Raw genomic sequence first — 245828 nt, forward strand, 5'->3', positions numbered from 1 at the left:
AACACAGTCCATGGGTTGGGTGTCCCACAGGTAGTGTATCTTGCAAGTTGAGACGGAGCACCAGCTAAGGCAGCTGCACACTGGTCTAATCATCTAAGAGCAAGAGACAAGAAAGGCGAGACTTGCCGAGCCATTTATCTCTCCGCCTTTCAATAAATCCCATGTGTTCATTGGCCAGGTTGTTACAATAAACTTACCTATCACAGCCATTCTATCTTCAGCTAGCCATAGAAGACTTGCCCTGGCTAGTGATTCCTTTCATGAACAGCCCACACACTTTACTTTACAAACTTGTGTCATTTCTGACTTCCCTTATTCTGGGAGTGTAGGAACTGGACTTTAAGAAAAGTCCCTTTCGGTGGGACACTTGCTATAAATTGGATATTCACTGAAATATTACTTCATTCTGTCAAGGAAATGCAGTTTAAGAAGGACCAGAAAGTTCTGCTTCTCCCTTCCTGGGAACTTCAGACTCCAGGGAGGATTTCTCCATTTGCCAGTTCTTTTCTTCTTCATTGAAACTCACATAATAAAATTAAATATTTTACCGTGAAAAAAAAATTGTTTAAGCGAACAGTTCAATAGCACTTAATACATCCAAAATGTTGTGAACCACCACTTCCACCGAGTCTCCAAACAATTTACATCACCCCAAAAGAAAGTCATGTCTCGTCACCTCAATCCCCGGCAAACACTGATCTATGTTCTTTCACAATGATTTTACCTCTTCTGGGAATTCCATATAAATGAAATCATAGAAGATGTGACCTACTGTTTAGCTCTCTCCTCCCACCCTCCCTCTCTACTTTCCTTCCTTCCTTTTTCCTGAGTCTGCGAACTCAGAGGCCAAAGGGCTCAGGCAGGAACTGTAGGTGAGTGAAGTGGAAGAGGTGACTAAGGCATGTTGGTGTAATGTGGTAGCAATCCTGTCATCCCTCATCCAATTTGGGGCAGAATGAGAATGAACATCAGCATCAGCCGAAAGGTATGTCTCACCTCCCACTCTAGCCTTCAACCATTTGGATACAAGCCACCCTCCCTGCGGCATCCTACTTCTCTGTGAGTTGCAGGATTCATTGCTGTGGACAAGCACAGCTCACAGACATGCTCAGTTATGTGTTTGGGGGAAGGCGTCCTATAGGATGTGGGTTAATTTAGAAGTAACAAGAATCGAATCAATGCCAGGAAGCGCACAGGCAAGGTCTGGAAACCTCCCCCAATGTGAGGAGCAGACCAGATGACCTGCAGCCTCGGCAGCCATACACCAGGCAGATTTCCCAGCCGACTCAGGCAGACACCCCAACCACACCTCAGTCATCCCAGGGAAACAACTTTGAGGATGAGCCATCTTTAATAGAAGATTTAGGTATCAATTTTGACCACATCAGGCAACACACTTAGAGTATTGCATCCATTAAAGGTAGCTGTGGGGAGCATCATAAATGAGACTGATTTGGCAGGACCAATGGTTCTTCGCCGTGTCTTTGAAGCTACCTTGTTTGGCTCTGTATGTGGATCAGTGCAATTGTATGTTTAGGAATATTTTGTTTATTAAATTTAATGAGTATGACAGGTGTTTCATCCGGTTGTGTGGCAACAGTCCTTGGATACTGCCTTCGCCCCATGATCCTACTTTCCAGCTCTGCGGTCATATTTTCGCTGTAAGAAAGGATATGAGTCATTTTCCTGCGGGAGCTATCGGTTGGTATAGTTTTACTGCTTTCAAGATCTTCATGTCTGCACTAGCCGTGGAAGGACAACTTCTCATGGCAGCTACTTACGCTTTGTCATCTGGAGCCTTTGCCCTAATCTCCATCTTTTGAACTGAATTGATCTAGAATAGAGACATCATTGGGCCAAACACAGAAAGGACTTTGAACTGTTACATTGGATCAGCAAACTGCGACAGCACCATCATCGTTCAGAGTTAACATTTGGACCACTGAACAAAGGAAGTCAACATGTAATGTTTGTTCCTGCTCATAGAACTTGTGAATATTTTTATTGAACTTACCTGTAGTGTAACTGACTTTAAGTGTTCATGCTTATAAAAATAAAACGTGCTATGTCCTTCTTGTTCCGGCAAAGAAAACCAAAAAACACTGTGAAATATAACACACCTAGGGGAAAGTATGTAAAGCAGTTAGTTGTAAAATTCAATGCATGCTTAGAACGTAAATACCCAGGTCATAAAGTATTCTCGATGTAGGTCGAGAAGCATAACACTGAGTGTATCCCAGAAAGCCTCCCAATTGCTTTTTTATGCCCTCCTCTGCCACCCAGCCCTTCTCCTGAGCTTTCCCACCCAGCCCTCCTCCCACTCAACCCTCCTCCCACCCAGCCCTCCTCCTGAGCTATCCCACCCAGCCCTCCTCCCACTCAACCCTCCTCCCACCCAGCCCTCCTCCCACCCAGCCCTCCTCCCACCCAGCCCTCCTCCTGAGCTATCCCACCCAGCCCTCCTCCCACTCAGCCCTCCTCCTGAGCTATCCCACCCAGCCCTCCTCCCACTCAGCCCTCCTCCTGAGCTATCCCACCCAGTCCTCCTCCCACTCAGCCCTCCTCCCACTCAACCCTCCTCCCACCCAACCCTCCTCCTGACCTATCCCACCCAGCCCTCCTCCCACTCAGCCCTCCTCATGTAGCTATCACAGTCTGCATCTTTGGGTGTCAAAACCATTTTCCTTGTTTGCTTGTTTTTCTTTTATAATAGTGGTCTCAAGCAGTGTTTGTCTTTAAGAGATGACTAACTGCTGAGCATAATGTCTTCCAAATTTGTCAAAAAAAATTCTGTCTGTTACGAGATGTTTGACAGTTTCATCATTGTTCTTTAGAGGTGTTTAATAGTCCATTGTACATATGCCCAGAGTTTATTTATCTATTCCTCCACAAAAGGGTATTTTGGTTGCTTCCATCTTTTTGCTACTGTGTAATATATATATATATATATTCCTTCTTTGGGATACTTACCAAGTCCCCTTCTGGGTCATACAGTATTTCTATTTGCATTTGTTAATGTATCATAATGCTTTCCAGTCAAATCTGATGGATTGCCACACCCTGGCCCCAAAGTCCATTTTTAGTTTTCCTTGGGGTCTTCATTGCTCTGCTACCCTTGTGGTTTTGTTGCGTGCCTTAGTGTGTTGTCTCAGTGTGGTGGGGTCAGATCGGGCACAATTCCTGTTGTCCCCGTACGTAGTGCTATGGGTCAGTGAGGTACGTCAGTGAGGGATGTCATGTCTCATAGTGAAGCTGGGCCTATGGTCCTCTTTGTGCATTGGCTGCTCTGAGCAGGAATATCATCCTCAGGGCTTGGTGAGCCAGGATGTGCTCCATTCTCTCTTCCTCCCCCTTCATTTGCTCCTGTGTGCTCTGATCAGACATGTCCCTCTCCCTGAGCTGTAACTCCAGTGCTGTTCTCTGAAATAAATTCTTCTGCAGGAAGTGGGGTGGGGGGGGCTTTCATGTAATTGGGATTCGGGCTGGCCCTTCAACCTCTCTATTGGTTCTCTGCTTCATGCCGGTATGTTGCTTTCACGTCTTGAAGCACCGGGTTGAAGTCTGGTCCCTCTTTCCCTGTAGAGATATAAACAATACCCTTGGGTGGGTTAGTGTGTCAACAAACAGAACTTGAACTATTTACAGGCTTTTCTTTTTTTGTGTTGTTGGCAGTTTTGTTGTTGTTTGGTTTTGTTGCTTTCTTTTGCTCTGTCTTGTTTTTTGTGCATATTATTTTCTCTGCAGGCCTATCTAGATAAGATAGGCAAGATAAACACTATGGAGGAGAAAACAATAGGGGAACATGGGAGAGGGGGAGGCGGGGAAAGGAAGTAGGTGTTAACAAACCCAGAGACAAGGGAAAAACAAGTGATCTAAAATCGATGGCGAGGAGGGTGTAGGAGGCCTGGTAGGGCATGATCAAGGGCAATGTAATGGAAAGGAATTACTGAAACCCAAATGAAGGCTGAACATGATAGTGAGACAAGAGGAAAATAAAAGGAAACAGAGGAAGAACTAGAAGGCAAAGAGTATTCATAGAGGTCTAAATACAGGCATGTGCATATGTAAATATATTTAGTATATATGACAATAGGGAAATAGAGCTGTGTACATATATTTCTAGGTTTAGTATTAAGGTAGAAGATGGACATTGGGCCTCTACTCAAGTACTCCCTCAATGCAAGAATACTTTGTTCTATTAAAATGGCATCCCATGATGCTAACCTTCCCAACACGATTGCTGAAGACAAAGCGAGTGCATAAGCAAATGTAGTGAAGAAAGCTGATGGTGCCTGGCTATCAAAAGATACAGCATATAGGGTCTGAAAGGCTTGAAGATAAACAAGTGGCCATCTAGCCCAGAAGGAACAAAGCCCACATGGAAGAAGCAAACCAGCCTATGTGATCATCAGGTGTCCATGGGATCAGGTATCAGGTATCAAAGAACAAAAATCTTATCATTGTGAATGAGGGGGAGTAAAGAGTGGAGACCCAAAGCCCATTTGTAGGCAACTGGACATCCCCTTACAGAAGGGTCACGGGGAGGAGATGAGCCAGTAAGGGTGCAGTACAGCACCGTTGAAACATACAACTCTCCTCTAGTTCTCTAATGCTTCCTATTATGATCCCAATTCTACCTTACAAATCCACTATTATGATCCCAATTCTACCTTACAAATCCGGCTAAACCAGAGGATGTACACCGGTACACATAGGAGCTGGAAACACGGAATCCAGGACAGATAAACCCCTCAGGACCAATAATGAGAGTAGCGATACCAGGAGGGTAAGGGAAAGGTGGGGGGAGATAGATCACAATGATCTAAATATAACTCCGTCCCTGGGGAATGGACAACAGAAAAGTGGGTGAAGGGAGACATCAGATAGTGTAAGACATGACAAAATAATAATTTATAAATTATCAAGGGTGAGGGAGAAGGAAGGGAGGAAGGGGAGAAATGAGCTGATATCAAAGACTCAAGTAGAAAGAAAATGTTTTGAGAACGATGATGGAAACAAATGTACAAGTAAGTGTGCGTCACACAATGGATAGATGTATAGATTGTGATAAGAGTTGTACAAGCTCCCAATAAAATGATTTTTAAAAATAATGTTTTCCACAATGGCTGTACAATTCTGCAATCCCACCAGCAGTATATAAATTCCCCAATCTCTCCATATCCTCCCCAGCATTTGTTATTTTGTTTTGTTTTTAATATTGTTATCAGTGTAGGTATGAGGTATTATCTCATTGTTTTAATTTTAATTTCTTTTGTAGCTAGTGATCACTAGCATTTTGTCATATGATTGTTGGCCACGTGGATCCCATCTTTAGTTAACTCATATCTTCTTCCCATTTTTTAATTAGATTATTTTTATTTTCTTATTGAGGTGTTTCAGTTTTCTATAGATTTTCAAAATTAGCCCTTATCCAATAATCATTGCCAATTTTTTTCCCTCAGTGGGTTCTCTTCTTAGTCTGCCCCCAACAGTTTTATTAGCACAAGGGGAATTGTACAGTCAGCACCACATCTATCTTTGAACACCCATCTTCCCCATGGTTAAATTACATTTATTTATTTAATTTATAAAGTTTTCTTTTTTTCCCCAAAGACCCATTGGCAAGTAATTTACACATCATATAATTCAACAGTTCAATCATAGTTATTATGCTCCCTGGTTCTTGGTCTACTGTTCCCTTGAGCATTATATAGTTCCCCTCCTTATCTCTTGTTATGGCTTGCACTTTGAGATCAATTGTGTATGAGATTAAGATTGCAACCCCTGCTTTCTTTGAATTGCCATTTGATGGGTACATTTTTCTCCACCCTTTGCTTCTCAGCCTGTTTTTGTCTGTAATCTTGAGGTGTATCTCCTGTAGGCAGCATATCAATGGGTTGAGTTTTCTAAGTCAGTCTGCTAGCCTCTGCCTTTTAATGCTTGGGCTCATTCCACTGATATCCAGGGTGATCACATCCATCTTTGGACTCTGTGATGTCATCTTGTACCTTCTGTGTTGGGTGTTTTCCTAGCTCCCTTTCTTATTAATGTGTTGTCCATTTGTGTGTGTGTGTGTGTGTGTGTTATTCTTGCCTTCTTTCCACTCTTGAGTCAATGCCATCTTAGGGCTGTTTTCTCTTTGTTGCCCTCTGTGTGGGGTTGTTCTATGTGATGGTCTCTTATTTGTGCTTGGTAAGTGCTGTTCTTCTGCCCATACTGGGTCAGCAAGGATCTTTTGTAGGGCTGGGTTTCTTTGCGTTTTTCCTTGTCTGGGAAGACTTACTTTTCCATCCATTTTAATAGATTATTTGGCTAGATAAAGTATTCTTGGGTTTGTGTTAATTTCCTTCAAGTTTTGGAATGTTACCCCACTCTCTCCTCTTCTTCATAGTGTCTGCTGATAGGTCTGAACATATTCTTATTTGAGTACCTTTAAAGGTGACTGCTTGTTTTTCCCTAGCTGCTCTCATGATTTTCTCCTTTTCCTCAAAGTTGGATAGTTTAACTATTGTATTCCTTGGTGACTTCTTCTTGGGATTCAGTGTAGCTGATGTTCTTTCAGCCTCATGAATGGTTGCCTGTTTTTCATTCAGTAAGCTGGGGAAGTTTTCTTTTAAGAATCCCTTAGCTATTTTTGCCATTGACTTCTTTGTTGGGTCTTGTTCAGGTAGTCCAATTATTCTAATGTTGTTCCTATTAATAGCATCAGACATGACTCTCAGGTTTTCTTCAACTTCTCTATCTGATTTGACTGCCTTTACTGCTTGCTGAAACCTGCCTAGTTATCCTCTAGGTCATTGGTGCAATTCTCTGCCTCCTCACGTCTGTTATCGAAGTCTTGGGTGTGCTCCTGGCTTTAAAAAAAAAACCATTTTATTAGGGACTCATACAACTCATCACAATCCATACATATATCCATTGTGTAAAGCACATCTGTACATTCTTTGCCCTCATCAATTTCAGAGCATTTGCTCTCCACATAAGCCCTTTGCATCAGGTCCTCTTTTCCCCCCTCCCTCCTCGCTCCCCCCTCCCTCATGAGCCCTTGATAATTTATAATTTATCATTTTGTCATATCTTTCCCTGTCCCACGTCTCCCTTCACCCCCTTTTCTGTTGTCTGTCCCCCAGGGAGGAGGTCACATTGTAGATCCTTGTAATTGGTTCCCTCTTTGTTATCTCGTCCCTCAGGTCTTGTATTTCCCTTTGGTGCATGGCCTTTATCACCTCTATCATTTCATCCTTTTTCTCTATTGTTTCTCTCATATCCTGTATGACTCCAAGCAGCATTTTGAAGATTTCTTTCTGTGGCAGATCAATGTTTGCTTCTTCTATGCACATTGTTAGCTTAAGGACTTCTTCTGACATTGCCTTTTATTTCTCCTGCTTTTTAGTTGAGGTGGTAGGGGCTGATTGCTGTTTCCGTTGTGCTGTTTTAGAGGAACCCAGTACCAATTTCCAGATAGTCAAAGAGCACTGGGCTCTCTCTTTGGGAAAATTATAGTAATGCTCCTTTAAACTGTCTGCTAATTTCACTGTAGGGTTAGGCTACTGCTTTATCCTCCTGTGGTTTCACTCTTTCCCTAGCCAACCAGTATTGTGTTATTTGGAAGGAACGTTGGATGGTCCTCTTAGGGGATGCTGGTTGGGTGGTTGTGGACCTGAGAGGATAGCACTGCACTGGGTGATCTCACAGGAAGCCATGGTGGTGTGGGTCACAGTGGCTTGGTGCACCTCAGAGGGCATGCGGGGATGCCTGCTGCAACAGGAGCACCACAGAGGGCAGGTGGGTGTACCCAGTTTGGAGTAGAGCACAGCAGATTATGGGTGGAATTTCCCTAGTCAGATTGCTACATAAGTTGGGCTGAGGTTCCCACAGAAGTGTGGAGCCATGGAGAGTGTTGCCAGAGCTGCCTTAGGCTGTTTGAGGCACTACGGCAGGTGAGAGGAAGTTCCCACAGCCACATGGGACCGCGTAGGACAGAAGGGTCTCCCCAGCCATGTAGAGCACTGTAGAAGGCAGGCAGATGTTTCCCCAACCAAGTGGAGCTCCCCAAAATGTGAATGGGAATTCCCACAGCCACTAAAAGGGCCTCGGAATGTAGGCATGAGTTCCCCTGCTGTGGAAGATGGGAGGGATTTCCCCAGCTGCGTGTTACGCTGCAGAGGGCAGGAACTCCCTCAGTTGGATGGAGGGCAGGTGCAATTGCCCTTTGCGAAGGCGAGTGCCTGGAGGCCAGCAGTGGCATGTGAGAGGAAAGAGAAGAAGAAAAAACTGAGCCAGCTGAGACTGTGAGGGGAGAAGAGAGAGAACCAAAAGATATAGCTGAGCCCTGATCGCCTGACTGTGGGGCTGGAGGAGTTTAAACGCTGCCCGGAGGCGGCAGCAAGCTTTGGTTGTGTTGAGGTAAATTCCTTGGGCCAGCCAATGGAGCCTGGCTCTGGGTGAGACTGTGTTGGGGCTAAGGTTAAGCCTTAGCTGCCCTCCACAGTGGTAAGCCAAAAGTTCACAGTTCCGCAGAAGCTAGTGAATCTGTTCCTGCTTATCTTTATGATGCTCTTCCTGTGACCCGGCAGCGTGGAATTTCCCTCTCAGTTTCTCTCCTGCACTGATTTCTGCAGAGTCACTCTGGTGTGTGTTTCTTGGTTGCCATCTCTCTGGAAGTCTCAACTAATTTTTAAATTACACTATTTATTCAATTACATGGTGTTTTTTAAATAAGGTTTTAAAAATAATTTCTGTATCAATTGAGTTTTGTTTTTTTTATCTTCTTATTGCTGATTTCTACTTTTATAGCATTGTGATTTGCAATGGCTGAGAGTGTAGGCTAATGACAGAAGTGGCTGTCATAAAGGGAAGGAATCACCAATCTCAAAGGAGTTTTACCTGTCCACATGAATGCATCTTCACTGCAGGTGAATGTCAGAGGAGGTCCTAGGGTGAATTTAAAGCATCCCTCTCAGACAGGGAGCCTAGGGACTGGCTGTGACCTTTTCAACCCTAGGGATACAGAGAGTTAATGAACTTAAGGCTCTCTTCCACTAATTTTCCCTTCCTGGGTTCAATCAGGTTTTACCTCCTTCAGCTTGAAATCCAGGCATTTTTAGAGAGGAGTCCCATTGTTTTCTGTGGGCTGAGATTAAGCTTCAGGGCTCAGGCAGGAGCAAGGGCTGAAAAGCAAGGGGTCAGCCCACATCTTCCTGTTTTCCAAGGCTGCAGATTGGAACCCTGAGGGGAGGGGTGACCTGGTATTGTCTTGTTGGGGCAGCCAAGAATCTGAAACCTTCTCAAAGCTTCTTGTGTGAGCTTCCTCCTTCTAAACTGCCATGCTATGTTTGGTTTAGATTTCTGTTCTACTGTGGACATTCAGAACTCAGTGTTTTAATTAATATCTGCTTTTGGGGGGAGACTTTCACTTGGAGGAGGTGGTTAGAGGGCATATAGAGATGATCTTTTTCCCAGCAGTCTGTCTAGCTGCTTTAATTAGAATAAATTTTGGGGTGCTCATTCATATGGTACCATGTAGCATTCTTCATTTCTTTTTATTCCCACCCATCCACTGTGAGTAGATTCCAACTCATAGCAATGTTACAGTACAGCATGTAGTTGCCCCCAAAGGGTTTCCAAGAGGGTCTGTCTTTATCGGTGAAGATTGTTCAGTCTTTCTCCCACAGAGCAGCAAGGTTGTTCCAACCCAAGGCCTTTCAGTTAGTGTTCCAAACTCAGCCACAGTATTCCATTGAATGTGTGCACTAGAGTGGGTTTATTCCTTCAGTTAGTGGTGGACGTTGGAGTTGTTTCCACATTCCAGCTATTTTAAATAAGCTACTACGAACACCTACGTAGACTTATTTATTTGAGTACCTGTTTTCACCTCTCTTGAATACATAACTAAGAGCAGAGTTGCTGAATCATGTCATTCTATGTTTACCTTTCTGAGGAACTGGCAAACTGTTTCCCATGGAATCTGAATCATTTAATATTCATGTTAGTGATGCAAGAGTATTCCAAATTTACCACATCCTTGCTAACATTTATTATTTTCAATTAAAAAATAATGATCACAGAGAGCCCGGGGAGTGTGGCTGACACGTAACAAGCACAGAGAGGTCTCCTCAGCAAGGACTAGAGAGGTCCAAGTGGGAGGGTGTGTTGGACCAGGTTGTCTAGAGAAACAGAACCAGTGGTACTCACACATGTGTAAGAAAGAGCTTTATATCAAAAAGGAATCTTATATCAGGAAGGCATCTCAGCCCAGGTGAACTCAACTTCATAAGTCTGTTGCAAGCTGGAGTAGTCTTCAGGCTCATGTAGCTGCAGGCCAATGATGCAGAAAGGGGGAGTAGAATTCAGGAAGATCACTGGCCACCAAGTGTCGCATTGCATAAATCCAAAGTCAGTGGAATCACTGGGCCACCCCTGAAAACAGGTAGAGTCCCAGGAAGCAGGAAAGCAATGGAGCAGAGAGAGGGAGGAAGTTTCCAGTTTCTCCCTTATAAGAAGGCCATGCCTCCCAGGGGACATCATCAGGCTCCTTCACTCCAGTAGTCTACCTAAACAGTTAAATCCAACCATTAGGGAATGGTCTCCATGCCTATTGGCCCTGGCAGCAGCTGCTCTCCTGACCTAAGAAAGCTCATAAATTAACTCTGGCCAAGACATCTGCAGGAGATCCCCTCATCATTTGCACAACCTAGTCACCCACCGTGCTTTGGCCACCCTTACACCCTCTTGTCTACAGCTATTTCATCTCACCTTGATTGAAAACCCAAATTTTACATTCCAGCCCTGCTCATCACTAAATCCAGCCACTCTAATTCCCATTTCTTCATATCCATGCCAGCACGCCTGTACTGAACCCTTGATCTCTTTGCCACTCCGCTACCTCACCCCTCTGCCTCATCCCTACTCAATCCAGACTGTACCTGGTTCATAGATGGAAGCTCAGCTCCCATCTCCAAGGGTGTCTATCAGGCTGGCTGTGGTAGCGTGAGCTCCTCAAATACAGTCGAGGCGCACCCACTCCCCAACACTACCTGGCAAAAGGCAGAGCTAATTGCCGTGAACAAGCTTTAATGCTTAAGACAAAGGCTAAACACTAACAGAGATTCAAGGTATTCTTTTCGTAGGGTTACATTCTCATGCTGCCATGTGGTGGGAGAGGGCATATTTGACAACTGCAGGGGCGCCAATTACAAATGGTAACCTCATTCAACACCCAGCTGTTCTTCACTGCAGGGGACACGGACATTCCACATTCCCATAGCAATGGGAAGTACCAGGGCGGACACTGAGGCCAAGAAGACCACTTTGCAAACCTCACCTGATCTACAATCAGTAGCAGACCATCCTATATTCTCTCATATACTCCCCTACCGAAAATAAGGACTTTCAAAAGGCACTCAATTTAAAGATCGATGGATCATGATGGAAGGCTGCTATGTCTTACCAGACACAGAGGCAATGTCCACTGTAACTGATGTACATTCCATTCTGCATGTGGAGTACTGCCCTCTTTAACAACTAATAACGCTCATCTTTTCTCACCCTCACCTACCTACACTGCTCCACCACAGCACACAAGGATGTACTCCATGCTCCATGACCTCCTCCCAGGAGGAACTCCTCCGCGCTCATTTCCCACCCACCGGACAAAGGGGACCTGTTTCTGAGCTGGACTGGCAAACCGACTTCACACACATGTCCCCTCATGGAAAGTCAAACGCCTGCTCACAATGGTTGACACGATCTCAGGATGGGAGGGTGCATTTCCTTCAACCTCAGAAGAGGCAAAGCTGGTTACCCAGGTACATAGACGAAATCATTCCCCATGTTGGCTTGCCAGCCTCCCTAAATCAGACAGTGGTCCAGCCTCCATCTCATTAGTAACTCAGCGCAGGCTCTCAACATATAATGGAATCTACATACCTTACAGCTCTCGGTCATCAGGAGAAGCAGAAAAAGCCAATCACGTCCTTCAATCTCACTTATGCAAATCATCTCTTGAATGTCATCTGTCCTGGACTCAGTGTTTACCTCGGCCTTGTGCATCTAAGAGCCACACCTCTCAAGCCCCTCCTGCTCAGCCCCTTTGAGTTAATGCACGGCAGGCAGATCCTTCCTTTAAGGAAACTTCCCTTCTCACAGCTGTATTAGGAGACTATATACCCACTCTAATCAGATATCTGATTGTCAGACATCTCCTCAGTACACCAGCAAACACGAACCTACCTCAACCCTATCTGACCAGAGACATACGTTTCGGTTTCCCCAGGACAAATATTACTAAAATCACGACAAGCCGGTCCCCTAGCACCCAAATGGGAAGGGCCATATACGGTCCTTCTAACTACCCCCACAGCAGTAAAGTTATGAAGAAACCCTTCCTGGTATCACCTTTCAAATGATCAAACCTTTCCCTCCCAAACCTCTGTCCTCCTCCTCAAGGAATACTTCTCATAGGGAAATTAATCTATCCACCGATTCTTACTCCTCCCGGGTAGTAAAGTCAAGCTCACATTCTCTTGTGGGCTCGCTCAGATTCCCGAGGGGCCGAGCCCACACCTGCAGCACCACGTCTGACCTTCCTGGAGTGCGCTCTCTAGGGTATCCCCTGGTGCTACCTTCCAGCAGCACCCCTGGAGCCATCTTGCTGTGGACTGAAGACCTCTGGTGACAGGGTCCCTTTATGCTATTTTCCTGTGAAGAAACTGAATTTTTTCCTTCCTTCTAGTCTGCTGCCGAGCGCTGTCATCTCTTCCACCATTAGAGACCCCAATGTGTCGGCCTCTCAGGGACCCCTTTTCCACTGTAGGTCTCATCAGGAGCCTTCCTATGGGGTTCCCTTGGGGCACTGGTACAGGAGCTGTTTCCCTGAAAAATTGGAGCCAAAGCCAAAAATGTCTACATATAAGCATATACTGGGTTATTATTTCACTCTTGAGTGCCCTCTCATGTTTATGCTGGTAGGTGGACAACAGCCACGCCTCTGCCCTGTGATTGGAATACACCCTCCCCCCCCCCCCCGGCACCAGAGACACCGCCATACTTTATAGACCATCAAATCTTTCCCAAATAATGTATAAACCCATGCAGTTCCACAGGTGCCAGGAGGACAGTGGCAAATTCTGGACAGGTAGAATAACCGAATTTGGGGTGGGCACGAAACCAACCAGGTGTCCAGCAACACTTGGTCAGTATATCTGTTGGTCCTACGAACCTCCCGTATGGAACCAAATGCCCAAATGGGACCAAACTTCGACCCTGACCGGCTTAGGAGAAGATCTGGCACACAACAGAGCCATTAAACAAACAACCCAGTCAGACTTCAAAGGACTCAAGGAGCTAGTTAAAACTCCAGCTCCATATAAACCAATAACCCTCCCAAGACTCAGGAAAATACCACAAGTTGACTCTTAACTATAAGCTTTTCTTTCTTGGTGTGTTTTGTTTTGTTCTTTGTCAGTGGTTTGTTTTTGCTGTTTTGTTGTCTGGTTGTATACTGTTGCTTTGTTTTCCTCTGTCTTGTTTTCATGCATGTTAGTGTCTCCACAGGTCTGTCTGAATAGGACAGGCTGGATGAACTATCTGGAGGAAAAACAACGGGACCGACAATTCCAGGGGGACTTGGGATAGGGGGAAGTGGGGGGGGGGTTAAGGAAGTGGTGTTAACAAACCCAGGGACAAGGGAACAACATGGGGCCCAAAATGGTAGTGAGGGGGGAGTGGCAGGCCTGGTAGGGAATGATGAAGGGTAAGGTTACGTAAAGAAGAGGTATAGCTGTAACCCAGGTGGGGACGGAGCATGGTAGTAGGGCAGGAGGAAAGTCAAGGGAGATGGAGGAAAGAGCTAGGAGTCAAAGGGCATTTATAGAGGTCTAGACAAAGACATGTACATGCAAATATATATATGAGGATGGAGAAATAGATCTATGTGTCTATATTTATAGGTTTAGTATTAAGTTGGCGGAAGGACCTTGGGCCTCAACTCAAGCACTCCCTCAACGCATGAATACTTTCTTTTATTAAATTGGCACTCTATGATGCTCACTCTCCCGACACAACTGCTGAAGCCAAAGCGGGTGAACAAGTAAATGTGGTGAAGAAAGCTGATGGTGCCTGGCTATCAAAAGAGATAGTGTCTGGGGTCTTAAAGGCTTGAAGATAAACAAGCAGCCATCTAGCTCAGAAGCAACAAAGTCCACATGGAAGAACACACCAGCCTGTGTGATCGAGTGGTCCCGAAGGGATCAGTTACCAGGCATCAAAGAACAAAAAATCATATCATTGGCTGCACACCTCCATGATACAATCGCCGAAGACAAACGGGTGCATAAGCAAATGTGGCGAAGAAAGCTGATGGTGCCCGGCTATCAAAAGAGATAGTGTCTGTGGTCTTAAAGACTTGAAGGTGAACAAGCGGCCATCTAGCTCAGAAGTAATAAAGCCCACATGGAAGAAGCACACCAGCCTGTGCAATCACGAGGTGCCAAAGGGACCAGGTATAAGGCATCATGCAAAAAAATGTATATATATATACCATAGTGAATGAAGGGGGAAGTGCAGAGTGGAGACCCAAAGCCTATTTGTCGGCCACTGGAGATTCCCCTCATAGAGGGGTTTAGGAGAGGAGATGGGTTAGTCAGGGTGCGATGTAGTACCAATGAAGAACACAGCTTTCCCCCAGATCCTGAATGCTTCCTTCCGCCAACTACCATGATCCGAATTCTACCTTGCAGTACTGGATAGGGCAGAGGTTGTACACTGGTGCATATGGGAGCTGGAGGCACAGGGAATCCAGGGTGGATGATACCTTCAGGACCAGGGGTGTGAGGGGCGATGCTGGGAGAGTGGAGGGTGAGTGGATTGGAAAGGGGAAACTGATTACAAGGATCCACATGTGACCTCCTCCCTGGGAGATGGGTGGCAGAGAAGGGGGGGGGGGCGGAGAGAGACTCCAGCTAGGGCAAGATATGACAAAATAACAATTTATAAATTATCAAGGGCTCATGAGGGAGGGGGGAGCAGGGAGGGAGGGGAAAAAAAGAGGACCTGATGCAAAGGGCTTAAGTGGAGAGCAAATGCTTTGAAAATGATTAGGGCAAAGAATGTACGGATGTGCTTTATACAATTGATGTATGTATATGTATGGATTGTGATAAGAGTTGTATGAGCCCCTAATAAAATGTAAAAAAACCCAGTAATAATAAAAATAAAAGAACATGCAAAAAAAAAAAGAGAAAAAACTCCAGCTCCATATAAACCAATAACCCTCGCAAGACTCAGGAAAATACCACAAGTTGACTCCCAGACATCCATCTCATCTCTCCTTCACCACCCACTCACCACTCACAGTGTTGGTTATGTCTCTCTCTCTCTCTCTCTCTCTGACAAAGAAAATATCTAGCATCCTCAATTACATCTTAATGGTCAACACCCACCATAACAAAGGCAATTAAGGCATTTCCTACCATCTTACTAGTGGCCACTGAAGTACTTCTCTTTTCCCATCAGGATACTGTCTGCCTCCTGGCCCCTAAAGGGTTACAACCCATAGATAATGTCTCTACCACATCTTGTAGTCAAACCCAGCTTTGGCCAAAAACTGAGACTCACAAACACCTGAGATATTTTCCCTCTGTGACATGTTTATCTACATATGTCTACAGGCTGACTGGGCAGGACGATGCATCCCAGTTTTTCTTACTCTGGACATAACTTTCCTAGATGAACAAGACATGGATAACACCATACAAAAGTATAAATCTGAGTCCTAGAGATGCCGCAAAAGGGGAGTTGTAGTCCCTACACTCACTGGAACTAGCATAATGGCAGCTTTGGGAATTTGAGTGGAAGCAATTGGACTGCTACTCATGTTTACGGCAAACTACCAAAGACTTTAGTGTTGATGTAGAGGAAATTGGCTACATTCTTTTAACACTACAAACCCCAAATTAATTCCCTAGCAAGTGTGGCACTACAAAATTAGTGATCCCTGGATTTGCTCACTGTAGCAAAAAGAGAAACCTGCATTGTTCTAGTTGTTTCTTGTGCCAACCTGGCCAATAGGAACATGTGGACAGAGATTAATCAAGTCGCTGCTTGATTGGAGGGCAAAGAGATAAATGGCTCTGCAAGATCCATCCTGTCTGTCTTGCTCTCTGGTAATTGGATCAGCATGCTGCTACTTTAGCTAGTTCTCAGCCTCAACCTGTGTGCTACACTACCTGTGAGTCAAGCCAACCCCTGGATCATGTAACTAGAGCTCGAGGCTCCTTCGAGACCTAGTTCGCCACGCCTGGTAAATACATCCCTTGAGCTTAAGGCTGGTGGATCCTGTTGCCTTGCATTGTCTTGAATTTAATATCTCATTGGGCCTACATCGATCAACTCCAGTGCTACTGACCTGTTGCTGACCCACCCTGCTGTCTGCTGTCTGCAGGCAGACTCTGCCTGTCTTGCTGAGGTAAGACTCCACTGTCTGCTTCCTTGATCCTGGACTGAAGCTCCCTCCATGAGTTGAAGGCCTTCCAGTATATTAACTGCTCTACAAAGTGAGTTGAACTGAGCCCTCTGTACTGCTGTGTGGACTAATTAGCTGTGTAGACTATATTCCTTATCACTGTGTGTGTGTGTGTATATATATATATATATATATATATATATATATATATATATATATATGTAAAATAAATGTCCTGGTTTTGTTTCTCTAGAGAACCCTGCCTAACACAGAGAAGAATGTTGTTATTTTGTTCAGTGATCAGGCATAGTTACATAAAAGTTAAGACAACTAAAGGAAAGAATCCAGCACGGACTAAAGGACTTAGGAGACACGAGACCCACATGGTAAAGAATCCTTGGCTCTTGGAAATCTTGGGCTCCATGGCTCCTGTCACTCCCGGGACCTCTCAGTTTAATATGTACAACTGCTTTGGACCTGTCTGTCACGCTGATTTCAAAACTTTCAGCAAGGATGCATGTGTGCCTTTACCAATCAAACCTACATGGAGCTGCATGTGGCTGGGTACCAGCCCCTAAGGTGCTCCCTGGGCCCTCCCGAGACTGGAAAGTAATAAGCCTTTCATCACCCCGTCTAGCAGGAAGCAGTTACAGAAGATGAGACATTCTGCCCTATTCCCTGTTATCAGAAGGCGGGAATAATGGGGGCACTAGGTGTGAAACTACCCTGGCCATTCCACATGCTTCCCTCCCATGCTTCCTGCTCCCACTCTCTCCAACCGCCCCACCCCCCTTCCCGTGCATGCTAAAAGCCTTGTGTGTGTCAAAGGCCATGTCACCCCTTTCATTCAAACTTGCCAATTAGGGGACTACATGCTGCTCTCCCAACCCATTATCAGGCTCCACCCCCAAAGGTCCATCCATTTGTGCGTCCTTTGTGTTGGGGCTACTCTCTCATCACTCTGGAGGAGCCTGGTACCCTGCACTTCCCAGTAAAGCCTGTTACTTGACACTCATGTTTCGGCCTGTCTTTTTCCTGTCATTTCTATTCTTCACTGCCTTGATTTCCGCTTAGATGCCCAATTTTATACACCACAGTCTGTACCATCACTGTATTTATCAACAAAACTTAGAAGAAAATATAATCTTGGGTCAAACCAGTGTTGACTTCCCAGACCCTCAAATTCCCTACTGTGCGCTGTGAATGCCCAACAGGTGGCAGCATCTCAAGGCTGTATTGTTCTCACAATGTCTTCTTGGTGCAGTTCTCAAGCAACCGGTAATAAACCGGCTGGCTCAATAGTCGGCACCTGTCTGAGGTCGGCTGAAGGAAAGCATACCTCCACAGAAGTCCCGGTTATGTTAGAGGAATGGAGGGCAACTGCAAACACATAATCAAAGCGTCAGCTTCCACCGACAGCTTTGTCCTCAGTGGTGTGCTCTGCCTCTCCTGTGCACAGAAACATCCCAGAAGAGCAGGTCTTTTTCCTGACCCACAGAGGGGAGAGCCAGCACCTGGGTTTCAAGTTCCCACACCTGGACAGGGTCAGGGGTTGGAGGGCGGAGATGCTGGGGTGGAATCAGCCTGACGCAGGATGGAGCACTGACAAGACCGAGACCTGCTCCCAGAAACTGCTGTCCCTTTGCCCTGGGGACACTGGGAATAAGTCTGTCAGCCCTCGGGGGGAGCCAAGCCTGTGAGGGACCTGGGAGCAGGGCTGATGGGCCTCCCTGGAAATGAGCCAGCAGCAAGCCCCTTAAGCAGGTGCAAGACACAGCACAGAAGTGGACGTGTCTGACCTCCCCTGGCATCCCTCCTGCCATGAGGTAAGAGCCAGGCATGCCTCACTCTCTGTCCTTCACCTCTTCTGCCACCAGCCGGCCTCCCATGGCACTCCACAGCTCTGCTGAGTGCCACAGTGCATAACAACAGCCACACAGCTCACAGGCAATACTCCCTCATAAGGGGCTTATTAGGGAAGCCAATAGCTTACCTCCTGCCAGGAGCAGCAAAGAGTAAGGAGCCACACCTCTTGCTGGTCCCCAGTCTCTCAGCCACAGGAGCCTTTGCCCATTGCTTCCACAGTTCCATAGTCTCGGGCCTGATGAGCTTAAGGTGCCGCACACTCTCGGGGCTGTCCTCGGAGTCCCCAGGTCAGTCTGTGATGCATCTACCTCGGTCCTCGGGGTTTTCTCTTCTCTGCTGCTTCAAAGTTGGTTCATCCTTAGCCAGCGGGGTGATTGCTGTTCTGACCAATGTCCTCGAACCGTGTAACACTGCCCCACGCCTCCATTTGGTGGGAGTCACACAGACTTGGGGAGAAGAACCATGGGAAGAAATTTCACTCCCCCACAGCAGGGGCAGGTCAAGCTCTGAGACTCTGAAACAGTTGGGGCACCCGCCCTGACGGCTCCGTCCTTCCCACTTCACTGCAGGGCTAAGGACCTACCAGCACCCAACAGCTGCCCGGCCTGCTCTGCAAACCCTGGAAGAAGGGATCTCCAGCTGCTGGCCCCGGGCTCTTTCTGCTCTTGGCCTGACAGTCTTGCCAGACACCTCATCAGCTCCCTGGTGATGGGGTGGAATTTAATTTTTAATATTCTGAAGAATGCCCATGTCCATGTCCCAACCCACATGTTCTGATTTGTCTGGATGGGGCCCAGGTACCAGGACTTGTTAAAAGCCTTTCATGTGTCTTCCCCCACCCCACCCCTTGACCCTGCCCATCTTACCAGTGGGTTTCCAAAATCCTTGGCCCCAGTGAGTTCTCCAGGTATGTCTAACTCAGCACACAGGAGACTCATTCGTGCCCACCTTCGCAGCCTTCGTTGACCTCCATGGTGGCGGCCTCCTTCCCAGACTTGCACTGATCCCAACCCGTGGCGGGGAACCCCAACCTGTGCCTCTTTTGGGTCTGTAGGACGCCCTCCTAGCCTGTTTTCTGTAACATGGAGTCAGAGTATGCCACTTTCTGGGCTTGGTTTCCTCACTGCCAATGGATGGGGCTTGGAGATCCAGGCCTGAAATTGGTTCTTGGTTCTGGAAAGTGGAGGAGTTTTTTCTTCTAACAGTGTCGCCTCCTGGTGGAAGCATTTTCCCATAATGCAGACCAGAGTCACTGAGTTAATTGTAATGCATATGGACCTGAACTGTGCCATCCGAGTGGCAAGGGCTTTAAGTAAATATAAAGAAGCAGTCTTGTGGAGATGACAGCACAGCTAGGGGGGCTGAGGTGGGGGTATAGGGTCTCAGCAGGAGGTGAGGGGCAACACACTGCTTGACTTTCAGAAGGGGATGGAAGTACTTTGCGGACTGGTTCCAGTGGAAGGAGCCCTTCTTACTGACCGGACACCTGGATAGCACCCCCTGCCTCTCTCTGTGGCTGCTTGCCACCCCCTACTTGGCTGTCCTCTGCATGGGTTGCAGACTGAGAACTCCCAGGGCCAGGTTCCAGTCCTCATTGCTATTGTTGATAGGTGCCATTGGGTCTGTCTCACCTCACCGAGCAACCCTGGGGCAAACAGAATGGAACACTGCCCGGTCCTACCCCACCCACACTGCAGACACTGTCCACCCATCTCGCTGAAGGCCTTCCGCTTTCTCAATGCCCGGCTACTTTACCATGCTCATGACCTTGTCCAAGGGCTGCCGCTCCTGATGGTATGCTTCAAAGCAGGGGAGGCGAAGTCTCTCCATCTTTCACTGCAGATAGATTAGCTCATCCTCCCTGCAGTCCATGGTGTCGTCGGCATCTTTTGCCAGCACCAGAAATCAAACGCATCAGGTCCTCTCTCTGGTCTTTATTCGTTGTCCAGCTTTCACATGCAGATGAGGCGACTGAAAAGACCACATGGTGCACCTTCAATCTTCAAAGTGACATCTTGACTCTTAATACTTTATTATTGTTTTTTTAATCATTTTACTGGGGGGCTCATTACAGCTCTTATCATAATCCATACAAACCCCCTCTGTGTCAAGCACAACTCTTAATACTTTAAAGAGACCTTTGGCGGCAGATTTGCCCAATGCCATGTGTCATTTGATTTCTTCACCGCTGATTCCGTGGGTGTTGGTTGTAGGTCCCAGTAAACTGAAGGCCTGCATTGTGGTCCATCTTTTATGAGACTCTTTATGCTTTTATATTGTGGGGAACAGAACGATTCCCCCCAAGTTGTCTCCCCCAAATATTTGCCAAACCTAGCTGCTTGCTACACTTAGCAAATGACTACACGTGGAGGTCAACAAGTGGTCAGGGGTTCTTCTCCCTAAGGCTTATCAGCCATCTAGAGCAAGCAGACTGTGTAGTCTGTCCCACCCTAAAGAGGGCCCCCTTCCTTCTGATAAGGCTAGTAGAAGACTGTTTCCTTGTAGGAGACCCCGGGGAGGTCAAGCCCACTCAAGGGTGCCCAAGGTTAGGCCGCCATCATGAATCTAGGGTCCACCCTTCTTGTCGCATGTATACCTGTAGCTCCACCCCTTCCTATCATGTGTACACTCTGAGCACATCCCCTTCCTGTTACGCTTATGCCCATTGGACGTCCCCCTCCTATTGCTTGTACTGCCTATTGTACAAGCCCTTCCTATGATGTATGTCTTTACCTGTAGTTAGGAGGCATGCACACCCCCAAAGAGATATAAGCCTTGGTTAGCAATAAAGTGCTCTTGTTAGATCTCTCAGGGGAGAGATATACCTCAGTCCTTGGCTCTGTGCGAGAAAGAATTCACGTGGAAGCCTGGTTTGTGATCCCAGTGGGTTTATAGAGAATAGTAGCAGTTTCAGGTCCTATGGTAAATGGGACACACACCAGACAGAGTCCGGGCACAGTTGCGGGACGCAGCCCATCTGTGCTATATTGTGTAGCAGCCGCTGGGAAAGAGAGAGCCCAGAGCAAAACCTCTGGCTTTTCAGGGGCCCCTTTGGGAGGTGTGGTCGACAATACTGGCCAACCCCATTGGCTGAATCAAATTCACCTGGTTTAGATTGGCCAGTCCAGGTGTAACGCCCACCAAGTGTCCCACCCCTTCCTGGCTGGAAGCTGGAACCTCTGAGCATGCGTAATGGACACCCCAGTCCCTATGCTAGCTACCTAACACTCTCCCTCCTGCCTTCTCCGCCTGCACTGTGCAGACCTGGCTGTTGAGATCATGGCCATCCAGGAGGTGAGCATGCTACTATGAAATATGTCTGACTTCTTTATTTTACTCTCTCTCCTATCTCTCTCATTCCTGTGACTTTATTATAATCTTTGTATATCTCAGCCGTACAATTGCACTTACTGAACCTGTGATTAGTTGCAGGGGGCTGGCTTCGCCCTCAATATATAATCCATACTTTTGACCAAAATGATGTTCTAAGTCGCCTGGGCAGAGGGGGAAGGCGCCCAGTGCCCGCTATGCTGGATGCAGTTTCTCTCAGCCTATCCTGGGCTGGACCTTCCGAGAGGCTGGGCCTGTGGACACTTCGGAACCCAGAGATGTGGGCAGTCTGTGTTTCCCTCTGGAGAAAGGTCCTCATTCCTTCTTCCAGTGCCGTTAACACACAGGCCACTCCCTCCTGGCCCTGCCTCTCCCTCTTGCAACCTCACCGATTGCCCCCCACCCCCTCCCCCCAAGGCTCTGCTTACAGCCTGGGCCTCAGGGCCTTCTGCTGAAGGCATAAAATACCAACTCCAAACCTGCAGGGGGAGAGGCCTAGGAACAAATTTCCCTTTGGGTCTGTGGCCAAGTGTGTGAAAGCAGCCCCCTTGGGCTGCTTCTGGGGTGCATGGTACCCCGTGCACAGCAGACTGACAGGCCGCCTGCCTCTGCGCCGGCCCCGTGGCCGGTTGCGATCCACAGGGTGGATCCACTGGCTGGATTTTCAGAAACACACTGCCAAGCCTTGGCAGTTGCCACTGAGTTTGCCCTGCTAGCATGGGTGGCAGGGAGATTTCAAGTCACTAGCAGACAGAAGGCTCAAAATAAATAGACACCTGTTGCCTACCCAGCTCTAAGGTTGAATACACCTTGGTCTTGCCTAAGCAGGTCTCTTCCCACCCAACTTCCTAAAGGGATGTGATCTTAGGAGCACAGCAAGAAAGCATGTTTGAGATACAGCTTCACAGAGAGCCCTGGGGCTTCTTTTGGAGCCTCTGGGTCCCCGGAGACCTAGGAGGCCCTGTCTGGATGGAGAGACCTGGAAGCCCCAAGGGCTCCCTCCCTGCTCCCAGCCTTCAGAGCAGGCAGGGGTGGCTGTGGCTGCTGAGCCCGCAGCTCCTGTTTGTGAATAAGGGTTAAGTTAACGTGCAGCGTGGATCCTAACCCTCATCACCTCTGGGTTTTCAAAAGACCAGATTAGACAAAGAGACACACAAGGACCAAGACAAACGCCACTGTCAGAGGTCATCTCCAAGCTGAGCAACACCAGGGCTGCTGCGAAGGAAGGAACACCTGAGAGGCCAGCTTGAACTTTCAGCTTCTAGAAAGATCTGTGAGAAAAGAAGTGTCTGTTCTTTCATCCACCCACTTACGGCACCTCTCACAGCGGCCCATGAGAACAGAGCTTTGATTAACAAACGGCCCATGAGAACAGAGCTTTGATTAACAACGGCAGCAGCCGAGGACACAGAGATTTGATGAGAGACAACAAGTCTAAGGAACAAAGCATGTCATTCAGTGGCAAGGTGCTAGAATTAACAAAAGAGGGTGCCGCCCCTCATTTCACGGGGGGGGGGGGGGGGGGGGGGGCATGGGGGAGGAAGAGTCCTGATCAGAATCCAAGGGATGGTTCCCAGAAAATCAGAGAAAGATGGGCATCCTCCTCTGGGCCACGGTGGCCTCCTGGTCACTCAGAAGGCACCATGACCACGGTGGCTCAAGAAGGCAGGGCTGGGGAGAGTGCCCAGCAGGTAGCAGGTGCTCCATAAATGCACTCGCGGACACTGACTTGGAGACGTTCAGAGTACAGCCGGCATGGTTATATTTATATCAAGTTGAACAGGAGGCACACCTATACTGGGACGCACACAGACGGGAGGAAAGCTCTTGAGAGAAGCAAGGATGTAGTGAGCAAGAACCCGGCAGTGGGAGAACCGCGCTTTCAATGCCAGAGTCCAAGATCAATCCCAGCTAATGCACCTGCCGCACCGTCCCCACCATCTGTTAGCGGAGGCTTCTACGGGGATAAGATGCAGAAACGGTTTCAGTGGAGCTTCCAGGCGATGGCTAGCAAGAAAGGCCTGGCGATCTGCTTTTAAAGTTTAGTCAATGAAAACACTGGGGATCCTACCAGTCCTATCCACAGCGTGCCCTGGGGGGTGGGGGTGGAAGTGCAAGACTGGCAGTGTTCTTCCATCATGCCTGAGGCCACCATGCATCACCAGCAGTGTGAAACAAGTCGGGTCTGGGTTACCTCTCAGCACATGGAGGGGGGTGGGAAGGGGCATGCAGGGTTCAGGGGCAGGTCTTTTTCTGGAGCTGGGTTGGTTCACGAGTGTTGGCTTGCTAACCATGTGTGAAGCTGGGCACTTTGGACACTTCTTTTTGTGTGGAATAATTTGTAAAGAAAACCCACTCACGTTCAATGCCGCAGGGAAGATTCCCATTTACAGTAACCCAATAGGCCAGCAGAACTGCCCTGTGGGTTTTCAAGACTGTAAATCTTTACGGAGCGGAAAGTCTCAGCTTTCTCCTGAGGAGCAGGGAGCGGCTGGTGGGTTTGAATTGCCGGCCTTGTGTTTCGCAGCCCACCACAAAGCCTACTACGTTCGCAGTGTTTGAAAATGCAGCCAGATCCTCTAGGCACGCTAGCCATCCGCTGGGAGCATGTGACACGTGAGCATCCGGGCCCCGGGCTGGCCATAGTCCGGGGTGGGAAATAGCCTCAAAGCTGGCTCTCGGTGGCAGAATACATAAGTGGATGCTAGAAAGACAGAAGGCTTGTCTGCATAAAGCACAGAGGTTTGCTACGGACGCCTGCGCTGTTCCCGGGGGAGGGGCCAGGGAAAGCATCCCACTCAGGGTGATACCCAGAGTTCTCTCTGTTGGGAGCCCATTCTCTTCCCAGCAAAGAGATCGACGTTAATCTTACCTACAGATAAAGAGCAGGACGGCTCGTGCTTGCCTGAAAAGCCAGTGGTTTGAAACTGCTCAGCGGTGCCGCCAGAGAAAGGCCTGGAGATCGGCTGTCATAAAGAGGGTAGTCATACCCCCCCACCCCCCCGTGGGCCTCTTCTGACCTGCCAGCAGCACGCCCAGGTGAATCAAGCGCTCCCTGCGTGTGTTTGCATCAACACCTACTTATTCCAGAATTGACTCTTCCCTCAGAATGCGTCCCACCATGCAAGGACTCCTCTCTTCTGAAAACCGGTGCTCATCTGAGAAGACAGTGAAGTGCTTCCACGGGGCCCTCTAGGTCTTTCTCATCTCTGCAGCGTCCCCAGGTTGTCACCAGGTGCACCACATTCGGGTGGTTTAGCCTGCTGTGGGTCAGAAGTGACTTGCCATCGTGAGGGAACCCTGGTGCCACGGCGGTTACGGTGCCTGGCTGCTAACCACAAGGGCAGCAGTTCGCTCCCTGTGGGAAAGAGACAGGCCCTACTCCCTTCTGAGCGGTTTCATGTAAGAAGGGAGAAGAGAGACAGGGTCACACAGTGAGAACTTGGCCTGTGAGGATCCATCCACAAGTCCAGAAATGCACAGGAGGGCCGGAGCCACCGGAAGCTGCACAAGACCAGGAAGGAGCTTAAGCGAAGTCTACCGTGAGCATGGCCCTGCTGGTGCCCTGAATTTGAACTTCCAGTTTTGAAAACCGTGAGACGGTACATTCTGTTCTTCTAGGCTACCCACTCTGTGATCATTTGTTGTGGCGGCCCCAGGAGACTCAGTCTCTGATTTCATCTGCACCACACTGCTACTGTTAAGCAGGTACTGTTATCCCCCTAAAGGACCCTGGGTGGTACAGGGGCTAAGCATTGAGCTGCTAACTACGAGGTTGGCAGTTCCAACCTACTAGCTGCTCTGCGGGAGAAGGAAGAGGCTGTCTGCATCTGTAACGATTCACAGTCTCAAAAACCCAAAGGAGCAGTTCGCCTCTGCCCTACAGGTCGCTGTAAGTCGGAATCAATGCATTGGCGGTGAGTTTGGTTTGGGTTGGGTTTATGATCAGCCGCTTATGAGGACAACACCAGAGGCTGATGGGCGGGGTTCCTAAAAGGTGTATTTGTCTCTTATTGTAATTAATTTTTTTAATCTAAAAGAGCTGGCCTAAAAGTGTTGTTAGTAATACTCGCTGAGTGCTTTGCACAGTTCGAAGCTTTCATTTGCCCCATGTTTACTGCATCTGCCACTAGTCAGGTCAACAGGAACCTGAGGAGCCAGCAGGTGCCCACGTCCAGTTGCCTCCTTCTCGTTGCCTACTCGACCCCAGTATCTTCTCTGACCTCATCTTCCCACCATCTCAGGGTTCCTGCGGCTCTACACAGCTCATGAAAATGTATGCAAAATGCACCTGTGTGTCCACGTTTTTAGAAGACCTCTGATTTAAACTAAGTTTGAGAACCAGTAACTTCATAGTATGTACCCTCCTGGGACCCAGGAGACTGGATCAGTTCCCCAGCAAGCAGTATACAGAACTTCTTTTTTTTAAAACAATTTATTAGGGGCTCATACAGCTCTTATCACAGTCCATACATATACATACATCAATTGTATAAAGCACATCCGTACATTCTTTGCCCTAATCATTTTCTTTTAACAATTTATTAGGGGCTCATACAACTCTTATCACAGTCCATACATATACATACATCAATTGTATAAAGCACATCTGTACATTCTTTGCCCTAATCATTTTCTTTTTTTCTCCTCTTTTCTTTTTTTACATTTTATTAGGGACTCATACAACTCTTATCACAATCCATACATATACATACATCAATTGTATAAAGCACATCCATACATTCCCTGCCCCAATCATTCTCAAAGCATTTGCTCTCCACTTAAGCCCTTTGCATCAGGTCCTCTTTTTTTTTTTCCCCTCCCTCCCCATACAGAACTTCTTGAAAGAGGTAGGGCAAGTGGGATTTGGGGGAAAGTGACATAATCCCAAGATCAAGAATATTGAACCCTAGGATACTAGGAACCCCCAAGATTGCAAATTCCATGGCCCTGTCACCTCATGAGACACTCAGTCACCTGGCATAATATAGTTAATACAGTTTTGTGCTAGTTTGGAAAGTAGTGGCTGGGTCTTAAAAGCTTGTGAGTGGCGTCTAAGTTACAATAATTGATCTTCACTCAAGTGGAACAAAAGAGTATGGATTGTGATAAGAGTTATATGAGCCTCCGATAAAATAATTTTTAAAAGTGGACCAAAAGGGATTCAAGGAAAACAGACTCAAAAGCAGCAGCTAGTCTATCCACTGTTGTTCGTGTTGATTTGGACCCACTGACGGCCTTGGACAGGGTCGAACTACCCATAGGGCAGCAGTTCTCAACCTGTGGGTCGTGTCCCCTTTGGGGATTGAATGACCCTTTCAAAGGGGTCGCCCAATATATCCTGCATATCAGATATTTACATTATGATTCATAACAGTAGCAAAATTACAGTTATGAAGTAGCAACAAAAATCATTTTATGGTTGGGGGTCACCACAACATGAGGAACTGTATTAAAAGGTCGTGGCATTAGGAAGGTTGAGAACCATGCCATAGAGGCCCCTAGGCTTGTGGAAGTAGATTGCCATATTCCCCTCCTGAGGAGTGGAGGGTAGATTTGAACCACTGACCTTTTGGCTAGCAGCCAAACTCTACCACTGCACCACCAGGGCTTCTTCACAGGACTAACAGTCTATATCAGTGGTTTCAACCTTCCTAAGGCCGTGACCCTTTAATACAGTTTCTCACGTTGTGATGACCCCCAACCATAAAATAATTTTCGTTGATGCATCACTGTAATTTTGCTATTTTTATGACTGGTGACCCCTGTGAAAAGGTTGTTTGACCCCCAAAGGGGTGGCAACCCTCAGGTTGAGAACCGCTGGTCTTTGTGGTCTCATCTGCCCTGATACCGAAAGGTAGGAAGATTAAGGATAAAGGAGGTTGTCTCCACCTAAGGCCTGCACTAAAAGAACATTTGCTGGTCATGCCACCACAAAGGGGTTGGAAAGAAAGCAGGTACACATTAGACACCTATCGGGACAATCCAAAGATGGGGATGCTCAGACCGCGTCACCTAGACTCTGGGCACACACACTAGCCACCGTCAACATCAAGTCACAGGCGTGCCTGAACTCAGCCACTGAGCTGGGCCAACACCCTCAGTGTGTCTAGGAGGGGATAAATAGCAGACGGGGGCAAGTCTCTCTCCTTCAGGTCGGAGGGTGGCTCTCTCCTGTAGGTGCATGCAGCACATACCTCTCTTTCGGATCTGGGTCTCCTTTTTTGGTTCTGTGGACTCCACATTCTGGCCATATGTATATTTTTGCACTCTCCTGAAGTGGCCATTTTCTCTCCCAAACTTTCCCATGGTCTCAGCCATGGGGTCTTGCATGCTTTCCAGAGATGGCATGAGACTGTGTGGTAGGTACATAATTTGTTGTCAATTTGAGGCTTTAAGAGTGAATCCAGTCGCAGCTTGATGACCTCATTTGGAGGCATTAAAGAGATAAATAGCTCACTGGGGACAGGACACACGCTCACTCCCTGCAAGACCTTACTGACTACGAGCCTGATGGAGCCAGAGCCCTGGGAGCTGGAGGAGCCACATGCAGACTTGATACAGCACTGAGATGCTTCTACCACCACTGGACCCACAAGACTTTCTACCCACTGACCTGTGATCTTCCTGCATTCAGCATTATTCCATGGCTACATGAGTCTAAAGAGGAATGTATGGACTAATATTGGACATGTGGGCTAATATTGTACTTATGGACTTGGTCTGGACGGGGCTGGGATGTTTTCTTAATGTACAATCACTCTTTCTATAAAGCTCTTTTAAAAAAATGTTTCAGTAGGGGCTCATACAACTCATCACAATCCAAACATACATCAATTGTGTAAAGCACATCTGTGTATTTATTGCCCTCATCATTTTCAAAGCATTTGCTCTCTACTTAAGCCCTTTGCATCTGTGCTCTTTTCCCCCATCCCTCCCCGCTCCCCCTCACTCATGAGCCCATGATAATTTATAAATTATTATTTTGTCATATCTTGCCCTGTCCGACGTCCCCCTTCACCCCCTTTTCTGTTGTCCATCCCCCAGGGAGGAGGTCACATGTAGATCCTTGTGATCGGGTCCCTCTTTCCAATCCACTCTTCCTCTACCCGCCCAGCATCGCCACTCACACCCCTGGTCCTGAAGGTATCATCTGCCCTGGATTCCCTGTGCCTCAAGCTCCTATCTGCACCAGCGTACATCCTCTGCTCTATCCAGACTTGTAAGGTAGAATTTGGATCATGGTAGTGGGGTGGGGGCTGGGGGAGGAAGCATTTAGGAACTGGAGAAAAGCTGTATTCTTCATCAGTGCTACATCTCACCCTGACTGACTCATCTCCTCCCCTAGACCCCTCTGCAAGGGGATCTCCAGTGGCCTACAAATGGACTTTGGGTCTCCACTCTGCACTTCCCACTTCATTTACTATGGTAAGATTTTTTGTTCTGATGATACCTGATCCCTTCAACACCTCGTGATCACACAGGCTGGGGTGCTTCCTCCATGTGGCCTTTGTTGCTTCTGAGCTAGATGGCCACTTGTTTACCTTCAAGCCTTTAAGACCCCCAGACACTATATCTTTTGATAGCCGGGCACCATCAAAAGCTCTTTTCTATACACAGGAATGTCTATGAATGATTCTCTAGTCTAGCCAGAATAACACAAACTGTATTACCCGAAACTTCCCTTTCCCTCATAACATACTTGGATTTACAAAGCACTTCTGCCATGTGAATTCTCTGTATTAAGAAGCAAGAACTGAGGAAAACCATCCCAGACACCTAACATTTTTGACACCATGTGAGTTAGTTTAATTTGCCAACCTGGCCACACGTGGGGTTAATTGAAGGGCGGAGGGATAAATGGCTCAGTAAGCCTTGCCTTTCTAGTTCTCGGGTCTCTTGCTTTCTGATGGTCAGACCAGGGTCCAGCTGCTTTAGCCAATTCCCTGCTTTATCTTGCAAGGCTCACTTCCTGTGAGATATTCCCGACGAGAAGCCACATGGATGTGTCCTGATACAGCCCTGGGTGCTGGAGCAGCCATGTGGAGACCCCTGACAGCGCTGAGATGTTTACACATTCACCGACTCGGCTTTCCTCCTGCAGTCGGCATCATTGCGTCTGTTTTGTGAGATGGAGGAGGACTTTGTGGACTGGTGTTGGACTTGTGGGCTTGGGCAGCACTGAGTTGGGATTTTTTTTTATGCGCACTTAACCTTTACATAAAACTCTTATACATGCGTTTCTGTGGATTTATTTCTCTAAAGTACCCAGACTAATACCATGACTCAGATAATCCTCTCAGCAATACCCTTCAAGGTAAGCTGCCCAGACTCGGGCCAGAGCTCTCCTGTCCCTGGAGCTGGATACGAATCTCTCCACCTCACCTTCGGTGCACACTCCTCCATTGTGGACCTCACTTTTCACCACCTAAGTAGAAGCAGAGGCGCCCTGGGGGTGGGGGGCTGTGGGCTAGCATCAGACATCTAAGTGTGGAACTTAAACTGCAAAGGTTGCAGTCTGAAACCACCAGTCTCTCCGTGGGAAGGAGATGGGGCTTCCTGCTCCATACACGGCGACAGGCATGGAGGTTCACATGACCATTTGGCCCTATGGAGTTGCTATGAGTCAGAGCCGGCTCTGTGGCAATGAACTTGCAGCTGACTGTCCACGGAGCCACATGTAAATGTCAGGAACCACGTGCTCTGACAAGATGGCTGCTGGAACCCTCTCCCCGACCACCCCCACGTGTCATGTCTGCTTCCCACTCTCCTATGCGATTCCTGCTTCCATGGTTTGCTACGTCCACCTCCTTTAGCCTAAGACGTGGCTGGAAGACCGTGGCCTGTGCAGACCCTGCGTCCACGTTCCTTCCCACCTCTGGCATGGTTCACCCCAGTGGGTGCTGCTTTCCTTGTACGCTCCCACTGGGGCTGCTTGGCCCCGTTGTGTAATCGGTTGGCCTCTTGGTGGTCGTGCACCCCCTCCTCCCCACGTTTCTTCTCAACTCCCTGACTCTTCTGCCAATTGGCAGCACAGCTGACCCTGGCATCCTCTGATGTCTCATAGGAAAAATGGAGCCTCTTGCTGCGCCCAGCAGCCCCAACCACATGTTCCGGGGGGGCGGACTTAATGACTATCCAGCCCCTTCCGGATCCTCCGGGCAGCCTTGTTCCAATTTATAGATAAGCCAGGTGCAAGGGAATGTCTGGTTTTCTTCAGTTCAGCTCTGTTTTGTGTTTGTGCTTTGGTCTTTGCTTTCTTGTTTGTTCTCCCTTTTTCCGAGCATCGGCCAAAAGGCATTTGGAAGTTAGGTCACCGAATTGCTAATCTAGTCATTGCCAAGACCACTCAAGAGGCTTTTTTAAGTACAGTTTGTGCCTCCTACCGCCCCTCCCCCCCCAGCAGGTGGGCCATACGCCAGGCTATTTACATCCTTTGTTCAGTTCCGTTGGGTTAATGCATACACAGTCAAGGATCCCAATTTCCCTAGAGTTGACTGCATTCAGATTGAGCCATTAGCCAGGTCGGAATGATGCCACCCACTAGCCAGTGGTACGCTAATGCCTGGCTTGCAGTCTAGGAAATGGCTGGTCAACCAGCCAAAGGCTGAGTCCCGACATCACCAACTCTATCTGAGGCCCTCAGGTTCTGGAACCTCTGGTTAAGACCCCAGGATGCTGGGCTCGCTCACCTTTTGCTGTGTGTTTTTTAGCGCGCAACCAGGAGTCCATTCCTCAGGCAATGTCTTTGTACTGCATCCTAACTGGTTTGGAGTTGATCCACAGGCGCTAAAGACGTGGAAATGAGTGTTCTCCTGCAACTCCAACTGGCCCCAGTACATTCTAGGTGATGGGGAATCCTGGCCAAAGCATGTCCCCCTCCCCACTCTACTCTAATACAGTTAGAGCTTCTCTGCAAGGGCGTGGGAAAGTGGGTTGAAGTCCCTTATGTCCAGGCATTTTTCCCTCTTGTGAAATAGTAAAGATCTTTATTCCAAATGTACCAAGGACCCTTAGAGAGGCCCAGTGCCTGGAGCTGAGAGCTTCTCAGCGCTAGCCCAATGACACCACTCTCTGATGCTAAACTTATAGAACCTAAGAAGGAAGGGGTCCCCTCCAAAGTTCTGTCTTTAATAGAGGCGGCAGGAGGGTTTGGTTCCTTGATGCTTCAGAGGCTTTCCCCCTAACTGGACTCAAGCAGATTAAAAGTACCCTAGGAAGCTACTCAGACAATCCTGAACAGTACCTAGATACCTTTTAGCACTTCACTGCGGCCTGGAAGGATATAATGATAATTCTAGGGCAGACTATGACAGAGTTTGAGAAATACTACAAAGGAATTTAGGAAAATTTCAGATGTTTACTGCCAATGCAGCCTTTTCCAATAGGAACAGAGAGCAAGAGGCTCGGGCTCCGGAGGAGGAAAGGAAAGATACTAGGCATGCACAGGTCCTGGCTGCCATAGCTAACCGGCACCCATCTACTGCCTCCCAGATCCCAAAGACCCCTGTACGAGGGGACAGAGTGCCATGTGCATCGGCATGTGGGCCACTGGGCAGAGGAATAGGCCTCCCCATGGGCCATGCTATCGTAAGTAAACTGGCCACTGGGGGCACTCTGCCCAATGGGGAAGACTCAAGAGGAGAGCAACTACTTACTGAAGACTGAAGCAGCCCAGCCGGACAGCCTGGCACCAAGAGATTGCTCTTATCGGTCTGGAGTCCTGGTGGTGGACGGATGTGGCAAAAGCCATCAGATTATGAATGCCACAGAGCCAAGCTTGCCAGCCTCATGATCACCTATGTCTGGAGAATCTGAACCCAGTCTCCACGGACCCCTCTGTGGTTGACAATCCCTCCCAGGAGAGCAAGGATGTGCACCCCCAAGCCCCTCTTGATGCCCATTTGTCAGAGGGAAGCAGCCAGCAGGACTAACTGCGCCCAGTATCCCCCAGTGATTTGGGCCCATAGTCCTTCGGTGGGGAATGAAAGGTAGGACGATTAGGTCAACCTGAGCACGCACACTAGGCACCTCTGACATCACATCACAGGTGCGCCTGAACTCAGCCACTGCGAACAGCCAATACCCTCCACTGCACCCCTTCAAGTGGGGCTAGTAGGGGATCGAAAGCAGAGGCAAAGGACAGTCTCGCTCTTGTTCCCTGTGCCAGCACCTCTTTCTTGTGTTGTTTTTTCATGCTTGGCCAGTACCAAACTCTTGTGCGGCCCCGAGTGGCCTTGCACATTTTCCAGAGATAGCTTGTATTAACTGAAACAGTTTAATACCCCAAACTTCCCTTTCCCTCATACAAGCTACTTGGATTACAAAAGTGTTTCTGCCATGTGAATTCTGGCAGCGTTGAGAAGGATTTAGAACTTGAAATTTGTTTGAACTGCAGATGTAACTGGGCTGGTTGAGACTGGAGGACTCCCAGAGCCTCTTGCTCTGAAATACTTTTAACACCTTGGTCAGCCCTGGAACAAGCCCAAGGTCACCCTGTAGCAAAGGGACAAAGTGGCTCAGGAAATACAGAATGTCACCTATTAATACTGTGTTCCTTTTTGTGAGACCAAATTGTTAACCAAACCACAACTCCCTGCCTTTGAGTCGGTGCCAACTCACCTGACCCCACAGGACGGGGTGGAACTGCCCCTGTGAGTTTCCGAGACTGTAACTCTATAATAGCTTAGTTAACGTCCACTATTTCACCTGTCATTTCTTATATCGATTGCAATGGCTACACAGAACTCATGGACAAAATTCATGATTAAGGAGTTTATTAAAGAAGTTAACAAGTTGTCAGGCCAGTGAAAAATGCTCAGGGTGGTTGTTTACCAGGACATGGTACAAAGTTTCAGGTCTGCTGTAAGCTTCCGTCTAAAGGTATTCAGTTCCAGCTCCATGGGTCAGCAAACTCAGCTCCCTGAATTCAGTGCCCAGAGGCAGCCCACTCCAGTCAGCGTCCCCAGAAAGGCACTCAGCTCCACCTCCATGGGTCAGCAAGCTCAACTTCCTGAATTAAGAGCACAGAAGCACCCCAACTTTAGTAAGCCTCACCCCAGAGGCACGCTGCTCTGCTTTGGTCACGTCACCTTCCCCGCTTGGCACTCCACTCCAAAAGCCAGCCTCCTGCACAGAAGCGCTCAGCTTTGCTCGCTCTGTGGGCTGGGGAGTCCATCACTGTGGTCCACGGTCTGCTCTCGGTCCGGCTGCTGCTCCTCTAATGTCGACTGCCTTCTGGATGCCGGGAGTTCACAGCACTTCGCTCCTGCCTCCTGCCGGTCACGGGACTCCTCCTCCTGCTTCTAGGAGGGCTCATTTCATACACATCAGGACGGCACTCCGGGGATGCCATCATCCGGGGACCCCTGTTCACAATTGCTCACAGGTGCACCACTGTCTCCCCCCACCTTTGGGGCTGGACTAAAGGGCCACATTAACATTCAGTGCCGCTGCAAATGTTTTAGGGGAGTAGAGAGCAGCTGGTGGGTTCAGCTGATTTTGGGGTTAACAGCTTCTACATGGTCACGAATGACTTTAAAGAAGGTCCGGAGATAGGGAATCCAAGTTAATGGAGGTGGACCCACCTGTATGAAAATGAGAATGTCCCCATATTGTGATGACTGTAACCAATCCAATTTGAGTAGAAAGCGTTGAGTGGAAAACACAACTGCTATGGAATCGTTCACCAAGAAGGCAGCATCACTTAAAACTGAAAACACCGCCACTGAGTTATACATGTAGAACTTGTTGGAAAATGTTTTGCTGTATATATTTTTGCCACAATTTAAAAAATTGCACTAACAACAATGAATACAAGGAAGCAAAAATGTTCTAAAACTGATTGTGGTAATGATTGTACAACTCATCTTGATAGGATTGAACTATTGTATGACATCTGGATGAAGTGCCAATAAAACTATTTTAAAAGTAAATAGACTGAAAGCACGTGGGTCTTGCCAAGTGTTTGTTGTGGTTGCTTTGTTTTTCTTCACACAGGCCCTACTCAGAACCGTGGATGCGGGCCATCGGTATGTGCCTGCCGCAGGAAGTCTGCATCCAAGCAGGAAGGGCCCTCGGAATGCCGGGGGGAAACTGGAACTGCTGTAAGCAGTGCCCAGGGGAACATCTGAGAGGAAAGGAGTTTTGTGTTCTAGAAGCTGGAAGACCTGTATTTCTGTGCCTCACCATGTGACCCAGGGCAAGGAAGGCCTTGTTTCCTCTCTGGGCTTACCTACACCCGAAAGGGTTAAGACTAAGGCATCTGTAAACTACTCATTTCTGCCCCAACCGCTGATCTCCCTCCCGCCAGGCTGCAAGGACTCACCCTCCCCTTTGCATTGCAGGGTTGTGGAGGGCTGCAGGAGCCCCTGGCTGTGGGCGTGGATCATGGCCTCGGTCCCCTCTGGGTTTTGTCCTTCTGCTGGTGTCCTGGATGACCATCACCTTGGATGGGGGGGACTAGGGACAGGAAACCTGAGCACCACACTGCCACCAAACCACCGGCAAGTTCCTCATCGGGCCTGGCAGTGCCACTGACCTGACAGGCAGTCCGCAGCCTCGTCCTCTTTGGAAGCTGATGGAAAGTGAGGGACAGTGCGGAGGAAGAGGATGCGAGTGAAAGGGATGGGCAAGTTGTCTTCTTCCCCACCAAGCACCGGCCTGCGAGCCCCATGCCCAGCTCTCAGACAAAGACACAAAGGCATAGATATGTTAAATATTTTCTCCAAGGTCTGGCTGCCCAGCAGATAGAACCCAGGTTTGACACTCAGAGTTGGTGGGGGTACGGGCTGGCCGACCACCGTTCCCTCCAGAATGGGTTGGCTATGACCAGGGCGGGATTTTAACTCTGGAAATGCTCTGCTCCCAAATCTATGCCATGAATCATCCCACAAGAACATTGTAAACTGTGCTCCTGCTGCTGCTGCTATACTTGAACTTAAATTCTGAGCACCCTGGTTCCAAAATTCATTTGCAGAGGCCCCAGGTAGCGGAAGCTGCCACTGTGTTCCTTCTGTCTGTAGGATGTAGATAATCTTGCCTGCAAACTGGATACACTCCATCCTACTCCAGCCAGCCCTGGGAGGGCAGTCTCCTTTAGGCGTTTGCCTGGGTGTGTCCTTGATGGATAGTGCTGGGGAGAGGGGTGGATGAGAGCGGGAGAAGGGGGTGCCTGGAGCAATCTTGTAAACTTCTATCCGCTTCTGTAAGTGCCCGTCTGTCAGAATTTGAGCGTGATCCTTGTTCTGTGCCTCATTTAACTAGCGCCCTGACTGAATCCTCTGGAAGCCAGGATGGCTACGTGTTCGCGGCCTCCCTTATCCGGATGGTGTGTCTGTGTCTTTGTGTTTTGTCCCTTCTTAAGATTTAATACATGTTCTTATTAAATTATATTTGTGATTGGGGTCTCTTTTGTACTCGAAACCACTATTCACAGCCAACATGTCCCAGCTCCGCCTGTCTTTTGTTCACGTTACGAGGAACTGCCGTCTAGCAATTGCGTTGAGGGGAGGAAGGGGCCCACGCTCGGGTACTAATCACACTGGCTCATGTGGTCGCTATATAATCATTTGTCAATGTGCGAATTAAGAGTGTAGGGGTGGAGTCTAGCCTGTCAACCAGATCATAGTCAGCGAGGCCTCTGTGTGGGCATGGCCTTCTCCTGAGAATTCTGGGAAATCCAGTATTTTCCTTCTTGGAGGCAGGAGACACTCTGACTCACCGCTTCACTCCCTGGGAGACATTGCAGCTGACAAGACACATGGAACTACCCTAGTGCCCTGAGCTGGAGAAGCCACATGGACCTGCCCTGCTGCAACCAGACCTCTGAAGCTGGAGAAGCCACGTAGAGACCCCTGCCAGCACTGAGATGCTCACACCGCCACTGGATCCAGAGACTTTCTACCCACTGGCCTGTGACTGTCCTGCATTCGGCGTCATTGCCTGTGCTTCGTTAGTCTGAAGAGGACGTTATAGATTGGCATCAGACATGGGCTAGTATCGGACTTATGGACTTGATCTGGACTGGGTTGGGATGCTTTCTCAATGATCCATTCTTCTTGTATATAAACCTCTCCCTTGTATATGTGTGTCCATGGATTTGTTTCTCTAGTCTACCCAGACTCACACAGCACAGAAGGACATTTAGGGGGGAGCGGGGAGGGAGGGGGAAAATGAGGAGCTGATGCCAGGGGCTTGGGTGGAGAGCGGATGTTTTGAGAATGATGAGGGCATTGAATATACAAGTGTGCTTTACCCAATTGATGTATGTATGGATTGTGATAAGAGTTGTAATAAAACGATTAAAGAAGAAGAAGAAGAAGGGCGTTTAGTTGCACACAACCTTTATTTGCATGGGATCCCGCCTACAGGTCCCATTTTCTTGTACCAACTCACAGTCCAGTGCATGCTTCTAATTAATACACGTAGAAAAATGTGAACACACGAAGAGTGCACTTGATAGAACAATACGTTTCCCTCTAGAAGCTCCTGTAGAGCATTCCAGCTATAAAACGTAGGCAGACAAGTACGCACCGTCTGACAGACCCAGCTCTGACGACAGGGCTGCCGGAGGGAGCCAAGCTACAGCCACGTCTGCGGCCAAGAGAAGTCCTAAGGGTGACTGCCTTCTCGTTCCCGTGATGGGCCGGAAATCTCTGCACTGGGAAACAAGCCTAGCCCGTTAACACGGCCACACAGCAGAGTTCAGCTCTGGGCTAATTTCTATTACCTGGACACATTTTCTCACCCAGGGGTCTAATAGGCAGGAAAAATTCCCAACTGTCTTCAGGAACTACAGTGCGTAAGATTTTGAGAGGGGCAGAAAGGGGAAAATAATATAGAAATGAGCACTGTTTGATGTGTGGAAAGACTGTAGAGGTCTAAGCAACTAAAAGACAGGTCAAGGAATGAAAACTGGGTGACCTCTAAGCGCCCGTGACGGCACCCTGCCCAGGCCGCATGTGAGAAAGAGGACGCCAAGGCCCAGAAGTGGTGCCACCAAGTGCCGTGTGATTGCCAGGAGAGACTTTCTAACAGGGCTACACCAGTTTGTTCCAGCTCGATGCCCTGCTGAGAGTACGCGTTCCTTCCACCGCAGTTACACGGAATGAGAGGCTACGTTAGAAAAGGAAGGGCTTTGCTGACTAAGTCTACGTCGACAAGACTCGCCTGGGGATCTCGTCAAAGTGCAGGTTTGTCCTGCAGTCTCCGGCGAAAAGGCAAGTTCCAAGAGACCAGTTCAAAACCCACTCTCTGACTACCACCTGTGTGACTGGCAGGCCGGCGTACCTGCTACTCTACAACACCTGGAACAGAATCAGAGCCAGCCCCTGCTTTTGCAAGTAGCCGACATGCGCACTGTGGACCCACTTATTGTCTGCTGCCCTTCTGAGCTGAGCAGAGTCTCCATCGCTGGCCCTCACAGGGAGCTGGCTGCCCCAGCTCTAAGAGAGAAGACAAGAACTTTGTTTCTCGTGTCCCTGACTGAGAGAAAAATGATGAGTGTGCTTTCTCGAAGTGATTGCCAGATCATTCTATGCTCACAATGTTTCTGAGTAACCAAGCTTTCAGTGAGAGAGGGACACAAGTTCCAGGCAGAGCCGAGAAGCCGGAGAGGATAAGCCGTCTGGAATCAAGAAAGCAGCCAGACTTCTCATCTCTAGGTGCCCACAGAGCATCCAGGATTATACAAAAGTAAGGGGATATAAAGGCAGAAAACTGGACTTATGAAATTCCAACGGCTTTTCTGTAACCAAATTTTAGGAAAGCGGCTGAGGGCACCTCTGAACTTCCCAACAGCAAAGGGAGAGAGCCGAGTCTCCAAAAGGTGGGAAGAAAAGTTGCAGGAGCCGCTCGTGGGCAGCCCTCAGGCACCACTATCAGAGTCCACACGCCACAGAGTCAGTCAGGATTTCACAAATGCTGAGGCTGCGCAGGCACAGGGAACTGAGAGAAAGCCACAAACCTTATTGTCAATGCTCCTTTCCTCTCTCAGAGATACAACATGGCCTGGCCACAGTGGCAGCTCCTCTACCCCCAAGGCGGGGAGGGCAGCAGGGCCTTGGGCCCAGCCCTGCAGAGAGTGCAGGGCCCAGTCGAAAGCCACTCAGGCGCAGCCACAGGTCCACACAGGGCACTCCAGGAGGGCAGAAGCAGCCCCGTCACTTTCTAAGCCATCCTAACCTCTGGTAACAGGGCTACATGTTACCACCCTTGTTTCTAAGGAGTTCCCAGCCTAAAATCCGGTACTGGGAAGTCCAGAAAGAAAGTAACCACAAAGTGGTGGAGCCTGCCCGGTGGCTAGAGCAGCATCCTGTTAGTTTCTGCCAACCCGAGGCTGTTATCTCAGCCGTCAATCACCCCCTGGCAGCCTTCCAATGGAGGCCGGCTACCAGCAGACTGAACTGGAATGATCAAGTACAGAATCAGTCATGCTCGCTGCAAACATGTTTTCATTTCTCCTGACTTACGTCAATTAGATGCTGCCAATATTTCTTTTAAACTACATTGAAACTTCAACTAGGTACAGAAAAACTTCCCTTCCATCTAATTAGCATTCGTTTTTACCCATTGGTGGGGCTACTTCAGCTCCTCTGAGGATCAGCTGATCCAGATGTGAGATGGATGTTATTCTTTTATAATGGAATCCTATGCCCGGAATATGGACTGCTGCTACCTATAAGGTCAGCAGTTCAAAGACGCCAACTGCTCCACGGGAGAAAGAGGAGGCTTCCTATTCCCGTAAAGGTTTATACTCCTGGAAACCCACAGGGGCAGTTCTACTTGAACTGGATGGCAATGAGCTTGTTTGTTTGAGGGGGGTTGGTATGGCCTGAAGGCCACCAGCCAGTCGCACCACTTCAGCTGCCCCTTCCTGTCCTTCTGCCCAAATGCACCCAACCTGCCTTCTTTCCCAGTGTCCTCTAGAATCACTCTTCACATAGCAGCCCTTGCTGACTCACCCATGCGTCTCTCTTCTCTCAGAGACAGACATCCCCCACTGCCTGTCTGTCACATTCCCCTAGCTCCTTAGCACCCCTACCTCACAGGGGGGCAGAACAAGACCAGTCTTAACTGCTAGCAACTCCAGGCGGCCTCAGCCAACAGATGGGACAGGAACTTGCTGCCTTGACCTATCAGGGCAACTTCGTCATTCAAGCATTCGTTTCCATGTTTACGACAGCATGGCGGGGCCTGAAAACAATATTTCCTTCAGCTCGAGACTCAAATGAATTTTAAGGGAGTCCGGCCAATATTCTGACCGAAAGAATGCGAGTCCCTCGAGACGCAGAGATGATGCACCACCTCCGGCTGCCTCGTTCCTACATTTTAGACAGTTTCAAATAAGGGTGAGGCTGGTTGACCCAACTGGACGAACAACTTCGGCTTTCCACGTAAACCCAAACTCCGAACGCACGCCCATCGACTCTATTCCGACTCACAGCAACCCTGAACAGGGCAGGACTGTCCCTGTGGGTTTCTACTACAGCGATTCTTTACAAGAAAAGCCTCATCTTTCCGTGGCTTGCGCAGCAGACCTTGTAACGTGTAACCCACGGCACTGGCAGAGCTCCTTCTGCACAACAGTCCTGGTCTCAGGAGGCACAGCTGTGAGGAAACCCGCTTGACAATCAAGAACGGCGGCGAGGGCGTGGCGAAGGGGAGGCGCACGGCAAGCAGAGCCCATTTCCTTTCCGCCAACAAACCGCTACGGGCCAAAGGGACCTCGAACTCTCAAGCTCCCTGGGAAACAAGGCAGGATAGACATTCCTAGGCCTCCCAGCCACACACCGCTGCTTAGTTGCTTGCACACGCGATCACGCTGCAGGGAGTCCAAACCAGGATGGTCCAAACCAGGGAACCCGACAGGTCAGAAAGCCCAGGGCTCCTTTCCGCTGCGCAGTCCAAGTTCCTGGAAGCATTGTTTACCATCAGCCCCAGTGACTAGAGGTCAGCACTGACCTGACCAACAAGGTTTCCCAAGTATCCTCATTCCCCACAGCACCTTGCGTTCACGTGACACATTCTAGTGCGAACACAGACACGCTGTAATCTCCAGGTGTCAGATACTCTTCTGTGTCTTCTCTAGAACGTGTGAATTACTGTTACAGGCAGCAACACGGGGCTGGGGGAACAGTGACGGCCCACAGTCAGCACTCACAGTCAGCTGTCTTAGAACCCAGGCATGTTTGGACCTGCACAGGCCTTTTGTACAGACAAAGATAAATGAGAAAACTGCTCTCTCGGTATATCAGGCAGATCTTCAAGAAACATTTCCCACACTTGACCCGGCCTCGGTATTCTGGCCCAGTCTCTCTCTGTTTGCTTTGAGTTTACAAGCTCTACATTTATTCAGCTTACAATGAAATATGAGCGGAGTCCAAAAGGATTGCTACTGGGGGTTCCAGTTCATCTATGCATAGGTTTATTCCAAACAAAGCAGGTCACCATCTCTCACCAATAAGAGATGGCTACGGACAGATTCTCCCAGTAATAGAGCTGTCCTGGTCTCTCAGGATGTCTTTTTAAAAAAAGGATTTTTTGTGTGTGTGTGTGTGGCATGGAAAAATGGTCTTTTTTGAGGTCAGGACTAGTATCCAATTTTTAACAAAACTCAAGTGGACAATTTCCTAAGCCACGAAAGCCTGCAGCACATTTACGGGAAAGCTGCCCCGCATAAAACAAGTCTTTAGGCGGCTCCAGTGTTCTGAGGGTCAGAGAAACCTCAGAGATGAGTTCAAGGTAGAGGGATCAGTGCAGACGATGATGGCGACTGCATGGTGGTCCCCAGAGGGGACATCCTGACAGAGTTTCTCAAAGGACTCAGGATGATCCTGGGAACTTATTAATAAGAAGCTTTAAGAGAATGGAAAGCTATACTGGTGAGAAAGACCATGAAAGTTGTGACAAGAATTTTTTTAAAAAAAAATCACAAAGCACAAGAGCCTGTCCTATGAGAATTTAGTTGGGAAACTTTAGCCCATCCACCCTAGGGCCCTGACCTTGTCTCCCCATACTCAAAGAACACTGACAAGAAACATGGTTTGAGTTGGGGGTGGGGAGAGAGAAGCCCTACGTCAATTAAAAAGTGCAGCAGTCTTGAGGGAAGGGTCCGAGAAAGGTAAACACACCTCCAGGATCACGTGGCCTCCTACGGAGGGATCCTGAGAAACAATAGCTTCACAGTGTGGTGTCATGGTTGAATAAGGTCTAATAACCTATATTTATAAAGGTTTCTAGGATTTTGTAGCAATACTTTTAAAATTACCCTCAATAATGAAAGGGCTGAGGCAGCCTAGTAGGGGGTGTTATGAACTGTTACAGCCAGTAGGTGGAGACAAGAGCTTGAAGAAAACAACAAGGAAAATAACTCCTTGTTTCAGAAATTTACAAATTAATGAAATCATATCAAACTACCATACACCCTCACTCGGGGAGAAATGCAGTGTGACTGGACCCTTCCAGTTGGACAGAATAGGAAATAGAGCCTTCTTACGTATCAGTAAAGGGCAAGCTCCTAAAACCAACATTTTCCACCTAAGATGAACTCCAGGAGGATCTGCTGGATAGCGCGAGGCAGTCCGATTGCAGGCGGGACGGGGCCTCCCTTAGAGCTCAGTTGTGAGTAAACACTTCTGCTTCAAGACAGCTTCTTTGGCCAACGTCGGAGCAGAGCTGAAAGGAAAAGAAAACGAGTTACTCAATAACCCTGGAGCGGGGCTGCCAAGAATCCCTGCCCTGGTGCCGCGTGGGCTCTGGACATGTGAGCAGGCGAGCAGTCATGCGTGGTGACGTGGGCGAGGAAGACGCTCGACTGTGATACGAATAATGGGCAGAAGGAAGCAGAACATGTTCTAAACTGACTGTGGTGATGACTGTACAGTACAGCTCTTCTTGATGTAATTGAACTACTGAATTGTATAACATGTGGCAGACGTGCCAATGAAACTGTAAAAATTATACAAGGAAACTGAAAAAAAGAAAGTCGATGAAGTCCACTCCTTCTCCGGCCAGCCCGAGGTGGGCAGGCAGTCGTCCTTGATGGGGAGCGCAGCACTGGGGGCTCCCAGTCATGGGACATGGCCTATCAGTCATGCATTCGTGCCCTGGCTGCCTTGGTCAGAAGGTGTCTAACAAAACATACATGTCCCAGTCACGGTCCCATTCCTGTCACTGAAGTCCTGTAACTGATGTATTCATGTGTCTCCAATCATGGATTTGTGGCAGTTTCTTTTGTGTTCCATACCAAGCCGGTCCTAGGATGCCATCATGACCTTGTGCTAATGGCCTCCTCCTTCAGGACGGATCTTTGTCTTAACCCTGTTGGAGACTTAATAAATGTTCTCCTTATATTCTATGTGTGAGATTTGGGGTCTCTTTTGTACCCTAAAACATGATACCTATATTAACTCTTAAACAAGACAAAAATCATCTGGAAGAAGGAGATAATGGTGTCCAAGGATTTACAGAAACATGACCATTTAAACAGGACAAAAGTACAAAGGCAGCAGTCACAAAGTCTGAAGGCAGAGTGACACATTGCAGGTCCTAGACTAGATAGGTAGGGCTACAGAAACAGGGGTACAATGCTAGTCTAGTTAGAAAACTTATCATTTTGGTTCATATGGATCCTTTTGCCTTTTCATCCTGCCTGTTTAAGGCTTAATAAGGTGTCTCTACAAAATGTTTCGTTTTCCCCTCTAGAGCAGTGTGAAAAAACTACCTAAGACAAAACAACAACAACAAACGAAGCATGTACAAATATTTTCTCTCACTCGAGGTTTTCCTCTTGAAATTGTGTCTTTTGATGGACAGCAGCTCTGGAAATGCTCCAAGTTACTCATCTCTTTCTGTACAGTTGGAATTTTTTGTGACAGGCTTAAAAAAACCTTCACTTAATCTAAGATCACTCAGTTGTTCACCTCTATTTTCTTTGAAAGCATCTATTTGGTGTGCCACATTTCCATCTCTAATCTCTCGAGACCAGATTCTGGGTTAAGATGAGGTGGTACTACGACCCTTTTCCCCATGTGGCTATCTAACTTGCCCAGGTGACTCACTAGAAAGAGCCCTTTGTCACAGCACTGATATCCTCTTTCATAAACCAGGTAACTGTACAAAGGGAAGTCAAAAAGTACTACTACGAAATAACAGAAACCTCTATTAAACAAAACCATCAAAATGTGAAACTATTGTTTCTTGTACAACATCTGGTTTGGAGGAAGGCTTATTACAACCTGCAGTAAGCAGATGACCCAACCTGGTTTGCTGAAAGTGAGGAAGACTTGAAGCACTTACTCATGAAGATCAAGGAGTGCGGCCTTCAGTGTGGATTATAATTCCATGTAGAGAAAACCAAAATCATCACAACTGACCAATAGGTAATGTCATGGGCAATGGGGAAAAGGTTGAAGTTTTCAAGGATTAATCTTGCTTGGCTCTCCAATCAATACTCACGGAAGCAGCAGTCTGGGTAATTTGCAGCATGAGGCCTCGCTAAAGCAAGGATTATTAGCTTGAGGACTATGGTGCACCTGACCCCAAATGGTGGTATCACATGCATGTGAAATTTGAAATTGAATAAAGAGGACAGAAGAAGAATCCATGCATTTGAATTATGACGGGAAAAAATGGTAAAAGTACCAAGCACTGCTACAAGAACAGATGTGTCTTAGAAGTAGTACAACAGAATGTTCTTTAACAGCAAGGTAGGCAGGCACAGTCTCACGTACTTGGACATGTGGTCAGGAGAGACTAGTCCCTGGAGAAGGACACCATGCTGCTAGAGAGGCCACGGAAAAGAGGAAGAGCTTCAGCAAGATGGACTTGCCGAGTGGCTGCCAGGATGGGCTCCCATGTAAGAACAATTAGAAGGAAGATGGCATGGACGAGGCAGTGTTTCATTCTGCTGGACGCCAGGTCACTCTGAGTCAGGCAGCATTGTTCTTTGAAGCACACAGCTGCCACCCGTGTCTAAACACGTCTGAAGATGGCGATTTTCATCTCCTCAATCTTTTCCCCAAAGGAGCCTATGCTTTAAGTTGATGCCATGTTAAAATGGCAGCCCCGGCATCTTCAAGGGGATCCTTTGAAATGTTCTTTGCAGTGGGAACAAAAGAAGTCTAAGGGGACAGGATCAGGGTGGTAGGATGGATGGGCTTCCTATCAAGACGCTGTCGGGCATACCTTGCTACCCTCGAAGCATGACGAGGTGGACAGTAATAGAAAATAACCCTACTACTAATAGAATTAGAAAATAATTCCGTGGTGCACCTTTTCTTCTTCATGATAAACCCTGTCACCGTCCTGTATCCTTTGAGAAAGTCTATCATGGAATGTCACCCGAGTTTCCCACGGTCTTTTGAGTTGGCCTCTCTACCTTGAATTTGACTGGTCAGCTGGTATCCGTGGAAGTCACTATTTTGATTATACTTTTTTTAAAGGCCCTCTCAGAAGAGTAAAATACCAATGAAACAGCTCTTCGGCAGCTGAGTACCAACTGCACACACACACACACACACGTAGACACGTTCTGCTTGGAGCAAACGCAGGCAGCGGTGAGCGGGAACCCCAGCAGCACGTTTCACTTGTTTTCATGTACGTGTGGTTTGTCTCTGGGCTCTATGCTGTTCCGCTCGTTTATGTGTTTATGTTTCTCCCTTTCATTCTTTTCTTACGACTTTGTGACGTTTTAGAAAGGAGTGGAAGAAAGCTCTTTTTTCATGTATCCATTGAAAACCCTGGTCCTCTGAATGCAATCTCTACAGCGGCAAGGGTCAGGCACATCAGTAAGTAGAAAAGTAACCTATTACACTTTTGTAAGCCTCTAGCTGACAATTCGCATGATAGCTATAGGCTTCCCAAAGGCAGGTTCCACTTCTACTTTTTCTCTGCTCTCTTCAGTGTCAGGTGCAATCAGCACCTGGTACACAGTAGACACTCAATAAGTACTGGGTGAATGAGTAATGATTTTACATTAAAAACTGTAGCGGTGATAGAGCACTTTTAAGTCACACTATCAATTTCTCTCAAGTTCCCTAATAATTTCTCCTCCTTTAATTGAGAACAAGCACTGCTGCAGTAACCCACATGCACATTCTAGCAGGATAGAAAAGGTGCCATCCCCTCAGGAAATAGCTCTGAGGTGAGAAGCCAGGCAAGGAAACGCCTTGTGAAGGGACCATACAGGCACTCCAAAGTTGAAGAGCTCGATGCTGACCAAAGCAGACTCCCCTGAGTCCAGGTGCTGCCGGTGCCAAGCAGTCTATCGAAATGAGCTGGCAACACGTGTCAGTTAGTCATCTCAGAGCCCTCCCTGTGAATTCTCGCACAACCTTGCACTGCCGCTTCAAGCCTACGAAGAGATGTCCCCATTCACCACTGACTATCATCCAGAAAGTAGGCATGGTAATGCTAGTCAAACTTAAAAGCAAAAGAAATAAAGCAATTTAACAATAAATACATGTTCCTAAAGATAAGCCTATCAATGTCCTGATGCCCTAATAATTATCAAGCAAAGATAATTTTGTAAAGAAACCATAAGGAAGATGTTTTATAACTTAGTAAAAATTGGGACTAGCAAGAAAGAGAAAGCACCACACTAAGTAGTGAATGGAGGACAGATTTGTTCAATTTCCACTAAGTTCAACTGCTGAAGAACTGACACTGCTGCTTGTATACAGTTAATTTTATTATTTTTTCCCTCCCTCCAGGTGCCTACAGACTGCCATTGGGAGGCCATTTCCTCACCTGGTCACAGCATCCACCAGGAACGGCGCTGGGGGAGAGATGAGCAAGGCTGCGTCTGTGTTATCGTGTCCCTCCTTCCCATAGGAGGACATTCCAGTTTCTGCACGTCCATTAGAAAGGATGCCACTCTGCTGTGGAAAACATACGGCTGAACAAAGAGGCGGCACATCATCTTCACTGACGCTTACAGCAATGGTTAGCAATGCGAAGCCGTTCAGCTCAGTTACAAAACTCTAACAACGCTTCAGTTTTTCAGGAAGACAAATTCCAGACCTCACTTTGAAAGGGTAACCACAACAATAAAACCAAATGTAAACTTACTGGCACAATCCACCGGGGTGTGATCCCCGATGCTGTAGACGCCTAAAAAATAATAAAACACATTTATTTTACATCAGACTTATTTCCAAAATGATATTCACAATATTTTCTATCTTGAAATACATGGTAAATTCCAATTCCGCTTTCTATCATCCAATGAGAAGAAACCCACAATCGATGTGCTGTCAATTCTCTTCCACAGCTCTGTTCTGACCTAGCTGCACCTGCAGTGCTTCTCCCGGTGCCCTCACCCACCACAGCTAATTCCGACCACAAGTAAAAGGGCACGACACTCTTGACTATCTGTCACTGTGCCCAAGACTTCAGATGCCAACCTTGGTCATCCTCACTTCTTATCTGCAAGCTCTCAATTTGGGGTTCACCGCTCCAACCCAAAGCAGAGTCCTTAGCCCCGTCACTTCTGACCTCCTGGTTCCAACTACTCATGGGGTGAGCACTGGATAACTCACCAGAATTCATGGAAAGAACAAGTTTATTATATGAAAAAATTGAGAGAAATGAAGACATGCACAGGGCAAGGCCTGAGAGGGTTCCCAACGCAGAACTTCAAGTCCCAAAAAACAACACGCTACTCTCCCACATGCAACAATCTCTTTCACCAACCAGGAAGTTCATGGAGTCTCTGTGCCCAGGGCTTTTCCTGGGGGCTTCCTTACTGGACAGAATAGACTGAATGATACCGTCCCCAAGCCCGTATCAGCTGCTATGATTTACACCTGGCCCACCCACCCGACTCACCCATTAGCATTAACTGAAAGTAGAAGTCTCATCAAAGGCACTGGCTTACTGGGAGCATTTCCCAGGTATTCTCAGGAATCAAGGACAAAGAATAAATTCTTTGAGGGTGGGGGAAGGAGTTGATTTTCAAACCCACACTTGGAAAGGATGAAGTTAATTCTTCCTCCTTAAACTGAACTGGACTTCATAATCCAAGATTCTTTTCTATGATGCTTATGAAACTGCCATCTTTGGGTGGTGGGTGAACAGGGCACTATAGCTCCACAGGAAAAGAGGGACCAGACTTCAAGCCTGGGTTCCAAGATGTCAACGCAACATACAGGCATGAAGCAGGGAACTGATAGAGACGTCTTAGGGGCCGCCCCAATCCCAACTAGGTGGACAGCCCTCCCCCCTCCTTCCACATAAGAATTCACCTCAGAGGACAACACTGAAGCTACAGCTCACGGAGAGGGACATGTCTGATCAGAGCACACAGGAGCAAATGAAGGGAAAGGAAGAGAGAGTGGAACACATTCCGGCCCATTAAGCCCTGAGAATGCTATTCCTGCTCAGAGCAGCCAAATCACGGAGAGAATCATAGGGCCAGCCCCACTGACCCATAGCCCTACGGGTGACAACACTGGAGAAACAGCGCAAGAACTGGGTCTGATCTGACCCCACCACACAGAGGCAAAACACTAAGGGCGTGCAACAGAACAGCAAGGGGAAACAGAGCAATGAAGTGCCCAGGGAATACCAATAATAGACTTTGGGGCCAGGGCACGTACCCCATCAGACTCAACCAGACAACACTCCTAAAGGTCAACAAACAGACCTTGAACTATTTACAGGTTTGTTTGTTTTTTGTCAGTGGTTTTGTCTTTTTATGTTGCTTTGCCTTGTTCAGTTTTTGTGTGCATATTATGATCTCTTCAGGTCTATTTAGATAAGAGGCTGGATAAACAATCTGGAGAAGAAAACAACGGGACCAAAGGTTGGGGGTGTGGGGTACATGGGACAGGGGGTACAGGGACAAGGGATCAACAAGTGATCCAATATCAGTGGAGAGGGGGGTGTAGGAGGCCTGGGAGGGGTTGATCAAGGGTAATGTAACCGAGAGGAATTATTGAACCCAACTGAAGGCTGAACATGACAGTGGGACAAGAGGAAAGTAAAACGAAATAGAGGAAAGAGCTAGGAGGCAAGGGGCATTTATAGAAGTCTAAATACAGGTATGCACATATGTAAATATATTTATATATGACAATGGGGAAATAGCTCTATGTGCATATATTTATAGGTCTAGTACTAAGGTAGCAGATGGACATTGGGCCTCTACTCAAGTATTCCTTCAATGCAAGAACACTTTGTTCTAACAATTCAGCATTCTGTGATGCTCACCTTCCTGACATGATCGCTGAAGACAAAGTGGGTGTATAAGTAAATGTGGTAAAGAAAGCTGATAGTGCCTGGCTATCAAATGATATAGTATCTGGGGTCTTAAAGGCTTGAAAATAAACAAGCGGCCATCTAATGAGAAGCAACAAAGTCCACATAGAAGCACAACAGCCTGTGCGATCACGAGGCGTCGAAGGGATCAGGTATTAAGCATCAAAGAACAAAAAAATCATATCACTGTGAAGAGGAGAAGTGCAGAGTGGATACCCAAAGCCCATCTGTAGGCAACTGGACATCCTCTTACAGAAGGGTGGCGGAGAGGAGAGGAGACGAGCCAGTCAGGGTGCAGTGTAGTAATGATGAAACATACAACTTTCCTCTACTCCTTTATTGCTCCCCCCACCCGCCCACTATCATGATCCTAATTCTACCTTACAAATCCAGCTAGTCCAGAGCATGTACACTGGTACAGACAGGAACTGGAAACACAGGCAATCCAAGACAGATAAACCTTTTTGGACCAATAATGAGAGTAGCGATACCAGGAAGGTAAGGAAAAGGTGGGGGAGAATGGGGGAACCAAGCACAATGATCTACATATAACCCCCTCCCTGGGGGATGGACAACAGAAAAGTGGGTGATGGAAGACATCAGACAGTATAAGCGATGAAAAAATAACAATTTATAAATTATTTAGGGTTCATGAGTGAGGGTGAGGGAGGGAGGGGAAAAAAAGGAGGAGCTGACACCAAGGGCTCAAGTAGAAAGAAAATGTTTTAAGAATGATGATGGCAACAAATGTAGAAATGTGCTTGACCCAATGGATGTACGTATGGATTGTAGTAAGAGTTGTACGAGTCTCCAATACAATGATTTAAAAACAAGAAACTGCCATCATTTTGAGAAGCTCTAATCTAAATATGTAGTGCTCCAAGAATACTACTATTTCAGTTTATGAGTCGGTACCCTCCCCAACAGAACCCAGATGAACATTTTATTTTCTCCTTATGAATCATCACGCCTTCTTCATAGCACCCAAGTAAACGCTTCATCCAAATGAACAGCACAAGTCAAGTATACAGGCAAGAAAATCTGTTTGTATCAGCTTGCTCTCTGTTTATCACCAATGCGGGAGAAAACAAAAAGACACCTATACTGCTCTTGACTCATAGGGCCCTTCTTACTTTGTTTTTCATGTTTTAATTTTTGAGCTCTTACTTCTTTATAGACACTTATAATCTAACTAAAGATCCATATTTAATGGAAACTCAAAGTGGGCTTTGTACAAGTCACCTTAGATACCAGTAAGAAAAAAAAAAGAATACAAGTTAACTTATGCCAGGGCAGTGAATTACGTAACAAGGTTCTTTCAGCCAATGCCTCTAACTTCGACCAAATGACCACTCCCTGCATGAGCCTGGTAAGACAGTAGGGGAAGATCCTGATAGGGTTCACCTGTGAGTAACTGCGAACACGATCCTGCTGTGGATCAAATGAGCCCTCTGCGAGGCAGGAGGAAGGACTTCATTATCAGTAAGAGCCAAGAGTGGAGTGCATCCTCTGCACCTGCGACCCTGTGCGGGGACCCTCCTGGATCCAGGGGACAGCTACACCATCAGAGAAGCAGCAGCAGGACCAGGAGCCAGGGCACAGAACAGAGTGAAGGGCTTCCCAGCCCAGGGAGCAAATTAAGATGCGTGCTTTTGTGAAAGCGCCGGCCTGTGGAGTGAGGTGCTCCTGGACACGTAATTGGGGAAATTGGACTTGCTGGCACACAGAAACGGAGCTGAGTGTCTTTAGACTGGAGTGAGATGCCTCTGGGCACTTAATTCTGAGAGTCAGTTTGCTAACCCACAGAGCTTAAGTTGAATGCCTTACGGTTGAGGTTTAAAGCTGGATGGTATACCCCACTGGGCATTTCTTAGCAGACCTGAAACTTTGAACACATCCTTGTAAACAAATACCACGAGTGTTTCTAACTGGCATGACAATTTGACAAATAAGCCCTTTAATCATGAATTTTGCATGTGCGTTTCGGTTTGGCCATTGCAATAGATATTAGACTCCAAAGAAGTAAAAGAGAGAACATTATGTAAGTCAGATCAATTTTTATTATTAAAAAGGGAATGGAGGCTAAAGCAAAAGAGAAAATGGAAGTGGGACATGGAGATTAGAGGGTAATACAAACAAAACAAACACGAGAGGACTGGCATGGACCCAAGAAGATAGGGTGCCATAGTCTGAGGGGTGTAGATCTGAACTTGGGAACCTGACATTTTAAAAATAGGCCACTGGACATCCCCTTACAGAAGGGTCCGGGGGAGGAGACAAGCCAGTCAGGGTGTGATGTAGCAACAATGAAACATACAACTTTCCTCTAGTTCCTAAATGCTTCCTTCCCCACCCCTCCCCATCAACTATCATGATCCGAATTCTACCTTGCAAGTCTGGCTAGACCAGGGGATGTACACTGGTGCAGATAGGAACTAGAAACACAGGGAATCCAGGGTGGATGATCCCTTCAGGACCAGTGGTGTGAGTGGCGATACTGGGAGGGTAGAAGGAGGGTAGGTTAGAAAGGGGGAACCGATTACAAGGATCTACATGTGACCTCCTCCCTGGGGGACGGACAACAGAAAAGTGGGTGAAGGGAAACCTTGGACAGGGAAAGATATGACAAAATAATAATTTGTAAATTATCAAAGGGAGGCGGGAGCGGGAGGGAGGGGAAAAATGAGTAGCTGATGCCAGGGGCTTAAGTGGAGAACAAATGTTTTGAGAATGATGAAGGTAATGAATGTACAAATGTGCTTTACACAATTGATGTGTATATGGATTGCGATAAGAGTGGTATGAGCCCCTAATAAAATGATTAAAAATAAGTTACCGTATATACTCATATATAAGCTGAGTTTTCAGCACAAAAAATGTGCTGGAAAACTGGGGTTCGGCTTATACACGGGTCAGTGGCATGAATGGATGTCATCTGGTCAAGCCCGACTAACAAAAGGAGGAAATCTCATGAAGCCTGACATAGAGTTAAGAGCAAAGTGGGTCTGAGATGCATGGGAAGACATCCCAGAAGACATGGTGCAACGTGCCTTCCAGAAATGTAGTATTAGTAATGCTACGGATGGCAGTGAAGACTGCGCTTTGTATGAAAATGACAGTAGTGATGGTGATGACGGCGATCTCAGTGAGGACAGCGTCTATGATGACCTCACACCAGCTGAAGCTCTGCATTGGGATATGGATGATGATGAGGAATCCAGTTTTGAAGGATTTTAACTCTTTACATTTCAGCTTTGTTGCTGATTGAGCTCAGGGAATAGTACTCTTAAGGTATCGTTGTTGATACCTTATTGTTTTTGTTGAACCTATTTTCCACGTACTGTCCTGGTTTACTAGTGTTAAATGACTTGCTGTCCTTTTGTTTTTTATTTAAAATAAATATTTAAATATATGACCCCAATGATGTCTCAATTTTTAGTAATTTTATTTTCATTTGTTTTTATTATTGAAACTTACCAACAACTTCTGCATTTTCTACCTTAGGCTTATACTCGGGTCAATCTATTTGTCTGGTTTCCCAGGTAATAATTAGGTACCTTGGTTTATACTCGGGTCGGCTTATATTCGAGTATATAAGGTAATTAATTTTTAAAAATTTCTATTATCCTATTGGTCTTGTTTTTGAACACTTTAAAAAGGTCTTGTACAGCACAGACCTCTGTAAAGTGTTGAAAAGCAAGGATGTTACTGAAGACGAAGGTGTGCTTGTCCCAAGCCATGGTATTTTCAGTTGCTTCATATGTAGTAAAAGTTGGACACTGAGTAAGGAAGACTGAAGAGGAGTCAATGAGTTTGAATTCTGGTGCTGGTGTAGAGTATTGAAGTAGCACGGACTGCCGAAAGAACAAACAAATCTGTCTGGGAAGTACCGCCGGATGTCCCTTAGCGAGTGTGTTTTGTTCTGCTATACATAGGTTTCCTAAGAGTTCAGAGTGACTTGGCATCTAATAATCACTGCCGCTGCCCACCCACAAATACCATGCCCTACCCCACGCCACCCGCCACATTGGCCTTAGAGATGTCACTTTGTCACATGGTTCTTTTAGGAGAATTCCTGAACGAGTGGAGCTTTCATTACCTTCTAGAACTTCCTTTCCTAGTCTCACCAATTGACAGTCCCCCTTTGAACTTTTACGTTCTGCCTCAGTTCCCTTCCAAAAAGACGGAAGATGTGTTTGTGTGGTGTAGTAGTCTTTGGAAGTAATTGTGATTAAGCGTCTGCATGTGTCAATTTTCTTCACTCTTTTTGTCTCCAGTTAGAGAGAGACCTCAGGTAGCCACTCTAGAGTTTTTAAGAGCCCCGTCACCGCTCGCCAACATAGGAGTAACAGAACATTGTCTCTGCAGACTAAGTTTTTCCCGTTGACTTTGGTGTTCTCAGAGACTATGGTCCTGAGCATCCAGGCCCAGGGACTCTTTCTCTGAGGTGTTTAGGTTTTTTCTATGAAGTTTTCATACTTTACCTCCGTATACTCCACCACATTCCTGGATTCGTTAGGAGCAAGGGCGAATAGTCACATACAGCTAGTCTGTCAAACCTATGCACTTTCATGGGGATGTTTCCCCTTCTCTTCCATACATGGTCAGTCCACATGGCTACTCATACTTCTCCCTGGAGATTAACATTACAGGATTGTATGTATAACTGCCTTTGCCTCTGGTGCCTTACAAAGGTGGCATTTAATAACCATGTGAGGATGGGAACAAGCCAGCCACAGTATAAGGAGATGATTATAGAAGCCTCTTCCTCAATACAATGTACATCTTAATTTTTTTAAATAGTTTTTCTGATTGCTAAAAAGTTATATTCTGGTGAATTTTTCCCCAGATTGCAAAAGCCTTAAGTTATTTAAAAATAGAATGGGATAAAGATCCCATTCTTAATAGCAGCACACAAATCATGAAGAACTGGGAAATAATAACAAAGAGAAAAGTAAAATATGTATAGTGGGAACCAGGGGTTATAAGTACACATCTCTGGTAAAAGACAAAGTATATTTTGAATAAAAAAGTATATACTTAAAAATGAGCACAAATATAACAATTCTTCCACTAAATTAATTTACAGATTTATGGCAATTACAAAGGAAATTCAGGCTGGTAGGATGGGACTTGACAAAATTTTTCTAACTGTAAAGATGTGTAAAAGAAGCTCAATCTTTACATAAAGATGCTATAGCTCAGCTTTACACTACTCTAAAACCTGTTATAAAGATCAAATGATTAGAACGGATAGGTAAACTATAATGCATTACAATCTATATTTTCATTAGAAAACAAAAAAAAACTGGTGATATGTAAACTGCATGCATTTTAAAATTTTTACTGGACATATACCCAGAAGAGGTAAGAAATAAACCACGACCAGTCGTCTGCACTCTAATGTCTACTGTGGTGCAATTCACATTCTCAGAGTTGAGAACAACCTAAATTTCCATCAGTAGACAGTCGATCAGTAAACTCCGGCACATACACAAAATGGAGTACTATGCATCACTAAAAAGCACTGATGAGCACATGAGACACGTGGTTTCATGGGAAGAGTTGGAGGAAATTGGGCTGAGTGAAGCCAGCCAATGACAAAAGGAGAAGCACAACATGAGTCCCCTGAGGTAAGTGTGATCAGCACGGCAGGTATAGAAGAGAAGTCACCTATCTCACAAGATATGGGCTGGGGTGCAGGTAGTGAGTTGGGAGAAGGTTAAACCAAACCCAAGGAGGAACATGTTAATCTAATGCAAAGAAGGGGTAAGGGGAGGGAGAAAAAGGGGGTGGCAAACGTGAGATGATGGCATGAGGGGAGCAAGGCAATAACCTACACAGGGGAGGAGTTTTGGTTTTGTCTCCACAGAATTGGGAGTGAGCATACAGACTCCACCATGGTGCACCAAACCATGAGGGCAATGTAACTCTGTAGAAGAATGCATGAAAAGATAGGGCTACAGGACTGGCTCCAACCAGGGCAAACTAATCCCTTCCCTAGAAGTATGTGTAACAGAGAACACCACTAAGCCTACGGGTTGGGGAGAGGGCTGGCACATCATACCCACACAGAAACAAACCAAGAAGGAAAGAGAAAGGGACAGCCGGTCTAGAGCCCATGGTGGCACACCGAGCCCACAGGACAACATGCCTGCAGGGAGCTGCTAAGGCACAGAACAGCTCATGGCCTGTCGTCCCCTGACGGGAGCATACTGGGAGAGGACAATTTTGGGCCACACAATGGGGAGGTAGTGCGGTCAGAACCCCCCACAGCGGGACAAACCAGGAAGGGAACATAATAGATCAGCAACTAGAGCAAAGCAAAGCTACAAAGCCCCTACAGAGCCCCCAAAATATACTTCAGGCTAGGAGGGGCAGCTCCTGGTATTCCCCCAGGACCAGTGGGGAGATAGTCATAAAGGTCAGCGGACAGACCTGGGATCATATATGTCTTTTCTCTTATTTTTTTCCTTTTCTTTTTTCAATCTTTTGTTTTCTTTTTGTTTGGTCAATGTCATTGTCGGCTTGCCAGGCAAGCTTGAGGAGAAAGCAACAGGACCAACGGTTCCGGAGGGACTTGTGGGGGAGAAGGCGTGGGCAAAGGTGCAGTGAGTAACAACACCATAGACAGGGGAACAACTAGGGAATTAAAATCAACAAGGAGGAAATAGAGATCCTGGGGGTGTTGGAGCAACAGCAATCTAGCTAAGGGGAAGTACTAAGAGGCGGAAATAGGGGAAACATGATGGTGGGGCAGGAGGAAGGTAAAATGAAACAGAGGAAGGATCTAGGAAGCAAAGCAAAGGATAGAGGTATAAGCACAGGTGTGTTCATATGTAAATACATTAATCCACAAAAATAGAGGTATTGGCCTAGGTACATATATTTATATGGCAATACACCGAGATAATGGATGGACTTCGGGCCTCTGCTCATACCCTCCCTCAATACAAGAACACTTTTATTCTAACAAGCTAGCAATCTGAGATGTTCACTCTCCCAGCACAATGGCTGAAGACAAATGGGTGCATAAGCAAATGTGGTGAAGAAAGCTGGTGGTGCCGGATATTAAAAGATATAGTGTCTGGGGTCTTAAAGGCTTGAAGGTAAATAAGCGGCCCTCTAATAGAGAAGCAACAAGCTTACAAGAAAGAAGCACACCACTGGTGCAATCATGAGGACTCATCGGGACGGGGTAATAGGCATCAGAAGACACATAATAAACAAACAAACAAACAAAAACATTGTTGAGAACGAGGGGGGGGTTAGAGCAGAGACCCAAAGCTCATGTGAAGACAATGGAACAGAGGGACCAAGGGAAGGGCTGAGCCACCAGGGTGCAGTAAAGCATCGATGAAGCACACTATATTCCTCTGGTTCCTGGAGGCTTCCTCACCCCCTCACTACCCTGACTCCAGTACTGCTGCTCAACTCAGACAGACTAGACCAGAGCATGTACACAGTTATAGATAAGAGATGGGAGCTCACAACACACAGAATCCAGGAAAAGCAGTGAGAACAGCAATATCAGAAGGGTAGGGGGAAGGAGGGAGAGGATGGGAGAAAAAGGGAACCAATCGCAATGATGGACAAATAACCATATACCCCCCTCCAGGTGGAAGAACAACAGAAAACATGGGGGAAGGGAGACAGCAGTCAGTGTGAGATAAGAAAATAATAATAGTTAATAATCCATCAAGGAGTCATGAGGGCAGGGGTGGGGAGGGAGGGAAAAAAAGAGGCGCTGAGAACAAGGGCTCTATAGAAAGTAAATGTCTAGAAAAGAATGATGGCAACATATGTACAAACATGCCTGATGCAATCAATGTATGGATTGTAATAAGAGCTGCAAGAGCCCCTGATAAGATGATTTTTAGAGTAATCTAGGCACTGAGGAGGTGTGGGTAGGGAGCTCTGCTTTTCGGGGCCAGGTCTGGGGAAGGGGCGGCAGGTGCCATGTCAGGCCTCGACAGTGGCAAGAAGCCGCCCCTGAAACAACCCAAGAAGCAGACTAAGGAGCTGGACGAGGAAGAGAGGCTTTCAAGCAGAAATTGAAGGAAGAACGAAAGAACCTGGAGGAGCTAAAAGCAAAGGCTGCAGGGATGGGTCCCCTGGCCACAGATGGAATTAAGAAATCGGGCAAAAAGTCAGGTGTTCTTGGTGGCTGAGGCAATGATGACCCTTGCTCCCGTTCCTGTGTAAACATCTGCATTCCCTGCTAGAACTTTTGTTGCCACTTATAGTTAGAATGAAGTATTGTCTTGGAGCCTGCTGTACATTTAAGAATCAACTTTTGTAATAAAGAAGAAAAATCACACAAAATTTTTAGTTCTTCTCACTCAGCCATTCCTGTCTTAGCTGTGAGGTCAGAATGAAGCCAGTCCAGAGCCCTGCCTGAGCTGCTCTTCAGTCTTTGTGATGCCCAGAATTCTGTACCATCTGGAATTAAAGCAACTCATTTGAAAAAAAAAAAAGAAAAAAAAGATCTTTCAATAGGAAAAGAAAGAAAAATATGGCTTTGGTGATAGAAATGATGCTGGAGATGGCATGACAAGATTCTGCAACACCAGTAGCTTATTAATTGCAAATACATTTTTCAACAAAATACACTATGATTCTGACTCACAGTGATCCCATAGGACAAAGTAGAACTGCCCCTGTGGGTTTCCAAGACTTACTTTTTATGAGAGCAAAAAGTCTCATCTTTCTCCTGCTGGTGTTTTCGAACTGCCAACCTTGCAGTAGCAGCCCAACCCATAAATGTTATGCCACCAGGGTTCAGGAACAAACAGTGGCTGTGTATGAGGATTTTAAGAGTTGGAATGGCCCCTCTCCCCAGAAGAATTTATTTCAAAGGACAGCACTGAAGCTACAGCTCAGAGAGAGGGACATGTCTGATCCGAGCACATGGGAGCAAATGAAGGGGGAGGAAGAGAGAGAGGAGCACATCCTGGCCCACTAAGCCTTGAGGATGATATTCCCGCTCAGAGCAGCCAATCCACAGGGAAGACCAATGGCCAGCCCCACTATGAGACACGACATCCCTCACTGACCCATAGCCCTACAGGGGACAACACTGGAGACACAGTGTGGGAATTGAGCCCGATCTGATCCCACCGCAGGGAGGCAAAACACTAAGGGCATGGAACAGAAAAGCAAGGGGAACAGAGCAATGAAGTCCCCAGGAAATACCAAAAATAGACTTTGGGGCCAGGACTTGGTGCCCCAACAGACTGGACTGGAAAACACTCATAAAGGCCAACAAACAGTCTTTGAACTAACTACAGGCTTTTCTTTCTTCTTGTTGTGTATTGTTATGTTTTTTGTCATTGGCTTGTTGTTGTTTTGTTTTATATTGTTGCTTGGTTTTTCTCTGTCTTGTTTTTGTGCATGTCTGTCTAAATAAAATAGGCTGGATGAGCAATCTGGAGGAGAAAACAATGGACCGGCAGTTTTGGGGGGACAGGGGAGATGGGGAGGTGGAGGGAAAGGTAGTTGTGTTAACAAACCCAGGGAAAAGGGAACAACAAGTGATCCAAATTGGTGGTGAGGTGGGTGTAGGAGGCCTGGTAGTGCGTGACCAAGGGTAATGTAACCAAGAATTACTGAAACCCAAATGAAGGCTGAACATGATAGTGGGACAAGAGGAAAGTAAAAGGAAATAGAGGAAAGAGGTAGGTGGTAAAGGGCATTTATAGAGGTCTAAATAAGGGCATGTACATATGTAAATATATTTATATATGATGATTGGGAAATAGATCTATGTGCATATATTTATAGGTTTAGTATTAAGGTAGCAGATGGACATTGGGCCTCCACTAAAGTACTCCCTCAATGCAAGAATACTTTGTTCTATTACAATGGCATTCCATGATACTCACCTTCCTGACACGATCACTGAAGACAAAGTGGGTGAATAAGGAAATGTGGTGAAGAAAGCTGATGGTGGTGGGCTATCAAAAGATATAGAGTCTGGGGTCTTAAAGGCTTAAAGGTAAACAAGTGGCCATCTAGTTCAGAAGCAACAAAGCTCACATGGAAGAAGCACACCAGCCTGTGCGATCATGAGGTGTCAAAGGGATGAGGTATCATCAGAACAAAAAATCATATCATTATGAATGAGGGGGAGTGCGGAGTGGAAATCCAAAGCCCATCTGTAGGCAACTGGACATTCCCTTACAGAAGGGTTGCAGGGAGAAGAGGAGCCAGTTAGGGTGCAGTGTAGCAATGATGAAACATACAACTTTCCTCTAGTTCCTAAATGCTTCCTCCCCGCCCCCCACTATCATCTTCCCAATACCTTACAAATCTGACTAGATCAGAGGATGTACACTGGTACAAATAGGAACTGGAAACACAGGGAATCCAGGGCAGATGATCCCTTCAGTATTAGTGGTGAGAGTGGAGATACGAGGAGGGTGGAGGGAGGGTGGCGCGGAAAGGGGGAACCGATTACAAGGATCTACACATAACCTCCTCCAGGGGGGACGGACAACAGAAAAGTGGGTGAAGGGAGATGTCGGACAGTACAAGATATGACAAAATAATAATTTATAAATTATCTAGGGTTCATGAGGCAGTGGGAAGTGGGGAGGGAGGGGGATAATGAGGAACTGATTAAAGGGGCTTAAATGGAGAGCAAATATTTTGAGAACGATGAGGGCAATGGATGTACAAATGTGCTTTACACATTGATATATATATGGATTGTATTGAGAGTTGTATGAGCCCCTAATAAAAATATTTTTTTTAAATGACTGAAATGGATGTCAAGGGAAACTCTGAAAATTGCTCTTGAATAATGTGTAACTAAAGCAAATGAAAGAAATGATGAAGTAAAAGAACTAGGTAGAAAATTTCAAAGGGTGATTCGAGACAACAAATTATTATAATGAAATGTGTAAAGCCCTGGAGTTAGAAAAACAAAAAGGGGAATGTGCTGGAACCAACCCAGGGACAAGGGAATGACAAGTGACCTATAATCAGTGGAAGGAAGGTCATAGGATGCCTAGTGGAGCTTAATTAAACCTGAATGAAGGTCGAACATGATGGTGGGACAAGAAGAAAGTAAAAGGAAATAGAGGAAAAAACCAGGAGGCAAAGGACATTTATAGAGGTCTAAATACAGGCATGTACATATGTAAATACATAATAACGAGAGGGGAATAGAACAATGTACTAATATCTATATGTTAAGAATTAAGGTTGCAGATGGACATTGGGCCTCCACTCAACTACTCCCTTAACACAAGAACACTTTATTCTAACAATCCAGCATTCTGTGATGCTCATCTTCCCAACACGATAGCTGAAGACAAAATGGGTGCATAAGCAAATGTGAAGAAAGCTGATGGGGCCCGGCTATCAAAAGATATAGCATCTGGGGTCTTAAAGGGTTGCAGATAAACAAGCAGCCATCTAGCTGAGAAGCAACAAAGCCCACATGGAAGAAGCACACGAGCCTGTGTGATCATGAGGTGTCGATAAGATCAGGTATTAGGCATCTAAAACCCAGAACAAAACCATACCTAGAGTGTACGGGGGGAGGGGGGGTGGGCGCATGGAGTGGAAAGCCATTGTCCATCTGTAGACAATTGGACATCCCCTCACAGAGGGGTCACAAGGAAGAGGTGGACCAGTCAGGGTGCAGTATAACACAGATGAAACACACAACTTTCCTCTAGTTCTTTGGTGCTTCCTTCACCCCACTATCATGACCTCAGTTCTACCTCACAAACCGGATTAGACTAGTGCATGCACACTGCTACAGATAAGAGTCCACAACTCAGGGAAACGGGTAGATAAAGCCCTTGGGGCCAATAATGAGAGTAGAGATACCAGGAGGATTAGTGGAGGATTAGGGGGGAAAGGGGGAATCAATCACAAGGATCAAACTAGAACCTACTCCCAGGGGAATGAATAACAGAAAAGTGTGTGACGGAAGGCGATGTATGATATGGAAATAATAATCTATAACTTATCAAAGGCTCGTGAGGGAGGGCCGGGGAAGGAGGGGAAGGAAATAGAGGAAAACATGGGGAGCTGATATCAGGGGCTCAAGTGGGAAGAGAATGCTTTTAAAATGATGATGGCGAGACTTCCGGGAAGATGGCGACGGAGTGACACACACGAGGGACTCCGCAGAATCCAGCCCAGGAGAGTTGCTCAGAGTGAAATTCAACGCCACTGGATCGCAGGAAGTGCATCATAAAGATAAGTAGGCACAGATCCACGGGGTTTTGAGGGGCTGGGGGCTTTTGGCTTACCTCAGTGGAAGCCGGCTGGGGCTCGACCCTAGTCCAGCTGCCGGATCTGCCCAAGCCGGAACCATTTGGAGCCTGTAGCAGGGCTTGGTCTCAGCACAGCCAGTTTTCCCCTACCTGCCTCAGGGCAGGGACAGGACGCTTGGGGCTCCACTGGCAGGGATCGGGGTTCAGCTACATTGTTGCTTCTGTTCCCGTCCCTGCTCTATATTCCCACACAGCCTTGGAGGGCTGCGCAGGGGCTTTTTCAAGGCACAGCCGCAGCCACGCTGCGTGGTCTGAGCAGGGACTAAACCCAAACCCCCACAGCTCCATAGGCAGGGATCAAGCTTCAGCTACACTGCGGCGTCTGTTAACATCTCTGCTCTCTGTCCCCCCACCTTCTCTGGGGGCTGCTCAGCAGTTTTCTTGCGCCCCTTCTTGGGGCTCAGCTGCGGCTACCGCTAGGGCTTGGGGCAGGGAGTAAGCCCTTGCAGATCCACAGGCAGGGAGTGGGACTCAGCTACATAGTTTCTTTTGCTTCCCTTGCTTCCCTGTACCCCTGCACAGTCTAGTCTCACTTTTTGATTTTTCTCAACCCCCCTTGTTCCTTCCCTGCTCTCTCACACTCCATTGCGGATTTACAGGGCACTCCCATTGCCCTAGGGCATTTGCGCCTGGGTCACACCCAGCTAGGTGAGCTCCACCCTGCATAGATAGCCCAAGGCTAGGGTAAGGCTTGCTTGCTCTCCAGGGCATACTCCTCAGACTTCTCACCAGGGAGTTCCTGCCTGTGTACCTGGGGACATAAGGCAGCTCAGGCAACACTTATCAATATTCAAACCAATAGCAGGAACTTCAGCCCAGCCTCTGCATCACTGGGGCAGGCAGTCGACCTGCCATCTGGGGCACTCCCCTGATAGGGAAGCCAAAGGAAGATAAATGGGTAGGTTAATCCTGTAGCAAAATCAGCTGTAGGTTAATCCCTTAGCAAAATCAGCTGTAGGCAGATCGAAGAAGCATTCCTATAAGTCTTCCAGAGAGAGACTAGAAAATGGCACCTGGTCCCTCAAAAACAACTCAACGCAAACAGCCATCACCCCCAACGACCTCAATGAAAAAACAGGAGAAACAAAAGACAAAGGCAGAAGATGTCCTGAACATAGCAACATACATAGAAGAAGCAGACATTGAGATGGCATACACAGAAATTCTCAGAATGCTGCTTGGAGCCATGCAGGATATGAGGGAAACAATACAGAAAAAGGATGAAACGATAGAGGAGATAAAAGACATACACCAAAGGAAAATACAGGAGCTTAAGGAGCAGATAACGAAAAACAATAGCAGAATCATGTTCCTTGAGAATCGATTGGAGGAATCAGAGAACTGCATCAGTGTCGTGGAGGACAGCCAAGCAGACTTTAATAAACGTGAACAAAAATCTAATAAGAGCATCAGAGAAGCCGAAGAAAACCTAAGAGCTATGTCTGATGCTATGAAGCGGAACAACATTAGAATTATTGGCCTACCGGAGGAAGACACAACAAAGAAGTCATCTGCAACAATAGCGAGAGAATTCTTGGAGGAAAACTTCCCCAGCCTAATGAATGAAAACCAAGCAACCATCCAGGAGGCTGAAAGAACACCAGCACGACGGGACCCCAAGAAGAAATCACCAAGGCACATAATAGTTAAACTCTCCAACTTTGAGGAAAAGGAGAAAATCATGAGAGCAGCTAGGGAAAAGCAAGCAATCACATATAAAGGTTCCCACATAGGGATATGCTCAGACCTATCAGCAGAAACTATGAAAAAAAGGAGAGAGTGGAGTAACATATTCCAAAAATTGAAAGAAAACAACGCAAATCCAAGAATACTCTACCCAGCCAAATTATCGATCAAGATCGATGGAGAAGTAAAAGTCTTCCCAGACAAGGAAAAACTAAAAAAATACGTTACAACAAACCCAGCCTTACAAAAGATCCTCGCCGACTCAGTATGGGCAGAAGAACAACACTCACCAAGCACAAATAAGAGACCAACACATAGAACAACCTCACCCAGAGCACAACAAAAGAGAAAACAGACCCCAAGATAGCAATGGCTTAAGGATGGAAAGAAGTCAAGAATGATACACACACAAAACACACACTAATGAGAAAGGAAAGTATGAAAACTCCCAACACAAAAGGTATAAACCGGCATCACAGAGTCCGCACATGGAGATAATAACCCTGAATATCAATGGCCTGAACTCAGGCATTAAAAGACTGAGACTAGCAGAATGGCTTAGAAAAAACAACCCATCAATTTGCTGCCTACAGCTGGAGAAGGACCTACCAAGCAAACAGCAATACAAAAAAAGCAGGGGTTGCAATCCTTATCTTCGATAAAATTGACCTCAAAGTGCAAACCATAAAAAGAGATAAGGAGGGACACTATATAATGCTCAAGGGAATGATAAACAATGAACCACTAAGCATTGTAAACATATATTCCACGAATGAGAGACCAGCTCAATACGTCAACCAAACACTCCAAAAGATTAAGAAAGAAATCACAGACTCGACAATTATAGTGGGTGACTTCAACACACCACTCACTGAGAAAGATAGATCACAGGGAAAGAAACTCAACAAGGAGACTAGAGAGCTAAACTTCACAATTAGACAATTTGACTTACTAGATATTTACAGAGCTTTTCATCCAAATACAAAAAATTTCACATTCTTTTCAAGTCCCCATGGCACATATTCAAAGATAGACCACATGCTGGGGCATAAGGCAAATCTACATAAATTTAAGCACATTGAAATAATACAGACCTCTCTCTCTGACCACTGTGCCATAAGACTGGAAATCAACAAAAGGAAGACAAAGAAAATAAGAGCAAATAATTGGAGGATGAATAACTCTCTACTGCAAAAGGAGTGCATACTGGTGCAGATCACAGACGAAATCAGGAAATTTCTACAAACCAACGAAAATGAGCACACGACGTACCAAAACTTATGGGACACAGCAAAGGCAGTCATCAGAGGAAGGTTCATAGCAATACAAGCACACCTAAGAAAGGAAGAGAGACTCATGACGGATACACTGACACAAAATTTACAAAAACTAGAGCTGAGTCAGCAGGACAGCCCTACTAATAGCAAAAGAAAAGAAATTATAAAAATCAGGGCTGAGATTCAGGAGAGGGAAAATTAAAAAACTATGGAAAAAATTAATATCGCTAAAAGTTGGTTCTTTGAAAGGATAAACAGGATCGATAGACCATTGGCAAACCTAACCAAAGAAAGGAGGGAACAAATCTCAATAGCAAGAATAAGGGATGAAAGAGGGGTCATTAAAACAGACCCTAATGAAATCAAAAGGATAGTTACACAGTACTATGAAGGATTGTATTCCAATGAATTCAACAATTTGGAAGACATGGACAAATTCCTGGAAAAACAATCCCTCCCTAGACTATCCTCGGTAGACATCAAGAATCTCAACAGACCCATAGCAATAGAAGAAATAGAAAAGGTTATCAAGAGATTACCAACAAAAAAATCCCCTGGACCAGATGGATACACTGGAGAATTCTATCAAGCATTCAGGGAAGAACTAATACCAATCCTACACAAACTTTCCAGAACACAGAAAAAGATGGCAAACTCCTTCTATGAAGCTAGTATAACTCTGAAACCCAAACCGGGCAAGGATCCCACAAGAATCGAGAACTACAAACCGATAACCCTAATGAACATTGATGCAAAAATCCTTAACAAAATACTAGCCAACAGAATACAAAAGTATATAAAACAAATAATTCACCATGACCAAGTGGGATTCATACCAGGGATGCAGGGATGGTTCAACATACGAAAGACCATTAGTATTATTCGTCACATTGACATGAAAAAGTATAAGAATCACATGATAATATCAATAGACGCAGAAAAAGCATTCGACAACATACAACACCAATTCCTGTTTAAGACACTAGCGAAGATAGGAATGGAAGGAAAGTTCCTCAAGACAATACAAGCTATATATGAAAAACCAACAGCCAAAGTGGTAATCAATGGAGAAATGACTAACACAATCCCACTGAAAAAGGGGACCAGACAAGGATGCCCCTTGTCCCCACTCCTATTTAATGTCGTGCTGGAGGTTTTAGCTAACAGCATAAGGCAAAGAAGTGACATCAAAGGTATTCGTCTGGGGAAGGAAGAGGTGAAACTATCGTTATTTGCAGATGATATGATTTTATATATGGAAAATCCCAAAAGTTCCACAAGGGGAGTACTGGAAGCAATAGAGGAGTTTGGCAGAGTGGCAGGATACAAGATCAACAAACAGAAGTCCATCGGACTATTATACACATCAGATAAGACCACAGAAGAGGAGATCAAAAAGGTGGTACCTTTCACAATAGCCAAACACAAAATGAAATATCTAGGGATACACCTGACTGAAAAAACAAAAGATCTATATAGGGAAAACTATAGAACACTATTACAAGAAACCAAGAGCGACCTCAACAAATGGAAGAATATTCCATGCTCTTGGATTGGGAGACTTAATATAGTTAAGATGTCAGTTCTGCCAAAAGCACTATATAAGTTTAATGCTATCTCGATACAATTACCATCCTCTTTCTTCAAAGAAATGGAAAAGCTCATTACCAACTTCATAGGGAGAGGGAAGAAGCCCAGAATTAGCAGAGAACTCCTCAAGAAGAAGGACACCGTGGGAGGGCTTGCTTTACCTGACTTTGGCACATACTATGCAGCCACAGTTCTCAAAACTGCCTGGTATTGGTACAATGACAGATACTCAGACCAATGGAAGAGAACTGAAAACCCAGAAATAAAAGCATCAGCATACACACAGCTGATCTTTGACAAGGGCCCCAAAAATATAAAATGGGAAGCAGATGCCCTCTTTAACAAGTGGTGCTGGAAAAATGGATATCAACATGCAGAAAAATGAAGCAAGACCCTTATCTCACTCCATGCACAAGAATAAACTCAAGGTGGATCACAGACCTTGAAGTTACACTCCAAACGTTAGGGCCATCAATGAGGGAATTGGGACCAACTTGAGAACTTTGGGGCAGGGAATACACAGGCTATCAGAAATAGGGAAGGACACAAACAAAGAGGAGGCACAAATTGAAATTTGGGATATACTGAAGATAAAACACTTGTGTACATCTAAAGAATTCACCAAGAGAGTAATAAGAGAGTCCACAGACTGGGAAAACATCTTTAGCAATGACACATCAGACAAAGGCCTTATTACTAAAATTTACAATACTCTGCTAGCTTCCAAAAAGAAAAAAACCAATAGCCCACTTGAAAGGTGGGCAAAGGACTTGAACATAATTTTACAGGGACAGAAATCCGAATGGCCAACAAACATATTAGAAAATGTTCCTGATCTTTAGCCATAAGAGAAATGCAAATTAAAACAACAATGAGGTACCACCTGACACCCTCAAAGGTAGTCCAATTCAAAAAATCAGAAAGCAACAAGTTTTGGAGGGGCTGTGGGGAGACAGGAACTCTCATCCACTGCTGGTGGGACTGTAAGTATGTACAGCCACTATGGGAATCAATCTGGCGATACCTAAAACAGATGGAAATAGAGTTACCATATGACCCAGCAATCCCCCTACTGGGCATATACCCAGAAGAGGCAAGAAACAAACCAAGACCAGACATCTGTGCTCCAATGTTCATTGTGGCACAGTTCACAATTGCAAGGAGTTGGAAGCAACCCAAATTTCCATCAACTGACGACTGGATTAAAAAACTGTGGTATATACATACAATGGAGTACTACGCATCACTAAGAAGCAGTGATGAACGTATGAGGCACATAGTGGCATGGGAAGAACTAGAGGAGATCATGCTAAGCGAAGTTAAGTCAGGCACAAAAGGACAAGTACAACATGAGCCTGCTGAGGTAAGAATTAAAAAATTTTTTTAAAAAGCAAAAGTGGCATAGGGGAAAAAGCTACTGTATACAAACATTTTAGGGGTGAAGACGGTGTAGTATGGAAGAGACCAGACCAAAACCAGGGATGTACATGGTAGACAATGGTGGAGGGGGGGGGAAGGAAAACAAAAGGATGAATATAAGGAAGAAAAGGGGAGCGGGGGATGGGGCACTAACCCACCCAAGGGGAGGGTATTGTTTATATCTCCACAGGGAAAGTGGGACCAGACTTCAACCCAGTGCCGCAAGGTGTGAATGCAATATCCCGGCGTGGAGGAGGGAACCAGTGGAGAGGTCTGGGAGGCTGGCTCCAGCACCAAAAATTAAGTGGATTCCTGTTCCTCCCCCGAAAAGAATTTGTTCCAAAGGACGACATTGACTCTGCAGCTCCGGGAGATGGACATATCTGATCAGAGCACACGGGAGCAAATGAAGGGGCAGGAGGAGAGAGTGGAACACAGCCTGGCCCACCAGGCCGTGAGGATGATGTTCCTGAGTAGAGCAGCCAGTCCACAGAGAGAACAATATGGCTGGCCCTACTATGAGACATAATGCCCCTCAGTGACTAAGGGCGATACAGGGGACAGCACCGGAGACACAGTGTGGGAATTGCACCTGACCTGACCCCACCACACCGAGGCAAATCATTGGGGGAGTGCAGCGGAACAGCAAGGGAATGGAGTGGCAAGGTCCCCAGGGAATGCTGAAAGTGGACTTTGGGGCCAGGGCGTGGTGCCCCAACAGACTGGACTGGAAAACGCTCCTAAAGGGACAGCAAATGATCCCTGAACTAACTACAAGCTTTTCTTTTGTGAAGTGTTTTGTTTTGTTCTTTGTCAGTGGTTTGTTTTTGTTGTTTTGTTGTCTGGTTGTATACTCTTGCTTTGTTTTCCTCTGTCTAGTTTTCATGCATGTTAGTGTTAGTGACTCCACAGGTCTGTCTGAATAGGATAGGCTGGATGAACTATCTGGAGGAAAAACAACGGGACCGACAGTTCCGGGGGCACTTGTGGTGGGGGGGTAGGGGGAGTAAGGAAGTGGTGTTAACAAACACAGGGACAAGGGAACAACATGGGACCCCAAATGGTAGAGAGGGGGGAGTGGCAGGCCTGGTGGGGAATGATCAAGGGTAAGGTTGCTTACAGAGGAGGTATACTCTAGCCCAGGTGGTGACGAAGCATGGTAGTAGGGCAGGAGGAAAGTCAAGGGAGATGGAGGAAAGAGCTAGGAGTCAAAGGACATTTATGGAGGTCTAGACAAAGACATGTACATGCAAATATATATAGGAGGATGGGGAAATAGATCTATGTGTCTACATTTATAGGTTAAGTATTAAGGTGGCGGAAGGACCTTGGGCCTCTACTCAAACACTCCCTCAATGCATGAATACTTTCTTTTATTAAATTGGAACTCTATGATGCTCACTCTCCCGACACAACTGCTGGAGCCAAAGTGGGTGAACAAGTAAATGTGGTGAAGAAAGCTGATGTTGCCCGGCTATCAAAAGAGATAGTGACTGGGGTCTTAAAGGCTTGAAGATAAACAAGCGGCCATCTAGCTCAGAAGCAACAAAGTCCACATGGAAGAACACACCAGCCTGTGTGATCGAGTGGTCCCAAAGGGATCAGTTACCAGGCATCAAAGAACAAAAAATCATATCATTGACTGCACACCTCCATGATAGGATCGCTGAAGACAAATGGGTGCATAAGCAAATGTGGTGAAGAAAGCTATGGTGCCGGGCTATCAAAAGAGATAGTGTCTGGGGTCTTAAAGGCTTAAAGGTGAACAAGCGGCCATCTAGCTCAGAAGCAAAAAAGCACACATGGAAGAAGCACACCGGCCAGTGCGATCACGAGGTGCCAAGGGACCAGGTATAAGGCATCATGCAAAAAAAAAAAAAGATATATGTGTGTGTATGTATATATGTGTGTGTGTGTGTGTGTGTATATATGTATATATATGTATATATATACATATATATATACCATATTAAATGAAGGGGGAAGTGCAGAGTGGAGACCCAAGGCCAAGTGTCGGCCAATGGAGATCCCCTCATAGAGGTGTTTAGGAGAGGAGATGGGTTAATTAGGGTGCGAGGTAGTACCGATGAAGAACACAGCTTTCCCCCAGATCCTGTATGCTTCCTCCCCCCAACTACCATGATCCGAATTCTACCTTGCAGGGCTGGATAGGGCAGAGGCTGTACACTGGTACATATGAGGGCTGGAGGTACAGGGAATCCAGGGTGGATGATACCTTCAGGACCAAGGGTGTGAGGGGCGATGCTGGGAGAGTGGAGGGTGAGTGGGTTGGAAAGGGGGAACTGATTACAAGGATCCACATGTGACCTCTTCCCTGGGAGAGGGACAGCAGAGAAGGTGGGGAAGGGAGACTCTGGATAGGGCAAGATATGACAAAATAACGATGTATAAATTACCAAGGGCACATGAGGGAGGGGGGAATGGGGAGAGAGGGGAAAAAAAAAGAGGACCTGATGCAAAGGGCTTAAGTGGAGAGCAAATGCTTTGAGAATGATTGGGGCAGGGAATGTATGGATGTGCTTTATACAATTGATGTATGTATATGTATGGATTGTGATAGAGTTGTATGAGTCCCTAATAAAATGTAAAAAAAGAGGAGAAAAAAATGATTAGGGCAAAGAATGTACAGATGTGCTTTATACAATTGATGTATGTATATGTATGAACTGTGATAAGAGTTGTATGAGCCCCTAATACATTGTTCAAAAAAATGATGATGGCGGCATGTGTGCAAGTGTGCTTGACACACTGGATGAATGGATTGTGATAAAAGATGTAAGATCCCTCAATAAAAGTATTTTTAAAAAATAAAAGAAAGAAAATTCGGGTGTTTGAATTCCTCAAAATAATTCTCACTGATACTAAATATAAGTATTTTGTAAAAAATAAATAAATATCAGTAATAGCTAAAAAAAAAAAAAAAGAAAGAAGAGTTACCGTTTTCGGAAATGCACATGGGCAATTCTAGCCTGACCTATAGGTTCATTGTGAGTCAGAATGTATGAGAAACCCAAAGGGGTCTACCCTGTTCTATCGGGTCATACGAGTGGGAACTGACTTGATGGCAGTGAGTTTTGGCTTTTTGGCACTGGATCCAGTATCTTTTGTACTGTAATAATGTTCAATGCCACCTACATGTATGTCCCTATCAAAATTTAAAACAAATGAAATATATCTTTATCATCTTAACTCTTTAGAAATGGATTTGTCCCCACAAGTTTCTTCTCGTGTTATTTAATATGGTATTGATGCAGACAAATAGAGTAACATGGTAACATCCATATTGAAAGTGGCAGAATTTTAGAACAGAATATGGCAACAGTGATTGAAATCTGAAAGCTTTGGAAAAGTTTTACTATAATTCAAAAAAATTTTTTAAATTTGAATCTGGCAGGAATATTTCCACAATGGAAATCCCTTCCCATCTTCCTTTTTAAAGATATTTACCTGAGGCGTGACTTTCTGGTCCATTAGATTCTCAGTGAGAGATAAAAGTAAGGCATCCAACTCATCTGTAGCATCCTACGGAGACAAGGCATGCATAGTTGTTAAAGAACTCCTTAATCAACAGACGGGTTTTCCCCACATCCTTCTCATTTGTCATTCTGAGCAGGCCTGACTGGTCTTAACTCTTGAAATAAACAGGCATTTCAGGAATTATAGCTATTAATGATTCTACTTTAGCCTGGCGGAAAACCTAGACCACACGTAGAACCCCAACAAGCTAATCTATAATGTGACCTTCCGGATAGCTACTCCTTTTGGTGAGACAAACAGGGAAGATCAAGACTATTCTGACACTCCGATGGTAATAAAACAAAAACCAGAGGACCAGCACAGAAGACCGTGCGTAAAGGAGATGCTCAAGTCCAAGTGCTCTTCTCTCTGGATATACAGCTGCTTCACTGTTTGCAAAAGGGCACCATGTCGACTTCCCCCCATTAGCTGTAATTAATACTTTAAAAAGTAATCCGTTTTCTTGTTGGGAAGATCTCCAGTGTGAGTAAACACCAGTTCAAGTCTCTACGTGTACATTTCAATGACATCCACCACTGTATCTTTCGAGCTGTACCGTCATTCTCATCCCCCTCTTCATCATCAATGTATGCTCGCTGCTCCCTCAGGTCCCTATCTCATCTTTGGGTTGTTGTCGCCACTTTGATCCCAAATAGAGATCAACCATAAAAGAGCGTAATGCTCAAGGCAGATCTTTTATACTAATTAATCTAAACTTTATTGTTTGGTGTCTAAGAGTGGGAATTGACTCAATGGCATTTGGCTTTTGGTTTATTGTCTGTTTTAAGGAGCCCACAGGAGATTATTTTTGGATTAAGGTCTACAGATTCTCTTAGAGCAATAGTTTCAGGATTCATCCAACCCCCATGGCTCCAGAAAATCTGGATTCCATTCTGTTTCTCATTTCCTCCCTTTGATCAAGAATCCTTTTTAGAATCTTTGATCAAAATGTTTGCCAATTGTAGCCAAGCACTATCTAGTTCTTGCGGTCTCATGTCAAAGAAGGGACCTGTGCATGGAGGAAATTAGCCTCACCCCTCATTCCCTCCTCCTATTCTTGACCCTGCGAGAACAGAGGCTAATAGTTGTACCTAGCACGCTTTTAGAGAGTACCTAAGAACCAGGAGGCAGAACAGAAGCATTGAACATGTTGCTAGGTCAATTAACTGAGATGTGTCATGACACCATGATCCCAAGCCTCCAAATCAAAACACTAACTCTCAGAGATGTCTGGGTATACTTGAGATGTCTGGGTACACATGAGATGTCTGGGTGTACATGAGATGTTGGGTGTACACTAGCCTTCCCCCAGCTCTAATTATAACATTTTGAATATTTGTATTTGAAGCAACTAATGGAAACACAGTTTGATAGTTTTCCTTAATTAAAGGTTCTATGTGTTTTATAGCAGTACTTTTTAACTCTCTCACACACACACATGAGTACAGAATTGCATCTTTCATTCCACTGTGGTAAGTCAAAACGTATTGCTACAGACCCCATTGAAACCAAACTATCAAAATGTGAAGTTATTGATTCTGGACATATCCTCCACGGTGGTGTAAACACTCCTGAAGAGAGTTTCCATATCGCTAATGCTATGTCCTTCATTTGACACCATGTCAATATGACAGTTTGGGCTCTCTGAAAGGGTCTAAACCATGTTTCTTTGAGTTTGAATCGCAAAAAGAAGTGGGAAGGGGCAAGATCATGGCTGTAGAATGATGGGGTAAGGCGCCCAATAAAATTCTCATAGCACAGTCTTTGTTACCCTTGTGGACCACCAGGTACACTATTATAACGGAGGGGAGGGCAATTCCTTAGCATAACTTTTCTAGCCTTTTCTCACCCCTGCAGTTTTCAATTTTCTTAAACATTCTCCCTAATAAGTCCCTGTAATCAGAAAATTCTATGAAGATTACCTCTATGGAATCTCAAAACACAGTCTCCATAACCTTCTGAGCTGACCGTTCTGCCTTGCCTCTCATGGGCCTGGCAGATCTCCTTAGAAGCGACCATTCTGACTGGGCCTTTCATTCAAGGCACCCGGAGAAGACGAAGAAAAGAATCCCAGAGAGCCTGTCTGCAGTCATCCGCTGACCACACAGACACGTTTCATCCGGAATAAACCTGTGCATGTCGTGACTCCTAATGGCAACACTTGTTGACTTACCCTCGTATAGGGAGGCTTTAAAAGAATGGAAGATAAAATCCCTACTGGAAATCAGAGAAACAGGAGTCTAGGACATAGAACATAACACAACAGCCCTTCATTTATATAAATTTCTATTATCTATCAGCTTCATATCTTGGGGATTCACATTTCCATAGTAAACCTAATTGGAGTCACATACTTGACTCTTCTCATGTCTTCTTCCTTCCTCTCATCCCACCCTCTCACCGGCCAGCTGGTTGCAGTATCCATCATTAGTCAGTGCACCTATCTCTGATGCAGCACTTTGCTGACAGGACAGCACCACCAGGCCTTCCTCCTTCATGCAGGTTTGAAGGGCGGACCTTCTGCTTAGTAGCCTAGCGCTTAGCCACTGTGCCACAGGGTCTGAAATTACCTCTCCCATGAGACTAGAATCTGTTTGAAAAGAGACGCCGCTTTTCATTTTTTGACTTTCTAAAGCTTAGTATGCTGTTCTGGTAAATATTACATACATAACAATTAATATTGATAAAGATACCCAAGTTTCTAAATAGCATTTTAACTGACAGAAAGGGAATTCCCAATTAAATATATTGTAGGTGGAATTGTTTTCAAGTACAAAATATAAAGCACCTACATTATCACATGTAACACACCGATATAACTAACATGCACATATGAGGAGGTACCCAAAAATCCCCAGAAAGTTTATTTTTCAAAACTATGTATTTTAATTTTTTTAAACAAAATAACCCTATCATGTTCAAAGTTCTCTCCATTACACTTAGTACATTTGTCAAATCTGCAATTCCACTTTTGGAAACATTTTTCAAACTCATCTTTTTAAAAAAATCATTTTATTGGGGGCTCTTAAAGATTTCTTTTTTTTTTTTTTTGAAGCTGGTCCAGATGTAAGGTTTAATGGATGCGCAGGGGCCCCGCCCATCATTTCTACCGTTCGCAGGTCCACTGCTCTGGGGTCAAGGTCTTCTGCTCAAAGGCATGGATGTGATGAAGCTCTTCCGAGAGGCACGCATTCACCAGCCATGTGCACCGCGTCCAGCTCTTGCTGTAGCTTCTCCTGGAGGTACTCGGCGCTGAGTTCCATTGCGGCAGCCCAGAGCGGGCAGCAGCCCAGCGGGGACCGCACCCAGCCCCGCTCTTAAAGATTTCATACATCAACTGTATCAAGCACATTTGTACATATGTTGCCATTATCTTTTTCTAAACATTTACTTTCAATTTGAGCCCTTCGTATCAGCTCCTCTTTTTACCCTCCCTCCCCCACTCATGACCTCTTGATAAATTATATTGTTTTCTTACATCGACCGCTGTCTCCCTTCACACGTTTCCATTGTTCATTCCCCCGAGGGGGTGGATTATCCACCATTCATTTTGATCAGCTCCCCTTTCTTTCCTTCCTCCCCCTACCTTTTCACTACCCTTCTGGTATCACTACTCCCATTTCTGTTCTTGATTGGTTTATCTGACCTGGACTCTGTGTGTCGTGAGCCCTTATATGGACCAGTGTACATACTCCAGTCTAGCCAGAAATGAAAGGCAAGACAGGGGTCATGATAGTTGGGGTTGGGGGGGGGGGGTGAGGACACCTAAAAGAACCAGAGGAATATTGTTTCATTGGTGCTATCCTGTGCGCTGGTTGACTCATCCCTTCCTTGTGACCCTTCCGTGAGGGGACGTCCTTTTGTCTACAGAGGAGGTTTGGGTCTCTGCTCCCACCCCCCTTGTTCTCAACAATGTGTTTTTGTTGTTATTTTGGGTCTTATGGTGCCTGCTACCTGACTTCATCCACTCCACATGATCGCATATGGTGTGTTTCTTCCATGTGGGCTTGTTGCTTCTCTGCTAGATGGCCGCTTGTTTATCTTCAAGCCTTTAGGACTCCAGACGTTCTACCTTTTGATAGATGGGCACCAATAGCTTTCTTCACCACATTTGCTTATGCACACATTTTTCCAGTAGGGTGAGCATCACAGAAAGCCAGGCTGTTAGAACAAAGTGTTCCTCTGATGAAGCAGGGCTTGAGCAGAGGCCCAAAGTCTATCCACTTCCTCAATGTATTGCCATATAAATATATGAAAATAGGCCAATATCTCAATTTTTACGAATTAGTATATTTACATAAGTGCATGCCTATACTATACCTCTATCCATAGCTTTGCTTCCTAAACCTTTCCTCAGTTTCCCTTTAACTTCCTCCTGCCCCACCATCACGCTCGTCCTTCTTCTGCCTGTTCATAATTCCTCTCAGCTATTTTGCTGTTGCTCCAACACACCCAGGATCTCTACGTCCTCCTCGTTTCTGATTTTAATTCCCTAGTTGTTCCCCTATCTATATGGTGTTGTTTACTCACTGCTCCTGTTCCCCCCCTCCCCCACTACAGGTCCTTCAGAACATTTGACCTAATACATTCTCCTTGGGCTTGCTTCCCACCATGCCTTAGTTTTCTGAGCTAACAACAGGAGTACCAAGTGGGTGATGCTACCTGACACCATCTTGACAACTCCTCAAACTCATCTGTTTGGATGGCTGACAGCACATCCCTTATTTTTTTCTTCACCTCTTCAATGTCATCAAATCACTGTCCTTTCATGTCCCGCTTCATCCAAGGAAACAAAAATAAGTCGCATAGAGGGAGTTCATGTGAGTCAGGTGCATGGGGCATGCTGGGGTTTTGTTTTTTTTTTGCCAAAAACTGGTGCACTGAGATGGCTGCACAAGCAGGTGAGTTGTTGTGGTAGCAAAACTGGTCCCCCATCTGCCAAAAATCAGGCCCTTTTTTGTTGTACACGGTTATTCAATCTTTTTGGAACCTCTAAATAGAAAGTTTTATTAGCATTCTGACCTGGTGGTACTAACTCCACATGCACTAACCCCCTCACATAAAAAAAAACAAAACAAATGAGCATCATGTTGATCTTTGATTTCATTTGCTGAGCTTTCTGGGGGCGAGGAGTTGATGGCGTCTTCCACTGCCTTGACTGATGTTTGCTTTCAGCGTCGTAAGAATAGCACCATATTTCACCCCCAGTAATGGCCTCAGGGAAAAAGAAAGTCTGGGTTGCTTCTTAGCGGTTCTTTCAAAGTATGGCACGCTTCCACTTGATGCTGTTTTTCCTGGTCAATGAGAACCCGAGGCACAATTTTGCAGTGACCCTCCTCATTCACAAATCTTCCATAAAAATTCACCGAACCAAACTCCAAGACAGTCCAGATAACTCTCCATCTCTTCAATGGTCCATGTCAGTCTTCAAGCACAAGTGCATGAATTTTGTCGTTCATTCGGGACGTTGACGGACGTCCAGAACAAGGTTTATTATCAATCAACATTTCACTCTTTTTTGAAAGGAGAAAACCACTCATACACTTGAGTTTTCCCCATAGCACTGGTCTTTGTAAGCTGTGTGCAACATCACAACAATTTCTGCGGCATTTTTCCTCAACAGGAAACAAAATTTCACAGCCACTTGCATGTTCTCGTAAATTGGCCATCACAAAAATCAAGGTCGGAGCAAAACTGCTTTTATGAAAATATTCACTGTGACCAGAAAGAACCTTCTCAGGTAACGCCACTGGGTGCACTGACACAGAACGGGATGCTTGCCTAGCAAGGAAAAATGTGTGCTATGAAAGCTCTGTCCAATGTGACAGTTTTAGTTAGTTTTTCTTTTTTTGGTGGTGGGGCACCCCTTGTATATATAATGTGATGTATAACGTGCCTAGCATGAACAGAAAACGATGTGTAAGAGGTTTGAGTGGTGTGCAAAAACCCTTAAAACTTATGCATTATTCGTGTAGAAATATGACACTACCATGGGGTGGTGGGAATACAAGTAATTTCCAATTTTTTCTTTTATTGGGATATGTGGTAAATTTCTACAATAAATGTACATAATGCAGTAAAAGAAATAAATGGTGAGCTGTCATTTTTTAGGATATTTAATTTAATATAAGCTACAAAATCTAAACATTCACTGGGCAATAAACTGGAGTGGGTGAGGGAAGAGAGAACAATTAGGCAGAAATTGTGATGAGCTTGGTTATGTTGCAACACAGCCAATTATAAATTCCTGTCATTTCAAAAGGTTCATTGTAATTAGCAAATATTTATTGTGTGCCTATTATGTACCATGTACTGTCTGAGGTACTAGGAATACAATGAAAAAAATCTCTTTCATAGAGCTTAAATTCTGTAGTATATTTGTGTTAGTCTGGGTTGACTAGAGAAACAAATTAATAGACACTCATGTGTATAAGAGACAGCTTTATATCAAAAAAGTAATAATATTTTCAGAAAAAATCCCAACCCAGTCTAGATCAAGTCCATAAGTCCAAAATTAGCCCACATATGCGATACTAGTCTAAAAATTCCTCGTCAGACTCATGCAACACATGCAGTAGAAGATCACAGACCAGTGGAAGAAAGTCTTATGGATCCAGTGGTGGTGGAAGCATCTGGAGTGGGTCTCCATGTAGGTCCTCCAGTTCCAGAGCTCTGGTTCCATCAGTGTAACTCCAAGAGTTTTGCAAACAGGAAGATGAAGCAGAGAGTCTGGGTTTGGCCTCTAGCGAGCTAGTTATCTCTTTAGCATGTCCAAATGAGGTCATTAAGCTGCAACCTGATTGACAGGATAAACTCAATCCCTTCACTCTTAATAGTCTCAAATTGACACCCGATTATTTGATAACATTAGAGTATGAATTTTATCAATATCACCAATGTAGTAAGAAGTCTATCCTTCATGCTTTAATTTAAGAACTTACGATTTGCCATGTTCCCCATAGCCCTGTTCTGATAGTTACATACATAATCTGTTGTCACTTTGAGGATTCAGAGTGAAGGGGTAGAGTCTGGCCTGTCAACCAGATCACAGCTTGATGACCTCGTCTGTAGGTGTTAAGGAGATAAATAGCTCACTGGAGGCGGCAGACTCCACTGTCATCAACTGTCGGTCCCCAGCTCCAGAGATGAACATTCCAATCATGTGGGCTTAAAGGGACCTCACCTTACAGCGACATAGTCCACAGGCTAGGCATCCCACAGGTAGTGTACCCCTTTAAACTGAGGCACAGAGCAAGCAGGGCGAGGCTCACAGAGCCATTTATCCCTCTGCCCTTCAGTTAATCCTACTTGTGTTTCTCGGCCAGGCTGGCACAATAAACTATCGCAATTGGTATCAGACCTATGCACTAATAACAGACTTATGGACTTGAGCGAGACTTGATCCGGCTGGGATGTTATCTCAATATTCAACTGCTCTTTCTATAGAGCTCTTTACTACACACATATGAGTGTCTATGGATGTTTCTCCAGTCTACCCTGGCTAACAGATCTGGGTCATCCCACCAGACAAAGAACCATGGCCAGCTGAGGTGCTGGCTTAGGGCAAAGGTAATTCAGAATGGGTAGAAGAAGGTAGTCCTACCTATCAGTTACAACCATATGATCAATTGCAAAAGTGAGGTTTGTGATTGTCAGTTTACCTTCTTTATATGTGCTTATTAAATGTCTTTCCTTTGTTCATGTATGATATACCAGATGCAATTAGATTCAGTGTGTTTTCATTTACACATATGATAGATGTTTGAAGTTAGGTGTAAGTGTGATTTCATGAATGTCTGGGGATTATTTATGGCTAAAGAATTGTGTATAGATGCCAAGTTGGCAAGGGTTGGACTGTAACAGGTAGGTTTATTGTGCCAACCTGGCCAATAAGAATATGTGGGATTCAAAGGTCGCAGTTTGATTGGAGGACAAAGAGCTAAATGGCTCAACAAGCCCCACCTCTCTCTCTCTTGCTCTCTGGTGATCGGACCAGCGTGGGGCTGCCATTTCTAGTTCTCTGCCTCAACTTGTGAGCTATACTACCCAACCCATGGATCACTTCACTAGAGCTTGAGGTTCCTTTGAGACCTGCTTCATCATGTTACTGGTGTATATATCTCTTGAGCTTGGGACAGGCAGATCCTGTTGTCTTACTGACTATTGGTGACCTGCCCTGCAGTTTGCTGCTTGTGGCCAGACTGCCAGCATTGCCCTGTGGAAGACTCAGCTGTCTGCTTCCTTGACCTTGGACCCAATAGCCCTTGTGAGTTGAAGGACTTCCAGTATATTAACTATTCCTTTGAAGTGAGTTGAACTGAGCCCTCTGTACTGCTGTGTGGACTAATTAGCTGTTATATTCCTTCATGCTGTATATATCTACCGTATATACTCGTGTATAAGCCGAGTTTTTCAGCACAAAAAATGTGTTGAACAACTGGGGTGTGGCTTATACACGGGTTAGTGGTACCCCAGCGAGGTGTAACATCTCGCTGGGCTCCCCCCCCCCCCGAGGTAAATGTAAGAACACCCGTTATCTCGTGGGTGACTGCCATTTCTCTGCTGTTCATTCAAAGCCCCGCTGACACTGCAGGGCTTTGAATGTTTGTTTACTCACATCTAACCAATCAAAGCCATCCTATGACATGGATGGCTCCAATTCACAGAAGCACCCGTAGTGATTCACTTACACTGGCAGCTGAATGGGTAAGGATGTGACTGGCTGCGCTCCATCTCTCCCCTCTGGTCTCTGTGTTAATTCACACCCTGCATTCCCCCGCCCGCACAGACACCCCCCTTTTCCTCCCAGCTAACACGTCGCGGGGGGTTGGGTCCATTGCCAAGAAAGTTCTTTTTCAAAGTCTTGTTTATTTATCCTATTAGAAATGGATACTCTTGAACCAAAACAAAAACACTGATCATATGAGGCTGGTTTCAAAATGAAGGTTGTGTCAAGAGCAGAAGAGAGCAATAACAATATTGCAAGTAGGGAATTCTGTGTTGACGAAAAGCAAGTGAGGGAGTGGCGGAAAATGAAGGCTGACCTGGAAAAGATTCCAAAAGCTAAAAAACCTCGTCGTGGTTTAACGTCTTTTTATGGGGCTCTAGGGAGTGAATTGCATAAATGGGTTATGGAGTGTTGTCAAAATGGTTACTGCATAACATGCATGGGAATAATAATCGCATACGTGCTATACAAATGGCTAAGGATGACAAATAAAGCACCAGGCATCGAAAAATTTGCTGTGTCAGCAGGATGGTGTATCCGCTTCGTGAATAGGTTTGGCCTACTATGTTTGAGACAAAGAACAGAGATTTCCCAGAAATTGCCACAAGACCTTGAAGAAAAAATTATGTTATTCCAGTTATTTATTATAAAACAAAGAAGGAGTTATAATTATGACCTGGCAGATATTGGGAATATGGATGAAACGGCCATGACTTTGATCTTCCAAGCAACAGAACTGTGGCAAGTTTAGGAGAAAAAAAACATTTTTCTCAAAACCACAGGAAATGAAAAAAAAACCCCAACACTCTACAGTTCTATCATGTTTGGCTAATGGAACTAAGCTGCGTCCTCTCATTATTTTTAAAAGAAAAACCTTGCCTAAAAAGATCAATTTCCCACCAAGAATTACTGTGCGTGCACATTTTAAGGCTGGATGGATGAAGACGGAACAAAAAAATGGCTAGAAGGAAATTGGAACTGAGGACCAAGAGCAGCCTTAAATAAAAAGCCATCGTTACTTGTTTGGGATATGTTCAGAGCCTACCTATTGGATGACACAAAAAAATTGGCAAAATCTAGTAAAGTTACTTTAGCCATTATTCCAGGTGGGCTTATATCTGTACTGCGGTCTCTGGATGTCTCTTTGAATAAGCCTTTTAAAGACCATGTGTGAAGGATGTGGCATGAATGGATGTCATTGGGTCAAGCCCGACTAACAAAAGGAGGAAATCTCATGAAGCCTGACATAGAGTTAATAGCAAGGTGGGTTCGAGATGCATGGGAAGACATTCCAGAAGACACGGTGCGACGTGCCTTCCAGAAATGTAGTATTAGTAATGCTATGGATGGCAGTGAAGACTGCGCTTTGTATGAAAATGACAGCAGTGATGGTGATGACGGCGATCTCAGTGAGGACAGTGTCTATGATGACCTCACATCAGCTGAAGCTCTGCATTGGGATATGGATGATGATGAGGAATCCAGTTTTGAAGGATTTTAACTCTTTACATTTCAGCTCACTTGCTGATTGAGCTCAGGGAATCGTAAGTACTCTAAGGTATCATTGTTGATATCTTATTGTTTTTGTTGAACCTATTTTCCACTTACTGTGCTTATTTACTAATGTTAAATGGCTTGTTGTCCTTTTATTTAAAATAAATATTTAAATACATTCCCCCACAGATGTCTCAATTTTTAGTCATTTTATTTTCATTTGTTTTGATTATTGAAACTCACCAATAGCTTCTGCATTTTCCGCCCTAGGCTTATACTTCAGTCAATCAGTTGGTCTGGTTTCCCAGGTAATAATTAGGTGCCTCGGCTTATACTTGGGTCAGTTTATATTTGAGTATATACGGCATATAAAATCATAAGTGTCTTGGTTTTGTTTCTCTAGAAAACTCTGTCTAACACAACTGTATAAACAAAAATGCCAGCAATAATTAGTAGAGTCATACCAGGACCCGCCACTGCCCAAGAAAGAATGAAAACAAAACCAGAGAAGCCTGAGATCCTCTTGCAAGCGGTGTGGTTACAGGCGCCTCCCTGAACACGGAGCCTCAGTGCTTTTTCAAAAGCACAGCCCACATCCAGGTATTGATCAGAAGTCATTAGGTGTCCCTGGTCAAACTAAAAGATTGCCTTTTGAAATAACCAGAAGTAAAAGCATCCTTACCTTTAAAACAGAATTGTTTCCTGTAGGTGTGGCATGTAACAGAGCCAGAGGATCTTTGAGGAGAGACGTGCCATCCTCATTCAAAGCAGCCCTGGGGAAAAGAAGTCCACAGAATGGAGGATTTATACAGCACGGGCAACATTCTCAAGAAAACAGACTACTTATGCATCGAACACTGCCCTCTATGCCCCCCTCAAAATTGATCTGTAAATCCTAACTGCCAAAGCTGTAGTTAAGGAGCCTTGGTAACACCATGAGTGAGCCTGCCAACCACAAAATGGGCAGTTTAAGCCCACCATCTGTTCTGTGGGAGACAGATGGCATTGTCTGCTCCTACACAGATTTAGTGTTTTGACACCTCATATAAGGTCACTAGGAGTTGCAATTCAAAAAGAGCAGTGAGTTTTTTATACTGGTGGTTATAATCCCATTTGGGAAAGCGATTTCTTTATTATGTTAATGATATGTAAAACAGAGTAGACTCATCAAGTAAGCAAGCAGAGTTAGTAGAAGACAGGATGCCATGCTACTGGAGATAGGCAAGAAACCATGAACCGGAAGCTGAGAAAAGACAAAACTCTTCTCCCAGAGCCAATAGAGGCCGAAAGCCTTCCTCTAAGGCCCGTGCCCTGAATTTGGACTTCTAACCTCCTAAATTGCAAGGAAATACACAACTTGGTTAGAGTCACTCATTTGTGGTACTGCTACTAGAGTGGCATGACAGCAGACAAAGTGACTAGGAAAGAAGCAGGTGAGAATCATGGAAGAGAAAGGCGATTACAACCAGCTATTGATGCCCCACCACGTGCGTGGCAGATTGTACATCCAGTTCAGATGCTTCTACAGATGGAAAGACATGTTTCCCTCCACCCGCCCCAAAAAAACCCACTAAAACAGCAGAAAAGACTGATCTTTAAGCAAAAGGATAAAATTCTTAAGACTTGAAAACCAATAAATGATACCAGACATAGTTCAGAAACTTGGGGGATATCCTAGTAGATATAAAACATAAGGGCATGATTTCAAAATTATGAGCAGATTAAATGTTTTTGTCTCCCAAGTACATCAAATCCAGAGAAGCGACATCAAAGATGTCATCAAGCTTAATTAACCAAGTGCGAAGAGAATGACAGCAGTCACATGGCAGAGTCAGAAGTCCCACCTCTGTCCCCCGAGAGAAACATCCAAAAGCAAGCAGAAAAACACCAACGAGCAGAATCATTGTGCTAGAACACTGAGAAGTCGCTGAAGGCTTTGGCTGTTTCTTGCCTGAGCCCCACAGCTTTCCGAGCTTGATGAGCAGCTTGAATATGGCAGCCACATGCAGAACAGTGCACACTTACAGACTATGGGCTTCTCTGCTCTTCAGGTGGCAACCGGGACCACCAAAACAAGGGGCTAGCCTGCTTCCCTGTCTTGGAACTCACCCCAGGGCATCACTGGAACTGGGTAATAATGACAGCGGTGACGAGAGCACATTAGAAGGTTCAGAGCAGCTTAACTACAGACGTGCAATGTATGTGAATATTATATCAAGAAAACTACTTGAAAAAAAGAACAACCAAACTTGACCTGTTGTTACCATGGGTGAAAGAGGAAGAGTTTTTGCTTAGGGGCACAGCATTCATTTTAATGGTGGTGGAACAATTCGGAGAAGGGCAGTAATAAAGCTTGTACAACATGAGGAGTATACTCAATGACACTGAATTACACAGAAGTTGTTGAATTGATGAATATTTTGTTGTGTACATGAACAGATGAACTTTTAACACCAGTGGGGAAAGTGTAACTAAGACACACAGTAGTTTCTGTTTAAGGACAGAGACAAAGCCAGGGAGGTTTGTTTTGGATTTATATACATTAGAGCATTCAAAAGCACCTGTGTAGACAGAACATTTTAGGAAATCACACCTATGCTTAGGGCAAGATGCATACTCAGAAAAATCCTAACTTTGACCTAGACTGACATCAAGGCCCAGCAAGTGTAAGAGTTGAAGGAGTGTCGCAGCACACCGCCAAGCTGCAGAGACTGCGAGAGCTGTTTAGTCTATGTTGTTGTTTTTTTTGTTTTAAAATTTCTGTCCAAAGACATTTCTGTCATAACACTCGCTGAAAACAGGTTAAAGGAACAGGGAGTTCAATCACCACACACGTCAAGGATACTCTGTGCAAAAAAAAAAAAAAAAGTTGGAAAAGTCATTAACAGACTGCTATAAGCATTCCAAAATCAATACTCAAAAGCAAGTCAAGATAATAAATTAGTAATCAAAAACCTTCCAACAAAGAAAAGTCCAGTACCAGATGGCTTCACTGGTGAAGTCTACCAAACTTTTAAGGAAGAACAGTAATTCTTTTTTGACTTCCCAAAGATATGAACAGAGAGAACACTTTATAACTCATTCTATGGAGGCAGAATTACAATGAGACCAAATCGAGGCAAAAACATTACAAGAAGAAAACAATATTCCTTATGAATACCGATGTAAAAATACTCAAAGTACTAATAAACAACCAAATAACATACTTTAAAAATTATATAGTATGTCATGTAAGATTTATCTAGGGAAAGCAAGAGTGATTCAACATATGATAATCAGTCAGTGTCACAGTGTGGGAATTGTGCCCAATCTGATCCCACCACACTGAGGAAAAACACTAAGGGCGTGCAACAGAACAGCAAGAGAAACAGAGCAACGAAGTCCCCAGGGAATATCAAAGATAAACTTTGGGGCCAGGGCTTGGCGCCCCATCAGACTCGACAGGAAAACACTTCTAAAGGCCAACAAACTGTCCTTGAACTAACTACCGGCTTTTCTTTATTTTTTTTTTGTTTTGTCATTGGAATTTTGTTGTTGTTTTGTTTTCTTCTGTTGCTTTGTTTTTCTCTGTCTTATTTTTGAGCATGTTATTATCTCCGCAGGTCTGTCTAAATAAGATAGGCTGGATGAACAATCTGGGGGAGAAAACAACGGGACCGACAGTTCTGGGGGACATCGGAGAGGAGAGGGGGGAAAAGGAAATGGTGTTAACAAACCCAGGGACAAGAGAATAACAAGTGATCCAAATCGATGGTGAGGAGGGTGTAAGAGGCCTGGTAGGGTGTGATCAAGGGTAATGTAACTGAGAGGAATTTCTGAAACCCAAATGAAGGCTGAGCATGATAGTAGGACAAGAGAAAAGTAAAAGGAAATAGAGGAAAGAACTAGGAGGTAAAGGGCATTTATAGAGGTCTAAATACAGGCATGTACATATGTCTATATATTTATATATGACAATGGGGAAATAGATCTATGTGCATATATTTATAGGCTTAATATTAAGTCAGCAGATGGCCATTGGGCCTCCACTCAAGTACTCCCTCAATTCAAGAATACTTTGTTCTATTAAACTGGCATTCAATGATACTCACCTTCCTGACACGACCACTGAAGACAAAGCGGGTGCATATGCAAAAGTGGTGAAGAAAGCTGATGGTGCCCAGCTATCAAAAGAGATAGTGTCTGGGGTCTTAAAGGCTTGAAGGTAAACGTGCGGCCATAAGCTCAGAAGCAACAAAGCCCACATGGAAGATGCACATCAGCCTGTGTGATCACGAGGTGTCAAAGGGATCAGATATCAGGTATCCAAGAACAAAAAATCAAATCATTGTGAATGAAGGGGAGTGCAGATTGAGGCCCCAAGACTCTTGGGCCAAGACCCATCTGTAGGCAACTGGACATCCCCTTATAGAAGGGTTGCGGGGAGGAGATGAGCCAGTCAGGGTGCAGTGTAGCAATAATGAAATATACAACTTTTCTCTAGTTCCTAAATGTTTCCTCCCCACCCCACCCCCACTATCATGGTCCCAACTCTACCTTACAAATCTGGCTAGACCAAAGGATGTACACTGGTACAGAAAGGAACTGGAAACACAGGGAATCCAGGATGGATGATCCCTTCAGGACCAGTGCTGAGTGTGGCGATACCGGGAAGGTGGAGGGAGGGTGGTGTGGAAAGGGGGAACCAACTATAAGGATCTACATATAACATCCTCCCCGGGGGTTGGACAATAGAAAAATGGGTGAAGGAAGATGTCGGACAGGGCAAGATATGACAAAATAATAATTTGTAAATTATCAAGGGTTCAGGAGAGAAGGGGGAGTGGGAAGGGAGGGGGAAAATTAGGAGCGGATGCCAGGGGATTAAATGGAGAGCAAATGTTTTGAGAGTGATGAGGGCAGTGAATGTACAAATGTGCTTTACACAATTGATGTGTGTATGGATTGTGATAAGAGTTGTATGAGCTCCTAATAAAACAATTAAAAAATTGTCCTCAAATGTTCATAGCAATTGGCACATCTATCTATAGATGAATGGAAAAACAAAATGCTCTCTATCAACAGTGGCATCACTAACCTAGTTGGGTGTCCCCATGTGGTAACTCATGAGTTAACCCAGGTCTCATATGGGCCTCTCCCATACCAGACCTTATATTCCTTCATGATATGCTTACTATCAATGTTATTAAGAGAATAATACGTGACATAGTTTTACATCGCTTAAATGAAGTATTTCTTAGATATATGAATATTAACAAAATTAATTTTTAAAAATCAATTCGCAAAATCTTTTTACATTGAATTGCATTATCAGTTATATTGTTATAACTAAGAGGAAGCTTTAATTTTTTCTCCTTTTCCTCCAATTCATTCTCAAAAAAATTATTGATATAGGTTCACAAACACTAATAATCATATATTGTATCTAAAGTACCAGAAAATGCAACAAATCAGCGACAACATCAACATCTACACCGCAACCCTCCAGGAGATAGACTGCCGCAGTGCCTGCAACACGAGGCTCAAACACAACAGCCACTGAGGGAAGGTCTAGAACAGGGGCAGTTTCGATCTGTTTGCACAGGGTTACTGTGAGTCAACAGACGTGCTGACAACAAGCGCCTTACTCAATAGCGAGTTCCTGAAAAAGTACCCTAGCCTTCGATTGGGCTTCACTTTGCTGACAAAGTATTTAGTTTTCATGAAAAACAAAATATTCGGCACCAATGAAAACAGCAGCACCTACCTTGCAGGGTGTGCTGCTGACACCACGTGGTTCGAGCATCGCTGTAACTGGGTAAGAATGAGAGCGATGCCTAGAGCACATTAGAAGATTCAGAGCAGTTACCTATGAGAGCGGATGATAGGTGAGCATTGTATCAAGGAAGCTACTTAAAGAAAAGAACCGAAACCTGCCCTCCCTGTGGTTCCCACGGATGGAGGAGGAAGCTTTTGCTTAGGGGGCACTGAGTTCATTTTAATGGCCGTGGGGCAATTTGGAGGGACAGCAGTTAGGACTGTGCCATGAAGACTCCTGTCAATGGCACTGCAGCATACATATAGAAGTTGTCGAATTGGTGAATGTTTTGTTGTGTATCTTTCTGCCAAAATTGAAAAAAAACAAACACCATGAATAACAATCATTATGGGGGGAAATGGTCTAAAATTGATTGTGGTAAAAATTGTACAACTCTTCTTGATATGGTTGAACTATTGAATTATATGATATGTGGACGAAGTGTTAATAAAACTGTTTTGCAAACAAAGAAGGGTCAAAAGGTAAATCAGCACAGAATTTTAACTTTGTAGGAATCTTACTACATATAAACTGGGTTAAAAAATCTGCTTTTGTTGTTATATCTAATTACAAGGACATTGTTAATTAAAAATAATAAATTGCTGCTGAAACACAGCAAAAACATGTATAGACAATCATTTTGGCATCACCTCTAGTGTCGGCAAACGCCATCGACACCCTTCTCATGACACCATTGCTACAACGGAAAAAGGAACGGAGTACTGATGTCTGGTGCGACATGGAAGAACCCTGAAGCATGTGCCAAGGGAAAAAACCCAGAAACATTGATCTGAAATCACCCAAACCGGCAAAGCCAGAAAGAGAAAATCAGCTAATGAATGAGTGCTGGGCACCTGGGGTGTGAAGTGGCTCCAACGGGCCTGGCGTTTCTTCGTGCGGGGAGGGAATGTTCTAGAATGAGATGGTGGCACTGCCTGCATACCTGCGAGGGCACTAAAACGCCCTCTACATTAAAAAGGGAAAGTCCATGCCATGTGAGCGTATTTCAATTTTAAAAAAATGGGTTACACCTATTATATTGTGATAAAACTTGATATTGGGTACACAAGTTGACATTTTATAATTATCATAAGTTTTGTTATGTTTGAAATTTTTCAATAAACCAAAGGGGGTCAAGTTACAGGACCAGTGTGATATGGCATACAGAAGAGACAGACTAACAACAGGAAAAGTCACCCAGCCTTAGTAAGAGTTTAACCAACTTAAGAAAACATTTAAAATCCTCGGGGTCAGGTGCGGGGAGTTCATTCAGGATACAAGAAGCCATTTAGAAAAAAATCAACAGGGAATTAATTTGAGATTTCTTTTAGGTTTTTTCCAGTTTAGAGAGCTAAATGGAGCTTCCATCCCCATTACCATCACCTTGACAAACATGTACTTTGATGAGGTTATTCTAAAAGGCCTCATTAATAATAATAGCACTGAAAATGCTGTAGGCCAGTAGATTTACTGAAATTAATTACAAAGTTCAGTTGCAATCAGTTTTACCCTTATCACCAATTAAAAGGTAAGTTTGTTTAGTATTAATTTCTAAATACAAAGACTGCTATATGCTTAAGGGCAAGGTTGATCACAGTATCTGGAACTGAATATAAACGATCAGAAGGCTTTCATTAAATAAGTTATTTTTTAATTAAATAAGTTTTTAATAACAGACGAGAGGTAGCATTCATTCTCTCATTTCCTTCAACATTTTGGTTGCGCAGGGATCATCAACTTAGCAAGGAATAATGGATACACAGTGATAATCAAAACAAATTAGCATCGAGCAGGGCCTAAAAGCCTCACAAGAAGAGCACACTGCATAATGGTCCTCACCGAGAAGCAGAGGGAGGAGCAGCGAGGAAGCCCTCTCGGTTAATATGCGCCAAGGGTAAACAATGCTGTAAGAACAAGACCACAGTGAGGGCACAACGACACTGAAGTTATTTACAATACTTCAGAGAAACCATACGCCCTTTATCAGCTAGCTTTTAAGTACTTGCAAAGGATGTGCAGTAAAGAACAGTGGAGATGTAAGGAGACTAATGAAGAACATCTTCAAATAATATAAAACTAGGTACCAGAACTTACTGAATTAATGGAGGTTGCTTAAAACTACATGGTGATGGGCTACAAAGGAGGGGGGGGGGAAACCAATAAGAATCTCAATTTAGCAACATACTGGCATGAAGCAGGGAATCAATAGTGAGGCCTGAGGGGCCTGCCCCAATCCCAACTACATGGACATCCCTCATACCCCTTAGAAGAATTTACTTCAGAAGACAACACTGAAGCTACAGCTCCAGGAGAGGGGCATGTCTGATCAGAGCACACAGGAGCAAATGAAGGGGGAGGAAGAGAGAGTGGAGCACATCCTGGCCCACCAAGCCTTGAGGGTAATATCCCTGCTCAGAGTAGCCAATGCACAGAGAGGACCATATGGCCGGCCCCACTATGAGACATGACATTCCTCATTGACCCATAGCCCTACAGGGAACAACACTGGAGACACAGTGTGGGAATTGCACCCGATCTGACCCCAGCACACCGAGGCAAAACACAAAGGGCGTGCAACAGAAAGTACGGGGAACAGAGCAAGGAGGTCCTGAGGGAGTACCAAAAATAGACTTTGGGGTCAGGGTGTGGTACCCCATCAAGCTCCATTGGAAAACACTCCTAAAAGTCAACAAACAGACCTTGAACTATGTATAGCCTTTCTATTTTTTGTCATTTTTTGTTGTTGTGATTGTTTTGTTCCTTTTTTTGTTCTGTCTTGTTTTTGTGTGCATATTATTATCTCTGCAGGTCTATGTAGTTAAGATAGGTTGGATGAACAATCTGAGGAGAAAACAACGGGACAGATGGTTCTGGGAGGGCATGGGAGAGGAGGAGGTGGGAGGGAAAGGAAGTGGTGTTAACAAACCTAGGGACAAGCGAACAACAAGTGATCCAAATCGGTGGTTAGGAGGGTGTAGGAGGCCTGGTAGGGCGTGATCAAGGGCAATGTAACGGAAAGGAATTACTAAACCCAGGTGGGGACGGAGCATGACAGAAGGAAAGTCATGGGAAACAGAGGAAAGAGCTGGGAAGCAAAGGGCATTGACAGAGGTCTAAAACAGGCAGGTACATATGTAAACATATTAATATATGAGGATGGGGAAATAGATCTATGTGCATATACTTATAGGTTTAGTATTAAGGTCATAGATGGCCATTGGGCCTCCACTCAAGTACTCCCTCAATGCAAGAATACTTTGCTCTATTAAACTGGGATCCCATGATGCTTCACCTTCCTGACACAATTACTGAAGACAAATGGGTACGTAAGCAAATGTGGTGAAGAAAGCTGATGATGCCCAGCTATCAAAAGATAAAGCATCTGGGGTCTTAAAGGCTTGAGGGTAACCAAGCGACCATCTAGCTCAGAAGCAACAAAGCTCACATGGAAGAAGCACACCAGCTTGTGTGATCAAGAGGTGTCAAAGGGATCAGGTATCAGGCATCAAAGAACAAAATATCAAATCATTGTGAATGAGGGGGAGTGCAGATTAGGGCCCCAAGACCCATCTGTAGGCAACAAACATCCCCTTATAGAAGGGTGGCGGGAAGGAGATGAGCCAGTCATGGTGCAGTGTAGCAATGATGAAACACACAACTTTCCTCTAGTTCCTAAATGTTTCCTCCCCCGCCCCTCCCCATTATCATGACCCCAATTCTATCTTACAAATCCAGCTAGACCAGAGGATATACATTGGTACAGATAGGAACTGGAAACACAGGGAATCCATGGACAGATGATTCCTTCAGGACCAGTGATGAGAGTGGCGATATCAGGAGGGTGGAGGGAAGGTACGGTAGAAAGGAGGAACTGATTACAAGGATCTACACATAACCTCCTCCCTGGGAGACCGACAACAGAAAAGATGTCGGACAGTGTAATTAAGATATGAAAATAAATAAATTTTTAATTATCAAGGGTTTATAAGGGAGGGGAAAGCGGGGAGGGAAAGGAAAAAATGAGGAGCTGACACCAAGGGCTCAAGTAGAAAGCAAATGTTTTGAGAAAGATAAAGGCAACAAATGTACAAATGTGCTTGACATAATTGATGTATGTATGGATTGTGATAAGAGTTGTATGAGCCTTCAATAAAATTATTATTTAAAAAAGAATATTAATTTAATTCAGCCCTTTCAGAATGGTACCTGTTTGCAGCAACTTCCTGAACACTGGTATTATTATGACTTAATAAACCATCTTCTCTGGTTACCTAAAAAAATGAAATAAAAAAAATTAAGTTGTTGAGGGCATGAATATAATGATTTCAATTTTGTTCCAGTAAAATTAGAAGTATCAGTTTACTTCCGTTCAAGAGAGAATTATGACTAATCTATAGAAGTATCTCTGCTGAAACTCTTGTAGTCATAAACTTACGTCCAAATTAATAACCCAAGCTTCAATTCTCATGTTAGCATACAGATTCTAATGTTCTCACTCTCAGTGCCGCTAAGTCGATTCTCACGGAGAACTGCCCCTTTGGGTTTCCGAGGCTGTCACTCTTCACAGGGGTAGAAAGCCTCATCTTTCTCCTAACTGCAGACCTTGTGATTAGCAACCCAACCTGTAAACCACTAGACTACTTGTAATTATTTAAGTAGAAACCGTGTTAGCAACAAGATGCAATATGGGAATTTTTCAAATTTATATTATGCTAGGATGTATATTTAGCTTTTAATGTTTTACCAAATGCTACAACTATTTCAGGAGATACTTTCTACCCCGCCCCCCCCCACAAATCTACTTTATCTCCAACCTTATGGAGCTATTATTTACATATAGAATGATACATTGTTTGACGTGTACGGTTCAAAGGATTTTGAAAAATATATACAGATGCATACCTACAACAAATGTATGCAACACTTCCATTATCTTCTGGACTAAAGTTTATTGTGCCAACCTGGCTGATAAACACCTGGGGTTAATTGAAGGGCGGAGAGATAAATGGCTCAGTGAACCTCACCTTTCTAGTTCTCAGGTCTCTTGCTCTCTGATGGTCAGACCAGGGAGCAGCTGCCTTAGCCAGTTCCCTGTTTCAGCTGGCAAGGCTCACTTCCAGCAACACATCCTTGAGGAGAAGCCACATAGACCTACCTCAATGCAGCCCTGGGTGCTGGAGCAGCCGTGTGGGGACCCCTGCCAGTGCTGAGATGTTTACACATTCACTGATTAGGCTTTCCTCCTGTAGTCGGCATCATTGTGTGTGTTTTGTGACATGGAGGACTTTGTGAATTGGAGTCAGACATATGGACTAATGTTGGACTTGTGGGCTTGGGCAGCACTGGGTTGGGATGTTTTCTTGATGTGCACTTAGCCTTTATATAAAACTCTTATACATATGATCTGTGGATTTGTTTCTCTAATGTACCCAGACTAACACATCGCCCAACATAAATGATTCCTTAGGCAATCCCACCAAAAACTCTTGCATGAAGCAGACAATAGTGCCTATTTTCCACAATCTGATATAAATGAAATCTTTTACGTTTGCCTCGTTAGAACAGCATAAGTTTTTTCTCAACAAGTTGGCCAACAGAATACAGGTCTTGGTGAAAACCATTGCACAAATCCAAACCAAAATGGGAAAGGAAAAGACCGACATCAACAGCATCCCTGGACACGTCGATTCTGGCAAGTCCACCCCTACTGGTGGGATGGACAAAGAACGAGTGGGAGATGGAAGAAGGAAGCTGCTGAGAAGGGCTTCTTCACATCTGCCTGCATCTTGGATGACCTGAAAGCCGAACCTAAGCGTGGCACCACTACTCATGCCGGTCTCTCCCTGTGGACGTTTGAGACCAGCGAATTTGGTGCTAGGCGGCCATCATCCATGCCCCTGGACATAGAGACGGCATTAAAAACACGAGTGCAGAGACATCACAGGCTGACTGCGCTGTCCTCGTTGTTGCTGCTGGTGTGGGTGAATTTGAAGCTGGTATCTCCAAGAACGGGCAGACCCGGGAGCATGCCCTGACGGGTATCACACTGGATGTGAAACAGCTAATTGTTGGTGTTAACCAGGTGGATTCTACCGAGCCAGCCTACAGCCAGAAGAAATCTGAGGAAATTGTTAAGGTAGGCATCATTGATATTAAGAAATCTGGCTACAAGCCAGGGACAGCAGCATTTGTGCCCATTTCTGGTTGGAATGGTGACAACATGCTAGAGCCAAGTGCTAATAAGCCTTGGTTCAGGGATGGAAGGTCACTCACAAAGATGGTAATGCCAGTGGTACCATGCTGCTTGATGCTCTGGATTGCATCCTGCCACCAACCCATCACACTGATAAGCCCTGCCTCTTAAGGATGTCTACAAAAGTGTCGAGATTGGCACTGTCACTGTGGGCAGGGAGGAGACTGATATTCTGAAACTTGGTATGGTGGTCACTTTTGCTTCAGTAACATTACCAGTGAAGTGAAGTCTGTTGAAATGCACCATGCAGCTTTGAGTGAAGCTTTGCCTGGGAACAATGTAACTTTCAATGTCAAGAATGTCTCTGTTCCCATGGCAAAGTGGCGGGTGACAACCAAAACGACCTACAAAGGGAAGAAGGCAGTTTCATGTTCAGGTGATCATCCTGAACCATCCAGGCCAAATCAGTGCTGGATATGCACCCGTGCTGGGTTGTCACCCTGCCCACATTGCGTGCAAGTTGTTACTTCATCGATTCCTGGGCCTGATTTTTGCCAATGCCTGCAATGTAGCTTGGACTTCTGCAACTTCTAGGCAAGCCCATGTATGTGGAGAGCTTCTCGGAGTATTCTCTTTGGGGTGGTTTTGCTGTTCATTATATGAGACGGACAGTTGCTGTCAGTGGTATCAAGGCACTAGACAAAATGGCTGCCAGAGCTGGCAAGATCACCCAGTCTGCCCAGCAGGTTCAGCAGGCTAAATTAATGTTATTCAAAACACCTTCCACCCCAGTCTGAATCAGGAGTGGAAGAATGGTCTCAGAACTGTTTTTTTCAATTGGCCACTTAAATTTAACAGCAACAGACTAGCTAATAATAGTCATACATCATAAAACTTTGAAGAACAAATGGAATATTTTCTGAACTTTATGTTTTTCTTCATGGCAGTTTTAAGTAATTAGTTTTATAAAACAGTACTTTTAAAATGGAAGACAAGTTGAATAAATATTGTCACAGATTTTTGAGACCATTTAAAGTTTAATGAGAAAAAAAGAACAGCATGAATGTTGTTTTAGGGATTTACCCATAATACTACATACATTGCTAATTCAATTAATTTCTTTTTATTTGTTGGGTAATAAAGTTGTAATTGAACCCTAGTGACTAAGACCAGGCAAAATTTCCCAAGACAGCAACCATTAAGAAAGCAAAAGGTCTTTCTCAAACTCTACTCACTGCCATGGAGTTGTTTCTGACCCACAGTGACCCTAAAGGCCGGGGTAGAATTGCCTCCATGGGTTCGGAGAGTGTAAATCATTTTGTTTTGCTTAGGCTGGAAGAGCTTTACTACCTTTCAACAGCCATTAGCTAGGAAAAAGCACTTGCTCTACCACAAAGCTCAAATAAATACCACTTTCTCAATTAGCAGAGGCAGCACTCTCACCATGAAAGTCAGAGTCTCCCAATCCCCTACCCCCAGGTTCAGAGACATACAATAGCTCTTAGCTTCTCTTGGAAGGATCAGCAGGTGCACTGGTGACTCCTTTGTGACAGGTAGGTTTATTGTGTCAACCTGGCCAATGAACACATGTGGGATTGATCGAATGGCGGAGAGATAAATGGCTCGGCAAGCCTTGCCTTTCTTGTCTCTTGCTCTTTGATGGTCGGAGCAGGTAGCTAGTTCTCTGCCTCCACTTGCAAGCTACACTACCTGTGGGAAACCCAACCCGTGGACTGTGTCGCTGTAGTCTGAGGTTCCTTCAAGACCTGCTTCGCCACACTACTGGAGTATACATTGCTTGAGCTGGGGACTGTCAGATCCTGTCATCTGGCTGACTGTTGGTGACATGCCTTGCTGTTTGCTGCCTGTGGTCGGGTTGCCTGAATTGCTCAACAGAGGATTCAGCTGTCTGCTTCCTTGACTTGTACCCTGCGGCGCTCAAGACTTGATGGACTGCCAGTGTATTAGCTGTCTCACGGAAGTGAGTTGCACTGAGTCATTTTTACTACTCAATAGACTAATTAGCTGTTTATTTTTTATGTACTATGTATCTATCTATATAAATATATATAAAATCATAAATGTCCTGGTTTTGTTTCTCTAGAGTACCCTGTCTAACATATTCCTTTAAGAGGAATGATTAACATCTCAAAACTTTGCCCCTCTATGCTCCACCACATTCATAGATCTATCTGCAGCAAAGGTTGTGAGTAATTCATGGCTATCGAGTCAATTCTGACTCATGGTGACCCTATAGGACAGGATAGAACTTGTCCTGTAAGTTTCTGCATCTGTAAGGGAGTACAGAGTCCCATCTTCTTCCCTCGGAGCTGGCTGGTGATTTTAAACTGCTGACCTTGTGGTTAGCAGTTCAATACATAACCACTATGCCACCAGGACTCCTCGCAAAGGTGAATACACATATATTAATAGCCTATGTCAAATCTGTACACATTCATGGATATATTCTACTTCTCTTCCTGTACTTCGCAGCCTGTATATCTATCCACACGTCTATGTGTTCATCACCTCTAGAGCGGGATGCCCATGTGACAGTACTTAGTTCTGTTTCCTTGAATGATTGCACATGCCTTGCCCTGTCGCCATTATTTTTGGCTGACCACCTTATTGTATGTTGCTTTCCCCTTCACCCAACAGACACCTTTCACCCCTAGTAACTACCAAAGGATGTTTGTTTTCATGGCAAAACCTTTTCTTGACTCTTTATAATAATGGTCACATACAACATTTGTCTTTTTGTGACTAATTTCATGATCATGTACATCAGGTTTACTCATGTCATGAGGGTTTCACAGCTTCAGTTACTCTTTAACATAACATTGAGTCGTAATCCATTCTATGATGTGCCATACTTTGTTTATCCATGCATGCATTCATTCGTGTGCATTGAGATCGCCATCATTTTGCTATTGTGAATAGTGCTACAATGAATATAGGTGTACCTATCTTTTCCTGTTGTAGTTTGTATTGCTCTAGGACATAGACCAAATAAAGAGACCCTGGGTCAGTCAGTATTTCCAGATGGTTGCATCACTTTACAACCCCACCACCAAGGTATAAGGCAGGGGTCCTCAAACTTTTTAAACAGGAGGCCGGTTCACTGTCCCTCACACAATTGGAGGATCGGACTATAGCTTTTTTTTTTTTAAAACTACGAACAAATTCCTATGCATACTGGACGAGACGGCTGCTAAGCAGGACAGGCAGCGGCGGCAAAAACACCCAGCGGGCTCGATAAATAAATGTCCTCGGTGGGCCCATAATTTGAGGACCCCTGGCATAAGGGTTCCATTTTCTCCACACAATTGCCAGCATTTACTGTCCTCGGTTTAAAAAAAATTTTTTCAACATTAGCTATTAATGCTAGGGGTCAATACTTTTTAAGTGCTCATAATGTACCAATTACTGTTCCATGTTTTCATTATGTCATTCCATCTTCATATCTCCTTCTAAGGTAGATATTACTACTATCCTTATCTCGGAGAAATAAATTAACTTGTCCAGAGCCACAGTACTAGTAGAAATGAGATCCTGAATCTTTTGGTTCACACAATTTGTCATATTTTATTTTACTTTTTAAACATACTCTATAATTTATGCTTATAGTGGGGTAAGGCATGGAAAGAACACACAACTAATATTTCCAAGTCCTCAGATCTCTTTAATGCTTCTGTCCGGGACCCCATGGAAAGAAAGCATGACCATTCTGAACATCTTCTCAAGTCTATTCAGCGTTTGTGTCATGAGGAAAGGACATTTTCCATTTGACGGGATATTTTGGAGTGCTAGCCCTGGCAGGGTCATGGGTTACATGTTGGGCTGCTAACTGCAAGGTCAGCAGTTCCAAACTACCAACCATTCTTCGGGAGAAAGATGAGACTTTTGGCTCCTATGGAGTCAAAATTACAGACTCCTATTTCAGTCTCTGAGCCCTACAGTAACAGCTCTACTCTGTGTTACTGGGGGACGACTTGACTCAGAATCAACCTGATGTCAGTGAGTTTTTGAGGTCATATGCTGCCTTTGGTCTACTTTCGGTATGGAAGATAAGTTTGAAAATTAAGGATAACCAAGGAAAATATTATGCTATAAACTTCTTGAAGTGTAGTTCCTAGCCCCTAAATATTTCTCAGTGTCATAGATCTAGGCACATGTTCTACCATATGTCAGGGTAAACAACCCCTAACAAATAATAACAGGCCCGCTGGCACAACTGTACAGCAATAATATGTAAAAATTACAGTAAAGTCATAGAGAAGTAGAGGAGATAGAAGAGAGAGTAAAAGGAAGGAGTCAGACACATTTCACAGTAGCATGAGCACCTGCTTGGGGATCCACGTGGGGATGTGGAAGGTGAGAATGGCAGGAGAGAGCGAGATTTCTTTCTAACCAAGGCTTATTTATCTTTTGAGGGCGTGCAAGCCCCTGATTACAGGTAAAGACATACGTCACAGGAAGGGGTTGTACTATAGGTAATACAGTAATGAGAGGGGGAGATCTAGGGGTATACATGCAATAGAAAGGGGAGGGATTTGGGTACACATGTGACAAAATGGACGGATCCTAGATTCAAGATGGCAGCCTAACTTTGGATGTCACTGAGCAGGTCTGACCTGTTCTAAGCTCCTCAGGGAAACAATCATTATCTTATCAATAGGGTGTGAGCCCTGCCTACAGAGGACTAGACAGTAGTCTGACTGCTCTGGATGACTGTATCCATTCAGGGAGAACATTTCTCACCATCTGACCTCCCACCATGTGCTGGCAAACAGCCTCTTAGGTTTGGCATATCTTTGGGGGAGACAAAGGTGGTTAAGAGTCTTTTTATATCCCACAACCACATATGAGCACAATGAAGTGTTCTGGAGTGCTCCTTTGAAATGTTATCCATAATTTATTATTATTCACACAGTGAAATGTCTGTGTATAGTTAATAAAACACAAGTAAATATAGTTCTGTTATGCTCTGCTTTCAACCAAGATCCATCAGCAATGATAGCCCTGGCTCTATGACATCTTCTGAATCCAACTGGGTTTTCTGGTGGTTCCCTATAGAGGTCTTACAGTAGCCACTTTTTCTTTAGGAAAACTTTACTTCCTTGTGATGTTAGCAATCTCATTCCATACCCTCCACCTTTCATTGGATCACCTCTCTTTAGAATGTGCATGAATATGAATCTTTTCTATATGGTCGGCTAGTTTCAAATTTCTTAGCAAGCCAGCACTTCCAGAATCTGTTTGTTGAAGTAACTCCACTGGTATTTCATCATTTCCTGGTGCTTTGCTTTGTGCCAGTGCCTTCAGTGCGGTTTGGACTTCTACCTTCAACACCATTGGGTCCTGACCATTCATATGCTACCTCCTGAAATGGTTAAATGCTGATCATTTTTGGTACAGTGACTCTGTGTAGTTCTCCCTTCAGTCTGTGATGTTTCCTGCATCCTTCAATGTTTTCCCCATAGAATTCATCAATATTATAACTACAGGCTTGAATTTAATTTGATTGAAATTGGAATTTTTAAAAACTTTATATATCCCAGAGCCTCTTTACTCGTACATTTCAAACCCATGACTGCTCCGCCTTAATTTAGGTTAATCCAAGTACAGAGTTGAGAAAAACAAATCTTTGCTCATGCTTCTTGATATTACTCAATATCTCTAATCACTTGGTAGGTTCTTTTTTAACCATCACCTAATTGACTCACATAGATGATTTTTTCTAAAGGTAATTTACCTTATGTACTGCTTCTACGTGAGCCTTCAAAATGTTACTCTTGAAATCAGGAGGAACTCTTGTGGAATTCAAGCCTGGACTCTCGATGGCATTATTAAGGCATTTCTCTGTCAGCTTCACTACTTCCTCCTAGATATTAAAACATGTACACTTACAAAATCTGATAGGCCTTAACTGCATAGAAAATAAGGAAATTAAAAAAACCAAGAAATCATATGTTAAGCAGCCATATGCTATTCCAGATATTGGCAACATATACACGTTTCAAACTAAGATCCATTAACCACAAACACAACATGTGAAGTACAAGGGAACTCTAAAAATCATTCGTTCTGATTTCCCATCATTAAGCATCTGAAAAATGTTGGAATAAAAGCTTTAATGAAACAACACACATTGGAGTAAACTTTAAATTGGGCACTGCTGAAGCTAATTCCTCTAATTCTGGACTTGGGTTAACAAAGAGGTTGTCCTCTGCATAGGCATGTCAACAAGATAGAATAAAGCATAAATTCAATCAACAAAGATCATAATTAAAGCAGTATTATAAATAATATGAAAACAAGTAGGATGAAACCAAAGTTCAAAAGAAGTGCACACGTGCATTTCAACTAATTTTAGTTAACCTGGTATGAATAATGATTACTAAAAAGAATGTGCTGAAAAGCTACTCAATAGCATATAACAATTATCATCTTATTATTGTTATTACTGTTTCATCAATGATAACAAACTCACTCTAAATGTTTTCTTGGTGTAAGACACTGGGATTCTGATTTATAAAGAGCTGCTAGGTGTGGCATTACATAATAATAATACCCTTTCAGATTTGAAAAGATTTCATTGACGTACTGAATCTAATTTATAGGAGCCCCAATGCTGTAATGGTTATGAGTTGGGCTGTGATTGCAAGGTCAGCAGTTCAAAACCACCAGCTACTGTATGGGAAAAAGACAGGGCTTTCTACTCCTATGAAGAGTTAAAGTCTTAGAAACTCATGGGGGCAGTTCTACCCTACCCTCTAGGGTCACTATTAGTCAGAATCAGATTGATGCCAGTGTCTGAAGCTAATCTAATTTGTTATTCTTACCACGATTGCTAGATATGTACACTGTGGCGGCCCCCTAAAGTTTGAATTCTTAATAAGATTCCCCATGGGTCTGTCATACACATAAAAGTCTGAGATCAGCTCAGACTATGCATGTAACCTCAGTAACCTCTGCCCTTCAGGATGGCTCCTGCTGAGAGGTCACTATGTCCTATTATGATCATGAATATTTAATCACAACTTAAATTTGAATTATCGTTCCTTGCGGCTGTAGCTTTAAACTAAACTCCTCTTGTCTTTCTTCTTCTTCCCGTCCTCCTTGGTTAAGTGCCCTGGATGTCTGGTAAAAAAGGGTTGATGCTGTGAATGATTCGCTGCTGCATCGTTACAGTAAGCCTCAAGCGAAAGGAAGCCCAGGCAGAAGGATTGTACTCCTGGATGGGAAGGCTATAAACTTAAGGTAAATGTCACAAAGAAATGTTCTGACTCCCAGAAAGTATAAAAACCTTGACCCTATGAAAGAGGAGAGGGCAGTCTTAAGAGGATTAGCTCCTGTCCTTCCAGATCTGTTAACGAAACACAGCCTGATTCTCAGACCTCTGTGACTGGCTGCGGCAGCTCCTGGCGGTCTGAACCCTTCATTCAGTTTCAACCAAGGCTAGTTGACATGTTCTTTCGGAGACAATTATGATCTGGATTTGACATTATTTAATTGCAGATTAAATGCTTTTCAGAGAAACCTGCCTGTGTATAGTAAAAACAAAACAAGGGTAAGCCGAGAAGCATTGCTACTAGGAATTATTGTAAACAAAATGTGTTTAAATAAGTCTCTGCCATCCGTGGTGGACAGCAGACAAGTTCTCTCGGCACTACTTGTCCCCGTCTCGGGCAGTTTCTAGACCTCGGTTACGGTTTCTTCCTTAATCCAGACTCATCGTCTTCCTTCTCCTGGCTCAACTTTAAGGTCTTGCCAACGTTCCTTAAAACACATATTTGTTCTCTAAAAATCTGTATTTTCTGAAGTGATGCATATGTACCATTGTTACTACTGCCTTGAGTTGATTCTGACTCATAGTAATGCTATAAAATGGGGGGAATTCCTAAAAAAAGTAGCTAAATATAAGTTATTTTTAAAAGGTGCCTCAAAAAGCTCATGGAAAGACAAAATTGAAAAATAATGGACTTTTTCCATAAGCTTTTAAAGCTAGACAAAAGCTATGAATCCGGTTTATCAGGAAAATGTTGTTACCAGAGGGAGCTAAAGGCTTCAGGCCCCTCCTCTCTCAGCACTGGTCATACAGGAGAAACAGATTTCAGGGGAGAGATAGGAACATGGTTCTCAGGGAAGGGGGCAGTTTAGTCAAGGACGACGTCTCATACAATTATTCAAATGGACACCTGAGCTAGTCTGAGCGCTCTGGGAAATTAAATTTCCATATTGCTGACAGAAGATCTTCTGTTACTGACTAGCTTTTTGTAGCGCATGGACTCCAAGCTCACGCTGTGCCCTTGTCGCCAGACCAGAAACCAAAGGCCAATTCAATCGTTTGTTGGGGTAATGCGGGCACCCCGTCTGTTTCCACCAATACCCTTATGCATTTTTCCTGCTAGGCGAGCATCAAGCAACTCGCTCTGAGTTAGTGTACCCAGTGGCGTCGCCTGGGAAGGTTCTCCCTCGTCAGTTAATTTTTTCATGAAAGCAGTTTTGCTCACACCTCATTTTGTGTGTGTGTGATTTAAGAGAATAGCGTGCAGCTGTGAAATTTTGTGTCCTGCTCTGGAAAAACACGGCAGAAACTGTTGTGATGTTGAACACAGCTTACAATGACAGCTCTATGGGAAAAACTCAAGTGTATGAGTGGTTTTCTCATTTCCAAAAAAGGTGAAATGTCAATTGATGACGAACTTCATTCTGGACGTCTGTCAATTTTGCAAACAGACAAAACTGTCAACTTGTAGTACTTTGGAAGTTCATTCCACCAGGTAAGACTGTTAATCAAGCTTTCTATTTAGAGGTTCTGTAAAGATTGCATAGCAGTGTGTGAGAAAAAAGGCCTGACTTGTGGCAGACGGGGGACTGGTTTTGCCACCATAACAACGCACCTGCTCACACAACCATCTCAGTGTGCCAGTTTTGGGCAAAGAACAGCATGCCCCTCTTGCCCCACACACCTGACTCACCTGACCTTGCTCCATTTGACTTCTTATTCCCCCCCCCAAGATTGAAGAGGGACATGAAAGGGCAGCGATTTGATGACATAAAAGGGAGGGAGGTGCTGTCAGCCATGGAATCGCAGATTTGACAAATATATCAAACGTAATGGAGAGTACTTTGAAGGTGATAAAGTTGTTTTGGAAAAAATTTAAGTACATAGTTTGGAAAAACAATTCCAGGATTTTTGGGGTACCCTCTCATTTAAATGAATACAAAGTCAAGAATCTACATTCAATTCTATGGGACTTAATTCCCATGCAAGTAGATCTACTACTTGCAGATTAGAATCCTGTTTTAGAAGATTATAATTTCTCATTATTTTTACTAAGCATGAACAAATGTTTTAACCACAGTTCATAAACTGTTTCCTCCCTTTAAACTTTTTCATGTAGCTAAATGATACCTGGAGGTCACAAGAGTCCTTGAGATAGGAACACATGGGATGGGAACTTCATTCTAGTCCACCATGTGCCTAAAGAATGGTATAACACTACTGGCTTAGCATTCTGTTTCTAAACAAAGAATGACTTATAAAAACATTATTTTAAAAATACACCAATTATATTAGTACAATAGAGCAATTATTACCAAATAGAAAAATTCACCACTGCATCCCATTAAAAAATGTTGTTTCAATTTATCAACTGACACGCAACAGCTCAGCTGATCTCCAGAAGGGTGGCCTGTGCACAAGTCTCTGAAGACGACTTCTTTCCCCAAAAGGGAGGCACGCCCACCATCAATCTGAATAAAACCTGGAGTTGTGGTAAAGAAAGTAACCATTTTGTGGTTATATTCTCTTAAGATCTGGATAAAAAGTAAAATTTTTAAGTGCAAAAATGATGAAGAAGATTACAAATCTTCTTTGATGGTAATTTGCTGCTGGGTTAAATTCTTCATCATTAAGACACTGAGTCAATAAAGGATGGTCCTTAGGCCAAAGCCAGCTTCCTGACTGTGAACAATATCTGTTGGAACACAGCCTGGTGCACTCATTTATGAGTGCTTTGGAATTCCTATGCAGATTTGAGGAGTTGTGACAGAGCTAAGTTGGGCAAAAAATAATTACTCCCTGGCCCTTTGCTGAAAAAATTTGTCCTACTTTTAACTTTAACCTAAAAAGAGTGAGTTAGGAGAGGCCACACACACCTAAATGGTGCCCAGTATCCTTGCTAAACGATCTAATAAAGATTTTGTTTCCTTAAGCACTTTTTATTAAAATCGGTGACCATCAAGGAACAGCAACAACAACAAAGGATGAAAGATGAAGGAGAAGCAGCTAACGTTTCCTGTCCTTGTTAACATCACAGCGTGGCGCTCTTTCTAGAAACCCCTTCTAAAATTTCAAAAGGCTTTCTATCAATAGAGGAGCCCTGTTGGCATGGTGGGTTATGCACTGGACTGCTAACCACAAAGTCAGCAGTTCAAACCACCAGCTTCTCCACAGGAGAAAGATGAGACTTTTCTACTCCCGTAAGAAGTTACAGTCTTGGAAGCCCAAGAGGGCAATTCTACACTGCCTTATAGGATCACTCGGTCAGAATCAACTCAATGGCAGCGAGTTTGATTTTTGATTTTTATTTTAAATCAACAGTTGAATGGACAAACAAGATGTGGTCCATACACTGGAAACTACTCAGCCTATAGGAGAGATGAAGTCTAATACGTGGATAGATCTCAAAGATTTAGGTCAATTACAGAAGGAGAGCTATTATATAACTTCACGTAGATAAAAAAGACATGACTAAACAAACGTATAAAGGCCAATGTTTATTAGTGGTTACCAAGAAGCCCTCGTGGTGCAGTGGTTACGCATTGGGCTGCAATTGAATGGTCGGCAGTTCGAAACCACCAGGAGCTCCAGAAAAGCAAGACTGGGCTTTCTACTCCTGTAAACAGTTACATTCTCAGAAACCTTCAGGGGTGGCTCTGAGTCAGCACTGACTGGAGGGCAGTGAGAGGGGCTGGAGGAGGGGCTGTTAAGTGCCATGGAGTAGGCCGGACCCACGGAGGAAGGGAGGGGGACTACTGCTTACCGAGCACTGAGTTTTAGTTTATGAAGATGGACAAAGCAGACGAATGAAGGGACACCGTTGCCCTCCATTTGCTGAGAGCAACGGAATATGGGAGTCATCAGGAAAAGGGGGAAGCCCTGGAATGTGTGGCTCGTGGTCTCCATGGACAACTACCTCCTTTGGCATGGCACCAGAAAAACCGGATGGTCCCAGCTACCATGACTAAACGCTTCTTGAAAGGTTCTGCAGGAAAACCTGGACCAAAAGGGGTAATATACAAAAGAGAATTTCAAATCCCCCTGCCCCCCAGTTTCAAATTCTTAAGGACTCCAGATTTTCAGGAGCTAAGGAGGCTGGATGAACCCTGAAACTAACTGTAATATTTAAAACTTAAGTAAAAAATATTCCCTGTTTTTTTCTTCAAACTAAATAATAGTTAAGTGTAACTATTAACTATTTAAATGCTAGAGCAATGTTTCCCAAATTGGGAGATACAGCCTCCCTGATGGGCATGCAAGAATGTTGTAGGGGTTGGGTGTTGCACAAATAGAGACCTACACGTTATCCTGGATTCTGGGTTATTGTACGAAAAATTTTAATTGCTGGGGGGGGTGCTAATTTTTTTTCCCCATTTAGCAGCAGCTAATTATTTTGGGAACCTACGGTCTAGAGAATTGTATAGGCAGTGTGTGTTGCAACATGTTGTTAGGTGCCTGAAGCCTGTTTGTCCACATGATCACCATGAAGTGTTCTGGAAATTCCAATCTTCAAAATGCTCACCTTGGGTGGCCCTGCTGGTATTCAAAATATCGGCGGTCGAGCTTACACATCACAGCAACATGCAAGCCACCAGAGGAGGATAAATGGATGGTTTTTGCAGCTAGATAGGATATCCAGTGCTTGTTGTTCATTACACACAAGAGTGCCATGCTAAAGCAAACAATATCGCTTAGGTTAACTCAAGCTTAGCCTTGAGCATTATGCTTTTTTTAAGGTCTACCTATAAGGGGTCAGATTGGCATAGCAAGGAGCAACTCAGAAAATTTGGAGGGGAATGGTTTATAATTCAAATAACTTAATCAATTTCACTGAAATGTACATGTAAATATGAATCAGTTATGCTTTCGCTGTCTATATTTTCAACAACAAAAAATATGTTGTAAAAAACGTTTTAAAAATATCAGCAAGTCTTTTAACTAAATCCAGACTTGTTGAACAGATTAAAGATACATCGTATTAAAGATTTAACAGCCTTTATACTTTTATTGTGATTAAAAAAATAAGATGACTTTATTTTTGTTACTGAAGATTTTTCTTTTTTCCTAAATATCCACAAGTTTCTTGGTTTTTTTAATGAAGTGTAAAAAGAACAGGTTTATAAGAGTTCAGTCCAAAAAGATTTCCCAGCCTAATAAGACAGAATATGAAATTCAGAAAGAAAGTTGTAAGCGCTCTGGAGATGTTCAAAGAAAGAAACAGGACTACCTGGTGGTTTATGTTAACATCTGTGTTGGGATGAGACGGGAGCAAAAGACCGTTCTCCATCTCAAGCTGCTTGAGCTTCTCTGAGACATCTTTCAGAGCTAGAAGAAAAACAAAACACAAATCACAGCAGGTGGTGACGGTGCAGACTGAAATTTCTTTTTTCCAACTCCAATTCTCATAAATTAAAAGCAGAAATTCGGATCACCTAGCTACATCTATTTTCTTTCCATAACCTTCTCAGTTATGTTAAACTCGTAAGATGTAAGCATAAACACAAACACTGCTCTGTATCTGTTAGTCTTTATGTTGTTGTTAAGGGTTATCCATTTGACTTCTGACCCATAGAGCCACCATGACAGAGCAGAGCTCTCCGTACGCTTGCTTTCCTGGTGGCGTACCAGTTACACCTTGGGCAGCTCTGAGGGAAGAAGACTGGGCTTTCTACTCCTGCAAACCGTTAGTCTCAGAAAGCCACAGGGGCCTGCTATGAGTCAGCACTGACTCGATGGCAGTGAGTTTGGAGTTTCTGGAATCTTTACAGGAGAAGATTGTCCAGGAGTTTGGCTGCCCAACTACTAGGTAGGTTCAAATTGCCTTTCAGGTAGCATCTAACGGCTCAGTTGTATCACCAGGGCTCTGGAACTTTACCACGCCTATGGGGCAACAGGCAAATGTCCACTGTCTTGATTGGTGAATATGATGTTTTGCTGTGCTGTCATTGTGGCATGGTTTGTGTGGGTAGGTGGGGGTGGGAGAGGGGTGCCAGGAGAGTGCTGTTGTTTTCTTTGTTCCACATAGTATTCTGTGCTGAGTTTATTTGTTTGTAGGGTTTGGGGTTTTTTTGGTTATTTATTGCTGGTTTTTTTTAAGAATTTATGAAATCTTCATTTTTTCATTTTGATAAGAAAGCTTATAAATTAATTTTGAGGTTACATTGTGATTTATTGAAGATCCCTGGTGGCTGTTAATTGCAAGGTTAGCAGTTCAAAGCCACAAGCTCTTTTAGAGAAAGATAAAGGCTTGTGTTGGAAACCCAGAGGGACAGTTCTAAAGGGTCACGATGAGTCAGAATTGACAGTGACTTTTTTTGGGTAATTTATTCATTTGTTCCCAAATTTAAAAATCAGTTCTATATTGAAATGGGCTTGAATCCCTTTCCATTTAGAAGTGCTTTACACTACGTGGTCCTTCTTTCTGCTTTGTAATTTTCTTTGTTTACAAATTGCTATCTTTGCTTTCCTGTTTGCAGTGTGTTTTACTATTTTGGATGCTTCTTTATTTGGTTTGACTTCTTTGTGGTGTTGTGTAGAGTATTAATCTCAGCTTGTTGTCCACCTGTGTTGGTTCTCTGTCCAAAAACTTCCCTTTAATATTTCTTGTAAACTGGACTGATTTTTACAAATTATTTTAATTTCTGTTTATCTGGAAATAGTTCAAATTTCATTGTTGAATTTGAGGGACAATTTCTTGTGGGTATATAATTCCTGGTTGAAAACTTTTTGTTTCGGAGTTTATGTCATCCCATCGCCTTTTTTCCTGCACAGTTTCTGTTCACAAATCAGAACTTTATTTTTTGTTTTTTCTTGTCATGTTTTCCTGAATTCTTTTAAAGTTTTACTTGTGTTTTCTCTGGTTTCATCTAGAGCCTCTCAATCTTTCCCTCAAATACCTAACTATCATTCTTTTAAAGTCCTTATCAGGTAGTTCCAATTCCTTTTCTTCCTCAGAAAGATGTTCTGGCTCTGCATTTTGGTCTTGTTTAAGCTGCTCTGTTGTCACATCAACTGAAATTATGTGTTGTCTCTAAGACATTGTGGTGGTGTTATATTTGTATTGACATGACGTGTGTTGGTACATGTTACACCTCTCTCCTGGTTGGAATGCTGGCGAGTGAGAGTGTGCAGTGCAGTTGAGGTTGGTGTGGCTGGTGCTGAGCACTATCATGGTTAATCAAGTGGCACAAACATGAACAATGACCTTTGTGCAGTGGGTGAGGCTACCAAAGCTATGGTGCGGCTGGGCTGTGTGGGAACCGTAGTTATTTGCTATTTGCCATGTGGAACAACAGAAAACAAAACAAAGAAACACACAAGTAAAAAATAAAAGCAACAGCAGCCGATATATAAATTAATTGTAGTAACAATAAATAAAAAGAATGTTATGGAAACAACAAAGAAAGAGAAAAGAAACAAAGACATAAACAAAGCTAGGGTAGGTACATAGAAATGAGAAAAAGAAAAAACTAAATACAAAAGAAATAAAGAGGGAAAGAGAAAAAAAGATAAGCCAAAAGGAAAACGGAGAGAGAAAAAAACAAAAACAAGGAAGGGAAACAAGGGGGAAAAAAACAAAGAAAGGAGCAATCTGGCTCTGTGCTCCAACTCAGAGATAGACAGAGACAGAGGGAGACAGAGAGAGAGACAGAGAGAGAGACACAGAGAGAGAGAGACAGAGAGAGAGAGAGAGAGAGAGAGAGAGAGAGAGAGAGAGAGAGAGAGAGAGAGAACACATGCAGGGCCCACACGGCACATGGGTGAAAATAGCAGAAGGCTGAGTCTCTGGTATGGGCAGCAGAGTTCTCTGCTAGTCATGGTCATGGGGGAGGTTGAGGGACATGCCTGCTGTTACTTATTTTTGTGGTTCTGGGCAAAAATATTCTCATTAGTAACAAAATATTTTCTAGAAGCTAATAGAAAGTCCAGTCATCCTGTGTCTTGGAAAATCTTCAAAGAAACGTTTCTCTTTAATTTTCACTCAAGAAAAAATTTTTAAAATCAAGTTAAGATCTCAAAACATTTAATAACTTAAACAAGTTAAAATATTTAATAATTGCAATTATATTATCCTAAATATTTCAATGTACCTTTCAGTCAAGAAGAAACAGAAGGCATAACTCTTCCAAATTAAATTTGAAAATTTACCTACTGCATAAAACTTTCTTGAGGAAACTTTTAAACATTTCATTTCAAAGGAAGATAAACTAACAAGAAGATACCATTGATCTTATACAGAACATTTACTTACTCTCACGTTCAATTTCAAGTTCCTCTAATCCAGTTTGCATGGCAGCCACGTTCATTTCAGCTGATGTTTGAGATATTTTCACAGCCATGACAGGGGGTCCAGTTAAGTGATCAATAGTAGTTTCCAGTAAGTCTGGGCTATCTAGTAAATCAACATTCAGAGGCAAACTGTAATGATAAAAGAGAACTTACTTGGACTAGGAATTTTATCCAAAAAAGAACTTAAAATATTAGCAAACATCTTGTCAGAAAAAGTTTTCATGGAAGAGTTTTTATCCCAACTGTCATTTTCATACATCAAAAACCTTTGGGAAGAATCCAAAGGGAGATCCAGGGCTACAGCAGGTCTCCCTCAGTACTCGGCAGAATATCAATCGGTGCAGGTCCATATCGATGAGGAAACGTTCGAGGTGGGGAAATGGTCTCACAAAGAGGAGAAGGAACTGGCAGTACTCAAAATGGGCCAGTACCAGTACCTGTTTCCACAGAAAGATGGCCAAGCTCTCTGGTTAAAGATGGCAACGTGGACTCACTATTCTCGTACCCTCAACAAGATTCGGAAGTGCATGTGGAGGACAAACATGGATAACTGGACCTCTGAGTGGGGGAACAGAACTCGCCACCGGGAAGTGAAGGGGCAGAATCCACACGTGGCCACCAAGCAGGCAAGCGAATTCTCTGCCAAATGTCCGCGGGCTGTGCAGGGGAATCTCTGGCACGGACAACGAGAGAGGAGCAGAGCCAAGGATGGGCAGGCCACCGATGCACACGAGTGCTCTCACGGTGCAGAGCTGACCAGAGGTGTGCGTCCCTGGCTCCCCATGCTCCCAGGCAAAATCAGCAGTCACGGAGCCAAACCTAGCAACTGGCTAGGCACCTCCCTGTGCATATGGGGGACTAAGTGTACAGCCTGAAAAAGGCATGGCCAACCAGGCACACCCCACACCTTGGGAGGCACAGGAGACTCAGGACGGGGCACCTTCTGGGGCTCGCCACAGTTCTCTGGTGCCCAAGCATTCCTGCACGCAGATTGGCAGAGGCTGGGCCATCTACTTGATGACAGCACAAGGCTCCAATCTCCTGAACTGCCCTAGGATTAAAAACAATGCATCCCTTCTTGCGTCTTTTGTATTCAATAACGAGTAGTTGCAGCAGCGGGGGCAACCGAAACTCTAATACCCCGTCCCCTGATGACAAAAGAGTCAGGCGCAGGTCTGGGGACTGGAGGAAAAGTGGGGCCAGCCCTGGTCTTGAGAGTTTTTCTTTTTTTAAAACAAATTTTGAGTTGTTTCTCCTCCTTTGTGGCTCTGATAAACCACCCAGGGAGAGGCATTGATACAAGGGGAAGGGAATCGTCCCCAATTCCCTGTCAAGCGGAAATGACGCCAGCTTGCATAGACCCTCGTGCACCTGAGACCACGCTCCAAAGGGCGGAGCCCTGGGCTGGACCTTGAGAAGCACACCTTGATGAGGGAGAACGTACAGCGGCCTGTTCTGGCTTTCCTGTCTTGAACGTGAATGCTGGTGCCGGTGGGGTGGGGTGGGGGTGGGGCGGGATGCTCCCATTCTTATTTACTTACCATTCTTATTGCCTTTATTTTTATTATTCCTTTCCCATATCACATGGTAGAGTCAACTATCTCCAAATGACTCGGCTACCTTCCCACCTCCAACAGCTACATTACAGTGCCTCACAGACAACAGACCATTTATTCAGTTCACATGGAGAAAGAAGACACAAACAAGCGACCAACACATAGACCCAAAGGGCTAGCGCGCTGTTTCCCAGAGTGGGCTATACCTGGAGGTGCTGGAAGGATCCAGGGCACTGCAAAAGCAAATACCTACACTCAATCCTGGGTTATGGGATAGAGTACAATTACCAGTGGATGCTGAGTAACTCTTTTTCCTTAAAAGGGGGAAATGTGCCAAATAACTTTGGGAACCTATGACCTAGCACTTCACACAGCCCACGGTGCTAGCAGAGCTTCTTCCATATGTGAAAGAATGCTGACTTGTGTGCTGAAGCCCCCAGAGTGAGAACATGATTACTATGTTCTAACGATCTGAACCAGCCTTCTTGACCTGAGAAGAACACATCTTCTGGCCTATAAACTCAAAAGCCCAAACTCACTGCCATCAGTCAGTTCTGACTCATAGTGACCCCTGTGGGTTTCTGAGACCATAACTTTACGGGAGTAGAAAGCCAGTCTTTTCCCCAACAAGCTGCTGGTGGTTTTGAACTACCAACCATGCGGATCACAGCCCAACATGTAACCACTCCACCACAAAGGCTCCTAGGCTTTACAAGAAAAGAGAAAAAACAACAAAAGGGAATTTTAAGTTTGATGTGTTTTGACTTTTCTCCTTCTTATCCAGGATAGTGGGGCACTGTGCTAAGGATTGAATTGTGTACCCCCAAATAATCTTAAGTTCTCAACCTATGGTTATAATCCATTAACATAACAGTAGTGTGTGCTTTAGGTTATACTCCTTTGAGAAAGAAAAGGGCAGATTTGAGCAGGCAAGCACAATGGAGGGAAATACATCTACTTCATGATTGTCCAGTGTCAGACAGCAAAGGTGAAAAGAGACCAGGGTTTTCCCCACAGTGAACAGAGAGCTGTACTTCGCCGTGAAAGATGAGGCTTTCTACTCCTGTCAAGAGTTAGAGTCTTGGAAACTCAGAGGGACAGCTCTACCCTGTACCAAGGGGTCGCTCTGATTCAAAGTCACTCGATAGCAGTGAGTTTGGTTTGGGTTCTGTTCTGAACTGCGGAGAAATGAGTTTGTTAAAGCCATTCATTTGTGGTGCTTGTTACAGCAGCCCTGTGTTGATATGGAGATCTGGCACCGAAGAGTAGAGTGCTGCGCTAACAAATACCTCAGCTGTGGAAGTGGGTCTGCAATGGGGTAAGGGGTAGGGTCTGCAGGCATTTTGATCTGCTTCCTAAGAGGCCTAGCTGGGCTGCCTTAAAAAAGATCACTTGGGAAATCAGGGAAGTCACCGGCGTCCCTGAGCAGCAGAACTACAGATAGTCTGTCTTGTCTTGTAGACTACATGGGCACCATCGACAGAATGCCACTACAAGTGTGGATTTACATTGTGCTTCTGCAACCAAACCTGGCGCAAGGGGGCACACAGCTATGTGTCCACGTGGCGAGGGCTCGGTCAAGAGTCTCTCTCCAGCTTTCAAAGGCTGACACTGAAACGGCAGGCTTCAAGGTGGGCACTCCCATGGCAGGAAAGAGGACACCGGACTCAACACCAAAAAACGGGCCCATTGTCATCAAGTGGATTCTGACTCAGAGCAACCCTCTAGGGCAGACTAGAATTGCCTCATGGGGGCTTCTAAGGCTGTAATCTTCATGGGAACAAATACCCTGATCCTTCTCCCTGGGAGCAGATATTTATAGCTCTGATCTTTTGATTGGCAGTCCAATGCTTAACCACTGCACCACCTCAGGTCCACACTGAGGGTCCGAAGCTACTCGATATGTCTCTTGAGGAGACCGTGGGACTTAGTGGCTTTCTTCACATCGTCGCAAATGCCACAGGAGCTCACTCACGTCTCAGGCTGTTAGGTTGTAATGATCTTGCCTCTGTTTTCCAGGCGGTGGGTGACTTCTCCCAGCAGCCAACCGAAAGGCAATTCCTTGGCTCTGCCACGCTGGGTGAGCTGGCATCAGCGATGGTAACCAAGTAAATGAGATTTCTGTGTAACGTGTGCCAGTGCTGGGTGCACGTGTTTGCCCGGTCCCTGCCAATCTGCTGGTCATCCTCCTCCAGGAACCTCTTGATTCACTTCTGCTTTGCCCCACAGCCGGTCTGGTTCAGGGGTTCCGACATGCCGGTGCCCAGCCGCAATCCCACCACTCCATGAACCCTCGCTCTTCTTTCTTACTGGTTGTGAGCCCCCCACTTTCTGCCTCTGTGATGGCTCTGTATTCGCTCTGCAGAATGGCAAGATTTACCAATCCCCTTGTTAGGGTTCCACACCCAGTATCAGACAGATCCTCAAAAATGTTCAACACGGAATTACCATATGCTCAGCAATCACTCAGGAGTGCCAGGTCCCTATTATAATTAGCAAGTTGTCTAATCCCGGGTGGACTATAAGCACCTCAGAGATGTCTAATCTTATCAGTCATTATAGGAGCACCGTTAATTGCAAGGTCAGCAGTTTGAAATCAACAGCCGCTCCACAGAACAAAGAAGAGATTACTCCTGTAAAGTTCGTCTCGGAAACGCACGGGGGAAATTCTACCCAGTCCTACAGGGTTATTCTGAGTCTGTCTGATTCAGTGGCAGTGAGTTTTCTTGTAGAATTGGCTTTTTTCCTTTTAACCAAGTCATTTGGTGGGAGTTACAGAAAAACTAGAGCTAAAGGGTCACATTAAGTAATTCACAGCATCATACTCATTTATGAAATAAGTAAATATATAGAAGCCAACGATTACGATTTCACCTACCACAGGCGGGCTATTTTGGAAAAGGACAATGATAAGGAGGGCACTGAATGAAACATGAAGACAATATCACAGCATTGCAAATGGAGAAGTGTGTTAGTGAATGTGTTGGCGCACACATATTCATCACATTAAAAAACAAACACAAAGCACTCTCCCCCAATGAAAGCAGTCCATTGCAGTCAAGCTGTCACCAGAGAGTTGGGTCGTACATGTGTGTGACTCAGCGGTGAATAGTCACGTTGGCCTTGGTAACCAGAGTCAATCTTACTGAGTCTGTGCATCATCTCTATCCTCGTCACCACTCTGCTCATGACAGAGATGACTGAAGAAGGACACTTAGTGGAATCCACGGCATGAATCATCCTAGCAACTTCAATGTTAAAATCCTTCTCTGCTGAGGCCACCTTTTAGGTGAATATTTCACACGAGACACAAATGTCATTATTATTATTATCCAGATAGGTTTATTCACACGTCTCATACTCAGACTGAGCCAATATCCAGTCATGTTCCTCCCAAGTCCCTATCTAACACAGCTAATGGTCATAGCATATCTGGATGACTGACTTACAGGCAAATCCTGTTGTGAAATCCCATAGCGGCCCTGTGCACAAGAGAGGGAAACACTGCACGGTCCTGTGCCTTCCTCCCACTTGTTCCTGTGCCCGAGCCCACGGATGCAGCCCGTGCGTCAACCCAGCTCATCCAGGCTCTCTGCCTCCACTTTACCAAATATGATGGCCTTTTCCAGAGACTAATCTATCCTGACAATATGTCCAAAGTATGTAAGATGAAGTCTTGCCATCCTTGCCTCTGCACTTCTTCCAAGACAACTCAGTTTGTCCTTTTAGCAGCCCATGGCACTTTTAATGTTCTTCTCCAGCACCACAATTCAAATGCATTGATTCTTATTCAATGTCCAACTTTCATATGCCTATGATACAATGGAGAAGACCATGGCTTGGGTCAGGTGCACCTTAGTGCTCAAAGTAACATCCTTGCTCTTCTACACTCAAGAGGTCTTGTACAGCAGATTCATCTTTTGATCGCTTGACTGATGGTTCCATGAGCAGTGGTTGTTGATATTAGGCTCGCTGCAAAGATTAACTGAGGCCAGGTCAGAAAGGAGAAGTGTAGTCTGCACTCCTGGGTGAGATTCACTGGTCTGATAGTGGGGGCCAGTAAAATCGCACTGCCCAGGAGGGAGAGAACAGAGAAAGGGAGGAAGCATCCTGAACTCCCAGCAAGGTTCATGAGTCCCCAGCTGGATGTCCCCCACCCCACCAGAGTCCCGCCTATCTGTGGTGAAGAGCAAGTTTTGAAGCTGGTCAGAAGGGTAAACAAAAAGGAAGGGGGCAGGAGCTGCAGCTGCAGGGGCTTAAGCCTCCATCTGTGAAATTCCTAGGTAGGGTGGTGTCTTGATCATTCAGCCTGATATCGAGGAGATGGCTCCTTGTCCTGGAGTCCTTTGAAGCTAGCGGTCTTGGTCCTATAAGGGCAGGTTAGGTTGTTCCTAATGTCTCTGACCCATGCCTGACCCAACGGTTGATCCAAGCAAAACAAAAATCCTTGACAACTTCAACCTTTGGTGCATTTAACATGCTCCCTATTGGTCCAGTTGTGAGGATTTTGGTCTTGTTTACAGTGAGTCGTAATCCATACTAAAGGCTATAATCCCTGATCTTCATCAACAATTCCTCCTCACTTTCAGCAAGGTGGTGTCATATGCATACTACAAGGTTAGTAAGCCTTCCTCCGATCCTGATTGGAGGAATGGCGATCCTTGATGAGCAATGATGATCATTACTGATGTCAGATGGATCTTGGTTGAAAGCAGAGAATCCAGAAAGATGTTTACTTGTGTTTTACTGACTCTGCAAAGGCATTTGCCAGTGTGGACCATAACTGACTGGATAACCTTGAGAAGAATGGGAACTCTGGAACGCTTCATTGTGCTCATGGTGAAGTTGGACATGGAGCAAGAGGCAGAGGTGCGTACCGAAGAAGAGAATACTGCATGGTTTAAAGTCAGGAAAGGTGTGCGTCAGATCTGTATCCTCTCACCATACTTGATCAATCTCTATATTGAGCAAATCATCAGAGAAGCTGGATTATATGAAGAAGTGTGCAGTGTCAAGATTGGAGGAAGACAAATCCTACCTGTCCTTTAATGCTAAGTAAGTTTGCCATCACTTTGAAATGGCTGAATCAATTCCTAAAACAAAAAATCCAAACTGAATGCTACTGAGTCAATTCTGACATGTGATATAGCACAGGATAGCGCTGCCCCTGTGGGTTTCTGAGAGTAACTGTTTACAGGAATAGAAAGTCTCATCTTTCCCCCTTGGGAGCAGCTGGTAGTTTTGAACTGCTAACCCTGTGGTCAGCAGCCCAACATGTAATGCACTACTCCACCTGGATTTAAATCCCTGTGAAGGTTTCACTTCTCTTCTTGCACTAAGGATTCCAAGGTTGTAAATCTTTACAAAAGTGGGTAGCTTTATTGTTCTATGGAGAGCCTAGTCAATCATTAACCTTTTAGTTAGCACTCCAGTGCTCAACCAACAGCACCACCAGGTTCCTTTTCTTACACTAAAGCTGGATAAGAACCATATGCATCTGTCCCGACTCACCTATCCAACTCTACTTAAAGACAGGTGGCCAGGTTGCTTTCAGCCCTTCAGGCCACTGGGAGAATTTTCCTCACCACTCTCCCCAGAGGTGTCTCAGAAAGGGCGTCTGTCTATTTCCAGGGAGTAACTGCGTATGGCATGCTCAACCATTTGTAAACCAGGGCTGGGTTTCCTTTCCTCAGTCCACTGGTCAGAAGGAATTCCTCATGAGGTCATAGATATAGGCTGGAAGAGAAAGCAGTGTAGTAGGAGCAGAGGCCATGGCCATTTGGAGCCCTCCCTCATCTGTTTTATTTGTGTATTCAGGATCTACCTGGACCATATTTGTTACACAAGGCGACTTCTAAACTTTTGTAGAAAAATAGAATTAAAAAGTGAAAATTCCCACAAACATTTTGAAGTCCCCTCGCATACCATTACATTTGATGGTGGAATCCTGCTGTAAGAAACTAGCTTTTAAGGTTCAGTGTGTCAGACAACGCCCAGTTTGTGATAGGCAACTCAGGTTGCATAACTTGGTTGCTTGTGGTTCTAAGTTAAGGTGACCAGATGTCCCGCTTTTTAACAATTTTTTCCTCGTCCCACAGCATTTTTAAAAAGTCCCGATTTTTGGAAAGAATGCATGACAAGCTAGGATATATGGTTTTCAGCTGCTATGTGGCTATTTCACCAGGATATGAGTTTTATCAATGGTGTACCGCTGTTATCCAGCTTTACCAATGTTAAAATCTGGTCATTCATCCTCTACTAAAGCCCAGTAGCAAGCCAAGAACGGTTCTAAAAAAACTGAAAGAAGTTCCACAGAGAGTGACAGGGGTTTGCCTCAATTTCTCTGGGTCTGTGTGAATGATATATATAGGTTGGGAGCCAAAAGCTCCAAGTACTATCTCTATCAGTTGCGATGCTCCGAGCATCACTGGATCTGCTGGATTATATAACATAAATGGAGCTGCTTGCCCAACAGTCTGCACTTTTTGCAGAACCTAATCCTCCTGGGTCCAACTTAAAGCTACTAGGTTTTTGTTCACTCAATATGGCACCTGAAAAAATGAAGAGTATTCAAAGCGGCTGCCAGCTGTTAGGCTTTTTCCTTCCTGGTAGAAGGGAGACACTCATCCTTCACGGGAAAAGTGACAGTGAAACCTTGACACCAGCCAGCTTCCTGCTGGGCTTCTAGGCTGGCCACCGAGGACCATGAATGTTACTGGTTCTTAACAACTCACAGATGATATTCACTTAAGTGGCTCATCTGGACAGTCACAGGGAATAACTCAGTATCGTGATCGGCAAGCAGGCAGGCCGTTTGAAAGAAGGCTCCCACAAGGAGAGAACCTCTCTCTCCCGTCTTTCCACAGCACAGGTCTCTCTGCTCACAGGCTCTTCTCTCTGCAGGCAGACTCCTCTCCTCTGTGTAGGCCTCCTTTCAGGCCCCCAAGGACAGGCTCCTCTTGTCCCCTTGAGAACTAGCTCCTTTCAGCCATGTGAGGGCAGATGTGTGCCTTTGGCTTTCCTCCTGTCAGCCTCTCCTCTGCAAACTGACCCCCTGCTATAGCGAGTGTAGCAGTTTTCTTCTGCTATTAGCAGCAATGGAAGAATGGATCCACTAACATCAGGTTCCGACCATCACAACGAACTCTGCCAAAGGGCCCCATCTGGGCCGGCTGCCACGGGCTCTGCTACAGATCCCTCTGCAGGCATCTTGCTCTCTCTGGGGTTACAGTTCTTGACCAACGTGACAGCTCTTAGAACCACAGCCAACTTTCTCTTTGGTGACAAGTACTGTCATTTGACCCCTGCCACTCAGGATTCCATCATCCCCACTGCATGGAAGAATTCCAGTTCTTTCAGTTCTCAGCTGTCATTTCTAACTTACACTTAGACCAGGGGTCCTCAAACTACAGCCTGTGGGCCACATGTGACCCACTGAGGACATTTATCCAGGCCGCTGGGTGTTTTTGCCCCATTTTTTTAACTTCAAAATAAGATATGTGCAGTGTGCATAGGAATTTGTTCATAGTTTTTTGTTTGTTTGTTTTTTAAAGTATACTCTGGCCCTCCAATTGTCTGAGGGACAGTGAACTGGCCCCATTTAAAAAGTCTGAGGACCCCTGCCCTACACCCTCCCTGATCATGGGCTTTCACCCCATTCCCACTGCTCATCCCACTGTCAGTCGCTCTGGGCTCCATGAGCAGCAGCAGCAGCAACAGTAGCAACAAGAACAATCGCCAGTGGGCTGGACACCTATAAGGTTTTAATACAGCGTTTGCACAGCATCCAAAATATGTACCATTTGATCATTCAATAAGGCATAGAGATTAATGGCTAAAAGTGTCAACCGGTGAATCTCTCCTTTAAGATTGCAGATGAAATTAAAGCATTCCCAGACAAACGAGCTGAAGGAGTTCATACCCTACACCAGTCCTACAAAAAATACCAATGGGACTTTTACATATGGAGAAGACACGAGAAAACAATTCAAAGCTTTACACAAAAAGAAAAATAGATCTTAATAAAGAACAAAGATAAGGGTAAGTCATAAGCTATTCACGCCTCACATCCAAGGACACAAGTAGGCTGAAAGTAAAAGGATGGCTCCAGGCAAACAATGCAAAAGAGCCATGCAGGAGCCCTGATGGGGTAGTGGTTATGTGTTGGGCTCCGATCCACAAGGACAGTGGTTCAAAACCACCCACTGCTTCACAGGAGAAAGATAAAGTTTTCTACTCGTGTAAAGAGTTACAGTCAGAGAGGATTCGGTGCAAGATGGCGAGCGAGTAACACACACATCGAGGGACTCTGCAGAAATTAGCACAGAAAAGCCACTGAAAGGGATAGATAGTCTACTTTCTAGTCCACAGCAGTAGCAGCGTAAAGATAAGTAGACACAAGTTTATTAAATTAAGAGCAGTAATGATTGCTGAGGACTCCTCTGAGACAAGCGGTGGAGTGGCAGGACATAGTTCTTTGGGACCAGCTTGGGGAAGATAAAATTAAAACAGCTTTGACCCTTTGCCCAGGACAAGAGTTCAGCCCGCAGTCCTAACATCCCAATAGCAGGCTATGCTGCCCACAGCCTACTGAGCAGTGTGGGTACATACCCACGGGGAAGTCTGGAGCTGGCATAAGTAATAACACAAGGCCAAGGATTGCCAGCTCCACACTTGGCAAAACTAATCCCCCTTTCCTGGGGTACAGCTCGGTATAGCCTGTGCTCTTAGACATCCAAAAAGGCTCCAAAAGCTTAAAAAAAAACTCATTCAAATGTATTTTAAAAAATTATATTCTTAAACTTATCTAGGCTGGACCCAACAAGCACTTGATCTATCTGCAGATAATTAACATAACAATACACATAGAATACCAAATGGCCTTTGGAGTAGACATTTTACCTCCCCTAGGCCTACCCAGGTGGGAGGCAGGTATAAACCTCTTGTCTCCACCCCTACTGGGTCACCCCCATCATCCAAAAGAACTAGGATAAACAGTAAATAGACCCACTTTTCACACAAGCCCAGGGGCCTCTAGCACAAATCTGCAAAGCTAACCCAGCTTCCCAGGGATGCAGTTCACTCAAAAGCTTTCCCCCCGCCCCCCTATCTTTTATAAAATCATTTTATTAGGGGGCTCATACAATTCTTATCACAATCCATACATATATCAATTGCATAAAGCACATTTGTACATTCATTACCCTCATCATTCTCAAAACATTTGCTCTTCACTTAAGCCCCTGACATCAGCTCCTCATTTTGCCCCTACCACTCGGATCCCCCCCCCTCCTTCATGAACCCTTGATAATTTATAAATTATTATTTTGTCATATCTTGCCCTGTCCGACGTCTCCCTTCACCCACTTTCCTGTTGTCCGTCCCTCAGGGAGGAAGTCACATGTAGATCCTTGTAATCAGTTCCACCTTTCCAACCCACTCTCCATCTGGTCTAGCCAGACTTGCAAGGTAGAATTGGGATCATGATAGTAGGGGAGGAAGGAAGCATTTAGGAACCAGAGGAAAGCTGTATGTTTCATCATGCTACATGGCACCCTGACTGGCTTGTCTCCTCCCCGAGACCCTTCTGTAAGGGGATATCCAGTAGCCTACAAATGGGCTTTGGGTCTCCACCCCACACTCCCCACTTCCTTCACTATGGTAAGATTTTTTGTTCTGATGATGCCTGATACCTGATCCCTTCGACACCTCGTGATCGCACAGGCTGGTGTGCTTCTTCCATGTGGGTTTTGTTGCTTCTGAGCTAGATGGCCGCTTGTTTACCTTCAAGCCTTTAAGACCCAGACGCTATATCTTTTGATAGCCGGGCACCATCAGCTTTCTTTACCACATTTGCTTATTCACCCACTTTGTCTTCGGTGGTTGTGTCGGGAAGGTGAGCATCAGAGAATGTCAATTTAATAGAAGAAAGTATTCTTGCATTGAGGGAGTACTTGAGTGGAGGCCCAATGTCCATCTGCTATCTTAATACTAAACCTATAAATATATGCACATAGATCTATTTCCCCATCCTCATATATATTTTCATATGTACATGTCTTTATCTAGAGCTCTATAAATGCCATTTGGCTCCCAGCTCATTCCTCTATTTCCCTTGACTTTCCTCCTGTCCAACTATCATGCTCAGTCCCCACCGGGGTTTCAGCAATTCCTCTTGGTCCACCCACCTCTCTTTTTTCCACTTTCTTTTTATCCCTGTTCAAACTGCTCTGGGCTGCAGTTAACACACACCTGGTTCCTTAACAGGGTTTTAGCATAACAAAACAATTAGAAACTTCAGCCCAGGCCAGCAATTTAGGCTTGCGGCAGAGACTGGAAGTCTACAGACCCAGAGGCCACTAAATGGCAGATATCTAGCTATCCACCAGGCTGTTTGGAGACAGGCCCCTGGTCATTATCCCCACCCTCTCATACAAACCCCACATGCCCTATGAGTAGAGTATTACTTTATTTTGCCACCTAGCTAGGTAGAAGATATAGACCTCATTCCCGCACCTGCACTTAGTCAGTCACACCCATATGATGATGGGGAAATAGATCTATGTGCATATATTAATAGGTTTAGAATTAAAGTAGCAAATAGACACTGGGACTCCATTCAAGTACTCCCTCAATGCAAGAACACTTTGTTCTATTAAACTGGCATTCTATGATGCTCACTTGCCCAACACCGCTGAAGAAAAAGTGGGTGAATAAGCAAATGTGGTGAAGAAAGCTGATGATGTCCAGTTATCAAAAGACATAGCGCTTGCGGTCTTAAAAGCTTGAAAATAAACAAGAGGCCATCTAGCTAATAACAACAAAGCCCACAGGGAAGAAACACACCAGCCTGTGTGATCATGAGGTGTTGTCGATAGGATCAGTTATCAGGCATCTAAGACCCACCACAAAAAAGGGGTGATGTTATATGTAAGGGGATGCCCAGTTGCCTACAGATGGGCTTTGTCCACCACCCCTCTCCTGACTGCACCATTTAGCAGTTACCTACGCTCATAAAACACCACCTCCCTAACACCCCTAGTAGCAACTCCAAGATGTCAAGGAAACAACAGAAGATACTGGTGCACACACAGAAAAGAGAAACACAAACAAACAACTGAATACCAACCAGACCTAAATGTAAAAACTGAGCCTGAAGAGGATTTATAAAAGTAAGAATTTAAAAGACTGATGACTGCACTCATCCAATAGTTGAAGGAAGAGTCTGAAACAATAGAAAAGATAGTAACCACAGGCTATAGAAGAAAAACTCCAAACAGAAACACAAGAATCAAGCACTACAGTAGCAGAATTAAACAACAGAGTAAAAGAACAGCAGAATGCTATAAAGGGACAGAAAAAGAGAACTGAAGAGCTGGACGCCCGAATTAGCAAGCTAGAGGACAAACTTATAAACTCCAACCTAAAAGAACAAAAAATGTCAAATAATGCAAACGAGACTGAGAAACGCTTGAGAAGCATGCGGGACACAGTCAAGGAAGAAGCAAAAGATCCACTCAGAGACTAGACCAAGAGCTCCGGCAAGAACGCCTTCCTCAAAGTCTAAAGTAGGGAGAGATCACTATGCAGGAAGCCAAAGGACCCTGTGCTAGTCTGGGTACATTAGACAAACAAATCCATAAGAGTTTTATATAAAGGTTAAGTGCGCATCAAGAAAACATCCCAACCCAGGGCTTCCCAAGCCCACAAATCCAACATTAACCCATTAACCCCTATGTCCAACACCAGTCCACAAAGTCCTCCTCCATCTCACAACACACACAATGATGCCGACTGCAGGCGGAAAGCCGAGTCAATGAATACGTAAACATCTCAGCACTGGCAGGGTTCTCCACATGGCTGCTCCAGCACCCAGGGCTGTATCAGGGTAGGTCCATGCAGCTTCTCCTTGGGGACGTCTTGCAGTAAGTGAGCCTTGCCAGATGAAGCAGCGAACTGGCTAAGGCAGCTGTACCCTGGTCTGACCATCACAAAGCAAGAGACCCAAGCACTCGAAAGACGAGGCTCACCGAGCCATTTGTCCCTCCGCCCTTCAATTAACCCCAAATGTATTTATTGGCTAGGTTGGCACAATAAACTAACTACCTCAAACCCCAACCAGGAGAGATCCCCAAAGGAAAACTCCCTGGCACATTGTGTTCAAATTGTCTAACATCAATGGCAAGGAAATAATTCTAAGAGCAGCCAAAGAAAAAAGATCAATTACATACAAAGGGCCAGCAATTAAAAAGCCCTCAGACTGATCAGCAGAAACCATGCGGGCAAGAAGACATATAGAGTACCAGAAGAACAACCTCAAGGTAGAATCCTGTCCCCAGCAAAATTATCACTCAAATATGGAGAAATAAAAGTGCTCTAAGACAAGGAAAAACTAAAATAAATCACAAAAACAAGAGGACCACTACAAAAAAATCAATGAAATACTACGGCCCCCAAACCAACAGCAACAACACACAAACCTGAAACCAACATACCAGACAACTCCTCTCAAAAACCAACACAGACAGGGAAACACCAAAATAAGGAAATAGCACAGAAAGAACAAAGAAACTAAACCCAAAACACATGTAAACACACAACACACACATAGGTAAAGCAAAATGAGTTACAAATTCATACATTTCAGTAATTTCACTGAATGCTAATGGACCAAATAGACCAGTAAAGAGACTGTGAGTAGCAGAAAGAAATGGGTAAGACAACAAAAGTCCATCAATATGCTGCCCGCAGGAAAGATACCTCGCAAACAAACACACGAATGCATTGAAAATCAGAGGCTGGACAAAAGCATATCATGTAAACAGCAATCAAAAGAAACCAGGGGTAGCAATATTGATTTCTGAGAAGATAGACTTCAAGGCAAGGTAATACAAGATAAGAACAGGTACTACATAATGACCAAGGGAACAATAGCTCAGGAAAACAACTAGGCCACCAATGAAATCCTCACAGAACTGAAAAAGGATATAGACCCAGCAACACTAATAACAGGAGATTTCAATACACCACTCTCAAGGAAGGCCAGAGTATCAAGGAAAAAAACTCGAGACACAAAAAAAGCTCAGTAACACAAAAAACGACCTCGTAGACACATACAAAAAGTTCCATTCAACAAAACAACAATATATATTCTTCTCCACCCACATGGAACATTCTCAAGAACAGACCACACAGTAGGCCACAAATCATGCCTCAAAAATATTGAGATCCTACAATCCATCTTCTCAGATTATAAAGTTATAAATTTAGAAATAAAATGATCAGAAATATAAAGACAAACACCTGGAGAATGAACATAATGTTTTTTAAATGACTGAGTAATAAAGCAAATAAAGGAGGAAATTTTAAAATTCCCGAGACAAACAAGCATGATAACACAACAAATGAAAACCTATGGAACACAAGGCAAGCAGTTATCAGAGGTCACCTTATAGCTATGAACACACATAAAAAAAGAGGCAAAATATAAAATCAACACCCTAACACAACACCGCCAAGATTGGGAACAAGGACAACGCGATCCTTCCAACAAAGGAAGGAAAGAAATCATAATGGTCAAAGCAGAACTAAATGAGATGGAAAACAAAAAATAATGGAAAAAATCAGCAAGACAAAAGCTGGTTCTTTGAAAGGATGACCAAATGGACCACTGGCAATCTTCACAAAGGGGAAAAAAGAAAAGATGCAAACACCCAGAATAAGATATGCAAATGAAGATATTACAACAGATCCAAATGAAATAAAAATATTAACATCCTACTATGAAAAACTGTATTCAAACAAATTCCACAATCTTTAAGAAATGGGCAGACACTGAGAAACACATCACCCACTCAAATTAATGCAGACAGGTATTGAAAAACTCAACAGACCCACAACAAAACAGCAGGCCACTAAGAAACTTCCAACCAAGAAAAGCCCAGTCCAAGTGGATTCACAAGAGAGTGCTACCAAATATTCAAAGATCTGAATACTACACAAACTCTTCCAGAACACAGAAAAAGAAAACAAGTCCTAAACTTATTCAATGAAGCCAGCTTAACACTGATAACCAAATCAAGGAAAAAACCTCAAAGAATGAAAATCATAGACCAATATCTCTCATGAACATAGATGTGAAAATTCTCAACAAAATCCTGCCCAATAGAATATAGCAGCAGATCAAAAGAGAACTGACCATGACCATGAAGGATTCATTCCAGGTATGCAGGGATACATAGTTACAAAACAATCAGTGTAATCCACCACCATAAACAAGGCAAGAAATAAAAATCCTACGATCATATTAATATATGCAGAAAAGGCATTTGAAAATATTCGACATCCAATTATGTTTAAAACACTCAGTAAAATAGGGAAAGATGGGAAATTCCTCCACATAATAAAAGCCACATATGAGAAACTAACAGCCAACATCATGCTCAACGTGGAAAAACTAGAAACACTCCCACTGAAACAGGAACCAGGCAAGAATGTCCTCTATCACCACTCTTATTCAACATTGTGCTGGAACTTTTAGCTAGAGCCATCAGACAATGAAAAGAAATCAAGTGTACACAAATAGGCAAAGAAAAAGTGAAACTCACTATTTGCAGATGATATAATCTAATGTATCAGCGGTTCTCAACCCCTTTCACAAGGGTAGCCCAATTCATAACAGTAGCAAAATTACAGTGATGAAGTAGCACCGAAAATAATTTTATGGTTGGGGGTCACCACATCATGAGGAACTGTATTAAAGGGTCCCGGCCCTAGGAAAGTGAGAACCACTGCTATATATAGTAAACCCTAAAGTCTCCACAAAAAGCCTACTGGAAACAACCGAGGAATTTGGCAAGGTAGCAGGCTACAAAGTTAATAACCAGAAAGCAGTCAGATTTCTGTATGGCAGTGACAAGAGCTATGAAAAAGACATTCAGAAATCAATACTATTCACAATAACCACACAAAAGATGAAATATTTAGAAATAAAAACTAAAAAAAAACAAAAGAACTATAAAGAGAAAACTACAGAACACTACTACAAGAAACTAAAAAGCACCTCCACAAATGGAATAGCCCATCCTCGTGGATAGGCAGATGTAATTGTTTGGACCAGGTCTGGACTAGATAGCTCCCATCTCCTCACGAAGATAAAACGTCAAGGCCCCCATTTCCAGCCTCCTGGGAAGATAAATGACCTACTGAAGAATGCAACTTCTGACCCAACATTCCAAGGAGCTTATCTCTCCAGATCAAGGTTGTGCAGCCCCTTCCCCAGTACCCCAGGAAGCAATTTATCTCCCCAGGCCCTTTGTACAGTCCCTGTTCCAGCACTACAGGGAGCAGGTTGGCAAACAACAAAGGCACTTCCCAGGGATCACATCCTGACTCAAGGTCCTGCAGCTGCGAGCAAAAAAAAAAATCTCCCTTCCTGTTGTCAACTTATACCTCCTTAGCCGGAGCCCTACGTACTTCCCACCACCTCACCTACAGGCTGCGATTGCCCTGACCTAACTCGTTGGGTCTCGGAACCCGCCCTGGAGCTCAAGATGTTCCAGTCCTTTTCTCTGCTCTCCCTTCCCTCCCAGGTGCTCTCCCTATCCTAATAACCTCACATTCTTTGTCTCAATTCTATCTCCATCTGTGTCTCAGTGTTGACCTCTCAGTAATAATTGTGAAAATGGCAATACTACCTAAAGCAATCTGCAGATACTAAGCAATACCAATCAAATCCCAAATAAATTCTGTACAGAAATAGAAAAAGTAATTACTATGCTAATTTCGTATGGGCAGTTAAAAGACAACAGAATAAGCTAAGAACTTCTTAAAAAGAAGAACAAAGTAGGAGGCCTGGTACTACCTGGACCTGGAAACCTACTACACAGCCACAGTAGTCAAAGCAGCCTGGTACTGGTACAACAAGAGATACATAGATCAATGAATGAATCAGAACAAAAACCTCAAACATACATGCATCAGCCTACAGGCAACTAATCTTTGAGAAAGGACCTAGAAATATCCAACGGGAAAAAGACAACCTCTTCAACAAAATGGTGTTGAATAAACTGGATTTCCACATGCGGGAGAATGAAACAAGACCCCTGCCTTTCCCCATGCACAAAAAAAAAAACTCAAGATGGATTGAAGACCTAAATCTAAACCCCAAAGCTCTCAGAATCATCAAGGAAAAGGCTGAAACAAAATGAAGGGCATACGCAGAGTACCCAGCATAATGGAGGAGGTACCAACAGAAGATAGATGACTGGGACATGCTGAAATGACATCATTTATGCACATCCAAAGACTTCATCAGGAGAGTAAAACGAGTTCACATATTTTGGGGAAACATTTTTTTAACCAAAAAAATTTTTTACATCAGACAAAGGGCTAATTATCAAGATATTCAGACCTCTACAACAGCTCAATAAGAAAATAACAAGGAACCCAATTAAGACATTGGGAAAATGAAGTACAAATAGCTAGCAAACACATGAAAAAATGCTCAAGATCACTAGCTATCAGGGTGGTGCAATTTAAAACCACAATGAGCTACCACAATGCTAGCCCAAATTAAAAAAACAAAAAATAAATTAAAATTAAACCGAAAACAACGGATGCTGGAGAGGATGTAGAGAGATTGGAACTTGTAAAACACTGCTGCTGGTGGACTTGTAAATACATACAGCCACTGTGGAAAACAATATGGTGATACTTACAGCAACTAGAAATAGAAATCCCTATGATCCAGCAATACCACTAACAGGCATATCCCTAAAGAAATAAGAGACACAACACGAGTGGAGGTGTACTCTCCTCTCCTATGTTCTCAGCAGCACAGCTCACAACAGCAAAAACTGGAAGCAGTCCAAATGCCCAGCAGTAGAACAAAGGATAAAGAAACTCTGGTACACACACACAATGGAATACTATGTATCCCTGAAAAACAGTTTATGAAGCAAGCAGTAGATGCTTAGAGTTAGGTGATGTAAAGATTTGTAGAGGATGTAGGGTGGGTGGGGAGTGAGAAAAGATTTCGGGAGTAAACAGTAAAGGTGGAAGGGAGAGGGAGTACTAGAACTGAATGTCAATTGGCAAAACACAGTCCACAAAGGCAAGGTTTGGCGCCATTAGTGAGTAGAGATGATCTCTCTCTGTCTAGAGCAAAGAGTAAAAAAAAAAATCAATTAGTCAAAGTTAAAGGAATAACATGAACCTCACCCTCCATTACCCTAAGACCAGAAGAACTACACTGTGCTCAGCTACCACCACCCACCACTCTGATCAGGATCACCTAAGAAGGTTGAAAAAATATGGTACAAAAAAAAGGGGGGGGGGTGTAGGGAATCTTAAGAGACCTGACTTACTGGTGTGACAGACAAGTAGAACCCCTAGACCATGACCCTTCGAAATCATTTGAACCTATAAATGAACATCACCTCCGCGCCCCATCATCTTTCAGCCAAACAATATGCGGTCCTATAAAGTGAATGCCTGTGAATAATATACTCCTCAGAACAGTTAACCATCAAACGTCAGAGGAGAAGCACTTTCTCAGAAACAAAGCCAACCAAGAGGGCAGGAAAGAATCGGAAAGAAATATGAATAGAAACAGCAACTCAAGGAAGAAATGTACAAGGGCAGATACCGTGAGGGGATTGCAACTAATGCCATGAAACAAAATGTGTGTAAATTGAAAACTAATTTACACCGTAAATTTACACCCAAAACACAATTAAATGAAAAATAAATAAATGTTACTGAGCAACTTATGTGGAAACTGTCATATGGAGACCTACTCTTCCATTTGAAATGTCATTAAAAATTCAATTAAATATCCTTTAAAGACCAAATTCAATGAAATAGCATTTAAAAAAAACACATACCCTGTTCTGATATAACAGCAAACACACAGATCAGTGGAATGAAATCGAGTCCATAAATAAGCCTACATATCCAAGGTGAATGAATTTTTGACAGCAGTGCTAACTAAGCCTCTTTGATAAGGAAAGAAGTGTCTCTTCAATGAGCGATATTGGAAAAACTGGATATCCACATACAGAAGAACGAAATAGGAGACACACCTCACACCATACAGAAAACATTCTAATGGATAAAAATCTTACAAGTGCAAACTAAAACCGTCAAATTCTTATAAGTAACAGCAATGCCATCAAGCCTAGCTTTTAACAATGGATTACCTTCAATGATAAAAAATAAAGTGCAAAAAACAAAAATAGATAATTGGTACATTTATAAAAATGAAAAATGTTTGTTCATCAAATGTGGGGGAAAGCCCCAATAGGCGGTTCCTGAAAAGACTCCCAGGCTTGGAAACTCTTTAAGACAGTTTTGCCGTGTCCTGGGGAGGCTCTGGGTTGGAATGGCCCTGATACAAATGAGTTTTAATTTGATTCATCAAAACTTCACCCCCAAACCAGAAGCTACCCAGTGGGAGTATATCTTCAGATATTAGGTTTTTATATATATAAACTGTTGTGTGTATATATATAACAACAGTTAAAAGACATATAATCCAATCATAAAATGGACAAAGGATTTGAATAGATATTTCATCAAATATGACTTTCAAATGGGCACCAAACACGTAAACTGCTATTCAGACTCAACAGTCATCAAAGAGATACAAATGGAAACCATAATAGGCTATCATTTAATTCCTACTTTTTTAAGGATAAGATAAAAAAGCAAACAGAAAATAATCGATGTTGGCAAGGATATGAGGAAATTGAAGCCTTGGTTGCTGGTGGGAATACAAAACAGTACAATCCCTGAGGAACACAGTATGGCAGTTACTCAAAAAATTAGAGCTACCATCCAACCCAACTCAACCAATCCCACTAATTAAGTCAACTCTGACTCTCAGAGAGCATCACGCTCCTGCAGCACGCTGCTGGGGTTGAACCAGCAAGCAGCAATTCTACTTCTAGGGATGTACCCAATGGACTTTAAAATCGGACACTCAAACAGACCTGCACACCAATGTTCACTGCAACAACAGCCTGAAAGTGGAAATGCCAATCAACAGAGGGACATACATGCAATGGAAGATTAGTAAGAGAAATGAATTCTTGATACAAACTATAACATGGATGGAGGTCGAACACATTATGCTGAGTGAAACACGCCACACCAAAGGGCACATACTGATGCAAATGTACGAAGAACAAAGTCTATTATTGGTTACCAGGGGCAGGAAGACAGGGTTCGCACAACCACCAAGTATTGTACTTGCTGTCATTAAGTTGTATACTTGTAATTAATTGAACTGGTTTGGGGGGGGGGGAAGTTAATGTCATGATTGGCAAATCGTCTGGGATCTGTTATTTTTTATTTATTAATCATTTTATTGGGGGCTCGTACAATTCTTATTACAATCCATACATACATACATTGTGTCAAGAACACATGTACATTTGTTGCCATCATCATTCTCAAAACATTTGCCTTCTACTTGAGCCCTTAATATCTGCTGCTCATTTTCCCCCTCCATCCCCACTGGCCCCTACCTCATGAACCCTTCATCATTCATATAATATTATTTTGTCATATATTACACTGTCTGACATCTTCCCCACCTTCTTCTCTGCTGTCCATCCCCCAGGGAGGAGGCTGTACGTAGATTCTTGTAATCAGTTCCCCCTTTCCACCCCACATTCTCTCCACCCTCCAGGCATCGCCACTCTCACCACTGGTTCTGAAGGAGTCCTCTGTCCTGGATTCCCTGTGTTTCCAGTTTCTATCTGTGCCTATGGACATCCTCTGGTCTAGCCAGATTTGTAAGTTAGAATTGGGATCATGATAGTGGGGGGGAGGAAGCATTTAAGAACTAAAGGAAAGTTATGTTTCACCGTTGCTAACCTATACCCTGCCTGGTTCATCTCCTCCCCACAACCCTTCAGTAAGGGGTGTCTGGTTGACTACCACTGGGCTTTGAGTCTCCACTCTGCACTCACCCACATTTTCAATGATATGATTTTTTGTTCCTTGATGCTTGATACCTGATCCCTTCGAAAGCTCACGGTCACACAGGCTGGTGTGCTTCATCCGTGTGGGCTTTGTTGCTTCTGAGCTAGATGGCCGCTTGTTTATCTTCAAGCCTTTTTAAGACCCCAGACGCTATATCTTTTGATAACCGGGCACCATTAGCTTTCTTCACCACATTTGCTTATGTACACGTTTGTCTTCAGTGGTTGTGTCAGTAAGGTGGACACCAACTGATATGGTTTATAACACTTTGATGTCTAATAACTGGTCTCTTCTACACCTCATGGTCAGCCAAGCTCGTGTGCTTCTTCCGTGTGGGCTTTGATGTTTCTCAGCTAGATGGCCTCTTGTTTATCTTCAAGCCTTGAAGACCCCAGAAGCTATATCTTTTGATAGCCAGGCACCGTCAGTTTTCTTCACATTTGTTTATGCACACATTTTTCTTCAGCAATCATGTCAGGAAAGTGTGCATCCTGGAATACCAATTTAATAGAACAAAGTGTTCTTGCATTGAGTAAGTGCTTCAGTGGAGGCCCAATATCCATCTACTGCCTTAATACTAAACCTATAAATATATACACATAGATCTGTTTCCCCACACTCATATAAATATATTTACATATGTACATTCCAGTCTTTAGACCTCTATGAATACCCTTTGTCACCTATTTCTTTCATCTATTTCCTTTTACTTTCCTCTTGTCCCACTACCATGCTCAGCCTTCATTTGGGTTTCAGTAATTTCTCTTGGTTACCTTGCCCCCTTGCTGAATCCCTACCAGGCCACTCACACCTTCCTTGCTACTGATTTTGGATCACTTATTGCTCCCCTGTCCCTGGGTTGGTCAGGACCACCTCCTTGCCCCCTCCTCCCCCTCTCCCATGTCCCCTTGGAACTATTGGTCCCACTGTTTTCTCCTCCAGACTATTCATCCAGTCTATCTTATCTAGATAGATCTGTAGAGATAATAATATGCACCAAAAATCAAATCATTGCAAGATAGGTGATGAGTGAGAACACAGCTATGACACTAAAAAGGGAAACCAATTACCCATAGAAGAAATAAAAGAAAAAATTTTTTAAAAGAAAGAAAAATCTGTAAACAGATCAAGGTCTGATTTTTGATCTCTAGGCGTGTCCTTCAGTCAGGGGACCTGTTTATTATTAACGAGACATGAAAAAGTAATTGTAATGCTTGACTAGAGGCCTAGATCATGGAGGAAATCAGGTTTAGAGGCCTAGATCATGGAGGAAATCATTGAAATGTGGACTAGATATTAGGTATCTAATTAGATATCATTTTATTACCTTTAAATTGGAAAAGGATGTCTTTGATTCTCTGAAGAATATATAAAAGTATTTAGAAATGAATTAAAATAATGTCTACTTTATGATTCTCTATTCAGTGAATAAAATAAAGGTCAGGGAAAAGTGGCAAAATGTAATAGTTGGTAAATCTAAGAAAAGGGCAAATAGTGAATCAAGTAACAGTCCTTTCAGCTTTTGTAGGTTTGAAATCTGCCCCCTCCCCCAAAAAGAATGCTTCCTTTGGCAAAGAAAGCAAACTCCCCACTTTAAGTCCATTCAATGGGGATTGACAATATTTGTCCTTTGGTGATTGCCATAGTGGAGAGAAATGCACCACAATCCAAGTGGGCACAAGCAGGGTCAGGAATAAGAGGTGAGAGGGTTTCAGAGATGAAACATGAAATACATTGTCTATAAGAGATACACTCTTAAAAGTCCCTTAAACATGTATTACAACACAAAAAGCTAGTATGTGTACATATGCCACGGAAAATAGCAATATTACAGCAGAATCTCTCAAATTAGACTTTCGCTCCTTTTACAAAATGACTGCACTCTTCTGCTTCAACCCTGACAGCAAGACCGAAAGAACAGAGAAGAAAGTGAAGGATGAAAGACGGCGCATTCTGCATGCCCCTCGCTGCAATTTCTGAGGAGAGGGCAAACTAAACTTGACGCAAAATTAAAACTAGGCTGCAACTTTTATGAACCTGATGGCCCGTCTCTCTCCCAGGTCGTCGCACCACTGACAAACCTGCGAGTGCTTTAGTCACGGGGACTGCTGCCTTTAAAATTAAGTTAGTTTGGGGCAGCAGAATGGAATCACCTAACTCCACTCAACAAAGGTAACATGCTCAGGATATAACTGTTTGTTTTACTGGTTTCAAATGGTCTCAAACTGGGAAAAGTAACATGTACATAAATTAAATGGGCATGTTTCTAAAGATATGAAACACTACACCAGAACAATGTGTCATCAACTTTAGAAGTATTAATATAGAGGACTTTAAAACTACTGGAGAGATAAACAAGCGGCCATCTAGCTCAGAAGCAACAAAGCCCATGGAAGAAACACACCAGCCTGTGCAATCACGAGGTGTCGGAGGGATCAGAATAAAAAAATATATCATTGTGAATAAGGGGGAGTGCAGAGTGGAGACCCAAAGTCCATCTGTAGGCAACTGAAATAGTAAGGAGTAGGTATACTACTGAACCATTTAAAATATTGTAAATTAGTATTTATTATATAAAAAAGTTGGTTAGAAAGCAAGATATCCTGAAGGGTGTAAGTGGAATTCTAAGGGTCTGTTTTATTCTTATAGTTTTTAAAAATGACCTAACATTTTGTTAGTACAAAGAAATAAAACTAGTAAGATACATTTTAAAGAAATGAGAATAGATGAATGGTTAAGTGAGGTGATATAGTAAGTTTTTGTCACCATAAATCATCTGGATAGTTTTATGCTCAATTTCCTGATATTTAATGTCATGTGTGTGAAAATGTTTTCATTTAAACTGAGGGGTAAAGTTTTAATGATTTAACTCTATATTATAAAATGAAAAATCCACTGAGAATTTAAATGTTGTAGTTGCTGTGACCTCGTGGTGACTCTACAGGATAGGGTACAAGTGTCCCAGTATGTTTCCAAGACTGGAATTGTTTATGGAGTCAAAAGTCCTGAGGGGCAGTTGGTGATTTCAAACGCTGACCATACAGATCACAGCCCAATGCCTAACTACTACACCACTAGGGCTCCTTTTAGTATAGGTTTCTGTAAATGAGGACTTACGTGTTTTCTGGAGCCCTGGTGATACTGTGTGGTAGAAACTGTAAGGTTGGTGGTTTAAACCCACCAGTAGCTCTGTGGGATAGAGTGGTGGCTATGAACTGCAATACATATTTACAGTTTTGGAAACTGTACGGTTGCAATGCACTGGAACCGACTCGATGGTGATGGATGGCTATGTGTGTTTTAACCAAAATGGATGCTTTCAGTTTTTTGGACAAGTCACAAAGTCCCCCTGAAACTCACTGACACATCTCTCATTGTCATCGAGTTAGTTTTGACTCACAGTGACTCAACAGGACAAAGTGACCCAAGAGGACAAACTTCCCCTGGGGGTTTCTAAGACTAATTCTTCAGAGAAGAACGCTTCATCGTTTTCCCCCACATTGACTGGTGATTTCAAACTGCTAACCTTGTGGTTAGCAGTCCATTGGGTAATCACCAGGGCTCCACTTATTGCCACATAGACATACCAAACAGCATCCAAGGAAGCTTAAAAACAGCTTCACAATAAAATCCCAAGTCAAAATTATGAAATCAACTTGACAATATGATCAAAACCCATTATATATGAGTTGGATTTTAAAGCCAAGATGCATGAAGTATAGCAACTTCTACTAACCTGGTAACATGTCATTATGTTCAATTTTTAAGAATCTGAAATATGATTTTGTTATCAGAAAAGATGGGGGATGTCATCAAGAACAATTGAGAAATGACCTCTGAGATGTTTCTCCTTCACATGAGCAAGAACACTGGCAGCATTTCTCAAAATTAACGTTTTCAAAACTCTGGAAATTATCCACGGTTCTTCAACAACCCAAGTAAGGCTTATACGAAAAACAGCAATAACATCAAGCTTGGAATGTCAGAACTTGTCCCCTTTATGGCCCCATCCCTATATATTTCAAGGGGTAGCTGTGAAAGCGAACAACCCAGGAGCTTAGTAGTAGCTGAGCAGTAACTCTGAGAGCTGCCATTAGTGACTGTGCAGGCCAGTTTGTGGAAAGGTCCTCTCTAAAGGACTGCAGGGATCTGAAGTGACCCAGAGCTCATCCAGTGGGAAAAGCCTCTTCCCTAAGGGTATTGGTCAAAAACAGGAAGAGGCAACTGTTTAACACCACAGATACCCGAAGCAGCAACAAAGGAGTAAGCAATAAGCTGACCAAAACGACTTGCAAGGTAAACGGGAAATGAGATATCCACACTAGACTTTGATGTAACACTGTACTGTGCTTCTGATAATGCAGAAGTGTCCACACACAAAGCCGAGAAGACCCTAAATTCTCACCTGTCTCTGTACTCAGAAAGTGATGATTAGGACAGGGTACTACACCAACAATTGTATAAAGCAATAATTAAAATCCCATATGGGTGGGGATACACTGTATAAACATGCACTCTGTATGATAATAGAGGCATAAAGAGTCAGGAAGCTGAGTGGAAGCAAAATTCTAATATAGTGTTGAAATTAAATTAGCATTAATCTGGACAGTGCTTCAAGTTAATGCGTTAAATATAATCTTCACAGCAGCCACTAAAAAAAAAGTTAAAATAGAAATGAAACTGAAATCACATAGTGAAAGGTAACATGCAAAAAAGAGAAAGTAATGTAATAATTGAGGAAGAATGATACTGTCTTTAAAAAATCGAAATGGCATGTCTTTCCTCATCAGTATTTATATTAAGTCTATGACTAAAGGGACTAATTAATTAAAAGACAGATTGATAAAACAGATCATAAAAAACGTGATCGAACGACATGCTGTACTCAAGACACATTTAATACCCAAACACATAAATAGGTTTGGAGAGGAAAAGGCAAGCCACGTTATTATTTTACCTGGTGGGAATATGTCTATACCATTACCAGGCAAAATAGGCCCTAAGGGAAGATTCCTACAGATGAAGGTACTTTAACATGACAAAGCATAAACTCACCAAAATGCAACACCTATATCATGTGTGTATACATAAGGAGGAGTCCTGGTGCACCTCAGGGCAAACACTGTGCTGCGTGATAAGGCAAATGGCTCCAATTCGCCGACCACGGGAAAAAGACACAGCCCTCTGCGCTCATAAAAATGGACACCTGAGAACCCAGCCACTAGGACTCAGAATTGACTCGTTAACAGCGGATGTTCTTATACACACACACACACACACACACACACGAATCACAAAGTACATCGGCAGAAACATCAGAGAAAGACAGTGCATAAGTTGGCAGCATCAAAAATAGAAAAAGAGATCAACAAGGAAATAGTACACTTGAATGCACCCCCAAAAGACCTAACACTTCACTCTAAACAAAATGTGTATTAAGCTAAAATGGAAAATTCTGAGGTAAAACATTATTACAGACTTGCATATTTTCTTTTGCAATTATATACCTGGTAAGAGAACTGAATTTCAACATGCAACGTCTTTTGAAACTCGACCACAGAAGGATCATGGCTGGAATCCGGCGCACTTGATTTGCCCAGTGCAACACATCCTTTGATTTCAAGGCTGTTTCCATGGTATTGATTGTGGAGCCAAGTAAAATAAAGTCCTTAACTTTTCAGAGTTTTGCTAAAAGCGAAGCAATGGGGGAATGGCCAACATGAGAAAACTCAAGAGGGTTCCTTTTTCACTATTAGGATGTTTTTTTTTTAAGATTGGGACTTGGCCAGTTGGGGGGAAACGGGTACTAGAGACCACAGGCAGTATTGCTCAAAGGACGGCTGTGGAGATCTAGGAGACAAGTGGAGGTGTGTTTTCAATAAAAAGCATGGGTACTTACTTCATCTAAAGCGGTGTACGTGCTGGAATAAGAGAAATAAATTGCTAAGATGGTGAAGGTATACACAGGGACTTCTCTAAGTGCCTTTTTTTTCTTTCAATGAACTAGGAAGCAAGCTGAGTGAGAATTTTGAGGAGGTTGTGATAGAAAGAAAAATACAGTTGGGCAGGGCAAGGACAGAAACAAGATTAGACAATAAGAGATTTAATGCAGCATTCTCGCCTGGTTATTAAGTGTAGTTAAATTGGTTCCAACTCAGTGACTATACAAGCAAAGGAAACAATGTCAGGTCCTGTACCATCTTCACAATTGTCAGGTTTGAGCCCTTCGTTGTAGCCACTGTCAGCTCACCTTGTCGAGGGTCTTCTCTTTTTCCAGTACCCCTCTACGTCACCAAGCCCAATGTCCTTCCTCAGGCGTAGTCTTTCTTTATTAATGTGTCCAAAGTGAGTGAGACAAAGTCTGGCCATCCTTGCTTCTAAGAAGCATTCTGGTTGTACTCTTCCAAGATGTTCATTCTCTCTTGTGGTCCTTGCCAGCATCATAATTCAAATGCATTGGTTCTTCTCTGGCCCAACTTTCATAAACATTTCAAGTGACTGAAAATATCAATGGCGTGGGTCAGGAGCGTCTTAGTCCTTCTCAACGTAACACAACCTTGCTTTTCAACTTGTTCAAGGCCCTTGTGCAGAGTTACTAAATGCAATGAATACTTTGATTTCTTGATTGCTGCATCCATGAGCATTGATGGTGAATCCCAGCAAGATGAAACCCTTGACAATTTCAATCATTCCTCTATTTATCATGCTACCTATTGGCTCAGTTGTGAGGATCTTTGTTTTCCTTACATTGAGTTGTAATCCATAGTCCATACTGTCAGGCAGGACAGTGCTTCAAGCTCAGCTAATTTTCAGGAAGAAACATTGTCATCTCCCTATCACAGGTTGTTAAGAAGCCTTCCTCCAATCCCGATGCCACGTTCTTCATAAAGTCCACCTTCTCTGATTACATGCTTAGCATACAGACTGAATATGTATATTGACAGGACAAATCCTGAGGTACAACTTCCCTGATCTTAAGCCATGAGGCTTTTCTTGTTCTGTTCCAACAAGTTCCGGTTGATCCTTGTATAAGTAGGTTCCACAGGAGGACAATGACCAATGATCAATTCTGGAATTCCATTGGCAAGGCTATTCATAGCCTAGGGGTCAAAATCTTAACTAAGACCATTCAGCTTGATTTCACATTAACCAAGTGCACATTCAACAGCTGGATTTAACTAGAAATAAATCTAGGATTTCACCTTATGTGTTCCACAGGAGAAAGGTCAAGACATTTGAGGGCGTATGAAGGATTAGTCATGAATAATTGTGGTTAAGGGAGAGAAATCAAGTAGGCACAGTGTTCAAAAGACTCTTATCAACACAAGAATATTAAACTCTAGTTTTAAAAGCTGCAATCACCACGGGCCACTTAATCAAATCCAGATTCTGCAGGCTGACATTCAGACATCCAATATACTCAATAGCACAGACCAGAAAGTTCTCCCATCTACTTAAAAACTCTTGGCTGCTATTGCTCCAATGTGATCCGTAATAGCCTGCACAGCCTACTTGAAATCCACCCACTGACAGTGAACAGAGTTCATCTCATGATGTTGCTGTTAGTAGGTGCCTTAGAGTTGGTTCTGACCCCTAACAACCTTATGCACAACAGAATGAAACACTGCCCTCTCCTGCGCCATCCTCAACATTGTTCTTATGCCTGAGACCACTGTTACAGTCACAGTGCCAATCCATCACCTTGAGAGCCTTCCTCTTTTGTAGACCCTCCACTTTACAAAGCTTTTCCAGGGACTGGTCTCTCCTGACAACATAGTCAAAGTATGTAAGATGAAGTTTCACCGTCCTTGCCTCTAAGGAGCACTCTGGCTGTACTTCTTTCAAGATGACGTTTGTCCCTTTGGCACTCCATGGTACTTTCTCCATCAGCACCACAGTTCAAATGCATCTATTCTTCTTGGGTTATCCTTATTCATGTCCAACTTCCAAATGCATCTGATGCAGGGGAGAAGACCATGGCTTGGGCCAGGCGCACCTTAGTCCCCAAAGAACGATCTTTGCTTTTCAACACTCCAAAGAGGTCTTGTGCAGCAGATTTACCTACTGCAGCTCATCTTTTGATCTCTTGACTGCTGCCTTCGTGAACACTGAGTGTGGATCCGACTTCAAGACAAAATTCTTGACAACTTTCATCTCTTCTCCATTAACCATGATGTCATCTTATCGGTCCAGTTTCTGCGGCCATTTTCATCTTCTCCACATTGAGTCATCATCTACAATGAAGGCTGCAATCCTTGATCTTCGGCAACAAGTGCTTCAGGTCCTCCTAATTTCAGCAAGCAAGGTTGTGTCATCTGTACCTCAAAGATGGTTAATAATAGTCTTCCTTCAATCCTGATGCCACCCTCTTCTTCATGTTCATATTCTTCCATCTCACAGTGACCCCAAACAGGCCCCAATGAGGATATGAATCTTCACGGGAGCAGAAAGTCTCACCTTTCTCCTGTGGCGTGGCCAGTGGGTTGGAACCAACTTTGTGGTAAGCAGCGCAACACTTACCTGCCAGCATCAGCAGGCTCCTTCGGCATGGTCTAGCATACTCAAACTGCCTAGATCATTTGAGACTTCCAAGAGTTTTGCAGATTCTGCCCTTGAAAGACTTAATGTAACTTTTTAAATATAGGTCTTCTACCCAAACTAAGTTCACATTTAAGCACTTCTTGAAGCTTAGCTGGATATAAACATAGTCCTATAGCAGTATTACTCTAGGATGCTGGCTACAAATCTGCTAGGACTTTATACTCTTCTCACGAGTACAAGACAAATCAAGCCAGCGATTCCTTCCCTATTGTGTTTCTCTTAGCTTTCATCCTTTTGATTCCATTCCTAATCATTTAAAGTATTTTTAATTTATTAAAAAGCAATGATCAGTTGTGTAAAACAGGTTTTTAAGGAATCTGTGACTTCTTGCAAATTTTAAACATACACTAAAATATCTCATTTTCTTAAAAAAAAGTTAAAAAGAAAACAAGATGTCTTCCATAACAAAGAAGCTGCTGAGCTTGTTTTGGAGGAAGTATCGGTTTATCACATTACTAAGGGAGTCTACAGTCAAGCTCCTTGGAAAATGCTGTTCTGAGTCAGTCATCTCTTCTTCATGCCAAAAGAAACAAATTGTTGGCCAGCTGGCAGAGATCAAATAGAAGTCCACTCAAGCACCAGCAACTGCAAGTGAAGCCGTGCTTTGCTGTTTCTATGCTCTGTTCACAGCATAGAAACGTAGGTAATTATCTAATAATAAACAATTTTAAGAACAATTCCCTTAAGAGAACAGACACACCTTTGTCTATCGCAGTACATAAGAAAAGGGAATCATTCAGAGACCAAGAATTCTTATTTCCTTTCACCAATTACTTTACAATGTTTCTCTTCTTATCACTGATTTTAAGGTTAGTATGCACCCATCCCCAACAACCCAAAGAGCAGTAAAGTAGAATTCAACTGGCAACAAGAAGAGGAAAGAAATGAAACCTCATTAACACATTTATATTATAATGCTGTTACATGATACAGACTGCAAGTGCCTTTTATTTACACACAGCACCAAGTTATGTGTAAATAACCCAATCGCCACACTAATTTCATATAGCTAAAGTAAAATTTAACTTAGAGAACAGAGGACAAACTTTTTAGGCTGCAAAAAAAAGCAGCTGAGGGAAAACATTGTAACTAAATTCACATATTGTACAGTATGTGCAAATTGTCTAACAAACCATATTTGACACATGAGAAAAAGCAGAGGGAGAAAGAGGTGCTTCCCCCCCTACGAAGTAGCTCCATGGTCTACTCCTCTGCTAACAGCAAACATCTCACATGCAAGGCCTCTGAACAATTCTGACAGTAAGGTAGATCTAATGGTGAAATAAAATTCTTATCAAGAATAGACAAGAACCAGACAAAATGACACCCTTTCCAGATAAAACCACTCAGAACCCTAGAGGCAGAAAGGAACTTCCTCAAGAAGATAAGGCACACTTAGGGAGAAGCCTCAGCCAGTGTCATTCAATGGTTAAAGACCCGAGCTTTCCCTAAATCAGGAAGAAGACAACCATGCCACTTTGACCTGTGCGACTCATTACTGCACTGGAAGCTGTACTGGAGATTCCACCTGGATGATGGATCTAGGGCCGGCCGCCCAACAGCAAAAGCGGCATATTATGGAATACTGGAGGCCGGCATGGGAGAGGGGAATGGGCGGTCAGTGCTTAATCTGCACAATGATGCAGCTTTGGTGTGATAAAAGTGCTTTTTGAAATAAAGGTGACAATTGCACAATACAGTCAGTATAATCAATGTCATCAAATTACATGGTTTAAAATGACAAATGTATGTTGCATTTATCACAATTGCAGACACAGGTTAAGTCGAAAGAAGCATTGCTACAAAACCTTAAGAAGCTTTATTAAACAAATACATAAAGTTATTGGTTGTTTTTGATGCAAACCCAACCTGGGTCTACACATTTCTGAGAGCTTGTATGTTCATGTCTCTGACGTCTCCTTGAAGAATTCTGCAAGCTTCTAGGTAGACCATGGCAAAGCAGCAGTTTGGCATTCCCGAAGGACTCAAATTGTGCCCCTTTTCAATGTTCAGAAAAAAGTCTTTAGCGGCAAGATCATGGCTACAGGTTGGATAGGGTAAGATTTCCAAGGAAATTCTCAAAGCACAGCCCTGGTTACCCGCAAGCATGAGCAGGCACACATTGTTGTGACAGGAAAAAATTCCCGACACAACTTCTTGGTCTTTTTCTCACCAACGCAGTTTCCAATTTTCTTAAAACTTTTTTGTCTAGCAGAGAGATTTTTAGAAGACTGGCCACTGAGGTGAGTATAAGAAGTTAAATGGGTTACTTATGACTTAATTACTGACGTATCATGAAAACACCAAAAATAAATTATCCTCACATAAACATATAGTCTAAAACTGGAAAAAAAATTTAATTTTTGAAATTTAATTTTTTAATTTGAAAAACCTACATATTAGAAATGCTTCCCATTATACCTCAGCTGTAATTTTCTCATTACTTTGCTGTATAAATCAAACCAAAGAGCTCAGAAGTTCATACAAAAATAGGAAGGCATACCCAGTAAGTATATTTGAAAATTAGACGAGATGGCTTTAAAATTTTATTTTAAAGGTTGTTTAAGGCCAAATTATGAGGCTGTGAAAACCAGGTCCATGAGATGAAAGAGTAAAGGGAAAAGGAAAGAGTAAATACATTTTCCAATTTGAACAAACATTCAACAATTACCTCTCTCTACATCACATCATTAATGTGATGTTTTAGGCGTTAGGGCAATTTACAATAATTACATTTATTAAAAAGTGAAGGTTTTAGAAATTAAATTAATATTACAAAACCTTAGGCACTTAGGTGAAGAAGGTGTAAGAGTTTTATAAAAATGGTACAAAAGGCGATGCGCAACACCTGGACAGACTTCCTTGAGCATGCTTTTATCCTTTAGTGTGTTAGATTCTTTGCTTGTCCATCTATTTAGCGTGGCGTTGTGTGAGGGTGACAATGGGTAGCTTATTCACAAGCACAAACTTTCTCCTGAGGCAGCTTCTGAGTAATGCGTGAAGCATGTTGAAATCGTGAAAAGCTTTTCCAACACAACAATGATATACAGATTATTCTCAACATAAAAATTATTTGTCATTATATGGAATATAGCATTTTTAGACCCTTTTCCCTCTCAGAGATGAATAAATTACAAACATAACTACCTAACTAGTGAGCATAAAATACCGTCTCCCAAATTTTCCTAATGTGATCAATACCCTATAAACACTAGAAAACGGACACCATCATCTTGCATGACAGAAAGAGTCCCAGAGCCTAAGAGGCGTAACACTCATATCTCGGTCATGGCTGAATGGCCAGGGAAGTGAGCATCATGATGGACTCCTGTGTTCTTCACATTGTGCTCATGGACAAAGGCAGTGTAGTTTCTATATGCAGCCTGGGGTGGGGACGTGGCCCTTGTGTTCCACTGGTTTCCACCACGTTGACAGCAGTCACTGGCATCAGAGAGCCTGGATGTGTGGGGAGTGGGAGGAGCAGAGTTAGTAACCAGGAACAGGAGAAAAGGTTGAGTACGAGGTAATAGAGAAAAAAGGGACAATGATCAGCATGCACCCATGCTGTGAGTTGTTATTTACAGCTAGTCCATGCAGTGACAACATTCCAGAATAACAAAGGGAAAAACATCAATATGGAAATACATTTCAGTAACTAGAATCTGTTAGGTGAATTAACTAAAGGGGAAATTTCACAGAAGGTGAGAGATTGTATCTGTCCCTCATGTTACTAAAATGAAAAACAGAAAAGCTATTTAAGATTCTAATGGAAAGAAAAAAATAGTCAAAATCTATTTAATTCAAATATGAGAAAGAATTCTTTACAAGGCACATTTGGAAACAGTTATTGTGAAAAAATATTCTCCAAACTAAATAAAATCATGAAACTGAGGCCCAGGAAGTAAAATTCTGAAAAGGCATTAAAAAAAATCTACTCAGAGGCCATGTAATCAATATTCACACTGGAGAATTATTGTTTTTTGTATAATCAAGTTTCGTAGGATCGTAAAAGGAAACTCCACAGATACAGAAGCGGCGGTGAGATGATGAGCCTCCACCAGGAAGTGGCTTGGCGCGCGCAGCGGAGATGTGTGGTGAGTGCTGCAGACAGCCCACGTGCACAGGTGCTAGCACAGAGCAGTCCTCCAACAGAAACAGCACCTGCCAATCGAGGCTTTGTGACATGGTAAGAGAGGTAACAGATGGAATGGAATTTTTAAATTCCTCTAAATAAATTATTTTAAAGACAAATCTTTCTAACTAAACAAATAACGAGATGAATCTGAAACTGAAAAGGTATTTCAGAGCAAATCTAAAAGCCTAGTTTTACAATAAATCACCATCTTTCCTGAAAATAAAATTCAATTTGTTGATCAGGTCTAGTAATAACATTAAAATCTTCAATTTAGGGTCTCTAAAACTTTAGAAAAATTAGGATCTTTTTTCTGCTCTATAACAAGTTCAAAATATTATTCAGTTTTGTTTTTCTCACTTTCTCAGCTAGGTGATCCTTTAGATACCAGATATTATTCTAAGTACTGATATCCTGACTCAAATACTAGTGTCATTTAAAAGACACCAGCTAGGACACTCCCTTCTACAGTGGTGTCCGTTAAATCAGTTAAACTCCAAACCAAAGCAAACTGACAGCCCCCTGCAGGACAGAGAAACCTGTGCTGCAGGGTTGAAAGTTAGATGCAAAAGTCATTTGCTAAAAATACAGTGGCTCTTTAATCAGCCCCATGTTTTAAAACCTACGGGGTCTTCCTAAATTTTATGAAACGATCACTTTCTAAAGGAGGACTGTTTAATAGTCTTTTAGAAGTATGCGTGAAGAACAAAGCATGTACATATGAAGTGCAGAATGCTTTACAAACAAAGGCTTGGAAATCCATGAGCCCCAAGACATAGCAGCTCTACATCCAGGTCCATGCCCAGCCGGCACACGCTCAAGCTCTGTAGGTGTCAAACAGCACTGTTTTGCTCCATCTTTTCAGCCAGGGAAGTTTCAGCACAGCACATAAAGAAAGAAGGACACACATCTCCAATTTTTTCTCTCTCTTTCCCTTGAAATTCAAGCAGATCCAACATACTTTCTAAAGGTGGCATCAAAGGAACAGAGAAGTGACTAATAAATCAAATTATGCAGATTTCAACGTGTATTTTAAAAATTGGAAAAGATTTTTAAATAAAAAGGCTTAATGTTATAATACAAAATGTAAGCTAGTTAGATTTCATTCCATTATTAAGACAAACATATATTAAGGTAATTCTTTTACAGTTGAAGTCTGAGTACTATTTTTCCCTGCCAATGGGATTCAGTGCCAGCATTGAGGGGAAACAATTGCTTACTGAAGCTGTGCTGTGAGTTACAAACTAATAAAAACTGTCTTTACTAGTTTAAAAAAAGAGGCTTACATTTGACATTTAGAAGCCTCATCATTTACACTTTACATGTGTGACTTGACTACAAGCACACACAAGATACCCTCACTGCACTCCAAGCGGGAAGGGGCAAGGGAGGGGAAACACACACACACACACACACTCTCTCTCTCTCATCTTAGAAACCAATGTCAAGTTATTTGCAAGTGAAATAAAATATGTCCACCAGTTATAGTTACTCATCAAGAGCCAAGCAAGCACCTTGAAGTTAGTGAAGCCAAAACTAGAGTGAATGAAAACGGCACAGCAAAGACTGAAAACAATCACCACCCACTGCTGACCCACCACCAGAAAGAAGAACAAGTGAACAGAAAGCGAATCAGAACCTTGAGATCATCAGAGAAATGCTTTCGTTTTCAGGCACTAAAGAAAGAAAGAACATGAGAGACAGCCTAAGAATTATTAACATCTATCTCATAAATAGACATAAAACTTGAAAACAGATGATATTCCAAATTCAATCTAATAATTTCCAAGGATGTTCCCCTTCCCAAGGCACATAAGTTTACTTAGGAATGTAAAAAACCAAGCAATTAACACCAATAAAACACAAAATATTCATATTTGTAAACTTACTATTAGTCTAAAAGATGCTAGAAAACTAAATATCTTGTCATTAAACCATTATATTTAATCCCTCAAAACAGATTAATTTAAGTTTTGACTGGACTATAATCATGTTTGCCACTTTGCATCATATTTCGGTCTTTAATGAAAGGCACATCCAATAATTAGTACCAAGGTACTAATTAACATATAAAAATGTATTTCCCTTATATAGCCAATGAAAATTTTTAACAGAAAAATAAACACCACAACCATACTACTCCAAATAGGGAGAACAGTCTGCTATCTGCTATCCTTCATTTAGACAAACCTACAGTTTCATCCTTCATTCCCACTTCCTTTCCCCCCAATTCTTTTAAGAGGCTCAGTATTTCTTTTAAGCTCACAAATACGAACAATTTGCTTTCAATCATATTTAAAGAACTCGGTTTTGGTTTAGGGATTAACAAACCATCTCCGGTCGTGTTGGTCTGCTGCAGAAGGCCTTGGAAGACTCTCTATCTCCACCAGCACGGGCGCACAGGGAGAGGAAGGCACCACAAGTGGGCTGGATCGCGCACCCCAAGCCTTGGACACAAATTACAAAAGTCATCTACTTTGCCTACAGAACACACCCCTTCACCAACAAAAACAGTACTGAATGCAATGCTTTCAACATAATGAGCAAAGAATGTAAGGAAAACTTGAATTTTACCTAGGAGTTAGCAGTTCAACTGTACATAATTTTTTTTATTTACTTTCCAGAATTTGTAAAGACAGAAAATGTTTTAAAGAGCACCACCTCCATTAACATAATCTCAAAGAACACAATTAACAGAGGATTAAAAAATATTGAGCTACTTTGCAGATAAGAAAAAGAAAACTTGCCAAATGCTGTACACTAATATAAAATGAAAATTCCACTAGTAATATTACTATTTCCCTAATTAAGGGCTTTTAGTACTTCAGAACCTTGGTATTATTTTCTTACCTGTTGGAAGTCATCACTCTGGCCTGAAGTCTTATTGTGAACACTGTAATTAGAGATAAACTAGTTTTTTAAAATTGCAGGTAAATTCTAGAGCCTCACAACATTTTATAATTATGCACATAAAATGTTCCATACAAATAATAACCAAATGAGAGGTGGCTGGCAATCTTAATATTAGACAAGTAAGACTTTGAGACAAAATCTGTTTACAGATAAAAATGGGCATTACAGTGATAAGATGGTAAATACATTAAGAAGCTTTAACAATCTTAAAACATATATGCAACCAACAGCAGATCACCCATGTACAGCAGATATTGATATAATTGAAAGAATAGTTGGAGAATTCAATATACTACTTTGAAACTTGGACAGAACAATGAGCAAGAAGATCAACAAGGGAACAGCGAATCTGAATGACTCTCATAAACCAACCACTGCCCACGGCCTAACAACAGCCCCTCCCAGGAGCATATCTACCATGCTCCAGGACATGTTAGGCCACAAAGTCAGTCTTGGTCAATTTAAAAAAAGACCAAAATCATACAATTTATCTGACCACAAGGGAGTGAAGTTACAAATCAATAGCGGGAATAATAGCAGTAATTACAGTAAAATACTAGAAAATACACAATCATATGAAAATTAAATACTCTTAAAGTACCAGTGGGTCAAGAAAACAATAAAAGAGAAGCTACAGGGAACCAGTGGTGAGGTCTGAAGGGCTAGCTCCAATCCCAACTACGTGGACACCTGCCTCTCTTCCCAGAAGAATTTATTTGAGGACAGCACTGAAGCTGCAGCTCAAGGACAGGGCCATTTCTGATCAGAGCACATGGGAGGAAATGAAGGGGGAGGAAGAGAGAGTGGAGCACATCCTGGCACAAACCTTGACAATATCCTGGCTCAGAATAGAAAGTGCACACAGAGGAACACAGGGTCAGCCCCACTATGAGACAAGACATCCCTCACTGACTCAGAGCCCTACAAGAGACAACACTGGGGACACAGTGTAGGAATTGCACCCAATCTAATCCCACCATACTGAGGCAAACAGTAAGGGCGTGCAACAGAACAGCAAGGGGAACAGAGCAACAAATTCCCCAGGGAATACAAAAAATAGACTTTGGGACCAGGGTTTGGCACCCCATTCAGATTTGACCGGAAAAACACTCCTAAAGGCCAACAAACAATCCTTTAACTAGCTACAGGCTTTTCTTTTTTATTGTTGTTGTTTAGTTTGTTGTCATTAACTTTTTGTTGTTTTGTTTTCTTTTGTTGCTTGGTTTTGCTCTGTCTTGTTTTTCTGCATGTTATTATCTCCGCAGGTCTGTCTAATTATGATAGGCTAGATGAATAACCTGAGGAGAAAACAATGGGACCAACGGTTCCAGGGGGACATAGGAGAGGGGAAAGTGGGGGGAAAGGAAGTGGTGCTAATAAACCCAGGGACAAGGGAATAACAAGTGATCCAAATTGGTTGTGAGGCGGGTGTAGGAAACCTGGTAGGGCATGATAAATGTAACGAAGAGGAATTACTGAAACCCAAATGAAGGCTGAGCATGATAGTGGGTCAAGAGGAACGTAAAAGCAAATAGAGGAAAGAGATAGGAGGCAAAGGGCATTTATAGAGGTCTAAATAAAGGCATGAACATATGTAAATATATTTATATAAGAGGATGGGGAAATAGATCTATGTGCATGTATTTATAGGTTTAGTATTAAAGTAGCAGATGGACATTGGGCCTCTACTCAAGTTCTCCCTCAATGCATGAATACTTTCTTCTATTAAACTGGCATTCCATGATGCTTACCTTCCCAACACAATTGCTGAAGACAAATGGGTGCATAAGCAAATGTGATGAAAGCTGATGGAGCCCGCCCATCAAAAGATATAGCATTTAGGGTCTTAAAGACTTGAAGGTAAACAAGTGGCCATCTAGCTAAGAAGCAACAAAGCCCTCATGGAAGAAGCATACCAGCCTATGTGATCATGAGGTCCTTAAGGGATCAGTTATTAGGCATCAAGGAACAAAAAATATCATTGTGTGCTCACTTCCCCGATACGATCGCCGAAGATAAATGGGTGCAAAAGCAAATGTGGTGAAGAAAGCCTGATGGTACCCGGCTATCAAAAGATATAGTGTCTGGGGTCTTAGAGGCTTGAAGGTAAACAAGTAACCATCCAGCTAGCTCAGAAGTGAAAAAGCCCACATGGAAGAAGTATACCAGCCTGTGAGATCACAAGGTGCTGAAGGGATCAGGTATCAAAGAACAAAAAAATCATATTATTGTGAATGAGGGGGAGTACGTAGTAGAAACCCAAATCCCATCTGTAAGCAACTGGACATCCCCTTACAGAAAGATTGCGGGGAGGAGTCAGGGTACGGTATAACAATGATGAAACAGACAACTTTCCTCTAGTTCCTAAATGCTTCCTCATCCCCCACTATCATGGTCCCAATTCTACCTTACAGATCTGGCTAGACCAGAGGATATACACTGGTACAGATAGGAACTGGAAACACAGGGAATCCAGGACAGATGATCCCTTCAGGACCAGTGGTGAGAGTGGTGATACTGGGAAGGTGAGGGAGGGTGGTGAAAAGGGGGACCTGATTACAAGACTCCACATATAATCTCCTCTTTGGGGGCCAGACAACAGAGAAGTAGGTGAAGGGAGACGTCAGACAGGGCAAGATATGACAAAATAATAATTTATAAATTATCAAGGGTTCATGAGAGAGAGGGGAACAGGAAGGGAGGGGGGGAAATGAGGAGCTGATGCCAGGGGCTTAGGTGGAGAGCAAATGCTTTGAGAATGATGAGGGCAATAAATGTACAAATGTGCTTTACACAATTGATGTTATGTATGGATTGTGTTAAGAGTTGTATGAGCCCCAATAAAATGATTAAAAAAAAACACTGACAAAATTTTAGATAAGCTAACAACAAAAAGGTGAGAAAGATGCAAATAAGAGACAATATGCAAATACCCAAAGAACAAATGAAAGAGAGGGTATTAAAATGACCCAACAGAAATACAGATCATTATGAACTATATTGCAACAAATGGATAACCTAGATGAAATAGATAAATTTTTAGAAGCAACAATCAATCTAAACAAAAAGAAAGATCAATAAAACCCTAGTAAGTGAAGATATCACATCAGCAACAAAAATCTCCCCCCAAAATAAAGTTCTGAACAAGGTGGCTTCAATCGGGAATTCTATAAAACACTTAAAGAAGAATTTACATCAATAATATTTACACTCTGAACAGATAAGGACTACTACCTAACTCATTCTACGAAGCAAACATAACCCTGATAACAAAATTAGACACCACATGAGAACTACAGACCAATTATCTTTTATAAATACAAATTTCGTCAGCAAAATACTAGCAAACAAAATCCAACAGCATATTAAAGGAGCAATGCACTATGAATCTATGGGATTTAGTCCAAGAATGCAGTGATAATTCTACATTAGGTCAATCAGTGTGATGTATCACATCAATAGAACAGAGAACAGCATGCTCATACTATGAATACAGAGAAAGCATATCTTCAGTACTCTTTCTTAATGAAAACCTCAAAGATGGCAGGAAGATAAGGGGACTCACTCCTCCCTCAACGATTCAAGGCTTATACGAAAAGCCAACAGTCAAAATGGAGAACAATTGAGTAATTTATTCTTTGAATTAGGAACAAGACAAGAGTGCCCACTGTGAACACTTTTATTCAATACTATATTAGAAGTCCTAATCAGAGAAATAATATAAGAAAGATATAAAAGGTATCCAGATAAGAAAAGAGGAAGTTAAATCATCTCTCGACACAGAAATATAATCATATATGAGAATTACATAAGAATTGGCAAAAATAAGAAAAGGTTTAGAGCAAATAGAGGTATTTAATAAAATCAATTGTGTTTCCATACATCAAAAATGAGAAATCTGAAAGGGAAATTAGGGGGTTCTTATCTATAATAACATTTAAGGAAAAAAACACCCAGGAATAAATCTAACCAAAAGACTTATACGACGAAAAATATAATACATTGCTGAATGAGATTAAAAATTTAAATAAATGAAAACAAAGTATTAATACATGAAATGCCAAGATCCTTTAACATGTTATCTTTTAAAGTATTATTAGTCAAGATTCACAAGAGTAATCAGAAGACAAAATATTAAAATAAAAAATGATTGGCATCAGCCTATTCAACAAGGCATTTTATTCATCTGTATAGAGCCAGATTCACAAGCACTATAAGTACCAATGCAGTAACATTTCAATCAGTACATTTTTTTAAAGACTGCTGGAGCCAAACTATTGCTCCAAATAAACAACTGCAAAAGATATACATATATGCCAGGTACTCTTCAGTACTGTAACCAAGAGTGGTACTCACACTCTATTCAGTACTGTGCTGGAAAGAGTAGCCATAGCTATAAAGCAAGAAAGGGAAATTAAAGGCATCCAAAGGGGCAAAGCTCTCTCTAGTTGCAGTAGATAAGATCATATAAAATAGAAAAATCCCAAAAATTTGGCAAGGAAATTTTCAGAACAAATTGAAAGGTCCAGTGAAGTACAAAACCAATGAAAAAATGTGTCAGTGCATCCCCAACCCATATTCTGACATCATTCGCTCAGGCATCATTTGCTCTACGGAAAGTGAAAGCTGGATACGAATGAAGAAGACTGGAGAACTGGTCCACCTGAATTATGAAGCTGGGGAAGCATAGTAAAAGTACCATGGACTGCCAGGCCAAGACATAAATCTCTCTTGGAGGAAGCACTGTCAGAATGCTCCTTAGAAGGGAACACTGTGAGACTGCATCTCACATACTTTGGACATGTTATCTACAGAGATAACAGGAAAAGTATCTTGTGTGGTAAAGTAGAGTCGGTAAAAAAATGAACCCTCTCAACAGATGGCATGACACAGAGGCTGCAACAAGGAGCTCACACATAGCAACTGTGAGTGGCAGAAGGCCACAGAATGGTTAGGTCTCACTTCAAAATATAAATTTAACAAAATTTGTAAATGTGATGTGGCCCGTGTGAATGTTGCCTGTTACACCAAATGGCCCGTGTTTCAATTGAGTTTGGCACCCCTGATGTATGCCAACAAATTCATTAACTTAAGTGAAATAGGAAAATTCCTAGAAAGGCATAAACTTTAACTGACTCAAAGTTCAATAGACAGTCTGAAACATCTCATTACAAATAAGGAGACTGAATTAGTAATTTAAAAACTTCTCACAAAGAAAAAGGCAGGCTTACATGGTATAACACTGGATTCTATCAAAATGTTCAAAGAATTAATACAATGTGTTACAAATTCTTTCCAAAAACCAGGAGGATACTTCCTAACTCATTCTAAAAAAAACCCTAAGTTCTCCAATGCTAAAACCAAGTAAGGACACCAAAAGGAAGCTCCAGAGCCATTTATGAATACGGGTCAAAAATCCCTGACACCATAGTAGTAGTAAGCTAAGTCCAACAATCTATCAAAATGAATTATAAACCATGGCCAAGTAGAATTCATCTCAGGAATAAGAATTCTTATTTGAAAAGTCAAGTGTCATTCTCTGAAATTCTGGAGTGAGTGTATTTATTCATCTTTACATCCTCATTCACTTGCCAATAACATACATAAAGTATTCTTATTAGGAACAGCACAGACACTCCACCTCTGCCCCTACTCCTTTAAACCATTTCATTTTCTTCATGTCGATTTAATATGGCACTATTTTTTTACTTGTTCTCGAATATAATTCCAATGCTGAGGAATAACTTGATACCATAATTGGTTTTCCATTAATTAATGGGAACAACAACATAAATTCTTTGGGTTTTTTTCATAAATTCTTAAAAATTCTATATTAATTCTTCAATTGCAAGGCACTACTCACCTGAGTTCTTCAGGTTTTGCTATGTTTGCTGAAAAAAGAAAATCCTCCATTAGTCTCATCTTACATGGTTAAGTTGCTTCACTGTCTATCAAAATAAAATGCTTATTAATAAGCTCTATTTATCAACCATGTATTTGAATGCCATTATATCATATGTCATCTAGTGTCCATTCCATTAAGTCAATTACAATAATTATTTCCATTTTTATAAATACAGCAATAAAAATAAATATGCATGTTTCCCCTTTAAAACACAATCATCTGCAAGCCTCACAGTGACCACAGTGAGTCTGAACAACCATGAGTGGAAAGTAAGGGATAACCTGGAATTTAACAACAACCATAAATATACATGTTTTCATTAACTGCTATTTTACTGAGGATTCCCTGAGTAGCATGATGGGAAAAAGATGAGGCTTTCTTCTCCTGTGAAGATTCACTGGATTACTGAGACTGGGACACTGCCAGGTTGGTTTGAACCGCCAACGTTTTTGCTCGTTTTGGAGTGCAACTCTGTCTGCCATTGACTGCCATCAAGTCAATTCTGACTCATAGACCTTAGAGGACAGAGTTGAACTTCCCCTCTGGTGGCTCTTCTTTCTTGATAGTCTCTAGTCACTGATTAACTGCTGCTAAGATGGCCCTCATGGCCACCCCTCCATTCTGACTCAGAGCATCGTCTCAGAACAGGGTAGAATTGCCTGGTGGGTTACCAAGACGATAACTCTACAGGACTAGGAAGCACGGTCTTTCTCCCGTGGAGCGGTCAAGAGTGGAGTGCACCCTTTGAACCGCAAGATCCCTACACTAAACTGTGGGGGAAGGGCCCCCAACAAATCATCACAGGTCCAATAAGTGCACCTGTATGGTTAAGATACATAAAGAGTATAAAAAAGTCAGAGAGCATGAGAGATAGGAGATTGAACTAATGGAGTCAAACACATTTCATGGTAGCAAGCTCACCTCCTGGACAGCCATGATCTTACCAGCCAGCGCGGCATGGGCTGAGGTGAGGTGAGGCAGAGAACTTGTTTATTGCTAACCAAGGAGGAGGGCGTGATTACAGGTAACCACACACATCACAAGAAGGGGTTGTACAACAGGAAACACAAGCAATAGGAGGGGGGTATACAAAAGCGTACCAGAAAGGGGATGAGCTAAGGGTGTACAAATGATAGAAACGGGTAGAACTAGAGCTATACAGTGACAAGAAGAGTTGACCCTAGATTCATGATGGTGGCCTACCCTTCGTCACCCTTGAGTGGGCTTGACCTCCCTGGGCTCTCATTCAGGGAAACAATTTACTACTATCCTTATCAGAAGGAAGTGGGTCCTACTTGTTGTGGGATAAACAGTGGTGACTGCTTGCTCTAGATGGCTGATAACCCTTCCGGAGAATAGCCCCTGACCTACTTCTGTTGCCCTCCAAGTGGATAGTCATGTGCAAGCTGCTAGGTTTCGGATATATTTGGGGAGACAACTTGGGAGAAATCTTTCTATTTCCCACAATAAACCCCCCTCAATCTAGGAGACAGGAATCTGTGAGACAAGTGCCAGAGAAGTAAGAGCAGCAAAGAGTATGAGAGAGCTGGGGGCTTCCTGGCCCACCAAGCAAAGAAGCTGAGTATCTCCCAGCACAGACTTGCTGTAGGTTAAGGCACTGAATCCTCCAGACACTTAATTGGGATGGGGGAAGGAGGCTAAATTTGCCAATGCATGAAGTTAAACTGGACCTTTGGGCCGAGAATTACTGCCAAGAGTTGGTGCTCAATTGGCAAAGCTACAGTTGCTCAAGCAGGGCAGAGGTCTAGGGACCCCAAGGCTGAGAGACTAAGGATCAGACAATTGTACCTGGAAAAGAACTGTATCCCAAGCATTTCTGGTCCTCCACGGTACCCTATTAACTTCCTTCATAAACTCCATAATCGTTAGTTCGAAGGGACTTCAAAACACTAGTTGGCAAAATTCCATTGACTTTTAATTCTAGTTTTCCATGAACTCTTTTAAGCCCTCTATAGTGTCTGAGTTGTGTGTCCAAAGAACTATCAGCCATAATAGAGAGGGTGTGGCAGTTACATAATCTCCAGTCAACTAGCAAAGGGATGGACTCTAGCCTGTCAATCACGTCACAGCCAATGAGGCCTCTGAGTGGGCATAGCCTTCTCCTGCGGATTCTGGGAATGCCTGTCTTCCTCCCTGGAGGCGGGACACACTCTCTGCTTCCTTTTCTTGCTGACAAGACACATGGAGCTACGCACTGAGGTGCTTCCACTGCCACTGGATCCACAAGACTTTTCACCCACTGACCCGTGATCTTCCTGCATTCACCATCATTGCATGTACTGCATGAGTCTGAAGAGGAATTTATAAACTGCCATCAGACATATGGGCTAATATAGGACTTATAGACTTGATCTGGAGTAGGCTGGGATGTTTTCTCAATATGCAGTTGCTCTTTTATATAAAGCTCTTATACACAGATGAGTCTCTCTGGATTGATTTATTTCTCTAGTCTACCCAGATTAACAGATGGGGAGTGCTTTGGGAAGGGGCGCCTGGTGTCAGAATCAGTGCAGAAGGTTGGAGGGTTGTGCTTGCTTCGGCAGCACATGTACTAAAGAAGGTTGGAGGGCAGCTGCATGCTGACCCTGTCTTTCAGGAATCACTCTCCCTCCCTGGGAAGTCAGAGGAGGTCGATGCCACCTTCACAACATTTTGGCAAACTTAAACAGCAAGTAACATTTATGAATTGAGAAGTTATTTAACATAATCTATAAAATAGGAAATAAATTTTACTTAATGTCTATTTCTCAAATGCCCGATTTTTTAAATTCCAAAATAGATAAAGGTAATTTTTTAAAATATTGCTCTTTACACAAAGCCCTTTACTAAACAAGACTATCAAAATGTGAAGTTACTGTTTTTCAACATATTCGCCAAGTTGGTCCATACACTTCTGAAGGCAGAGGCCTGGTGACACAGTGGATTAAGCACGGGGCTGCTATGAAATGGCAGTGGTTTGAATCTTCTAATGAGGCTGTGTGCTTTACAGAAAACTGTGTGGAATAGTTCTGCTCTGTGTCAACTTGGTGAAAGGGGGTTTGGTCTGATTTTGGAACATTGTCCTAAAGAATTCTGTGCTCTGAACAACAGGTCCAGCATCCTCAAGGTGCTCAAATCATGTTCCTTTTAAATGTTGAGTTTGGGGATAAAAAGAAGTCTAAAGGATATTTTCGTAAACTTTTTCCCAATAAGCATGCCCTGTGTCCTTCAAGAAAATCTATCAGGATTACCTCCATTGGAATCCCAAAAGTTAGTCACTGTAATCTTGTGAACACACGTCTATCTCTGCCTTGAGTTTCACTGGTCCAAATATCCCTTTGGGAAGCCACTGTTTTGATTGTGCCTGTTTGCCTAGAAGTCCTTCTAAGGAGACTACAACACGTCGCTATGAGTTGGCACCATCTTGATGGCAACTAGCAGTAAGACAAGTGTGTTACCGAGAGAGCCTGTCTACAGTCATTCACGGATCAGAGTACCATGTCTGAACATGCTTTGTTTAAAATAAACATTCATGAAGTGGAGTCCTAGTAGCAATACTTTTGTTTTGGCATTTCAGATTTTTTTTTAATTTCTTATTAGGACGGAAGAAAAACACATAATTGAGTCCCATATCATCATCATCATGATCTTATAGAAATGGCTTTAAGAGAAAACTGATCAGATGAATATTATTGCTTCCCATTTTCAAACTGCAGATTAGCTGCCACTGATCTAGAAAGTTGTCTGTCAAGATGCTTGAGATATGCCTATCCACAATAACACACTAGGAAATAACATGCGTACTTGGTTTCATCATACAAGACCAGCACAAAGGCACCACCCAGCCTCTGAGAACACTGGACCAGGCGCCCTTCAAAAGCATTTTGCTTCCTTCCTTATGAGCGCTCTTCCAGCAGCAGTCTAGTGTGACACAATGTCAGTTCTTTTGCTCCCTGGCTGTGTCATCATGTGGTGATAAACACTGACAGAGGGGTAAAAAGTCAACCCAGCCACAGCTGTGATGGACTGAGCAACCATCCAGCCCACGAAGATGTGGGTATTCTTGGATCTGGAAGCAACCCCTTTGCAGTGTCAGAAATACTGAAGTAGGCAGGTGGAGAGACGACCATACCCTGCACACACACACTAAAACCTTGGTGCAGAACCTTAACCCCATCAGATTTAGAGATCTTAACCAGGAAAGGCACAGAGGCGCTGACGCTTCTCCTCCTCTTTGGTACCAGTTTTAGCCACATAAGCTGCTGGACTGGTATAGGCAAAATCCAGAGGGAACAAAAACATGTGGCCCCCGCAGCACCACCCAATGCTAGGGGCCTCTCATTCTGCTTGTTTGTGCCTTTGAAGGCAAGCTTGAGAGCCTGGCTGGGAATGACAATGACCAGAAGGAGAGGACTCTCTGCTCCTTGGGGAGACAATTGCTCAGTCCACAATGCAATGTGCTTGCTGGCATGCTGCACCCCCAGCAGTGGTTTGACCCTTTCAAAGGACACTGCCACTGTCTTGGAGATGGCCCCCACCCCTCTACCTGCCAAGAAGTCCTTGGTGTAGGACACAGCCCCATTTTTCATGATGAAAGAGGCGGTGGCAGCAGCAGGTGACAGAATGTGACAGGGACCAGCTTGGACTCAGGTCTGGACTACTGCAATACTTTTTTATTTACTCTCAAATTTTGTTATGAATAGGTCTACAAAAGACCTAAGTTAATACCAAAACCAAAACAAACAAACCCAAAACTGCAGTCTCAGAATAGTGTTGGTATTCGCATTAATATAAAGTCTAATTTGTTATGAACATAGTGTTTCCCCTTTTTAAATGAAACTGATTATGCCAGAATCAAATAGAAAATGAGAACTTCAGATGACTGAAATAGACTTAAGAATATTCATATAGCTAAGTTAAAACAGGCTTTGGAAAGAGTGTTACACTTTACCTTTCATTTGTAGAGTTCTTCGAGAATATCTTTGACTGGGCCTTCTTTCAAAGCTTGTTGATCTTCTTGCTTTACTGGTTTTTGTGGTCTGATACTCGGTTTTCCCACTAAAAGAAATCAGGCACATTAAAAAGGAAGAGAGATTTTGAGGCCTATAGAAATTGGTGATAGATAAATAAGAGAAAGGTTATATTCACACTACCCTTGAAAAGTGTCATTCTGATCTTAACTCTGATGAAACCATGAATAATCTTTATATCTAGCTTTACTAGGCCATTCTTCCACTTAGTAGGCTCGTGTGGAATATGAAACACAGATTACACTGTTTTTGTCAAATAGGTATGCATATCAATAATTGAATATCTTTGTTTTTATGCTACTCTTCTCGCTATACTTGTTAACACTTTTAGTGACATTTTTTTCTAAGTGTTATAAGGTCTCTGGGAGTGCAGTAAATTAAGTGTCAGACTGCTAATCAAAGAACTGTAATATACTGTTTCTCTTTCTTCCTGATTTCCATTTAATGTTTGTTAAAGAAAATGTTATCTCATTTTTAATACTAGTAAAATAGACATACTCTTATATAAATCCTACATAATCAATTTTTTCTTTAAACCACTCCCAGTTGCATACTGAAAAATCACAGCAATAAAATCTACTCTCCAGTAAACAAAAACATTTCTAATTCATGACGAAAAATCTAGACTCCATGAAAATAATAAAATTTAAATTTACGGAGGATCACAAATACTAACCAAATTTCCACTTATTGTAACATATCTTTTTTTCCTACATAGTCTCTAGGTTTTAGACAGAAAAACCACAAAATTCTTTTCATAGCAATAGAAGTTGGGGCCAACTAGAATATAAATATTAAAAAGGAGATAAAACCCATCATACCATTACTTCCTCTCTATCGAGGCAATAACAATCATTAACAGAAAATTATACTTTTTTTTATTTATGTCAATCAAAGACTTTAGCAAACCATTTTTTCTTTTTTTTCTTCATTTTTTAAAATCATTTTATTAGGGGCTCATAAAACTCTTATCACAATCCATACATACATCAATTATGTAAAGCACATCTGTACATTCATTGCCCTCATCATTCTCAAAACATTTGCACTCTACTTAAGCCCTTGGTATTAGGTCCTCATTTTCCCCCTCCCTCCCCATTCCCTGCTCCCTCATGAGCCCTTGATAATTTATAAATTATTGTTTTGTCATATCTTTCCCTGACCATTTTATTTCTTAATGCCTTATCTGTAAAATAAGGAGGTGAGCTATTTTTTGGCCTCTACAGAGAAAGGTATAGGAAACAGTTATTAAAATTAACCTGTATCTAAATCGGGATCCTAGTCGGATAAACCCTGATCGATGAGAATTCTTCTGGACAGGGCCCCGGAGGCGGAAGAAGGCATGATGTTCCACAGCACATTTCCATAAGTGTTTGCACGCTTTGGGGTGTTCCAGTCTAAAGACAAAAGTATGCTCCTGCTCTTTGCCCTAAAAAAGAAGGAACTGTTAAAGGAGGTAAGCATCAGACCCAGAACCCCATCCGCCAGTTATGTCCAGGCCCACTGCCGTCGAGTTGATTCTGACACACAAGGATATAAATCTGACAAAAGCAGACAGGCACATCTTTCTCTTAAAGAGCTTGGTGGATTTGAACTGCCTACCTATTGGTTAGCAGGTGAGCACTCTAATCATGGTACCACCAGGTCTCCCTCACTCTTTATTACTGAGTTACAAATACAATCATAGTTAAACCAAGAATCAAATAATAAGGCGGGTAGTTTGTTTCCCTAAAATTCAGACACTCAGATTATTCTTAAAGTTTTTCCTCTACTTAGGTGAAATGCATTCTCAAAGAGACATGAAATGAGTTTTCATCCGTCATTCTTTGAGATAATGTGTAATTATAATTTCAAAGATGGCATCAGCTCTCAACACTTTGTCATAGCAACCTTACTCACAGGAAATGAAAGATTACATTAACACTCACAGGCACTTTTCTATGGATTTCACATGAATTATACCAAACAGTAAGACTACTGTAAGCCTCTTTTCATAGAAAAGAATGGTGAACCTTAAAGAGATTAAGCAACAACAAATCTAGCTGTCTCGCTCACTCACTTAATCACTCACTCATTGGGTTAAGTATCTGGAAGAGGGAAACCAGAACTGGAATTTAGTCATTCTGACTCCAAAGCTACCAACTCTAATAATTAAGCTGTAGTGGCATTCTAAGAAAAAAGAATTCTAAACACTCAAATTTACATGGAAAGATTTTCTTCAGTCTCCCTTAAAATAGTAAGCATGGGTACAAACTTCCAAATGCCCAAAAGAGAAATGGTTATGTAAATATTTGTATAATTTAAATGAATTATGTATAATGTAAATGAATGAATGAATGACACATATATGAGAACTTTGAAAAGTAGAAAATACGTAAGAGAGTAAAAATGTCCACTATGAGGCCCTTCATATGTTGTTACAGTTAGGTAACACTGAACTGGTTCCGATTCATAATGGCCCTATGAGGGTGTAAGAGAACATAACACAGTCTGGTCCTGTTAGTCACCTAGAAGCCTGAGCTGTGAGGTGTAGATGACCTGTCTTGAATTACTTCACATGAGCCAATCCACTAATCCACCCATTCGTCAAGGAAAAATCGAAGTCTGGATAACCCATCCCAGACTGTCTCACATTATCCATTCCAGAGCTCCTGTCCAAATAACCTATCAACAAAGTGGCCCCATATGATAAGAAGGTACTCCAGCTGTGGATTATAAGGCCAACCATTACATGAGAACAAGAACCAATCAGAGTGCAAGAATATGGGCCAATGGGGAAAGAGGGCGGGGACTGGGGGAGCCAATAGGGCCCCATCGCCCAATCTCCCAAAACCTGTAATTAATGTCACTAGACTGCCTACTTAAGGCTCACCAGAAAACAAATGCCAGTTTCAGGTGTCCCTATTTTATCTTTAAAGTGAACATGATTTTCTGTTTTCTTTGCTAGCCAAACAGGTACTAACATAGGTCTTTCCTAAAAGCAAAATGGCATATGAGATGTTTCAGAAGGTGGAGATAACTGTTAACAGATATACCACAAGCAGGTCTTTCAACACAGTTTAGAAAGCTGTAGGTCTGAATTCAGTCTACTGGCTCTAAGGGAAGGCTTACTTTAGACTCTGGAGGAATGTCCTGGTCCCTTCTGAACCTCTGCTCTGGAACATTTCTCTTCCCCTATCTCTGCAGGCATAGAAGTCTCCTTTTATCTCTTTTAAGAGACTGAGTCAAGACACCCTATTCACCAACCTGCTCGCTAACCTAAGATGGAATCCATTCACTATCAAAATGGGGATCCAACTCAATTCCTAACCATGTCTTTGGACAAAGAAGAGTCCCTCCTGAGAAGTCTAAAATATTATGGTGATGTCTCTTCATTCTTCCTTGTTAAGACCATTCTAACTTCCCTACTTTCCAATCCAGATTTGTTTTCCTGGGAGTCCACAATAATTTCACTACTCCCAAAGGCACAGTTCTGCAATCTTCATTATTCCACGCCCAGCTTTCAAATATTTACAAAGTGACTGAAAATATCATGGCTTGGGTCAAGCACACCTGAGTCTTAAAAGTGACGACTTTGCTCCTTGACATCTTTAAAAACACCTTTTGGAAGTTTTCCTGGAATAATATAATTGTTGGGGACATCCTGCCTGCTGCTTCTATAGGCATTGATTGTGGACAAAAGCGAAATGAAACAAAGTTCAATTTTGGCTGTTTATGTTTTTAACTGGTCCAGCTGTGATGATTTTTGCTTTCTTTCTGCTGTGGTTTAATTCAGACCAACATTGGATGAAGTCTTTGATCTCCACCAGTCTGCGCAGCGAGTCCTCTTCACTCTCAGCAAGACTGTGTGTTTGCACCCACACACCAGTGAGTGAGTCTTCCTGAAGCTGGATGCGGTGTTCTCTAGAAAGCCCAGCTTCTCGGGTTATTTACTCAGTATGTGGATGGAGAAAATATGGTGAAGGCTACGACCTTGATGCACACTTTTCCTTGATTTTAAACCATTCCTTGTTCTACTCAAATGACTGCCTCTTGGTCTATGTGCATTGAACACTATTCAAAGTACTGGAATCCCATTCTTGGCAACATTGCACATAATTTATTACCTAAAGAGTCAAATGCCTTGTGTAGTCAATAAATCACTGATAAGCATCATTCTGGTACTCTGCTTTCAGCCAAGATTCCTCCGACATGAGCAATAATATTCCTCATTGTACATCCTCTTTTGAATTTGGCTTGGAGTATAACTATTTTAAAATCATCTATAGGAAAATTGTACTTAAGCGTTACATTGATGATATTGTCAGAAAATTACCACATTCTGTAGGGTTACTTTTCTTTGTAATAAGTACAAATTCAGATCTCTTCCGTTTTTTTAACCAGTTAGCTGTTTGGAATTTCTTGGCATAGGTGAGTGAGCAATTCTAGCATTACCTTCATTTATTAAAATATCTAAATTAATTTTTTTTTTCACAAATGGCTTCAGAGAAGCTTGGAAACTTCTTTCACTACCATCAGCTCTTGATCATAAACGACTACCTAAAAAGGTTAAATGCTGACCAGTTAGTATTGGTACTGAGCTTCTTGCATCATTTAATATTTTTGCTAATACAATCCTTCCATACTGTAACTCGGGGCTTAGAGTTTTCTTCAGTTCTTCCTGTTTGAGAAATACCAAGCAATTCTTCCATCTTGGTTTTCTAATTTAAGGCCTTTGCTTATTTCATTATACTTTGTCTTCTCCTGCTGCCCTTTGAACTCTTTTCAATTCTTTTAGTTCGTAATTTTTTCCATTTGCTTTAGCTACTCTGCATTAAAGAGGAAGTATCACAGTCTCTTCTGAAATCTAGTTTGGACTTTTCTGTCTGTCTTACCTTTTAATAGCCTTTTGCTCTCTTCATCAATGATGTCCGAATATCAACCCCTAACTCAATTGGTGTTCAATACATGAAATCTAGTCTTAAGGTCTCTAATTTCAGGTGGGATATACTAAAAGTTGTATATGGCTCATGTGGACTTGTTTTAATTTTCTTCAGCTTCAAACTGAACTTGCATATGAGCAACTGCACATGACTAACGAGGATACTATCTTATCACTAACAATGCTTTACACCAGAATAGGTCATGAAATGTTCCTTTTGACAATGAGTATTAAATTGCTCCTCTTCAAATGACCATTTTTACATGATATTTTAAACACCACCAAATGAGTTGTAAATGATTCTGAAGAGACAGATTTGATAAGTGAAAACATTTATTATGCTAATTCTTTCCTGTTCATGTAAACACAGATGCAATTAAATTGTAAATATTTATATGTAAGTAAAAAAGGATCTCTCAAGAATAGCAAACTATACAGTTAAAAGTGAATTGGCGTATGTTTTGTTGTGTATATCTTCAGGACAATAGTGGAAATCCATTGAAAATTGGTAAAATGTAATTATACATGATAAGAAAATGTGGTCACAGCTTAAGTGACAACTGTTAACCCTTAAAATAGCAGTCTTTCTTACAACTGACGGAGCTCCAGTGCCCTACTGGGTTATGGTGTCAGGCTGCTACCAGCCCAGTGAGCGGAGAGAGATGAGGCTCTGCTCCTGAACAAATGTAGTCTCAGACGGCAGATAGGGCAAGAAAGGAAAATAATTTATAAATTATCAAGAGTTCATGAGAGAGGGGTGAGCGGGAAGGGAGAGGGAAAATGAGGAGTTGATGCCAGGGGCTTAAGCAGAGAGCAAATGTTTTTAAAATGCTGAGGATAATAAATGTACAAATGTGCTTTACACAATTTATGTCTGTATGGATTGTGATAAGAGTTTTATGAGCCCCCAATAAAATGTTCTAAATAAATAAATAAAGATGTGCATATTAAAAAAATGTAATCTCAGCAACAAGTTTGGAGCAATGGCTGATATTTAGATCTGATCAAATAGTGTATCAGTTTCTTGAGCATAATTTCAATGACATTTTAACATACATACAAGTAGATATGTGTGGTATTACTATTATGTCTTTACATGTAACATATTTTCGCATTGTTCTTTATGAGGGAGCTTCAAAAGTTTGTGGAAAAATGGAATAAAAAAGATAATGGATATTTTACATGAATTTATTTAAATCTTCCTTGTATTTATCCTTGAAATTTACAGTATCTCTTGGAATTTTCCCCATATTAGTGCTTAAGCTGCCTCAATAAAGAAAACAAAACTGACCAGTAGTTTTAGTGTCAGGATGTACCTTAAATTAAATAACGGGTTGAGCATTTATGCCCTGCAAATATACACTGAGTTGCAAACTAGCAAGCATACCTAAAGGATAATTTTTGGAAATGAATTAGTTTAGGCTGTATGGTTATGTATATTTACCCTGGACAGATTACCAAACTATACTCCAGATTAAGTTATTAAACATTTTATTCTAAGGATGAAAAATGGGAATTTGCTTGTAGACTTCATTTGTAATTGTTAACATAAATAATGTTAAACCTCTATGTATTTGAGCTATTTCTAATCCATACTTCTTCTATTCTTTGCTCATTTTTCTTTTAAAAAATACCTATTATAATCCAGAGCTGTAAGACACAATCTTTGGTAGCTCAGTAGTAAAATCTAATTTCAAAAACTACTGTATATACTCGAATGTAAGCCAACCCAAGTATAAACCGAGGTACCTAATTATTACCTGGGAAACAAGGAAAACTGATTGACTTTGAGTATAAGCCTAGGTTGGAATATGTAGAAGCTATTGGTGAGTTTCAATAATCAAAACAAATGAAAATAAAATTACTAAAAATTGAGACATCAGTAGGGGAATGTATTTAAATATTTATTTTAAATAAAAACATAAATAAAAGGACAAGTCTTTTAACATTTGGTAAACCAGCACAGTAAGTACACAATAAGTTCAACAAAACAATAAGATATCGACAATGATACCTTAAGAGTACTATTCCCTCAGCTCAACCAGCAACCAAGCTAAAATGTAGAGTTAAAATCCTTCAAAACTGGATTCCTCATCATTATCTGTATCCCAATGCAGAGCTTCAGCTGGTGTGAGGTGATCATAGACGCTGTCCTCACTGAGATCGCCGTCATCACCATCACTGCTGTCATTTTCATACAAAGCGCAGTCTTCACTGCCATCCGTAGCATTACTAATACTACATTTCTGGAAGGCACGTTGCCCCGTGTCTTCTGGAATGTCTTCCCATGCATCTCGAACCCACCTTGCTATTAACTCTATGTCAGGCTTCATGAGATTTCCTCCTTTTGTTAGTCGGGCTTGACCAGATGACATCCATTCATGCCACATCCGTCGCACACAGTCTTTAAAAGGCTTATTCAAAGATACATCCAGAGGCTGCAGTACAGATGTAAGCCCACCTGGAATAATGGCTAAGGTAACTTTACTAGATTTTGCCAATTTTTTTACGTCATCCGATAGGTGGGCTCTGAACATATCCCAAACAAGTAACGATGGCTTTTTCTTTAAGGCTGCCCCTGGTAGTCGGTTCCAAATTTCTTCCAGCCATTTTTTTATTCCGTCTTCATCCATCCAGCCTTTAACATGTGCACGCACAGTAATTCTTGGTGGGAAATTGATCTTTTTAGGCAAGTTCTTTCTTTTAAAAATCATGAGAGGACACAGCTTAGTTCCATTAGCCAAACATTATAGAACTGTAAAGTGTTGGGGTTTTTTTTTCATTTCCTGTGGTTTTGAGAAAAATGGTTTTTTCTCTTAAACTTGCCACACTTCTGTTGCTTGGAAGATCAAAAGTCATGGCAGTTTCATCCATACTCCCAATATCTGCCAGGTCATAATTATAAATCCTTCTTTGTTTTATAATAAATGACTGGAATAACATAATTTTTCTTCAAGGTCTTGTGGCAATTTCTGGGAAATCTCTGTTCTTTGTCTCAAATATAGTAGGCCAAACCTATTCATGAAGCGGGTACACCATCCTGCTGACGCAGCAAATTTTTCAATGCCTGGTGCTTTATATTTGTCATCCTTAGCCATTTGTAGAGCATTTATGCGGATTCCCCTGCGTGCTACGCAGTAACTATTTTGACGACACTCTATAACCCATTTTTGCAATTCACTCTCTAGAGACCCATAAAAAGACGTTAAACCATGACGAGCTCATTTAGCTTTTGGAATCTGTTCCAAGGAGCTTTCATTTTCCGCCACTCCCTCACTTGCTTTTCGTCAACACAGAATTCCCTACTTGCAATACTGTTATTGCTCTCTTCTGCCCTTGACACAACCTTCATTTTGAAACCAGCCTCATATGACCGTTGTTTTTGTTTTGGTTCAAGAGTTTCCATTTCTAATAGGATAAAAATCAATACTTTGAAAAAGAACTTTCATGGTAATGCCTCCCCGCAACATGTTAGCAGGGAGAAGGGTGGGGAGTCCGTGCGGGTGGGGGATGCAGGATGTGAGTTAACACAGATACCAGAGGGGAGAGACGGAGCGCAGTCTCAGACACATCCTTACCAGTTCAGCTGCCAGCGTAAGTGAATCACTATGGGTGCTTTTGTGAATTGGAGCCGTCCACGTCATAGGACAGCTTTGATTGGTTAGATGTGAGTAAACCAACATTCGAAGTCAGCAGGGCTTTGAATGAACAGTGGAGAAACGGCAACACCCGTGACATAACGGGTGCTCGTCCCATTGCCTCGGGGGACCCAGGGAGATGTTTCACCTCGCTGGGGTGCCATGACCTGTGTATAAGCAGAACCCCAGTTTTTCAGCACATTTTTTGTATTGAAAACTCGGCTTATACACGAGTATATAAGGTAATTACTATTTATTTTCAGGTTTTTGGGGTTTTTTTAGGTACTTTTAAAAAGCATTTCTATCATTTCATTATACATACAAATCTGACGGATCTTTCAATATACTCTTTCCTAGTTGAGTCCTGGTGGCGCTGTTGAGCAAGCTTTGGACTGGAAATTGTATAACTGATAGTTCAGACCAACCATCCACTCTGTAAGAGAGTTGAGGCTAGCTGCTCCCATAAAGATGTACAGCCTCAGAACCCCTGTACACTCATGCCCCAAGTCAGAACTGACGACAACAGAGGGTTTGGTTTTACGGATTCACCACCAGGCTGGAGTAGAGTAAGTGAAGCCTTACTATTCTGCAAGACCATATGGAACTGCTGTCACTCCTTCTACTCCACACATTTACTTGAATAAGAACTAATTTACATCTTACAGCTCTATTGGAATACTCTTCCTGCATCCAGACAACCTTTCTTTTCAACTCAGAATTACAGTGTCATCTTTATGAAGTCATTTTAAAATATCACTTAAAAGGCATAAACTACTTACTAAGCTCAATAAAACTAAACTGAAGTCGGTGTAAGTCACCTACATGCTGCCAGTTGTAACTCTCTTAACTGCTGCTTGGGCAACACAATTTTAAAAGAGTATTTAAGACAATATTATACTGGATGACACAAATTTTTCTAGCTGTTGAAAAGCAAAAATGTGTAAAAATATTTTAACATATATATGTGGGTTTATATATATTTCATATATTTTATATATATATATATATATATAGAGAGAGAGAGAGAGAGAGAGATGACCACATAGAAGGAAACTGTGGGGGTCGGTATTTCCCCCCCCTTAAACTTTCTAGGTTTTTCTTACTAAATAATTTAAATGGAAACACACTAAATAATCATTGAAAAGCTATGAGGAAATGCCAGCTAATTCATCGGGGCGGTTCACGGGCTTTAAAAAGACACCTCCCTGGCTTGCACTCTTTCCCAGCCTATGAGTCCCTTGAGTGTGGAAGTCACCACAGTGACTGCTCTACTTCTAGGCACAGTGTGTAACATTTTAGAAACTGCAGCTCAGAAAGCACCCTAAATACCCAAGCTCTTGACATGGCTAAAACTCAGGGTGTCGAGAGGATTTAATGTAACTGGTGGTCAACTGATTCTCAAAAGATGCCACAAGGTGACCCTTTACAGTAGCCTGTATCTATATTTTTTAATTGCTCCAGGAAACTAAAGGGTCAACCAAAATCCTGTCACCAACCCGACAAAAAACCAACCCCTGCAGAGGGGGCCAGCCAGTACCTTGACTCCTGCAACTCTGTAAACCTTCATCAATGAAGAACATTACAGTTTGCGGCTTGGGTCTTCATTAGCTTCTGTAACCCTGCAGCTCCTTGGAGCACTTTGCAAGGGCTTCTTGACCTTGTCTACCATTTTGCAAAATACTCTTCTGCATGAAATACTGCCCCCCACAGTTTCCTTCTATATGGTGTATGGTCATCTCTCTCTCTCTCTCTCTCTCTCACACACACACTCTGTGTGCGTTTGTGTGTATTTACGTTAAAATATTTTTGCTTTTTAACAGCTAGAAAAATCTGTGTGGTTCAGTATAAACTCTTTGCTTTTCCTTTTAAAGAAACTCACGTTTTTTTTTCACTATAACAATATCTACTCCATAAGAGATAATACTGTGTATTCTTAAAACCTAAGAATAAGCTAGAATTAAAAATGATACCTAACTAATACTTGGAACACCCACTCCCTGGCTTTTATTTTATAAGGACTACATGTTTACAACAACATAAAAGACAAAGAATCAAAATGAAAAATACCCAAAGCTTATACTACTCTGTGATGCTTAAGACTGGAATCTATCTGAACTTTATGTTAAAAAATTTTTTAAATAAGTATTACCATATTAAAAAACACAACTGTCCCAAACTTCCACTTGCTATATTATGGAAGTGCTTCCTACATCAAAACCTATTTTTCCTTGGATGTACAGGTTTTCAGGGTAAGAAATTCCTATGCCAAATAAAGCCACAAGTATACACGTACAAAAATCTTTGCAGGTCTACTATGCTCTCCTGCGTTACTCTTGACCACGTTGCTGAAGTGGTTTGTTTATTTGTTGGACTCTCTACTACTATCACATTCTTTGACACAGGAAATAAATATCCCACTGATCCTCTTCTCTTTTAAAGCAGCCTCACATTAAGTGCTTGATATCCCTCGTTAATTGGATGAACACCTGTAGAGCCAAAGTGGTACTTCAAGATCCAGTAATTGGACAGTGCTTACTATTAGAAAGCCACCAGGCTTCTGACAAATCCCTTTATTTTATTCCACTGTTCACCATCACTATTCAAAATCTTGAACAAACAAGTTATACTGTGTGCATAGAAGTTTTTAATGCACAGTATAATTGCTTTCCCAATTATGTTGTCCACCTGTATCTATAATAAACCATAGCAAATCCTTAGAAGGCTATGATTATGATACACTGTACGACTTACCTGATTATCAGTTTTCTATTTACTAGTACTTATGTTGGAATTTACACTGATAATTTTCTTACAGCACCTTTGTGGCCCAACAGAGAAGAGCAGAAACATATCCAACAGAAGTAAATAAAGGATAAAACAAATGTGGTCTTATTTGTTAATCATCTATAATAATTAAAGATCAAGTATAAAACTATAAAACATTAGCATTTTATGATTAGAAGCAAAATACTTTAAAAATCATAAATCCAATTGGACCAACCAGAATGGAAATATGTATAATCCTCTATTATGAACAATGAAATCACTGTTCGTGAACAATGTTCAGAAACTGTTGAAGGAGAATCTAAACTATGCTGTAAAACTTCACTAAAAACAAAATTAGGGAGAGGGGGAAGATGGCCGACAGGGACACCCGCATACTCTGAGAGCTCCTCCAAACAAAGCGGGATTGGCGACCAGGTAGCTGAATAGTAAGAGTCTGGTGAGTGAAATATCCCCCTGGGACAGCACCCCAGTCCTACCCCACGTATTTGTCCGGAGCAGGGGTCTAGGTGAAAGAGGACCGGACTAGTGGGACATCTCTGGCCACTAAGCTGCCGTGAGCTCACTGGCGACCGGCTTAGGCTCCATCCCCAAACCGGACGCCAGCCCAGAGCCACTTGCCTGCCGTGCCTACTCCAGCGGCCCACTCCCCACTCCCCACTCGCGGATCTCCACTGGGAGAGAAGCTTTCCTCTCCCGCAGTTCCCCTCTCCCCGCAGGGCAGCGATCTGCCCTCGGGCCCACGTCCCTCCCTCCATTCATCCAAGCTCAGGGGAGCGGACCCGCGGGTTGTCTGGCGACTCCCACGGGGGACCATCCACCCGCACCACTGCCACGGACCTCTCCACCTGCCCTCCGTGCGCTGGCCTCCCACCCCCGCCCGCCCCCGCCAGCCCCTGGCAGCCTAGCGCCAGCTCCACTCCTGGCGGGGACCCTGCGCTGAGCACTTCCCGCCAACAGGAGCCATAGCCCAACCCGCGCCTGTCCCGGACCCTGAGCTTCCGCGGAGCGCCGCGCCCCGCGCTGCTGAGTCTGCCCACCAAGGGCCCCCCCCTGCGCAAGGCACAAGAGTAGGTGCCCTCCCCAGGGTGCTGAGGGGACCCCGGCAGCCGCGACTCTGAGCCTGAGCAGAAGAAGGGCGCCATTGCCCCCTGCGGTTTCGCGCCAAGCCTCCTTTGCCGGCGCCATTACCCCCCGCGGTTTCGCGCCAAAAGGGCGGAGAGCGAACACCATTGTTCCCTGCAGTGTCCCGCAGCTGCCTGTGCAGCTATCCAAGGGGCCTCCCCGCGCCCGCTCACAGCCCGGGCAGATCAAACACTCCACCTGCAGTGGAGCCTGGGTCTCGACTTTGCAGTCCCTGAGGAGCCGTCAGTGAGCTCCAGCCAGCTCTCACCACCTGGGGCCCTGTTGGGTCCCCAGTGCCAGCCCTAAGCCTGCCGCAGCCCGCCCCAGCCACCCCAGGAGACGGCACAGTGGCCTGAGCCTCCACACAATAAGGTTACTCCTGTCTCCCAGAAGCATGGGGCCTATTAAAGGATCAAGGAAAAATCAACAGACCACATCACTCCCAACAAAAAAATCAGAAAAACGAGGCACTTTAACAGACCTAACGTCACTCATAGAAGAAACAGATATAGATCAGCCACAAAAGGAAATCTTCAGAACTCTGCTTGCAGTAATACAGGAGCTAAGAGAAGCAAACCAAAAAAAGGATGCAACGATAGAAGGGATGAAATGCACAATAGAGGGGATGAAGTCCACAATAGAGGGGATGAATACTATCCACCAAAAGGAACTGCAGAAACTAACAGAGGAGGTAGCAGAGGCCACACAAAAGGTCACAGAAGCTATATCTAGGCTTGAGGAGGCTGAGAACCGTATCAGCGAACTCGAGGACGCTCAAACCAAACGAAGCAAGCGAGAAAAACAATCAGATAGGAAAATTAAAGAAACAGAAGACAGCCTGAGATCAATGACAGATGCTATGAAGAGGAATAATATTCGAATAATCGGTCTACCAGAACACAACATAACACACAAATCGACCGCCAAGATAGCAAAGGAATTCCTGGAAGAAAATTTCCCCAACCTAACAAAGGAGAATCCGACTCTCATACAGGAAGCAGAGAGGACGCCGGCTAAGCTAAACACCAAGAAGAACACGCCAAGGCATATAATTGTAAAATTAACCAACTTAGAGGAAAAAGAGAAAATTCTACGAGCATCAAGAGAAAGGAAGACAGTCACATACAAAGGAGCGCAGGTAAGGGTATGCTCAGACTTATCAGCTGAAACCATGAAGAGGAGGAGAGAATGGAGCAGCATCTTCCAAATTCTGAAAGATAAAAATGCCTCCCCCAGAATCCTATACCCTGCCAAGTTATCCATTAAGATAGAGGGTAAGATAAGGGTCTTCCAGGACAAGGAAGAACTCAAAAAATATACTGCAAGTCACCCGACCCTGCAGAACATACTGGCTGACTCACTATGGCCAGAAGATCAAGCTCCAACTAGAACCTCCAGGAGACCACCATATAGCCCATCTCCATCTAGAAGCCAACATGCCAGCAACACGTACCAGGACAACACGGTCTCAGATGGAAAAGAGGACAGGATAGAAACCCTCCACTCAAACGCAGTACACTGATATGAAGGAAGATAGGCAAAGACCCAAAACACAAAACAGAATATGGCAACCATGAAGCCAGAGATTGTAATAATCACTTTGAATACAAATGGGCTCAATTCATATGTTAAAAGAAAGAGGCTGGAGGATTGGATTAGAAAACATAACCCATCAATCTGCTGCCTGCAAGAGACACACCTTAAGCAAGCAGACAAGCATATGCTGAGAATAAAGGGCTGGAAGAAAGTTTACTAAGCAAATGGTAACTCCAGGAAGGCAGGAGTGGCTATCTTAATCTCCGACAAAATGGATCTCAAGATCCAAAACATAAAAAGAGACAAAGAGGGACATTACATAATGCTCAAAGGCTCAGTAAACCAGGAAGCAATAAGCATACTGAATATTTACGCACCTAATAATGGTGCGGCAAATTTCGTCAAACAAACTATTAAAAAAATGACAGAAGAAATCACGGAAACAACAATAATAGTGGGGGACTTCAACACTCCACTATCAGAGAAAGACAGGTCACAGGGAAAGAAGCTCAGCAAAGAGGCCAGAGAGCTAAACAATGTAATTAGGCAACAGGGCCTGATAGACATCTATAGAGCCTTTCATCCAAAAGCAAAAGGTTTCACATTCTTCTCCAATCCACACGGATCTTTCTCAAGAATAGATCACATGCTGGGGCACAAGGCCAGCCTGAGTAAATTCAAACACATAGATATTATCCAGACGTCTTTCTCAGACCACCATGCCATAAAGCTGGAGATTAATAGGAGGGCACCCAGAAAAGCAAGGGTCACCAATTGAAGAATAAACAACGATCTCCTGCGACATGAATGGGTTAAGGTCCAGATCAGAGAGGATATCAGGAAATTTCTAGAAACTAATGAGAACGAGCATACAACATATCAAAACTTATGGGACACTGCAAAGGCAGTTATCAGAGGTAGCTTGATATCACTGAACGCATACATGAAAAAAGAAGAAAGGCGTATGACAGATATGTTAACACAAAACCTCCAACAACTAGAACAGAGTCAACAGAACTACCCCTCCAATAGCAAGAGAAAAGAAATAATAAAAATCAGGGCGGAGTTAAACCAGTGGGAAGACAAAAGAACAATGCAAAGGATTAACGCAACTAGAAGCTGGTTTTATGAACGAATTAATAAAATTGACACTCCCCTGGCAAAGCTTACCAAAGATAGAAAGGAACAATCATCAATAGCCAGGATGAGGGATGAATCGGGGGCAATAACAACAGACCCCAATGAGATAAAAAGGATAATCACAAAGTACTATGAAGGTTTGTATTCTAATGAATTCAGAAACCTGGAAGACATGGATAAATATTTAGAAAAACAATCTATCCCTAGATTATCTGAGACAGAGATCAAGAACCTCAACAAACCCATAGCGAAGGAAGAAATAGAGAGTGTCATCAAAAACCTACCAAGGAAAAAGGCCCCAGGGCCAGATGGCTACACAGCAGAATTTTACCAAACATTCAGGGAAGAGCTGACACCGATCCTCCACAAAGTATTCCAGAACATAGAAAAGAACGGCAAGCTCCCAAACTCATTTTACGAAGCCAGCATTACTTTGATACCCAAACAGGGAAAAGACCCCACAAGTGTAGAGAATTATAGACCAATATCTCTAATGAACATAGATGCAAAAATCCTTAACAAAATATTGGCCAATAGAATACAAAGGAACATCAAACATATCATTCACCACGACCAAGTAGGATTCATCCCAGCGATGCAGGGATGGTTTAACACCCGAAAATCCATCAATATCATACACCACATCGAGAAGAAAAAGGATAAAAACCATATGATAATATCCATAGATGCAGAAAAAGCATTTGACAACATCCAGCATCCATTCCTAATCAAAACACTCATGAAGATAGGATTGGAAGGTAAGTTCCTCAAGCTCATACAAGCTATCTATGAAAGACCAACAGCCAACATCATAGTCAATGGAGAAAAGACAAGAACAATACCACTGAAAAAGGGTACAAGGCAAGGATGCCCCCTGTCCCCTCTTCTATTCAATATCGTTTTGGAGGTTCTGGCTAACAACATAAGACAGCGGAAGGACATCAAAGGGATCCAGTTGGGAGAGGAGGAGGTGAAACTATCGTTATTTGCAGATGACATGATCCTATACATTGAAGACCCCCAAAACTCCACAGTTGGAATACTTACAGCAATAGAGGAATACGGAAGGGTAGCAGGATACAAGATCAATAAACAGAAGTCGGTAGGGTTTCTATACACATCGGACAGGGCCATGGAAGAGGCGATTAAGAGGGAAGTACCCTTCACAGTAGCCAAGAACAAACTGAAATACCTAGGAATATACTTAACAAAAAATACTAAAGACCTATATAAGCATAATTATAAAACCCTATTACAGGAAACCAAAAGTGACCTTCACAAATGGATGAAGCTCCCCTGCTCCATGGTTAGGTAGGCTGAACATAGTAAAGATGACAGTTCTTCCTAAAGCACTCTACAAGTTCAATGCTATACCAATCCAATTACCATCAACCTTCTTCAAAGAATTGGAAAAACTGACCACCAACTTCATATGGAGAGGGAAGAAACCCAGAATTAGCAGAGAACTCCTCAAGAAGAAGGACACAATTGGAGGACTCGCCCTGCCTGATTTTAATGCCTACTACACAGCTACAGTGGTCAAAACAGCATGGTACTGGCACAATGATAGACACTCAGACCAGTGGAAAAGAATAGAAAGCCCAGGAGTAAAATCATCAGCATATAGACAACTGATCTTCGACAAGGGTCCCAAAAACGTCAAGTGGGAAGCAGATGCCCTCTTTAATAAGTGGTGCTGGAAACAATGGATATCCACATGTAGAAAGTTGAAACAAGACGTCTACCTCACCCCATGCACAAGAATACACTCAAGGTGGATCACAGATCTAGAAGTCAAACCCCAAACCATCAGGACCATTAAGGAAGGAATCGGGACTAATCTCAGAGCACTGGCCCAGGGAGCACATAGGCTCACTGCAACAGGGAAGGGGACACACACAGGTGATCTGGAAATCGACAAATGGGATCTAATAAGAATAAAACACCTGTGCACCTCGAAAGACTTTGCCAAGAGGGTGACAAGGCAACCCACAGACTGGGAGAAGATTTTTAGTAATGACACGTCAGACAAAGGGCTCATTACTAAAATCTACAACACCATCATGACCTGCAAAAAGAGGAAAACAGTTAACCCCCTAAGGAAGTGGGCAAAAGAAATGAGAAGAACTTTCACTAGAGAGGAGATCAATATGGCCAATAAATATATGAGAAAGTGCTCGAAGTCCCTTGCCATAAGAGAAATGCAAATCAAAACAACCATGAGATACCACCTAACACCCCTGAGGCTAGCCCAGATCAGTAAATCAGAGAGCAACAAGTGTTGGAGGGGCTGTGGTGAAATAGGAACCCTCCTCCACTGCTGGTGGTCGTGCAGATGTGTACAGACACTGTGGAAAGCAATCTGGCGATACCTAAAGAAAATGGAAATTGATCTACCTTATGACCCAGCCATCCCTCTACTGGGCATATACCCGGTTGAAGCAGCAAATAAAACACGACCAGTCATATGCGCTCCAATGTTTATTGCGGCACAATTCACAATAGCAAAGACTTGGAAACAGCCTAAGTTTCCATCGATAGACGAGTGGATTAGCAAACTTTGGCACATACACACAATGGAGTATTATGCAGCACTAAAAAGCACCGATGAGCACATGAAACACGTTATTTCATGGGAAGAGCTGGAAGGAATTATGCTAAGCGAGGTAAGCCAGTCCCAAAGGGACAGGTACAACATGAGTCCCCTGAGGTAAGTACAATCAGCATGACAGAAATGGGGCATTAATCCACCCAAGGGGAGGGTATTGTTTATATCTCCACAGGGAAAGTGGGACCAGACTTCAACCCAGTGTCGCAAGGTGTGAATGCATTATCCCGGCGTGGAGGACGGAACCGGTGGAGAGGTCTGGGAGGCAGGCCCCAGCACCATAAATTAAGTGGATTCCTGCCCCTCCCCCGAAAAGAACTTGTTCCAAAGGACGACATTGACCCTGCAGCTATGGGAGATGGACATATTTGATCAGAGCACACGGGAGCAGATGAAGGGGCAGGAGGAGAGAGTGGAGCACAGCCTGGCCCACCAGGCCGTGATGATGATGTTCCTGAGTAGAGCAGCCAGTCCACAGAGAGAACAACATGGCTGGCCCTACTATGAGACATGATGCCCCTCAGTGACTAAGGGCGATACAGGGGACAGCACCGGAGACACAGTGTGGGAATTGCACCTGACCTGATCCCACCACACCGAGGCAATGCACTGGGGGAGTGCAGCGGAACAGCAAGGGAATGGAGTGGCAAGGTCCCCAGGGAATGCTGAAAGTGGACTTTGGGGCCAGGGCGTGGTGCCCCAACAGACTGGACTGGGAAACGCTCCTAAGGGCCAGCAAAGATCCCTGAACTAACTACAAGCTTTTCTCTTGTGAACTGTTTTGTTCTGTTCTTTTTCAGTGGTTTGTTTTGGTTGTTTTGTTGTCTGGTTATATACTGTTGCTTTGTGTTCCTCTGTCTAGTTTTCGTGCATGTTAGTGACTCCACAGGTCTGTCTGAATAGGACAGGCTGGATGAACTATCTGGATGAAAAACAACGGGACCGACAGTTCCGGGGGGACTTGGGGTGGGGGGTAGGGGGGGGTAAGGAAGTGGTGTTAACAAACCCAGGGACAAGGGAAAAACATGGGACCCCAAAGGGTAGAGAAGGGGGAGTGGCAGGCCTGGTGGGAAATGATCAAGGGTAAGGTTGCTTAGAGAAGAGGTATACTCTAGCCCAGGTGGCAATGAAGCATGGTAGTGGGGCAGGAGGAGGGTCGAGGGAGATGGAGGAAAGAGCTAGGAGTCAAAGGGCATTCGTGGAGGTCTAGACAAAGACATGTACATGCAAATATATATAGGAGGTTGGGGAAATAGATCTTTGTGTCTATATTTATAGGTAAAGTATTAAGGTGGCGGAAGGACCTTGGGCCTCTACTCAAACACTCCCTCTATGCATGAATACCTTCTTTTATTAAATTGGAACTCTATGATGCTCACTCTCCCGACACAACAGCTGGAGCCAACATGGGTGAACAAGTAAATGTGGTGAAGAAAGCTGATGGTGCCCGGCTATCAAAAGAGATAGTGACTGGGGTCTTAAAGGCTTGAAGATAAACAAGCGGCCATCTAGCTCAGAAGCAACAAAGTCCACATGGAAGAACACACCAGCCTGTGTGATCGAGTGGTCCCAAAGGGATCAGTTACCAGGCATCAAAGAACAAAAAATCATATCACTGACTGCACACCTCCATGATAGGATCGCTGAAGACAAATGGGTGCATAAGCAAATGTGGTGAAGAAAGCTGATGGTGCCCGGCTATCAAAAGAGATAGTGTCTGGGGTCTTAAAGGCTTGAAGGTGAACAAGCGGCCATCTCGCTCAGAAACAAATAAGCCCACATGGAAGAAGCACACCGGCCAGTGCGATCACGAGGTGCCCAAGGGACCAGATATAAGGCATCATGCAAAAAAAAAAAAAAGATATAAGTGTGTGTATGTATGTGTATTTATGTGTATATGTATATATGTATGTGTATATATATATTATATTAAATGAAGGGGGAAGTGCAGAGTGGAGACCCAAGGCCCAAGTGTCAGCCAATGGAGATCCCCTCATAGAGGGGCTTAGGAGAGGAGATGGGTTAATTAGGGTGCGAGGTAGTATCGATGAAGAACACAGCTTTCCCCCAGATCCTGGATGCTTCCTCCCCCCAACTACCATGATCCGAATTCTACCTCGCAGGGCTGGATAGGACAGAGGCTGTACACTGGTACATATGAGGGTTGGAGATACAGGGAATCCAGGGTGGATGATACCTCCAGGACCAAGGGCGTGAGGGACGATGCTGGGAGAGTGGAGGGTGAGTGGGTTGGAAAGGGGGAACTGATTACAAGGAGCCACATGTGACCTCTTCCCTGGGAGAGGGACAGCAGAGAAGGGGGGAAGGGAGACCCCGAATAGGGCAAGATATGACAAAATAACGAGGTATAAATTACCAAGGGCATATGAGGGAGGGGGGAAAAGGGAGGGAGGGGGGGAAAAAAAGGAGGACCTGATGCAAGGGGCTTAGGTGAAGAGCAAATGCCTTGAGAGTGATTGGGACAGGGAGTGTATGGGTGTGCTTTGTACAATTGATGTATGTATATGTATGGATTGTGGTAAGAGTTGTTGGAGTCCCTAATAAAATGTAAAAGAAGAAAAAAAAATTAAAAAAATAAAATAAATCACAATTCCATACTTGCAAAATTTTTATAAAACGTATATAGTTTATCTTTAATTATTACTTCTCATAGTTTACAACACTACAACCAAAATGCATTAATAAAGGGAAGAGTGAACTATAAATCATGAGCAAACTGACTAGAAAAAATATACACGTGACAAAAATTGAAAGAGAAACAGAAACCAATAAAACATGGGAGAAGTACATGGGTGACATGTCAAGGAATTCTAAAAAATGTAATATTTAAAAATCCTGTCAGGTTTGTCTCCAAACAAGCAGCCATCTAAGTGAGATGTCAACTAAGTTCCACGGAAGCACACCATCATCAGTCACTGAAGGATCGGCATCTACACAGTCCGTAATCAAAGGAGGGATCAGTATCAGAGTCTAAACTGTGACAATCAGATGCACAGAAGACTGTGGATGACAGTGGGAACCCAAGATGTACTGATGGAGCTACGTAGGAAATAAGGCCCTGGAGAACTCTCCCTCTCCAAAGTGAGGGATGGGAGGAAAGGGGCCACTAAACAGAGTGCTTGGAGAGAGGAGCACAGACTGACCTGAACAGATAAAACTGTGTCAGTAGATCCCTATAATGCACGCTGGATCTGATCTAGTTTCCAAGATTTTCTGCATTTTGGTTTGTAATGTTTGGTTTGGTTTTTGTTTGTTCATATTAGGGTGCGTCTTAGAGGTATTACGTCATTGGAGGTCACCCTCTTGAAGTTGTATATATAGCTTTTAGGTTTTTTCTGTGTATGAAACCCAGGACTGATGAACTTACAGGGACAGCAAGTAGAATAAAGGTTTTGGGGAAAGGGGGTAAAGTTGTGGGGTAAAAAGTAGATGATGTCAAGGAGTCCATTAGATAAATGACTGGAAACTGTGGTGGCAATTGTACAATTCCACTTGATGTGATTGAACTATGGAATGATATGAATAATGTATTAAATCCCAATAATAATAAATAAATAAATAAATTTTCAACATTATAAAATGTTCAAACCATAGGAAAAAGATGAACGATGGGCATACCAGCAAGATTCAACGTATGTTAGCATCCTGTCCACTTCCTTTTTTTTATATCTGCCTATATATGTAAGTGCATTTAAAATTCTTATTAATTTGCATATTCACTCATTCACTGTCATCTAGACAATATCAACTCACAGTAAACCTATACGGCAGGGTAGAACTGCCCCTGTGAGTTTCTGAGACTATAATTGTTTAAAAGAGTAGAAAGCCCTGTCTTTCTACTGCAGAGTGGCTGGTGGTTTCGAACTGCCAACTTCACAGATTGCAGCCCAACTTGTAACCAATACGCCACCAGGGTGCCTAATATGCATACAGAAAAGTTATTTTATATATGTTTCTATAAACTTTAACAAATGCATTGTCTGTCATGTAGTCACCACCAAAAAAATCCCCAGGTCCTTTGTAGTCAAATCTCATTCCCTGCTCCTAATCTCAAGCAAACACTCACCTGTTCTCTATTTTGTGATGCTTGCCTTTCCCAGAAGTCATGACAATAGGAGCAAACAGGATGTCATTTTTTAAAATCATTTTATTAGGGGCTCATACAACTCTAATCATAATCCATACATACATTAACTGTGTTAAGCACATCTGTACATTCATTGCCCTCATCATTCTCAAAATATTTCCTCTCCACTTAAGCCCCTAGCATCAGCTCCTCATTTTTCCCCTCCCTCCCCACTTGCCTCTCCCTCATGAACCCTTGATAATTTACAAATTATTATTTTATCATATCTTACACTGTCCGACATCTTCCTTCACCCACTTTTCTGTTGCCCATCCCCCAGGGAGGAGGTTATATGTAGATCCTTGCAATCAGTTCCCCCTTTCTATCCCACAACCCCTCCACTCTCCCGGTATTGCCACTCTCACCACTGGTCCTGAAGGGATCATCCTCTCTGGATCCCCTGTGTATCTAGTTCCTATCTGTACCAGTGTGCATCCTCTGGTCTAGCCAGATTTGTAAGGTAGAACTGGGAGATGCATTTAGGAACTAAAGGAAAGTTGTATGCTTCATCATTGCTAAACTAGGATGTTATTTTTGAGTATGGTTTCTTTGAGTTAGGATACTATATTGAAGATGAATCCATGTTCTTGTACACACTGATTAGGAACTAGATTTAAAATAAGAAAAGATTCTTAGTTTAGAATACTTTAAGAATGATAAATGGATCTTTCTGGTTGCTCTTCTGGATAAGATACTGAAGGTGTATACTAGAATTTTGAAATCCAGGACGAGTAACTCTATAGGGACTCTATCCTAACTTTATTCCTGGTTTCTTACAGGTACTGCTGGGGAGGTTGGGGGGAAATGGGGAGCTAATAAGAAAGAGTACAATAAAGAAGAAAATGTTCTAAAATTGTTTGTAATGATGGAACAGCTCTTCCTGATATGGCTGAACTGCTGAATTGTAAGATGTAGATAAAATTCCAAATAAAATGGTTTAAAATAAATAAAATTCTCATGCACACACCATAAAGAATGAACTTAAATGTAATTCTTTCATGTATCTAAAATAGATTATCAATGAATAAGAAAATATTTTATATTATCTCTCAAGAGCACAAATTTATATTTTAGGATGCTATGACCTGGGCAAAAAAAACAAATTAAACACATAAATCATTACACTAAGTTTCTGTTCTACAACTATAAAAACTCTGAGATACATTCCCAATGTTAGAAACACAGAGTATCACACACCATGGTCACTGTTGAAGAATACAAAGCAATTCCTACCTGGTCATCATCTTCTACAACAACCAGGGTTAATTTACTCTTCTTAAAATCCAATCTGGTAATCTTTGGCCTGTAATAGTAAGAGAATAAGTAAAGTAAAAAAACAAAGATCAAAGCTGTTTTTATGTCAAGTACATTTAATCACCTAACTTACAAACTGAAAACTAATGAGGTCAAAGCAATCTCACCGGCTGCTGTTGTGTACATTCCGACTCACTGCAAACCTGAAGGACAGAGCAGAACTGGCCTAGGGGGTTTCCTAGGCTATAATCTTCAAGACAACAGAGTGGCCAGGTTTGAACCAACAGCCTTTCAGCATCTTTCGGTTAGCAGCCAAGTGCTAAACCTTTTTACAGCCAGAGGTAGAGAGATTTTTCACATCCTAAAACTGAAAACAGAGAGCGCCCCCATCCTAGTACTGTCCACCCTCTCCCCAGAAGATGGTACTACAGAGGGCAGCACTGAAGAACAGCCAGGGTGAGTGGGGGGTCAGATCACACAGGAACAAGCTAAGAGGGAGGGAGGGAGGGAGGGAGGGGGGAGGGAGAGGGAGAGGGAGAGAGAGGGAGAGGGAGAGGGAGAGGGAGAGAGAGAGAGAGAGAGAGAGAGAGAGAGAGAGAGAGAGAGAGAGAGAGAGAGAGAGAGAGAGAAAACGAACAAACCGCATCCTGGCCCACCAAGCCCAGGGGATGACATTCCTGCTCAGAGCAGCCAAGGCACAGAGAGGACCGAAGGACCCCACCACAAGACACCATGTCCCATCACTGATCCCCAGCACTGGAGACAGAGTGAGGGAACTGTGCCCAGTCTGAGCCTGCCACACCACAGACACAGCAGGGCGAACATGAATGGAGAGCAACAGAGCAGCAAAAGAAGCAAAGCTAAGAAGTCCCCACGGAATCCCAAAAAGAGACTTCAGACTTAGGGGGCAGGGTTTGGCAACTCATCAAACTCCTCAGACTTGATCAGAAAACATACATAAGGGTTAACATACAAGGCAAACATAAAATTATTTATAGGACCTATCACCCCCCCCATCCTTCTTTTTATTTCTTTTCTATATAAGATAGGCAAGATAAACAATTCCAAGGAGGAAAAAATGGGACTTACGGTTCTAGGAGGGCAGGGGAGAGGGAGAGGTGAGGGAAAAGGAGCCAACAAACCCAGAGACAAGGATACAACAAGAGACCTAAAATCGATGACGAGGAGAGTGTAGAATGCCTGGTGGGGTTTGATCAAGTGCAATGTAGCTGAAAGGAATTACTGAGCCGAATGAAGTTCAACTATGATAGTGGGACAGGAGGAAAGTAAAAGGAAATAGAGGAAAGAACTAAGGAGTAAAAGAATTTTATAGAAATATAAACATAGGTATATATTTGTAAATATATTAATATATAACAACAGGGATATAGGTCTATGTATATATATTTATATGTTAAGTATTAAGGTAGCAGCAGATATTGGGCCTCAACTCAAGTCCTCCCTCAATGCAAGAACACATTGCTCTGACGTGATTGCTGAAGACAAAATGAGTACATAAGCCAAGGTGGTGAAGAAAGCTGATGGTACCCAGCTATTACAAGTTTATAGTGTCTGGGGTCTTAAAGGCTTCAAGTTAAACAAGCAGCCACCTAGCAGGGAAGCAGCAAAGCCCACATGGAAGATGCACACCAGTGTGTGTGATCACACAGTATTGACAGGATCAAGTATCAGGCATTAGAAGACCCAAAACAAATAATTCCATCTATGCAAAAGATGGGAGTCAGAGTGGAGACTCAAAGCCCACCTGTAGACAATTGGATATCCCCTCACAGGAGGATCACAAGCAAGGGACGAGTCAGCCAGGTTCCAGTATAGCATCTATGAAATAGACAACATTCCTCTAGTTCTTAACGCTTCCTCCATCCCTCCCACTATCATGACCCCAGTTCTACCTAACAAATCTGGCTAGACCGGAGTATGTACAGTGATACAGATACACGAACTCAGGACAGATAAACCCCTCAGAAACAGAAATGGGAGTGGTGATACCAGGAGGTTAGAGGAGAGGTGGGGAGTGAAGAGAGAAAAAGGGGGAATCTATTACGATCGATCTCTGTCTCTCTCTCTCTCTCTCTCTCTCTCTCTCTCTCTCTCTCTCTGTCACACACACACACACACACACACACCCCAAGGGGACGAACAATAGAAATGTGGGTGAAGGGAGACAATGGATAGTGTAAGATATGAAAACAATTATAATTTATAATTTATCAAGGGTTAACCAGGGTGGGAGGGTTGGGAAGGGAAGGAAAAAAGAGGAGCTGATACCAAGGGCTCAAGTACAAAGAAAATGTTTTGAAAATGAAGATTGCAACATATGTACAAATATGCTTGATACAATTGATGTACGGATTGTTATAAGAGCTACAAGAGTTCCCAGTAAAATGATTTCTAAAAAAAACCCAACAAAACTCAAAACACACACTCACTGTCACTGAGTCAATCTCAACCCTACAGGAGAGAGCAGAGTTTCCCCTTCAGGTTTCTGAGGCTTTAAATGTTTACAGGAACAGAAAGTCCCAACTGATGGATTTGAATTGCTGATCTTTCGTGCAACAGCCCAACATGTAACCCATCATGCCTGCCAACCCCTGTAATGTTCACTCAGTGACAAGGACTATTTTAACAGCTTTGTTAACTCAGTTAATCATCACAGGACTTTAGGAGGAGATGTTGTACCTCTCTGCCTGAAAACAATCTCTGTCCCATAGCCCACTGGGCAAGCGAAACACTCCAGGAGTGAGTAGAAAAATAACCCAGTTTCCTCACTTATTAAACAAACAAAACCTCAAATCCACTGCTACCGGGCTTTTTCTGATTCATGGTGAGTCTGTATATTAGACAATGAAGCTGCGGTGTGGGACTTTCTGAGGCAGCATCCGAATGGGACAGACCGGCAGACCTTGCTTTCACAGTGCAAGCCGTTGCCATGGAAGAGCTAATCTTGACCAGTGCAAACCGTTTACACCAACCCGAGGCCTCTTCCTCGCCCATTAAAGTACGTAACAGTTTTCTGCTCCGGACTCTCTGAAATCCCCCCACAGGGATACCTACCTACCCACAGAAACCAAGTAAAATACCATCTGCAAATATTTGAGGGAAATCATTCTCAACCTGAAATTCCATTCTCAGTGCAATTGCTAAGCAAGTGTGAGAAGAGTAGGGCATTATAAGAAACCTAAAGATTCTACCCATTATCTTCTATCCCTGGGCATTAACTTGATGATACGCAAGGGAAAGACATGCGATGCGGAGAGAAGACAGTGGTGAGAAAACCAGAGGGAAGTACAGCGATGAAAACCCAGTAACAGTGTGGGGCAAGCAAGCCGTTCAAGGTGGGCCCATTTCAAACAAAAACCCCGAGGAAGAGAAGGTCATTTAAAGATAGATGTGGGGTGTCCAAAGGAACAGTGGTGGCACAGTGGATTAAGTGTGAGGCTGCTACACAGCCTACCTGCCAGAGCATGGGAGAAAACTGACAGGACTGCCAGGTGTTGGAGTTGACTAGTGGTCACCGACAACGGGCTGGGGCACATGGACGAAGGGAGTGCAGGCAAGAACGCAGGGAAAGCAGAGCCCTATTAAAAAAGGGGGAATCATCCCGGAGAAGCAGAGCCTTCGTGGTCATGCTCACAAGGATATGACGTACCAAAAGAATCTTCCTGATTGTTAATGCAAAAAATAAAATGTTTATGTTATTTGAAAGGATGAATGAATGAGTGGGAACACAGCTTAAAGGGAAAGCTCAAAGGTATTCCTACAAACATTTTCCATACACAACAGGGAGTAGAAGGGTGTCTGTGGGAGATGCGGTCAGTTACTCAATGTGACCCGCTAGCCAGAATCCCTTTGTGATGTACCATCAATTCTAGTCTGTGTCTGTGGTTATTACTCCTACTTCCGAGGGGGGTCTCAATGAGGCAAATGGCCAGCATGAAAATGGGCTGTATTCTGAGTCCAGAAGGGTGTACACCAAGTCCTCACCCTTTGTCTCCTTGGGGATAAGGTCTGCTGAAAGACAAACTCCATCAAAGCCGTCTGTGTGTATAGGAACCATCTCAGAAGCAAAGAAAGAATTCCCAGGGCCACGTTCAAGATCTGCGTGAAGCAGCAGAGGCACCAGAGGCTCTAGCACAGTGCTGAGCAAGGGAGCCCAGCCAAGAGCAGACACTGAGGCCAGGAGACCATGAGAGAGAACCAAGAAGCGTGCTAGGACTATGTGACTGTGAGACGGAGCAACAAGCGGGCTTCCTGACCCACAGAGGTAGGAATCAAAGGGCTATGTGGCTTAGAGGCTGACGACCAAAGAGAGATGTGGCTGGTAGCTGAGACGAGGAGCTGCCATGTACAAAGACTGTACCCTCACTGTTTCTCGAACCTGACGTGTGGTAACCCGTTATGTAACCTGTTACAACCCCATCAATGTGAGGAGGCCTGGTGGCACAGTAGGTTATGCACTGAGCTGCTAACTCCAGGGTCAGCAGCTTGAAACCATTAGCCACTCCACAGGAAAAAGATAACTCTCTACTCCTGCAAAGGGGTACAGTCTTGGAAACCCACAGAGGCAGTTCTTCTCTGTCCTATAGGGTCACTGAGTGAGAGCTGACTAAATGTTAGTGAGTTTGGAGTGTTGGAATGTGAGTTCTGTCTCTTGAGTGCTGGGTGGCCATTACAAGGAATTACAGAACTCACATATTAGTAACATGGGAGGCATGGTTGATGTCAGAATAGTTGAAAAAGCGTACAAAGGAGAAGCATGTCTGATCTCTGCTTCATAACCATATACAGGGCAGAGGAAGGCAGGCATGTCCCCCACCCCCACCACAGGCCCCCATTCAACTTTAATACTGTGGGGCAAAAAAAAGAGTGTGCACGTACATCACTTAAGTTAGGAAAGCATCCAGACAAAGAATCTGAAAGTGATGATAGGAACATTTGATAGGAAAGTGCTGATAGGAACATATTAAATAAAAAACTGTTGTTTCTGACTCATAGCTACTCCCTACAGAACAGAGCAGAACTGCCTCTTAGGGCTTTGGAGACTGCAAATCTTTCCAGGATCAGGAGACTTCATTTTCCCCCTCTTCTTCAGGGCAACGACTGAGTTTAAACTACCGCCGTTTGGCGAGCAGCTCAATGCTCACCCCACTATGCACCACGGCCCCTTTTAATGGACACAAACAGTGTGCTGTACATCTAGTGCCCTGTGGGCGTGGCACACACGTGGGAACCACTGGGAGGCATAACCAGCGGGGTAAAACCGTATACACCTCTCTCTGGGAATGGACATAACAGATGGTGCTTTTCATTTGCAGGCTTGTCAAAGTAATTCAAATTTCACACTCGTAAAGGTATGTGTTAATGTTATACAAATACTCATAATCATTAATAAAACAAAGCAATAATAAGTATCTTTGGCATTAACTCTACGTACCAAAAAAATAAGCCAATTTTGGTCTCTCCTTCAAAAACAAGGACTCCTGTTGGAGTTAATCCCAAACTATAGTCATTTCCATCTCTAGCCTAATTTAGAGAGAGCAAAATTTGTTAGTTTTAGTCTCATAAAAGTTTCACATTTTCATACAAATGTTTTATTTTATTTTACAGAATAAATGAAATATTTAAACACAGTATGCAAAATAACTTTCTCAGGAAAATGTATATATCTATTTTTAGTTTACCATGGGAAAACCGGGGTTTTCAAAGTATATCTTCATTGACAGTAGGCAATTAAACTTCCACAACAAAGCAAGCTCTGTAAAAGACTGCCTTTCTAGGAAAACGTAACTATTTAAACTAGAATAATCTAACTCATTGCACCAAGCTATTTTTTGCTTAAGGAAGTCCTCTCAAGTATACAACTTCATTTCACACGCTGGCTTTATTGTAGCAGAGCTTACTCTGAACTTAAGGGATAGAAAGTAGTATGCCTTTCAAGTGAAAAGTCTAAAAAGTAATTTAAAAGTTAGAAAAACTAAACCTTCACAGCTAAAAAAGCATAGAAATATATTTCTCTGGAATTCTGGTCACTTCTTTACATCTTACATACACAATTAAGTTTCTGTAGAATATTAGTCATTCATTATTTTACAAACAGTTTTACTCAATGCTAGCCTATGCAAATAGCCTGGCTGACATATTTTTTAAATTGGAATTAGAATATTCTAATCAGGGTGACTTAAAGGAATTTAAAAAGAATCAAAACACAGTGCTTACCTTGACCACATGCATATCAACCCCATACATTTCTAGCCATTTGGCTTTATTTAGATAATTGGTTTCAGCTTGTGCTGGTGTCTGACCTCTGAAATTAAAAAATAGTATTTTTTAATTACATAAAACTAATTCTATGCCAAGGATATGAATAGAAGAAAACAAATATTGTATATACTCGTGTATAAGTAAAATTAGGTGCCTCGGCTGATACTCGAATACATACGGTAAGAAACTATAGGCATGTGTTACTTAGCATCCACGGGGGGACCATTAAATTGCACACATGTCTGTGGGTCAGGGCACTTGCCAGAAAGCCCACCATCATCCACTCTTCCATCACTCAGTGGGTCTATTCCTATGCTTTGCCCAGTGTGTTTCTAGAAAATGCCAATGGACCGGCATGTGCCCTAACCCCAGCTTGGTTCCCTCATTCCCATTGGACCAGGCAGTTTCTCATCCAGGGAAGCTGGCCTTCCCGGCAGCTGACTTGGGGACAGCTGGGCAGGACCCAGCCTAGGGCTCACCTGAGGTACAGGCATAACCACCCAGCGGTCCTCAAGTCAGGGCAACAGCCCACCCTGAGCTGCTTAAACAAAGCTGTTGGCACAATGTCCAAAGCACAGCATGTTCCATTTCACAGTGTCCTGCAGACATTGAGTGATGCATTCCTGTGTTGTGTGATGGTAAAGAGCATAATCAAGAGCCGATTACCTGTATTCTTTCCATTTCTCAAAAATAGCCAGCTCCATCTCTTCAGTCTGAGTGGGCACAAACCTGAACTCAGACACAAGTTCGGCAGTATGCTCAGCTAGGTCATAGTCACCTAGTTCAGCTGCACAAAGTTTCACAAGGTTATAGTTTGTTAATAACTAGTATGTTTATTTTCTGCTGAACCTTTTTTCAAAATCCATTTTATACATAAACATTGCTGAAAGTTAGAAAGATTCTGTTGTAACCAATCAGGAATTCTTGAGTTCCTAAGACCATGCCTCAAAACAGATCCAGCTTAAACTTTTCAGCCCAAATATATAAATTAAATATTTATTGTTGGTGTTGTATTTGTAGTGCAATGTCTTTCTCTAAATTCATTCCCTGGGTGGTACCAATCTTAACTGCCTATGCTGCTTGGCAACTAATCAAGGGGATGGCCATTGGATCACACTCAGGCGTGGCTGGCAAGGTCTGGCTCTCTACTCCTGAAATGTCAGCCACTGAAAACCCTAAGGGTCTAGTTCTACTCTGACACACATCGGCTTCCCATGAGCTAAAGTAACTCATTGAAACTGGTGTCTCTTATTTTGGTCATATTTTATATTCACTTTTGAAAATCTCTCTTTCGACTTCCATAGAAAAATATCTTGGGGAATGGGCAGGGAATGGAAGCTGGAGCCATCATCAGAAGCGGTTTTAACTATGGAAGTTTACGATATGTGACTATTAGTTCAAGAAAAAAATACCTTTTGACCTTATAAATAAATTAATATAGATTCCAGGTATCCTGGGGGAAAAAAACATTAAAAACTCCATGAAGCAATTCTACTCCCACACATGGGGCCACCATGAACTGGAACAGACTCACAAGAACAGCATTAAGTATCTAATATGTACAGAACAAGACGCTATAAGATCTATAGTGTCAACAAAACATATATAGTATCTGTTTTCCTAGAATTTAACATTAATTAAAATAAAAAATTTAAAGGAAAATTACAGAACGGTACAAGAAAAGCTATGGACTCGACACACAGAACATTTACTGATATGTGAGTTTAGAGAGAAAAAGGCAAATAACAATTCTAACTTTCTATACTATCCAAAAGTTTCCTTTAAAGTAATATAACATTAAAAAAAATACATATAACATTTTATTTTAAGAATCCAATTGAAGAAAAAATATGTGAGAACTAGCACTTGAGATAAAAAAAAGAGCTCATGATTAACTTAGCATCTGTTCTACCCACTGCCGTGTTACAGACATAAGGTCATTGAACTTCACACCAAACCTGGGAAACAAATATTATCAGTCCATTTTACCACTAAGAAAGGTGTTCTTTTGTCTAAACCACAATGCCTTTCAAAAGTACCAAAGCAATTCTACTACATAATGTCATTCAGAACAAAACAGCACACTAAAATAGTAAATAAATTTGACATTAAAAGTAAGGGGAGAGGATAATAAAGATCACTCTGATATGAAATACAACTCATAAATAAGAAACGAAGAGCTCATTTTAATGAGGATGGGAACATACTTTAGCAAATTTGTTCTTAAAGACTTTAGGAATTAGTAGGAGTAGGTAAAATATTATGCCTGAAACACAGCATGAAATCTGGAGTAATCTTAAAAATATATGCCATGGGGAGAACAAGTAGGAACGCCTCTTTTCTTTGGGAGAAAATATAGGAAGTAAAGTTACGAGAACAGAGTCACCTGAGTGAATTGCAAAATAAGTACTTAATGAGCAGGCACACATGTGTCAAAGTGTTCCATTGAAATATAAAAATATGCAGAAAATCCTACTTTCAAGAAGCATATACTTCAGTTTTTGCAAAGTCTACATAATAAGGCAGAAAGAATATACCAAGCAATAAGTGGTAAAATACAGATAACTAAAATGACAGCTTTTCAGGAGCTCTGATAGATTTTAGAATAATAAAATGTGAAAAAATGTGCTTGAAGAAATATGAATGCAATTAGATATTCGGAGCATTACAATGAGAAAGCACGTCTTTACCAAACAGTTATGCGTGTGGCAGTCTGCAGATGAAAACACAGTTTTCAATATGGAGTAGGGAAGATAAAAATTCATAGGATTGGCAAAATTTTAGAAGCATAGAAATTTCTTCCAGTTACTAAACCCTTTGTCAATGGAAAATATGCTCTATTAAACAGTGGAAGTGCAAAAGGTAAGATTTATCAATAACATTTGGAAAATTATTACTATGTACACCTGATTACTGATGTTAGAAAGGCTGAAGACAATCGTTCAGTCACTAGAAATCTTTAAAATATGATCTCTTAGGATATAAATAAATATTTTTATTCAGATATATACACACACTTCAATCTGAGTATTTCTACTTCTCCCCCGAGTATTTCTTTTCATTTTGTAAACAAGGGCTAAAGTGAAAGTTTCTCTTTATAAATCAATATTTTAAGCACTGTAATAAACATCTGGGATTTTAAAATAGAAATATTTCTTTCATGGATTCGTTTTACAAACAACACTAATGAAAACCAACCATGAGTAGCATCAATTTACCCATGTCTCACTGCATTCTTCAGTTGGCTGCAGGCTCACTCGCAATGTTTATTGGATCATGGCAACCCTCCACTGGGTTTCCACAGCTCTAACTAGCACTGTGGGAACAGTCTCAACCATCGCCTATGGAGCGGCTGGTGGTTTTGAACCACCACCACCACCACCACCACCAGGGTTCCTTTTGGATTATCAAGTAGATGACAATTTTTGTTTGAAAAACTATACATGGAAAAGGAAGACAAAATGGAAAGGAATGTTCTAAAATCAAAAAGTTGGATAATGGTACAAGTTAGGTGAGATGGAAAGCCATTTTGTTTCTTCTACATCACGTTGAATCCTTAAATTCTTTAAATGAAAAATGCACATATACAAAAGATTCTACTTTCATCTCACAGACAACAGAGCTGCTTACCTTGAAGATTATATGCTGCCAACTGAACTGCTGTATCAAAGGGACATTCTAATCTGAGACCAAAACAAGAACAGGTTAGTCAACTTCACAATCTTTATTTTTAAAAATATGGGAATAATACATAATGCAGCCATTTGTTTTTAATCATTAACTATGAACATTTTTTTCTCTAAACCGTCTTTCCTTGTGGTTGCTGAGAATGTACAGTACACCCTGGTACAATGTAGTTACATTGATTACATTCTTCAAGTTGTACAACATTCTCACCCTTCTTTTCAGAGTCGTTGTATTAACAAAATATCCTCCCCATTAATAAACTCACTTATCTAATCTTTTGAGGGGCTATTATCAATTTGATCTCAAAGAGATAGTTCTTATAACAATATAATGCTCAAAGCAGACCTTTCTTACTGGTTACAACTAAATTATCGCTTAGTTTTAAGATAACATCAAAGGGAGATTTTGGGTTTAGGGTTTAAAGGTTATCTCAGGATATTAGTTTCAAAGGCCCATCCACTCTCCATGGCTCCAGAAAGCACAGAGTTTATGAGAATTCTAAATTATGTTCTGGGTTTTGCCTCTATTGATTAGGATTCTTTTATGGAATCTTTGAACTATGATTTTTTTTTTCCACTCAAACACCCAGGAAAATGTGCAGTTTATCTGAAGTAGCTAATACTTACTTTCCACTAAGAATATCTTGCTTTAACTGAAGAACAAATAAATACCTAAAAAACAGACAAATGAAAGCCAAAAGTTTAACTAAACAGAATACACTGTGAAAAAAGTATCCCACACTTGTTTTGAGAAGAAAATATTAAAAGAATTTTACCAACAATAAAGTCCTTAAAGGGAAAACGACATTAATCAGAAGGATGATCTAAAAACAATAGCAAGGAAAAGGACACGTTACAGAGTATAGTTCATCAAACTGAAGTGAAAAATTCAAAATCAAATTATTGAGCCTGCGTCTTGCAAACAGAAGATAATGTTGTCTCCACACACGAGATGGGCTGTAAACCAAAAACCCAAACTCACTGCTGCTGAGTCAGTACTAACTCATAGCAACCCTATGGAACAGGGTAGAACTGGCCCTGTGAGCTTCTGAGAGCAACTATTTATAGGAGTAGAAAGCCCTGTAGTTCTCCTGCAGAGCTGACTTGATTTTTAAATGCTAATCTTTCGGGTCACCAGGCATAACCACTACATCACAAGGGCTTCTCTAAGTGGTTACAAAAAGAAAATAACCATGGATGATAGCTATGATCTCACTGGCAAAGTGTTTAGAGTGAAACCATTCTAGAAGCATCAGAATTGGAGGAACACTTGAAAGACTTAAAGCGCTTGTTGATGAAGATCAAGTCTTCAGTATGGATTACGACGACGCAAGGTTAAGAAGGTCAAAATCCTCACCACTGGTGAGGATGAGGTAAGCAATCGGTGACCCATAGGGTAACAGCATGATCAATGGACCAAAGGTTGAAGCTGTCGAGGATTTTGTCTTGCTTGGATCCACAATCAATGCTCATGGAAGTAGCAGTCACCAGAGATCAAAAGATGAATTGCATTTAGGTAAATCTGCTGTACAAGACTTCTTTGCAGTACTGAAAACAAGAATGTTAATTTGAGGACTAAGATGTGACCCAAGCTATGATATTTTCAACCGCCTCGTATGCCTGTGAGAGTTGGACGCTGAATAAGAAAAGCCAAAGAACCCGTGCGTTTGAATTGTGGTGGAGAAGAACATGGAAAATATCATGACAGAGTCTTGAAAAGAAGTAGAATCAGAGTGCTCCTTAGAGGCAAGGATGATAAGGGTTCGTCTTACAGACTTGGACATCTTGTCAGGAGAGACTAGTTTGGGAGAAAGACATCATGCTTGGTACCGTGGAGGGGCAGTGACAAAGAGGAAGGCCCGTGACGAGATGGACTGGCACAGCGGCTGCAGCAATGGGCTCAGGCACAGGCACAACGGTGAAAACGGTGCAGGACCGGCAGTGTGTCGTCATTTTGTTGGAACCGACTCAATGGCACCTAACAACAACAGCATTCTAAAAGGTCCCAATGACTCAACTGTTTCATTGATAAATAAAACGTGTGAATGGAATCAGGAATTTGCAATACAAAGTCCATTAGTAAGAAGCAAGGAGGAAAGACAAAATAAATCTAAGTATATACAGCTACCTAGAGATATTCAATCTTATGTAAACCAGATCAAACATTTTCAATCATTAATAACATTTCAATAGGTTACAAAAATCAGGAGCCAAACATATAGTCCAAGGAGCCATAGTTAAATAATTTTGAATATTATTAATAAAGAAATATTACATTGGATCCAAGCAATTAATCCTATTTAAAATTCATGAGCTGAAAATAACACACTTTTTCAAAAGGGACTGGTCACTGTGCTTAGCTGCTAAGTAAGAGTGAAGGTTTGAGCCTCCTAGAGGCCCCTGGGAAAATGCCATGACAACTACTTCTGAAAGATCAGCCATGAAAAAGCCAGTGAGTATAGTTCAATGACTTAGAGGGGCCAGTACGCACACAGTAGACTTGATGGCAAATGATTTCATCATCTTCGCGAGATATCAGGGAACTACTTCTTTATTTTAAAAATTGACAAGTAAAGGGAAAAACTCATAAGCTTAAAAAACATGACCCCAGAGTGAAATTCCATTGTCAGGTTTTGTCACCAGAGATAGGTGGGGCTTCAAATCTCTTCAAATCAGTTCAGCCACAGCCAACGTAGTACAACTGGAACAGATTGCCCAAATTTGTAAGATGTGGGTATACGGGAATGAGAACCAAAACACGAAAAATTATGGATGGGATGACACAGAAAAGCACAGTGGGCCTGATGCAGGAGACTGGAATATGGTCAAGACTGTGGAGAACACCACAGCATCAACACGGTGCAGTCAGCCGTCATCGCTGATTGATGGGGCACTCCCATCTCTGCCAGGGCACACCCAAGTCTGGTTGCTATGGAACCTTGTTTTCTCTGACAGAGCTTACACATCTCAATGAGCCAAGCACCAGCCTGAAATGTTCCCCGTTATGGTTGGTATTCCCGAGGACCCACAGCTGATTAATTCAGGTCTGCTCCAGAATCAATGTCACTGCCCATGACTGACTAGGAAATACTGGGTCAAACCCGTAGGGACAAACACCTATTCATCAGCTCCCTGTAAACTGGGAACAGTTATAAAGGCAATCCTTCAATATCGTTAGCTAGCCTTAAGAAAACTAACAAAACACCTCTGCACAGATGCAAAGAATAATAGTCTTACCGAGTGAGCTCTTCACGAAGATTGTTTGGTTCTGAAGAGTAAAACTTAACTCGGAGATGCAAACAATAGGGTGAACCAACTGCCATTAAAAGAAATTAAAGAACAAGAAAATGTTTTAGTTTTGTATTTAAGTTTAGTAAGATTGTCAGTAAACTTTTCAAAAAAGTTATTGTAGAAGGAGGAGCAGAGGAGGACAGGTTTCTGTGGCATTGTTTCAGATTAGCATAGAGCAGTGGTTCTCGACTTTCCTCATGCCATGACCCTTTAATACAGTTCCTTGTGTTGTAGTGACCCCCAACCATAACATTATTTTCGTTGCTACTTCATAACTGTCATTTTGCCACTGTTATGAATCGAGCTTCCCCTGTAAAAGGTTCGCTTGAGCCCCAAAGGAGTCGAACGACCCACAGGTTGAGAACTGCTGGCCTAGAGGCTTAATCATGAATCCCCCCGCAAAATCAAACATTTCAACGCACCAACCATCATGCAGGGCCACATACACCAAGTAAAAGGCTCCTGATGTGAAAAGGAGCAGCTCTGAAAACAGCCGAGCTGTATTTCTGGAGAGCACTGAGGAATGCCCATGTTCCTAACTGATCGGGCAAATTCTCGCACACACGTTCAAATGCACCTGAGCCAGTTCACTAACTTCCTGATTAAGGGCAGCTCTGTACTACACTACAAGTTGGACTGTGGATTCCACCGTGACTATTAAACGTAATAGATTTTTACATGAATTGCTTTTCTGTATTCTTATTTGGGGAAAAAATTTACATCCTTAAAGTTTCACCACATATCTAGAACAGAGCAGAAGCCAAACAGGAAAATTCCAGCATGATTAATTACAAGTTAAGCATTTCACGTGAAGGCAAACTAATTTGCAAACTGCAAACCTCTTTCCTGGAAGCAAGTCACTTGATTCTAAATTAACATCAACATATAAAGCTTTGGAAATGGGTCAGCATATTAGAATTTAACTTTGTAGTTTTAGAAAGCAAAGACAAAAAAATCAACTGAATCTTGATTTCTGTATGCCCTTAATATTAGGAATCAGTGTTCAGTATATTCAGTTTCAAACATTTTCACAAGTAATTTTTTCAACTTACTTTTTACTTGCTTTTTGATGCTTTTTGTACCATCCAACCAATGCTGAAAAATAAAAATTCAATGATGAGCAAATAATGACATTTTTAAAAATAAGCTTTTATTCATGATTTTGATGACAACCAAAATGAAGTATTTTATGAGAAAAACAAAATGAAAGAGAGGACACAAGATTTACTATCTCAATGGTCATAAGAAGCTTGTGAGAATAAAAGGCTTTTGAAAAGACCTGAAAACAGATAAGTAATTTCATATTTCTACAGTTTCCTCATTACCAGAGATGTAATTCTAAATTTAGTCCTTAGTTTTCTCCTATTTCCAAATAAATGATTCTTTCAAAATATTCAAATTAATCCGAAGAAAATTATCATAATTTGCCTGGGTAAGTCTCAGAATAAAAATATATGACTGGCAAATCATAAAAATTATGTAAGTCACTTAAATTTTACAAAATACATTATACTCAGAAATAGTACTATACAAACAACCCTACAAGGTAAAATCAGATCTTTCTCACAAACATAACCAAAACCCTTCCATTAAATGGAAAAGCCTTTGCTCCTTTGATAAACAAACAAAAATGTTAGCATTGTGACTAGCAGACTTCTAGGTAGAGTAATAGCCTTTTGATTTATGTAACCTCTTTACTCTTAAACGCCCATGACATGAACAGAGCCAAGAACCAATTCCAGGTACTTCCAATGATAAACCATTCCCGGCTGACTTGTCATTATTAATCCCATTACACTACACCAAGCTGTACGTAACACTGACAGACAGCCCCACGGAACTAAGCTATGCTTGTGTAAGATTACACTCTCTCCAGCATGTTTAAAATTCCAAGCACCCTAAATGAAAGTGTTCTTGTGCTAACCAGTCAGAGCCAAGGAATCTAGTTTCAGAAATCCAGATAGGCAAAACGTGGATAAACAAGGCAGCACTGTGAAAGTATACCTGTAATTGTTTGCTTTTATGACTGCTCCCTTTTCTTCCAAGATCCAAAAGGTGAAATTCACAAAACTATCAATATGCCAACAGAGAGGCACATTGAAATACAGGACAAATTATATGTACGATTTTATCTGGTGTCCAAGTGTATAGCTAATAGTCAACCATTTCTTTTAATAAATCTAGCTGAATGTTCACTACTGTTTTCTTCAGGAATTTTATTGTTTTCAGTGAAGGTTTGTACATTGGGAAGATTCCCCATCGATTGTTCAGTGACAGTGGTTCCCCTTCACAGTGTATGAGCCTTCTCAGTGTTGCCACTCTGCTTGTTCTAGTCCCACTGGTCCAGATTTCGTACCCCTTTACATTCTCAGCTTTGTTTTCATCATCGACCATTTGGTCTCATGTACATGATTTTTTAAAGAAGCGTCGTACTCAAGGGTGTTAGTTTTTATTTTGTATGCAAATCTATTACTTAGCTAAAAGGAGCGAGTTTTTCAATTCAAGGTGTCAGGAGTATCTCCAGGTAATTAGTCTAGGTGAATCCTCTCGTCTCAATGAGGATTTTTTTAATTGTTGGTTTCCCATTTTTAAATATTTTCCACATATTCCCCCCATTCTATCAGGGTCCATCTGTTGTAGTCCTTATTGGAATGGCTGCTGGTAGTGGCCCACCTGGTTATTCTAGTCTCAGAGTAAATCAGGTTGTTGTTTACGTGGGCTATTAGTTCTGTAGACTAATTTAGTGTCCTCCTTTCTCTTTTGCTCCAGACTAGAAGAGACAGTAGTTCGATCAAGCCTTTAAGACAAGACCAAGCCAAAAGCCACGGCCACTGAGCTGGTTCTAACTCTTAGTGACTGTACATAGCGCTTTTGAGGCTCTAAGTCCTTACAGGAGAAAGCTTCCCCTTTCTTCCACAGAAAGGCTGGTGGGGTTCAACAGGAGGCCCTGCAATTAGCATTCCAACGCCACCAGGCATTAATCACTAAACTAGTATGTAGAACAAACATTTTATGAACTTTATCATGTCAACTGACCAAGATGTTCCGTACACTAGGGGGTATCTTCCCATCTAGAAAACAAGTCCTGAGAGGCATTTCATTATATCTAGGAAGAAGCATAATTACTGTGTTCCTGTGTTTCACTGTACTGTTGTTGTTGTTAGATGCTGTGGAGTCGGTTATGAGTCATAGTGACTCTGTGTACAACAGAAAAAACCACTGTTCGGTCCCGCACCATCCTCACTGGTGTTCTTAAGTTTGAACCCATCATTGCAGCTGGCACGATCCCACCCATCATGGCCAGCATCATCTCCTTTTCGCTGACTCTCCACACTTTCTCCAAAGATCAGTCTCTCCTGTCAACATGTCCAAAGTACATGAGATAAAGTCTTGCCATCCTTGCCTCTAAAGAGCATTTAGGCTGTAATTCTTCATGACAGATGTTTGTTCTTCTGGAAGTCCACTGTATTTCCATACTCCTCACTAGCACCATATTTCAAATGCATCGAGTCTTCTGGCATCTTCCTTACTCAGTGTCTAATTTTCTCATTCTTATGAGGCTACTGAAAATACATGGCTTTAGGTTAGGCACTGTGGCAGTTACATAATCTCCTGTCAACTTGCAAGGGGGTGGAGTTCAGCCTGTCAATCAGGTCACAGCTTGATGAGTCAGCAGCTCATTTGGAGGCACTACAGTAATAAATGCCATATATACTCAAGTTAAAGCTGACCCGAATATCAGCTGAGGCACCTAATTTTACACAAAAGCTGTATTAAAAATGTGCTGAAAAAACTTGGCTTATACACAGTATATATGGTAGCTCACTTGGAGGTCAGGCACACTCGTTCTGCTTGTCTGTCTGCGAGATATTCCTGATGACAAGCCCCATGGAGCTACACTGATGGAGCCAGAGCCCTGGAGCTGAAGGAGCCACATGGAGACCCACACCAGTGCTGAGATGCTTTCACCACCACTGGATCCACAAGACTTTCCACCCACTGGCCTGTGATCTTCCTGCATTAGGTGTCATTGCATGTGTTGCGTGAGCCTGAAGAGGAATTTAGAAACTGGTATTGGCATATGGGCTAATATCAGACTTATGGACTTGAGCTGGCCTGGGCTGGGCTGTTTTCCTAATATGCAATTACTCTTTGATATAAAGTTCTCTCTTACACACATATGAATGTCATGGATTTGTTTCTCTAGTCTACCTGGACTAACACAGGCACACCGTAGTCCTCAAAGTAACCGCCTTGCTTTTCAACACTTTAAAGAAGTCAGTGCAGCAGATTTACTATAGGCAATGAATCATCTCTTGACTGCTGGCTCCTTGGGCACCGATTGTGGATCCAAGCAAAACAAATTCCTTAATAACTTCAATCTTTTTTCCATTTATCATAATGTTACCTATTGGTCCATGTGTGAGGATTTTGGTCTTCTTTACATTGAGTTGTAATTCATACTGAAGGTCACAATGTGTTTTATTTTATATATACACACACAGACTTATACAGATACACACACATATATATTAATAAATGTAATAGAATCACACCTATGCATATACACGATGACATTTATGTACCTACATACATACACATATATCTGTATATCTTTGGTTATTACAAAATTACACAATGCCATAGCAACTAGGAAAAGATCCTCCTTTCCTGAGTACACTTAGGGATCACATTACTTTCATGAAGTTGTACACATCTCATCCTAGTATGTTATTACAGTTCCTATTACCAAAAGTAATAAGGTTCTACATCTAGAGAGAATCCCTCCCCACACCTCAACCCCACTCCTGCCATGCCTGGGAATCACTAATGGGACATTTATTTTCTGTATATTTGCCTATTCATATTACTGCATAAATGTGAGAACACAGTATTTGTGCTTTTCTGACTGACATTTCATTCAACATCATGTCCTTCCTATTTTTGTTTCAAAATGTTTGGGGGAACTGAGTAAGATCACTGATTAATATTCTACTGTATTTAATACACCACACTTTATCATCTATTCACGCACTGATGGGCACTGAGACGGTTTCCATCGTTTTGCTATTGTGACTGCCGCTGTAATGAACACCGGTTTGACTCTCTCTGGGTCCTGTCTGTCACAACCCTGAGGTACACAGATAGGGCAGTGGCATTTTGGGGTCATACGACACCTCAATTTCTAGTTTGTTTTCATCTTTTTTAGAAAATGCCAGACTGTTTTCCACAACAGCTATACCTTTTTACAACCCTACCAGCAATGTATAAGAATTCTAATTTCTCTACAGCCCCTTCAACACTTGTGATTTTCAGTTATTATTGTTCATCTGAGCATCCTGGTAGGAGGGAAGCTGGATTTCATTGTGGTTTGCACTGTGTGTCAACGATGGCCAATGGTATTGAGCATCTTCTCATCTGTCTGCTGGCCATTTAAATATCCTCTTCGGTGTAACTGTTCAAATGCTTTGTCTAGTGATTTGTAGATGTCTTCTACATATTTAGTTATTAGACTCTTATGCCAGGTAGCATAGTGAACTCGGCATTCCGGGGCTAACAGAGCCGGTGGTAGAAACCCAATCGTCACTCTTCATGGAAAAGGCTGTCTACATCCATAGATTTCAAGCTTTGGAAACCCATATGGGCAGTTCTGCTCTGGGTTGGTATGCATCAGAATTGACTAGATGTTAGTGAGCTTCTCAGTCTAGAGGTTTGTGCTTTACCCTTTGATAAAGTTTTTTGATGAACAAAGAATTTAACTTCTGTGATGTTACAATTACCTATTTTGTTTCCTGTTGCTCTTGTATTCACTGTTATATGTGATCATTTATCTTGGGCCAAGATAAATGTCCAAAAACTTTGGTCCTATATTTTATCTCACCTAGATTTTAGTTTTAACATTTAGGTCCTTTATCCAAATTGGGTTAGTTTGTGTGTTTGGTATGAGGTATGAATCTTTTCAAATGTTCTCTATCCAGAAATGCAGTCATGGCAGCACCATTTGTTAACGAGGGTGTTCCTTTCTCCATGGAAAGGATTTGACTCACTTCTCAAGGGCCAATTGACCTTAGAGCAGGGGTTCTCAACCTTCCTCATGACGGACCCTTTAATTTAGTTCCTCATGTTGTATTGATCCCCCAACCATACAATTATTCTCATTGCTACTTCATTACTGTAATTTTGCTACTGTGATGAATCGGGCGACCCCCGTGAAAGGGTCGGTCGACCCCCAAAGGGGTGGCGACCCACAGGTTGAGAACTGCTACCTTAGATGGTTGAGTTTATTTCTAGATTTTCAACTTTATTTCATTGGTCTATTTCATTCAATTAGTCACAGGCTATTTTGATTACTACAACTCTATGCTATGTGCTAAAGTCAGAAAAGTGAAGCCTTACTAACCCACCCAACGGGAGGGTATTGCTTATATCTCCACAGGGAAAGAGAGACCCGACTTCAACCCAGTGCTCCAAGATGTGAATGCAACATACCGGGATGAAGCAGGGAACCAACGGAAATGTCTGAGGGGGCCGGCCCCAATCCCAACTATGAGGACAGTCCCTCCTTCCCCCAGAAGAATTCACTTCAGAGGACAGCACTGAAGCTACAGCTCCGGGAGAGGAATTTGTCTGATCAGAGCACACAGGAGCAAATGAAGGGTGAGGAAGAGAGAGTGGAGCACATCCTGGTCCACCAAGTCTTGAGGACGATATCCCTGCTCAGAGCAGCCAATGCACAAAGAGGACCACATGGCTGACCCCACTATGAGATGTGACATACCTCATTGACCCATAGCCCTTCAGGGGACAACACTTGAGACTCACTTTGGGAACTGCACTCGATCTGACCCCACCACACAGAGACAAAACACTAAGGGTGTGCAACAGAACAGCAAAGAAGTGCCCAGGGAATACCAAAAATAGACTGTGGGCCCTAAGCATGGCATCCCATGAGATTCGACTGCAAAACACTCATAAAGGTCAACAAACAGACTTTGAATTATTTACATGCTTTTTTTTGGGGGGGGGTCATTGGGTTTTTTGTTGCTTTGTTTTGCTCTGTCTTTTTTGTGCGTATTATTATCTCTGCAGGTCTAGCTAGATAAGATAGGTGGGATAAACAGTATTTTCCAACAGTTTTTATGAAAAAAATAATTTTCATTGTATAAATCTTTTACATCCTGGGAAAATTTATTTCTAGAACTTTTATTCTCGGATTTCTCGCTGCTAATGCATAGTAACCCAACTGATTTTTGTGTGCCCTTCTATCATGCAATTTATCTAAGTCCCTCTAATAGTTCTAGAAGCATCTTCCAATCTACAAATGCTGGGGGATCTACAGGGAAGAACAGAACCTGCACTTATTAGGAGAAATATGTTAAACATCCCAACGTGGAAAATGAGGCAGAAAGTCATCTACTTAGGAAAGCCAAATCTATCCACCACCCAGTCCATTATTCCAAAATCATCAAGCCATTCTACTGTAATTCACAGTTGTGTCTTACAAATTTAACATTTGTAGCAACTCTGAATTAAGCATGTCTATGAGCACCATTTCCCAACAGCATGTGCTCACTGTGTGTCCACCATATTTTGGTCATTTCATTCTGCTTCAAACTTTTTCATAATACTACTGCAACTTAACAGACAACCGCTTAGGGCACAGAATACCTTCTTTAAGTGCTAGGACACCAAAAACCTCATGGGACTTGCTTTATTGCAAGTTTCTTTATTATAATGAGCTAAAACCAAATTCACACACTCTCCAAGGTATACTTGTATTTTAAAATCTTTATTCTACCTGTAGGTAATAACGTCTAGTATTGTGCTCTCCTTAAAAAGACCCAAAATTCAGACAAAGCACATTTTAAAGTGAGCTCCAGGGGTGGGGGAGTTTGAGTGGCATTCTTCTGGGAAAGATCTGAGTCCATGTTTGCATATTCTTGAGTCTGTTTTCGCTCATCTCCTCCACATTCCAATCGCAAGGACTGGAGAATTCAGCGCACAGAGACAGACACTGATAATATTTTCCTTGAACCAAAGTCATTAAGAGTTCATTGTAAGTTATATTAAAAGATAAAAAGATGGAGGGCCTTTATATATATAGGTACTGAGATGCTTGATGTGAAAAGTAGGATGTTTCTCTTCCTTCCCTTCTAATTTCCCACTTTCGGAGTCCAGTTAATCACTGAAGACATGAAAGCACAAAGGGGCTTCAAAGAGTTGGTGGAAATTCCATCTTTACACTAATTTTGTGAAAAGCCACATTTCATTTCAACTTAATGATCTGGGAACAGAAGAGGAAATACTTAACTGGTGTGTTAAAGCACAAATAACATAGTAACAAACACAGCTAAACCAAAGAATTGCCAAGGGAGCTCGGATGATAAGACAGTAACTAACATACACCCTCGCACAGGGCTCTACAACCAAACAGGGTAAAAATAACTCTAAATTAATGACCCCTCCTCCTAACCACCTACATTGCTCCATTAGAGAAATGCACCACTTCTTTTCACAGAGCAGAGTTTAAGGCAGAGGAATGTTAACCGTCATTCAAAACAATTCCCTCTGTGAAAAAGATGTCTTCTGTGCGGTAGGAGGCAGAGAAACCAAACTCGATGTATCGCCATTGATCGATGCAGACTCATCGTGACTACCAGACAGAGCAGGACGGCCCCTGTGGCTCTCTGCTACTATAAATCTTTACAAGAGTGGAAAGCCATATCTTTTCCCCAAGCTGTGGCTGGTGGTTTTAAAAGTTAGCAGCCAACTTATAACCCACTACGCTACTGGGTAGCTATTGGGATACTAGATTTCTGGCAATGGTACAACCAGAATGAAATGAATGAAATGATAACACAGTGTGAAAAATGTAACCCAGGTCACAAGATAATGTGTGTAGAAAGAGAAAAAAAAAGTGTTTTTGTAGAAACTTTTAAATGGGAACCTAATTTTCTCTGTAACTTTTCACCTTAAACACAATAAGAAAAATAAAATACTAAGAAAAATGATGCAAATATATTGCTGTAATCTAGCTGAAGGCACTGCAATTTGACCTAGATAACATTATACATTCTTTATTTTAACTCTATTAAAACACATTCCAATTAAACATTTAAATCAGGCATCAGATGCTAAAATCGAAGTATAATATCTAGCATGACCCCGCCCACCACTGCTGTGCCACTTTCTCTTTCTTATTCTTAGTTCTTCCACCTTCCATGCCTCGCCACATTTTTCATGTTCTTCCTGATCCCACACCAAAAAGAAAGCTCTCCTCCCAGCCCCTCCCTGGCCTGCTCCCACACAGCAAGTACTGTCTCCACACAGCTGTGTTTGGGGGATTTCCTCGGAACGGCATTTTCTTTCCTCCTCTGAGCTTTCCCCCTGACCCTCTTCTCTCTGTTATCCTTCCTCTCTGCCCCACACTTTTTTCTCTCTATTTTCGTGTCCCCCAGAGCAGGCCTCATTTTGGCAGGCCAGGCCCACCGCTCCATAAGCCAGGTGTGAGCACTCTCCTGGAGTTCCCGGCACTTATGCCAATTGACTGTTCTTTTTTTCTCTCTCTCCAGTTCTGCCCTCCTCCACGTCCCCCTTGTTTTTCTCTTTTGGTTAATTTTCTTCCCCCACTCTACATTTTTTATTGAGAACACAAAGTGGGTGCCCCACCTGCATCCCACCATGGTCAGTAACATCTGCCCTGACACGCCACGTTTGCAAGTACACGTTCCTAGACTGAGCACTGTATTTCTGCTGCAACTCCTACGGCGACTAGCACTTGCAGAATACTGTGATTTTTTTTTTACATTTCTTCACTCATTTTTCTTTCTTCCTCTGTTTTTCCGTCCCCCCCCCACACACGCTCTACAAAACACTCATAGTTCCCCCCAGTAGATAAGCAGATGCAGTCCTACGCAACTTTACCCATCTTACACCCCACTTACTTGGGCAAGCAGCATCACCCACCCCTGCACTACTGGACTGATAGATGGGAGCCTGCACAACAAGCTGTCAGCAACTCACACCGGCACTCCAATGCCAGCAGACTGACCCAGACGCAGTGGTTGCCAAAGAGCATCGTAGCACATTCACCGTGCTACCCAGCTATATTACAGGAAGACCAAAAACAAGTTATGGTAGCAAATTAACACTCTACTAACAAATTAATTAAAAACACATATTCTCTGAAAGATGAAAAATATCCACTGCCACTGAGCGAACTTTCTCTCATAATGACCCTACAGGACAGAGCAGAACTGCCCCAGTGGGGTTCTGAAGCGACACATCTTCAAGGGAGGAGAAAGTCAACACCTAATAAGGAAGTGCCAATGCACATAGTTCACACTGCAACAAATCTGAACGAGAACTGACAACTCCACAATAAGGGACTTTAATGCGCCACGTCAATGAGGAGCAGAATAATAAAAAACTGGAGGTAAATCCAGAAGAAAGAAATAACCATCAACCAACTTGGCTTCAGAGATGTATACAGCGCACTCCACCCAACAACACAATATATATTTTTTTCCTGGTGCACATTCTCCAAAATGAGTTATATGTTAGGTCACAAAAAGAGCCTCGCTTATTTAAAACATCAAGACACTTCTCAGATCACAATTTCTGTCTGTCATTGTGGATTCTATGCCTGTGGTCTTATTTTGGAGGGAGTTCTTTTACAGGATAAGTTGGGGTTCAGTCCCGACCTCAGCAGGTGTGAACCAAGCCCCTCCCTTTGTTTCCTGGGGCATCTTTAAAACTCCTGTGGTAGAGGGTGGGACTTAGGACATCACCCTGCATTTTCTTAGGGAGTATGGTCAACTAAGAAACAAGCCATGGCTTCAGCAAAGCCGTTCCTCAGTATACGAGCCATCTGTGACATGGAGAAAAATCGCAGGACCATCTGGAAGAGCACATCCACGAGCTGTCTCAAATGGCACCAGGACCAGAGGCACCAGAGACTGTGGCACAGTGACTCAGAGAAGCAGCATCACGAGACTGGTTATGGTGCCTCCTCATCTGGCCCGAGAACACGGAACTATCAGAGTGACGAGCCGGCTAGCTTCCTGGCTCATGAAGGCAAAGGCCATGTGGCTGAGAGACCAAAGATTGGAGAGACACTTGGCTGCTGGCTAAGGAACAGTGTTGCTGTGGACGAATGTATCCTTACTGTTTGCTGATCCTGGCTTCTGGTAACCCATTAACTTCCCCCATAAACCCACTTAGTTGTGAGTATTCAGTGAGGTCTGTGTGGCCACTGCAATGAATTACTGAGCCTGCTTAGACATAGAGTGACATGGGAGGAACCACTTGGTGTCAGAAGAGGCGAAGAAGGATGGAGAGTGGAAGCATGGATGAGTCCTGCCTCATGGCAATACGGGAAGGCAGACAAGGTCAGATGTGTTCACCTCCAGTGTTTATTGTCCTTATAGACTTAGAAATTAACAAGGAGAAAGAATCAAGTACCTAAAAATTGAGTAACACCTTGGTTAAAATCTACTAGACATTAAAAGAAATTTTTTAAATGAAGTTAATTCCTTTAATCAAAGGAGAACAAAAATACACTATGCTAAATGTCTGGAATACAACTACTAAAAAAGTATACTTATACTTCTCTATGTCAAAATCTACTACACAGTCATAGTATCAAAACTGTCTGGTACTACTACCACAACAGGCACAGAGAGCAATGGAACAGAATGGAGAACCCAGGAGTAAATCCATCTACTCATGGACAGGTCATCTTTGACACAGGACTGAGATCTATTAAATAGAAAATAAACAGTCTAACTGGGTAGTCTAATTGGCAAAACTAGATAAACAATTGCAGGAAAAAAAGGCACATGAACCATATATGTCACCGTACCAAAAAAATTAAATCAAAATGGATGAGGAAGAGGGAAAAGACAACTCAAAACAACCAAAGAATGTCTGTGAAATACAAGGGAACTTTAAAACGTTTGTGGGAAATGGAGTTATAAGATACTGCAATTTTTTCCCCAGAAATTATGAAACCTCCTTGTATATTATTCCACATTGCAATGACTACATAATGCCTCTCTCTCTCCCAGTATTGCTGCTTTTCTCTCTCCCTCCCCATAATACCACTCTGCTACTATCATTTCCCCGAAAGTAAGACATCCCCAAAAATAAGACCTACTTACAGTTTTGCCTCTCGCTGAAATATAAGACATGCCCCGAAAATAAGACCTCCCGAAAATAAGGTCCCTTGAAGCCACTGTAACTCTGGACTCTGGACCATAGTGGCAAGCTCTGCCATGCAGCTCACTGTTGGCTGCAGCGCGGCCAGAGCAGACAGGAAGTGCAAGGTCTCTTTTAATAAAACAATAAATAATAAATGTGTACCGTATTCTTCTTCATGGAAAAATAAGACATCCCCTGAAAATAAGACCTAGCGCATCTTTGGGAGCAAAAAATTAATATAAGACACTGTCTTATTTTCGGGGAAACGCTATTAATATGCTACTTCCAAAAAGAATTTGCAAATTCAGTTTCTGCCCCAAATACAACAGAGCTTCAAAAAGTTTGTAGAAAATTGGAATTAAAAGATAATGGAATTTTTCTTCAAACTTCTGAAGCCCTTTACACACCATATCGAGATAAAATTTCCTGAAGGAAAATATATGAGTAATAAATAAATATATGGTAATGCTACTCTATGAGCATTGAGTTTGGAGTGATAAGGGCTTACAGAGCTTATCACTTTATATGTCATCTGAAATCTTTCATTTCTGCCCCAATACCACACTTTCAAAAACCAATTACTCACTGCTACTTGTGCTGAATCCATAAATCTCAATCCAAAATAGTCACTTTCGATGAGATCCAGGTGGTACATAATCTGATCAAATAACTCTTGTCCTTTGGCTTTTTTCTGAAATGGCAAGAACATAAATTAATCAATATTAGCTTACAAGATCAGTGAATCAGAACACAAGACGTTATATAGGATATTTTAGAGAGAGCATTACTTGCCATCTCAAAGGTATTGCAAAGCAGATAATAGGAATGATACGGTAGTTGCCAACATGTCACTTTAGGCCAACGGCAATTTGTGCCTATTAAATAACAAATTATACTAGCTAACATTATTTGTGTGAAGTGATATAAATTATTTTCTTGTATTCTCAATTTTTAGTGTCTTTAAAATAGCATACAGTAAAATGAGAAGCTGGTACCAAGGGCTCAAGTAGAAAGAAAATGTTTTGAAAATGAAGGCAACAAATATACAACTGTGCTTGACACAATGGTTGGATGAATGTATTGTGATAAGAACCGTATGCGTCCTTAATAATGTGATTTTTTTTTAAATAGCATACAGTGCAATTGGAATGAGAAAACACACAGAAAACTTCAGGATATTAAAGTACAAATCATGTGGAACTAACAACACTTGCATATAAATTTTACAGCAGAAACAAAAATGGAAGATGAGAATATGGGAGCATGAGCAAACTGTATGATCAATGAAAAGAAACTAATTTACAAATGTCCTCAGCATCTCCTAGATTTCCTTCCCTCCCATTTAGTTCTTCCTCTGTGTGAGTCTTTGCAGACTAAACAAAGACCTCCTATGCTATGCCTGAAACTGTTTTGATCATGCCTTTGGATTAAAATTCAAGGTTCATTAAAAAAAATTAAAGTTCATAAACAAGCGGCCATCTAGCTCAGAAGCAACAAAACCCACATGGAAAAGCATACCAGCCTGTGTGATCACAAGGTGTTGAAGGGATCAAGTATCAGACATCAAAGAACAAAAAATCATATCATTGTGTGCTCACCTTCCCCATATGAACGCTGAAGACAAACGTGTGCATAAGCAAGTGTAGTTAAGAAGGCTGATGGTGCCCGGTTATCAAGAGATATACCGTCTGGGGTCTTAAAGGCTTGAAGGTAAACACGTGGCCATCTAGCCCAGAAGCAACAAAGCCCACATGGAAGAAGTACACCTGCTTGTGTGATCAAAAGGTGTCGAAGGGATCAGGCATCAAAAAACAAAAAATCATATTGTGAATATGGGGGAATACAGACTGGGGACCCAAGACTCATCTGTAGACAACTGGACACCCCCTTACAGAAGGGTCATGGAGAAGAGATGAGCCAGTTAGGGTGCAGTGCAGCATTGATGAAACACACAACTTTCCTCTAGTTCCTAAATGCTTCCCACTCCTCCCTCCAATTATCATGATCCCAATTCTACCTTTAAAAAATCTGGCTAGACCAGAGGATGTGCACTGGAACAGATAGGAACTGGAAACACAGAGAATCCAGGACAGAGGATCCCTTCAGGACCAGTGGTGAGAGTGGCGATACCGGGAGGGTGGAGGGAAGGTGGGGTAGAAAAGGGGAACCAATTACAAGGATCTACATAGAACCTCCTCCCTGGGAGATAGACAACAGAAAAGTGAGTGAAGGGAGACGTTGGGCAGTATAAGATATGATAAAATAATAATTTATAAATTATCGAGGGTTCATGAGGGAGGGGGAAATAGGGAGGGAGAGGAAAAATGAGCTGATACCAAGGGTTCAAGTAGAAAGAAAATGTTTTGAGAATGATGATGGCAACAAATGTACAAATGTGTTTGACACAATGGATATATGTATGGATTGTGATAGTTGTACAAGCCGTCAATAAAATAATTTGAAAAAAATTAAGGTTCAAAGTTATTTTGTTTCACAAAATATTATTTCATAGTGACGCTTCTGAAAAACATGATGTCATTCTGAATCTTGTTCAACTCTAATGTTCTGTGATCCCTCTGGAAACTTTTAACTTCTGTCTCAGATATCCTACATTTCATTGTATGTGTAGGTGTGGCTTTGTCCCGAACTCTACAGAGTGTATTACACGGTTTTTAAATCTAAGATTTATCTCTTTAATGAAATTGACCTTTATTAGTTCCTCAAATATTTCCATGTTTTAAAAAATCCCTACCTGAGCATTGTCATGTCTATTTTTTCTGTTTATCTTTTAACTTTTCTGTCCTATCCATCCTTCTTACCTGAAGAGTTTCTCAATAAGACCTTCCATCTAATTCCTGTATCTTAATTCAGTCTACTTTTATATCTCATCAACTGTGATCACTGTATTAGACTTATCACACCTAATATTTCTGTTAAATTCTTTTCAAGTTTTTTTTTAAGATTTTGTGCTTTTGTATTGCTAATATTTACCCTTAACATTCCGGAAATGTGTCTGTAATGTTTCCATTGCCTTTGCTTCTAATGCGATGTGTAATAATTCCCTATGTCTCATGACTCAACTTTCCAGGTATTTGTATTCATCTGTCACTGTATTTCAGCCATGTTCTTTTGGGACTAAGAGGTAGTTTCTCTGCAGAATATATTGAGAAGACTATCAGACCCTCGTCTACATCAGCTTTGCTTAGCTCTGAGAATATGAAGAGGGGTGGAGAAGGTGGAGGGGGATCCTAGGGAGGAAAGCCTAAAGCACCAGAAAGCCACTGTTAATCCCTTCTCATGCAACCAGCAACTGCTCAGATCAGATCTGAAGTCCTGACTCTGGAAAGATGCAGCACTTAGGGAGAAGGAAAAATGCCACTGAACGGAAGGCATTCCTTTGAGCAGGAATCCACTTGACAACAACAAGAAGCAGGACAGTGCAGTTAGGCAAGGCAAGTTAAGGGAAGAATGTGAATTCCAGAACACTGCATCGTGCTCATGAGGACAGACTATGTGGCAGGTGTTTACACAGAATCAAGCAATACTGCATGGTTTAAAAACAGGAAAGATGTACATCAGGATTGTATATCCTTTCATTTTATTTATTCAATATGTATGCTGAACAAATAATCTGAGAAGCTGAACTACAAGAAGAACACAGCATCAGGATTAGAACCCCCAAATCAAACCCAACTGCTACTGAGTCATTTCCAACTCCTAGCTGCTGGTAGTTTCCAAACTGCCCACCTTGCTGCTAGCAGCTCATGGTGGGAGGGGGCGGGGACACTCCTCTCTGGATTGGAGAGAAAGATTCAGTAACAAACTAAACAACCTTGCTTGCTAAAAGTGAAAAGGACTTGAAGCATTTAACTAATATAGACAGATTATGCCTCAACACAAAGGAAACAAAAATCCTCAAAACCGGACCGATGAATATCATTATAAACAGAAAAGACTGAAGTGTCAGAGATTTCATCTTACTTGGAGCCACAGAAGCAGCCGTCAATAAGTCTAATAATATATTGCACGGGGGAAATCTGCCGCAAAAGATCTCTTTAAAATGATAAAAAGCAAAGATGTGGCCTTGAGGACAAGCCATGATATTTTCAGTCACCTCATATGCATGTAAAAGCTGAATTATGAATAAAGAAAATTAAAAAGAATTGATGTCTCTGAATTATGATATTGGCAAAATATATTGAATTATACCATGAAATGCTAAAAAAAAAAAAAAAGCAAATCTGTCTTGTAAAAATAGTCACATGCTCCTTAGAAGCTAAAATCAAGGACAAAGGAAAGAGTGGTCAGTCATGTGAAAGAAATTTCCAAAAGACCATGAAAACAAATAAAATATATATATGTTTTTTTATATATCTATATTTTTATATTGGGGGGTACAAAAGCCAGCAGCCCCTATAGTGGGCCCTATTCAGTGGCAGCTTCTTGTTGCACAGGGTTAAGGAAGACTTTGAGGAAATAAAAGTTGTTTGGAAAGCTCCAGGCATAGTTGCTTTGTATGTTGTGATGGGTAGAAGGGATGAAGTGAAGGGTGAGGGCAGGCCCTCACACCCTCCATCTTGCATCAGACTAGGTCCTGGAACCCTGGGGCTGAGAAAGCACCACTCTCAGTCCTGCTTCTTGGGATTGTTGACGGCCACGTAGTGATAGAGAACGACAAGCAAGAAGAGCGACACGCCCAGCATGTTGGCGAAGATGGCGAGCTGCACGTCCGTGATCATCCTGACCAGCCCGGCTTGGCTCCGACGCTCTCAGCGCACAACTCGGCGGTCCACCACAAATAAAATATTTTAATAGACCTTTTTTCTGTCTAACTATTGAAAAGAGAAATACAGACAAGTTGGTCCTGGCAATGAAGAGAAAATCTTTTGATTTTCAATTATACTTACCATAACTAAATCCCTAATAATAAACTTAATAGAAAATAGCAATTATGCTGAAATTGACAATTGGCCATCACAAAAGGAACACAAAGTGTTTCCATAGTAAAGCAGGCAGCCACAGAATCTCCTGCTGTATACACTTGTCTGGTATCACACTTCAGTGTTTCCTTGTTAGCTCCTTTCAAGCACCTGTCTAGAATTAATTTCATATTCCATCAATTTCTGTATTTGCTTCCAAGGCCAACAGAGAAGGATGTTTGGAGTCTCCAGACTGGGCTTCTACCAGATGGCTCCTCAGAACAAAAGGCTTTTCAAGGTTTTATTTAGTGATCCTGAATAGAGGTCAATTCAAGGGCAACCTACAATGAACAAAGACACTTGCAGGTTCACAAGATTAACAATGCTCAGGCTAATGAAAATCTGACCCCCCAAAGAGAATCTCTTAAAACGTCTTAATCTGCTTGTCAAAGATAGCAGGAATATTTTTAAATTGCAGCTGGAGTCTGGTCAGGAAGAACTAAGCTATTTCATGACATGACATCACAGACAAGTGACATTAACTATAGTATCCTGGGTACAGATTCTGACCCAAACCAAATGTAATATTGCTGACAGGCTGGAAAAGTATTGCCTTGATGAACTGATATGGATATAGACATAGACATATACAAATCTGTTACTATCAACTTTGGGAATGATGTTGCCAATCAATTGGCTTTGTTCCATTCTACATAAACCCAATGCAGGCAAATTAATGAATAATGACCCATTTTGACCAATGAATTATACAACAGAACTTTTTAAAACAGCTTTACTGACATATAATTCACCTATCATACATTTCAATAGCTCAATCGATAAGAGCTGTACAATCGTCACCACAATCATCATCTACAACCATCAGATGTAGAACATTTTCTTCATTCTTGTACTCATCATTACTAGCTCCCCATTCCCCCATACACACACCTTCCTCTACCATATCCCTAAGGAACTGTCAGTTCAGTTACCATCTCTACAGATTTACCTATCCTGGATTTCATAAACAGAAAAACATTAAAAAACAAACAACAATAAACTAACAAGAATAAAGTAAAACAAAAACTTTGCTCAAAAAGGAAGCAGAAATTTATTAAAATAGAACAAATTTAAATGGATCATCATTAAATGCTACATTTTAACCTAACGGCATCTGCAACAATCCACTTTCCAATACATTCTGTGCATTAACAATGATATTCACATCCCTGGTCCATGGTCACAGGGGATTCCCCAGGGGATGTCCCTTCATTTTCTTTCTAACTGAAATGGCTTTAAAATGAGTCTAAAAGGGATCAAATGATAAGGTATGACATTTTACCTGATTACCACAATCAACTGTACAATGTTCTGTCTGATAAGGGCTGTTCATATTCCTCAACTCGACAAGCCTTTAAGACCAAGATGCTATTACTCTTTCTGATAGCCGGGCTCCATCTAGTTTCTTCATCACACTTTGCTATCACAACCTTATCTTTAGTGATCTCTTCATGAGGTCGAGCATCAAGCACGGACGGGTCATAAGAATTATTCTTATACTGGGGTTAGAATTAAGTGCAAGCCCCAAATCCAGAGACTTTTATTGGTTCCTTCATAAAAGAGTTTTTTATGGAAGCAGATTCCCAGGATTTTCTTCAATAGTACCACTAGATGGATTTCAACTAATCAATACTTATTAAGTGCCTACTATAATATGCCAAAGATTTCTGGTGGTGTAGTGGGTTACATGTTGAGCTGCTAACCACAGGTCAGTGTGGTTCAAAGCCACCAGTCACTCAACAGGAGAAAAGATTGTGCACCCATAAAGATTTACAGGCTGGGAAACCCGGGTGGGGGTGGGGGGCGCGCGCACATGGGGGCTGGCAGTCCTGCCCTGTATTATAGGATTGCTATGTGTTGTAATCAACTCAAAGATAGTGGGTTTGGTTTTGAGTTTATGTGCAACAGATTATAAGAAGTTGGGACAAATGACTGTCCCCAATAATTCCTTTAACACTCTACAATCTTCCACACGTGTCCCACTGATTCCAACTCACTCTCTACTCACTCTGGCCTATGAGAACCCAGTACCCTTTGATGACCTTCAGCACATGATACATACTCCTCTCCAGAGAGTTAAAGTATTTGACTCGTTTCTACTCTCCAATCCTTCCCTCACATCCATGTACCATGCTTTCCTTTGCAATTTCACCATCCGCATTAGCCTGCAGTCCCATCATCTTGTGCCTAGGTTACTGTAGCAGTCGCCTAACATTTTCCCCTTTAGTGAGTCATGCACCCAAACCCATTACTACCGAGTTGATCCCAACCCATATATTCCTGAGGATCGGCTGTTGGGTTTGAATCGCTGACTTTGAAGTGACAGTCCAACCCTACAGCAAGGTATAAATTACTTCTGCAGCCCCCTCAGTTACAAGTATAGTATTCTAAACATGACTGCCTAGTACACTCTGAATAAAAATCCCCCCCCAAATATCCTCAGTAGCTATTTACATAAAATTTTCAACAGCCTCCACATTGTTATGCTATGGAATCAGCCCCAACTCAGCAAATGTTCAAACGAACAAAATTCAGCCAGTCCTCCTATGCCATCTTTAAGATCATGTATTATCCACGGTCTTTGCTGATTTCTCACGGTCATACTTAGTGTTCACTGTCCTTTCAACATGAAAACTTTATCCTAGCCTCTCCCCAGCTACTGCTCTATCTTCATTCCAAACCCACCCCGTTCACACCCACAAGGCCTCTCCCTTCCCACTTCCCTTACTCAAACACCTGCAAATTCCATCTCCCCGTAAACCTGCCTTTTCTAACTGCTGCACAAACAGAAAGTGCTCGTGTGAAAAAAGCCAAGAGTGGAAGACAAAGGTACAAACCAATCAATAAAATGCTAATGAAGAAGAGAGACAGGTAGGTCAAGTGAGATATTATAGAAAAGGTACACTAAAAAAGCTTGATCTAAAAACTGCTTAATCAAGCAGTTGTTCATTCAACAATTAAGTTATTGTAAATTACATACAAACCAAGTCAGACTTGGTTCACATGGTTCTTTCACCATCAAAGCTTCATCCTAGTGACAACCAGCCTCTCCTCAGCTCCGGCTTTAGAGTCTACGTTACCTATAAAACCAAGGACGATATGTAGAAATCTAAAATCAGGAGTTCAGTATCAAATTCAGATCTATCCAAAATTGGTATTATATAAGATATTCTAAAACAAGTTTCAAGCATACTCCTTAGAGGACAATGTAAATTACAGAAAAAATGAGATACATAGTATAATATAACTCAATGTATAAGTGAAAAATATTTAAATGTATAACTATATACTGTTTAGATAAGTTAAAGTCTCTAACATTTACACCAGCTAAACAGGATATAAAGACACATTATCTCTTGGTTAATTAACCTCATACTTCATTGTTAATTTAAAATTTAGGAGATAATGAAGTTGGACAAAGCAAGCTATTTACTAAATAGTATCATAATATTACTATAAGAGCTTGTGTTATTAAACCATCAAGAGAGTTTACTTTGGTATTTCCCAAGAAAAACTGAAAAAGCAGAGTGAGAACCTTTTCCTTGTAGCCTTAGGCCCTTGTCATTTAGTGACAGACATCTGCAATGCCAGTTCATTCCACACAGAAAAGGACATAGGTTTCTATGTTACTCCCTCAAGTTTGAAAGGAGTAAGAAAGTGACCACTACTCCTAGTTTCAAAAAGTTTGTGGGAAATTCCATTATCTCTTAATTCCATTTTTTCTATGACCTTTTCGAAGCCCCCTCATATATATTGATTTTAAGTCCAGATTCAAACAACAGATAAACACAGAGAATCCCTTATATAATGCCAACACAACTGTCTGGGCCCAGTGGTTCAGGACCCGGTTGCTAACCAGAAAGTTGGCTGCTTGAACCACGGCCCCCTACCCCAAGCTGTTAAGTGGGGCAGTCTGTTTCCGTTAAGGTTTACAACCATGGATCCTTTCTGAAACAACTCTACTCTGTCTTCCAGAGTTACTGTAAATTGAAATCAACTCGATGGCAATGGCTCCGGGGATTTTTTTGCAAGGGACTCAAATCCTAACGAACAGCTCTGGGTTAAGCGATAGATGGCTAACCTCAGAGGCCAGCAGTGTGAACTTGCTGGATGCTCCTCAGAAGCAAGAGGAAGCGATCTGCTTCAACAACCACACGCAGGCTCAGGAGCCCGGCTCTTTCCCGAAAATTCACCAGGTGTCAGAACCGACTCAATGGTAGTGGAGTAACCCTAAGGTGACATGAGAACGTGCTTCATACAACTCCAAATCAATTCTGAATCTTCTTCTAGGATGATACTAAATGAGTTGGGAAGTGGAATTTCAAAAAAAAAATGGAAAAAGCTTTTCTTTTTAGAAATCAGTGCCTATTTGTTTAGTAAAACAACTTAGCTGATAGGCAAATGCCCATTTTATTTCCTTCCAAGCAACTAAAGTTGGGTTACTAACTTTGAAGTTCGCCTACAGAGCTGCAAAGGCAACTGTTCTAGTTCCAAAGAGCCAAACTGCCAACTCTGGACACATCACTACGATTGGTCCCAGGAGAGACCAATGATCATTTCTGGGCCCAGCAAGTATAAAAACAACTCGAACCCAGGTAGTTATTGGCCATTTCTTCTGTTACTTTAAAACCTAATGCTTTGACCTTTCCTCTCTTCCTCAGTGCTGCCTACAGAAAGAGGCAGTCATCTCCCACAGGCATATCCCGGCTGCCCTCACGGCACCACCCCCCCCAAACCCAAACTGTCAGAAAGAGGTATGTCAGGTCTATCAGACCATACATATGTCAAAATTAAGCGAACTGACACAAACCCAGACACACCAACAACAGGGTATGGAAAAGATTTAAGGGCTCGATCTGAATGCTCAGCATTTGCTAAGGGTGCAACAACAAGTAAACCAAGCTCATCTGCCCAGTATTCCACAAGTTCCTGGGCCACAGTGTCGAGGAGCTGGAAGGGCTGCAAATGTACAGCAAGTCTGCTCACGCAAAGCCAGCCTGGGAAGAGCAGCCCAGTTGGCCAATAGTCACCAATGCCAGGCTGTTTAGCAAAAACAAAACAAAAACAAAAGGACAGTCCATTTTCAAGTTTTGCTTGTGCTAAATACAACATTCATTCATTCATTTAAAGCCTAATGCCTTGCCCCAAAACAAAGATCAGAAGGCAGAAACAGGAAGAAAAGGGCAAATGAAGCTGGGGCTGGGGGGAAGAAAAGGAAGAGGGCTGTTATGCTGAGGGAGCTGCAAATAATGTCACAAAACATGTACAGATTATCAAATGGAAAACTAATGTGTTTTACTATCTTTCATCTAAATCACAAACCAATGTTCAAAACAGCAACAAAACCTAGTGCTGCTTGCCTCCACGGCACACTGACTCTGAAGAAAGCCTGTTTACAAAGTCTGCTCTCCTGCTATCAGTCTCTCTATCAACAAGCCTGGGACTTCATACTGGAAGCATTAGGTAATTCTGGAAATTCTTTCCAGTCTCTGACCCAGCAACCTCAGGTTTTCAGCACAATATCTAATGGCGTTTTAATGGAATAATACACAAACTGCAGACATTTACCAAATAAGAAATGAATAACAAAATCTACCTTCACAAAGGGCCCCACACTGAAATCTCAGGCATACCCTCAAAAAGCATTTATAGGAAGAAAATTCAGATGCTTTAAAGTTTTCTAGAATCAAACCCTGTAATGAATATCCAGTTTAATATACACATAACAAATACCCTTAACTATGACATCAGAGTGGAGAATATACAATTGTTGGCTACTTTTATTATGTTTAAATTTTATATTTCAGTTCATCAGACTATTCATCTAAACAAACTATCCAATTCCTTAATCCCTCACTCTAGCTTTTAGTGAGTCACCTATCACAGTAATATCTAGGCTATGACTTGTACTAAACTATCTAGTATCTAGACAGTTTATACTGACACTTTTTTATACGCCACTGCAGCTCAGTTATTAAGTTTCAGAAAACAAAACAAAGACCTAAGAAGAGTGGTCAGTACTGTGTCTCATCATATCAATTCCAGCATAAAGGGAGGATCCTCTGTGACAACAGAAAACCGTCGTGGAGTCTGTACCCTTTACGGGAGCTGATCTCAGTGGGCTAGAACTGCGGACCTTTTGGACCCTAGCTGTGTGCTTAATAATTACACTATCAGGGCTCCTCAGGACAAAGATGAAGCATTAGCTCAAAAAGAAACTCAATCCCCACTAACCCATAAAACCTTTTTTAAATAAAAAAAATTTTAAGCCTGTCAAGAATAAGGTAACCGCTTTCAAATATACTGGAATTCACACTGTGAATTATGATTATGCATGATTGGTTCTTTTAAAAAAACTCAAAAAATAAAAATTAATAATTTTTTACAGTTCTCAAGTTCAGATATAATTCCAGCAGCCTGTCTTAAAATAATGATTACAGTGTATGAAAAAACGATGAAGCAAATTACATGGGGAGGAGAGAGATAAGCAAATGAAAACTTGGGACTTTGAAGAACAACCTCTTTTGTCACTTCATTTCATTCACATTTCTACAGGTACAACCAAACTAAAAGAAGGGGTTTGGGGGATGAAATGTGGGTTTGAAAAGACAGACCAGTATAAAGAACTAAGATACTTATTTACACTGCCACTGACTCCGTTCTGACTCAGAGCAACCCTGCAGCACAGAGTAAACCACCTCTGTGGGCTGCCAGGATGGTAACGGTTTAAGGGAGTAGAAAGCCTTGTCTTTCTCCCGGGCAGTGGCTAGTGATTCAAACTGCTGACCTTACATAACCCACTATGTCTGTCCCCAGAGCTCCAAAAATGCTCACAAACTCAAATTCAAATACCTTGCCACCAAATCGATTCTAACTCCTAGTGGCCCTATCGGACCTACTCTTTTTAGGTTACTGAGACTTCAAATCTTTATCAAAGAAGATAGCCTCATCTTTCTCCGGAGAAGCAGATGGTGGATTCGAACTACAGATTCTGTGATTAGCAGTTCAGTGGGTTGCCTAATCCACCACCAGGGATGCTTACAATGCTTACAGTATAGACACAAGCACCATTATCATTCTGGAAAGATTTCATTTGCTTCAATAATCATTCAACAAGGATTATGAAAACTCCACTGGATTTCAGAATACATTATGTCCTACCATCATAAAGAACACACGTAATCATGGAAAATAAAAAAGATCCGTGCCCCAACTGCTCTATCATTTAAATATGTCCAGAGACTGCCACTAAATGCAGAGAGGAATATCATCATTCCAGGTATGTTTAGTCTAAGATAACCTGATCCATGCACCTGTATCAGTATCAGCCCTCTCCTCACCTAGGTGACCTAATAATGAAGTGTTCAGCAGAATACTCAGAAGAAGATAATGATCCCACACAGCACAGGCAAGCTCACCAAGCCCTACTTACCGGCAAGTCCACACTGACATCAGTACCATCCAGAAGGGACACACGACATGTGATGACGGACTTAGCGTCTCCGGCCGCGGGGATGTGTGTGGGGGCTCGCTGTGCTTCTCGGAGTCGCTCCTTCTCCGCATGCTTGCGCATGGACCGACGCCCAAGGGTTCTCCGGAAGAAGCTCAGCATTTTTGTCACTACAAAACCAGAAAGAAAAAGATGCAGTCAGACAAACAGTGCTGTTTAATAAAGTCCTTGGGTACATTAGTAGGTTGCTATTAAAAGAAGGTCTTGGTCAAGTAAATTTGAAAAAAAATAACTAAAACTGGCTACATTAGTAGGGTTTCCTAAATTATGCTAAGTAAAGGTAGCCAATCACAAAGGGCAAGTACAACATGAGTGCACTGAGGTAAGTATAATCAGCACAGTAGGAAAAGAAAAGCCACTTATCTCACACTAAACGGGCTGAGGTTCAGGCAGTTGGGTGGGAGGCAGGCCAAACCTAAGGATGTACATGTCATTCTAACACACTGGGAGGGGGGAGAGGGAAGAAGGGTGATGAGGAAGACGATGGCTCTGGGCGAGCAGGGCACTAACCCACCCAGGGGGTGGGTATTGTTTATGTCTCTACAGAAATGGAAGTGTGCATGCAGACCCCTCCACAGCACACCAAACCTCGAGGGCAAGGTAACCACATGGAGCAACTCAAGAACAGAGTGGGCTCCAGGGCCGGCCAAACCGACCCCTCCCTAGAAGTCTGTGCTACAGAGGACAGCACTGAACCTACAGGCTGGGGAGCGGGCCGGCCTGCCACACCCACACGGAAGCAAACCAAGAAGGAAAAAGGGAGAGTGAGGGTCTAGACTCCATATGGGCACACCAAGCCCTGAGGAAGACGTCCCTGCACGGAGCTGTTAAGGCTGTGGAGCTGACAACAGCTTAGACATGATGTCCCCTCACTGGAGCATGCAGCAACAGAGAACAATACTGGGGACACACGGCAGGGGGTGAATCTGGTCTGAATCCCCGCCCCCTCCAAGCAGGGCGAATCAAGAAGGGAACATAAGAGATCAGCATTGGGAGCAAAGCAAAGCCACAACGTCTCTGAGGAGCCTCCCACATAGAGTTCAGGATAGGAGGGGCAGTTCCCAGACCCTCCAGAACCCGCGGGGAGATAGTCATACAAATCAGCAGACAGAACTGGAATTAAGTACGCTTTTCCAGGGTATTTGCTAGGTTTTCTTCTTCTCTTTTTATTCAATCTCTTGTTTTCTCTCTGCTATTGTTGGTTTGCCTACCTATATATGATAAGGTATGGGAAGCAAGAAGAAAGCAATGGGACCCATGGCTCCAGAGGGGATTGGGGGAGGAGGAGGCGGAGTAAGGGAGAGGTGAGCAAATAACAGCACAGACAGGGGAACACTAGGGAATTTAAATCAACAATGAGGAGGATGTAGAGACTCTGAGGGTGTTGGAGCAACAGCAATTTAGCTGAGAGGAATTACTAGGAGGCAGAAGAAGGGTAAACCAAATGGTGGGGCAGGAGAAAGGAAAGATCTAGGAAGCAAAGCTATGGATAGAGGTATAACCATAGATGTGTACATATGTAAATATATTCATTCATAAAAACAGAGGTATTGGCCTATATACATATATTTATATGGCAATACGTTGAGGTAGTGAACAAACTTTGGGCCTCTGCTAAGTCCTCCCTAACAACCTAGCAATCTGTGATGCTCACCCTCCTGGCAGGATGGCTGGAGATAAAATGGGTTCACAAGCAAATGTGGTGAAGAAAGCTGATGGTGCCCAGCTATCAAAAGATATAGTGTCTGTGGTCTTAAAGGCTTGAAGGTAAACAAGCGGCCCTCCAGCAGAGAAGCAACAAGTCCCCATGGAAGAGGCACACCAGCCTGTGTGATCAAGAGGTGTCAAAGGGATCAGGTTTCAGACATCAAAGAACAAAAATATCATGCCATTGTGTGCTTACCTTCCCAATACCATCTATGAAGGCAAATGAGTACACAAGCAAATGTGTTTAAGAAAGCTGATGATGCCAGGCTATTAGAAGATACAACATCTGGGATTATTAAAGGCTTGAAATTAAACCAGCAGCCATCTACCAGAGAAGCAACAAGCCCACATGGAAGAAGCACACCAGCCTGGAGGATCATGACAATGCACAACACGTTTCCTAAATAATCTCATTTGTCCTCAGAAAAACTCCCCATTTTATTTTGCTGGGTAAACGAAGGGTGAGAGAAATTAAGCCATTAATTAAATCTATTATTTAGCAAATGATGAAAAGCCAAACCCACTGCCAGCAAGTTACTTCTGACTCATGAGGAGACCCCTTAGGCCTGCCGCTCCTAGGGTTTCCAATGCTGCAAATGTTTACGGAAGCAGCTAGCCTCGTTTTCCTCCACGGAGCAGCTGGTTAAAGTTGAACTGCCTTTCAGTTAGGAGCCCGATATGTCATCCAATCACCAGGACTCCTTGAGTGATAAAAAGCGAAGCTTAAATTCTCATTTTCTGATGCCAAATACTGGTCTCTTTCCACTACATCACAGAACCATTTTTGTAAAAGTAACTTCTCGAGGATAAGTACACATAGCTAAATAAGAAGCTGGAGGGAAATACAAACATACATGATAAATCTGTTTCTTTCAACATAATTCAGCTTACTCAGCAAATAAACTGTGCGGTAAACAATATGGAGAGGGTACCTACAAATTAAAAAATGACTTAAATACATTATGTGGACAACTATACCGTATATACTCAAGTATATGACGAATTTTCCAGCACATTTTTAATGAAGTTTTGTGGTAAAATTAGGTGCCTCGACTGATATTCAGGTCGGCTTATACTCAAGTATATCTGGTAATATGTAGATCTATTTTAGATTGATTCAAATAAACCTTCCTAAAACAGTCGTCAGATATTGCAATGGGGAAGCTGGGTACAAGGTACGCGGGAACTCTCCGTAAGCAGGAGAAAGAATAAGGCTGTCTGCTGCTGTATAGAATCACAGTCCTGAAACCCCTAGATAGGGTGCTATGAGTCAGCAGGATGTTTTCTAAAGCTCAGTCTGCTCATCGTCATGGTGACCCTACAAGATGGTGTAAAGGTGCACCCTAGCATCTCTTTAGGGGGGCAGACATCCTCATCTCTCCCCAGAGGAGCAGTTGGTGGGTTCAAACAGGTGATCCTGCAGTTCGCAGTCCAAGGGGTACTCACTACGCTAGTCAGAATCAACTGGACGGCAGTGAGTTTAATTTCCAACTAAAACCAGCACTGGTGGTGCTGCGGGTTAAGCGTTGGGCTGCTAACCACAAGGTCTGTGTCCAAGCTCACCAGCTGCTCATCGAGGGAAAGGCAGAGCTTTCTGCTCTGGCAAAGATCCACAGTCCCAGACACCCAAGTTCTACTCTGTCCTGCAGGGTCGTCACACGTTAAAATTGACACAGCGGTATTGAATTTGGTTTGGGTTTTGTGAGTGTCTGAAATAATTTCAAGAAAAATAACAAGCATCGTTCAGCATAATACAGTTCAGGAGAAGTCTGGCAAGTGGCAAGACACATTTATAAACTTGGTTAAAACTAAAGCTAAAGTGTTAAAACACACACAATACCTCCACAGCTATAAATGGAGAACTGTCATCTTCATTTCACAAGTATGCATACTCTAATGTAATTTAGTACGTTGGTGAGGTCATGACACTTGCTTTAAAATTCCCAAGAAGTTGATAAATCACACAGACATATATTAGAGCACTCAACTGAATTGCTAATAACCAAGGAATTGTTGAAGTTGTATTTTCAAATAGTCTATCTTTTAAACACACAATGAAATACTTATTGAAGCAGTGATGTGGTATCTCGTATTTGTATCAGTCATTCAAGGAAGGGAACTAAATGGGGATGGAAAGAACATTATATTGTCTAGATAAACTGGTCGAGAACTGTTGAGGCTGGGTGCTGGGTACTTAGAACACACGTCTATTTCTGTGTCTGTAAATGTATCTATAATAAAGTTTTTATGGGGCAGGGGAGTGTTTAAAGGAAATCTACATTCAAAATAGCTAACAATTCTATGTTCTCTAGGACCCGAATGAATTATAAAGCTTTTTCACCTCATTTGCATCATGTACTGCTAAAAACAAACTCACTATACAAGTAGATCTAACTCGATAGAGAAAAACACAGCTTTCTTTCAAATTCAGAACTTCAACAACTATGTATTACAAACTTTAAAACGGTGCCACAAAGAATAAGTGCTGTACAAAAGTACAATAAGTACCTTACGAATGCTCTAAGAGTGATGCGTACAATTCTCCTTGATATTACTGAATGACTGAGCTATTTAATTGTATGATATATGTTATATGCCATTAAAACTGTTGGGGGGAAAAAGTGCACCTTACATAAAAAAATTCATTTTGTCTTATGTGCAATGAGGGTTATTGGTCTAGAAAAAGTATGTTTCTTGAATTTTACAACGTAATACTTAAAAAACAATTATTCTTTTGGTAAACAGAAGTATTTTTTTAAAACCAATCTCCACACGTTAAAAATATTTTACTTAAAAAATTAAAAATAAATTTCAGATTGTATAGTAAAGTGAATCATTTTTTAAACATTTTATTAGGGGCTCATACCACTCTTATCACAATCCATACATACATCAATTGTGTAAAGCACATTCTTTGCCCTCATCACTTTCAAAACATTTGCTCTCCACTTAAGCCCTTTGCATCAGGTCCTTTATTTTTTCCCCTCCCTCCCCGCTCCCCCTTCCCTCATGAGCCCTTGATAATTTATAAATCATTTTGTCATATCTTGCCCTGTCCGACGTCTCCCTTCACCCTGTTTTCTGCTGTCCAACCCCCAGGGAGGAGGTCACTCGTTGATTCTTGTAATCAGTTCCCTCTTTCCAACCCACTCACCCTCTACCCTCCCAGTATCACCACTCACACCCCTGGTCCTGAAGGGATCATCTGCCCTGGATAAAGTGAATCATTTAATACGGTTCTTCCAGCCAGTCTTTCTAACTTTCACCAAATGTCTGGGTGAGGTTACGCAAATGAGGTACTAGTGGCCCACTAAAGGGATTAGGTAACTAGATAATACGGTAATTAAGATACACACAAATAATAACACAGACAAGGTATATGGAACACTAAGAAAGGAACTGGGTCAGCTTTGCCATCCTGAGCCAAACAAACTCACTACCATCGAGTCAATTCGGACTCCCAGCAACCCTGTAAGAGAGCAGAACGCTGCAGTGGGTTTCAGCGACAGCGGTGCCGTCAAGCCTCGTCTTTCCCCCATGGAGCAGCTGGTACTTTCAAACTATACACCTCTCTATGAGCAGCCCAGCATTTAACCCACGACACCACCAGGACTCTTTCTGGTCATTCCACGAGGGTTAAAATGAGTTCTCTCAGGGCAGAAAGGGGTCCCATAGCCAGCAGGGAAGAAGCACCAGGAGGAGAGCACCCCTTTGGACCAGACTGGCTCCTGAGAGTCCTGATGAGGTGGTGAGGGAAGAGGAGAAGCAGTGGCCCAGAAACAGCAGCAGTGGGATCAGAAGGCTGGCATCAGTGCTGGCAGCAGTGGGATCAGAAGGTAGACAGCACATTGGGCTGGACCAAAGCTGAGTGCTTTCACATTAAGGCTAATGGGCAGAGTGGGATTCATCTGGGCAATGCAGCTACAAGAGCTTTATAATACTTGCCTTAGTCGAAACAGAGGCCATCTGGAGAAAGAGACCCTGGGGGCAGAGGGCCAAGAGCCAGAGAAGACTGCTGGGGCCACTGTTAAGAAATTGTTCTGATCAAACGAACTATATCCTGAGCATTCCTGAACCTGAGCTGGGACCTGTTACTTGCCTCGGAAATCCTGTAATTGTGAGCATGGCCTCTAAGGTCTATGTGGCCACTGCAATGGATTAACCATCTCTCTGAGAAGAGAAGGGAGGTGCCCTGCAGGAGTTCTGATTCACAGCACCCCTACCTGTAACAGAAGGGAACAGCCTGGTCCTGCACCATCCTCACAGCTGTCTTTGAGTACATTGTTGCAGCCACTGTGTCAATCCATCTCTCGGTCAGTCTCACTCTTTCTTGCCCATCTTCCTTATTCCAAGTCTTTCAATTGCTTGTGAGGCCATTACAAATACCACAGCTTGGGTCAAGTGCATCTTAGTCCTCAGGGTGATGTCTTTGCTCTTCAACATTTTAAAGAGGTCCTGGTGCAGCAGATAAGCCCAGTGTAATATGTTACTTGACTTTTTTTTAAATCATTTTATTGGGGGCTCGTACACTTATCACAATCCATACATAAACCATTGTGTCAAGCACATTTGTATATTTGTTGTCATCATCATTTTCAAAACATTTTCTACTTGAGCCCTTGGTATCAGCTCATTTTTCACCTCACCTCCTCCCCCCTCATGAACCCTTGATAATTTATAAATTATTTTGTCATGTCTTACACTGTCTGACATCTCCCTTCATCCACTTTTCTGTTGTCTGTCCCCAAGGAAGGAGGTTATGTGTAGATCCCTGTAATCGGGTCCTCCTTTCTACCCAACTTTCCCTCCACCCTCCCGGTATTGCCACTCTCACCTCACCACTGGTCCTGAAGGGATCATCCACTCTGGATTCCCTGTGTTTCCAGTTCCTATCTGTTCCAGTGTGCATCCTCTGGTCTAGCTGGATTTGTAAGGTAGAATTGGGATCATGATAGTGAGAGGGGAGAAGAAGCATTTAGGAACTAGAGGAAAGTTGTATGTATGTTTCATCATTGCTACACTGCACCCTGGCTGGCTCATCTCCTCCCCAAGGCCATTCTGAAAGGAAATCTCCAGTTGCCTACAGATGGGCTCTGGGTCCCCACTCTGCACTCCCCTTCATCCACAATGATTTTTTCTTTGATGCCTGATACCTGATTCCATTGACACCTCATGATCACAGAGGTTGGAGTGCTTCCTTCATGTGGGCTTTGTTGCTTCTCAGCTAGATGGCCATTTGTTTACCTTCAAGCATTTAAGACTGCAGACGATGTATTTATCTTTTGATAGCTGGGCACCATCAGCTTTCTTCACAACATTATCTTCAGCGATTGTGTCGGGAAGGTGAGCATCTTGGAATGTTTGGTTAATAGAACAAAGTGTTCTTGCTGAGGGAGTACTTGAGTGGAGGCCAGTGTCCATCTGCTACCTTAATACTAAGCCTATAAATATATGAACATAGATCTATTTCCCCATCATCATATTTACCTACATGCATGCCTGTAGTTAGACCTCTATATGTACATGCCTATATTTAGACCCTTTGCCTCCTAGTTCTTTCCTCTATTTCCTTTTACTTAAATCTTGTCCCACTATTATGCTCAGCCTTCATTTGGGTTTCAGTAATTCCTCTGGGTTACATTGCCCTTGATCAAGCCCTACCAGGCCTCTTACACCCTCCTCATCACTGATTTTGGATCACTTATTGTTCCCTTGTCCCTGGGTTTGTTAACATCACTTCCTTTCCCCCATGTCCCCCTCTACCCTGTGCCCCCGCATCAGATCCAGTGCTGTCCTCTGAAATAAATTCTTCTGGGGGAGGGACAGGTTACTTTGACTTCTTAACTGCCTATTCCATGTGCACTGACTGTGGATCCAAGCAAAATGAAGTGTTTGTCAACTTCAATCTTTTCTCCATTTATCATAATGTTACTAATAAAGGATTTCTGTTTTCTTTATATTGAATTGCAATCCATACTGAAGGCTCAAGTCTTTGATCTTTATCACCAGGTGCTTCAAGTCATCCTCACTTTTGGCAAGCAAGGTTGTGACATCTGCAATATTTCCAGTTGTTAATAAGCCTTCTTCCAATCAGTTTCTCAAAATAAATATGGTGAAAGGGTGCACCCTGATTTTAAACCAGTTTAAACCACCTTTCCTTACTTTAATCCATTCCATATCCCTGGTTCTGTCTGAATGACGGCCTCAATATACAGGCCCCACAGGCGCACTGTGAAGTGCACTAGAGCTCCAATTCTTCAGTGTCAGCCATGCTTGTTATGACACCGAGGAATGCCTCTGCTGATGCACAGTCGTTAAGCGGGAGGGGCAGTGTCCAAACTGGTGAAAGGTTGGCAGAGGACCAAGGCTGATTATTGATGCAGATAGTTTCTCTCGCCCCCTTCTGAAATTAGGGGAGGTCAGGCTTCACCATATTTTCACAGATGGGTGAAGCTTTAAAGTGTGGTGGCGAGGGCAGGATGGAGGAGGGCACAGTAGTACTATAAGGAAGTATATTTAAATAGCATACCTGGGTTATTACACAACTTTCTATAAAATATACATGCATATTTTTATAGATTAATAATTAGCCTTTATTAGAATTATAATCCAAGTCAGATAAATTCCTAAGGTACAGAAATGTGATTATCGATACCAGGAGGGTAAGGTGAAGGTGGGGAGAAGGGGGAGGAAGGGGGAAATGATCTCAATGATCGACACATAACGCCCCTCCCCCAGGGGAACAAACAACAGAAACTGTGGGGGACGCCAGACAGCTGTTGGTGTAAATTATGAAAATAATAATTTATCATTTATCAAGGGGTCACAAGGGTGGGAGCGGGGAGGGAGGGAAAAAAAGAAAAGCTGATACCAAGGACTCAAAAAGAAAGTAAATGTTTAGGAAATAATGATGGGAACATATGTACAAATATGATTGATACAATTGATATATGGATTGTTATAAGAGTTGTAAGAGCCCCCAATAAAATGATCTTTAAAAAAAGAATTATAAGTCCTTAAAATAAGTAACACAATTGGAAAAAACTGGCCAAGTTATGTCCAGACAAGTCCAAGAAGATAATATGCAATGATAATATTTTTTACAGATCTTCAACCTCGACAGTAACCAAGGAAACGAAAATCAAAATTAAGGTACCATTTGTTATAAAATACTGTTTATCATTCCAAAGACTCAAGATAGCCAATGTTGAAAAGGAACTTGGGGAAACAATCTCTCTTGTCCACTGTCCTATTTGGAGAATGGATTCTAAGGTGTGCTTTCTCTCAGTAATTCTATTTCTGGTTGGTTTTCAGAAGGAACTAGCATAAAGGCAATGGAGACACAGAAACCACGGCGATCTCTGAGTAGATGTGTGGATAGACAAGCAGGCTTAGTGGGCATACGAGCAAGAGTGGGAGCGTACCCATGAATGTAGACAGGTCACAGAGGTCATGTGTACATTAGCCCTGTATTTCCATCTCCTGCCATTAAACCCATGAATGGGGTGGTACAGAAAGAAAGAAAAATATTAAAGCTTCCATCTATCACCAAATGCCTTGAAGCAATGAGTCCCTGAACCTGGGGGTAGAGACCGTGGCTTGGGGAAAGTGAGAGGGTCTATTGGCATAACACAGTTCACAAAGACAATGTTCTACATTAATTAGGGTCTTAATGCTCATGAGCAGCCATTGAACGTGCAACTATCGGCCTCAACCTGCCCAGAAGAAAGAACAGTATAAGGTCCACCAAAAGACACATGGATACAATGAACCACGTAAACATGAGTTTCCACAACCCTGAGGCCAGAATAACTAGATGGTGCCTGGCTACCACTACCAACTCCTCTAAGGAGGATCAGGACAGGAGGAAACTGTCCAGGAAACTCAAACTCACAAAAGAGACAGGTTTACCAAGACTATGGTCCTTAGTCACCTCAGGTCTGCAACTGAAGTTCACCCCTGGTTAGAATCATCAATATTTTAAGCTCAAAAGGGCACCATTTACCCCAGGGCAAAGTTCAGCGGGTTTGGGAAGATGAAGAAATGGAAACGGGAAACACAGGGATAAATGAGTTAAGTACTTTTACACTGAGGGACTACAAAGGGTGAAAAAGTACCTGTGCATGGCTGAGAGTCAAATTGATGAGTGACTCCGTAACCTTCACGAAATCACAATAAAATGTTAAATAATAACAATGATAACATGTGTCCCCTGTTACAGGAATCTGTTTTTATCCAAGGCACAAGTAACTTCAAGATTTTTTTTTTTTTTAGTTCGAGAGAATTTTTCTTCCTCTTCCTGCTGTGGTCTCTGATTTTTTTTTAAAACATTTTATTAGGGACTCATACAACTCTTATCACAATCCATACATATGTACTCATCAACATGAGTGCTTAAGCATGGAATATACCATGCTAACTATTCAAGCTGTCTAAAAATAGTTGATTTAGGTACTGACAAAAATTTTAAGGGAAAAAAAATCAAATCAGAAAAACGAATATAGTGGATATATAAATATGAATAAAAATATCTACATGCATACTTGTTTAGCTGCGCATACACAAAAAGACGAACTGCCAACTGTTGAGGGGAGGTATTTAAATCTCAAAGAAAATAATTGACATGGGAGTTTTTAAAAGGTATACCATTGGTAGAAGTCTTTCAAAATACCTCCCCATATCCACTTCTCCCACTCCCCAATTCTATTGGGCTTGCTGCACCCAGGGGGTTCCTGGTACCAACTGACAACTTTTCAAAAACCCCAGAGCCTGTCCCCACCTGGCTCTATTTACTGCCTGCTCCTCCAGGACCCACTCCTCATGCTGCTCTGGCCTTTGCATTAGCTGGTGCATCTTTCTGGAATGCTCTTTCCCCATTTCACATGACTTTTACCCATTTCACATTCCTCCCCCTACACATGACTAACTTCAAATTTCTACTTAACATACCTTTTCCTTAGAATAGCATTCCTGGACTCTCAATTAGATGCCCTTGTACCCATAGCCTTATCTATTAAAACACTTAAGAAAGTAGTAATGAAATATGGAATGGCTTTTGTTTTTTGTTTGAAAATTATTTACCCCTCTAAGACCTAAGGGCAGATCCCTAGCCTGACAATCACAATGCCTCGGTGGGCGCCGGCTCAGTGGTGAAAGAGCTTGGCTGCTAACTGAAAAGATGACCCTGTTGGAGGAGACAAGGCGGCAGCTGGCTTCCATCAGGGCTGACAGACTTACAAACAGCCTATGGAGCAGGCTCTAGTCTGATCAGTCGCTCTGCATCTGAATCACCCGCAGTAAAAAAGTTCCGCAAAGTTTTTAAACACTAATTTCAGTATGTATTTTCTAATTTCTCAGATCTCCTGTAGAATCACAGAAATTCAAATAAAGGGGGGGGGAGGAAAAACATTTTTTAAAGAATGCATATAATGGAATCCACATTAGCAACTAATGTGCTAGCTCAATGAACTGAAGTTACTTCTAAAGTAAAAAATAACATCCCAAACTTAAAAGGTTGCCATAAAACATGTATCCTCTCATCCACAGGTGGATAAAGCACGAGGGCAACACGCAGCAAGTGGAATAAAGTCAGTACTATCCTGTGCCAGTAATCTCGTAAAACAGTAATTCAACAGAGGTTATACAAGCTGTTTTCTAATGGAATTGCCTATGATGGTTAATTTCTGGGTTTTGATCGGCAACATATGTATAAAGTCTATCAGATAAGGGTAAGCACCTTACGACTATTAGACTTAATTTTCCCGTAAGTTAATAAATACTTGGACACTAGTTAAAAATATATTTATATGGCCAATCCTCGTGGGTAGAATTCTGGACTCACCGTAAAGAGAGTGAACTCGTCATTCACACGACAACAACACCGGCAGTGCGGCGGGGTCCCCCCCCCCGGGGTTTGGGGTCCCCCCCGGGGTTTGGGGTCCCCGTCCCCGGGATCTCGCCCCAGGGAACACTCCGCACCGCAAACTTTCCAAGTGGCCGAGATTTCACAGCAGCGCAAACCAGCCCTAAAAGTCCGGTTACAAGAACCTCACGACCACTGGCCCCAGGTGCTCGGCAGGTTCGGGTCTGGTTTTGTGGGTCCCCCGCAGCCGGCCACCCACCTAGCCAACTGGACCAGTGAGTCGCAGACGAGGAAGGGCCACCACCGCCCGGCCCATAGCGCGCGCCGGATCGGCCACCTGGGGAGCGGCGGGCCCCCTCCCGCGCTCCCGTCGCCCGAAACTCCGCGGCCCCGCTCCCTCGGCCGCCGCCCCTCCCTCCCTCCCACAGGCAGGTTTCGGCGCCCGAGCGGCTCGCGGCCCGTCGGCCGACCACACGGTGCCCGGCGCGGCCTCACTGCGCTCCGCGGACGCGCAGCCCAGCGAGGGCACCGCAGGGTCTCCGGGCGCCGGGAGCCGGGCCTCACCTTACCTGAGCGGGGGCGGCGGCGCGGCGGCCCCGGCGACAGGACGAGAGCGGTCCCCGCGCGCGCGACGAGGGGCGGCGCCTCTGGAGACGCCGGGAAATGGCGGCCGGGAGGCGCGCGCCCACCACCGGAGAACCCCTGGGAGACCCTGGCCGCCCGCCGGCCCGCCCCGTAGAGCCCCCAGCAAGCCCCGCCCACAGGGGGCGGGCCGCGGGCCTCTTAAAAGGGCAATGGCACCGCCCCGGAAATGGTGCGGCGAGGCGGACCCCGGCCCAGCTAAAGCCCTAGTCCGAGCTGCCAGACGGCGGCCGTCTCTACCGAAGGTTAGACCAGAGCCCAGCCCTCGGAACGCACGTCCTCCCCCTGCTCAAGCTCAAACGGATGGTCCTCCAAGGGCCGCTTAGCACAGCTCTGCACCTGTCTGCAAATCGAACCTCTGATACGTAGTACTCTATAGGACCGGGCAGAAGTGCGCCTGTGGGTTTCCGCGACTGCTTAGTGAGTAGAAAACCTCACCCTGCCCCCCAGATTCACACACATCATAGTAAAGCCAGGAGTGCCTTGAAAGATTAAGTGTGTGTTAATCCCACACCATCATTCATGGTCACCCTCAAGGCTAGAGAGCTGAACCAAAGCCCAATGACCTTCACTTCTATACCCTTCTTATAAGCAGACATCTGCTGCTTCTCACGCTCTTTAGTTTCAGGCTTCCTTGCAAAGGCTGCAGGTACGACCCGCTTCCCTTAATGGGGTTTCCACACGGAGTCCTGCAGCTGCGGGACTTTTGAGTTTTAATGTAGAGATATTATATTAAAAATTAGTCACAGCCTGGTGTAAATATCTTTAAGTATAGGAAGAATGACAAGCAAGGTTCAGAATTTATATTATTGGCTTACAGAATGAAAATACACTCAATTGCTACACATTCAGACACAAAGTCCTCTTTTCGAAAGAAAAGTTATCCAATGCATATGACTAGATACTAAGATAAAATTGTAAGAAAAATATAAACGGATATACACACAAGTTGATTCATGAGATATTTTCTATACAACACAAATAATTTCCAAAAATAAAAAAATTTGTCATTTGTTACCTAGCTTTATATGTAGGCTGGACTTAACATTTAGTAAAAACAAATTAATATGGCCTCGATAGTAAAGTGTTTACTATTTTCAAAAGTATATTTCACATATATAGTAATATTAGGCTTGTAAAAATTTCAAGAAAACTGAAAAGTATATGAATATACCACCAATAGCACCATTAGTTAAGTGTAAAAACAAAATCTCCGTTTCTATGGATACAAAGGTGGAGAAAATTGACCACAATATGGAAAGGTGTCATGTTTCATCTTTTAAAATTATATAATTTATTGACCAAACCATACACACGCTGACTGCTTTCCAGAACTATCAAAATTTAAAATTCAAGAGGGGCAGCAGAATCCAAGGGCTAAGCAAACCACTTTTTCACATTTGGGCAAGCACGATGTATTTCGTTCATTCCTGGAAGCCTTGCAGAACTAGAGGCAAAAATGCTGTCATTCACAGGAGTCAGGAAAGTGGTTCGAACCGACAGCTGATTTTAGGACACTGGCACAAGGCAAGGTCACAAGGTTCTGGAGCAGAAGCAGCAGTTGTCTACTTTAGAACACAGACCTTTGAACCTCAGGAGCCACCAAATTCAATCACTGCTCTATGCATTCCCTTCTCCACTCTCCACATGAGCAACATGAGGTTCCCTCGGTATTACACAAACCATAGCATTTTGTTTTTATGTTGCCCTTTTGGCTTTGGCAGGGGGCGGAGGGGCCATTGTCTTCTTTCAAACAGAGTTTCTTCTCCTTCTTCAAAATAGGCTTCACAAAGGAGTCTTCTGTGGACTTTCCTGGTTTCAAAACAGAGGACAAGATGGGACAAAGGAGATCTTTCCTTAGTGCACTAGTGTCATTTTGGTGCCTGGCCCTCATGTCTTCCTTCTAAGGCAGGGGTCCTCAAACTTTTAAAATAGGGGGCCAGTCTACTGTCCCTCAGACCCTTTGGAGGGCCGGACTATAGTTTTGTTTTTTTAACTGAACAAATTCCTATGCACATTTCAGATATCTTATTTTGAAGTAAAAAATAAAATGGGGCAAAAACACCCAGTGGGTCGGATAAATATCCTCGGCGGGCCGCATGTGGCCCGCGGGCCTCAGTTTGAGGGTGCCTGTTCTAAGGCATGTCTTGATGGTCAGAGGAACATAACCCCTCTTCTAGCCCTATAACGACTGAGTTTTTAATTTCAGGGGGAAAAATGTTGTTTTTATTCTTTACTTTCATAGTTGTCAATAAATATAACAACCAAAATATATTTTTAAAATATAAAATTTGCAATGTTTTTTTAAAATGTAACCAAATCATCACATCGTCCATTGATTTATAATACAAGAATAAAAAAATTCACCTTCATGTCTGTTTTTTATTTAATAATAAAATAAGATGAAAAACAATAAACAGAAAACTTATTTTACTTATAAAATATAATACAAAATGTATTTGTTTATAATTTTAGTTAGTGTGAAATTGAACAAAATATTTTTTTCTTTTGTGATGCAAAGATGAACTTTGCATTTGCTGCAGAAAAATGCTGGTGCACTTGCAATTTACATTTTTGCATCTTCCTCTGTTTGTGACCTTAGGATAATGGTGAAGACCATCCAAATGGGTATCTCTTCCAGGGATACTTTTGGTGGCAGGACCTCTTTGCTTTTTGTCAGCAAACCCAACATCAGTAAAGCTAGTAGAAGGTCTGTCTCATTTTGTTGGTCTATTACTTCTTCCATCAAGAAGAACAGCTTCGGTGATGCTCATTTTGAACTCTTGCAGACTTTGGGAATTTGTGAACTATCATTGAAGCGAATCTTGGACTTTATATCTTCCCATCTATCTCTACTTATCACTTCTGATACAATAAGACAGTTTAGTTTGCTCTTTCAATATAAACGTGAATTTGAGAGCTTCACCATCGATATAGCAAGTCATTTACCCATAAATTGCTCTCAGGTTCCCAGCTACTCAGTGCAAGGGCTTTATTGGGATTTTGCTGAATTGCATAAAGATTTGATTGGTCGACAATATGGGTAATGATATCCTTCAAGAAAAAAATGTCTAAAATATTCAACAGGACATCTTACTACCCCAGAAAAATCTATTTGTCCTAACCATTCAGGCATAGGTCTAGCTATACTGTCTCCAGAAATGTGCCGCCAAAGAGGAATTCTTCGATATCTTGGTGTACATGGCTTTGAACTTGTAGTTATTGGAATTGATTCTTCAACTTCACCAACTGACGTTTCTAACTCATCTTCACTAATATTATCATTACTAACTATGAGGTCTTCTAATTCTTCCAAATCAGAACAATTGGGCAAATAGTCACTCCCTATCATGGATAAAAATAAATATTGTTTTCAAAATAGTTTGACTAGCAATATATTTAAAATTTTATATTGTAAAATCAAAATTTTAAAATATAATACACATTTTATTTACCAATTTCATCCATATTAGCATCTTGTTCCTTGTCTGAGTCTGTACCGCTTCCATCTAGGTCATAAATTCGCCATTTTCCATAAAACAAATCACAATCCATGTTATGAAAATGTCACCGTCGATTCAAAAGACGAACGTAGCAAATTCATTACCTTTAGAAAAAGCAGAGATATATAATAAATATAATGTTTTTATGAGTATTATACCTTTGACATAAAACTACAGTTTTATGAACATATACAAAGAATATCAACAATAAGACTTCACTAGATTGAAAATTATCGTAAAATTCACTGAACGCCAACCACCACTTAACTTCAAACACACAATCGGTCAAAACGTGCCGCTATTCAAGCATTTTGCAGCTAAAATGCATGACTAGCGGTGTGCATTTGTACTAGTAAAGTGTGACGATTTCGTCGTCAGCTCCAAAAGCTTTATATTCAGTACCAGATACGTTTTAATTTAATGTGACGAAAATGTCATGTATGGCGTTATAGGGCTGGGGTCATTCTCAACACACCTCCTTTCTTACTCTCCACATAGAGTGCCCGGAGTGATGACACCCTTGTACCAACCCCTTCACATACACCCCGTACAACTACAGGTGTCTGTGACAGGGTTGGTGCCGTAATGTACTCATATGAGCCAATCACACGTGCAGAAAACACGTGTAAATGAAAAATCATGTACTGTAAAATCATCAACTAGTGCAAAATATATGTGTGTGTGTGTATCATGGATATATATATGAATATATATATATATATATACACCATGGGACTGTAATCTGGATGATGATTGGTCTTTTTATATTCAGTTGTGGTTGATATGAATACTGCCCCCTTGTGATAGTAACAGGTATGTTAAAAAAACAGCGGTAAGTCATAGGAAACTTTAATGAACTGTATTGACTGAACTTTGCCATGTATCATCTTTTGTATTATTAAAGCTATTGTTATATATTATTTTCATTAGTGAACCATCCCATGACAATGGATCGTGTAGAGAAGAACATTAAGAAAAGAAAACATAGCGAGGATTTTTACAGTATTGTTTTACCTCAATAATTACAGCAAGAATTGAGAAACCACAGTGTGTTATTTGTTGTGAAGTGCTATCAGCCGAATCTATGAAGCCGAACAAACTAAAATTCCATTTCGATAGCAAGCACCCCAGCTTTGCCGGCAAGGATACCAACTATTTTAGAAGCAAAGCTGATGGACCCAAGAAAGCCAGACTTGACACTGGTGGCAAGTACCACAAACAAAATGTGGCAGCCATTGAAGCTTCATATTTGGTGGCATTCAGAATCACCAGCTATGAAACCTCACACCACTGCCGAGGATTTACCTTTGCCAGCAGCCAAAGACATTGTTCGAGTTATGATCAGAGATGAATTTGAGTGCTATTACCTTATCTATCAACACTGTTTGCAGAAGAATAGATGGCATATCTGCTGATATTCTTGATCAGGTAATCCAGGAAATTCAATCTGCTCTACTGCCAATATTTAACATCCAGCTTGATGAATCTCAGACCTTGAAAAGTGTCCACAGTTACTGGTTTACGTGAGGTACATGAATGATGGCGACTTTAAAGATGCGTTTCTTTTTTTACAAACTTCTTAAAACAACTACTGCACATGATGTATTTGACACAGTTGGTTCATTTCTGAAAGAACATAAGATGTCTTGGGAGAAGGTTCGTGGAGTTTTCACAGATGGGGTTCCAGCTATGCTAGGATGTCAATCTGGATTTCAACATTTGGTACTGAATGAGTCACCAAAAGTCATTGGAATTCACTGTATGATTCATCGGCAAGTATTAGCAATGAAGATGCTGCCACACGAGTTACAAGAAGTCATGAAAAGCATCATAAGGGAAGAAAAAAAAGAAAAGCGTCATAAGTTCTGTCAATTTTGTAAAGGCGAGCACTTTAAACAGTCGACTGTTTTTGCGACTGTGCAACGAGTTGGATGCACCGAATAATGCTCTGCTATTGGACACTGTAGTGAGCTGGTTGTCGAAAGGAAAAGTTTTAAAATGTGTTTCTGAGCTTCGTGATGAACTCAAACATTTTTTAATCAGAGAGCAAGACTGCAGTTCGAAGCACTTTTCAGTGATAAAAGTGAACTGCAGAAAATAGCTTACTTAGTTGCCATCTTGAATGAGTTACATTGATCACTGCAAGGACCAAATGCAACATGCCTTGATTGGTCTGGAAAGATACGATCATTCCAAATGGAACTTCAGCTTTGGCAAAAAGAATTGAATGAAAATAAAATCTACATGTTGCCTACTTTATCTGCTTTCTTTGAGGAACATGACTGTGGTAGTTAGATAATTGTCCATTTGAGAGGATTGTGAGTGAAGGGGTGGAGTCTACTCTGTCAATCGGATCATAGCCAATGAGGCTTCTGTGTGGGCCTGGCCATCTCCTGAGAATTCTGGGAAATCTGGCATCTTCCTCTTTGGAGGCGGAACACACTTCTCTCTGCTACACCCTGGGAGACATAGCAGCTGACAAGACACATGGACCCACCCTGATGCAGAGGCCCCTGCCAGTGCTGATATATTTCCAATGACACTGGATTCAAAGACTTTCTACTCACTGGCCTGTAATCTTCTATATTTGGCATCATTGCATGTGTTTTCATGAGTCTGAAGAGGACTTTATAGATTGGTATCGGACATATGGGCTAATATCAGACTTATGGCCTTGGTCTGGACTGGGTTGGGATGTTTTCTCAATGTTCAATTCCTCTTGTATAAAAACCTCTCCTTTATATACATAGGTGTGTTTATGAATTTGTTTCTCTAGTCTACCCAGACTAACACAATGACATTGAATCAGACAAAAGGATTACGATGGTAATTTCTGTGAAAGAGCACTTGCACATCCTTGCAGATGAAATTTCACCGTATTTTCCAAATCTGACACCCCATTTGTACTTGCCAGAAGCCCATTCACAAAGTTGAAGACATTCCTGAGACAGCATAAGAGGAGTTCATTGAACTTATTAACAGCAATGCAGCAAGAACTGATTTCATTTCTCTACAATGCCAGTTACAAAGCTCTGGATCAAGTGTTTGCAGTTGTACCTTGTTCTGTCTAAGACTGTGTTGCACCCACTTCCTCCATTTCCAACAACATATCTTTGTGAAACAGGGTTTTCCAGCTTGCTGGTTACCAAGTCTAAATACAGAAGTAGACTTGTGGAAGATGATCTTCGTTTTGTGCTCTTGCAAAGACTGCCCGAGAATTTCAGATCTGGTGAGAAAGAAGCTATCTCAACCTTCGCCCTGATGTTGACTTTTTACGCATACTGTCAGAAAATGTAGCAATGAAGCTTACTGTTGTTATATTAAGCCTGTTACCCATGCTACACCATGCTTCAAGACAAAATTTAATTTATTTGTAACTAGAAATAATTCTTCACAATATATAATTACATATTGTTTTGTGATTATTCACTATACTTTAATCATGTTCAATTTGTAGCAATGCAAATACATCCCGCATATCAGATTTTTACATTACGATTCAGAACAGTAGCAGAATTACAGTTATGAAGTAGCAACGAAAATAATTGCATGGTTTGTGGCCACCACAACATGAGGAATTGTATGAAAGGGTTGCGGCATTAGAAAGGTTTCGAACCACTGCTTTAGGCAAATTGAATGGCAATGTGGTAGAAATCACCTCCTCTGCATCCGTCAAGGCCTTGATGGTAACGGTTACCTCTGCAATTTCTCCAGAGATGTGATAGTTTGGGGTTTCCTATTTTCCTAAGTAGAGGCCATTCTCAGGGCTTCCACTAGGTTTTTCCTATCGTAATTGTCCTGTTGCATATGCCAGAGATTCGGTATGGGGGTTCTGCCAGTTGCTGAATAGGTCTATTCCAATTAGGATTCTTGAGCTGAGGAAACCCACTACAGGGTGGACTCAGGAGCCCGCTGCGAGACTGGTCTGGGCTGTTGCTATTGTGGGTAGGTGCCATGAAGACAGCTCCAGCCAGAGTGACAACCTGGTACAGCGGAACTCATTGTGCAGCACAAGGAAACCCTGCTTGGCCCTGTGCCATCCTCACCATTGTTATGCTTGCAACCACGGTGGCAATCCAGCTTGTCCAGGGTCGCTCTCTCTTTGGCTGGCCCCCTACTCTACCAAGCAAGATGTCCTTTTCCAAGGATTGGTGTATTCTGATAACATGTCCAAAGTACATGAGGTGAAGTCTTTCCATCCTTGCTTCGAAGAAGCATTCTGGCTGTACTTCTTCCAGGTCAGAATTATGTGTGCCTTTATCAGACCTTGATACTCTCAATATTCTTTGGCAGCACTAACTCCAAGGCATTGATTCTTCTGCAGTTTCTCTTATTCAAAGTCCAACTTTCACTTGCATATGATGCAATTGAAAATACCAAGGCTTGAGGCAGGCACGAAGAAGTCCTCAAAGTAACATCCTTGGTTTTCAGCATTTAAAGACATTTTGTGCTGCTTCCATGGGCATTGATTGTGGATGCAAGCAAGACAAAGTCTTGGCAACTTCAATATTGTCTGCCTTTTTCAGGATGTCACCTATTGGTTCAGTTGTGATGATTTGTGTTTTCTTTATGTTGTGTTGTAAAATCCATACTGAAAGCTGCACTCCCTGATCTTCATCAGCAAGTGTTTCAAGTCCTCCTCACTATCAAAAGCAAGGTTGTGTCATCTGCATATCCCAGGTTGTTAAATAAGCCTTCCTCGAATCCTGATGACATGGTCTTCTTCATATGGTCCAGCTTCTCTGAACAGCATACAGATTGAGCAAGTCTGGTGAGATACAACCCTGATGCACACCTTTCTTGATTTTAAGCCATCCTGTGGTTCCTTGTTCTGTTCACACAACTGCCTGTCGCTCCAGGTACAGGTACTGCATGAGCATAACTGAGTGTTATCGTGAGCACAAGGAAGTGTTGCAGGATTCCCATTCTTCTCAAGGCTGTTCAGAGTTAATTATGGTCCACACAGTTGAAGGCCTTTGCATCATTAATAAAGTACAAGTAAACATCTTTCTGGGGTTCTCTTTTAGCCAAGGTCTAGCTGAAGCCAGCAATGATATTCTTTGTTCCATAACCTCTTCTGAGTTGGCCTGAATTTCTGGCACTTCCCTGTTGATGACTATGGCCATTCAATGGTTGATTTAATCAACCATTGTTGCATGATCTTCAGCAAAATTTTACTTGCATGTGATATTATTGATATTGTTCTAAATTTGCACATTCAATGGGTCACTTACATTTGGAATTGGTACAAATATGGATCTCTTAAAAGAAAATCGAAAGAACTGTGAAGCAAAGGACATTTATAGATGTATAAATACAGGCACATACATATGTACATATATTTATATATAACAATAGGAACATAGATCTATGTACATACATTTATCTGTTAAGTATTAAGGTAGTTGATGGACATTGAGTCTCTACTGAAGTATTCCCTCAATGCAAGAACACTTTGTTCTAATAACCTGGCATTCTGTGATGCTACCTTCCCTGACACAATCACTGAGAACAAAATGGGCGCATAAGTAAATGTGGTGAAGAAAGATGATGGTGCCTGGCCATTAAAAGATATAGCATCTGGGGTCTTAAAGTCTTGAAGATAAACAAATGGCTATCTAGCTGGGAAGCAACAAAGCCCACCTGGAAGGAGCACACCAGCCTGTGTGATCACGATAGCACCGACAAAAGACAACATTCTTCTAGCTCTTTAATGCTTCTTCCCTGCAACTATCATGATGCTAGTTCTACCTTACAAATCCAGCTACACCAGAGCGTCCACTGGTACAGAGAAGACCTCTCAATACTCGGAATCCAGGACAGATAAACCTCCTAAGGAACAATAATGGGAGTAGGGATGCCATGAGAGTAGGGGGAAGGTAGGGGAGATAAAGGCAACCGATTGCAATGTCTGACATATAACTCCTCCTATCCCTCACCCAGAGTGACAAAAACCAGAAACATTAGTGAAGGGAGACTGTGATGGTGCAAGATATAAAAATGATAATCATTTATAATTTATCAAAGGTTCATGAGGGTGGGGGAGAGAAGAAAAAAATGAAGAGCTGATAACAAGGGCTCAAGTAGAAAGAAAATGTTTCAAAAAGGATGATGGCAACATATGTACAAATGTGCTTGACACAATGGATGTATGGATTGTTATAAGAGCTGTAAGAACCCCAATAAAATTATACTATTGAGTGCTTTCAGTGCTTCATCAGATTCCTGAAATGTTTACCTTGGTATTCCGTCAATTCCTGGAGCTTTGTTTGGGGCTCATGCCTACAGTGCAGTTTGGACTCTGCTAAAACTCCATTAATAATTTACCTTCACATGCTATCACCATGACTGATGGCCTTCAGTGATGTTTTTGAGTCTCTTGGAATTAATGTCAATTCAGAGCCAGTGTCCTGTACCTCCCAGAAAGGCTGATTATTTTCTTTATCCCAGTGAACAGTTTCTCCTGGAAAAGGCCATCCCTTTGGAGAAGTCTGGAAGAAAGATAACTGTGGAATAATGAAGTCCTTCCCCACGGAACAGCCCTCCCCTTTAGTCAAGGGCTTGTGGGTCTGTAAACGGACTCAAGTCTGAGAGTTGATTGAGAGGGCCGGAGTCTGTTTGGTTGATTCCTTAGACAGCTGTTCCCTTGATGTAGGATTCTGCTTGTATAGATCAAATACAAACTTAGTAGGATTCCTGTGGCAGTCACTTATCTGGTGTCGGTTTAAGGATGAAGAGTGTAGGGGTGGAGTCTAGGCTGTCAATCTGGAGCTAGCCAATGAGACCTCTGTGGGCAGGGCCTTCTCCTGAGAATTCTGGGAAATCTGGTACTTCCTTGGAGATGGAAGATTCTCTCTCTCTCTCTCTCTCTCTCTCTCTCTCTCTCTCTCTCTCTCTCTCTCTCTCTCTCTCTCTCATCTTCTGCATACAGTGTCATTACATGTGTTTCGTGAGTCTGCAGAGGACTTTATAGATTGATATCAGAAATATGAGCTCATATCGGACTTATGAACTTGATCTGGACTGGGCTGGGAGGTTTTCTCAATGTTCAATTGCTCTTGTATATAAAGCTCTCCCTTATATACATGTGTGTGTTTATGCTTTGTTTCTCTAGTCTACCCAGACTAACACAATTCCCATCTATTACACGCAGAGGGACACCCTGCTTAAGTAGCCATCGCTACAAAGCCTTATGAATTACTCATTATTACTTTGACTCTGCTGTCCATTATGACAACCACGACCACCTTGTCTTTGCAGATTCAATGCTGCCGCGGCCCCTGCCACCAGATGATCCAATCAGACCCATTGTGGTCAGGTATCTTAATTCCATGAGGGAGGATTCCACTGTCAAGTCTGACATACATAAAATATCAATCATATCAGTCTGAAAGAATGCTAGGGCTCCCTTTAGAAATTTATTCCTCAATGTTGTGCTAAAAGGTGTGTCTTCCATTAGGCTGAGTGAAATTAGTCAATCACAAAAGGACAAATATTGTATGAGCCCACTGTTATATTAAAAAACAACAAAACTAAGGAAAGGTTTTCATAGCATAAGAAGCAGAGTGCGAGGATCACGGGGGGGGGGGGGGGGGATAGGAAAGACAATATCCTAAAACAGAGGGATTGAGGGGGAGAAAGGGGCAGGAGAATGGGAACAGGACGAGCCGCGAGGAAGGTTGTTGAATGCAAAAATGACCTGCTCTGGAAATCTCAACCTTACTCACAATAAAAAGTTGTTTTGTTTTGTGAAGTTTGTGTTCTTTGGTCTGATCTAATAAATTCACTCTAACAGGGCAATTTCCTAAGGCCTTTGGATATCTTCTCTGTGGCAGACCAAGGCAAGCCTGGTACTTAAGCTTGATTTACTCTGTGTTACCATGCCGTCGTGCTTCAAGGAACCGACCAAATCAATTATTAGATCATTCGCTAACCTCTTGAGCTGTAAAACAGATTGAAGTAATAGTTTAGGAGGGTAGCACACCTCTTCCTGGGTCACAATGTGTACTGCACCTTAGAAGCAATAGGGAAAGGTGAAGGCCTTTCCTGGGAACCTTCATCAGTGTCTTGGAAGGCACTTCCTCAGATGATGCGCTGGACACTGTCTTCGGTGCCTTATTGGCAGCCACCGTTTGGGTTCCTCTCATCAAATATGGGTGGAAGAGATCATGGATTCCCTGATAACGGGTTAGCAGTCAAAGATGGTAGAGTCTCTTCTGATGAGAGGGGTGGGATTGTGGCAGGAGTGATTTGATAGCAGGCAGGGTCGCAGGTTCCCATCTCCTGGTTATCTGTCTTAGGCACTCGTCACAAATTTTAGGATCCCATTTGAGGCGGGAAACTCACTGACAATGTAATTGGGCACGCTTGCATTAATGAATGACACTCCGCGTTTGACTGTCCACACGGTCAGATCTGGTGCCACAACAGGCTTTCTCTCAGAATACGAGTGGGAATGTTGAGGGTTGAGGTGGTGCGTCAGCTGGGACTCTGAGGCTTTGAGCTGGGTCTCTCTTTTACCGCTTTGTTTCTCTTGTAAGTAGGACCGACCAACCCACTTCCCTGTACTTCTCATGCTGTTGAACTTACAGAAACTTTTCCAAACTCCAGTCATCTAGCACATAGGCTCCCACGCTTATTTGGCCTACTACACGCTTTTCAGGGGAAAAAAAGTTATTTGGCAGTGCCTGCCCTCACCCCCCACACCCCCTCCATGGCAATTAAAATCTTTTGTACTATCATCCAGGATGAAATATATAGGTATCTGCTTTTTCAGCTCCTCTGGATCATTTCAGCACCCACCACTTTGATAAATGATGCTGTAGCAGCTCACATCTCATCAACACGTGATCGAATGGTGGTGATATTTTGCCTTCTAATATTGTCCCTTCATGCCACAGAAAAGCATGGTCCTCTTTTCTAATGGAAGCAGAGCATTAATGGAGGCAGAGTTGTCAGTGCCTAACTAATCAGACTCAAGAACCAATTAGAAAATGTACCCTAATGACTTGGGTTTTTTGGTTTGTTTTTGCTTTTTTACCCTAATGATTTGTACCTCTAGAATCATTCTTGGTCCCAAATGTATCATTTGGCTGTGTTCTCTAGAGAGCAAAGCCATTCAAGTCTATATATATATGTTTATATATATTTATATCCAAAGTGGATTACTATATCAAGGACATGGTTCACAAAGTTAAAAAGACAGACACGTTCTAACTTCCTGGGTCAGGAGGTAGTCTGGAGGCTTCTCTTGACTCATATAGATGTAGGAGCTGATGAGGGCTAATGAATCCAAAGTTGCCAAGTTAGCTGAGAGGCTGCTAATGACTCCTAGGATCAACAGACAGTAGAGCTAGCCATCGACTCATGTCTAAAGAATCAGAGGTCAGATGACAAGCTAGAGATAGAATTCAGAACCTACAAAAGTCAAACAAGCTTTTTCAGTGTCCACATATTAGAAATAAGCCATACCCCAAGAAAATCCCAGGATGGGCAAATTACTATTTCTTAACTGCCAAAAAACTGAGAGTCCTGACATAAAACCTTAATAATTACTGAGAGTGTAAAAGTGGTGTGGGGGTAGTGTCTGTTTTCACAAAGAGGAGCATCAAACTCATCAAGTCAAGGCTAATTCCTATGAGGCAGTGGGCAGACATGCTTCTACCCTCCAGCCTTCTTTAGGAATCTTGACACAAACTCCCCTCCCCTCTACTTTTCTGTTGGATTCCATAATTCATTGCAATGACCACACAGCACTTCATACCATTTTCCTAACGATGGGGTTTACTAGGAAAGATAACGAGCTGAAATTCAAGATCAGAAATGCTCAACAATGTCTTTGGTCAGGAATGTCTCTTCTCTGTCGGTCACAGGTGCATCTCTTTCTGATCCTGGACCTCTCAGCCACATGTCCCTGTGGCCTCTCCCCTGATCAGGCCAGTGTTAGAAAGCTCCTCTAGTGCTGCTGATGGGTGCTCCACTCCACCTTAAGTCTTAGCCTGAGGGCATTCAGATCTAGTTCCAGAAGTCTGCAAACCTAGTCCCCACAATTAAGAGTCTAGACCTTGCACTCCACAAATGAGCTTCCTACCCAAAGGCACTCAGCTTTTTCACTTCAAGGTCAGGAAACCCACCACTCTGCCTCATTCTCTCGACACGGTTGCGTTTGTTCTCACTGCTTCGCCGTCACTTCTCTGTCTCCTGCACCCAGGAGGTTCAGCATGCAGGAACCTCATGATACAATGGATATGCTCTGCTCTGGGCACTTCTTTTTCCTGAGAGCGGTGAGATCTCCCTATTCCTGCGTTTGAGGTGGCTCCTATAAAACCCAGCATGATGGGAAAATGGACAAATTCCCACATAAGAGTTCCAAATTTTCCATCAAAATTAGCCCTGCTAACAGTATTCCCAACTGAATCCTATATTCCTGTCAGCATCTTCTATTGCCTTCTTGTACTCAGCCTCATCAGGAAAAGAGAAAATATACCCGATCTGTGTGCTGCCAGTCTTTTCGTGGGAATGGCAAAGACTACGGCTAGAAGAGCCATCTCACATAAATGACTGCACCATGTAGTTAGCTGGATCTCGCTACCAGAGGGCCCAGGCCTCTAACCCAGAAGTCACAGTTGTTTCCTGCCGTGATCTATTGGACAGAGTGCATTACAAAGCGAGACCAGTTTCAAGATGGAGGTAAAAGAGATTCCATCTTTGAAAAACAAATAAATTAAAAAAAACACTATTAGAGCAGAAAAATGACTTTTCCTCCTCTTTTAAAAATAGCTTTATTCGAATTGAACAGATACAGTTCACAGAGTAAAGTATACACTTCAGTTGTCCTTAGTGTATTCACAACCAACCCCAGTGTCTAATCAAAGAATGTTTTCATTCATTTCTCAGAGGGAAGAATAGCATACAGGCATGGGAGACACTGCTGCTGGTTAACCATTTATCTTTCAATAAAAATTTTAAAAATTAATGATGATGTAGATTATATAGAATGAGGGAAGTAGTGGGGGGGATGAAACAGCATGGTCATGATTTGATCACTTTAAAGTTATGTGATTAAGCAGTTATGTGATTAAGCAGTTATGCTAAACAGCTATGTGCATTGCTTGTGTTTAAAACTTCCCCTTATGAAACCGTTTTTCAGGTTGTCCTGTGTCGTTGGAAAATCTTCATCTCCAAGGGGGCGAGTCCTCACCAGGGCAGCCTCTCTCTGAGGCCAACCCAGTGTTGGCCTAATTGCAAGTTACATCAATCAAACCAAACCAAAATCATTGCCAACAAGTTAATTCTGACTCATAATCTCCCTCTGGACCAGCCCTGTGGGTTGCTGAGGCTAGACATATTCCTGGGGCAGAGAGCCTCATCTTTCCCCTGCAGAGGGGCTGGGGCTCAAACTGCTGATCTTGTGGTTAGCAGCTCAATGCAAAACTCACTATTCCATCCTTAAAAGGTGTGTAGAGTTAAAAATCATTTGTTTTGACGACTAACCTAAAGGGTCATGATTTGAACACACCCAACGGCACCTCAGAAGAAAGGACAAGCCATCTGCTTCCTTCAACATTACAGCCATGGAGGAAAGGGACCCAATCTGCTGTTTTAGAACCATGGGGTATTCTAAGGAGCGGTTCTACACTGCAAACCAACACAGGGAGTTGCCATAACTAGAATCATTTTTTAAATAGTTGCATAGTTTGAGAAAGTGTCTTCTTCTACCTTCCTACTCAATTCCCTTTTCTGACTCCACAAAATGTCTTTGCATTGATCCTTCGGTGTCCTTGTCACTAGTCAGGCCCAAAGCACTCTCCATCTGGCGCTAAGTCAGAACTCACAAGGATGCCCATATTCAGGTCACCAAGTAAGCTGATATCAGCTGCAAGTTTAGAAATGGACATTACACCCCAAACTTCTGCCCTACTCTCTACAAATCTGGGGCTGGTTTCCCACAATCCCTTCGGGATGCTAGCTGTAATTAAGCCCACAAAATTATTTTCTGATCCGCTGGCTTCTACTTCCCCTTGGGGTTCAATAAGGGACTCAGAATTCACAGCGAGTACATCCTACTAAGAAGAGTCTTGGTGGTACCATGGTTCAAACTAGTCAGTGAGAAAAAGATGCGGCAGCTTGCTTCTGGAAAGATTTACAGGCTTGGACCCTACGGGGCAATTCTAGTCTGTCCCACAAGGTTGCTATGAATCGGGATTGACTAAGTGCCTGTGGATTTTGGTATATGTTTGGTTTACCACAGTATGACTAAGATGTATTATAACCACAGAATGTACAATCAAAGAATCACCTATGGGGATGTCCAGGAGTTCCAGTACAGAGCTCAATCCGCCCGAGAGCGGATGTTCCCACCAAGCAGTGTTAA

General features: G+C 42.8%; 2 protein-coding genes and 1 pseudogene across 2 annotated transcripts; 1 reads left to right on the forward strand and 2 right to left on the reverse strand.

The window, feature by feature from the left end:
* Positions 1-955: 955 nt before the first annotated feature.
* On the forward strand, positions 956-1823 carry LOC142424097 (protein YIPF5 pseudogene; annotated as a pseudogene).
* Positions 1824-41582: 39759 nt separating this feature from the next.
* On the reverse strand, positions 41583-230009 carry EPB41L5 (erythrocyte membrane protein band 4.1 like 5). The gene is made up of 25 exons (XM_075530240.1): positions 229880-230009; positions 217664-217851; positions 205839-205943; positions 194104-194146; positions 192998-193076; positions 190388-190432; positions 189705-189757; positions 186741-186861; positions 186030-186117; positions 185248-185336; positions 179772-179841; positions 157899-158068; positions 156561-156667; positions 151568-151595; positions 145642-145684; positions 145123-145238; positions 108476-108642; positions 105452-105549; positions 98689-98817; positions 90947-91011; positions 81626-81716; positions 70653-70727; positions 46730-46771; positions 46409-46539; positions 41583-42334 (listed from the first exon to the last, which is right to left on the reverse strand). The coding sequence occupies exons 2-25, from the start codon at positions 217841-217843 to the stop codon at positions 42268-42270; spliced, it is 2202 nt and encodes a 733-aa protein (XP_075386355.1). The 5' UTR covers positions 217844-217851; positions 229880-230009; the 3' UTR covers positions 41583-42267.
* LOC142424354 (dolichyl-diphosphooligosaccharide--protein glycosyltransferase subunit 4) lies at positions 209614-210042 on the reverse strand. The gene has a single exon (XM_075529511.1). It carries the CDS (start codon positions 209989-209991, stop codon positions 209878-209880), a length of 114 nt encoding a protein of 37 aa, XP_075385626.1. The 5' UTR covers positions 209992-210042; the 3' UTR covers positions 209614-209877.
* Positions 230010-245828: the final 15819 nt, after the last annotated feature.

The sequence above is a fragment of the Tenrec ecaudatus genome, chromosome 13, assembly GCF_050624435.1.
Source record: "Tenrec ecaudatus isolate mTenEca1 chromosome 13, mTenEca1.hap1, whole genome shotgun sequence".
Taxonomy (NCBI): domain Eukaryota; kingdom Metazoa; phylum Chordata; class Mammalia; order Afrosoricida; family Tenrecidae; genus Tenrec; species Tenrec ecaudatus.

What these genes read in the sequence shown, in the direction of transcription:
- LOC142424354 (XM_075529511.1), bottom strand. Translation starts at nt 209,991, where the DNA reads ATGATCACGGACGTGCAGCTCGCCATCTTCGCCAACATGCTGGGCGTG.
- EPB41L5 (XM_075530240.1), bottom strand. Translation starts at nt 217,843, where the DNA reads ATGCTGAGCTTCTTCCGGAGAACCCTTGGGCGTCGGTCCATGCGCAAG. An exon ending in GGCAGCATATAATCTTCAAG is followed by an intron (nt 186,862 to 189,704) that starts GTAAGCAGCTCT and finishes AACTTTGTGCAG; the next exon opens with CTGAACTAGGTGACTATGAC. An exon ending in GCAAAACCTGAAGAACTCAG is followed by an intron (nt 145,685 to 151,567) that starts GTGAGTAGTGCC and finishes CTCTAATTACAG; the next exon opens with TGTTCACAATAAGACTTCAG.